The sequence below is a fragment of the Parasteatoda tepidariorum genome, chromosome 7 (assembly GCF_982258835.1).
Source record: "Parasteatoda tepidariorum strain Cologne lab strain chromosome 7, Ptep-v5.0, whole genome shotgun sequence".
NCBI classification, from domain to species: domain Eukaryota; kingdom Metazoa; phylum Arthropoda; class Arachnida; order Araneae; family Theridiidae; genus Parasteatoda; species Parasteatoda tepidariorum.
In genome coordinates, this window is record NC_141761.1 from 14,753,501 (window position 1) to 15,041,858 (window position 288,358).

General features: G+C 29.1%; 3 protein-coding genes and 2 long non-coding RNA genes across 32 annotated transcripts; 1 reads left to right on the forward strand and 4 right to left on the reverse strand.

Annotated features, from left to right (window-relative positions):
- Positions 1-73,066: 73,066 nt before the first annotated feature.
- Positions 73,067-193,014, reverse strand: LOC147806889 (cofilin/actin-depolymerizing factor homolog). 20 transcript variants are annotated; one of them, XR_015435337.1, is made up of 11 exons: positions 192,402-192,649; positions 190,374-190,476; positions 188,323-188,421; positions 169,057-169,173; positions 161,041-161,279; positions 157,058-157,209; positions 90,456-90,558; positions 88,397-88,495; positions 83,144-83,260; positions 77,245-77,483; positions 73,067-74,009 (listed from the first exon to the last, which is right to left on the reverse strand). XR_015435337.1 is itself a non-coding variant. In XM_087167378.1 (7 exons), the coding sequence occupies exons 5-7, from the start codon at positions 161,085-161,087 to the stop codon at positions 90,548-90,550; spliced, it is 210 nt and encodes a 69-aa protein (XP_087023504.1). In that variant the 5' UTR covers positions 161,088-161,279; positions 169,057-169,173; positions 188,323-188,421; positions 190,374-190,476; positions 192,402-192,651; the 3' UTR covers positions 90,472-90,547. The 20 variants fall into 20 exon arrangements, 4 of the variants coding, with proteins under 4 accessions (XP_087023505.1, XP_087023506.1, XP_087023504.1 ...); XR_015435347.1 differs by lacking the exons at positions 157,058-157,209; positions 161,041-161,279; positions 169,057-169,173 and having other exon boundaries at positions 192,402-192,636; XR_015435341.1 differs by lacking the exons at positions 157,058-157,209; positions 161,041-161,279; positions 169,057-169,173; ... (1 more) ...; positions 190,374-190,476; positions 192,402-192,649 and adding exons at positions 93,184-93,223; positions 93,598-93,812.
- Positions 114,314-153,876, reverse strand: LOC107436735 (cell cycle checkpoint protein RAD17). Of its 4 annotated transcripts, XM_087167377.1 has the most exons (15): positions 153,788-153,807; positions 151,271-151,400; positions 149,100-149,179; positions 146,326-146,500; positions 143,193-143,317; positions 135,833-135,953; positions 135,532-135,622; positions 135,149-135,212; positions 134,968-135,070; positions 131,982-132,096; positions 131,816-131,901; positions 123,678-123,824; positions 120,702-120,830; positions 120,558-120,597; positions 114,314-114,554 (listed from the first exon to the last, which is right to left on the reverse strand). In XM_087167377.1, the coding sequence occupies exons 10-15, from the start codon at positions 132,046-132,048 to the stop codon at positions 114,535-114,537; spliced, it is 489 nt and encodes a 162-aa protein (XP_087023503.1). In that variant the 5' UTR covers positions 132,049-132,096; positions 134,968-135,070; positions 135,149-135,212; positions 135,532-135,622; positions 135,833-135,953; positions 143,193-143,317; positions 146,326-146,500; positions 149,100-149,179; positions 151,271-151,400; positions 153,788-153,807; the 3' UTR covers positions 114,314-114,534. The 4 variants fall into 4 exon arrangements, with proteins under 4 accessions (XP_087023503.1, XP_087023501.1, XP_087023502.1 ...); XM_087167375.1 differs by lacking the exon at positions 135,532-135,622; XM_087167376.1 differs by lacking the exons at positions 135,532-135,622; positions 135,833-135,953; positions 143,193-143,317 and adding an exon at positions 146,099-146,226 and having other exon boundaries at positions 153,788-153,876.
- Positions 193,015-218,108: 25,094 nt separating the features above from the next.
- LOC147806890 (inositol 1,4,5-trisphosphate receptor-like) lies at positions 218,109-244,782 on the reverse strand. 6 transcript variants are annotated; one of them, XM_087167383.1, is made up of 6 exons: positions 244,452-244,777; positions 242,233-242,275; positions 234,266-234,377; positions 228,849-229,006; positions 224,601-224,696; positions 218,109-218,337 (listed from the first exon to the last, which is right to left on the reverse strand). In XM_087167383.1, exons 1-4 carry the CDS (start codon positions 244,489-244,491, stop codon positions 228,971-228,973), a joined length of 231 nt encoding a protein of 76 aa, XP_087023509.1. In that variant the 5' UTR covers positions 244,492-244,777; the 3' UTR covers positions 218,109-218,337; positions 224,601-224,696; positions 228,849-228,970. The 6 variants fall into 6 exon arrangements, 3 of the variants coding, with proteins under 3 accessions (XP_087023509.1, XP_087023510.1, XP_087023508.1); XM_087167384.1 differs by lacking the exons at positions 218,109-218,337; positions 224,601-224,696 and adding an exon at positions 227,467-227,588 and having other exon boundaries at positions 244,452-244,773; XR_015435357.1 differs by lacking the exons at positions 218,109-218,337; positions 224,601-224,696; positions 228,849-229,006; positions 244,452-244,777 and adding exons at positions 243,551-243,693; positions 243,829-243,860 and having other exon boundaries at positions 233,900-234,377.
- A 9,101-nt stretch (positions 244,783-253,883) lies between these two features.
- On the reverse strand, positions 253,884-262,875 carry LOC147806891 (uncharacterized). Its single transcript, XR_015435358.1, has 2 exons — positions 262,483-262,875; positions 253,884-260,665 (listed from the first exon to the last, which is right to left on the reverse strand). It is a non-coding gene; the product is annotated as an uncharacterized LOC147806891 (long non-coding RNA).
- A 7,507-nt stretch (positions 262,876-270,382) lies between these two features.
- On the forward strand, positions 270,383-283,607 carry LOC147806892 (uncharacterized). Its single transcript, XR_015435359.1, has 3 exons — positions 270,383-270,528; positions 273,963-274,082; positions 276,206-283,607. It is a non-coding gene; the product is annotated as an uncharacterized LOC147806892 (long non-coding RNA).
- Positions 283,608-288,358: the final 4,751 nt, after the last annotated feature.

Consider the following 288,358-nt stretch of genomic DNA (forward strand, 5'->3'; position numbering starts at 1 on the left):
ATTAAAAAAATTTGTGACAAAAGAGACAAAAAAAAGTTTTGAAAAAAGTGAACTTAGCTGATTAGAAATTAAACGTTTCGATGTTGAAATCATAAAAAGCATTCTCAACTTAATGCGTGTTCTTTTAGAGCATGAATTGAAAATTCGAAGTTAACAAATCCAACGCCCAAACTTTGGAGTAGCTCACATTCGTAATTCATATACATTCAGGATATCCATAGAAGAGAATTTATCGCATATATATTAAGTTAGCAATGCATTCACCTGGGTTTTTTCATAAACTAATAACATAGGGAGACTGCTTTACGGGGGTTGGTAATAGTAGCCATTAACACGTCATGTGACAGATAATTACCTCCATATTTGACATGGACGAATTTATTTTTCATGGATTTGGACAATATATTGGATTTAAAAATAGTAAAAATAAATTGAAAAGGCCAAACCGTAAATTTATTTCTTGTACATTAATTACGGTACTTATACAATTGTTTATGAACACTCTAAAATTTAGTAGTAAATTTCACAAAAAAAAATTCAATCACCACTTTAATATGATAGACGATTATTTTATTGAAAAATGTTTATGCAGGCATGTGAAAGCTGAAACATAACTGAAAATATTTAGAAACTACGTGGTTATTTTGCTTCTCAATTATTGAAAAAAAATTTCCTCAATGTGCCGTTTTTCAATACATATTTTTTTTAATGTTTACATTACTTTATTGAATTACTATTCAGTCTTAACGAAATTTGTTAAATTGTGTGTAAGGAATAATAAGAAGGTAAAAACAACTAAATATTTCTTTCACAATTGTAGGAAGCAAATGTTTTTAATAGATTACTTAAACCATTAATGCCCGTATTCTGCCATTTGCGTTCATACAAAAAATGCGTTCGTCGAAGAAAAAAAAAATTGCTAGTGCTTGCATGTTTCAACAAGGTTCATATTTCCACAGTAGTCGATTAAGGTTAAAATCTGTTATTTAAAGCAGGAAAAAGACGAAAATAAAATCACTACTCACGAAGGTGGGTTTGAAAATAAAAGTTTGGTTCAATATTGGAAGAAACAGAAGTTAAAAGACGATGAAATAAGTTTCATCAGGAAATCAAACCGACTTTTAAGTTTTATCAGGTCATCATGGATGAACACTACTGATTTTTTACACTTCGATAACATTTTTAATGATTACTCGCTTAAATATTAATTCACGTACCCTAATGTACTTACTTTTTATTTCATTTTTGACAAGGATTTCATAATTATGTATAAAGAGCGGTTATTACAGAATATCCAGTACGATAGGAAAAAAAACGAAACACCCTGAATAACTTTCATCCATCTCTCTGAAGTGGATGAAAGTCCTCTATTATATGGATCTAAGACATAGCACTGCAATAAAAATAACGTGAAAAAAATTGCAAGTATTTATTAACAACTACTGTTTACGAAGAATCTTGCGCATCAAGTGGTTTCATAAAATTTGCAATGCAGAAACTTTTAGAAAAGCAAACCAGAAACCGATTGATCTGCAAATTGAAAAACGTAAATGAAAATGGATTTGTCATGTTCTATGTAAACCTGAAAACTTTAAAATAAAACAAGTTTTTGTTTGGAACTCTCAAGGCAATAGAAAAAGAGGAAAACCTAGAAGTACTTGGCGCAGGACGATTGTAAACGAATGGAAAACAATAGGAAAGACATGAAGATAGGAAAAATATCTGGCCACAAATAGAGTGAGATGGAAAGCTGCGATAGAAGCCCTATGCTCCAATTCGGAGTGAAGAAGAATATGTATGAATAACTTTTAATCCTTAATGATCAGATTTTCACATACTAGGACTCAATCTTAATGATTCGAAGTGGTGACCTCAAATCTGTTGATTAGTTAGTACACTATTTTAAGTCACGAAATCTGTCATAAAACGTACTTTATCTGAATAAAGATACTTCTTATTTCGCCAGATTTGGATTCCTGATCCTCAAAATGAAAGGGTTTGCCAGCGATCTGGGACAAGATCCCTATAGTTTGGTCAGGAGAGCTGTAGTAAGCTTGAATTCCTTAATGATAATTTTACTTTTTGCTTATTTCGCCACATCTCAAGAGATCTTTAAGAGAATTGAAAAAACTTTGGATAAACGAATTTTATATTTGTGTGCAAAAGATAATTCCATGCAATCTTTATAATTATAGTAATTTTTTATAACAATTACTTACTTTTTAATATTTTATTTATCAATAGTCGAAGAAATTTTGAATTGTAAGGTATACAAATTGTACCGTATGTATACTAACATTACACACGATTCTTTCCTTAAGAGCAATGCAACTTTTTAAGAGATATTTGAAAAGTGGTGGGGGGGGGGATTGCTGCTGCCTTTTCCTATTTTATTAGTCCATGGCTGATTTAAAACCTTTCAGTTGAATGCTTTGCTAACTATGAAGTTTCCTGGACACTTTCTATTTATGAAAACACATAAGTATTATAATATATCTCCAGGTAAAATATTCAGTTTCACACTTATTAAATCTAAATTGTACATTGAAGCAGAATTTTAAATGTAGGAATGTAAACATGTAATAGATGTTCACAATATCAATGGAAATTTTCTGAACATTAAAAAAAATTCACTTTGCAATCCAAACTTCCAGAGAAATAATAGTTTTAAATCCAGGAATAAACAGAATCTTAGCTTATACATTGAAATCACAAACCAAGAACCACACCATGATTGCAATTTTTTATCTATAATAAATAACAGTTAAGGAGAAAATTGAACGTTTCCTTTCAATAAAGAAAATTAACTAACGTTGTAAAATAATATATATAAATACATAGAAAATAGAATGTTTCGAAATTTCTTATTAGCCCCATTATGCATTTTTACTGTTTCAATATTCTATTTTGAAAAAAAAATTTCCTATTTTACTTTTAGAAGATATCTTAAATAATTGTAAATTAAATGATAAAAATTGACTCAACGTTCTGACTTTCCAAGCAAACAGCATGATAAGATAAACATCCGAAAAATATCCCTTTTTACAAATTTTGGAAACATTTTCTCGCTTTATACATGATGTTAAATTTATTTTTGAGTTTATTTCATAAAATAGAGCTAAATTTATTGAAAGAAACAAGGCTATGCATTAAAAAATATTTATACTTTTAAACTACTCTTACAGCCTTGCTCCCTCAACTCTTCAGGAAATTAATGTATAATTGAAACATTCTATTTTTGAAAAGCAGATATTGCAAAGAAGAAATAGCACTAGCTTTAATTTCCCCAATTATAAACACATATTGAATATTATAAACCATAACTTTAAGAATACTAAATATAGAAAGTTTCATGTTATAATGAACGTTAGTTCCCTTAGTCTTGTTTTCATGGGAGTATTATTTGACTCTTAGAAAGCAGCAAGCATTATTTTATTCTTTCAAAATTTATTTGTCAATTTTTTATATTTTAAAACATTAGATAGAATATAATAGATACAATAATATGGAAAGAATAAAATAGTCTTAGAGAATAGAATAGTATTAATAGAAAATAAATTGAATAGAAAAGGGAAATTTAAGAAGCTTTAATGTCTTCCTATTTCAAAGATTATTTTGATATGTCCAAATTTTGTGTTTAATATTAAGTCGATCATCTTATAATTTGGTAAGATGGTTATGCTTTCTGAGGAAGTTACTAACGTCCTAAGCAACAAAAGCCCCAAGAACCAAGAAACCTACAATAAATATTATAAAATGGTGAGTAAATATCTCAGCCCACAAATAAAATGATAGTTTTCTATTCATTACTTAATTACAATTTTTTACATTCTCTTTATTATAAATCAGTATTCCTTGAAAAAAACCAAAGAATAAAAATTTATTCACAATGAAATTTGCAATATTTGGCTGACTGTTATGACAACCCTCTGCCTTAAGGATCATAAAAAATGGAACTAGATATTTTAGAGTGAAAATGTTCGAAAAAAACAGATAAGACATAACATTATGCCTTAAGAAAAAATACAACAAGTCATGACAATAAAAAATAAGCAAAGCTTGTGCTTAGCTTATGAATAAATATTGCTTCAAATTTCAATTAACCTGCTAACTTCGACATTGAAAATACATTAAAAATACACTAAATAAACGCATTAGAAAAGCATTAAAATGCACTGAAACATGCAAATTAGATAAAACTATTAACATAATTTATATCCTAAATTATGAGAGGATTGTCATTGTCAGAAAAACATATTAGAATCGATTTAAATAGTCTAACATCAATTCCATTGGTTAATAAAACACAAAAATGTCTAACTTTCTTTCTTTAAACAAGTTTTGAGTCTTTTGAATAGATTTAAGTCAACAGTTCTCTACAAGCCTAATAGTGAGCTAAACGAAGCATCAGAAATTATTTGTAATTCAATCAAATGGTTAGCAGTTATGACACTATTTAATAGTTAACAATTATGGCAAAATTTAAAAATTAACAGTTAAGGAACAATTTAATGGTCAACCGACTTAATTTCATAATTAACTATGAATTTGACTCATAAGAGTTAACATTTATGCCTCAATTCAATAGTAAGCATTATGATTTAACCAATAGGAAGCTATTTATAACTGAATCTAATATGTTTTGTGTATATGTAGAAGTAGTAATATGTAGAAATAGTAATATGTAGAAATAGCAATATGTAGAAGTGTATTTTGATTCCTTCCAATAAAATTAACAGCAACAACTTCATTAAAATGTCACTTCCAAATTTTTTAAATGAGTAAACTAAAAACACTAAAACTTTCCACTTCGGAAAAACCAATGTATTACTATGCAAATTTTGGCATTATTTTCCTTAATTTTTGTAAATTTCTACAATTTTTTGTAAAGTATAAAAAGATAATTAAAATCGTAAATACAAATATAACAATAGGAAAAACAAATTACTTTGATTCTAAACAGATTAGAAAGATGTATTTTTTAAACTGAAACAAAAAAACAGAGCTCAAACTGAATACTATGGTCATTACAATTAAAAACTCTTTATATTCATCAAAAGAATAATTTTACTATTAAAGAAACTCAATGTTAAATGTAAAAATAATGAATTACTAAACAAATTTTTGATTAAAGTTTTTCCGAACAGAGCATTTGTTTTTCCATACATTAATCATTTATATATAACAGTTATAAAATAGAAAGTTCCAGGATATAAAGCAACCAAAAGTGTGCTAAAATATTACACATACCTTTATTTTTATTATTTTAATATCTATTCGAAAAATGACAAAACAAAGTAATTGTTTTATTCTGTGTTAAAGTACCTAAAATTGGGTAATCGAAATATTCACCCTATCGGATATTCAGAATGCATATGTTTTTCTCGTAGAGAAATCAAGATGCTTTTTTCTCATTTTTTTAATCCAATAACATTTACATTATAATACAATAATGAAGACATAGCGAACTCCGAGTAGATGTTAAAAAAAACTAAAATCAATTCTTAAATATCGCGTTAGGAAACGGCATACCGCCCATCTTGATTCTTGTGTTATTGCTCAGATTTACTGGAAAATGGAAATTTCAGGTAAGAATTTCTGAAAATTGAGAATATGTTTTATATTGGTTGAGTTTTTACACCACCCCGAAATATTGAAAAGTTTATTTAATCCTTTATAGCGCAATTTTTTTATAATAATATTATGTTAAAATATTTTTGGGATTAAGATTTATTTATGAAAAGAAATTCCTTTAGCTAAAATCAATCGGTTTTTAAGATCTTTTTTTTTAAATTTTTTTTGGTGCATGGTACTGTACAGATTTGCCTATTAACTCGACTTTTGTGCTTATTAATAACCGAATTTATAAATTTTGCGCTTGTAACTAAATTAAATGAGAACCGATGAAATGAACGAGCGCATAACGCACAAGAGAAAAAAGCTCTCCAGTGTTGGCCTCTCTTCTTGACCCTACGCAAATCTTTACTGTTAACCACAATTATGTGGTACAAAACTCTGTATTGGTATTCTTTTTATTTTTAAAGTTATCAGAAAAATGGCCAAATATGGAGAAATAGCTTCCTATAGATATTGAAAGAGTATTAAAGTAGGTGGGAAATATACTTCCCCCTAACGTATTAAAAAAAATAAGAAGTTTTAATAACAAAATTCTGCCAAATTTTATTCCACTGCAAAATTTTGTTCAGTTGTTACAAATTAAAAACTTGAAGATACGAGAAATTTAGTAAGTCGGAATTTTAAAATTACTAACGCTATTTACGAACACAATCCAAGATGGGCGTCACTGGGGCACCCGGGTGCGTGAGGCCCGTATTTGCTAAACTATACAATGCATATTTGGTGGACATTATCAGTTTTATTTTATGTAAAAAGCTTCTAAGAAATTGGTAATTTTTTTAAAGTTTAATTTTAGAAATTTTTTTTTAATTTTATTTAATCTTTTTCTAATCTCTAAAAATGCAGCCTCTAATTTGGTAGGAAATTCCAAAAAAAGTATTCCAAAAATAGATTTTAGTAGAAATTAACTGCATTGTAGAGCTATAGCAAACCCCCTGGGGGATAATAATATTTGATTAGACTGATTCTATTTAGTAGCTATTACGGAGGCGAAATGGCGAAGTACTTTTGATTTGGACTAAAACAACTCGGGTTCATTTTATGACTTAAGTTTGGCTTAAAATAGTAACAGAAATAATAGAAACTCAATGAGCATGGATTTTATCACAAGCTCACATTTCGTTAATAATAAAAAATCGTGATATTACTTAAAAATATTCGAATTTTCGAATTCATGCTCAAAATATCAAAAATTCATTAAAATTAACAAACATTTACAATCAACATATTCAACAAAATGAGTTTTTAAATCAAATTTTAAGAAAAGGCACCACACTAATTATACATTCTCATGAAAGTTCAAGCATAGTAAAAAACAAAGTTAGTATACAATAACAAAAACAAAAATTGAAAGAAAAAAAACATACCAAGGAAGGAAGAAAAAAAACCAGGCAATGGTAATAAAGGTAAAGAAAAAAACACATACAAGAGGAAGTAATTACTTTAATATCAGAAATATAAACATTAAAAAATTAACCTACCCAATAAAAAAAATCATATTAATACGATTGCTAATCAAGAAGTATAACAATTTAATGTTTTCGCCAGTAAAAACAAAGACTGGGTGTGTGTTTCCTATGTATTGATTGGAGTGGCAATAAAATGGGGTTATATATCAAACCCCATTCAATAAAGTGACGAAAATCATACGCATGAATGCTACTTCAAAGATCCCATCAAGGAGATGTATTGTTGTCGAAGGGTGGGTAGGTAGGTACTTTATTTACGTCTCACCAACCTGGGAACGGTGTGGGGAAACATTCCCACATCCGAAGACATTTCATCGCACCTTTGATCCTCTGCAGAGGGAATAAGTCCTCTGCCTTGGTAGCTCGACGACCCGTGAGCGAAGTCGAGCACTTTACGATAGAACAGTTTAACCCTCGGTCCCTATACGTAGGCTGATCAAAGCGGTCACCCACCCGTTTACTGACCGCAGTCACTGATACTTGACTTGGTGTTCTACTGGGAACCGTGTCTTTACGATCAGTCCACTGCGGGATTGTTGTCAAAGGGATTCGCACTGATCCCACCACTCCATCAGTCTATGGTGTACGATTCCTTTGACAGCAAAAATTGCACTGTTCCTTAATGATGTCCTCTTAAAATAGTATGTTTGGACGGATTTTTTTTTCTTTTGACAATCTAGTTAATGAGGCAATAGTGGATATATCAACTTTCAAGTTACTTCAAACATACACCTGGTAGCTGATACACTCAATCTTCGTTTTTTATTTCTGCGAAAACATGAAATTGTCATTACTTCTTGATTTAATTTTATTTATTCCTTTTGCAAACGAAAAACATGAATTTTAAAAGCTAAATTGCCCGGAAAGGAAGAAAAAAGTCCATGTGTACTTTGAATTCAAATTATATTCTACCTTAGATAATTAGAAAGCATCGAGGTACTATACAACGTCATTCATTGTAGAAAAAGCGGGGTTTTTTCCCCCAAGGGCACTCTTTCACATCATGTTCGAAATCTTGAGTAAAATTTTCTCATTTTTTGCGTGGACATTCGAAATAAGCTAAAATTCTACATGAGACGTTCTGATTCTAACGCTTGGCAACAATACGAATTTCAAAATATTTCTTGCATCGCCGCAACTCAGTGGTCGGAACTAACGCACAACAGATGCCGAAAATATAGTTTAACTATGTAAAGAACTCCCCTAGCCTTCGTATGGAGTAGTGACGGTGATTATTGTTACAAGGTTTAACTATTTCAAGTTAGGTCATAATATAAGACAGGTTTTGGCTCAGGTCGGCGAGAAGGGGTATCAAGGGGGGAAAGAAGCCCCCCCCTAATTGAAATGCGCTATTTCTTGTTTCCATAGCAGAAGACGGCTTTAGACTTCGTGGCGAAGGGAGTTCTTTATATGGACAAATTATACTGTAGTCACTACTTGTTTTCGTAGTTTGTAGTGTACTGTGAAACTTTTTGAAAAAAAAAGTAGCGGCTAAATACAAAAAAAATACTTGTTTGTAATGATTTGTCCAAACTACTTTCAGTGTTTGTTTGGTAAAGAAAACAAAGTTTAAAAGCAATTATTTTTTTTTCAAATCAATTTTGAACACAAGTGTAAATAGAATAACTCCATCAAAATTCCTCTCATAAAAGTAGAAAAGGAGTGAATACATTTCGAAAGTAGTTAGGTATCACATTTTAACAATTACAGTTTAAGTTAACATTTCTAATAAATTAGTTGCAGTTAACTAAAATAAAGTAGTTCCGACCACTGACGAAACTTCTGTTAAATCTTGCTTTTCGCTTTTTAAGATTTTAATCTTATTCTTAAGAAAATCGCTGCTGAAGGTCAACTTCATCATTTCTTATGTGTACTTTGATATGTTAATGGTCTTCTGGGTACTCCGATCCACGGAAAAATATCGAAAAAATGTCGATATTTTACAAAATATTCTATTCATATCTTTAAAAACTTCAGAATTAAAAATGGTAGTTTCGATATCAATGACGAGCACGCCTAATAAGTCAAACTACAATAAATTAAAATAATTATAGCATAAACAATTTACTTTAGTTGTTTAGAAGAAATAGGCCAAATATTTTCAAAAATACAAATATTTAAATTAAAATCTAAACCAGGAATATAATTAGTTTTTTCATATATAGAGAGGAAAAAATATTTTTATATACTATCAGTTATTTTCGCATACATTTTGCACATTAGTTTTCGCAAATGAGTTATCTGGCACTTTTCAGTTAATTACAATTAAAAAAAGTAAAAAATTCTAAATATTTTGAATTGAGGTAATTCAAAATCTAACAGCTCGTTTAATTTCAAATAGACAAGTGAATCCCAGTTAGCAGATCGAATTAAGAACTGACGATTAGTTGTTAATGGCTCCCCATAAAAATAGACCAGGTAAATCATAAATAAGAAAATGTTATTAAATAGAAATTTTTTGAAGAAAAATTTAATTCGTTTTTTAACAGTTCGTTGAAAAAAATGCATGAATTTTCTTTTCAATTATGTTTTAAACGACTTGCTTCATCCAATTCTTTAATTAATTTTTTTTTTTTTTTAGTTTTTAGGCACGAAACTATTACAAAGCTAATAGCTAATGACTTACAACTATTTTATTATAAGATAGCTTCATTGTGTATGTTGAAATGATATCTCAATGTAATTTAAATTACGAGCCAAGTACGTTTGCTCTTTGATTAATCATCAATGATTAACTTAAACAGAAAAAAAGTTAGACATGCCTGATATTTAATAATCCCAGCAACTTCAAGATATATATTTCATTCATTTTTATAATACGTTTTCAAATTATCCAAGACATTTTCAATATCGCAGGCTGAGTATTTAGTATATAATAACTAACTAAAGTATATCAGAAAATATAATAATTTAAGCAGTGAACAGCAATTAGAGATAAAACTAAGATTTTTTAACTTATCTGATAAAATGCGTGTCTTTCAGGATTTAGATCTAAAAAACTAAAAAACTGCATATGATTTTAAATGATAAAACTAATTTTAAAATTAGTAATACGGCTTTATAACAACTCAAATGAGTTATTCCAAACACTTTTTGAAAGCAAGCAAATTTCATTTTGCTTTGTAACAACAATTTAAATTATCCAAAAATGTACACGCTGCATTCGTGCTTGGCCCAATAGTATACGCTTCTGGAACCGTTACAATCGAATCCTAAAAATATTGTTATTATTAATAAAGAAAAAAAAATTAAAAAAAGCGAACACTTTTAAAAAGAGGTCATATCAAAGCATGTTACTTGCATTTAAGTTCCATTTCTTATTTTATAAATCAGTCCAATTTTTATAATTTCACTAAAATACTGAAGATTTTTCTTTATACGGTTTACTCTCGAATGATATCTCAAAATCCTTGTTATGTCAACTAGAAAATTGTTTTCCTTAGCCAATCAATTCAATCAATTTCAATTCCTATGTCGAAGAGTTTCTTATCAAAATCTTGTTATGTCGAATATTTTTCGAAGTAAAAAATGAATTTTTTCGAACAACTCACAGCGTCCCAAGAAAAAATACTCAAATACTTCAATACATTAAAACGTTTCATGAAATTCTCCGAGAACATGAAAAGCGATGACTAGCAGCTATTTTTCGAAGAAAAAAATTGATGAACAATTTCGAAAACGATGTCGACAAGCCACGATGACAGAGTTCTTTTTAATAAATTCCATTAATGTAAGTTCATTATAAACGAATTCTTTCATATTTAATACATAATTATTTTTGTATTGCTTTTAAAAATAAAGTTATCATTGCTGCATTTAGACTTATTGTCAACTATTATACAATTATCTTTATTAGTACTTATTCTGATATACCGTAACACTTTGTTTTATAATGCTATTTAAGAATATTTTTTTTTTACTTTTTAGAACAAATTTGGCCCTCAACTTTGTCATTTCGAAAACTCGAAATTTCGAAATTTTTTAGCATGCCTTCAACTTTGATATATCGAGAGTATAGTGTACAATTAAATGAGTTTAGTTTGATAAAATCAGCGTCGCTAAAATGTCGATTACATGCTAATATAGGCTCGCGGGATTATTTTGTATAGATCGCGTTAACACTCCGGTTGGCTAACCTTTATTCCTTTACCTAGCTGCCGAATACAAATGTAAGATTAAAAAAAAAATAGTGTGTAGTTATCTTGTTTAATAGTTCATAGTATGGACAGTAAGCTCAGAAACTTCTGTTTGGCCACCACTGGATTAAACAAAGATCAGTGGGAAAGCCAAGTTTAATTTTTCTTGTTTGTTCACCGATTTGTCAAAAGTATTGAGGGATCTGATTTGATTGGATTGAATGTGAAGCATATGGTAATCAAAAACCTTCTAACTCCAAATAGAAACCAGCTTACCTACGCAAACATACGATATCTAGTGCCATAAACGTCTAGGTGTTACATTTCTAGGTGCTACTTTTAAATATTTCAATTTTTTTCTCTACTCAATTTTACATGAAAATGCGCTTATTCCATTAAAAGCCTTTAACTCACATAATTTTAAATATTAAACTTTTCTTAAACAATAAGAGTTATCAATAAAATGAACTCTTATAAAAAAGGAAAATAAATAATCATTGACACTAACATTAGACATAAATTTTATTCTTAAATTATGGGCACCACCATCTATCTCCAATAGACAGAAAAATATTGGCAATTGTCACGAATGAATTGGTCAAAGTTGAAAATCAAAATGCTTTCCACTTTGCTCGAAAACCTTTTATTATTTTAAATAATGAGCAACCCTTAATAATCTTTACAAAACATTTTTGACCGAGTGATATTGTTTGAATATTTCATTTAAAAACATTACTTTTCAAACAATTTTTTAAAAAAAAATTTCACCATCTCTAAAGCCAGATAAAATAGGCAAGTGTCAGGAATGAATTGGTCTATGTTGAAAAATGTTTTCTGCGCGAAAACCTTTCATTATTTTATACAATGAGCAACCCTTAATAATCTTTACAAAAATTGTTTGACCGAGTTATATTGTTTGAATATTTAATTTAAAAACATTACTTTTCAAACAATTTTTTAAAAAAATATCACCATCTCCAAAGCCAGATAAAATAGGCAAGTGTCAGGAATGAATTGGTCTATGTTGAAAAATGTTTTCTGCGCGAAAACCTTTCATTATTTTATACAATGAGCAACCCTTAATAATCTTTACAAAAATTGTTTGACCGAGTTATATTGTTTGAATATTTAATTTAAAAACATTACTTTTCAAACAATTTTTAAAAAAAAAATACCACCATCTCCAAAGCCAGATAAAATAGGCAAGTGTCGGGAATGAATTGGTCTATGTTGAAAAATGTTTTCTGCGCGAAAACCTTTCATTATTTTATACAATGAGCAACCCTTAATAATCTTTACAAAAATTGTTTGACCGAGTTATATTGTTTGAATATTTAATTTAAAAACATTACTTTTCAAACAATTTTTAAAAAAAAATATCACCATCTCCAAAGCCAGATAAAATAGGCAAGTGTCGGGAATGAATTGGTCTATGTTGAAAAATGCTTTCTGCGCGAAAACCTTTCATTATTTTATACAATGAGCAACCCTTAATAACCTTTACAAAAAGTGTTTGACCGAGTTATATTGTTTGAATATTTAATTTAAAAACATTACTTTTCAAACAATTTTTTAAAAAAAATACCACCATCTCCAAAGCCAGATAAAATTGTCAAGTGTCAGGAATGAATTAGTCTATATGGAAAAAAAATTTCCACTTAGCGCGAAAACGTTTCATTATTTTATACAATGAGCAACCCTTAACGACCTTTAAAAAACTTTTTGACCGAGTGATACTGTTTGAATATTTTATTTAAAAAAATTACTTATTAAGGAATTTTTAAAACAAATTACGAAAAGTACAAAAGTTGCAATCTTTTAAAAGAAACTGAGGTCAGTAGTTAGCAAAAATATTCTGAAAATGTCAAGACGTCTGCAAACTATTCTTTAAAAATAAATATAAAAATAAAAACAAATTAAATGTGGATTACTCTAGCATTTTTCTTAAATCAAGAAAACGTATGCTTATTTCTCTCTCAATGCATTTCATAATTAATAATCTCGATGCATTTCATAAATAATAATTATTTTCAAATCTCGTTTTAATGATGTTATATTTCATTGTACAGAAAAAGCGTCTCTTTAAGCTAGAGTTGATTTTTATTTAAAATATCTTTTAGCGAATTAAGAAAAGCAGATATTTAAATTTATTCAAGCAAAGCTTGAATTAAATGTAAAATAAGATGATTTTCTGTTGTTGATAATCTAAAGATTTCGAAAATTTCATGAGAATAAACAACTACCACAATAAGCTCAAATTAGTGTAAAAAAATGAACAAAACATGAATTTTAAACAAAAACTTTTATAAAATTCTGTTAAAGCAAGAATGCTTACAGCTTCGATTCCTGCTCCAAGGTTTCCACTATATGTCAAACAAACACTCATTTCTGATTACTTTCAGAGACGCTGTTTTCTGTTTTTTCTCCCTTGCACAATTTAAATTAAATTTATTTATTAATTAATTTAAACATAGATTAATTTAAATATAGATTAATCAGTATTATTAATACTCTTTTAAATATATAGTTATTTAAAGAATAAAATATCGAAATTATTATTACTCTTTTAAATAGATTTAAATTTCTCTGTAGCGTTTAAAAAAAAAGTAAAAGTTTTAAATCTTATTTATGAGATTTTTTCAAAAATAAATAAAATAAAACAAAATCTTAAAAAATTGGTGTTTGCAACCTACACGATCGCTGTCAGCCGAGTGCAGGTGGTTATACTATATCACTATATCATTGAAGAGTTTTAAAATATAGGAGATAAAATCAGATATATTTCCCAATTTCAGCAACAATTTTATCTATTAAATTTTATAATAAATTTATTTTCATAAACAATACGTTATTGTTCTGAGAAAAAATTTTCTGCAACAATTGTTGGATGATTATACCTTGAACTGATTCATTGACAAAAAACATGGGGAGGGGGAAGAATTTATCGTGTGGTCGACGATAGCATTGAAAAAGTATTCTTTAAAACAAATACATTTTAATTGGAATACGATTGTGCATACCTTCTTATTTGTGATTACTTTTTAAAACAATTCTTAATTTAAAACTGCATATTTTTTCCTTATATTAACTTTTTAAGTACTTTCTCAAAATGAAAAAATGTATTTATTAATTTACAATTTAATTAATAACATATACATTATAACTATTTTAAAAACAATAAATCCATGAAAAAAAGACAGTTAACATGTTTCTTTATAATTTGAAAGATTGTTAGATATTTTAAGAGCAGAAATACCTGAAAATTAAACTATCCTGTAGCTGTAGCGAAAAGATTCAAAATAAACGGGGGGACGCTATGATTAGAAATAAGATATTTTTGCAATGCATTCTGGGGAAAAACAATTTAAAACTCATTGGCTATTTAATGAATTTTGTATTTATTTTATTACAAAAGTTTATACCGTGGGTATTATTTTAAAATTCTTGCATTTACAAGTTGCCATCAAATTTTAATTATAAATTACACTAAAAAAACTTTTAAAATTCACGAAAACACAATTCACGAATTCAAAAAAAAGGAATTTTTTTTAAAACCGCAAATAAAATTACAATATTAGTTAGCTTGGTATATTCCGCCGACTTAATCACATTAAACTTATCAAATAATAATATTAATAAAATGTAAACGTAAAAATATGTAATAAAAAGAATAAAATCAAAGTAAAAACTTTTTTTCTTTTAATTATTACACATCGAATTATTCTTGAATTTAACCATATGATAAAATTTGCAGGTTTTTGGCGCAAAAGATACCTTTGGCGATAACATCGGGGGTTGGCGAAAATGGTCGACGGTGACGGGATAATCTCAAACAACCGTTAGTTTTAACGATTTTAAAAGTATTAAAAACAATACTGGCAACATACAAGACACTCAATTCAATATCTATTTGGAGGCTGGGATAGTCAGGTTGGTAGGGCACTAGGCCCATGTCCGAGAGTTCGTGGATTCGATCCCCGCCGGGCGAAAAACCCCCGTGTAGTAAAGGGTGACTGATGCACGTCAAATCAGTCGAGTCGCAAAGTCCTCCATGTTCCCATAACAAATCAATACCTCTAGGGGTACTGATCCAGGAGTTTCCTTGTCTTCTGGATTGGTTCAAAATTACAAGGCTACTGAGTTAGTAGTCGTAACCCAAAAATGGGTCGGCTGTTCAACGACGGTTATAAAATAAAATATCTATTAGGGACTAACCTTTTTTAATGAAAATGTAAACGAATATTTGACTTCAGTTGGGAAATATTTACATAAAAATTTTGTATAAAAATTAAAACTTCTAAGAAAAAAATTGAATCAAAAGATGTAATCTGCAGCTAAATGAATTTAATATAGACAGTTCATTAATTTCTCATTCACAACAAACAATTATATACCATTCCTTCATACACTTAGTTTTTGAAATTAAATTTACGGAAGCGGAAATACATACTAAAATGAAGGTTCTTATTTGAAGTCTAATTTCAATTTCAACAATTTATATCATGTAAACACATGAATTGAATAAACATTTATATTCACTGTATTGGTTTCCTTTTGCAGTAAGAAAAGTCTTTTTATTTTCAAAAAGAAAAAACAAGAAAAAGGCTGCAAAATATTATTTTGAAATGTCAGTTCAAAAGTTTTGAATTTTACCATTTTCATAATTGAGCAAACTGAGTGCTTGTTAAAGAATGGGCTACAGAGAATTAAAAATTACATATTAGCATTTTCTTGAGAATAAGTGACTTAAAATAGAACTTAATAGTTTTAATTAATATTTCAGTTTTTATTGATTTAAATATCAAAATTCACTTATTTAACTTAAGTAAACTTGTATTGGTAAAGGTAGTTAGGATTGGTTAAGTAAAATTGATATTGGCTTCCCTTTTGGCGATGTGATTAGTTTATAAATGGCTTAAAATGCTGAAAAGTTAATTGAAATACCGACAGACCATAGCTAGGGTTCTTAAATATTTCTTAATTATAAACCCAAATAAACTCAGCTAATTTATTTTTTTAAAAAAGCATCATCATAATAATTATTTCTTTTTTTTAGAAAAGTTATTTAAGAAATAAATACATAACATTGATAGTACCTTAAGTTAAAATTAGATTGATAGATAATACAGTTACAAAAGCGAATGACGTTTAAGTTCTCAATTTAAGGAAATCAATTTGTGTAAATAAATCAAATTACAATAAACATTAGCTGTATTTGGAATAATAGTTTCCAATAACTTAAATGAAACATAAGTTTTTTAATACTAAAATTTTTTTATTTTAGTCCAGTTTAAAAGGCCCTACAATATTGAACTATATAATAGAATGGCATCACATTTAATTGAAAATATATTTAGAATAATAGTCCATGTAATCTGACCAATATAAAAAATAATTAATATATTTTATTTAAAATTTCAAAACAAAACTTATAAAATAAAATTGCCAATTTAAGCTAACAGTAAACATTTTTATTTAAAAACCATTATAAAAAGACGAACATAATTCTTTTATTTGTTGATTTTTAATATATTTCAAGGAAAATTGCTCAGAAATGTTTTAAAAATACATTGAAAAATTGACCTAAATATTAAATTATAACTTTTATTACATGTTCCATCTAACAGTAGCGGGCCGGGCAGTCTTTCAAATATAAAAATTATTAAAAAGCGTTTGTATGTTGAAAAGTGTATTAAAAGTTAATGTTTCAGTTTGCAAAAGTGCTAAAAATATAGTATTGTGAAGTAGCTTTAACAAGGACAATTTATAACAATTGTTTTTTAATAGCGATTAATATTTAAAAAAAATTATAATTTGTTATAAAACGTAAGGTTTTCGTAAATTTGAATTAAACTAATTTATGTATTAAAAGTTGGTACAGAGATATTAAACAAAGCAAAAAGTGTGGAGAAAGAATTTTTAAAGTATTTATTTTAAAAAAATAATGCGGTAATAAATGGTGCAATGGATGAAAGAGCTTTACAATATTTTAAAAAAACACTAGTATGATTTTTGCGTAAGTTTTTCAGAAGAATTTTACTTTTAAGCATTGTTAAATGTTAATAGTATTTTTATTAAATCCATTTTCCGCTTCTAAGTTTCAAGGAGTCATGCCTCGACACCACCAGCGAAAATATTTAAATTAACAATGAGAAAACTAATTTTTTATTAACAATAAACTTTTTTTTCTTAATTTTTGTAAAATTTTTCGCGACTATACATTTAACTAAACTAAAACAATATGAACGCTCTTTAGAATTAAAATAAAATAAGTGGTAATAAGTAACGTTTTAAAATTTATATTTAATCAAGATATTCCTGTTCATCGTAATTTTATGGAGTTATTATTATCAAACAGTTATAAAATGCATATTTACATACTAATTACAACTTTTAAAATGCTTGAAGTTTAGCAAGAATCCTTATAAATTTAAGTAAATAGTTAATTTGTAATTAAAAATAAATATTCAAAAAGTAATCTTATTCGTTGGCACCACTTCTGTAATCTTATTTAGACAGCTAAGAGTCCTGATTAGACATTGAACATAAATTTGTGTCTAGTTATAAATTAATCATTGCTTAAAACTCTGTTAAAATCATTCTTTTTTGAAATTTCTCGTCTTGCAATGCTAAATGTAATGGATGATAATGGTTGGATTAATAAATATAACCATTTGTACCAAAACTTCTTAGTTGGTTCTATATAAAATGTCAAGCAATAGAACCTGTAAGTTCTAGGTCAATATCTATATTAACTGTTCTATGAAAAAACTGCGAAAAGTCTTCTCATTATAAAAATGTTAGAACGAAATATTTAATAAATTTAAAACTTCGTATGGTAACTACTGAGAATTATATTTTTGCTTTTAGATTTTACGAATGTATTTAATTAAAATTTTAAGTTTTTAGTTACGACTGTGATCCTCATAATAATAAGAAACATAATAATTACTAATGAATATTTCTTTACCTTTTAAACTGGGATAGTCTTTACTTTAGAGATTTTGAGCTTCCTTGTAACATTTAGCAAGATCACAGACGTAGGTTCTGCGCATGCTCTGTAGAGAACCGACATTATTATGTGTTAACAGCGCTGTCCGGAGAACATGTGTGAAAGTGCGGGATACTATATAAAAATGTTAAATCTCCATTTTAATGCTTAAAATCTAAAAAACATTTTCTGCCACAAAGCCCTATTTCTCGCAAAGAACATTGCAAAATCGGGAAGTAATTTCAGCGCGAGGTTAAACATTTTGGAAATTAAATGTCTAATACTAACAATTAACTCTTCTATAAATGATTAACAAATTTTTACAATATTTTTTTTCGAGATTTCAAACTGCTACGAAACAAAGAGTTACAACTATATCAAAAGTAATGCTATTTCAAAACTAACAATTATTTAGAAATATTAACTTTACAATCTATTATTAAAAAATCCCCTTATTATTACTTTTAATGAAATAAAATATTAATAATTATTGATCACCACCACCTGATTAGGCTACTTACTTCAACCTTTTGTTCCACAAATAGAGGATAAACATTAAAAAAGCGAAAATTATTATATTTTAAATAGAGCAATCTCTGAAAGAGATTAAAATAAACTGACTTATAGCGCTTAAAAATCAACTTCTAACATTTTCAGGAAATTTTTTTTAAGTTTTAACTCCTTATTGATTGTTTTACTTCTATCCACCTAGTAAAAATTAGTCTATAAATCTGATAAAAAAATATTAAAAAAATTAATAAATATTTTTTTAATATAAAACAAAATAAAATTTGAATTAAATTTAAAAATAAAAATTAAAAGTCACTTATAGTTATGTAAATTGAAACAGAACTTAATTAAAGTTAAGTAAAATGAACCCAGGTGTTTCGATAGTACAACTCGTTTCAACGTTATTCGTAACTGTAAAGTAATCAATAAATTGGTCTCCCGATACCTACCCTAAGGGTTTCTAGCAGACCGAAGGATCAATAAATTGGCCCCTGTTACCTAACCTAAGGGTTTCTCGCATACCGAAGGATCAATGACTTGGTCCCCCCATACCTAACCTAAGAGTTTCTCGCATACAGAAAGATCATTGAATTGTGAAATCTGTGACTGTACAATATAAATGAAATAAAAATTGGTTATAAGGCAGGCTCGCCGATAGAAAATGAGCGGTAGGAGGACTAAATTAGTTATAAAATATATATCACGTCAAGTAAGTGGCTAAAATTGCTGGTTGTACAGCCTTATCATAAAATTTTTCGCAATGTTTGTAGATAAAGATGTTTACATTTTCGATGTGCAGAAATTGTGAATGCTGATTTATTTGAATGCGCAAGTATTATGCCTTCATGCGAAAAATGTAGTTTAAGATCTATAGTATTCACCATTAGCAGCTTTGCTGGTGACGTTAGAAATATCCTTATTACAAAGGAGATAAGAGGTAATAATAATTCCAAGATGTTTCGCATTTTTAGAGGGTTTAATAATCTGATTGCAAAGATTGTATGTTGGATATATGACGTCATTATTTCACTATTGAAAATTGCTTTCATTTGGATAAAATTTCTTTTTCCAATTTCATTTCGTGCTTCAGTGGTACAAATTTTAATAAGCAATTAGTTTAGTGAATAAAACATAATATTAAAATTTTCTTATTTATTTATTTTCCTTTTTTTTTGTGTGTGCAATTATATTTACATCAAGTCATTAGTAAAAAAAATATATTTTTAGCAGTATTTAGCTTAGTGAATAAACCATAACGTTACATTTTTCTTATCTATTGATTTATTTTATTTATTGTTTTTTTTTCGTGTTATTATTTTTACATCAAGTAATTTGCAGAAAAAAAAATTTAAAAAAATTTACGGCATTTTTTAGCATTGGTGACTGTACACACATGATAAATATATATTAGCCATGCAGACACTGATACATTTTAGATATTTCGAATTTTTATTTATTAAAATTTCGAACCTATAACAATCACAAATTACAGTAGCGTGAGGAACATCAGTTTTCATGCTTTATCTTTAGATATATCTTTTAGTAGTGCAATTTAAATTCAACTGAATTATCCAATTAATATCATCTGTTGCTTTAGACAAATTTAGGAAACTGTTGCTTTAAGTTATAGAATGTAATCTATTGTATTGTACAGATTTGTAGTGCGTTTGAAATAGCTTATTATAAACTAGACTTTTGAACTTATTTCAAAAAATTTACCCGAAAGTCTTCATATGATTTTCTTGAATACAAAATAGTCACTTATGACCTTTTTCAAAATTATGCGATATTAAGGGGTTAACAGTTTTTTTTATTGAATTATTTTTTTTTAGAGAGAGAGAATGTACGCTTTTTGACTCCCTTGTTCACTAAATTAGTTATTAACGTTACATTCCGTCAAAACATTTTACAAAATTCTTAAGCAATAAATTCTATTAAATCACCCAAATTTTTAATATAAAACAAAAAAATTTACTCTTAGAAGGTATTTTTAAAATATTTTTAGTGGACAAAACATGCTTTCAAACTACTTTTTTCACCAAAATATGATTCTAATTAACTTTTCCTTATTTATTTATTTTTTCGATGAAACCAAACAATTAGTTGTCAAATTTTAAAATATTTTTTCCAATTAAAACAACGGTGCTAAAAATTTCAACTGTTTTTATCACGCATACAATAATGAATCGTGCATATTTTTGAGTTAGAAAAAGGATTCGAAATAATTTCAAACTATAAAAAGTTCTAAATAATGGTGCTAATTAAACTTTTTAATGTTAGATTACGGAAAATACTTTTAACTTAAAATAAAATTTTAAATATCGTTTTGTTAACGTACTGAAATTGAACAGAAATGCATTATCTACAAAATATCCACTACTCATGATCAATTTTAACATTCATCACTACTCGCAATTTATTTGGTCTTGAGTTAAAAATTAGGTAAAATGAGCCTTTATAAGAAATTTCAAATCAGATAAATACGCTTATTAAGTGAATTTAAATCAAGAACTGAATCAGGTTATTATTTTTGAATAAAATGATTCAAATCTACTCTTTAAACTGAACAGTTTAAGAATTACGGATAGAATGAAGTACTAAAAATTGATAAAAAGATTATTATACAATCAATCGATTCGTATCCCAAAATTCAATAAACAAACTAGAATAAACAAATTAGAATAATCGAATAGAATAGAATGAAAAGCTAAAGAGACATATTAGAATTAGTGATGCTATAACTGACTTTTCAGCAGATTCAAATTAAATTCAAGAAAAAAAATTCACAAAAAAAGTAGCTCTCACAAGATTATGAATTTTAATCAACGATAGTCAAATGAATCTTAATGCGTATATATTCGAAAAACAAATCAATAAGAAGTCTGAATTGGTGCTGACTTTGAAAGCCACGAATGCCTGCAAAAAATACTAATTAAAAATAATTAAAATACTAATATTTATGAAATTTAGTTAAATGAGTATGCATTATTATTTTTTTAAATGATTGGGTAGTGCAAATGACACATTTTAAATTAACTTTTTTTAAAAGTATCCTCTTAATATCTTGAAAAGTAGTTTAGATACTTTTTTTATTTAAAAGTTAAGAATTTTACTTTCATTTCTAAGAGATCTATCTATTTATCAAAGTTGAAAAATTTTATGCACAAACCTAATGCAAGAGCATAACTATGTTTTAAGCTACATAGTTTGATATCTTGAAAAATATGTTCGTTTTTTCCTATGCGAAATATATTTCAGTACAAAAAGTGATATTATTAAAAATAAAAAAATTTATATGCTAGCTCAATTAAAAGAAATTTAATAAGATTAACATACATTAATTTTATGAATATATAAGTGATTGAAAATGAAATTCTATTCTCTACGCGTTTTAACTTAATACAGTACCTTCAAAATGAAATCAAGCACCAAGTTATTTTGCAACATTTTTAAATATAAAATACAAGCAAAAGATATGTAGCAATAAAAACACTGACCAAACAGTTTGCTTTAACTTTTTCTTTAAATCTTTTTTTTTCAATATTTTTCTATTTTTTTTCTCTATTTTTTTTCAAATATTTTTCGTTTTATTTTGTTTCATGTTTTTTTTCTTTTTCTTTTTATTATTTTTTATTTCTTATACTGTTTTTTTTTTCTTCAATATTTTTTTCTTTTCTTTTTATTATTATATATTTTTTTTTTTTTTTTTTTTTTTTTTGCAAACTGCAGGTTTAAAACATGAGATAATTTTACACAAATACACAATCAATTATCATATCAAAGACAATACCAGAGTTACAACAAGAACGAATTATTAATAACTAAAAAAAAAATTTTAGCACTTAAAATTTAAAGCTCTTAAAATATTCTTTAGACACCCCTTTGTGAATCAGGAAAATCATTGAGATTAAGGCCCCACAACATCGTGACCAATGACACGATTGTGGTTAAGTGGTCAGCATTGCGTCCAAATGAAATCTTATGAAAAGTGCACAAAAATAACATTATAAAAAATATAATTAGTTTTTAGCACATTTAAATTAACTCAGAAAATTTACGTCAAAATGACAATTTCGAAAGAGCTATTCGTTATAACATACAGTTATTATTATCTAATAATAAAACTACTCAAGAAATTAAAAAAGTGCATAAACTAACATAATTTTTATGATTAAAAAGTAAATTAAGTAAAATGTAATAAGTATTTAAATGTAACTAGTATTTTCTGAACAGCTAATTTAAAACAATTAAAATATAATATAAAAAGAAATTTTTTCTTAAATATACATAAATTTTCGAAACTTTGCAATTTTAAATCTTTATTGCATGCATACAGTTGTAACATTTAAACCTTAGAACCAAAAAATTAACGTAAGAACTTTGAGAAAAAGAAATTAATAAAGATACATTTTTTTAATTCAATATTTGCGTAATTAGTGAAACAACGCAAGAACAAAGGAAGCAATAGGATTTCTTTTCATCTGTATATGCCTTTGTAAATATAGAGCCCCCACAAAACTTGTTTCCTTTTATATTTATCAGAAGTTATTATGACTTCTCAGTCAGAAGTTATTATGTTACTCAGAAATTATTATGATTTCCAGGCAATAGCATGGGCTCATGCTATTTTATTAATTTAGTGATTTTGACAATCCTAAATTTCTAGTTAGGTATGTCCTCAGTCAGTTTCACTACAAAATTTTCTTTAAGATACATTTTTATCAATGTCTCCACAACATCAGGTGGTGACCACTTTTCTTTATTCGCCAAATTGATTCGCCAAATTGACGTGTTTCCATAAAATTTTCTTGAACAGCAGCTTCCTTTATTACTGCCCAAAAGTCAACAAAGGGTAGCATTTATTTTTTCATTCACCATGTTCAAGATTAAGTAACATTCGCAGTCAGTTCCATAGGAAATGTTGCGGGTAATACCTCCTTCATCAATGCCTCCAAAATCAAGTTTGTGAGTTGTTGATTTTTTTTTTCATTTAACATGCAATTTATCAATGTCTCGACAAATTAATTAAGAGTGCTTTAATTTTATTCTATTTTTCCTAATTCGCCACATTTCGGAAGATGTTAAATTCACACTCAGACTTGTAGAATGTAATGCTCGCGCTAACTCTTATATTCATAGCTCGAAAATCTAACTTGGGTACTGATTCTTTTTTTTTATTATTTATTATTTTCTTTTATTCACCATATTCCGAGCGACGCTTCATCTACAAGCAGTCTTATAGGTAGTGTTGCGTGCACTAATTCATATCAATAGCTCAAAAATCCAGTTTGGGTTCTGATTTTTTTTATTCACCAGATTTAGAGCGATTCTTATTCCACAGTCAGCCTTTTTTTTTTTCCATTCACCACATTCAGGAGGATGCTTCATCCAAGTCTCGTAGGAAGTTTTGAGTGCACTTATTAACATCAATAGCTCAAAAATCTAGTTTGGGTCCTGATTTTTTTTTTTTTTTTAATTAACCAGATTTAGAGCGATTCTTCTTCCACAGTCAGTTTTTTTTTTTTTCATTCACCGCATTCAGGAGGATGCTTCATCCAAGTCTCGTAGGAAGTTTTGCTTGCACTTATTAACATCAATAGCTCAAAAATCTAGTTTGGGGCCTGTTTTTTTTTTTTTTTTTTTTTAATTAACCAGATTTAGAGCGATTCTTCTTTCACAGTCAGCCTTTTTCTTTTTTTTTTTCATTCACCACATTTAGGAGGATGCTTCATCCAGGTCTCGTAGGAAGGCGTGCACTTATTAACATCAATAGCTCAAAAATCTAGTTTGGGTCCTGTTTTTTTTTTCTTTTTAATTAACCAGATTTAGAGCGATTCTTCTTCCACAGTCAGTTTTTTTTTTCATTCACCACATTCAGGAGGATGCTTCATCCAGGTCTCGTAGGAAGGCGTGCACTTATTAACATCAATAGCTCAAAAATCTAGTTTGGGTCCTGTTTTTTTTTTAATGAACCAGATTTAGAGCAATTCTTCTTCCACAGTCAGTTTTTTTTTTCATTCACCACATTCAGGAGGATGCTTCATCCAGGTCTCGTAGGAAGGCGAGCACTTATTAACATCAATAGCTCAAAAATCTAGTTTGGGTCCTGTTTTTTTTTTAATTAACCAGATTTAGAGCAATTCTTCTTCTACAGTCAGTTTTTTTTTTTCATTCACCACATTCAGGAGGATGCTTCATCCAGGTCTCGTAGGAAGGCGTGCACTTATTAACATCAATAGCTCAAAAATCTAGTTTGGGTCCTGTTTTTTTTTTTTTAATTAACCAGATTTGGAGCAATTCTTCTTCCACAGTCAGTTTTTTTTTTTTTCATTCACCACATTCAGGAGGATGCTTCATCCAGGTCTCGTAGGAAGGCAAGCACTTATTAACATCAATAGCTCAAAAATCTAGTTTGGGTCCTGTTTTTTTTTTTTTTTTAATTAACCAGATTTAGAGCAATTCTTCTTTCACAGTCAGCCTTTTTTTTTTCATTCACCACATTCAGGAGGATGCTTCATCCAAGTCTCGTAGGAAGTTTTGCTTGCACTTATTAACATCAATAGCTCAAAAATCTAGTTTGCGGCCTGTTTTTTTTTTTTTAATTAACCAGATTTAGAGCGATTCTTCTTCCACAGTCAGTTTTTTTTTTCATTCACCACATTCAGGAGGATGCTTCATCCAAGTCTCGTAGGAAGTTTTGCTTGCACTTATTAACATCAATAGCTCAAAAATCTAGTTTGCGGCCTGTTTTTTTTTTTTTAATTAACCAGATTTAGAGCAATTCTTCTTTCACAGTCAGCCTTTTTTTTTTCATTCACCACATTCAGGAGGATGCTTCATCCAAGTCTCGTAGGAAGTTTTGCGTGCACTTATTAACATCAATAGCTCAAAAATCTAGTTTGGGTCCTGTTTTTTTTTTTTTTTAATTAACCAGATTTAGAGCGATTCTTCTTCCACAGTCAGTTTTTTTTTTCATTCACCACATTCAGGAGGATGCTTCATCCAAGTCTCGTAGGAAGTTTTGCTTGCACTTATTAACATCAATAGCTCAAAAATCTAGTTTGCGGCCTGTTTTTTTTTTTTTTTAATTAACCAGATTTAGAGCGATTCTTCTTTCACAGTCAGCCTTTTTTTTTTTTCATTCACCACATTCAGGAGGATGCTTCATCCAAGTCTCGTAGGAAGTTTTGCTTGCACATTAATAGCTCAAAAATCTAGTTTGGGTCCTGTTTTTTTTCTTTTAATTAACCAGATTTAGAGCAATTCTTCTTCCACAGTCAGTTTTTTTTTTCATTCACCACATTCAGGAGGATGCTTCATCCAGGTCTCGCAGGAAGGCGTGCACTTATTAACATCAATAGCTCAAAAATCTAGTTTATGTCCTGTTTTTTTTTTTTTTTAATTAACCAGATTTAGAGCGATTCTTCTTCCACAGTCAGTTTTTTTTTTTTTCATTCACCACATTCAGGAGGATGCTTCATCCAGGTCTCGTAGGAAGGCGTGCACTTATTAACATCAATAGCTCAAAAATCTAGTTTGGGTCCTGTTTTTTTTTTTTTTTAATTAACCAGATTTAGAGCAATTCGTCTTCCTCAGTCAGTTTTTTTTTTTTTCATTCACCACATTCAGGAGGATGCTTCATCCAGGTCTCGTGGGAAGGCGTGCACTTATTAACATTAATAGCTCAAAAATCTAGTTTGGGTCCTGTTTTTTTTTTTTTTAATTAACCAGATTTAGAGCAATTCTTCTTCCACAGTCAGTTTTTTTTTTCATTCACCACATTCAGGAGGATGCTTCATCCAGGTCTCGTAGGAAGGCGTGCACTTATTAACATCAATAGCTCAAAAATCTAGCTTATGTCCTGTTTTTTTTTTTTTTTTAATTAACCAGATTTAGAGCGATTCTTCTTCCACAGTCAGTTTTTTTTTTTTTCATTCACCACATTCAGGAGGATGCTTCATCAAGGTCTCGTAGGAAGGCGTGCACTTATTAACGTCAATAGCTCAAAAATCTAGTTTGGGTCCGGTTTTTTTTTTTTTTTTTAACTAACCAGATTTAGAGCAATTCTTCTTCCACAGTCAGTTTTTTTTTTTCATTCACCACATTCAGGAGGATGCTTCATCCAGGTCTCGTAGGAAGGCTTGCACTTATTAACATCAATAGCTCAAAAATCTAGTTTGAGTCCTGTTTTTTTTTTTTTTAATTAACCAGATTTAGAGAAATTCTTCTTCCACAGTCAGTTTTTTTTTTTCATTCACCACATTCAGGAGGATGCTTCATCCAGGTCTCGTAGGAAGGCGTGCACATATTAACATCAATAGCTCAAAAATCTAGTTTGGGTCCTGTTTTTTTTTTTTTTTTTTTTTTTAATTAACCAGATTTAGAGCAATTCTTCCACAGTCAGTTTTTTTTCTTTTTTCATTCACCACATTCAGGAGGATGCTTCATCAAGGTCTCGTAGGAAGGCGTGCACTTATTAACATCAATAGCTCAAAAATCTAGTTTGAGTCCTGTTTTTTTTTTTAATTAACCAGATTTAGAGCGATTCTTCTTCCACAGTCAGTTTTTTTTTTCATTCACCACATTCAGGAGGATGCTTCATCCAAGTCTCGGAGGAAGTTTTGCTTGCACTTATTAACATCAATAGCTCAAAAATCTAGTTTGGGTCCTGTTTTTTTTTTTTTTTTAATGAACCAGATTTAGAGCAATTCTTCCACAGTCAGTTTTTTTTTTCATTCACCACATTCAGGAGGATGTTTCATCCAGGTCTCGTAGGAAGGCGTGCACTTATTAACATCAATAGCTCAAAAATCTAGTTTGGGTCCTGTTTTTTTTTTTTTAATTAACCAGATTTAGAGCGATTCTTCTTCCACAGTCAGTTTTTTTTTTCATTCACCACATTCAGGAGGATGCTTCATCCAAGTCTCGTAGGAAGTTTTGCTTGCACTTATTAACATCAATAGCTCAAGAATCTAGTTTGGGTCCTGTTTTTGTTTTTTTTTAATGAACCAGATTTAGAGCAATTCTTCCACAGTCAGTTTTTTTTTTTCATTCACCACATTCAGGAGGATGCTTCATCCAGGTCTCGTAGGAAGGCGTGCACTTATTAACATCAATAGCTCAAAAATCTAGTTTGGGTCCTGTTTTTTTTTTTTTTTTTAATTAACCAGATTTAGAGCAATTCTTCTTCCACAGTCAGTTTTTTTTTTCATTCACCACATTCAGGAGGATGCTTCATCCTGGTCTCGTAGGAAGGCGTGCACTTATTAACATCAATAGCTCAAAAATCTAGTTTGGGTCCTGCTTTTTTTTTTTTTAATTAACCAGATTTAGAGCAATTCTTCTTCCACAGTCAGTTTTTTTTTTTCATTCACCACATTCAGGAGGATGCTTCATCCAGGTCTCGTAGGAAGGCGTGCACTTATTAACATCAATAGCTCAAAAATCTAGTTTGGGTCCTGTTTTTTTTTTTTTTTTTAATTAACCAGATTTAGAGCAATTCTTCTTCCACAGTCAGTTTTTTTTTCATTCACCACATTCAGGAGGTAGCTTAATCCAGGTCTCGTAGGAAGGCGTGCACTTATTAACATCAATAGCTCAAAAATCTAGTTTGGGTCCAGTTTTTTTTTTTTTTTTAATTAACCAGATTTAGAGCAATTCTTCTTCCACAGTCAGTTTTTTTTTTTTCATTCACCACATTCAGGAGGATGCTTCATCCAGGTCTCGTAGGAAGGCGTGCACTTATTAACATCAATAGCTCAAAAATCTAGTTTGGGTCCTGTTTTTTTTTTTTTTTTTTTTTTTTTAATTAACCAGATTTAGAGCAATTCTTCTTCCACAGTCAGTTTTTTTTTTTTTTTTTCACCACATTCAGGAGGATGCTTCATCCAGGTCTCGTAGGAAGGCGTGCACTTATTAACATCAATAGCTCAAAAATCTAGTTTGGGTCCTGTTTTTTTTTTTTTTTTTAATTAACCAGATTTAGAGCGATTCTTCTTCCACAGTCAGTTTTTTTTTTCATTCACCACATTCAGGAGGATACTTCATCCAAGTCTCGGAGGAAGTATTGCTTGCACTTATTAACATCAATAGCTCAAAAATCTAGTTTGGGTCCTGCTTTTTTTTTTTAATTAACCAGATTTAGAGCAATTCTTCTTCCACAGTCAGTTTTTTTTTTCATTCACCACATTCAGGAGGATGCTTCATCCAGGTCTCGTAGGAAGGCGTGCACTTATTAACATCAATAGCTCAAAAATCTAGTTTGGGTCCTGTTTTTTTTTTTTTTTTTTTTAATTAACCAGATTTAGAGCAATTCTTCTTCCACAGTCAGTTTTTTTTCATTCACCACATTCAGGAGGTAGCTTAATCCAGGTCTCGTAGGAAGGCGTGCACTTATTAACATCAATAGCTCAAAAATCTAGTTTGGGTCCAGTTTTTTTTTTTTTTTAATTAACCAGATTTAGAGCAATTCTTCTTCCACAGTCAGTTTTTTTTTTTTCATTCACCACATTCAGGAGGATGCTTCATCCAGGTCTCGTAGGAAGGCGTGCACTTATTAACATCAATAGCTCAAAAATCTAGTTTGGGTCCTGTTTTTTTTTTTTTTTTTTTTTTTAATTAACCAGATTTAGAGCAATTCTTCTTCCACAGTCAGTTTTTTTTTTTCACCACATTCAGGAGGATGCTTCATCCAGGTCTCGTAGGAAGGCGTGCACTTATTAACATCAATAGCTCAAAAATCTAGTTTGGGTCCTGTTTTTTTTTTTTTTTTTAATTAACCAGATTTAGAGCGATTCTTCTTCCACAGTCAGTTTTTTTTTTCATTCACCACATTCAGGAGGATACTTCATCCAAGTCTCGGAGGAAGTATTGCTTGCACTTATTAACATCAATAGCTCAAAAATCTAGTTTGGGTCCTGTTTTTTTTTTTTTTTTTAATGAACCAGATTTAGAGCAATTCTTCCACAGTCAGTTTTTTTTTTCATTCACCACATTCAGGAGGATGTTTCATCCAGGTCTCGTAGGAAGGCGTGCACTTATTAACATCAATAGCTCAAAAATCTAGTTTGGGTCCTGTTTTTTTTTTTTTTTTAATTAACCAGATTTAGAGCAATTCTTCTTCCACAGTCAGTTTTTTTTTCATTCACCACATTCAGGAGGTAGCTTCATCCAGGTCTCGTAGGAAGGCGTGCACTTATTAACATCAATAGCTCAAAAATCTAGTTTGGGTCCTGTTTTTTTTTTTTTTTTAATTAACCAGATTTAGAGCGATTCTTCTTCCACAGTCAGTTTTTTTTTTCATTCACCACATTCAGGAGGATGCTTCATCCAAGTCTCGTAGGAAGTTTTGCTTGCACTTATTAACATCAATAGCTCAAAAATCTAGTTTGGGTCCTGTTTTTTTTTTTTTTTAATGAACCAGATTTAGAGCAATTCTTCCACAGTCAGTTTTTTTTTTCATTCACCACATTCAGGAGGATGCTTCATCCAGGTCTCGTAGGAAGGCGTGCACTTATTAACATCAATAGCTCAAAAATCTAGTTTGGGTCCTGTTTTTTTTTTTTTTAATTAACCAGATTTAGAGCAATTCTTCTTCCACAGTCAGTTTTTTTTTTCATTCACCACATTCAGGAGGATGCTTCATCCAGGTCTCGTAGGAAGGCGTGCACATATTAACATCAATAGCTCAAAAATCTAGTTTGGGTCCTGCTTTTTTTTTTTTTTTTAATTAACCAGATTTAGAGCAATTCTTCTTCCACAGTCAGTTTTTTTTTTCATTCACCACATTCAGGAGGATGCTTCATCCAGGTCTCGTAGGAAGGCGTGCACTTATTAACATCAATAGCTCAAAAATCTAGTTTGGGTCCTGTTTTTTTTGTTTTTTTTAATTAACCAGATTTAGAGCAATTCTTCTTCCACAGTCAGTTTTTTTTTTCATTCACCACATTCAGGAGGTAGCTTCATCCAGGTCTGGTAGGAAGGCGTGCACTTATTAACATCAATAGCTCAAAAATCTAGTTTGGGTCGATTTTTTTTTTTTTTTTAATTAACCAGATTTAGAGCAATTGTTCTTCCAGAGTCAGTTTTTTTTTTCATTCACCACATTCAGGAGGATGCTTCATCCAGGTCTCGTAGGAAGGCGTGCACTTATTAACATCAATAGCTCAAAAATCTAGTTTGGGTCCTGTTTTTTTTTTTTTTTTTTTTTTTTTTTTTTTTTTTAATTAACCAGATTTAGAGCAATTCTTCTTCCACAGTCAGTTTTTTTTTCATTCACCACATTCAGGAGGATGCTTCATCCAGGTCTCGTAGGAAGGCGTGCACTTATTAACATTAATAGCTCAAAAATCTAGTTTGGGTCCTGTTTTTTTTTTTTTTTTTTTTTTAATTAACCAGATTTAGAGCAATTCTTTCACAGTCAGTTTTTTTTTTCATTCACCACATTCAGGAGGATGCTTCATCCAGGTCTCGTAGGAAGGCGTGCACTTATTAACATCAATAGCTCAAAAATCTAGTTTGGGTCCTGTTTTTTTTTTTTTTTTTTAATTAACCAGATTTAGAGCAATTCTTCTTCCACAGTCAGTTTTTTTTTTTTTTCATTCACCACATTCAGGAGGATGCTTCATCCAGGTCTCGTAGGAAGGCGTGCACTTATTAACATCAATAGCTCAAAAATCTAGTTTGGGTCCTGTTTTTTTTTTAATTAACCAGATTTAGAATAATTCTTCTTCCACAGTCAGTTTTTTTTTTTTCATTCACCACATTCAGGAGGATGCTTCATCCAAGTCTCGTAGGTTATGCGTGCACTTATTAACATCAATAGCTCAAAAATCTAGTTTGGGTCCTGTTTTTTTTTTGTTTTTTTTTTTTTTTAATTAACCAGATTTAGAGAGATTCTTCTTCCACAGTCAGCCTTAGAAGAAGTGTTGTGTGCACTAACTCCTATATCAATATCCAGATTCAGTTACAGTTTTTGTGAATTTTTTTTTATTCACTAATTCGAGACAATGCTACATCCACAGTCAGTCTTGTAACAAGTGTCGCGTGCACTATCTCTTATATCTCGCACTAACTTGTCATCAAATTATAAACTATTGGGGTTTTTTTTCATTTCAACACATTTATACTTCTATTTCTTTCTTTTATTAACGGCGAAGATTTTCTTTTGCCACGAAAACTTATAGTACTACTTTGAAGTCTTTGACGTTATGTTCATAAAAGGATGGGGGCTCTCAATCTTGCAAAGAAAATCACAAGTGTATTCCAATCATAATATGAGAGAACAGGATCAATATTTTTAATGATTTAAACCATAAAAACTCAAATATATATTTCAGACAAACTGCATTAGTACACAGTAATACATCAGATATTTGTGCTCAAGAATCTAAGTAAAATGCAAGTTCAATAATTTTTTGATAGAATTGATAGTTTAATGAGATAAAAAGTAAAATAATCTAATTAACTTTTTAAAAAAATTTCAAATGAAATATGAGAAAGCATAATCTAATTAAAATATATATATATACTTGAAGATGAATATAAAGTATAGGAAGATAAACTAATGTCCTTCACTAGTTCCAGATATTAAAATTATTGTTTTCATTTATTTATTCATTTGTTTAATCTTCCTTCATTTTTTTTCTTTTTATATCTTTATTTTTTATTTACTTGTTTTAAAATAATTTCTTTTTAGTATTTATACATTTTACGACTAGATAGAAGACAAAGACTTAATTTAGAATAATTGATTTAATTCACATAAAAAATTTTAATCTTTCATACCTTAGTATTTCATTACCTTTAAAATTTTGGAACTCTCAGCATTCTTCGTCAGCTTGGGTATTATAATTTAAGAAACTTCTTCGTATTTATTAACATTTTCGAAACAGTTTACTTTTAGAGAATATCCAAGCTCCAATAAGCTGTCGATTTTTGAGCACAAGAATACACATTCTTTATTTTAGTAATTCACCAAAATAAGTTTACATTAATTGATAAAGATGAATTATTTGAAAATTTATTCACCCATAAAGAGAGTTCATAAAAAATGTAGACAAATATTAAGCATCAAATGAAGGTACTGTATATACATCTATCGCATTTAAAAATTTCAATCTTTATATTATGAGTAAAGTTTTGCTACATCTACAAATCAGACATTTAAGTTTTTTTCTATGCAAATAAAAGTTCGATTCTTTTTTAACACGCTAAGCGCCACAGGTATATTTAAGGGAATCTCCGTCAGACCGCGCGCGCTTATTTACAAGTGCACTACTAACAGAATGAAATGAATAAAAAATTGACTTGTAATACATAAAAATTAAGTAAATTTGAAATAAATTTTTAATAATCGGTTAAAAGAATGCGAATTTTTTTGTTGTCTATTACATTTTACAACGCCAGTCTACGGTGACGTGACTAGAAAAAAAAAAGTTCAGTTGTAAGTCACCTTAGAAAGGCGTGGCGCTTAAGGCATTAAAACAAGATTAAAAAAAATATTATCTAGGAAAAAATTACATAAAGGAAACTAAAAAAATTTTTGAAATTAACGCATTCATCGCTAAGAACGATATATATCGTCTCCCAGAAATGTTCATAATTAGATTAATAAGAGAGATCTCATTTACAATGTGATTGCAAACAAGATTTATTTTAGAAAACACATACTATGATGTGAATTGTTTATAAAATCAGTAAGTTTTATGCGTGAATTAAAGTATTTTAATTTGTTTGATTGTTTTTTAAGTACTATTTGATGGGTTGTTTTTAAGCTCTCATTTAAACACACGCGATAAATACGGTAATTTTTTTAACTTTTAGTGAAAAAAAAAACATTTTTAAACATTTGTACTGAAATATGAATTTTGTAAAACATTTTTACACACATACCTAATACAGGCATGTGTAATATTACATTATAAATGATATTTAATTTAAACTTATTTGCTTTTGCATTAGTTTCGATAAAAAATTTTAAACATTTGTTTATAGATAAAAGTTTTTTAATGGAATAGGAAAAGAAATGCCGACTTATTTTGTAAAACAAAGTTAATGATTTCACAAGCAAAAAAAATTTCAATTACTCGGAAATTCATTAAATGTCTAAAATACAATTAAAGAATTTAAGAGGATTCCTAAAAAACTATTTAAAACTTAATGTTTTAATTCAAGAGGGGGACAATTCTTGTAATCAAGAGCCTGGATTTGAAATCTGCACGACTTTAATAAAAAAAATTTCTGAAGTTTACAAATTCTTAAGAATATATTTACAAAATTGTCTATTTTAATATTGACTGCAACATTTGTTTGATGTCGTAAGATTTATAATATAAAAATAATAATTACCGTTTGCTTTTGGCTGAATTGTTTCAAATTAAGTAAATTGCAATTTTCGACGTCAATATCTAGTAATTTACAGATATAATTTCGGAATGTGCAACGCAAAGCAATAACAGTAATTTACATAATTTAAATTTAAGGGCCTATCTAATTCGTATACACGGATATGTATTAAATATCGCATAATATATTCGAATGTTATAGTAAACATACTTTTACACATTGAAATTGTTACAGTAAAAAAATAATAATTGAGTTGCAACAGCCCAAATAAGCCAGATAATAAGAATGTCACCTTTGATCACGAGTAGTAGTTGCTTGCATTATATGAACTAAATAATATGCATAATATGAACAATGCAATATGGATTATGTTAATGATAAAAGTATTCAATTTAACGAGTTTTTAAAATTTATAATATAGAATATATAAAGCATATACTAGTGCTATCGGAAATTGTACTTGGTAATCTTCCTACTAACGATTAGTTCCAAACTCATTCACACTAAAAAAAAAGTCGAGTTTTGTAATTAATTTAAAAATGTGAATGCAGTAGAGGTATTAACTAAATCGCGGCTAAGGACGAGATTCGTCTTATTGTAAAATCAATGCGTATAAAGTAAATTTACCTTTGTTTTACCAAACATGAATCGCAAAAGTACACATTACGGCCAACAAGTAGATTCTCAATATTGTAAAACTAATGAGTATAAAGAGTAAATTCCTTTGTTTTATTAAATCAAATCTCAGAAATACACATTATGATCAGTTTAAATATGGAAGACATTGCAGTATACGATTTCTTTTTCATATTCTTGTTTTAAACTCATGGCTGCTAATTCATAGTCTTGAAAAATATTGAATAAGAAAATCGATTAAAGATAAAATCTTCTTAAAATAATACTGTATTTTGATTCTTTTGCATTATAACAATTTGTCAAGTCAATTAACAAAAGCAACTCAACCACTTAAAAAGTGTATTAACGACATTCGAAACCCGCTTTAAACAAGTGCAATTCAATTTGTTAAAATGTTTTTTTTTTTTTTTTTTTTTTTTGCGTTTCTTAACAATTAGAATATTGTTACACAAAAGGTCACGTGTTAAGCCGAAACAATTTGAACACACTCAAGTCACCAACACTAAAAAAATTTCTTAATTATTTGTAAAACTGTTACATTTTTTATCACTTGTCTACAAGAGTGAATAATTGAGGAAGAACTACATTTTAATTTAATTATAATTGTTTAATTTTTTTGTTGTACGTTGTTATTTTGAAATAATAAATAAAAGAATGTTATTATGTTATTATTACTATATTATTATGTTATTACTATATTATTGTATTTTTTGTAAAAAATCTTTCGAATTTTTTTTATTCAAAACTATTTGTTATATCAAAAGAAAACGATAATATTTGCATACTAAAAAATTGATAATTTATTTCGAATGCCTCTTTAAAATGCTATATCCCCGAAAGAAAGTTTTAAAAGCAATTTGAAGGGAGATAATAATTTTGAATTAATTAAAAATTTTGAAAATTTCTCAATATTATTTCAACATTGATTATAAGTATTTTAATTTAAAACAAATTACTAACCAAAATAAACAATTATTGTATTAAGATTGGTGAAATTAAGTTAATAACAATTAAGATTAATTAATAATAAAAGTACACATTTTCCCTTAGGTGTTTGCTCATGGAAACCCAATGACAAAATTATAGAAACAAAATGATATAGAACCTCTAAAATATAAAGTTTTCTAATTAAACAGCTTAAGAAAACTTTTCTGGCTGTTCAACTACATGATAACATTTGATAACTAAGTTTTTAGCTACTATAAAAAAATAATGCCAAATAAATTTTTCCAAACTTATAATTTACAATGAGAAGGAAAGAATTTCGGTCATTCATCACATTTATTCATTACTTTTAAAATAAAAGACAGCATGATTCAAAACATCAATGGGTTCTATCAGTTCTTTTTAATCATTCAACCTGGAATGAAATCCTATAATTTCAATCATAATAAAACCAATTAAATTGGTATTTTAAAATTTTTTACAACCTGGAACATATCATTCACGCTTTAATTTTCTAAAAGGAACTTTTGTACATTTTATCACATTCACCTATTATTTTCAAAATAAAAGCTTGCAAGATTCGAAACACCAATGCGTTCTATAAATTATCAGTTCTATTCAATCATTCTACCTAGAATTAAACCCTATAATTTAAATCTAAATAAAACCAAATAATTTGGTATTTAAAACCTTCTAACAGCCTGGAACATATAATTTAAACTTTTATTATCTAAGAGGAATTTTTGTACATTTTCTGAGTGATCCAAAAAAAAACATTTCTTCACGTTTATATTTTGGTATTTTTCTTACTAAATAATACCCCAATAAAAACCGCGCTACCTTATCTCCACCCATGAACAAATAACACTGTGACAGAAAATGATTTTTGAGAAAATCTTACTAAAATATTCATGCACTCTTGAGAACTAATATAGTTTTTTTTCTTTGTTTCAACCACTATAGAAAATTTGCTTTCTAGAAACATTTGCGTTTTCTGTTATTCAACTCACAAGGAAAAGCTCCCAAGCTAAAATCTTAGAATTTTGCAGGTATTCTGATAGAAAACCCTAGCCTGAAAATTGGCTGTGAAATTACAACAGTAAAGATAAAAAAAATTGACATTTTTATCGCCAAATGTAATCTTGCGTGGCGAGAATCCAAAGCAAAATGCCAATTTCCGAAATCTTGTAAATTTAAGTGTTCATTTTGTGATTTTAAAATTGTATGAGAGTGATTTTGCATTCGAAACTATTTGAATTATTACATTTTGCGTTTTATAGTGTATTTTCTCCTATTCTTTACAAGAATTTAAACAAATTTGCTAAACGCTGAATTTTTTGTTTTCTTTCATACTGAAAAGTAGTTTTATTTTAATTTTCAAATTTAATAGTGCATTCTTTCCATTTTTTTCTTCATAAGTAAAAGAAATTATCAAGGCGATATCCTTTTCTATATGTATACGTTATGGTGAAAAGTCTTGTTGACAGAATTTTTTACTTTTTAAAACTAGATTTTTTTTTAAAAAAAAATTTATTAGTGACTTAATCTTATTAATTATTATCTCATACCGAAAATATATTTTCAACATACTATGTATGTTGTACAGCGAGATTTCTTATTGAGCCTTTTTGGTTTTTAAAATTAAAGTATCACCCAAATTTTGGTGATAAAAAAAATATCACTAAACAAGAAATAATTACTAATATTAAAATTTATAATTCCTTATTAAAAATATTTCAGAAAAGTAGTTGTTGTCGATAAGTTTCCAAAATAAATTGTTAGCTTCTTCCCATAATTTTTAATACAATTTTATTTTTTGTACCCAAAAGTTAAAAAAAAAATCGGTGTGAGTAAAAATTTTTAAACAAATTGATGTGTTCTAAAGCATTTAATAAATAAGTAATAATTTTATAATAGTATATATAGTTCTTAAATGGAATAAACCAACGTTTTACATGGCACAAGCAAATTAACTCTCGAACTGCGCATTTATAAAGGAAAATTGCATACGTTTTTATTATTATTATTATTTTTTAAAAATTTTAATATTTATATTGTTTTATTCTGTTTAATAAATTCCACGTGAACTAATGAGCATATTTATAATTCAATTCTAACGCCTAATATTTTTGGTCATAACTTTGCTTTGAAATTAATAATTTTTAAATATAGAATCAAAAAAGAATTTTTTTAACCCTTTATTCTTTCACGACTTATCGAAATTAATTTCAATTCAGAAATTTCATGCGATTTATTGTTTTTGAGCAAGTGTGAAGCAACGTATTATTTGCAGCGTTTTATTGGATAATTCATTCATTTTAATAGTTTTAATCACGTATTCTTAAACAAGTTGAAAAATTTTTATACTGCATTTTTATGCCTTTTTGAGCAATATACCCTAAATCATCAACAATAAAAAAACTAAATGTAAAATTTAACGGCTCTTAAGAGTGGAAAATATATAAACAAGAAACTAAATTTTAATCACATGCAATGATTTCCCGACAGTTTATTTTTACTTACGAATTTAGAGTATGGGACACTTAGTAAAAACAAATAGGGAATAAAAGAGTTTTCTATAATTTAAGTAAATTAATTACACTTAAGGCTTAATCCTAGTAAAATTTGCATGGTAGATTTGGCGACATTAGAGATGTTAAAGTTCGCAATTTTATTATATGGTGATTGGTGAGTTTTTATAGGCCACTGCTTTTTTTTTTCGTTGTAAGTTTATGTATTATCTACGCCAATTTCTGACTTCATTGTAAATTAAGTCATTTCGGCGTTGGCAACAGTTTGGCGACAAGCATAAAGCGATGATGGATTTTACAGCACTTTAAAATAGCAACAAAAAAAAATCCTTAAAGAAAATTAAGTAAAATTCCGAAATTTTACAATTGATATTAATTTTAAGCATATACAAATATTTAAAATCAGTTTTATGCAAACATTGAAATTTTAATAGAGTAGGATGAACAGGAATAGCTTAAGAAAATTAATTGAAATACATTAATTTTTCCTTTAATAATTAATATAACAATTCAAATTTATGCACAAGATAAGAAAACCTTTATTACTGGATTCTATTTTAAACTTAACTCAAAACAAATTGTCGTGTAATTAATTTTAAAAAAAAGCAACAGTATGCTTTTATAATCGCATGGCTGAGTTACTACTCCAAATAGAATCAAATAATGAAAATCTGTTATCGGAATAAACAAGATCTGATATTTATGTTCTGCGCTATAAAAACACTTCTGGTTTTAAATTTTTTTCATTAATTCACGAAGTTTAATTTCATTAATTCCTGCTTAGTAAGAATTTTTTTTTATTAGATTTTATTTCATCTAAAGAAATTATTATACACTAAACGGCCCTGGTGTTTAGCATGCACCTTCGAAAGATCGTTTTTGTTTTTAGCAAAGTTTCAATTTTCTTCTCTAAATATGTTTTTTCAAAGGAATATCTGAGACAAATCGTGTACTAATTCATTGTACAACTTACTGTATAATTCATCACGAGAGCCGAAAGTGGCCGTACAACGCCAAATTAAACGGTATTTAAACAACGTATTGAAGTTAGGGAAGTCAAATGGTAGATAACAAATGAGAGTTTCACTCAAAAATAGGGGAAATCCATCAAAAAAAATAGGGGAAATATCTCCAGATTACTTTGGTGTCGTAATGACACATAAACATAAAAGAAAAGAAAAATTTCAAATGGGATTGTTCATCAGGGATTTTTCAGACTTTTTGAAAAGTCTTGTTTCTGTGAGAGAAAAAAATAAAAACCATGAATTTTAAGATTTAGTTTTAAAATTATGAGTTGAAGACATTAGTTCTGCTTTTTTAAAAAATAAATTTTGCGAAGAGTTTATTTTCGCAAAAAATTACTTTGTGAACAATTTTTAAGAATTTTGTGACGATTTTACGAACCTTAACTGCTCCTAAAATAACCCCTGTTTCTATTCAGAATTTTCAAATATAAGCTAGAAAGCTATTGTTGTATTGATTTGAAGAAAAAAAATCAGTGTTATGTGGGAAGGATGATTTTTTTGTTTTTTGTCATGAATCATTAATGATTTCAAATAATAAATGGACTATATTAACTCTTAAAAAAATGTTATATTCCAATTTTCATCTCTCACACATCTTTAAAATCACTCATTTAAAAATATTAAAACTTCGATATCTTTTAGATATGTTAGCCATTTTATGGAACAGTGTATCTAGATTTTCTATTATTTGGTAATCTTGAAATTTGTTTGGTCGATTTTAAAAGGAAATATTTAAGTATTCATTCATTGGACTATCGGAAGTTTTGCAAAGTCGAGATGTTAATGTTAAATGTTTTTCTTGCTTTCAAAATTTCGAAAAATTTTATTGTTTCAATCATATTTTAATATTTACGAGTTTTAAAATAACAATTGTTTTCAAAACACACAATTCAAACTAGGCAACATTACTTATTTCAAATTAATTTTAAACAATTGATAACTTTTAAAAAAATCATTCAATATTGTACAATAAAAAATAAAATCGTTGCTAGAAAAATTTATTTAATAAGAAAAATTTTCCAGACTTAAACATGAATGAGGAAAATCCATAAGGAGAACAATGATATGATTTACTTAAATTCGTTAAACATTGAAAAACGACTGCAAAGTTGAGAAAATATATTTTTATATTTTGTGATCTGTAGCACAGATCACAAAAAAAATTTAAGTAATAAAAAATCTTGTTTATATAATTAATTATTTCATCAATAGCCTTTATGGAAAAATTATGTTAAACAAAACCTTATTACTTTTTTATAATCTTACTTGTACTCCAAAAGGAAACCAATAACAAGAGTTAATAATTCTTTGAACAATGGAAAAACAAGAGACAATTTTTTCTCTCTTTAATTTTTTAAGTTTTTCTTAAAATTAATATATCTTGATAGAATGATTTTTGAAATCTAGGGTGCGTAACCAAGTTTTTCAACAAAAAATAAGAACTTTTTAAGCACTCGAAAATTTTTATCACTTCCTTTATAAAAAAAATTTAAAAAAAACAACAAAAAAAAAACTCAGAATTAGGATAAGCATACTCGTAATAGGGATTTTTCTTTCTATTGCATACTCTTTATGCATATTCTTTATTCGTAAGCATAAAATAAACAAAATGCAAAAGGGAAAATTGCGAAAATCATGTTTTGTTAATGACAACAAAGAAAAATCTCAAGAAAATTAAGCATTTTTTACAATTCCCCAATGAAAAAAAGAACCTTTAAACACTTTTCAAATATTTCAGGATTTGATTCACTAGGATAAAAGAACGATTAAGTTAATCACAATCTATACTCTTTCCTGCAAGAGTATTGTTGCCATAATATTGCATTTAACAAACAAAAAAAAAATCCGATTTTAAAAACGACGTATATTATGATGACATTAATTTACTACAATTTTAATTATAATTAGCTTATTTTATTACTATACAATTAGCAAGCACTGCATAAAGTTAATGCATTTTTTAGGAAAACACTTAAGGTGGTTATGCTAAGAACAAACGTAAACTGTCGTAAATAGCCAATGAGTCATGGAAATAAAAGCTATGGTTAAAAACTTTACCGAACTAGATCACTAAAACAATATAATTTTCTACAATAAAACTAATTTTCTATTGATTCTCTCGGGAGAAATGAACCTTTTAAATTTTTTGTTCTCTTAAGTAAACTTATTACTGTAATTCAAGAAATATTAAATAACTTAAAAATACAATAAATGAAATAAAGTTATTATAAGTACTACAAACAAGCAAAAACTTTATTAAGGAAATAGAGAGTTAATTTTAACCAAGGACGATCCATTAGCCAATAGTTTTGGATTGCTGTCGGCCTTTGCTAAGCCTAACATGTCGGTGAAAAACGACCCAGATAGCAAAATAATGGCACACCCATTTAGCGGATGTTTCTGAACCAGATTAACAAGTAAATCGCCTCTCTTAATAATCAAATTATGAAATGATGGAAATAATTTCAAATAATTTGAAAATAGGGACATGTATGTAAGTTTAAATCAACAAAAGATTTTAAGTTAAGTCATTCTGAATCACACTCTCTAATACGCTTCTGAATTCACAGTCCAGTTGGAGGATCAAAATTTTTTAAGTTAAACGGATTTTAACTAAACTGACCATTTCGTTTTCGGAAATTTTAATATTTTTTAATACCTTTGTGTTTTAATTCTAGACACATTTTTCTTTCGTTTAAAGATATTGTCGATATTTTCCTGTGGTAAATTTCGACTTTAACATGGGAAGTCAGTGTTGCCAGATTAGGGGTTTCCCCCCTAAATTTAGGGTTTTTTTTTTTTATCTTCAGTGGGTACTTTAGGGGAATATGTTTTTAGGGGTTTGTTTTAGGGTTATTTGCGAATTTTACTAGTTTCATTTTGGTTACGTTCTAATATCAAATTTTATAACTGAATGTGTGAGATGGTAATTTGAAAATCAATATGTTAAACCAAAACAAAAAGATTAAGATTTAATTTTAGAACTTAACTCCTTTGTTGAATGTAGTAAGTTATTACTTTGCTCGATCAACCTGTACGTTTGGTGAATTTGAATTCAAATTATTTAAAATATTTTAATGCGCATGGTTTAAAAATAATGCAAAAGGATAAAGAAAAAAAGAAGTACGCACAAAAGTACAAGAAAGATTGGGAACACGAAAAGCAGTTTAAAAGTAAATTAATAGTACAATTGTTCATCCTTTTTTTTAATTAGCAGCACATTATTAATTTGTTGATAATAAAATATTAAAAAGTATTAAAGCAACGTTTTCTGTACATTATTTAACTTTTGTACTATTTTTTAATACTTATACATTAAGTTAAAAATTTTGGGGTTTTCTTTAAATTTTTAGGGGATTTTACAACGCTATCTGTAGGTAAACGGTTATCGGCACCTGGTAACACTGTGGGAAGTTGTGCTGAGTTGTCCAGCTTTTTCTGATTTTTGAGGTTGGCGGGGAAACTATAGTCGCGTCTAATTCATGGAATTATCAAATGTCTTTGTCAGGACTTTTAAGAATGAGGTTTGGACTTTTAAGAATAAAATTTCGCGAGTCCGGCCAAAGCAATGAAGTAAACAATATAGCACGTATCTCTCATATCAAAAAACACCGCGTGTGAATTTCATTTTATTTTAATATTATTTTAGAACAGAACGAGACTGCCTTTTAGTAGCTCTAAAAATACATTCAAAATAGACTCTCATTCAAAATTACATCCATGATAAAAAAAAAAATTGCACCTTTATGAACTCGCCAGGGCAAAACGGAATATCTTTACATGGTTTCGTTTTTGATATTGATTATAGTTTATTTTATTATCTTATTTTGCAATGCGATTTTTTTACAAACCCGAGGAACTTTGATAGGGCTTCATTGTTTGACAAGATAGATGGAAAAAGAGCCTACTTCATATTCTTAAGGGAGCAAAATTTGCTCAAGCAAATTCTCCTCTCGGAGACGGCATGTCAGGAATTTTAAAAATATTTAGTGAGTCTGCCCAAAGCTAAATAATGAAAACATTATATTATTATCAAACAACACGCGTGAATTTTATCGTTTTATAATATTAAAACAGAAGGATTTTGATTTCAGGAAGATTAAATTTGTTTTGAAAAATTTGTTAAAAATAATTTGTTAAATTTGTTAAAAAATGTAGTCTTATAATTGAAATTTTTTTTAATTATTTTATCTGTTTTCAAATTGCAATAAATTGCATTTTTAATTAGATTCTTAACTATTCTGTCAGTTTGGACGCAGACCTCAGGGCTGTTTTCACTGACCTCGCTAGCTAGTGCGCTTTATTATCTCAAGGGGTGAGCACAACCACGGTCGCTTCATCCCAAAGGGATTTTTTTTTTCAAGTCATGCCCCTCCCTAATAAACCAAGAAAGATATTCTGATCCTATTTTAAGCATCTTTTCCTAGTAAAAATAAAACCAAACAAACAGGTTTATGTTTTGAAGAAGTTTTACAAAATTGGCTAATTGAGAATTCAAACCATTGTGTAAAATTAAAAATAATATGAATTAAATAAAAATGCACAACTAATTGCCATAAAGGAATTGAACTTATCGTCACTTTTACAGAATTAGTTGACGAGTCGAAGAAAAATTTAACTTTTACGCAAAAAAAAAAAAAGTTGCGTTGGAAAATATGTTTTGACGAAACGGCTTTCTTTTTAAATAAAAAATAATGTTAGTAACGTTAAAAGGGTTGCTCATCGTTTTATATCCATTTAACATCTTCATAAAATGCATTTTAGATAGGAAAATATATATACATAATTTTCCTGCGTCAAAATGGTATGTGCTACAGAATTATTAGTCTCCATTGATAGAAACAATGATACGATGATCCAGTGATATTTTAAAAATCCTTGAGTATTCCATGAACAAATTATTTCGGCACTTCAAATTTAACATTTATCCAGTAAACAGGATACAATCTATTCCTGTATATACAAATCAGAGTTGGGTGTTAAACTTCAAACACAAGTGTTTGACAAGATGCGTCAAAAACTGACGAAATCCGTCAAAAACCTAAGTAAAGTCTCTTTTTAGGAATTTTAGACAATTTGTTAGATATCAAATCATGCACAATACTTGCATTATATACAACAATAATTATGATTTATAGTATATATATCTCATGCAAAACATTTAGCCAAAATTATTATAAGTATTAGTTGGTGCTTCTAAATGTACTCTTAATACTTTAAGACCCATATTATAACTATTCAGTTTATATTACTGGTAATAGATATGAGTTTTTATTTATCATTAATCTTGATAGGTGATTTAAATTTTTTTATGTTACAATTTAAGCATATTTTTTAGAATAACAAATTAAAGTTTTCGCCAATTATCTGATACTATCTATTATTAAAATTTTTTATTGATTCTCAATATTTATTATTAATTATATTTGGGGGAGCAGAATTTGGCTGATCGATTAATGAGATTTTGGAGAAAAATTAGGCAGCCAGGAAGAAATTTTTGGTCTCAAAAATTCTTACTTAGATTTTAGTTTAAAAAATGCGTGGCTCCGCAATACTTTTTCTTGTTAAAAAAAAAGAAACGTATATTAATTTGTGTATTTATTAGTTTGAATTCATTAAGTTAATAAAAGTGGAACTTTTTTTAATTTGATAAATTACTACTATTTCAACATGCTTTAATTTCTATAATTTTATAATACATATCCTCGTTTATTCAAAAATTGTATAAAATCAAACTTTTTCTACATAAACTTTCTATACAAAACAACTATTTTGATATAGAAACTTTATTTTCTAAAACCATTTTGAAAAAGTTATTGTGCAAAAGAAAAGCTAAAATTTTTGGAGAAGTTTTTATCCAAAAAGGAATTTAGCTCACAAGGAATATTAGACTGAGTATTTTCTCCAAGAATTTTCAGAACCAAATTGAATTTTCTCCGATCACTTAATTATAATTAACAAAAATGTTTGTTTATGTTATGTTAATGTTTGTTTAAATGAGTTAATAATTTTTCCAATTAAACAACTCAAGGATTAAATAAAATTACTACTAATATTTAGTACAGTTATTAGAATAAATTTCCTAGTCACATACTGTTTTATTTTGTTATAATAGTTCTATATATTGCAGTCTAGGCAGCCAAAAAATTGTTTCGAATTTCGGTCTTATTCATACAAAACTGAAAAATGAACTTAGAATACAGAGGGCTTAAAAACTCCTTTTTTGTAATCGTATGCTTCAGGAAAAGGATTTAAAATGGTAGTAAATGAAAATTGATAATACATATAATGAATAAAATGATTGTTGAGTTTTTTTTTATAAGACTATTGTTTTTGTATTTATATTTTCAATGATTAAACAAATTAACAGATTAGATAAACTGTAATTTTAGATATTTTATTTAACTTTCTGACTGCAAATTGTCAAAACAAAGAGTTTAATGACAAAATAATTCAATAGCATAATTGATTGAACACTTGTAATTTTATATGTATGTCTATTTATAAATACTTCCTATAATTAGGTTTACACCAAAATTTCGGGGCTTTGACACTTGTCGAAAACTGAAGCAATAATTGATTTTGACATGACGGATGAAACCGCGATTAAAACTTACCAACCCTGATATAAATATTTACTAAATTTCTTTTCAAAAATGAGAACGCTTGTCTAAAATAAATATAAAAATAAATTTGTTAACTGGCACACTTGGAATATATAATAAATTAAAATATTAAAGTTTTGGTACTCTCACTGTATGTTGTGTATACTCATTTATCATAGCAAACTTAACAGCTATTATGCTTTTAATTACAAACATTATAGCAAGTAGGAAACTAAGATATGACCTCCGATTTAAGAAAGAAAAATATTTGTTGATAAATAGCATTCAGAATTATTTCTTCAAAAACAACTGATCGTTGCAGTTTGCCGAAGATGATTTTAGAATTTTACAACGAAATAAATAGCTCCATTTTATGTTGCATGTGTATGAGAGAACTTCATTTGTTCTAATACCGAAATACAAAAGCACAGATGGTTGCGCCATTCCCCAGTCTCACAGTTTTAATATTTTGTGCAAATGTTAAAACTAACAGAACTACAAAACGAACATCTTTATATTAAGTCTATTTCTTTTCTCTAGAAACCTTTTACATCAATCATCTAGTTAAGTTTACTTTGATTATTATAGATAAGGCATGTCTAACACACAGAACAAATTCAGCTAATTTACAAACCGAATATCTTTATATTAAGTCTTTTTTTTTCTCTTGGAACCTTTTACATCACTCATCTAGTTAAGTTTAATTTGATTACTATAGATAAGGCATGTCTAACACACAGAACAAATTCAACTAATTTACAAAACTAACATCTTTATATTAAGTCTTTTTTTTTTCTCTAGGAACCTTTTACATCACTCATCTAGTTAAATTTAATTTGATTACTATAGATAAGGCATGTCTAACACACAGAACAAATTCAACTAATTTACAAAACGAACATCTTTATATTAAGTCTTTTTTTTCTCTAGGAACCTTTTACATCACTCATCTAGTTAAGTTTAATTTGATTACTATAGATAAGGCATGTCTAACACACAGAACAAATTCAACTAATTTACAAAACGAACATCTTTATATTAAGTCTTTTTTTTCTCTAGGAACCTTTTACATCACTCATCTAGTTAAGTTTAATTTGATTACTATAGATAAAGCATGTCTAACACACAGAACAAATTCAACTAATTTACAAGGATTCACTTGAATTCTGATAAAAAGTTTTTTTTTTTTTTTGCTAATTAGCTAGCGAAGAAACTCAGTTAAAGAACATTACTTAGGATATTGCACTGTTTTCAGAGATTTTATTTAAAGACTCCTCCGTAACTACCACTTTCATTCTTACCTTAACCCCGTCCTTCTCGCTCCCGTGAAAATGACGGGGTGAGGTTTCGCCCTCTATTTCTCGCTCCCGTGATATTTCCGGGCTGGAGTGTTCAGTAGCAACGTGCCAATGAGAATAAAACTAATTCATTTCTTTTGCCCGGAAAACATTTTATTTCTCATTTTACACACCAGATGGCAGTACCAGGATATTTTTAAGGTAATTGTAGATAGTTTATTTTAAACTAGATGTCAGCCCTAATCAAATAGCACTAATAAAAAATGGCACTTTTATGACCGTTTTCTTGAAAATTAACCGATTGTTAAGGGGTTAAACAACATTACTTAGGATATTGCACCGTTTTCATAAATTGGATTTAAAGACTCGTCCGTAACTACCACTTTTATTCTTACCTCAAAATTGCCATTGAAAAAAAGATTAAGTTTTGAATTAAGCTTACAGAATTATGCACAATAATGGTGCCAAGAAGCATGCCAAGCAGAGAATGCGACTAGAGGAAATGGGAAGACGACAATAATTTCAGTTTGAAAATTGTAAGTATTATGATTGTTCGACACTGTTTCGCCAAGAAAACAAAGAGCCATAGTTTGTATGCTTTAAGTTTGACACAAAGCTATAATTTTAAACTATCCATGCTCAATAACCGTAAAAAAATTATCTGTACTTTAAAAAGAACAAAAACTTAGTCTTTATGTAGAAAGTTATTATTTAAAAAAAAATTGGCGAGACTTTTTCTCTTAATGCTGAATAGTTTCCAAATTCAGCATAGGTTTAAGAGTTCAAACAACACAGAATTTGTGTAACTTTTTAAATAGGAAAAAATTAAAACCAAAAAAGCTATTCATGTAGGCAAAATATGTTTTTAATACCGTCACATCACGTCTTTTTCATAATTAGCATAAATGACACTGGCTGAATTGCAAAATTTAATCTAACAATCATGAATGACTGTCACGACAGTTATAAAAACAGTATATTATTTGCTGAAAGGAGTAATTGCCCACTACAACAAGGACATCGAGAAAACAATCTTGAATATCTGAATAACAATAATAAAATGATTGCATTTCTTGGAATACATTTAAATTTAATTCCAAAGCCATAAGAATTACTTAAATGGCCTCAACCATTCAGCTTTAGTACAGATTCTCTGCAGCCTCACTTCAGTTACCCTATGCCCTCCCAACTAAAGCTCTAGAATTGTTGCGAACACAATTTGTTGATAATAAACTTGAGCCATCTGCCGTTTTAGAACACTTAATTAGTGATAATACACTTAAAGACCTGGTAGCAGAAATTGCGAAGCCAATCTGCATCACTATCTTTATAAATTCAAATTTCTGTTATCCTACAAGAGTTAGACGGAGACTAATATCGGAAAAACTATGCTTAGTCTGACAAGTGTATGGCAGCAAAATTTTCAACTGTGTATAAGTAATCTAACAAGTGTATAGCGGCAAAATTTGCATCTGTGTATAACGAAGATACAAATTTTATGTTAAAAATTAATTGTACATGGTCGGTAACCAAAAAAAGTTTTGAGAAATGGATTATTTTTTTAAATTATTCTTTCCATTAAAATAATCATTGTTTTCCAAAATTTTAAAGAAAATTTTTTAGGAATTTTAGAAAATCATTAAATTTTTTCAGTTTATATAAATCTAGATTATCAAAAAAAATAAGTAATTGAATAAGTTCTGGAATAGAAAATAATTTTTTTCTCCATCTCCTCTCAACAATTTTTTATGCTATCTAGCCTTTTAAAAAATCTTGAGGAAGAAAAAATTATCTGCAGTGATGCAAAGTTTCTGCTACCAGACTCAAGGGATACAAAGGATAAGTTACGTTATTTAATTCGTATTATATTTAACAGAAGTCAAAAGAAAACTTTAGCTTATTTCGGAAAAAAAAAGAAACAGGAAGTAGCACTCTCAGAAGGCAAACTTCAAACAACGTTATCCACTACATGGTAAAATTATGCCATGTCCTGTATTTGCAACGAAACTTATAAGGTTAAGTCTTTTAGAAAATTAACTTATGAGTTGCGTCAGCGTGATAGATAATATTTGTAGAGCTTATTTCGAAATTTTATTACAAGCCACAAATGTTTGCTCTTCAATTTTTAAACTTGCACAATCAATACAAAAAACATTTTTAAAAGGCAAAGCAATTTCATTGAATTTTTTTAAACTTATTTTTACTGAGTATAGTTATAAATACGAAAATATTAATTTAAAAATCTAGATGTAGAGGGGTCTTACGGATAACTTTTTTTAAATATTTTTGAAACTTGATTTCTATTTTTTTCATGGCTTGCCATTGTTTCATAGTAAACCCTTCCATTTTACTCAAAACTTCAAACACTTCATTGATTCTTAACCCCTTCTTACTTCTCAACTTTTTACTGACACTGGACAACAGTAAAATTTCTAAAAATATTGAGTATAAAAACTCAAACATTAATAAATTTAAAATTTTTTATTAGTTAAAGTGAACTTATTTTTTTCCAAACACACACAAAAACGCCTAACAAATTAACTTAAAATGCTGAACAATTAAAAAACAATGATTGATGCAGATCTATTAACGTTTTTCGTGTTAGAAATGTGCATATCATAACTATGTAATAATGCATAAATAATATTATGTATGTATTAGTATATAAAATACAAAAAGTAGCCAATATGGCTCATTTATATTAGTAATTTACTCTATTTCACTTGGAAGCGAAAATTTTTATTAAGTTAGATGCCCAGTGAATTTGAACAAATCTTATCTTTTCTCTATTATTACCATTTCATCATCATCAACCAGTTAAAATATTTAACGCTATCAAATTATGTAATGATTGGAAAAAAACTAGATAATGTTAATATGAAAGCTTATTTAAATATTAAGACATCTCCAATTACTGCTGATAATAATTATCAATTTCTTTCCCTTATTTGCGTAATATAATAAGTATATTAGAATCGGTGCGTATCAAAGAGTATTATGCTTTGATAAAATGTTTTAAAAATTGTGGTAAATTAGTTTTGAGGTTATTTTAAAAACGTTTCTTTAAAAAAAAAATTGATTAAAACCTTTAAAAAGGTTTAAGAACACTAATAAAATTTTAAATAAAAACCAATGACGGGGCGCAATTTTTTATATATATTCTACGTGTATATCAAATTATTATTTTTTCTTTTTTGGACTTGAGAGTTTAATACGCACCGCAAAAGGGATTAAGAACCTTAGTTAAACCGTGTTACAACCATAAAAAAACGCTCTTCCCCTTACATGACGATGTATAGTTATTTGATAGGAACAATATTTCTAAGAATATACTTTGAATACTAAGGTACACATGAACATTCCCGCGTGCTTTGAAATAGGCAATCTTTTAAATTTCATGATTTCAAACACTAAAAAACATAACAAGAATGTGAAAGGAGGAAAATTAAAAAAAACTACTTGAACTTGAAATGTATAAACACATACAAATTTCAATCATTTTCTTCAATATTCATTTATACAATTTAAAAATAATTTTAATCAAAATTATATAAAATATATTAGTCTACTTAAACATTTTAAAAGTTTTGCAATAAATATAAGAATACAAAGATATTGGGTTGTCTTTAAAATATTGAGCCCTTGAAAGTTATGTAAGAAAAAAACTTTAAAAGCAACAGTCAAGGTTATGTGACTTCACCATCCACCGCACTTTGTTACTTTCCGTTCCCATGGTATAGGCAAATCTTGCTTTGTCCCACTTGTTACTGAAATCATAGGGAGAATACAAAATTTTCCGTTATCCTGGTACCAGAAGGTGGAAAGGTATGGAGAGTGGAAAAATCACGTAACCTAGAGACGCTTATTATATTAAAAAGAATATAAAAGTTTTAAACACTTGTTTCTCAACTAGACTTAAAAAAGTTTATTTTTGACACACCTATAAAAGCAAAATGTAGGTTGCAACAGTCTTGTCAGGCATGAAGTTTTAATGGTGATAGAAGTGATACTCTCTACATTTTTAATTGCAGGTGGAACAAAAATAACACTCTCTTCTACCTTTAAATTCACTTGAGAAACATGATTGTTATTTTTTTATTTAAGTAGCGAGCTTACGAATTGAATCAAACACATTTTGAAAAATAGCAATTTATTGGAAATATAAATACATTTTGTTCTTAGTAGTTAATGTCTTCCCTTAGACTACAGAACCAAATTTTCACGCTTTGTCCTAGATTCTAGGGGACTTATACAGTTTACGAAACTCAAATATTATACTTGAATCGAAGAATGTTATTTTTTGTTCTGCAACCAGTCTTTTCGAGTGTTTCCTCATGGGATAGCCCCAGATTTTCCATCTATTAAGATCCGAGGAGGTTTAAGGTCGTTCTTAGTCAACCACATTTTTGACAAAGCATTTCATTTTTTGAAATTATGGTGAAATTATTCTTTTTTAAAAATTACATCTTTGAATGGAAAACTTTTTAACTCTGGCTTTCATGCTTTTTGTCATTACTTCCTTGTAATGGTCGTTATTAATCATTCTTTCATGGCGGAATAGCCTGGTTAGTAGGACGTCGGACACGTGTACACGATAATAAGAGTTCAAATCCGACCGACCAAAAAATCCCCGTGTATTAAGTAGTGACTGGTGCAGGCTAAATCTGTCGGGGTCACAATGTCCCCCAAGTGCTCATAACAAATCAATACCTCTGGGGGAATTAGAGATTGATCGTTTCCTGGTTCTGGTCAAAATTACGCTGTGTGGATGAATGAATGGAGTATGATTGGGTTCTACCTGTAAGACAGGCTGTGACGAGTGGGTGGCTAAAGTAATATTCTTGGCCATAGATGGCGCCACTGAAAAAAAAACAAGAAACGCACCCTTTGTCTTGAAAAAATCACTATTTCAAACAGGCTTGCTAACTGGCAAGTGGCATAAGTAACAACAACATTTCTTCAACGGTAACGAGAGGTTCTGTATGAAAAATTCTTAAATCTTCTCTCCTAAAGTTGGAAAATCCAGATATTTATCCTTGATTTAATTACTAAGCTCGCTAGTGTAAATAATTTTTTAGATGTGTCTGTCAGTTTATGTTTAAAAAAATGGTCAATATGTTAAATAGCAATTGATTTGACAAGCGATGAATCTTTTTTGTAGCCATCAGGAAAACTATGGACACTTGCCATACTATACAGCAGAGTTTCGGCTGAAAATTTCCGTCCTCTAGCTTGTCGGAAAGTTGTTGAAACTGCGAAAGATGAATTACCATTAGCAATTACAGTTCTGCTATTGTAGCCAAGCAATTGAAACTCCTATTGTTGTTAGACACATAGCTCATGAAGAATTTAAGCTCTCGAGATCGGCGAGCTGTCGAATCTCGAGTGACGCTACACTCCTTTTGGCCATTTCGTGAAAATGAATAACACTTGCAATAAAATGAAACAATTGCGTTTTTTTGTCCTTCAAAATCTCAAATTAAGATACATCAAATTAACAATTGTCAAACTTCTCCAGATTCTGAGTCTACGTTCGTGAAGTGAACTAGGATTCTACCCACTCTGACAGCACAATCTTCACTCAATCATAAAAGATATTTGGATTCAATTTCCACAGCTTCATGATTTCCATCCCAAATTCAAGAATTCTTTTTCTTTGTGAGGAAAACCCAAGATGCTAAAAACATGTTCATCACATCTAATAACATAGATTTCAGTCTTTTTGAGATGTACATCCTTTGCGCATGTTTTAATAATCTTTTTTAAAACTCTTGCTCACCATATTTGTCAACAGCAAACTCAGGGGAAACCATGGCAGTTTGAAAGACAAAACTTACTCTCTTAAAATTATCATGAATTTCGAGCTGTAAAAACTTCGCCCCCTAGGCTAGATGATCAGTAAAAGTGAATAGTCAAAACATATGATTGAAGACGAAGCCTTAGGAAGCTCAAAGTTTACCAGTTCAATCTCTATACAGAAAATTATTAATTACAATCACTCTTTAACACAGTAACGTGTAACAACTTCAATGTTTCTACTAAATTCTAATGGATACACAACATAGCAAAAACAGTCAAAAAATATTCTTTCACAGGAAATGACTTCCTAACTCATTCTGAAAAGTAGAAACCTTTTCTTGATCTAACAATACCGAATTATGTAAGTTGACAGATGTTCGGACCACTTTGGAGTGGCTGAAGAATCTTCTTTAGTCCGAAGTTTTGATTTGCCAACGCTCCTTCAATTCCAGTTTTTACATAACCTCGATTTTAAATATATCAGGATCGTGGTGGAGCTGGAGATAGAGCGCTTTCCTTCCTATGAGGTGACCCGGGTTTGAATCCCAGCAATGACTGTTCGATTTGAATTTCGCACCCAGCTGTGGTAGATGGATCACGGTTTAGAGTGTTCTAGCCATCCCAGCCATGGCAACGCTAATGAGGGTTAGTTTCATCAAATATTCCTCCACGAAAGTAAATTTCTCCCAATACTTGATCCAGGACTTCTTTTGTGTTCTGGGTTGGGTTCAAAATTAAAAGGCAACAGAATTGAACAGTGGTAGTCTTACAACCCAAAATTGGGTCGGCTGTTCAACGACGGTTATAAAATAAAATTGATTCATGCCATTCTATGACCCAAAATTGCTTTTTTAAGATGGTAGACTGACAGTAATACACCACTCCAAATAGTGCCGCAGCATTAGCAGCCATTTTAAGAATAAAATTGTAAAATTTGGCGTAATTATGAGTAATATTTTCTCCATGCTTGCGTCTGGTGATAAAAATATGAATATTTCGGACGCATTTATCAGACGCAACAGTCGGTTATTAATTACTGTTAAACATGTCTAGTCGCAGTCTGAGATTTGCGAAATTAAAACTGTGTTCGGAAAAGGCTCAATACTTTAAAAACAACCTTATAAAAACATGAACACCATTGTGCAATGTTTACAAATAACCGACTTTACATATTTCCCTAGTATGCACCTGCAAAAGCATTTTTTTTTTCTTTTTAAATATAAACTGAAGCTCACGGGAGGAAGATACGACAGTCTAAAGAGTAAACAACCTCAACTAACCTTTTTTCTGCATTTTCTTACGCTTGTCATGAAACGAATAACAGAAAACCTTTTATTAATAATACAAAAAGATTATACCACCATTTTGCTTTAAGAGGGAAACTATATAACAAATGACCTCGTTGCAGAGTCGGATTATACCTTTCGTAGGCCCTAGGAATAACCGTTTTTGGGCCCTCCCCTCCTTCCCCCACTCCTCCCCTCTTTTCAAAATATATGCTAAAATTTTCTTGCATATTTTCTTTTTTACATTTTTATTAATATGGATATTAATTTACGAATTTGTTTATTGAACTTTATCTGCAATACCGACATACTGCCGATATTGCAGTTGATATCGATAATACCATTATGATTAGTTCGATCGATAACTATGTAAACACTTCACGTCAACAATACAACAACAAACCAGCAAAGAAAACAGTGAAATTGATAGTGAGATTAATTACAAGAAATATTTATACAGTAGAGAACCAATTATCTGGGATGCTCGGGACCATCGCTATCCCAGATGTCTGAATTTCCCAGTTTTCTGGATCGATCAAAAAGTGTCATTAATCGATGTTTTATCGAACCCGAATTACAAGGAAATTACACAAAAATTTGTCAGAATCTGAGATTAAACTAAAAGCGCAAAATTTGGTGAAAATTTACTCATCCGATTTAGAGAAAAACTTCGTAGATGAATTTTTACTATTTTCAAATTTATATGAACATAAATCTGCACAAGAAATGTTGAAGGCTCAAATTAAAGATAAACTTGTTTCCTAACGTTCACATTGCATTAAGAATATATTTGTCGATTCTTGGATCAAATGCAGAAGGAGAAAGATCTTTCTCCAGATTAAAATTGATAAAAAATTATTTGCGTTCAACAATGAATCAAGATCGTTTGGCATCGCTCGCACTTATGTCTATTGAATACGACATTTTGCGTAGTTTGGAATTCGACAGCATAATACAAGATTTCGTTGAATCCAAAAATCACAAAAAAGTAATATATTAGATCATAAGATTCTGCAAAATAATTTATTACCGAAAAATATTATACTTACATTTGTATCTTCATAATTTTGTGCAAAATACACTTGTTTTTAAAGCTAAATTATTTTTGTCAACAAACTTTTTTCTCCCTAGTTTTTCGTAGGCCCCTGAATTTCGTAGGCCCTAGGCACGTGCCTAGTGTGCCTATGGGTTAATCCGGCCCTGCCTCGTTGTCCAAGTTAACAGTGAGCATGTTTCTTTTTAAATCATTCATGTCTACACAGTAGAGAGAATTTGATGCCCAAATTGGCATCAAAAAAGTGTTCCAAAATGTTAAACAAATTGATTAAAAATTTCGCAACTAAATTTCATTATACTGGCAACTAGGAAAATTTCTGGTCGATACAATTAAGCGGTAACTGGAATAAGTGAAGATTATTTAGATTATTGGTAAAAGCACAAATGCTGACAAAAATTTCTCATTGGGAATCAGTTGAAGAATTAAATTACTTTGGTGTTTGGCACACTGGAGAAGTAATAAGCCCTACATTTCCATCTAAGCAATTCAAATGCTCGTTAGTTTCACCAAATACTTCCTCAAAGAGGAGTTAGTCTCAGTACTTGGGTCTTTTGAGTTGGACGTTGGACTAGAGATTCAACATAGAGATAAACGTCATTATTTTCGAGAAATGTATAATTTAATACTTTGTTATTTGAAGGTAATTTGTAAGAAAGGTTGGTTTTTTGACATGACATAATTTAATACTTTGTTATTTGAAGGTAATTTCTAATTGTCAGGATGTCGTAAACCGATTGCAAAGCGTGACCGAGTGTAATTTTATATGTACTTTTATAATCACTTCATATTTATTATAGCTGATAATTTTTTTTCTATACCGCAAGTTTGGTTTTTTGTCAAAAACTGTATTTTTCATATTTCTGCTGCATCTTTCATTTCTATAAAACTCAGTTAATACATTTGGATCTTTTTTTTTCTTACAGCATACTATCTCAAAAGTAATAAGACTGGCTAGATATTTAAAAACAATTGGGCAATACATATCAGGCAGAAGAGTTACCATATCTTTCTTCACCAACAGCGAGAAATGATGCTTGATGCCAAGAATGATTCGATGAGTGTTATTCCTCAAAGCCTTACTTCATCAGCAATGAGCCCTGTTATGAGTTCAAAGTAATTTATACCCGCTTCACATTTTCGTCTGTTTTTTTTTTTTTTTTTGGTGTATACTGGAGTGTTTCTTATTTTCCGTGTGATCCAGATCACATTTGGTCGTAATATGCTACTTAAAACTAAAGAACGAGACAGGATACCATCTCTGTAAACAACCTGAATATGTCCACACAGAAGTTGCTGAAACTTGGTGCAGAACTTGTTGGCGTAACGTTGATTTTTTTTTTGTCTTGAATCGTGCGAGACAAACAAAAAGTCTTAAGTCTTCAGCAACTGTGAGATCCTGATCATTCCTAAGTTCGAACTAAATCACATTTTATCCACAAGAGGGTTAAAAATTCTGTTTCATTTGCGTCGGTAATTTAAAATTTATAGTATAGAAAAAGAATTCAGATAAACTATGAGTCAAAGTATCAACGCTGAAATTTAAAAAAAAAAATCAAAATGCAAACAAATTCTGTGAGAATAATTATTCAGGATTACGCAGTAGGCGAGTAAATTCTGCCATAATTCCTATTTTGATATTTCGAAAGAAAAAAAAACATTTCGGCACTTGAAACTTCAAGTTATACTCCTAATTTATCCTAACTATCCATGCATAAAATTAATAATGTAAGTAAAACAGAATTTACCATAAAATGTTTCTCCAGCATTATAGCGTCCTCTTATAAGTCTGCCCAGCATCAAATCCACCCAGTTCTTCCCTCAATCCCAATCCAACGTTCCATCATCTATCAATCCCAACCTAACGTTCCATCCATCAATTCCACACAACAAGCGCTTCGTACTTAGAAACCGTACAACTTATGTACACTTTCCGTGCGATGGGTGACCATAAAATATTATAGTCTCATTACTTTTGGGGCAGAACACTATATGCATTAATAACGAAACCGGTTTCCGACCATTGCACAATGGTATGTATTACATTAAAACAATTACAAAGAACAAAAGTTAACAGGGCTGCTAGTGAGATACCATTAATTAAAATAATGTCATTTTACTTCTTATTAATATGTAAAATAGCATTTTCAAATTGACAACTACAATAAAACAAAAGTAATAAAATTGAACAGTCTCAGTGCGAAATATGTGGATCGATTTTTGACACATGAATAAAAATAATAACGAGTTTATCTTGAAAAATATTTTCCTTATATTACAGTATTGCAAATAAAACAAATGTTAAGAATTTTAAAAAGTAAATATCTGAACGATTCCGTATGCATCTTGTAGAGGACCAATAACGAACAATGTGATCGTTGTCTAAAATACTAATTGGAAAGAAAGGAAAAACTAAACAATCACTAGCTTTTTTTTTTCTCTTTTGGCTATGTCTGTTAATTAACCCAACTATATCTTTTTATAGTAAAACAGCAATAAATTGATTGCAAATATTTTTTTTTTCGAAGAAAAGAACAAGTTTAATAGTACAAACAAAATAACGAAGGGAGAACTTGAAAAAGGAATTTCAAAAATATTAGCGAAGAAAGATGTATTTCTAGTATTCTATTTTAAATTACTTCATCTTTATACTTTTGAAAGGGCAACCCTGTAAACTACCTCAAAATTTATTTTTTGTATTAATATTATTCTAGGTATTTTAAATAGCACATTGTATGTATCCTCAAAAGTCAAATATTAAATATACTCTTTTTTTATATTGAGTATGCGAGAAAAACTTTTTATAACTATTCAGATTTAAATTTAAGGTATTCGGATGGTTTCGAATTTATTTATTTTTTAAAAAGGATTAGTTAAAATTTTAATTTTATGTTTGGTAAGCAAAGAGGTCTTAAAATTATAAATTTAAAGTTTAAAACTTTGTAAAATAATTTTTAAAATAGGGGCAAGTTTGACCTTAAAAACTACAAATTTTTCATGTCACGCTAACAGCTCTAAAACAAATTGTAATGCATAAATTTCAAAATATTTTTTTACAAATCAATAATAATGTGATTACCTATGTTTTGAACTAAAAACAAAGTTTCAAAAAAAATGAAACAGCTTTTAGTTTAAAAAAAAAAACGCTAAAATTATACAAAATTTACGTTTAAAATTTCAAAGAATTCTTTAATAAACTTCTTTTTTCTAATGTGTATTAGCGTAAAGAATTTTTTTCAAAATCAGCATTCTCCCGAAAATTTAAGACGTAAAAATATTCTGACAACACAACAATTAAAAATCCGAAATAAAGTCTTTCTTTCTGAAAATGAATTTTCTTTTAAATATATAATTTATTCAAATAAATAAAGAGTCTAATACTCAAAGAAAAACGAAACACATCTTAGTTTCGGTTTCACCAGACAACATACAAAAAAAAAAAAAAAATACTCCATTTCCAAAAGTCGGAGATTAAAATTTTAAAGGTTTGGGAAAGCTCTTGAACTAAATTAAAATATGAATAACAAAATAAAATCTTTTTTTTTTTTTTTTTTAAATCCTAATTGCCGATTTTCGCCCAGTCAGATACCTAAAAAGAAAAGTTGATGTCATATTCTTTTTTTTTTTTATTATTATTATTTCCAAAGAGCTGCACAATCGGTCTTGCCGATGAGCAGACCTAGTGCGTTCTCCAGAGGTGGTATCCACTATTTCAGGACCACTACAATGGGTGAGATACCGTTGGTCATGTTAATTTGGACTTCTAGTTTTTGCCACACTAGATGGCAGCACCGACACTCTATTTGATGTTATATTCTAAAATTACCAGTTTATCTAAACAAATTTTAGCTATAAACTACTTTGCGCTTTCAAAAAAGCGGAAAAAATGTGAAGTTGTTTTAAAACAAATTCTAATTAACGAAAAAGATATTTAAGTATTTTAATATCTAAACTATTTTTTTTTATGCTATCTTAAGTGAAAAAGGCAAGGTGAAATTTTTTCTGTATGCAAATGCAAATTTTAGTCTAATTCTTCAGTAAAAACTTCTTAAATACAAAAATTAATTATGTTGCTGTTGCAAATAATATAACGTGACCTAAAAGCCTATTTAATGTCTTCAAAACTTTTATTTAATTCTACTATGAAACCAAGTTGAAAATTGATGGAAGTACAGATTTATCATTTTCCCTCTAAGAATATTCTGTTCAAAAAAAATAATCCAATGTTATGCATTATATAAAAGTTACATCGAATCTGAAGATTCCTTAAAAAAATGAACATAAGTGAGAAAAAAACTTAAAAATTGTAATTCAAGCCCAATCAGTATCACTCATGTTTTAAGGAACTGTACACAAAAGAAAAATCAAACAGACATGAAAACCAAAAACCAAAGGGATACAGAAACTTTGTCTTTACATTCTTCAATTAAAATTCAAATAACATTCATAAATTCGATACTACAGAGTGAAAGCCAACAAAATAAAAAAAATTAGCAGCCAGCAAAAAAAAAAAAGAAAAAAAAAATACATAACGAATTGACACAGCTGCGGTATCTCCGGGAACAGAGCGTTAGCCTCTTGTTTGAGGCGATTCAGGTTCGAATCCCAGCGATGGTTAACGATACGAATTTTGCTCCGGCTGGCACAGTGACATCGTAAAATATCCTCAGCGGTATATTTATAGATTAGAATCCCCTGGTTGTTGACTTAACCATACGAAGTTTTCTTATCTATAACGCACAAATACGGATTAGTTGTTCTCCACGAAGGCTAGTTTGTCCCAATGCTTGTTCCAGGAGTTTCCTTGTCTTCTGGGTTGGGTACAGAATTAGAAGACGATGCGGTTGAACTTATCGCAATAATCGTTGATAATCGTAAGGTCAAAAATGGGTCGGCTGCTTAACGCCGGATATAAAGAAAAATATATGGACAAGCATTGTTCAGATAATTTAATCAGATTTTAGTGACCCATAGCAGCCCTGTGACATTTAAATACAATTAATAATAATTAATACAAAAAGTACTTATCCATAATATTCCGTTAAGATCTGAGTAGGGCATCCCTGAGAATCAGCTTATATAAGGCTTGCTTTCAAAATAAGTTGAGACTTCGGCAAAATTTCCGGCGCATCTTCGGCAAAATTCCCATCCATACGAATCTAAAATATGCCAAATAAAAATAACGAAAAACATTCAATTTTTTAATTTGTTTGTAATTAGAACTTTGTAACAAAACTCATTAAGGACAAGGCATATATAATTTTCAATTATAAATATCTTACAACACCAACAAAAATATTGTAGTAACCCACTTAAAATAACTTATGCCTTAAAGAAACAAAATTAACAGTCGCAATTGATAACTCGGCAACTAAATTGAATAAATCCAACAATTCAAATTTAACATCGTTAAATCTATAAAATAATTAAAGAAATATATGACTCACAAAATTTCCTAATTAAGGAGCGTTAAAATCTTAAATTTCAAAGCTTCAATTTTCTGACATGAAGAAACAATGCGAGGAGAGAAAAATACGTCAGAAAATGCATGTATGTGTAGAGATTTTTGCTGTCATTGGTTAAAATAGCATTGACGTCACAACGAATAGTTAACTGGCATTAAAAGGTCTTTTTTTTTTTTTTTTTTTTTTTTTTCCGAATGAGCATAACAATTCAAGTGATCAAGATTTTTCTTTATTATTATTTAAACCACGTGGTCTTAGAAACTTGCGTTTGTCAAATTTAAAGAAACTGGAAATTTGATACTCCGCAGAATTTTAACTATGTTAGACTGTAAAATGATGAATCCGCCACTGGTACTGAAATTAACTTTCCAATTTCAAACAATAAATCTCTGCAATTTATAACCCAATCTATTATACTACATTCAAGTATATAAATTTAAAATTAAAGATTTTAGAAAATATGCGACGTACCTAATCGTTAGCTCAACTTTTATTACATCTTTTTCTTTTTTAAAAGAAAGTCGAACCTGTTACATATATATTTTGATTAAACATTTTTTACAGCAAAGGGATTGGGTAAAAATGATTTCAACAAATTTGGCACTTAGTTATAAGAGTATTTTGAAGGTCTAAAATTAAAATTTCAAGAACAAAGATATAAAATCGGTCCAGTCCTCGTATCATTTTTAAAAAAATTATTACCTATATAGAGTATGTAGTTTGATTTTTGTTTGAATTAAAGTATTATTTCCCGGTTCTCGTAGCACTAAACACAATATTTATCGTAACTTTTAATTTATTTGTTTATTTTTCGATTTGTTTGTTGCCTTGATCACTTTTTCCTACGTATTTATTAACTTGCTTACCTGCATATAATGTTGGAATCTTGCAATCGAAATTTCCTTCACTTTTATACTAGATAGAGTTCTCAAAACTTTGTGCATGACTACAGTCAAAATGTATCACCATCTTATTCCAGAATATCGATCATTATTTGATATTCAGACCACTTTTCGATAGACTTGAGAGCTTAAACCTCATCTGGAACATACAATTTCATTACTACACTAATATTTGCTTTTTAGGTATTGCAGTTATTTTTTAATGCAAAACTCATTTTACACAAGTTCCAAAATTTATACAGTCAAACCCCGCTATAGTGAACACTGTTTATAGTGAATTCCCAGATATAGTGAACGAAATGTTCGGTCCCGTGCCTTGTTATACACGTATAATGTTATTCTTTGTGGATATAGTGAACCAAAAAAGTGAGGAAGATGGATATAATGAACTTTTTTCTGTCTTCGACTGATTGTTTTCTTCATTTTTTTTTGTAACAATTTTGAAATTTCTACTTCAAAATAAATACATATACCAATGTTTAAAATCATCTATAGAGGGGAATGTAGCGATAAGCATTTTTTTCTTGTTTGCTTCTTTTATCTCACTTTCCATTCCTTAAACAAACCAAGCAGATGATCCACCTGTAAGGTGTCAGTGGGATCAATATGCATTTTCTGTCAGAGGGAATGAGTAATTATTCATTATGATCAAAGGGTTGAACACACTAATATGTGTTGATAAGGCCCTCATTTCAACTCCTTTTTGCTCTCAATTCAGTTAAAAAAAAGTCTGCAAACAAGAGTCTCATATTTAACTATGGCGACCAGTAAATAATGAAAATGGGCATTATCAGAAATATTAAAAATGGATGTAATCAAGTTGATATTTGCAGACAATATAAATTATCCAAATCTGCAGTTTGTAACATATGGAAAAATAGGTAATTAATATTTATGTTCATGAAAAAAATTTAAATGTCAGAAAAAAGTTGAAAAAAGCAGATCACAAGGATGTTGAAGAAGCATTACTGAAGTGGTTCAATATTCGAAGAAGCCGCAATCTTCCAGTATCTGGACAAATGTCGATGAATTTCCTAAGTGACTTTATGAGACTACTTTTATGTGCTTGATCGAATGGCAAATTAGTCAGGTTTAAAAAGCGGAATAACAGAAATTCAGGAAAAATTATCTGAGAGTCAGGAAGTGTTTCCTTATCAGTTGTTGAGGATTGCTCACCAGCTAAAAATTATTAATTTTTTTTCACACACAAGACGAAAAGTAATGAAAAATAACACATTTTTTAATACTACATAATATTTTTCAGTCATTTATTTGAATAATGTGTAATAAAAGGAAGGAGTTTGGGAACCATTAGTTAAATTGCCTGCGTAACGAATATAGTAAATCCCCGGTTATAGTGAACCAAAATTTCGGTCCCTTGAAGGTTCACTATAGCGGGGTTTGACTGTACTTATTTTATTTACGGTCCTAAAATTGCATCGTAAAGTCACAGCTCTTATATTTTAAGCACAAATTGGGCATCATTTGGCTTGGAAATTAATGCCTCAAAACAGTTACATTAGTTGATTTTGGCGACGGTCATATTTAAGAATGATCTGAGGACAATTCAGCTTAACTACCACAATTTATATCCAAAGACAGATGGTAGTAGTAATCACCATACTCGAGTTGGGTACTGATTCACTGTATTGATTCGGTGATTCGAATCACCAACTTGAAATTGATTCGAGTCAATAAGTGATTCGAATCAGTAATTTGAATCACCAAGGTGAACTAATACCATTGATTCGAATCACTTAGATGTTTCGTTTTGCTAAACTCTACTCCATACTACTTACAAACCGCCCAAACTTGTGTTGACTTCTTTTAAATTTTTTAAACCCCCGGGGACAAAACATATGGGAAGTATATTCCAAAGAACTAAGACAAGATCAGAGATGGGGCAGCAAGACCAGACAACTGGCCTTTAACACGAGGAATTGAACCCAAGTCTAAGACGGGGTAAGCTAGTAACTCAACGATTATTTCTTTTTATTTTCCGTTTTCATTTTAATGGAAACCATATTCCAGCTTTTTCATTTTCAGTTTATGCATGCATTAAAATCAAATTAAGAACTTATACTAGATGCGACTCTAGAACGGTGAATTCAACTATCAGACGTTAAAAACTCCATTTTAAGACTAATTCTGATAAAACGATATAGAAAAAATATTTCATTCACTAAATATTTTTTAAATATTTAAAAGTCTTTCGTTAATTTATATGTTTTTAAAAATGCCAAATAAATTTATTCATTTAGTCTCGGGGTTCCACCAAATGAAGGTCGATTATTTAGGGTTCCACAGTCGAAAAAATTGGGAACTGCTGGATTAGAAAACGGCCTTCGATCAGCAAAAAAAAAAAAAAAAAAATTATGTAACAAATGCAATTACAATTTCAGAGAATCAAAACCTTTAATAACTTATTAAAAAAAAAACAGTATTGCTTTGCATTATTGAAACCTAAAAATGTGAATACATTAATATGGAGAGAGAAGTAACTAAATTGACTGATTAGTTCTTAACTTATTTCAGTCTCCGATTTCTAAAACTTCGTTTTGAGAAAACAGAATTCGAATATGACTTGCATATGCCAAATGGAGTCAGCTTATAATTGCTGGAACCTAAAATTGAAATTTTTAAAACAATTATCGCATTCTCTTAAAACCTAACAATTTCAAATTAAATTTCATTTCTTCAATGAGAAACTTCTATATTCATTAATTGCGTGCTTAAACAACTGCATTTAATAATCTTCAACGTTAAAACTTAAAACAGAGCACTAAAACAAAGGTATAATATTTGAGTTGCATTTTTGATTTTGATAAAAATGAGTTTAACATTTATTTAAAATCATTATATCTATAAATATTTTTTAGAGCGAAACAGTGCAAAAACTAATTCAATTGAATAAATCCTAAATTTAACTTCATCGTCATAAATAAAAAATCTTATTTCTTTTTAAACTTAGAAAATAAAATGTTCAAGTTTACAAATCTTCAATTTCAACGAAACACGCGTAAGATTTGTTACCTGATTTTTTTTAATTTTAAATTTAACATCGTTAAATCTATCAAATGATTAAAGAAACATAGAACTCACCAAATATCCTTATTAAAGAGTGTTAAACTTTAAAATCTTAAATTTCGAAACTTCGATTTTCTAATATGAAAAATCAACGCGATGAGAGGGTAAATACGTCAGAAAATGCATGTGTATGTATAAGATTTTTGCTGTCATTGGTTAAAATAGCAGTGACGTCACAACGAAAAAAGTTTTTTGTTTTCTTTTTCCGAATGAGCATAATTCAATTGAGCGAGATTTTTTTTTTTATTATTATTATTTAAACCACGTGGTCTTAGAAACTTGCATTTGACAATTTTAAAGAAACTGGAACTTTGGTACTCGGCAAAATTTTAATTAGGTTAGACCGTAAAATGATAAATCCGCCACGGGGTCTGAAATTAACTTTCCAATTTCAAACAATAAATCTCAGCAATTTATAACCCAATGTAAATCTATTATACTACATTCAAGTATATTAATTTAAAATTAAAGATTTATATGCGACTTACCTAATCGTTAGCTTAACTTTTATTAGATCTTTTTTTTTTAAGAAAGTCGAACCTGTTACCTACATATTTTGATTAACCATTTTTTACAGCAAAGGGATTGCATGAAGATGATTTAAACAAATTTGGCATAGTTTATAAGAGTATTTTGAAGGTCTAAAGTTAAAATTTCAAGAACATAGATATATTTTGATTTTTGTTTGAATGAAAGTAGTATTTTCCGGCTCTCGCAGCACTAAACTCTACATTTATCGTAACTTTATTATTTATTTGTTTCTTGCCTTGATCACTTTTTCCCTTCGTATTTATTAACTCGCTTTCCAGCATGTAATGTTGGAATCTTGCGATCGAAATTTCCATCACTTTTATACTAGCTAGAGTTCTCAAAATTTTGTGCATGATGACAATGCAAGTTCTAATCGTTTCATGATGACTACACACAAATTGTGTCGCCATTTTATTCCCAAATATCGTTAGTAGAAATTTTAACCACTTTTCGATAGACTAGAGAGCTCAAACTTCATCTGAAACATATAATTTCACTATTTAACTAATTAAATATTTTGCTTTTTAGGTATTACTTATTTGCTTTTTAGGTATTTTAATACAAAACTTATTTTGAACACGTTCCAAAATTTATACTTATTTTGTTTACAGTCCTAAAATTGCATCGTAAATTCGGAGCTCTTTTATTTTAAGCACAAATTGGACATCATTTGGCTTGAAAATAAATGCCTCAAAAGAGCTATACCAATGGGTTATTGGCGACGGACTAGGATTCATATTTAATGATTTGAGGACATTCAGCTTGACTAAAACAATTTATATCCAAAGGCAGATGGTAGTAGTAACCACCACACTGGAGTTTGGCACTGATTCAATGATTCGAATTATTCACTGATTCGAATCAGTTATTTAAATCACCAAGGTGAACTAATTCTACTGATTCGAATCACCTAGATGCTTCATTTTCCCAAACTCTACTCCATACTACTTTACCAACAGCCCAAACATTTAGAAAGAAAAAAAATATTATTTTTGGCTTTATTCCATTTTATTTATTTTGGAAATTCAGCCTATTGTAACATTTAAAACTTTCAATTTGACACACTGAGTTTTACATGTCTGTCATAAAGTCAGAAGTTTTTATCCAAGTACAGTAAAATAATTAAAGATTTTTTCTCCCAAATATGAAAAAAAAGAATTTTTTTAATCGATACTAAAATAAGAAATGTGAAAGAAACAAAAATACTGTAAAGGAAACATAAATTAATTATCTGACGGAAACTATTTTTAAAAACTACATTTAAAGTTTTTTGTTCATTTTGATTAAAATCAATGCAAAAATTGAATTAACACATTTTATTTGAAAATTTCGAATATTTACTTTTGTTTACAAAATGTGGTTTAATACGACAAAAAATATATTGTATTTGCAGAAAAATGACCAAAAAGAAATAGAATTTCAAGAATAGAAGAAAATGCGATTTTTACTTTTTTCTAAGCTACATATTTCAAAGTTAACTCAAAAATGCGAAAAAAATATTTTTGAAAAACTTCAATTTACCTAAAAAGTAAATTATACAAACACTACCAGAACTTTCAAACAATGGCATTTGTGAAATGACAAATAAAAATTACTTTCCGAACTATTAATTGCAGGTATATGCACATTTCTTACAGAAATTTTTGCACTTTTTCTTTATTTATAATTTAGGATCAGTTCAAACAATATTTGAAAATTCAAAATTTGTAAACAAATTCAATTTAATTTAAAGTTAAATAAATGCGGTAAATGTTAACGATATAAAAACCCAATCTGAATAAATTGATTTTTAGCTTTAAAAACAAATCAAACAATATTTAAAATCAGTTAATTTACCTCGTCTTACGAAGAATGCTAAACCTTTAACACTGCGTAGTTGTGCCTAGATTTATAAAGTGACGAATTCGAAAGAATTTAAAATCTAAGTCACTTAAACAAAACATTAAAACCTAAACAAAAGGGAATAATAAAAAGTTAACGAATCTTATCTTTAATAAAGACAACCGATTTAATTGTTTTCTTGACTTAAACCTGAAGAAAAGTTGAAATAATGAAATAGATTGTTGCGTCATTAAAACGCTTATGTCAAATTCAAATAATTATATGAACCGTATGAGCTCGCCAATTGGCGGCATAATTGGCTCCCGATTTGAAAAAAATTATTTTTTTATTTATTGAATTCGTCTACTTAAAAGGTTACAATTTTCTAATCCCCCCTCATCAGCAAGTTGAATTGTTAAGCGAGAGGATTAATTTAATTGACTTTTTGAATTTAAAAAAAAATGGTACTTCTTCTTCATTATAGATATAAACCTAGCTTGCACTCTATATAACTTACTAAACATTGCTAGGAATGCAATTAGATAATAGTAGTGATTTGATTAGTTTTATTTCACAAATATATGAGGCAATGATTTCAGAGCGAAAATACTTTCCTTTTTTAGAATGCTTTCCTCATTTCCAATATTTTTATCTCTCTAGATTGATAAATCATTAAGTGTCACCGCTGTTGTTTTAGGTGTTCAACTTAGCGTTATATTTTGTTTCAAAAACTTTAAGACTTAGAAACTTTAAATTAGGATGTACAAGAAATACGATGGAATAAAAGAAAAATAACATTTAACAATTAGTTCCAAAATTATTAGCATAGGCGTGGGGAGGGGCATGTGCCCCCTCAATATTTTGCGCAAATACAAATATTTGCTAAATACCCTTATGTCTGACTTTCACCGGTGAATGTCAACAATCACATAGTCGCTTTGGTGAATGTCCGAAATATTTATTACATTCGATTTTATATGAATTTATTCGTGGATATAATTGCATTTATTCGATATTTTAATACTTACTGACGATAGATCAGAAGAAACATCAGTGTTTGGAGTATCGGGCCATACATTTACATTTTCCCGGTATACCCTACACTGATGTTTTTTTAAGGTTAAGTGCCACTGCCCGGTATACACCAAGTATCGGGCAAATATATACCGGGCAATGGCACTTGACCTTAAAAAAACATCAGTGTAGGGTATACCGGGCAGTGGCACTTAATCTTAAAAAAACATCAGTGTAGGGTATACCGAGCCACTTAAGGTTAAGTGCCACTGTCCGATATACATTTGCCCGGTATACCGTACACTGATGTTTTTCTAAGGTTAAGTGCCACTGCTCGGTATACATTTGCCATTTACTGACGTGCCATTCAAAACAAGAGTCGTGGAATGCTTACTGCAGGTGTTGCGCTCCTCCATGACAATGCTTGTCCACATACGGCACGACGCACAGCAGCTGTTTTGACGGAATTTGGCTGGGAGTTGCTTGATCATCCACCCTACTGCCCTGATTTTGCTCCCAGCAATTTTAACGTTTTCTTGCACATCAAGAAATTCCTGTCCTCCAGTGAGCGTTTTGACAACGACCAAGAACTGAAGACGTCTGTCACACGCTGGCTCCATTCACAGGCGGCAGCGTCCTACGACAGAGGGATACAAAAGTTGATCCCTCGATACGATAAGTGTCTCAATTCTGGTGGTGGCTATGTTGAAAAACAGCTGAAACATTGCTGTATTTGTTGCCAATAAATATGTTCCTGACACTGTGAGTTCTTTTTTTTTTTTTTATAAATTAGGGAAACTTATTTTCTGGGTGCTCCTCGTATATTTTAATAACTCAACAAAACTTTAAGATTATTACATCCGCTATCCCATTACATAATTTCTATTCAAATCTTCTCTCAATTATTATTATTTATATATTCATTTTTTTTTTGTTTTTACTTAATTTGCCATCAGTACTTAGTTTGGATTCATCAAAGATAAAAGGTCACTTATAAAAAGCGAAAGATATTTTAAATTATTGACTTAATAATCGTCTGCTTCAAGAAGCTTTTTGGGTATCTTTGTTCCATGTAAACTCGTGGCTGTTGGTGAAAGCAGCTGTTCTAAAGAGCAGATGAAATGTTTTTTTAAAAAGATAAAAAGGGATGGGATTACTCATACTTAGGTAATGCACCCTTTTTCTGGAATGTAAAGTTAGGTTTTTCAAAACAAGATCATTTGTTTAATTTAAAATTTGAATTTTAACACTCCTTAGAAGAAAAAAAAGTCCCTTTAGAAATTTGCTCCTTTTGTTTTTTAAAGGAATTGCATGTCTCTGAAGGTGAAATATTTTTATTTTAAGATTACAGAAAAATAATTTATTTAAGTTGCATTAACTACATTAATGTCTAGTAATAAAACATAATCTTATTTTACAAATTTATAGTTACTCTTTTTAATCAGCCATTTTTAACAGTATACTTACTAATTTTATCTGGATAAAATATTAGTTAATAGATGTTTTGAATTCAGAAGTTAAAACTAAACAGAGAATAAATAATAATTACAGAACGAATAACTCTGCAGATGATAAGAAAGAAATAAAATCCTTCCCTTTTTAACAGGGGTGATTGTGAGCCCAAATCAAAATTCCGGAAAATTTCTTGAGTTAAAAAAAAAGAAGTTTAAATTGAAAAATTAGAAAGAAATTTAAACAAGGTTTTTTTCCTTTTTCTCAATATTTCTTAGTTTACTTAAAATATATTTAAAATTTGACACATACCTATACCATTTACACATACCTATGATGACCTGGAGAAGTAATTAAAATTTACAAATATGTCTTTCTTTCTTGAGTTTATGATTATAATAACTATTTACTGATAAAAAAAATTTTTATTAGTCATGAATATAAGCTTATAAAGTATCTGGCTTTCCCTTACAAACAAATAAAACAAACTGTTTTTAAAGTTCCACCTTTGAAAATTTGATTTCCGGAAACTTCTGTGATCAATGACTTTTTGAAACGTTTGAACCTTCGATTTCCGGAAGTTTCCGAATCACTGTTAGAGAAAAAACCGGATTTTTTCCGGAGCATAATCAGCTCTGAATATAATAAATATCGCCAAAAAAAATAATTTTTTCATATTAAACTCTTTTAAAGTTAATGCTTTTATGAGAGAAATTCATTGCCATACTATCATTTATACTTAAGGGAGAATTAAAAGGGTATGGACATTCATAATTCAATCTAAACTATTCCTTATCAATCCAAATGTTAGAATTAAATTAAAGAATGGAGTGAAAAATGTTTTAGTGTTCCTATAATTTCAATTTCAAACATTTTTTTTTTCTTTTTTATAGTGATAAGGGTTATGTTTATTCAACATTTTTTTCCCTAGGGTAGCTTATTTTTAGTCTTTTAAAATTTATATTTATTAATGTAGTACACACCTTACATATGAAACCGTAAAACTAAAATTGTGTTTGCAAAATACTGTTATGAGCACGGCTCGAAAATTAAATCGCCCAACGTAAGAATGACATGCATTTTTTACCCGTACATACCCGGCCAAAAATGTAAATATTCAGTGATATCGTAAAATACCGATTGTTCCTTCAGTCAAATTTAGAAGAAATCCTTGGAAACTTCAAATCAAGGGCTTCGAATGAAATTAAACAATAAAATCGATTCTATTCCATGGGACCTAAATATTATTGAATTTAATTATCTAAATAAGAATTTATTAAACATTATAATTTTTTATTCTCTAGTAATGCTTTTTATTTTTAAAAAAAAATTTACATTTTTAGTTACATAATCCAAAAGCAACATTTAGTGTCTTGTGTTAAAATTTTTATTTGTATTTGACAATTTTTTAAATAATTTGAATCTAATGCGCATAAATATCAGTTGTCCTAACTGTCTGAAAATCAGAATGTCTTTTTTATATTTATTTCTAAATAAATACTTTCGTTTTAAATTGCCTTTACCATAAATCACACTCCATAGATTCTAAAGCTTGTTTTTATCGAAGGCCGTCACAGCGACAGTAATGCGTTCCTCTTGTGTTGTAGGCATCAGGAGTACATAAACTTGATCCTTCATAAGTATGTGCACAACTAACCTCAAGGCAGCAGGAATTGCAACTTTCGTGTGACGCAATTTCTCACTGGACACGGCAACTTCAAGGCATATTTGAGAAGATTCGTCTTAAGTTCCAGTGATTTGTGTGATTGCAATATTGGAGGAACACAAAACATCAAGTATTTCATTGTAAAATGTTCACATTTTGAGAAAAATAGAAAAAAACTTAATAATTGCCTTAAAGTCGCTCAATATTAAATTTCCTCCCCCCTCTTCGCACTTTTGTGGGAACCATCTTTAAACTTTTCTGCAAATTCATTGATTCATGCAAATTTATAAATCACTTCGTTTTGTGTACTATTTCAATTTTTCTTTTCCTTTTTGTAAATGTTTTTATTTTTATTATTATTTTTCTTTTCTAAATTTTACATGCCCTTTTAGTATTCTTTTAGCCTTTATGTATTTCTGTTTAAATATCCTACATTGTTTGCTACCATACTTGCGTCTGTAAGCCTCGTGTTGTACTTTTTCAGTGGTGCACGAGGAATCATTTTGTTCGTGAATAAAAAAATAAAAATAAATAAATTTTAAAAAAAAGGCAGCATGAGCACATCCCAGATTGTGTGACGGAATTAAATACAAACAAGTTAATGATAATGGAGCCGGGTGACCAAGGGCGCAAACATTTGTAGTATGTACCAGAAACTTTATCAGAGTACTAATGCTGTAGTTTAAATAGGGCTTTTTTTTATTACCCAACATAGAATCAAAAAATAAATCTGAGGAACCAATTATGAATTAATACATAAATATTTTTATTCTTGATGAAAGAGTCTGCTTGAAGAAACAAATTATGAAGCAATCATGGGGTTCCGAAGCAACATGGGCCTGGGCGGAGCCTAATTTACTCAAATGCAAAAAGTTTGACACTAATTCTACAAAGCACTGTTTTGTAGTTTTCATTAGTCATTCAAGCAATGAAAATGTATTCATTCAGAGTGGTCACATTGGAATTAAGAAAAAAAAAAGAGGCAACAGGACAATGTCAGGAATTAAGTTGAACAGTTAACATAAATCCATTTACAAATAGATAGATAAAAATTCCCTGCTGTGCCATCAGTTTGCATTAAAAATAGCTTTACCAACAACTCTGCATGCAATTATTTTTCGTCTGTAAATAAGTATTAACAAATTTAGCATTACAAAGGTAAACATATGTAGTGGAGGAAGGAAGTATCTGGTTAAAGTGTACCCACTTTTATTTCAATGAAATATCATTTTCCAATTTTGTTAGTTTTGCGAGTATAAGAGAAAAAAACAATTTTTTCTTTTTAATTTTTATGTGCTACAAAAATCTTACCTTTTTCAGAAGTCTTAAAGATAACTTTTTGTTACAAAAAAAAGTTTGTATTGTATTTTGAAAATTGATTTACCTAAATTGAGGAACAGATTATAGAAGATTAATATGCTATAACTATTTTTAGTTTTTAAAAAAGGAAATAAATTTGACCACTTTGACAAATAAATGCAATAATTCAGATAATAATTACTTCAAGTTAAGTTAAGCAGTCTAGTTGATTTTCAAAATTAAAAATTTCTGATTTCATAAAAAAATCTAATCAGCAGTCCACTGTATTTCCAAAAATGTTAGAAGAAAAATTTAGTTGCTAAAACAAGTGTTAGTTTTTTGTTTAAAAACTTCTATCAAATAACTATAAAAATCAGGTTAATTTTTAAACAAGATTTTAATAGTCCTTTTCTAATTTAATTCAACTTTTAGTGAATTTCAAGTGTTTTAATTTTACTAAAGAACATGAATAACTTAAACTACAACTTACATCTAGCATTCTAGTCAATAAATGCAAATGAACTTTCCAACAAAATAAAAAACCAAGTTAAAGAGGCAGAAATGTTAATGAAAAAAATTTTTATTTTACTTTCAACAAAATTATGAAAGAATCTAGTCATTCTAGCAAGAAATTACAAAATTTTCAGATGGAATGAAAAAAAAGTCAAGATTAATTTGGTTAGGTTCGTTACAATTTATAAAGATATTGTAGTATAAGAGAAAAGTTATCAGATAGATGCTTACAGATATATAATTTCACAATTTATGATCACATAATTTCATTGAAAAAAAAAATCAAATTATTTTATTTTGTTTTTTGGTGCTTACATACAAATACAGTCATATGAAAAACACAAGTAAACGATATGACATAAATTATTTAAGAGACACTGGAAGTGCTTGCACATCAAAAGTACCAAGTGAAATAACAGATTGACTAATCCCTTTCAATCGTAGAATTTTTAAAAAAAAATCACATGTTGAGCGATACAAACATTTAAATAATTTTTCCTTTTCAAAACAGTTGTAGAATCATGCGATTTCCTTATGACTGCCAATTACAATTAAGAAAATGATATATAGGTATATAAAAAAAGGAACTTCTCTACATGTTTCACATGTAAATATTAATCAGCATAAAAAGCAAATATAAAGATGCTCTACAAGCACTTCCCAGATATTTCTGTAATTTTAAGATGTTTACACTGAGCATCCCAGTCTGGCATCTTTTTTTGAAAAAAATAAACAGAAGCAATGGAAGAGGGATCGTTTCAAAGTGCCGAGAAGACACTTCATAAGTTGCTCCTCCGGTACCATAAAGATCGCTGATACACAAGCAAGTGTCCTATTTACCTTTTCTGAAATGATCCTCAATTGCTTCTTGACTGGCCTCTTCAAAGTCACAAGCTTGGACATATTTGTATACACCAACTAGAGCTTCCTTCAAAGCATCGTAACTACTAGAGCATAACATCTTTTGTTTGACCTTGGCACTTTCAGGACACCTAAAACAAAATTGTCAGAATTTAGTAAAAAATATTAGGCAAAGTAATAAATTTTTTAATTTTATAACAAGACAATGACTAGAGCAGAAAAATTACAGAGATACTGATCTTTTCACCTTAACTAAAGCTGGATGAATTTCAAGTAGAATGCACATGTTACATACTAGGGGCTGAATGAGACCCCTTGTGATTTGAGGGCCCCTTACTTTCAATGAAGATAAACCTTTTCAAGAAGTTTTTTTAAATTGTAAATAGATACAAGATTATGCTCAACAATTGCTGCCACTAAATTAGATATGCAACATAATTATTTGGTATTTAGCCTATACTGCTCTACGCAGAATATTCATTTCGGACGAATAGTGGAAACAAAATCACTCACATTTTGAAAAATTTCAATTGACAAATTTTAAACACAACTTAGTCATGCATCACTTTTCATGTGTTACGCATTAGTAAACTTAAATAATTCTTAAATTTATAATATTTTATTTAAAAAATTGCCAGAAATTAATTTTTATTTGCATAATATTCTATTAATTAATTTTATGAATAAATATAAATTGATCAACTATTCATTTACAAAAAAAAAAAAATTATCATTTAATATCAATAAGAATGTGCACAGGATGTTTGCATAAGTAGAAATATTTTCTTAGAATACTACATTTGGAATTTCAACTTAGGGAAACTTAGTTCGTTTCGAACAGTCTTTCTTTCTCTTTTATTCCCCCAGGAAGGGTTTACAGATCCCTGGTTTTCATTAGCAAGATATTTTAAACTAGGAGGCTTCGCCCCCTGCTCGCTGGCGCTCGCCAACCCCCGGAACTGCTTTCGCAGTTCATTTCGAATTACTTCGCCATCCGATTCTCGCTTTGCTCGCGCATTGGATACGTTCTTAACGTCTAGCTTTTGTATACTTTTTTGAACACTGAAGTTCCGAAAACTTTTCACTGTAGAAAATTCTAAACCTGTGCATTTCAATATTAATTTGAAATTGCAAACAGTTCACATATTTTTCTTAATCACACTATTCTAAATTTCAGTTATTGAGAAAAGTAAATTTTGTAAGTTTTGTTTTAAAGTCTTTCCCACCAGAGGGCTAAAACCATGTGTTGTAAAACAATATGAAATAGTACTGAACGCCAGATGTAAAGCATCGGCTTCGATGAAGATAATTTTGTGAGAATTCACCCGATTAGACATATGATATGCTCACTACGTGCTCTTGCGCGCCGAAGCCTATCAATTAAAACGTATTAGCGTTTTATATGATATAGATCAGCCATATGATGCTCACTACGTGCTTTTGCGCGCCGAATCCAATCAATTAAAAATGAAAACTGTTGCCAGCGCGAGAAAATAAATATCATCGGTTTTATTGATACATACGTACGTATTAGCGTTTTATATAATATAGATTGTTGCCCAATTTGACCTTCTCTGAAAGGTTAAAGTTCCTTGCCCTACACAACATTTAGTTACAGGGATGCCAAATTTGTAATTTTTGGAGATCAAAGGTTATTTTTGACAGTCTCAAACTTAAATTCTCAAGTCTCGATTGAGTCTCAAATCAAATTTCTCAACTTTTTAAAATCAATATATTTAACTAAAAAAATAAACTTCATGCATTTATTAAATCAATATAATTTTCATGGGTAAGTTGTTCATAAACATGTGTAAATCACATTTAATTGAATATGTAAATAACTGTTTCAGATATATTGAAATATGATGCATGTATATTTTTAGTGTTACTTTAATTAGATTAGAAAAATGTTCCAAATTAGATAAAAATTTAAATAGGTTAGAAAATTCCTTAGAAACAGCAATTTAAATTAAAAAAAATTCAGTATCTAGACAGAGACAAGATGCAAATAGATGGCTTATAATTCAGTACAATTTATTAACATATTTTTTTAAGGTTTAAGACACTTATAAATTTTCTTCACAACAGGCAAAAATAAAATATTCGATAAAATATTTAAGTTTAGTCTCACTTCAAAATTAAAAAATCTCATCCAATCTGGTAACTGATTCTACAAACATTAAGACATTTAAAAATTTTTATAATTAAAAATTATAAAAATTTAACATTGGCATCAGATAACACTGGCATCAGACAAAATGAAAAATTGATTCGATTTCTTATAAATTTAAGAGACTAAATTTTAAAGAACAGGGTATTGTTCATCTTAACCAGAGGGTCACAGTTATAACCATGGACGGACAGTGGTAAAAACTCCAGAAGAAAAAAACAATTTGGAAGAAACTCAGGTTTTATAAGTTTGGCAATTGATGATTTCAAAGAGTTTTAAAAGTCATGTCAAAAATCCAAAATTTTGGTGTAAGGATAATTATTCGCTATTATGAATAGGAAATATTTATTAATAAACATACATATAAAATTACAAGTGATCGATCATGTTCTTGAATAATTTTGGCATTTCATGTTCTTGAATTGTTTTGACAATTACGATCAAAACTTAGATTTTGTGGAAGAATATAAAATTATAAATAAAAATCTCTAAAATTGAGATTTGTTAATTTATTTATTCATTGAAAGTATAAGTACAATTTTGTAAAAATAAAACTCTTCAATCTTATTAGATGTAAAATCAATTTTCATTAACATTTTAGGTTTTTTTAATGAAGCATAGAATAAAAAAAAAAATTTATGAGTTCCTTTGTACTCCAATTTTTTAGCGTTGTCAGAATAAGACCCAAATTCGAAACCACTTCTTCGATTGGTGCTGAGCTGCATAGACTAGAATGTAAGCGTACTGTAACTATCATAACATATAAAGTACTATAACAGGTTAAAAATATGAAATATTTTTCATTGCTGAAAAATTTTACTTTCTTAGTTTTTGGTTATAAATCTATTATTTTAATTAAATAAAATAATACGCTTATATGCTAATATATTTTAATTAAATAAAATTTATTATTTAAATAAAATAATATTTTAATTATTATTTTATTTAAAGTTGAAAAAAGTTTAAGTTGTAAGGCATAGAGATTTTTACATAATTTTAAACTGTTTTATATTAAATGCCGAAATACAAAATTTAAGAGCTATCAGCTAAATAGTTTTCTTAAGAACTATTCTACCAATTTTGAAATCATTTGTAACTTATATATAAATCATAGCTGCCAACATGGATAGAAATTTTTACGAAATAATATACATTTCATGAAATTATATAGAGTTTTTATCACTTAGACAACTTACTGTCTCCAAGCTTGCTGAATGATAACAGTTGATTTTTCAATAGACATTCCTTTGCTAGAATTATTTCTATTATGCTGGATGCAAACCCAGGATTTCTTACGTCTTGAATCTCACTATTATTCTCATGCAGTCCTTTCAAACATCTTATGTCCTTGTTTTCATTTTCACTCTTCAGAAAAGAATATTTTTCTGAAATTTCTTTGCTCTCAGAACCAATCAGTCTGTTGAAAAGGGGAAGACTGAAGAAAAAGCTAAGTAAATAAGCAGAATACAACAAAGACAGGCACTCATAGTTAATATCATACCAGCCAACATTGGAGAAATAAAATAATGGAGATTTTACTAGCGATATATTTTAGGCTACAAGTAAAGTTTTGAAACAACATGCAAGTCAAAAAGAGAAATTCAAAATTGGAAACAATATAAGCACTTACATTTAGGGAAGTAAAAACTATGTTTATAAATCTAAAGAAGATTTTTTAAAATTATTATTTATAATGGCTTAAACTATTTTTAAATCGTTGTTAAACAGATGACCCAATTTAAAGTTTAAGGCTACTAATGTTGCACTCCGTAGACTTGTAGTTTTGAACCCAATCCAGAGTACAAGGGAACTTCTGGATCAATCAAGTATTGGGAGAAATTTGCCTTCAAGGCGGACTTTTTTATGGAACTTACCCGCATTTGCGTAACATAGAGAGGAAAATCACGAAAACGTCCCAAGGTTAGCCCTGACCTTGAGGAGTATTAACACTAAACATATTGAGGAGTATAAAAATACTAAACATATAACTATTAACACTAAACATATTGCAGTAACTGGCAATAACACTATCAGTTGAGTATTTTTGCCATCAGCAGATATTTTACGGATTTTGTTTTAAAGATTTCAGCAACAAGTACAGAAAAATTTGAGAATACACAGGTAAACAGGAGATAGTCGTAAAATACAGGAGTCTTCGTTAAAAAACAAGAGATTTGGCGGGTGCGTAATATTATAAGAGTTAGCAAGCATGTTTGACTACTACACTACAACTTGATTCGAATTGCAATTTTAAATAATTTTAGTTGAAATTACTAAGAGTATTACACAGACATTCATTTATATATAGAGAGAATTTCTTTTTCTAATGATATTAATTATCAGAATCAGACCATAGCTAATGAAATTTAAAATAACTTTTATGTTTGGAAAAATGAGTACTTACATAATATTTACTCGTTTAATCACAAAACTAGGGATCTAGGAACATTCTTTCAAAATAGAAGAACATGGAAACATTTAGAGGAAACCAGTTCAATGTTACAAAAGTCGTATTTTAAAGCAAAATGCAGATATTTTAAGTTAGCTTTGCCACTATCTTAAATTTACAGAAGAAGTCAGAGTAGTGCAAAACTTAAATTTTGCTATCTAGACAAAGGAGGTATTGTTTCTGATAAATCCATTCATGTTAAATCGAAGAAAAGAAATCGAATCCCAATCAATAGAACTAAAAGTTTAGAAGTTGATGTGGTATAATGAAAAACAATGCAAATTTAGACTTATAAATATTTAAGCATCTGGCATTGCTGCCTGAGCAAGTGAGGTATTGTCTGGTATATTACATTTACTCTAAATTGAACATGATCAAAAGAAAATAAATAATTAAAATAGTTGTTCTAAATCCAAACCAAGTTGCTAGAGTTAGACCAAAATTTGAAGATATTCAAAAAGTCAATGATGAAATAAATAAAAAAAGAAAAAAAAATTCTCAAAAGAAACCCAAACAGTCCAAAATGTGTTCAGCAGAAGACAAGAATTTTAAAGGCTTAAAGTTTTGATTCACACTTTTTAACGCATAGCAGTCTAGAGAAGTGGTTTTGAAAATCAAAAAAGAAAATACCCAAAATATAGATTTTAAAATTTAGAATAAAAATTACAATTTTACCTATTTGTGAGTTCAAAATTGCTATTTAAAATTGTGAGATATTATATTCTGCACATTGCTTTATTCTGAATGTGATTTTAAAAAAAAGAGCCAAGAATACAAAACTGGAAGTTTTACCTGTAAAAACTTTTAAATTACTATTTAAATAAAAAAATTCATTAATATACATCAGGCATTGCTATCGAATACCCTGTTGAATTCTGAATGCTTCATAGTGTGGAAGTTATAAGGGTTTTTATGTGCAAATAGGTTTAACTAATATTTAAACCTTTTATGCATGATAACCCTTATAACTACTAAATTGTTTATCCTATTCATTTAGGTTTTAATTCAATTCGATTTGGCATAAGAAAAATTATTAAGCCATTCTTAATTTGCTAGATAATGTTTAAGTTCCCTCCACACCTTCCAGCTTACATATTATGCAACTTTTTATGACTTATTAAGATAATATTTCTTTATAATAATATCTTTTTTTGATGTTTGGTTTTTACTATATTTTTTTTAGCAATCTTTACAGTACTGTGATCATTTTAAGTACTCAAAGAGCTTTTCTTTTGTGTTCATTCAAATGCACAAATTTTTCAAAATTATTATCATCATCATTACTTTTTCTCATATCTCGTACCACTGTCAAAATAGGAACACAAATCTCCAGTTAGCATTTTAAGTAATATAATCATGTAGTACATAGCTATTTTACAATACATAGACACTATAACAGCTGCAGATACCTTTAAAAAGCTGCAGCTGTTTGAAAACAAAAGTTAAAAGAGTGCACAGGCACTTGAACTTTACTGAGCACCACGTATATATACTGTATTAAGTTATTGCTTTATATAGTAACTCCCCAGATTTTGATACACTTCAATTAAACATATGTAACATACATGAAAAAATAAAAATAACCAGTCATTTAAAAGGTTTTATAATATTTGACATAAATCATTACGGAATAAAAACTATCCAATTAAGTTAGTGCTTGAATACGGATATTTAAATTTAGGAGTGTAACAAAAAGTTTTTCGAATAAAAATGTAGGATTAGTCAATGTTCAAACAAACTTTAAGAGAAAAAAAAAAGAAAAGAAAACTTGGTGGTCCTGCTCACAAATCCCAATTATTGCACCACATTCGTTTCTTTTAAAGGTCATTCTTTTTGGCAAAATAAGCTTATTTTAAGAGTAAAATACACAGCTATTATAATTTTATATTGGAACATTTTCTTAATATTTTATGTATAATAATATGAACGGTTATCTTGACTTGAAAATAATAGACTGCACCCGAGAAAAAATAAATTTAAACATAGAAAAACAGAACATGTGATACAATAGAGGCTTTGTAGTGGGCCAAGGACAAATGAAAGAAAAAATACGGAGATTTTCTGGAACAGCAGACATATGCCAGACTAATTTTAAAAAAGACACACAGTAAACTAAAAAACATATAATTTGCTCTACTTAAATGAATTAAAGTTTTTCAAAAAAGAATAATAAAATACACTATTTCTATATTCCAAATTATTTAAAAACAGAAAGTACACAGCAGTAGCTTTTATATTTCAACACACTTTATTAATGGAACATAGGACAATTTTTAAACGTTTGAGATCAAATATGAACAACTGTATAATGAAAATATTAGAATAATCCAAGTTTTTATCAGATAAAAATAAAACATTTAATTTTTAAGCATTATATAATGCATATATGCAAACAATATTTTTGAGAGGAACTTATTTTAAATCATACAAATTCACTAACTTAAAATTTGCTCATTTTTTAATAAAATGATTTATTGTTAAATATCGAAACATTAGAATATTCTATTTTTTATAAAATGTATTCAAGTAAATAGAAGTAATTATTTTAGTGGTAGTTAATAGAAGTAGTTATTTTAATACAAAAGTAAAAAGAAGTAATTATTTTAATAGTGGCTGAAACCTGAGCAGAACATTAGGGAGGGGGCAACCTAAAGGGCATAGTTAAAAAAAATTGATTCAACATTTTCATAAATTTAAGTTCCAATCTCATGTTTTTCTAAAGCAAACTATATAAGACTATTAAACAAAAGCTTACAAGAATGTGATGATGCAAATTTTAATTGAATAAATGGTTTTCATGAATCAAAACTTTTTTATATACGTATGATATACATTTTGTAGGATGGATAATAAGAAAAGAAAGTTATTTTGATATTCAAGGCATTACTTAGTTACTATATTAAATTTAACAAATTTTATTTGTAATTAAAGCATTTTAATTCTTTTTCTTGTACTGCTAAGAAATTTAGGATATCAAAATTGTACTATGTTAAAAGAAATTAAGCAGAGTTTGAAATTAAGATTCTACTTTGTCTATTTTTCAAGCATTGAGAGAATATTACTTAAGATTTTAGGAGACAAATAATATTTTAATTCCTTAGCTTTAATTAAAATTTTTTAAATAAAGATTTAAGCACTAGTAAGCTTATCAATAATTACAATCACAGTGAATAAATAAATAGTCAAAATGATTGATGTGTTTAATATGTTTTAATTTAATAATGTAATTACATGTGTTGTTTCTATTTTGTCAGATTTCAAACAACATTAAAATAAGAATGATATAGTTTAACAATAAGAATATAGTCAGTAAATATAATACAAAATTTTAAAATAAAAAGAACAAGTTAAAATAATTTATCTAAACATGTTTAAATAACTTATGAATACACTTTGTTTTGTGTCCCACAGATAGTTTTGATTTAAAACAAAATTTGTTAAAAAAAATTATGAGCTGAAAAAAAAACATATTTTCTCAAAACTTAATTTATTTTTGTTTTCATAATTTTTATTTGAAGTTTGCTTAACATATTCTTTTTCTTTCCTTTTGCACCAAAAGAATTTAGAAAATTTTAATTATTAATATTTTATTATTATATACATAATAAAAAGATATTCGGCTCCTTTAAAAAAAGGAAAAAAACTTTATACACAAAGCAAAAGCTAGCAATTTCAATTTTAGTTACTTGTTGATGCTTGTTAACTGTAGAGTAAACTGTCGATTAACCACAGAATTGAGTGGCCAACACAGTGCGGATCAGCAAACTCGTGCATAATACACAAAACACTTAAAAATGACACACATCATCAATTTCCTTTTAACATAAATAATAAGTTATTAAAGGTTTACTGGTTGTATAGGCATAAAATATACAAAAATTAAATAACTACTTTTCAATGAAATATCAATTAAAATATTTTCTATGTTATTTTAAAATATTATTTATTTATAAGAAAAAAGGTAGTTACTTTCTTAATGTATTTATGATTTATGGTAATTACTTTCTTAATGTATTCTTTTAATGTATCTAAAGTATTTATGTGAGGAAACAGTAATTACATTTTCCAAAGAAATGGCAATTTAAAACTGTAACTAAATTCTTGTTTTAAAAGTTTCTACATTGCTAGACATTGATTTGTATAATTTAATCTATAATTTTAATATAAAAAATATTAACATTAAGTTAATTATGAGGTGAATTCCTAATTGACTGAGAATGACTTTTAGATTCAGATAATGTTCAATAAAATGTTAAGGAAGAACCCAAATTAATTTGTAAAATATTAAAACATTTGCATAAGTAAACTAGCACAAAATAGTGTGCTTTAATGATCAATTAATTCTATATAATCAATTGAAAAATTGTTTTGTACCAGATTATAGTGAATATTGAGCATGATAGTAAGGGGAACTGAATAAAGTTCAGCAACAAGTAAATGGTATATGAAGCTTTTGTATGTAATAATACAGTACAATTTTGCAAAAGTAATTGAATGAATTTTGAAAAGAAAATTATTGAAGTGTACTTAAAAAGGAAGTTACTCAAGTTAATCTGTACATCATCTAGGTTATCTGTGGAACAATTGTTTTCTAAAGTGCATATGTGATACAGAAATTTACAAATTTCATATTATTTAGAACTTACTGCAGAGGTATTCAAAGCATTTTTCATTCTCTCCCAGGTTGTTTCATGATTACTCAAGTTGATCAAGGTTTTCCAGCAGTTGAATTATTGCAAGAAGAAACACAGTGAAGATGAGTCCTACAAGTAATTAATATTATGATAAGTAACACAAATGTAACACAATTAAAAAATTTTATTATTTGCAATGTTCACATCCCTCTCTAAAATGTATTTAACACATATAAAAAAAAAAAAAAAAAAAAATTTCAAATGTTTTTTTTTTTTTTTTTTTTTTTTTATAAGAGTCTAAAAACCTACCAGTTATTTAGAATTTAACTAAAATTTACTGTAAACATAGAGATTAAGAAATTTAGATAAATGTAAAACTTTACAGCTGTATAGCTGAAATTTTTTTCTTCTTCAAATATTGAAGTGTTGTCAATATAAAAAGAACATTCTTAGTGAAGAGAAAAAAGGAATAGCAAATCTAAAAACATTATTTGAGTTCGATTCTGTAATGTTCTTATTTTAAAAATCTTGTGAAAATTACTTATATAAAAAATTACTGTTCTTTATTAATTAAAATATTATATTTTAAAAAAAAAAAAAAAATTAGGAAGAATACATAGAATATATTTCAAATTAAGAAATATCAAATTACTAACCACTTTAGAATCTAAAGGAAAAATAAAAGTATTCAAAACGCATGTTAGCAATTCCAGCTTGTAAGTTAATTCTTGTTAAATAATTTTAGAAACAAGTTAGAAAAAATATTCCACTTGGTTCAAAGATTGATTATAAACAAATTATTGCAAAACAATGGAAATGTACAAGAATCAAATAAATAAGTTTACTTACTTTACATTCTCGAACTTCTGGCAAGGTCTGAAACAATGCCTCACCTAGCAAGCTCATCATACCAGCATACTATAGTTTTATATATCATGTAAATCATTGTTTCGGAATTAGTTTGAGAGGTAACTATGGTGTGAAGGTTTTTTTTAGGTTATATTTAGTTTATAGTTATATTTAGGTTATATTTAGTTATATTAGGTAATATTAGGTTATATTAGTTATATTAGGTTATATTTAGTTTAGAGAAGGTTTTATTTAGTTTATATTTTAAGGATAAATTTCGTAACATTAATTAAAATAAAAACTTTTGATTTCAATATGTATATAAATTATTGTATTTCTTCAGGTTACTATTTTATAATATTTAACTCATATTGTAAATTTCAAAGCGTAAATAAAATAAACCGTACTGTCAGTAATGGCTGGTTGTAGTTGTTTAAACAAGTTTTTAAACTAGATGCAAAAAGATAAATGTAATGTAAAAATCATAATATTGAACTATCATCACCTAAGCAAAGAATTACACGATTTTTCTTTCAAATACAGTATTAAAGAATTTCTTTAAAAAAATTAACTAAAAACAACATTGTACAATCTATGTACAATATACTTAAACAACAGTAATTTTAATTAAAAATATATATATTTAAAAAAAATATATATTTAAATATTGCCAGCTTAGTGAATAGTATTGTTGACTAACAATTAAATATAGCAAAGAACTTGAATGAGTTGTAAAAAAATTATTTGCACAAATCTATAATCTAATTTGATTGAATTTACAAAAATAAAACATTTAAAGGAATTTTTGCCTAGAAAAATTAATACAATGTTGGAATATACATTTTGACAAATTTAATACCTTTTTAAAATATTGCTCAATGATATACACTAGAAAAAAAAATATATAAAAAACAGTAGTCTTAAATTTTCCTTTTGTATTTAAAATAATTTAAAAAGATTCAGTTACCAGAACAATCATTCAACTACTCAAATGACAAAGTTAAGAAAAAGTACAAATAACCAATATTTCTTATTTCTTTGAATTGATAAGGCATGGATATTCTTATTGATATGAGTCTTTAAGTTTCTGACAGCACTTTCATTTGTTACATAATGAATGTTTATTTTTACATATTCTTAGAAATGAATAATATATAATCTCGATTCAATAATATACAACAACTAATAATTACACCATTTCAATAGTGTGAAATGTTTTTTTTCTAAAACCAGCAAACAAATTTTAAAATAATTAAAAATTCACAAAATAAAAATAATCACAACACAAAATTAGCAAAATAAAACACTTAAAATATACTTTTGAGTTTTTCTTCTGTAGATAGAAAATCTATTTGTGAGTTTGTAACTTAGCAAAAGGATACAACGCACAGACTGCAATTGACTAAATAGTTTGAAGTAACCTGTTAATTCTTTCAAAGCCAAAAGAAAGAATGGCAATAGGAATTAATGTGCTTGCATGGCTCATATATGTTTCTTATTGTGGAAAAGTGTATTAGAAGTATTTTACATATTTTTCTAAATTAAGATTTCTTTTAATTAGAAGGAATAAAAAAACCGTATTATTATTTTTTTCATTTTAAAATCATTCAGTATCAGTAAAAAAATTACTGAAGAGACAAAAATTAGTTTATACTAAGAGGTAAGATAGCATTATGGAGAATGCATAGTAATTAGTCCATTATATGTAAAAAAATAGAGAGGAAAAAAATCACATAGTTGATCCACCAAGTATGTGAGGACTGAAATATCATTCAAAGAACAGTTGATTTGTACACATAAAAGAAGAGCATAATTAGCACTACACAAAAGGCTTGAAAAAAGTTAGCTAAAAAAAGTTTGTTGCAAAAAGTTGCTACAAATTTACTTTGTATTACTTTTTTGCACCCTTCTTATACATTTATACAACTGCAGTTATGAATGTATGATGTATCATAAAATTAATTGCATCACACAGTTGAAATAAACTATAATAACAGTTATGATCTAAAATCTGTGATATATTGAACCTTTGAAATAACAAGATTGTGATGAAATGAAAAAAGTCATCAAGATCATTACTACAAAAAGCAAATATGACTATATTAGTTTTATGAAAGTAAGAGCTATCAGGTATACACTCGATTTAATTTCAAAGCATAAATATATTCCAGACACATTAGCAGGGCTCATATACAAATAGTAAATTAATAGAGTTTAAAAATTGAATTTTGTAAGCACTTTGTAGATAAAACACGAAAATATGAACAATCAGTTCACTTAAAATTAAAATACATTACGGCTCAATAGTTTGGGAACAAGATTACAATTTTAAAAGATTAGTAATTTGTATGCAAGAAAATATTTTTAATGTAAGAATAATTTTTAAACAATTTATTGAGAAAGTTTTGCATTTATTATCAGAGATTGCCAAATGCATGGCTTAAAGAAGCCCAAGGCACCATAAACAAAGACGATTGACAAAATGTGCTTATCTACTACATAAAAAATTATATGTACATAAAAAATCTAAATGGATATTTTTCATATACTTTTAGATAGGATTTTTGGATTTCTTTTTATAAATAAAACTTCTTTCATAACTATACTTTCTTTACTTGTGGTTAATATAGAGGGAGATTCCAAGTAGTTGCAGCTGTTAAATAAAATTCTGCTTATTGTATTTAATTCTCATTTACTTGTTCTCATCAATGTCACCTTCAAGATAAATACAATAATTTCTGTTTATCCTTTTGAAACATGTAAAGCCAAGTTCCCTTAAGAAAACCCTTTAGTGGTTGACTTTTAATTATTCTCTAAAAATAAATAGTTATAATCAAATATAGTAATATCAATATACTACACACTTGGACATAAGAAAGGGTTTTTTGTTGTTACCAAATGTTTTCATACTCATCATCACTGAATTTATATTTATTATATCTAATTTCTAACAGTTTTTCTTGTCAAAGTCAATCAATCCCTTCAACCATTGAGATGGAAGGATTTTTTCATCAAACCTACAATTTCATAATATCTTCAAATAATTTTTTCATCGTCTGAATTAAGAGCAAGAATGCTGAAATGGCTACTGAATCTGACCCTCTAGATTAACATTACTTTTATCAATGATAATTCGAAAATTTTAAGAAATTCTACTTTCAATAGAATATAAAGGAAGTATGTCCTGATCTTGACTGATCATCAGTTAGTTAACAATAAATTGCAGCGTATTTGATGTAAGATAGAACAAAAAGCTGTCCCTATCAGTAGACACTCAACTTATTATCTATTAGTCATAAGGCAATTACAATTTCTGGCCTAACATAGCTTATTTTAATTATATTTGAAAGCATTTTAAAGTTTTCAACCCTTCATTTCATGCAGTTGTAAATTTATAACACTGATTTCAATACCTATGATATGCATTTGAATATAAATGAAACAATTGTTTTGTTCATTATGTATCCTGTTTGAATCAATTCTCTTGAATTTGAAAATGTTCATCTAGTGTCCAATATATGGTCTTCGGGTCTCAATTAGGAATTTTAAATGTGCGTTTTACCTCACAAGAATAAGACCTGCTTCCATAGTTTTCATGCAAATTGAATTCCACAGAATATGTTTAGCATACTCATGATGTTGTAAATGTGCAATATACTATACATTTGTTATTAAATAATAATAAAGAGTTTCTGCAATTATAGAACTTCTTTATTTTAAATCCATTAATCAAAATTTCAAATAAGAAATTTTCATGACAAAATTATAAATTCATAAAATGAATGGTTAAAAATTTTTGCTAAAACTTAAACACTTTTAAATCTCAACAATAGAGTTAAGGTCATTTTAAAAATGGTCCATGAAAAACATATTTCATAATTAAGCTATAAACATGGATAATGAATCTTTTTTTTTACCAATGAAACTATGGTTCTGGTTTGTTATTTTTAAGTGTCCAGTATACCACAAATTGTATTTCGTTTTAAAACTCATATTTAAACCCTTACTGTGATTTTAAACTATCAAATTATGTTTTATTACTGAATTTTCTGTTTAAGGATTAACTTGTATCAGATATAAGTTGAATAAATTTTTTTGAAAATATTTCAATTTAATATTAGGATTTTTAAAATGTACTGAAGAAGACAGTTATAAGCGAAAAAAATAGTTAATGTTAAAAGTTTTTAATTTTTAATAGCATGGAAAATTAAATGCATCAATACAACTGAAAATATTATTTTAATCGGCCTTTATTTTCTTTCAGTTTCTAAAAAAATTTTGTTCAATTCAATTTAAGATGCCTTCTTAATGCACTTATTACACTTCAAAATGTGTTTATATTGCATTATAAATAAATATATAATATCTCATTAAAAACAAGTATGAAAATATTCAATTTTCTAAGGATTAAATTACCCTATTTTTAGTGTTCAATTCTTCAAATATGTATTCTCAAGTTCTTCTAATGCTTTACCAAGACCATTCTGTCAGTTCCCTTTCCGAAATATCAAACCACTAAAAAAAGTGACATTTTATGATCATTCATTTTAGCAAAGGGAGATCTTAAAACAAAACTTTTATGCTTTCTAAAATTTACAAAATAGAGAAAATAGCTTTGATAATATTTAATCAGAATTTTGTAATATCCAAACAGCTCTTAAAAATATTTTTCTGCCTTTAGAAGATAAATCAGCAAAACTCGCTATTCCTTTCAGGAGTATATATATAGTTTGCACTTCAGGGATCTCAAACAACATATTTTCAGTTTAAACTTTTCTTCGCAATTCCTAAGTTAAATCTGTTGATAGTGCTGCAAATGTGAAAAAAAAACATGAAATCACACAGTTAAATTGAACCCATAAATTAAGTAAATTCTTTTTTTTTGGTATGAAAAATCAAATTTCATCTAAAAGTTCCTCAATTTGAGAAGAATTTGTATACAACGTAAAAAGTTTGTCCCATTGAGATTCTATTTCCTGTAACAACTCAGAGAACTTGTGATTTTTTAAAGCACATTCAGATATAAATTTTAAGAATTCTAGTTAAAATAGACAAAAGATCATAAAATAACTGCATATTAACTTATGCACACAATGGTGCTCGTTTCTGAATCTACCTTTGCTGTTGTCAGCCTTAGGGATTTTTTAAAAACGTTTTGCAGTAAATGTAAGCAAATTAAGTAATTTATAGTATACTTGTTGTGTGCCACCATTACATCTGAACACCTAGTGCCACGAGTGCCGTAGATTTGCCATCTTTGTTTTATAGTGACCAGATTATAGAATGACAACAAGTAGTCATCACAAAAGATCATACGTAAGTCATTTTGTGATGCTACACTTCAATGACCTAATTTGTAAATTTATCCACAAAACACAACCAAAATAGAGAATTATAATTTTATGGAAAAAATATACATGGCAGTGAGATATTATTAAATTATAAAATTTTATTAAAAAAAGGATAATTAAAAAGATAATACATAAATTTAGTTCAATATCATAGTCTTTCATTCTCAGATATAAGGAAAAATGGGGAAAGATAGTTTAGCTAAGATTTAAAGGGTGTTGGAGCTGATCTGCTCAACATAGAAACTGACAGACATCCATTGTTTAGTTTTGTACAAGACAACAGTTATGAAAAGTCACACATATATAACTTTTGTTATAAATGATTTTTTTCTAGAAAAAGTCGAATCACCCCATTAATAAGACCAGGAATAAAGGCTAACTCTATGGGAAATTTAGAAATACTAGAATTTCAATGAGAAAGTAGCAGACATTTCCATTTTATAAGGAAATTTACGGAAATTACGCAGGCAATTTACATGTGATGTCGTCAAGACTGTACTCAAGGGAGGGGGACAAAACATCTAGGGGCCTGACCAAAATACATTACGTAAACTATAGCATTTTTTTAAAAGAAAAATGCAGAGAATTTTTTATATCAAAGCATAAACTACAATTCTGCTGTCTTCAAAAACTACACAAAATATGAAAATAAGGGCGCTTGGAAGAAACAATAAACTTTGTTCCATGAAACTTTTGTTCAATCTTGATTGCAGCTATTTTCTTCCTTCAATGTTTTGTAGCTTTCGTGGGCTCAGCGTAGGGAAAGATTGGGTGTTACCCTGTCTAACCTCAAGAGTAGAGGCTATACTGAAGAGTGATACTAATGAACCTTATTGTTTGTTATGAATCATTAGTAATTACCTTTATTAAGCTGTACTAAAAATAATTGTAATAAGGCTAGATTTAAAAACAAAAGAACATTAAAGTTGATACAGAAAAACAAGTTTATCTACACAGATGCATTGAATTAATCACCAACAATATGATAGGTGCATCTTTTTGACAAGTGACGTGTAATTCAGAGTTTGCCCACAGAAAAACAGAATTAATTTTGACACAATCAAGGTACCCAGTTTCCCCCTACTCTCCCTTTATAATATTTAAAATAATAAGGGAATTAATACCTTTGTTAACTGGTTTAGAATGAACAATTATGTTGTTTTCTTTTCTTCTTTCATTTAGCTTAAACAAATTTTTCCAAAAATCACACAAAGCTTCAGAATAAGTCTGTAAAAAATTCATAATAACAATTTAATAACAATTCAGTAAAAGAATATATTAGCATAAAGACTATGGAGAATGCACAAAAAGAACACTGTGAATAATTGTTTATCTGGTGAACAGATTTTCACATACTAAGGTGCAATATTAATTGGTTTGAGAATATTGATATAGTATCAAATCAAGCATATTAGCATAAAAAATATCATTGCCACAAATACTATAAAACAAAATTGGAACATAAGATTACGTAAAGATATTCGTTAAAATTTTCTAGGAAGTTAGTTACAACTTCCTGTAGAAATTATTGATGAACACACTTTAAAATTAATTTTTTTTATTATTGAAAAATGGCTGGCAAGTTTTAACTTAGAACAAATTGGCATATTATTAAAACAGTTATTAATGAAACAATTTAATGATTAAAAATATTAATGAACTTTAAAGTAAAAAAACAATTTGACTTTGTGGGATGTCTTACAATAAATTTTTTAACTCTAGAAAATTTTAGGTGATTTTTATTTTACTTTGTAAAATACAAACTATAATTTTTAGCAAATAATTATGAATTCTTTTGCTTTTATTCATCATGACATTTTTATTCATCACTCTTACTACAAAATAGCTAATTTAGAAGAAACAGTGTTGGGAGTTGCATAAAATGTGTGCATGGATCCACACATTAATGCACTTAGATAAATAAAAAAAAAGACTTAATACCTAATTCCTGAAAGCTAGTAGTCTGAGAAAATATCATGCAGTTTTTAAGGTAACTGCAAATAAGAAAAACATTTACAAAAAATAAATAAAAAACTTAATAACTTCCGATCTAATGATTAATTTTTCACACACTAATAAGGAGATGGCACTGTGTGTAGCGTAAAATCTTAATATCAAACAAAGTTTTATTACATTATGTGGCACTGAATTTAAATGGGCTATTTAGTTTGAGGCCCCTGAAAGGTTTTCTTGGTTATTCTCAACAAGTTTTGTGCTGGATAACAAAAAGAAAGAGAGTGGGGCCACTATGATGTTCTGGTGGCTTTGTGTGTGCATAATATATGAAAAATAAAATCTTTTTAATAATAATGATATGCATTACAGATATCAAAAAAAGAAAAACTAAAAGTAAATAAATAAAATTAAAATGTTAAGTATACGTTTTACAATTAAGTGTATGTAATTTAATTACACTAATTTAAACACACAAAAAAAAAATTTGAAATAAGAAAAATATAGGTAAATAGATAAAGTAAAATAAACACTTATTTTAAAGTTATAAATACATTTATTAAAAATTTTGAAATAAATAGTTGTGTGCTACTGGCTGTGAACTATTTGTTGACATTTATTGAACAAATATTGTCTTCCCGTGCATCCTATATTAAAAAGAAAATATAAAAAGTATTAAGAGTTTTTTTCCTCTCCTTTGACCTTGAAAAAGATTCGTTAAAATCAAATATATTTACAAAACATCAAAACTATACATAAATGTTAGAAATGTGTTATATTTAAGAGTTGAGTTTAGTAATTTAATTGTTTTTGTTGTTTTACCCATAAAGATGATTTACTTCTATAATTAACTTTTTTTATTTCAAAATACAAAAACTCAAACCTGCATATGATGTTATCATGAAATAAATAGATAAATATCATAACTGAACAGCAATAGTTTTGGTGCAGTCTAAGGAGTTCTAATAAACATAGCTAGTTTTAAAAATTTGTTTTCTTTCTCACAACATTTTAATTTCATCAACATACTTCTTAAATAATGACTGTTTTGAAAATATATGTCAAAAATTTTAAATTATTATATCCGTAAGCCATTTTTTCTGAAACTTGGAATATTGTATAAAGGACTTCATTGTGTTACACCTTAAAATCCTTTGCTTTTATTTTTTATGATCATCAGTAATGGTACAATTTTCATAAAAGATTTTGAGCTTTTTCCTATCTTTTCTTTTTTTTTTTTTTTTTGAGAAAAGTATAAGCTAAAGCTATTTAAACTCTCAGAAATATCTTGTTTACACAATCTGATGTTTTTACTTATGAGAGTTGCTTAAAAGACGCGTTCGCAAACTTACATCTGGTTATATATGTCTTTTACATATTTTAGGTAAGTAAAATGATTGAAATTTATTTTGAATTTATATGGTGAATTTGCCAAAATTTTTTTAGAAATTAAATGCCTAAAAATTGCTAAGCTATTACAGTTAAACAAATAAAATGATTAGTGGTAGTTTAATTCTCCGTTGAGACCATTTAAGTCCCAGGGTCAAATCTGCCGACCCCATAAAAGTGTGAAACATATCTCCCTAAAACACATTTTTTTAACGAAATTTTTAAAAAAATAAACAAACTATGATTAATCTAAGTAGCATCATCTAAGAAGTAAGTATTATTGACATCTTATATACTTAAATATAAATTAGTCATATTTCACGACATCGAAAATTTGTCTCTTACAACCAAAATAAAGTTAGCTGAATAAACTTTTATTTGCAAGAATTCTAGACTGAAAACAAGTTAATCAATTACATAGCTGTTAGTTGTATACAAGGTGTGACAAAACTAATGGTTTCAACCATAAAGGGTAAAAGAATTTACCAAAGCAAAAAACTTTCAACTTACAATGTGGGCTCAAAAACCAAAGGGCAAGATGAATGAGGGTCTTTCTTGAGAAAAAGGGAAAATATAGTAAACAATTTTTTATTTTCGATTGTCAAAAAATCTTGGTTTTATATTAGTTAGGAATATTTACTGGAAAAAATTTATTTTTTCCAGGACATTAAAAAAAAATAATAAAACCGAAGCAAATTGAATGAAATGGGTGATACTAAAAATAGCCAAATGGAATTGTTTAGCAATTCGTTCCTACATAAACATATGAATTTAAATAAATTACAATTCAATATAATAACAGAAAGTTTAATCCCTATCAAAATACGATTTATAGTAGAAAATACAATAAGCATGGTATACCACTAAAAGATTAAATTAGTTCCATGACTAATTTAAACATTTAGTGGGTGGAAATAAAACTACCCAAGCATATAGCTTCATCAAAAGCATACTGCTTAATGTTCTTTAAAGGAATTCCCAAGAGACGAAGGATTTTTAAAATGAGGTCCATTCTTTATAGTCTTGCAAAAATATAACATTTTAATCTCATTTTTCGAAGCTTATTGAAAAAAACAAAAAATTAAATTTTCTGCCAAATTTGTATTCTATTTGTTTTGATTAAGACGTTTCTGGCCTTCTATTTCTGTTACATGAGTTTCTTAATTTTAAATTAAATGATCAGCCTGACCTAAAGCAACTGGCTTACCCGTTGTTTAACCTCAAGGGACATTCTCACTGTTTAAGAAAAATTCGCGAATGGGAGACAGAGATTTGAAGCATAACCTGATAAATGAAATCTTTTAGCGGGAAAGGCTAAAACAAAACACTTGGGTATAGAGAAGTACTAAAAAAGGCAGCGAAAATATGTATTAAAAGTTTTTCAGACTTGCCATCACAGTTTGGACCTTTTGGAGAGGGGGTTAGATAGTTTCCATGACACTAGTTGGGATCATAGGTTCGCGTGCTTTTTGACAGCCCTATCGAAATAAGGTGGCTTGGAGAATAGTAGGGGGTTTCCCTGACCTAAAGATTAAAGAAGCTAGAAGACTAAAGAAAATGACATAAATTATTACGTTTTATTTTTTAATAATAAAAATATATTACCTATGAATATCCCTTTTTGTAATTAAATTGTAATTTACCTTTTCTTTGAAGAGGGAAATGCCTTTGAAGAGTCACTCCATGACTTGTTTAGAACATTAACACAAAAAAATCCACAAATATAATTATTACAAAAAATACAGAAAACTATTGAAACTTAAAATCTAAAAATTGCGAACAAGATCCTGTTCATAATTTTCACTGCATTCGAAAGTAGTGAAAGACTTCTCAAAAAATAATACAAAAAGAGTGGTATTAAACAATTATTCCTTTTTTTAACTTTCTCTTTGTTGTTGTTGTTGATTTACGTCGCACTAGAGCTACACAATGGGCTATTGGCGACGGTCTGGGAAGCATGCCTGAGGATGATCCGAAGACATGCCATCACAATTTTGATCCTCTGCAGAGGGGATGGCACCCTTGCTTCGGTAGCCTGACGACCTGCACGCGAAGTCGAGCACTTTACTGTAGCACAGTTTAACGAGGACCAATACCGCACACCCCCAGTCCCTACGCAGACTGATCCAAGTGGTTCACCCACTTTAACTTTCTCTTATTTAACGTACTTTTACAAACGTATTTCAAACTTTTCTTTTAACTCTAAGTTTCCAAACACTTACACTTGGTCTAAGGAAAAGTCAAAAGGGGTGTTCTAACTAAAATTTACATTTCTGAAGAAAAAATAAATGTAAATTTTTTAAGCATTATTTGCTTGTTGAAATCTTTAACATTTTTTAATCATACTTTACGCTCCCTTAATTTTGAAAACATCGCTTCAATTTCTGAAAATATATTTTGATTCGAAAATTGTTTTTCATATTCAATACATCAAACTAATATTTTCATATTTTTTTTTTATATCTATCCTAAAGATTGGCATCACTACAGAAAAAAAAGTAACTAAAGCTGAATTCAAGATAAAAAAAAATGCTTCTAGAATAACATTTTGCGATTTATAAATGTTCAGGTTCTATTGATTTAATTGCTTCAACTCATTTTAGGTTAAAGCAAAGTGCGTAAAAACACCATTTCAATAAACATTTTTTTAATTAACACTGTGATGTATATTTTTCACTAATTTTATTCAATTCAACTTTATGAAAATGTATAATTATTCCCTTTAAGATTGATTCTATGTTTTCATGACGGAAAAGAGTTGAACGTTCAGTAAATAAGATTAAAATATAACAAATTTCTTTAAAAAATAGCTAGTGCTCAACTAATGGTTTGTCCATTGATTTGGCCAATGGTGCATGCATGCAACGTTTCATTTTTTAAGCATATTTCAAAGTAAAAAAATACCACATTTCATAAAATTTCTGTGCTTGGCTTTAAATGAATTAATACTCGGTTAGTATATTTGTTAAAAACCCTCTCTTAGTTTTATAGTTAAAAGAAATAATGTAATTAAGGGGACCACAATGGACCAAAAACCCTTTTGTTTGAGTGACCGGGGGAGGATTCTTTAAGCTAAATAGTCAGAGGAACACCGTGACTCAGTTGTTACGACTGTGCGCTTGTGTTATTCATTGAGCGGGCTTTCGCTGGTTTAAATCCCGTCGGGCCGTCCATTGTAATTTTTCTTTCTTCTTCTGTTTATATTACAATGTATTATTTTGTTGATGTGTTTTTCGATATTTTAAAGGTTTCTATGTAGAAAAAATAATTTTTTTCCTTCGAGAAATAGCGAATAATGCCTTAAAAAGTAAGAAAAATCCACTGCACACACTCTGTTCTTGCGCAGACTTAGTCAAGTGCTCACCCACCCGAAAACTGACAGCAGCCAGTGATGCTTGACTTTGGTGATCTGCTGGGAACCATGACTTAACGATCAGTCTACTGCGGGACAGGGATCGTAAGGAAACTGCCTATAGACTTCTAAGTAACAGGTCTGACTTTAGAGAAACAAGTCACAAAAAGTACCCTCATTATATTTAGAAAGACAAGTCGTAAAATAGATCTCATATGACTTCCAAGGCATTCAACCAAGGTGACTACCAAGAGACGAAAGTCACCATAAATAGTCATGGAGACTTTTCTGGGATTTCACAAGACAGAATAACATCAAAGTCACATTATGACCTCCTTGGGACAATTCAAAACGATCCCACCTGTAACTGTGACTATTTTTGACTTTTATACTATTTTTGAAGGTTTTTAGCAAAAAAGCTACTTTTTTATTTTCTGCCGAAAAGATGAAGAAAACACATAATGTGAAGAAAACACAAATGTTCCAAATACCCTATGATTTTTTGCTGATTTTTGTAGCTGTATATCCATGATATATACGTATGCAGCAATATTGGACACTTATTTATGCATCACAAAATTTTAATTTTTAAATTTATATACCTTTTGAACTACACCTTTTCAACAATTAGTTTTCTCCATTTTTGTATCGGTGTCATTCGGCTTAGCGCAAATAAAACATCGGCAATACTATCCCACCTGACGTATTAATTTTAGAAATGCGTATTAATTTTTCTAAAAAGGTATTTCAGATACATAAAAGGATGTAAAAAAAAAATTCATTTTTATACTCATCAAATTCAATACAACTTCTGTACTTTTAGTCTCGGCGATTTAATTTTAATGTCATTCGTTTCAACGTAAAAATAAACAGAAAACAATACATCGCCTGACTTGGTTTAATGCGTTTTTCGATATTCTGGAGGAAACATTTTTTTTATTAGGAAAATGGGAAAAAACTGGAAAAATCCTGGAAAATCAGTTTATTTGCTCTTTTTCGACTTCTTTTGTAACATTTTGGATATTCTAGCATGCATGGGGTGTCTTCTGTGTGTGAAGTCCAGCAAAGAAAGCGTAATGGAAGAATAAAAGAAAGGAATAAAAAAAATAAAATGGCTCGAGAAAGGCTCAAATTTCAAGACTCCCTAGCTGCCTTTAATATCAAGGTATAATTTTCAAACTCGGACCCTAAGTAGGGGTCTATGGTCCAAACAAGGCTGCTGAAGATAATTTTTATAGGCCAATTAGGGGGGTCACAGTGGGTCCCTAAAGGTATATTGCGAAGATGTAAGGAGAGAGTTTTTGAATCGAAACTGTGGTATGCTTCACGTATCACCGTGGACTGGAAGGTAGGCCACCAGACAAGCAAGTTCGCTGCAGGAGGAAGAGGTCCTGGGTTCGAATCCCAGGGACGGTTAAATTTTCAAACGATTGTTTTTTGTTTATTTTAAATTATATTATTTTTTTACTTGTTTTTCGATATTCTGGAGATTCCTGCATGTAGGAAAAAATTATTTTTATTGGAAAAATGGGAAAAAACTGGAAAAATCCATGAAAATCCGTTTATTTGCTCTTTTTCGACTTCTATTGTAACATTTTGGATATTCTACCATGCATGGGGTTTTTTCTGTGTGTGAAGTCCAGCAAGGATAGCGTAATGGAATAATTTAAAAAAAAAGAATAAAAAAATAAAATAACTCGAGAAAGGTTCAAATTTCAAGACCCCCTAGTTCCCTTTAATATCAAGGTATAATTTTCAAACTCGGACCCTATGGTCCAAACAAGACTGCTGAAGATATTTTTTATAGGCCAATTAGGGGGGTCACAGTGGGTCCCTAAAGGTATATTTCGAAGATGAGAGGAGAGAGCTTTTGAAGCGAAACTGTGGTAGGCCTCACGTGTCACCGTGGACTGGAAGGTAGGCCACCAGGCATGCAAATTCGCTGCAGGAGGGAGGGGTCGTGGGTTCGAATCCTAGAGACGGTAAAATTTTCAAAAAAATTTCTTTCTTTTCTTTTGCTTGTTCTAAGTTATATTATTTTTTTGCGTGTTTTTCGATATTCTGGAGGTTTCTTGCATGTAGGAAAAAATTTCTTTAATTGGGAAAATGGGAGAAAACTGGAAAAATCCAAGAAAATCAGTTTTTTTGCTCTTTTTCGACTTCTATTGTAACATTTTGGGTATTCTAGCATGCATGGGGAGTTTTGTGAGTGTAAAGTCCAGCAAAGAAAGCGTTTTGGAATAATAAAAAAAAAGAATAAAAAAATAAAATGGCTCGAGAAAGGATAAAATTTCAAGACCCCCTAGCTTCCTTTAATATCAAGGTATAATTTTCAAACTCGGACCCTAAGTAGGGGTCTAAGGGTCCAAACAAGGCAGCTGAAGATAATTTTTATAGGCCAATTAGGGGGGTCACAGTGGGCCCCCAAATGTATATTGCGAAGATGAGAGGAGAGAGCTTTTGAAGCGAAACTGTGGTAGGCTTCACGTAGCACCGTGGACTGGAAGGTAGGCCACCAGACAAGCAAGTTCGCTGTAGGAGGAAGGGGTCCCGGGTTCAAATCCCAGGGACGGTCAATTTTCAAAAAAAAATTTTTTTTTTTTTGATTATTTTAAATTATATTATTTTTTTATGTGTTTTTCGATATTCTGAGGTACCTGCACGTAGGAAAATTATCTTTTCAATTGGGAAAATGGGAAAAAACTGGAAAAATCCAGGAAAATCAGTTTATTTGCTTTTTTTCAACTTCTATTGTAGCATATTTAATATTCTAGCATGCATGGGGTGTTTTCTGAGTGAGAAGTCCAGCAAAGAAAGCGTAATGGAATAATAAAAAAAGGAATAAAAAAATAAAATGACTCGAGTAAGTTTCAAATTTCTAGACCCCCTAGCTCTTGGTAGGCTTCACGTATCACCGTGGACTGGAAGGTAGGCAACCAGACAAGCAAGTTCGCAGCAGGAAGGAGGGGTCCTGGGTTTAATTCCCAGGGACTGTCAAATTTTCAAAAAAAAAATTTTTTTTTTGTTTATTTTAAATTATATTATTTTTTTATGTGTTTTTCGATATTCGGGAGGTTCCTGTATGTAGGAAAAAAAATTTTCAATTGGGAAAATGGGAAAAACTGGAAAAATCCGGGAAAAACAGTTTATTTGCCCTTTTTCGACTTCTATTGTAACTTTTTGGGTATTCTAGCATGCATGGGGTGTTTTGTGAGTGTAAAGTCCAGCAAAGAAAGCGTTTTGGAATAATAAAATAAATGAATAAAAAAATAAAATGGCTCGAGAAAGGATAAAATTTCAAGACCCCCTAGCTTCCTTTAATATCAAGGTATAATTTTCAAACTCGGACCCTAAGTAGGGGTCTAAGGGTCCAAACAAGGCAGCTGAAGATTATTTTTATAGGCCAATTAGGGGGGTCGCAGTGGGCCCCCAAATGTATATTGCGAAGGTGAGAGGAGAGAGCTTTTGAAGCGAAACTGTGGTAGGCTTCACGTAGCACCGTGGACTGGAAGGTAGGCCACCAGACAAGCAAGTTCGCTGTAGGAGGAAGGGGTCCCGGGTTCAAATCCCAGGGACGGTCAATTTTCAAAAAAAAAATTTTTTTTTTTGATTATTTTAAATTATATTATTTTTTTATGTGTTTTTCGATATTCTGAGGTACCTGCACGTAGGAAAATTATCTTTTCAATTGGGAAAATGGGAAAAAACTGGAAAAATCCAGGAAAATCAGTTTATTTGCTTTTTTTCGACTTCTATTGTAGCATATTTGATATTCTAGCATGCATGGGGTGTTTTCTGAGTGAGAAGTCCAGCAAAGAAAGCGTAATGGAATAATAAAAAAAGGAATAAAAAATAAAATGACGCGAGTAAGTTTCAAATTTCTAGACCCCCTAGCTCTTGGTAGGCTTCACGTATCACCGTGGACTGGAAGGTAGTAAACCAGACAAGCAAGTTCGCAGCAGGAAGGAGGGGTCCTGGGTTCAATTCCCAGGGACTGTCAAATTTTCAAAAAAACTGGAAAAATCCGGGAAAAACAGTTTATTTGCCTTTTTTCGACTTCTATTGTAACTTTTTGGATATTCTCGCAAGCATGGGGTGATTTCTGTGCGTGAAGTCCTGCAAAGAAAGCGAAATGGAATAATAAAATAAAAAGAATAAAAAAATAAAATGGCTCGAGAAAGGTTCAAATTTCGAGACCCCCTAGCTCCCTTTAATATCAAGGTATAATTTTCAAACTCGTACCCTAAGTTGGGTTCTATGGTCCAAGCAAGGCTGCTGAAGATATTTTTTATAGGCCAACTAGGGGGGGCACATTGGATCCCTGAAGGTATGTTGCGAACATGAGAGGAGAGAGGTTTTGAAGCAAAACTGTGGTAGGCTTCACGTATCGCCGTGGACAGGAAGGAAGGCCACCAGACAAGCAAGTTCGTAGCAGGAGGGAGGGGTCCTGGGTTCAAATCCCAGGTACGTTCAAACTTTCAAAAAAATTTTTTTTTTGTTTTAAATTATATAATTTTTTTTAAGTGCTTTTCGATATTCTGGAGGTTTCTGCATGAAGGGAAAAAAATTTTTATCGGGAAAATGGGAAAAAACTCGAGAAATCCAGGAAAATCAGTTTATTTGCTCTTTTTCGACTTCTATTGAAACATTTTGGATATTCTAGCAAGCATGGGGTGTTTTCTGTGTGTGACATCCAGCAAAGAAAGCTTAATGGAATAATAAAAAAAAAGAATAAAGAATTTAAATGGCTCGAGAAAGGTTCAAATTTCAAGACACTCTAGCTACCTTTAATATCAAGGTAAAATTTTCCAACTCGGACCCTAAGTAGGGGTCTATGGTCCAAACAAGGCTGCTGAAGATAATTTTTATAGGCCAATTAGGGGGGTCACAGTGGGCCTCTAAAAGTATATTGCGAAGATGAGAGTAGAGAGCTTTTGAAGCGAAACTGTGGTAGGCTTCACGTATCACCGTGGACTGGAAGGTAGGCCACCAGACAAGCAAGTTCGCTGTAGATGAGAGGGGTCCTGGGTTCGAGTCCCAGGGACGGTGAAATTTTCAAAATATTATCTTTTTTTGTTGTTTATTTTAAATTATATTATTTTTTTAATGTGTTTTTCGATATTCTGGAGGTTCCTGCATGTAGAAAATAATTTTTTATTACGAAAATGCGAAAAAACTGGAAAAATTCAGGAAAATCAATTTATTTGCTCTTTTTCGTCTTCTATTGTAATATTTTGGATATTCTAGCATGCATTTGGTGTTTTCTGAGTGCGAAGTCCAGCAAAGAAAGCGTAATGGAATAATAAAAAAAAAGAATAAAAAAATAAAATGACTCGAGAAAGGTCCAAATTTCAAGACCCCCTTGCTCACTTTAATATCAAGGTATAATTTTCAATCTCGGACCCTAAGTAGGGGTCTATGGTCCAAACATATCTGCTGCAGGAAATTTTTATGGGTGAATTAGGGGGAGCAGGGGGGCACTCAAAGTTCTATTGAATAGCTGACAGAAGGAGGACTTTTAAAGAGAAATTGTGTCAGGCTTCTCGTGTTCTAGTGGTATGGTGGTCAGGACACGGGACTAGTAACTTACGGCAGGGGCGAGTAGGCGCAGGTTCGAATCTCAGCTTTATCAACTTTTCAAAAAAAAAATTATTTTTTTCTTCCGATTATTTTGCATTATATTATTTTTTCAAGGTGTTTTTCCATATTTTAGAGCGTCCTACATATAGGAAATAAATTTTTTAAATTGAGAAAATGGCGAATAATGGGTAAAAACTGAAAAAATCCAGGAAAATTGGCTTTTTTTTATTGTTTTAAATTATTTTACAATATATTCGACAGTTTCTTACGCGTAAGGTGTTCTATGAGTAAAATTGTGCATCTTTCTTTGTCAAAGAACGCATAATGGAATAATAATAAAAATATAATAAAATAAAAAAATGGCGTGGTGGGGATCGAATTTCGAAGGCGTCTAACTCCCTTTATAATTAAGTTATAATTTTCAAACTCGGACCCTGAGTTGGGGTCTATGGTCCAAACATATCTGCGCCAGGAAATTTTTATGAGTGAATTAGGGGGAGCAGGGGGGCACTCAAAGTTCTACTGAATAGCTGACAGACAGAGGACTTTTGAAGAGAAATTCTGTCAGGCTTCTCGTGTTCTAGTGGAATGGTGGTCAGGATACGGGACTAGTAACTGACGGCAGGGGCAAGGGGGCGCAGGTTCGAATCCCAGCTTTATCAACTTTTCAAAAAAATTTTATTTTTTTCTTCCGACTATTTTGCATTATATTATTTTTTCAAGGTGTTTTTCCTTATTTTAGAGGGTCCTACATATAGGAAATAATTTTTTTAAATTGAGAAAATGGCGAATAATGGGTAAAAACTGAAAAAATCCTGGAAAATTTACTTTTTTTAATTGTTTTAAATTATTTTTACTATATATTCGACAGTTTCTTACGCGTAAGGTGTTCTATGAGTAAAATTGTGCATCTTTCTTTGTCAAAGAACGCATAATGGAATAATAATAAAAATATAATAAAATAAAAAAAATGGCGTGGTGGGGTTCGAATTTCGAAGCCGTCTAACTCCCTTTATTAAGTTATAATTTTCAATCTCGGACCCAGAGTAGGGGTCTATGGTCCACACATATCTGCAGAAGGAAATTTTTATAGGTGTATTTTGGGGAGCAGGGGGTCCTCAAAGTTCTATTGAGTAGCTGACAGAATGAGGACTTTTGAAGAAAAATAGTGGCAGGCTCTTGTGTTCAAATGGTATGGTGGTCAGGACAAGGGACTAGTAACTGACGGTTGGGGCGAGGGGGGGCAGGCTCGAATCCCAGCTTCATCAACTTTTTAAAAAAATATCTTTTTTTTTCTTCCGATTATTTTGCATTATATTATTTTTTCAAGGTGTTTTTCCTTATTTTAGAGGGTCCTACATATAGGAAATAATTTTTTTAAATTGAGAAAATGGCGAATAATGGGTAAAAACTGAAAAAATCCTGGAAAATTTACTTTTTTTAATTGTTTTAAATTTATTTACAATATATTCGACAGTTTCTAACGCGTAAGGTGTACTATGAGTAAAATTGTGCATCTTTCTTTGTTAACGAACGTATAACGGAATAATAATGAAAATATAATAAATAAAAGGAAACGGCAGGGTGGGGTTCGAATTTCGAAGCCGTCTAACTCCCTTTTATATTAGGTTATAATTTTTAAACTCGAACCCTGAGTATGGGTCTATGGTCCACAAATATCTGCTGCAGGAAATTTTTATAGGTGAATTAGGGGGAGCAGGGGGGTCCTCAAAGTTCTATTGAATAGCTGACGGAAAGAGGACTTTTGAAGAGAAATTGTGGCAGTCTTCTCGTGTTTTAGTGGTATGGTGGTCAGGACACGGGACTAGTAACTGACGGCAGGGGCGAGGGGGCACAGGTTCGAACCCCAGCTTTATAAACATTTCAAAAACATTTTTCTTTTCTTCCGTTTATTTTACATTATATTATTATTTCAATGTGTTTTTCTATATTTTAGAGGGTCCTACATAAGGGAAATAATTTCTTTAAATTGGTAAATTGACTAATAATTGGTAAAAACTGGAAAACTCCAGGAAAATTGGCTTATTTTTATTGTTTTAAATTATTTTTACAATATACTCGACAGTTTATAACGCGTAAGGCGCTCTATGAGTAAAATTGTTCATCTTTCCTTGTTAAAGAACGCATAATGGAACAGAAATAAAAATATAATAAATAAAATAAAATGGCGGGGTGGGGTTCGAATTTCGAAGCCTTCTAACTCCCTTTAATATTAAGTTATAATTTTCAAACTCGCACCCAGAGTAGGGGTCTATGGTCCAAACATATCTGCTGCAGGAAATTTTTATAGGTGAATTAGGGGGAGCAGGGGGGGTCCTCAAATTTCTATTCAATAGCTGACAGAAAGAGGACTTTTGAAGAGAAATTGCGGCAGGCTTCTCGTGTTCAAATGGTATGGTGGTCAGGACACGGGACTAGTAACTGACGGCTGGGGCGAGGGGGTGCAGGATCGAATCCCAGCATTATCATCTTTTCAAAAAAAATCTTTTTTTTTCTTCCGATTATTTTGCATTATATTATTTTTTCAAGGTGCTTTTCCATATTTAAAAGGGTCCTACATATAGGAAATAATTTTTTTAAATTGTGAAAATGGCGAATAATGGGTAAAAACTGGAAAAATCCAGGAAAATTGGCTTATTTTTATTGTTTTAAATTATTTTTACAATATTATCGACAATTTCTAACGCGTAAGGCGCACTATGAGTAAAATTGTTCATCTTTCTTTGTTAAAGAACGCATAATGGAACAGTAATAAAAATATAATAAATAAAATAAAATGGCGGGGTGGGGTTCGAATTTCGAAGCCGTTTAACTCCCTTTAATATTAAGTTATAATTTTCAAACTCGCACCCAGAGTAGGGGTCTATGGTCCAAACATATCAGCTGCAGGAAATTTTTATAGGTGAATTAGGGGGAGCAGGGGGGTCCTCAAAGTTCTTTTGAATAGCTGACAGAAGGAGGACTTTAGAAGAGAAATTGCGGCAGGCTTCTCGTGTTCAAATGGTATGGTGGTCAGGACACGGGACTAGCAACTGATGGCTGGGGCGAGGGGGTGCAGGATCGAATCCCAGCATTATCATCTTTTCAAAAAAGATCTTTTTTTTTCTTCCGATTATTTTGCATTATATTATTTTTTCAAGGTGTTTTTCCTTATTTAAAAGGGTCCTACATATAGGAAATAATTTTTTTAAATTGCGAAAATGGCGAATAATGGGTAAAAACTGGAAAAATCCTGGAAAATTGGCTTATTTTCATTGTTTTAAATTATTTTTACAATATATTCGACAGTTTCTAACGCGTAAGGCGCACTATGAGTAAAATTGTTCATATTTCTTTCTTAAAGAACGCATAATGGAACAGTAATAAAAATATAATAAATAGAATAAAATGGCGGGGTGGGGTTCGAATTTCGAAGCCGTCTATCTCCCTTTAATATTAAGTTATAATTTTCAAACTCGCGCCCATAGTAGGGGTCTATGGTCCAAACATATCAGCTGCAGGAAATTTTTATAGGTGAATTAGGGGGAGCAGGGGGGTCCTCAAAGTTCTATTGAATAGCTGACAGAAGGAGGACTTTTGAAGAGAAATTGCGGCAGGCTTCTCGTGTTCAAATGGTATGGTGGTCAGGACACGGGACTAGTAACTGACGGCTGGGGCGAGGGGGTGCAGGATCGAATCCCAGCATTATCATCTTTTCAAAAAAAATCTTTTTTTTTCTTCCGATTATTTTGCATCATATTATTTTTTCAAGGTGTTTTTCCATATTTGAAAGGGTCCTACATATAGGAAATAATTTTTTTAAATTGTGAAAATTTCGAATAATGGGTAAAAACTGGAAAAATCCAGGAAAATTGGCTTATTTTTATTGTTTTAAATTATTTTTACAATATATTCGACAGTTTCTAACGCGTAAGGCACACTATGAGTAAAATTGTTCATCTTTCTTTGTTAAAGAATGCACAATGGAACAGTAATAAAAATATAATAAATAAAATTAAATGGCGGGGTGGGGTTAGAATTTCGAAGCCGTCTAACTCCCCTTTTAATATTAAGTTATAATTTTCAAACTCGCACCCAGAGTAGGGGTCTATGGTCCAAACATAGGTGCGGCAGGAAATTTTTATAGGTGAATTAGGGGGAGCAGGGGGGTCCTCAAAGTTCTATTGAATAGCTGACAGAAGGAGGACTTTAGAAGAGAAATTGCGGCAGGCTTCTCGTGTTCAAATGGTATGGTGGTCAGGACACGGGACTAGCAACTGACGGCTGGGGCGAGGGGGTGCAGGATCGAATCCCAGCATTATCATCTTTTCAAAAAAGATCTTTTTTTTTCTTCCGATTATTTTGCATTATATTATTTTTTCAAGGTGTTTTTCCTTATTTAAAAGGGTCCTACATATAGGAAATAATTTTTTTAAATTGCGAAAATGGCGAATAATGGGTAAAAACTGGAAAAATCCTGGAAAATTGGCTTATTTTCATTGTTTTAAATTATTTTTACAATATATTCGACAGTTTCTAACGCGTAAGGCGCACTATGAGTAAAATTGTTCATATTTCTTTCTTAAAGAACGCATAATGGAACAGTAATAAAAATATAATAAATAGAATAAAATGGCGGGGTGGGGTTCGAATTTCGAAGCCGTCTAACTCCCTTTAATATTAAGTTATAATTTTCAAACTCGCACCCAGAGTAGGGGTCTATGGTCCAAACATATCTGCTGCAGGAAATTTTTATAGGTGAATTAGGGGGAGCAGGGGGGTCCTCAAAGTTCTATTGAATAGCTGACAGAAGGAGGACTTTTGAAGAGAAATTGCGGCAGGCTTCTCGTGTTCAAATGGTATGGGGGTCAGGACACGGGACTAGTAACTGACGGCTGTGGCGAGGGGGTGCAGGATCGAATCCCAGCATTATCATCTTTTCAAAAAAAATCTTTTTTTTCTTCCGATTATTTTGCATTATATTATTTTTTCAAGGTGTTTTTCCATATTTAAAAGGGTCCTACATATAGGAAATAATTTTTTTAAATTGTGAAAATGGCGAATAATGGGTAAAAACTGGAAAAATCCAGGAAAATTGGCTTATTTTTATTGTTTTAAATTATTTTTACAATATATTCGACAGTTTCTAACGCGTAAGGCGCACTATGAGTAAAATTGTTCATCTTTCTTTGTTAAAGAACGCATAATGGAACAGTAATAAATAAAATAAAATGGTGGGGTGGGGTTCGAATTTCGAAGCCGTCTAGCTCCCTTTAATATTAAGTTATAATTTTCAAACTCGCACCCAGAGTAGGAGTCTATGGTCCAAATATATCTGCTGCAGGAAATTTTTATAGGTGAATTAGGGTGAGCAGGGGGTCCTCAAAGTTCTATTGAATAGCTGACCATCAGAACGAAATCGTGACTGAGCTTCTAGTGTTCGAGTTGTCTGGCGGTCAAGATACCGGACAAGTAACTGACGGCTGGGGAGAGGGGGCGCAGGTTTGAATCCCAGCTATATCAACCTTTCAAAAAATTTCTTTTTTTTTCTTTCGCCTATTTTGCATTATAATATTTTTTTAATGTGCTTTTCTATATTTTAGAGGGTCCTACTTAAAGGAAATAATTTCTTTTTATTGGTAAAATGGCGAATAATCGGTGAAAACTGGAAAAATCCAGGAAAATTGGCTTATTTCCAATGTTTTAAATTTTTTTTTACAATATATTCGACAGTTTCTAATGCGTAAGGTGTTCTATGAGTAAAATTGTCTATCTTTCTTTGTTAATGTGTTTTTCGATATTCTGGAGGGTCCTGCATGTAGGAATTAATTTTTTATTACGAAAATGCGAAAAAACTGGAAAAATCCAGGAAAATCAATTTATTTGCTCTTTTTCGACTTCTTTTGTAACATTTTGGATATTCCAGCATGCATGGGGTGTTTTCTGTGTGTGATATCCAGCAAAGAAAGCGTAATAGAATAATTAAAAAAAAGAATAACTAAATAAATTGGCGCGAGTAAGGTTCTAATTTCGAGAACCCTAGCTCCCTATAATATCAAGGTATAATTTTCAGACTCGAACCCTATGTAGCTATGTAGCCCAAACATGGCTGTCGCAGAAAATTTTGATAGGCTGATTAGGGGGGTCTCAGTGGGCCTCTAAAGGTATAATGCGAAAATGAGAGGAGAGAGCTTTTGAAGCGAAACAGTGGTCGGCTTCACGTATCACCGTGGACTGGGTGGTTGAACACCAGACAAGAAAGTTCGCTGCTGGAGGGAGGTGTCCTGGGATCGAATTCCAGGGACGTACACTTTTTCAAAAAATTTTCTTTTTTTTATTTTACATTACATTATTTTTTAATGTGTTTTTCGATATTCTGGAGGGTCCTGCATGTTGGAAATAAATTTTTTTTTATTGCGAAAATGGGAAAAATCCTGGAAAATCAGTTTATTTGCTCTTTTTCGACTCCTTTTGTAACATTTTGGATATTCCAGCATGCATGGGGTGTTTCCTGTGTGTGAAATCCAGCAAAGAAAGCGTAATGGAATAATAAAAAAAAAGAAGAAAATAAAATACTCGAGTAAGGTTCAAATTTCGGGACCCCCTAGCTCCCTTTAATATCAAGGTATAATTTTCAAACTCGGACCCTAAGTAGGGGTCCATGGTCCAAACATGGCTGCCGAAGAAAACTGTTCTGTTATCTAATACATTGTTTATTGTGCAACTTCAAATTATTAGACGCACTATAAGATTCTATGCAAAATTGTAATTATCGGGTGATAACTATACACCTTTAATTTTTTTACGCGGTTTACACTCGTTTACGTTCGTGTATCAATGGGTTAAATTAGACAATATATAATATAAATTTGACAATTGGATAAATTAGACGATATATTACATAAATATAGAATATTTATTATCTTAGTATATTATAATAATTAGACGCGCTCTAGTTTTTTAATAATTACATGATTTGCACGAGTTTATACGCAATAATACTTTTATATTTAAATATACATGCAATGGGTTTTTATTCAGGAGATTTTTTATATACTTCCTACTTATATTAATTTTAACGTATTGCATTACAATGTTAACCAATCGATACACAAACGTAAACTAGTGTGCAAACCGGTTTCAGACGCTAAAAAACAATAAAGCACAATAAAAAACAATAAAAATCACGTGATAATTATGATTTTACATAGAATCTTATAGTTCGTCTAATAATTTGGCCAGGGACTGTTTGTGATCGCATTTTCAATAAAATTAGATACTTAACAAATTTAAAACAACTCAAGAGCTATAAGCGATAAGCAGAGAGCTCGCCGCACTTAACTATACTCAATACTTAATGACATCCATGACGTTTTATTGTGTTTCTGAGATGCTGATTTAAATTCCCACAACTTTTTCCTAAATGTTATGTAACAAAAAGGAATAAGAATATTTTTAACGTCGTTATTTAATTTTCTTATTTAAAATAAATAATTTGTGATTCTGAAAAGTAAAATAAGTTCTTCTTACTCTTTCTTGCTTAACTGTCACTGTTCAATGCATTGCTTTTTTTTTTTTTGTTTTTTTTTTTGAAAAAAACATTTTTTACATTTTATAAGAAAACTAAATAATAAGATCATAAATAAATTTTCATCTCTATTAAATTTTTTTACGTAAACACAACTTAATTACAGCGTTGAATTGAATGGTTAAAAGTTTCATGTTATTAAAAATTTATAGTTACTTGTCATATATTGTAAAATTGTTTTATAATTTTTTTTTTTCAAATCCATCTCGAACAAACTCTGTATGCAAACATGCTAGATCAAACAATATCCACCGTAACATACCATTGGATCCGACTAAGAAACATCAATGCACACTGTCAATGTTGTAAGGATAAGAAGTTCCGTCAGATGTTAAAGCAAAAACATTCTATTGCATAGATAGCAGATAAATGAAAGAATTGCGCTATTAATGATGGAAGTTTACGTAAAATATTTTATTTTATTTTATAACCTTCATTGAACAGTCAACCTAATTTTTAGGTTTACGACTACTATTGTTCAACTCCGTAGCTTTGAACCCAATCCAGAAGACAAGGGAACTCTTGTATCAAGTATTGGGAGAAATTTGCAAATCCTTCACAGAGGCAAATTTCTCCCAATACTTGATCCAAGCGTTCCCTTGTCTTCTGGATTGAGTTCAAAATTACAAGGCTAAGTAGTTGAACATAGTAGTCGTAAACCCAAAAATTTGGTCGGCCGTTTAATAAAGGTTATATATCACTGAGGATAGCACTGTGGTCGGTGAAAGACGGATGCGGAATTTTTATTAACCAGTCATCGTTGGAATTCGAACCCGGTTCATCTCATAGAAAGGCGAACTCTCTATCCCCCGAGCCATCACGGCTCTAGGTAAATGTTTCATAAAGTCACTTAACTTCTTGAAGCTGCGTATATGCTTTAGCTGTGAGCTGTCAATCCAGCTAAACAGGGGTTCGAATCCCATCGTTGACACCACATAATTTACTCCATTCCTTTAGCACGTGAGAAGTTTCTACTGTCTTGCACTCCTCATATACATGATTAGGCAAAATAATTGTGTAATGAAATTCATACTTACAATAACTCCATTATCATTTTCACAGAACCGGAGCTCGTATATAGCCCCATTGCACTTTCTGTTTTATATATATATATAGATAATAACCTATTTTTAGATTTTTAAATTTTTCAGGCTTAACATTAATTTTTGAGTTTTTATTAAATGTTTTTTTATTTGTTGTAATACAGATAATTTGTGTCTGGTAAAAATATTTAATTTAATTTTATTTTAAATTGTGCAATTTAGCGTTTATAAAAAGGATCCTAACTGATATAATTATGTGTAAAAACAAATTTACTAATTTTCAATGACAATTTTACTAATTTTAAATAAATAAACAATTACCTTTTATGTTTAATGTGCATTCAATTTTATATCATAAAAATTAGTTAGCTTTAAAATGAAAGAAAAGGTTGGTTTACTTGAGATGCTTGTTTTTTTCTAAAATAACTTTTTTTTTTCTAATTTAACTTTCTACTCTAGAATCAGATCATTGGCAGCACCGTTTTTAGTGCACTCTGACATGAGTATCGTCAAAAAGACCTCTTTAAGTAAGAGCTTCGCACAAATATTTTGTATACATTTTAATGTACTTAATTTGCTTTGTTAAATTTTTTGTTTTTATATTTTCTCGCATTTGATGCAGATGTTTGTCAGGTCACTGGTTGAGGTTTTAATGGTCTCTCGTAAAAGGTTTTTTCTTCATCACAAAATCTATGAAAAAAAGTCAGTGCCTCCCAAAAAGTGGTCGTAAAAAAAAAGACAATCATTCTCTGAACATCATGTAAGTCTTTTTCTGCACCACTCAATTTGGCTTATTGAAAACCACCAGTCTTTAGGAAAACAATTTCTTTTTTTTTATAACATATATATTGCAACTATTCACATTAAGTGTTGGTCAAAATCTTTTGAAATCAAATGTTAAAACAGAAGTTTAAATATTTAAGAAAAGTGTCCGAAAAATCTGTGATTGTCATGAAATTGTGGAGCCCGAACCCTTATCACCCCCTTGGCATACAATGGGCTGTTGAAAGAATGCTTTGCTTTATTGCTTGAGCTACAATGCAGTGAAAAACAATGCTTGATACTACTTTTCCAATAAATCTCTTTGCATTATTTATTTAGTTTTATTCTTTATTTATTTTCTTTCTACCTTCAAGTTAAGAGTAATATTCGGAAAAGGAAAAAAAGATAGCAGTAACTTGTAATGTAAAACCAAACTAAAAATATTTTATTTAAACTATTAGCAAATGTTGATACATGCCTGTAAATCATATTTACTACAAAATATTTGAATTAAAAAGAGTTAATTTTAACATGTTTTTTTTTCTAAAAATTCTACACTACGTGGTGCAGCAGCCTATGAAGGGAAAAAGCCTACTGTGCACATCCAAGTTTTTGTGACTCTAGGCTCTGGAGTGCCAGAGCAAATGTTGGGTGGTCAACCAAGTGTGGAAATCCCTAATGTTTGACACTTATTCAGGGTCCCCACTCAATTTCAGAAGGAAAGAAAATTCCATGACAACTAGAAAAAGTTCAGTGAAAATCCAGATCATATTTTATCTATACCATGCAATTTTTCATCAGAAATGATTTTACTTTTTATTTGTAGTGTCAAATACTAGATTTTGTGAGCAAAACAATATCATTGAAAGAGGAATAAAAAATGCAAGTTTGGCTAAATTGTGAAACTTTTGCAACAAATAACTGTAATAGATATCAGAATTATTTGTCTCAAAAGATTACATAAAATGTGGTTTACCAGAAACAAATCTGTTACCTGATCTAGTCTTGAAAACTTTTTAAGAGAAAAAAAAAGATATGATTAAAAACTTATTATTTTGATAACATATTCGTATCTTTTGATTTTTTTTCCCTTCTATTTTCTGAACATAATTAATCCTATCTTGCAGCAGGCTTCCCACTCAATTTCTGAAAAAAAAATTTCCTAACTTTTCCATGTATATCAGGTAAATTTCAATAGAAATCCAAACCATATTTTATCATACCATGAAATTTTTCATCAGAAAACTTTGAATTCTTGTCAAATTTCTTGTAATGTGAGCAAAAAAACATATAATATAATGAGAATGGAAAAATAGAAAACTTTCACTAGAAAAAGAATTCCACTTCTAAGGTCGATATATATTCAACTTTTAATATAGACATACTTCATAAAATAATCCTACTAGATGCTAGAATTAACTCGAATCTCGGTAACTGTTACTGACAATTCGAAGACTGATCATTTACCAGGTTTGTTGAAGGATTTTTCTAGACAATTCAACTTTCCTTGACAATTACCTGATTTTTAGAGTCAAAATAAAATTCCCAGAAAATTTAAGGTTTTCTGTGTTCTCTCTGCCATTTTATTGATCCACTGAATGGATGAAAGGCTGTGTCAACTTTGCCTGGTCCGAAGCTAGAGCTCTGGATCTGTGCACGAGATTGCAGCTTCACCACCGGGACTCTCTCCAGTTAAAACAAAGGCAAATTGTATAACAGGCAGAAAAATTAAATAGAGATTAATTTTTTAAATACAGGGTACCTGCTACATTTGAGATTTTCAAATCCATGACTTTCCATGAATAATTCTAAGAATTTTTCATTACTTACAATTTTAGTTACTTACGGTTAAGAATTGTGAAATTATGTCACGAGGCGGTGCTCAAATCAATATTATTTAGTTGCCATTCAACTCTGGAACAGGGTGCATCTCCCTGCCAATTCACAATGACCTTATCAATTTTATATCTTCAAACTTGTAAATAAATTATTATGTGTGTTACAATCCACTGGTTAATAGATCAATACATCACAAACACTTACAATTGAAGTTACAATTTTCTCCGACAAAAACACAGCCATAAATAAAAAAAGCATTGCAATAACAATAATTTAAATGATAGATATAACCGAAAGTGTTATACTCAGCATCTTCCTATTAATTGATTTTAAACTTAAAAAACAAAGTAAAGAAAGAGTTGCAGCAATGAAATGGCTAAAAAAAATATATAAAAGCAAATAACTAAATACAGTCAGATATATGTTATTTAAATCTGTTTTATTTCTTCTTAAAAGTGTAATATAAAAAGCTTAAACTAGAACTTTAAATTGATAAAAAAATAAATAAATTTTGAAATCACGAAAGTTTAAAAGCTAATTTGCTCTAGAAATTATGTTCTTTCTTTCATTTTTAGAAAAAAACCATAATTTTTAAAGAACGGGTTAAAAACATTTCATATTTTAATAAAATATGACTGGGAGAGCGGATTTTGTTACAAATTCAGATATTTACACTGTGAAAATTCCATTTTAAAAATTAGATTTTTCGGCAGCCTAAATCATGTTTTTTTTAAAAAAGAAATAGTTAAAATCATGACAAAGTTTGTTTAATACCGAAATCTATGACTTTCTATGATTTTTCATGACATTCCAGGAGGCCGGTAGAGATTTTTTTCCAGTAAAAGTAACTGCTCAGTAAAAATTAACTGCTATTTTTTTATTATAGAATACTATTACAAGCTTCCAAGTTTTAGTAATATTCCCTTATAATAGTTTAGTTAGAGCATATAATAGATTGGTAAAACTATTATAAGCTCTCAAGTTTAGTATTAGTCAAGTTTAGATTATCAGTGTTTATAGTAATATTTATCTGTATCAATGTACATTTATAATTTATAAATGTATTCTTAAAAATTTAACGTTGTTTTACTTGATAAACAAATATTTAAAGTTAATATGAAACAATATTTATTTTTTTATTAACAGAAAGTATTTCATTTTAGAAGTATTTTGATTATTTATAGTATTATGAGCTTTAAGACAGTTTTGGAAGAAAATTTCAAGTATTACTGTCAAAAACCAGTTTAAAAAATCCAAAAAACTCAACCTCCAAGGTATAAAAACCTTTTTTTAAAACCCAGACACAAATTATCACTTTTGTATTTTTCTTTTTACAATAAAAGGGATGAAAATACTGTATTTTTTTACTCGAAAAATCAATTAAAATGAACACTGCATAACACTCATACAAGCAAACTTCAATTAGAGTCAATTAAAAAAAAACAATCTCTAGTTTGCAATTAAATTGAGACCAAGTCATTAATAGAAAGTGACTTTAATTCAAGTAAAAAAGAAATCAAAAATGTAATAAATATCTTCATTATATAAATATTTTACAACAAATAATATCTGTGTTCAAAAGTCGTATTCTTCTTTAACAATCTCTTCATCAGGCAATAACTTGACATTTTCATCTGACTTGTTAGCATCAATTGGGTCGCTCTCTTCCTCTCCAAAACAAAAGTGGTCTTTCTCATCTAACGTCTTTCCCACTTGGCTATTAATATATGAAATTTTACATCAATAAAAGTTAGTAATCATTAAATCAACAGTAATGAAAATGATTATCAATAATGGTGAAAATAAAGATTGAAAGATAGAGAAATGATTCTTTTTCCTTTTTTAAAGATATAGAATAATTTTCAATTTAAAAAAAAAAAATCCTTAAACTTATGTTAGTTTCTCATTAAATTTAGAAAACTGAATTGACAGAATACTACTAAGTATAAAGAAGTCATTAGTAAAATAAAATTTTCAGATAATTCTATATACTTTGCACTTTCGCATTGCTTCAATTTTATATTACAAAATTATTTGCAGTAAGAGTAGGGGTTATTTCCTGAGCTATTTGAAGATTTTCTTAAAGTTAACAGATTTTTTTTTTCTAATATTAAAATCAGCAAACACAAAACTATGATGAAAATTTAAAAATTCAAGAATTTTTTATTTATTTATTTATTTACGGAATTTCTGAAATTTACATAAAATATGACTTTTTATCTAATATACATTTTTTGCTTGATATATGTTAGACAATGCCTAATTTTGGGAAAATGAAGATATAGAAATTTTGAATATAAGAACATGAAGATTGTGCTGCAGATTGACTCAGTAAATTCTGCTGTAAGGTATATAAGTTGCACTGCAATGCCATAATCAAAAATACAAAAGTAATAACCAATCAGAGTTTTTAAATGAAGGAGTACATTGCATAAAACAAATTTCATAAAAGTTTGCAAGAAAGTATTTAAAATTGATTTAAAATGGTTCTTAAAAACAAAATGCAACTTTCTAAACTAGCTAACATGCGGTGAATGAAATTATCACTAAGTTACAAAAGTTAAATTAAAAATAATGTAACTCTAATGAAAAATATCGAAAAGTCTTTTTTTGAGTAGGGGTGTACGTGGAAATGATAATTATATTTGTTTTCTTGGATAGGTGTGTCGTTTATGAAAGAGCAAAATCATTGATCTGTCTGGGTTTCTTTAAGAGGTACCTATTTTGTGAAAATTTGTGCTGCAGATTGACTCAGTAAATAAAAAATTATATTTAAAAAATCAACACAAAAATATGGTAAAGGAAGAAAATATTTTCAAAAATTGTTACTACAAATAAAAATCATTTATGACTTATTTCTATATATTTTTCTCTATATACTCAAAAATAATTTTGGTATTGTAAAATTTTGGGCTAAAAATTTTATCTAAATTACGAAAAGCATAAACCTGTAAAAAATCATTGTCCATAGTAAAATTTCAACTTGAATTTAATAAAAACATGCATTTAACAGTACTAATACTAAAAGTTATTCTAATTATGGGAACATTTTCCTCTGGGTCACACAGAAAAAAGTTTCGCAGAGAAAAAAATATTAGAAATGTCAGTTAAAAGAAATTTACAATAGTGTTTATGATAATGTTCGAATTTCGACTTCCTGTAAAGCTTACAGAGGGAGAGCCTCGCATTTAATTTTAAAAAACTCAGAGGGAAAAAAATTCGCTTTGATAATGCGTAAACGACCGATTAGGTTTCCCACATTGACTGAACACGTGCTACCGTTTTGTAAAAGACATCTGGCAGGAAAGCTCTTCTTTTCCATAGATTGCAACAAGAACACAGGTTTGCATGAGAACTTGCTTTTGTATTTGTGAAACTGCCGTTTTTCCTAAAGTTGAATTTGTGAAGGTACCGCTAAGCGGTAGGAAATTTACTCTGGACAGACCCTTGAGCTCAGTATTTATTTAATATCCATAAAAACAATACAGTATAACCCTACAACGACACAGAATTCAATACAAGTCAACGTTCCAAAATCGTGCAATTCTAAGATGTATTTATTACATAATTCTATATATTTATAGAATAATTAATAGAATAAGGTATATATTTATAAAATAAAAATAAAAAATAACTTGGCAAATATACTAAATTAAAAAATATATGACACTAAAATTTTATACTTTTATTGTACAATATATAAAATTGTATCTATTATTTGAAATCAAAGTTCTAATTTTTGGTTAAATTAGAACTAATCCATATTGCCTTTATAGACAACTGCATTTAAATCCTTGAAAATATTTTCTCACAGCGCTTCTGTTTTTAGATTAAGCTCTTTTGTTCTCCTATACGGTTTATTTTTATGTTTGTACGGTTACCTACGGTTATGTACGGTTACTTTCTTATGTTTGTACTGTTTAAAAAATGGTTCCAAGGAGTAAAAAAATAAAGATTTGTTAAATAGCTGCAAAAAACAAAACAAAATTAAAAACTATAATTTTTATTTCTTATTTTCTTGAAGAAATCTTAAAATAGTTTTTAATTTTGGAGAAATTGTAATGGTTATCACCTCTGAAAGCAGCACAGGAATATGAGTGTGATGCTATTTTCAACATTTGCTTCGATGCCAGTTGATGGTAAATTCAGAAGGAGTAGGTGTGAACAAATTGTGTAAATATTTTCATAAATAAGCAGACATTCAATTTCAATATGAAAATGAAAGAAAAGCCATGATCTCCAAATAATCTGTTGTTGAAAAATTTAGTGTTAAGAGTTACGATTCGGAGAAGAAAAAGAATGGAACAATCTTCTTCTCTAACTAAAGATAGTATTATCTCAATATATTTATCTTTTGCGTAACTTTATATTTCATTTTACAGCCGCATTGAACAGTCAAGTCAATTTCAGGTTTACAACCATCAATGCTTAACTATGCTTCCTTGTAAATTTTGAACCCAACCCAGAAGACAAGAAAACTCCTAGATCAAACATTGAGACTAACCAACCCTTGTAATGTTGCACACAATTTCTGCACAAAACTTAATTTATAATCCTAAATTGAGGAACAGTGTTTCAGAAGATATAATTTTCAATATTTATAAAACATTTTCTTGAGAGTGTAAAGACAAAGGCATCTAGTCCATCTAATTGAAAAAAAAATAACACAAAATTCTTCAAAAAAGACAATTTTTTACAAGGTCTAACATCAAAGCATATGTACTACATTAGATAATAAAAAGAAATATAGTATACATACATGTACAAAGTAATAGCAATTGTAAGTGGTCACCTTTAGGACAAGTTGGAATATTTTCAGATTATATTTTGAAAAAATATGTGTTAAATATTTTTAAATATTTAACACATATTTTTTCAAAATATAATTTACAATTTTATTAAAAAATAAAATTGATAATTTTAAAACTAAAATCAATAACAATAAAAACCAAATTGAAGAGAATTTAATTGTTTGAAAGAATCAGGGGTGATTTTGAGCCAAAGTCAAAAAACCTGAAAATTTCCTGAGTAAAATCATTAATGACGCGTTTCAAAAGATAAATGTCTTTATAAATTTAAATCATTGATATTTTCACAACATGAAATTCTAAATAAATTATATACAACATAATTTAAATTAATAATTTTGTAAAGAGATGCCAAGCATAAATTCTAGTTCCTAATATTTCTAAATAAATTATACAAAAATTTTTATACATAAATGTGATCAATGATTTCTTGAAACTTCCGGATTTTATGAAATTTTCGGATTGCGGTAAGCAGAATCATCTCCGAAGAATATTGGACTTAATACAGCTTAATTAGTTGATTGCATCACTACAAGGTTTAAAAAATTAAAAAATTAACATAAAATGATAATTAATTACCTAAAAAACTTTTTTATTTTCATATATCCTAATTCCTTTGTTACTGTTACTTGAGATAAAATTGAAGCAAATATTTTTAATCTATTTATTATGTTTTTTTTTCCAAATAGAATATTAAAGTGTTAATACCAGGATTTAAATCCCTTATTTGCAATTTTGAATAAGGAACTAAGTCAACTTGTAGCTCTCTCATACTAAGAGAAGAGCCTGAAAAGAATAGGCAATGCACTTAATTCATAAGCTATAAAAAAATCCAAGTTGAACAATAAAATGCAAATTAAAAAGTTACCAACATTTCATAACCATAAATACCCATAGCTGCCAACATGGAAAGGAATAAATCCAGTAGATTTTACGAAAAAATAAAAATTTTATGATAACTGTTCCATAATTTTTTAAATATTTTGGGAAGTTTGGGATTTTTATAGTCATCACAATACAAAAACTTTATTACACTAATAAAGTTTATTACACTATAAAACTTTATTACACTAATAGTAAATAGTTTGCAATATTTTCCATTTATGATTAATATTAAATGAATTTGAAATGTTTCTTTTTATTATTTTTAACTTCTATTTTAAAAAGACAAGTAAATCTTTATTGATAATTAAAAGATTTTACTATTTAAGTACAGAATAAAACAAACTTAAATTTTCAGAAAAAAAGAAAAGCTTTAAACTAATTACAATAAGTGAGGCTCGTTCCATTATGCACTAGCAATACTTATTTAAATATTCAAGCAAGTGATAAATTGCGTAAAAATTCTATTCCGATAAGGATATTTTTCAAAAACTTAATCAATTATAGAGAATTTTCTAAAATGTACGAAAACCAGGAGAATTTTTATTATACCAGTAGACCAGGGAAAAAATGGCAAAATCCAGTAGTCGACTGGTAAATCCAGGAGAGTTGGCAGCTACGAATACCCATTTTAAAAACATCATCATCATCAATGGCTCAACAGCCCAGGGTGGGCCTTGGCCTTCTCAAGAAGTTTAAACAAAGTTCAAGTGAGTTTAAACTTCTGAAAAAGTTTAAAAACATACAAATGCAAATTTTGAATATTTTAGGTAGGTCTAAGAATCTAGTTAAAAATTTCCAAAGTCTAAAAAAGTTAAAGCTTTCTAGGAAGATCAATGCTTCCTAATAATGAAAAAAAACAAACCTAGAAATATTATCTCTGAGAATTGTGATCTATAGTAACTGTTAGGTTATTTTAAAAGATTTTGAGCATAATGAAACTTTTTAGAAAATTATGTTATTTATGCGCATGCAAATTTTATATCAACTATAATGCATGGAAGAATTAGTGGCTTTTGGATTTGGTTTTGGTTCCTTTTTGAATTGTGGCATTGTAACATAGTGTCTCTTTTAATATTAGAAAAAAGTAAAACCATAATTTTTTTCAAAGAAAAAAAAAACTATTTTGAGAGAATTTAATGAATATTTACAAAACTCACAACATAACAGTTTAGACAGCAATGAAGCATTGACTGTATTATTATTGCAGGAAGAGTTGCCAAATCTTCCAACAATAAATAAGCACCTTTTAAGTACTTTTTAAGAGTTCAAAATATATTTTTAATCACTACATACATTAACAAAATGCAAAATAATTTTCAAATTTTACATGATCAGGATAAAATAACCAGTTTCTGACAACGAACTCTTTTCTTGATTATATTAGCTATTATAAAAAGATCAAGAGTTTTTCCAGTCTGATATCAGGTGGTGGAAAATGAAGTCTAAAATTGAGAATATCTAGCAAAATGCAGCAGAGTTGCACATGAGAGAGCAAGAATGTCAGTGAGCCCAGCTCAGTAGACGCACATGCAGACCTGCAAGTATTTCATCAAACAAGTAAAATGATTGGCACTTTCATACGCTATATCAAGGGTACATCGAAATGGATTGTGGTTGAATGACTTGCAAAAACGTTGAATAGAATAATGTGAAAAACACGCTTCTGCATAATATGCGGCAAAAATCGACAAAGTAAAGAAAAAAAATCTAATTTTTGAAAAGGGAAAATTAAGCAGTTTTTAAAAACACTGAATTAAAAAAAAGCATCTTAAGGGCCTTTAAAAAAAAAGAAAATCGAAGATAAGCACCTTTAAGCACTTTTTAAAAACTCTAAGCACCATGTATTAAAACATAGATAACAAAATTCATTTTACAAAACTGCAATTAATCTTCAACTACTCACATAAGTACACGGCGTAGTGAAGTTAAGATATTTTTACTAAGTGGTAATGCTGGAAGCAAGTTTATAATTTTGCTTTAAAATAATAAAAAATAGGTACAAAGTAACTATTAAAATAAAGTCTTACCACTAAAAGCATACTTCAGAGATTTTTGCAACTGCCTTTGCTGTAAGATAAAAAAAGAAATAATAAATAAATAAAATTTAAAAAAAATGAAAGCAGATATAAAATTACAAAACAATAATTTTGGCAAAGAATCTTCATATATACCTCAGATAAATTTACATAAAATTGAGGTTTGTGCAGTGCTCTCCACCTCCTATTATTCACAGAGGACAAATTGAACATCAGACCTCTAGACGCCAAAGACACCATATAATCATTCATTGTGTCACGACTCTGAAACAAATATATATATATATATATACATAATTTACCCTAGAATAATGGTAGAGACAATTTCAGTTTTTGGCTTTTTCTAAAATTTCTCAAGGTTTTTAGTTCATGAGATTTTTTTTTATACTTAGCTATAAAGCTTAAAACCTTCAGAAGTTTGAGAAACCAACAATAAATTACAAAAAAAAAAGGATTTTTTAACACCCTATGCCAGAAAGCTAATCAAGAATCTTGTAACTTGTATTGATTGTTTTGGTTGTTATTTGCAATAACAGCATAAAATTTCATAAACCTAGCCTAAATATTTATGGAGTTATAGACATTTAAAAAAAATTAATTCCTCTGTCTTATGTTTTTTTTCTTTTTTGTAATAACTTCAATATCTAATATAATTAAACAAAATTGTTAGAGAAATTTAAAATTATTTACAAAAATATGGATTTAAAATTTGAAAAAAAAATCAATAAAAACTACTTAAGATATGAGTATTTAAAGTAGTTCGCTTATATTGCGCACACACAGAAAATTAAAAAATTTTTTATTTTTATTTTTGTAATGAATTGTATTTTGGCAACTAATAAATAATCTAATTTAAATATCTTAAAAATTTAAAAAGTGTCTAGCAATTTTCTAAGTTGTTTTTGTATTTTTAAAAGAAAGCTAAAAATGATAAGGGTCTTTCCACAAGTTTCATTTTATATTATAAAACAATATTTATTAAAAATGATGTCGGAAAAAATAGGCGAGACTACAAAATAAAATTTGTGAAAAACGCTAACCTTTTGTGATTTCTTTTAAAAAATACAAAAATTACTTAAAAAATTGCTTGAGATTTTTAAAATTTTTAAGATATTCAAATCAGTACTCTTTTCATTAGTTGCTAATTGTGGTTCACCGCAAAATCAAGGCTTCCATTAAACTTCAGAAATTTTTTTTTTTGACTTTTCCAGGTAAATTTCAATGAAAATCAAGATCATACTTTCCTCCGAAAACTTTGATTCTTTTTATCTGTAATGTGAAATATTTGATTTTGTGTGAAAAAAAAATGTCATTAAATGAGGATGGGATTATTTCAGCTTGACTAAAATGTGCAATTTTTATAACAAATAATAGATGTCAGATTTATTTAACTTTAATCTCAATAACTGATTACTTTTACGGACAAATTTAAGACTGGCTATTTTCCAGGCATGATATCGAAATTTTCCAAGTTTTTATAAAGAAAATGCAGCGTTCTCTGACTATTCCCTGATTTTTAGAGTAAAAAAGAAATTCCCTAACAATTTCAAGTTTACCCTGAGCTAGGGGAACCCTGAAAATTATGAAGAAAAAAACCCAGTTTAATCGAGATCCCCACAAAAAAAATGAATAAATAAATTAAATATTTAAATAAGTTGTTCTTTAAATATTTTGAAATAAAGGCAAAGATCATTTCATCTTCAGACTAAAGAGAAGAGCAAGAAATAATAATTTTTATGTGATTAGTGTTTCTTTAAGTCTTTCTTTAGGAAATAAAGATTAAATTTAATTTTAATAACCTTAGACTAATTCGAAAATTTTTAGAAAGGAAGAAAAATATAATGCATATCTTCAGACATATGAATATGAGACTTTAAAAACTCCAAATTATACAGCTAAGAGATTTTGCTTAACTAAATTACATGGCACAGAAAAAATAAAAATTCAACTGAAACAAGTGATTCCAAGATAAGGGACTGGAGTATATTAAATAAATCAAATGTCACATGACTTTCTGTTCCAGGAAAAAATTTAACGTCCCAATAAAACCTTTGACATGAAACAAATTGATTTAGAAACAAGAATTTGACAAGAGAGTTTCAGCCAAATGGTTTCTTTAATGAACATACAACATTTCATTTTATTTTATTTTATTTTATAACCGCTGTTAAACAGCCGACCCAATTTTTGGGCTTACGATTACTAATGTTCAACTCCATAGCCTTGTAATTTTGAACCCAATCCAGAAGACAAGGGAACTCCTGGATCAAGTATTGGAAGGAATTTACCTTCCGGGAGAACTTTTTGATGAAACTAACCCGCATTTGCATTACATGGAGAGGAAGACCACTAGAGCCCCCAGGGACAGGCTGACGGCAATGGGACTGTAACCCATGATCCGTCTACCACTAAGGATATATCACGTCATCACTGTGGTTGGCGCAAGCGAGATTCGGAGTTGTATCAACCAGCAATTGCTGGGATTTGCGCCCGGTTCACCTCTTTGGAAGGCGAATGCTCTATTCCCTGAGTCATTGCGGCTCAATATACAATATTTTATTTTATTTTATAACCGTCGTTGAACAGCCGTTTTAATTTTGGGTTTACAACTACTAATGTTGAACTCCATAGCATTGCAATTTTGAACCAATCCAGAAGACAAGGAAACTTCTGGATCAGTACCCCCATAGGAATGATTTGTTATGGGAACATAAAGAACTTTGTGACACGACAGATTTAACGTGCATCAGTCAACATTTACACGGAAAGTTTTTGGCCGGCAGGGACCGAACCCAGAACCTCTTGAGCATGGATCTAGTGCCCTACGGACGAAAGAAAGAGTTCCTCAATCATAGAGCCTTTGGGTATTGAAAACTTTGCCCTACTTTGCCCTTAATTGAGGAAAGTTTGGAAAAGCTGATGGACACTCCATTGAAATTTAAGCTAATGTAAATATAAAAATAGTGTTTGGTTTTAAAAAGAGAATTATTTTGGGGGTTATTGTTTCCACTCTTCAAATTTGTGAGCTAAAAGATACATAAAAAATAGAACACTATTTCTCAAAGTTTTTAAATAAATTATTAGTAGTTTAAAAAAAAAAGTGATACATACATTCCATAGAGCGCTGACGTAATCAGCTTCACTTAACCAATGTGCACATTCAAAGTTAGCTTCAATGTCATCAACAAAGGGAATGTAATTCTCTTGCAAAAACAAAGTAAAAGCTTCAGCAGAAATAGATGTTTTATCAAACACTTCCTAAAATAATACAATACAAGATTAGTAAACATCAGCAAACAGCCTGCATTGCATACCTGCCAACATTGGAGAAATAAAATAGTGGAGATTTTACTAGCGACATTTTTTAGGCTATGAGTAATGTTTTGAAACATTATGCATAATCATGTAAGTCAAAAAGAAATATTCAAAATTAGAAATAACAAAAGCACTTACATTTAGCGAAGTAAAAAATATGTATATAAATCTTAATCTAAAGAAGTTTTTTTTAAAACCATTATTTATAATTACTTAAACTATTCTATAACAGTTGTTAAACAGCCAACCCAATCCTGGGTATATGGCTACTAATATTCGACTCTGTAGCCTTGTAATTTTGAACCCAACCCAGAAGACAAGGGAATTCCTGGATCAAGTATTGGGAGAAACTTGTTTTCGTGGAGGACTTTTTGATGGAACTAACTCGCATTTGTGCTAGATGGAGAGGAAAACCACTAACTATCAACAGCTATTAACACTAAACACTATGCAGTACTGGCAATAGCACTATCCGTTGAGGAAAAAGAGAAGTATTTTTGCCTTAAGCGGTTATTTTATCAACAATTTTTTTAAAAAATTTCGTCAGCAAATACGGAAAAATTAGAGAATAACAGGAGATCAGGAGATAGTTGTAAAATACAGGAGTGTTCGTTAAAAAACTGGAGACTAGGCAGATATGGCATTGCAACCAATACATCTATTCCATAGACAAAATGCTATTTTATTGTCTGTTAGAAAGTCTGAATGTTCATTCCAATAAAACATGAAATTTTTGTTAAATTTTTTTATCAGAAAATCACATCCAAAATAAGTGTTAAAAATGTTTGCTCTTTCAAACACTTTGTTTTAAATTAACAAAAATATGAAAGCTCTCAGTAGTAGTAAAGATCATAATATTTCTGAAAACACCAAAACTATCTGATGTTTTCATATACATGCAAAATTTTAGTATATTTTCAATATAAAAATTAAACAAAATATTGACAAAGAGAAGAAAAAGTTCTCAAACATTAAATGTTTTTACTGTCACTGATATATAAGAATCTATCTGAAGTATCAGGTCATTTTCATTTTACTAACATTTTAAAACCACACTAATTCACTCATTTCTTTTCGTTAAAATATTTGAACATAAAAGTAACTTTTCTGCGTTGTTAGTGCCTAATCACCTGCACAGCTTGGATTGAAAAAAATCTAAAGCTAGAAAATATTTTTTCTAACCCAGCTGTTGAAGAAATTAGACACGAGGCTGGCCAGATGTTTATAAGAAAATCACATCAAAACAGAAAAGTCTTCTGCTTGCAATACATTAATAACATTAGTAAATTTTTTTAAAAAGGATTCAATAAATTCATGACTCATATTTTTCTTGTTTGAACTCTCTCTTTTTGTTAAGTGAAGGAATTAATAGTTTTTTTTTTTTGTTTGAAGATAAAACTTGAGGTATTTGTATTCTTCTTGATTTTAGTATTGCATAGATTTAAGAGCTATCTGGATGTATGTTATTTAGCAGAAATGTATTTTAGTAATCAGCATAACATTATATGATTAGAAGAGAAATTAAAAATTTAGAACAAAGTAGATAGAATAGCAGAAGAATATTTTTGTCAAAATAAGTTCTGCATTTATGAATAAATACTTGCTGTAATTTTAGGTACTTATGATGCATCAGCTTCGTGTTTAGAAGTGTAATTTCATTTAGACCACATGGTACGAGTCCCCATATAAAGTGTCGACTATATAGTTAAGTACCTATATATTCGACTCTAAGCAGAAGCCTAGAATCGAAGGTGCAAAAATTTGTAAGTCAAAAGCTCAGGATGAATACTTGTTGGGTGGGAAAAAGTATCTAATTTGACTAGAATACATTGTTTTAACAAAAACTTCACATAACAAATGCATTGTATGGCACAAAAGATGACATTGTATAAGAAACACTTGAAATCAAATGTAATAGGGGGAGAGGACAAAATCATTTTCAGAACATAATACTGACAGTTTGAGAAATTATAGGTTCATATAAGTTTGTAATGCTGGTAAAGCACTTCTTATTAGTCCTCATTTTAATTTTATTTTAAAAATTCCATGCTGTTGACCATTAAGGAACTGAAGGTGTGATTGTTCTTGTTTTCTAGTCTATGCCCAAGAATTTTGTCTTCTGCCACACCCATATGCAGTGTTGCCCAATTAGGGGTTTCCCCTCGAAATTTAGGGGGATGTTTTATCTTCAGTGGGTATTTTAGGGGAACTTGTTTTTAGGTTTTTTTTTTAGGGTTATTTGTGAATTTTACTAGTTTCAATTTGGTTACATTCTAATATCAAATTTTATAACTGAATGTGTGAGATAGTAATATGAAAATCAATGTTAAGGGTCATTCCATGTCAAATCATACAGGATTTTACAAAAATGGCACCCACCGTCTCAGATTTTGATGAAAATTTGTACACTTATAGAGTTTTTTGTGCTGATTTCAAAAATATCAATTATATTTAAATCGGTTAAGGGGTTTAAAAGTTATAAGCATTTGTATTTTTGCCAAAATGGCACATTTGCCGCCATTTTGATTCATACATCAAAGGCTATTAATGATTGTAACTCACCTTATATTTGTGATAGAGCAATGATTTTTTTTTTTATTTTGTTCAGAATAAAGTAATCTGTCATATAAACACTTTTTTTTGCAAATAAGTATCTTACTTATTTAGTAAATGGGTCTGTTTTGCAGTTTTTTGATCAACGGAGTTGAGTAACTTCAGGAGATTATTTCTGGCAACTCGCCCCCTTCAATTTCAAAAATATTTTATTCAAAGATAGTTGAAAGTGCAAACTAACATCTGATATAAAAATTTCGATGGGCCGTTCACTCACTTTTTAAAAAAAATATTTTTTTTCTTATGAATCATTATGCGCTAAAAGTACTCGTAGTTTGATGATTTATAGTCCTTAATTATAACTAGAGTATAATAAAATGATATAAAAAAATGTGAATGGTAGAAAAATATGTAAAATAAAGTAATCATTTATTAAATTTTTTTTTCTTCTTTCTTTGAGCCCTCAAAAAAGAAAAGAAAGACAAAATTTTAGAATGAACAAAATTTCACCTTTTTTGCAAATAAATTTATCCAGAATCATATAGTTTTGGTAAATGAGAGGGATCAGAATCTAAAAAAAATATAAATAAAAGTTTCTCTGAAAGAGTAGAGGGCAGTGCCAAATAATAAAAAGCAGCCATTAAATTTTTTTTTAATTGAACTAACTTTGATCTTTATGGAAGGAGAAAATCATTGTACACTTTAATTTAATTCAAACATTTTGTCTGATTCTAAAATGTAATTAAATGTAAGACCAAATTATGAATATTTGAAGTTAATTTTATCCTTTTATTTGTCACAATGATTGTTATGGTAATGAGATACCCCTACAAAATTTCATTTGAAACACTGATAAAGTTAAACTATTTATTATAATTACATTGAAATGAAATGATTTTATATCACTAACTATAAGATAATTTGCATGCTCTTATTTCATCACTAATACCTGCAGGCCCTTTTTATTCTCAAAAACTTTTATTATAATTATATACATCCAATTTTTTAAAAAAAAACTTCTGAATAGAAAAAAAAAATACTGAAAACTATTGACACATTCCATCTCTACCTTCCCAAAAAAGAAATTTGACTAATCAGAATGTATCATCTGCCAGAACATTTCTGTTTGCTCCAATCAGAATTGAGTGTCATGTAAAATTTATTTTCTTTCCAATCAGTAAAATTGTATTTCTTCCATTTATTTAGAACAGAACAGAAATAAATAAGTTTTCAAAAGTTTTAAATGTATCAATTTGATAATTAAAAAAGAGTTTTATTATGAAAACCCAAGTATTATATAGTACAGTACAGAACCCGTTATCCGGAAATCAGAAAACCGGAAAACCAAAAAATCGGAACGAAATTTGATAAATTTTCCTGCAATTTTTTTAAAAAAAAATTTTTTTTCCTCATAAGATTTTAGGATTTTTCGTTCTTTTTTGAAAGATGTTTACCATACCATCATTTCAGAAATAATCATTAGTGTATTACTTCATCTTTTTTTCTTATTTTTAAGATTATTTCCAAATATTATTCTTTTTTAGTTGGGTTTAACACTAAAAAAAAACGGCTTTTTGTAGCGATTCAGAAAACCGGAAAAATCAGTTATCCGGAATAGCGATAGTCCCGATCGTTCCGGATAATCGGTTCTCTACTGTATTGGATTAACTTTGAAAGATTTTAAGTGCAGTTTAAACTCATAGAAGATTTTAGAACTTTCTTCAGAGAATATATAACTTATTTCATTTAGGAGCAATTTAGATTTTTAGGAAAGTTCAACTATATGCCTCATACATAAGGAGTATCTCCTTTATCAGTATAAAATATATAGGGTGACCAGGGATAATTCACAATCACTCTGTTTATGGGGTAAATAATGATTACCTAAGTTTTATTTTAAATTTTTTTTTAAATTTGAGACATGGACAAGAATGTTTGTACATTTTACTAAAGTATAACTACATTTACTTAATTATAGTTTTTTGCTTAATCTAACAAAATAAGTATCTTTTAAACTGCTTTCTGTATTTTCCATTTTAAAGATGGGTTTCAAAATGTGCACATTTCTGCAAAGATCCCCTCCTTCTCTTAATAATAAATATTTTGAGTTACTTTCTTTTTCTTTGATATAAAAATAGTGTAAGTTTTTGTTTAATTGTTTCACATCTACTGTAAGCATTATAATTAATTATAGGAAACTATATAAAATGTTGCCCCCCATGGGGTAATTATTGATCACTGGGGTAATTCCTAATCATTGTCATTTCTTTTTATAAATAGTATTAAAAATAGCTAATTGTCTTTTCTTAAATGGCAGTTCATATTTATTAAGTGGAACAACCATTAAAATATATTTTTACTGTAATCACAAAATTTGTTTATTAACTGTATACAAGACAAATGTGTTCTGATTTGTCCCATTTCTGGTTTGCCTTACCTTGCTTCTATCTTAATTTTATGTGTGTACATTGTTAGAATAATTTTTAAGTTTATAAATTTGCCTAATATAAATGTGGTGAGAAATTATAACACTAAAAAATATACTAAGCTTCTAGAAAGCAAAATTAGTGAATTTCTTTTAATGATTGAAAATGAAATTTCAGTGTGAGAGCTACTGTCAGAGCTGTTGACATACCTTACTTAACTTTACACTCTCACTTAATGAAGTTAAAAAAATCCAGCAAAAGTAACTTATGTGGGAACTCTTTCTTATAATCCAACAGAACATGAGAATGAGTTGGCTGCTTGCCTAAAATGTATCACACGATGCAAAGATTTTTGGAAAATTTAAAGTGTTAATCTTTATTCTTTGCTTTTATAGAAATCGTTTTATTAGCTGCTTAAACATCTCTTTGGTTTATTTGTTTGATCTTGATGTCTTATTTGTTAATTACCATTGTATAATTATTTTTAAACAACCCCTTTACTATAAAAACTGGTGATCAGGAATTACCCCAGAAGTGATCAGGAATTACCCCAGAAATGATCAAGAGAAGGGGTAATTTCTGATCACTAAGAATTTAAAATCTTTTAAATTCTAATTAGATTTTCCAACAAAAGAAGGTAGCATAGGACTCATCTCATATAGTCTCAAACTTCCAGTAAATATTGAAATTCTATCTTGAATAGTTTTTTCACAAAGTAGATGTTTGCATTTTTTGATCAGGAATTATCCAAGGTCACCCTATATAAGAAAATGAAAAAAAAATTGTGACTTATTTAATTCTCCTTCCAATAAGACCAAGAAAGTCTCCCTTCATGTCATAAGTGTAGATCAGGCTAAAACATACAGAGCTAAATTGCAAATTTCAGCAATTCCTGGCCAGAAATTGTGTTTGTCTTGCTCAGTCTCAAATTTTTTCCTTTCTTCTTTTCTTTTTTGAGGGGGGGGGGAGGGCTCAAAGAAAGAAGAAAGAAATAATTTAATAAATGATTACTTTATTTTACATATTTTTCTACCATTCACATTTTTTTATATCATTTTATTATATTCTAGTTATAATTAAGGACTATAAATCATCAAACTACGAGTACTTTTAACGCATAATGATTCATAAGAAAAATATATTTTTTTAAAAAAGTGAGTGAACGGCCCATCAAAATTTTTGTATCAGATGTTAGTTTGCACTTTCAACTATCCTTGAATAAAATATTTTTGAAATTGAAGGGGGCGAGTTGCCAGAAATAATCTCCTGAAGTTACTCAACTCCGCTGATCAAAAAACTGCAAAACAGACCCATTTACTAAAAAAGTAAGATACTTATTTGCAAAAAAAAGTGTTTATATGACAGATTACTTTATTCTGAACAAAATAAAAAAAAAATTATTGCTCTATGACAAATATAAGGTGAGTAACAATCATTAATAGCCTTTGATGTATGAATCAAAATGGCGGCAAATGAGCCATTTTGGCAAAAGTATAAATTCTTATAACTTTTAAACCCATTAACCGATTTAAATATAATTGATATTTTTGAAATCAGCACAAAAAACTCTATAAGTGTACAAATTTTCATCAAAATCTGAGACGGTGGGTGCCATGGCTGGATGAACTGACATGGAATGACCCTTAAACCAAAACAAAAAGATTAAGATTTAATTTTAGAACTTAACCACTTTGTTGAATGTAGCAACTTATTACTTAGCTCGATCAACCTGTACGTTTGGTGAATTTGAAAACAAATTATTTAAAAATTTTAATGCGTATGGTTTAAAAATAATAACAAAGGATAAATAAAAAAAGTACATACAAAAGTACAAGAAAGTTTGGGAACACAAAAAACAGTTTAATGGTAAATTAATAGTACAATTGTTCATCCTTTTGTCAATTATCAGCACATCATTAATTTCTTGATAATAAAATATTAAAAAGTATTAAGGCAACGTTTTCTATACATTATTTAACTTTTATACTATTTTATAATACTTATACATGTTTAAAAGTTTTTTTTTTTAATTTTTAGGGCATTTTATAACGCCATCTGGGGTGATTGGTTACCGGTACCTGACAACACTGCCCGTATGTCACACCTATTTATAAGGCAGACCCATTCATACTATCTTTCTTTCACCCACAGATCGTAATTTTGACCTGAAGCAGAGAATGATCAATCTCCTATCAAGTACCCCCAGAGGTATAATTTGTTATGAGGACGTGGAGCACTTTGTGACCCGACAGATTTAATGTGCACCAGTCACCATTTACTACATAGAGAATCCATGGCCGGATTCGAATTCCTGTTCTCACAATCGTGAGTCTAGCACCCAACCAATCAGGCTATCCTGGCCTTTTAATGTCATAAATGTATGATATCAATAAAACTCTTTACACTATTTTTACTATTACTATATTACTCATGGGCCAGGATAGCCTGGTCGGTAGGGAGCTGGCCCCATGTCCGACAGTTCGAACCCTGCCGGTCGAAGACTCCCCGTGCATTAAATGGTGACTGATGCACGTTAAATCTGTCGAGTCACAAATTTCTCCATGTTCCCATAGCAAATCAATACCTCTGGGGGTGCAGGATTGGAGATCGATCGTTCTCTGATTTAGGTAAAAAATTACGATCTGTGGATGAATGAATGGGTCCGCCCTATAAAAAACGGGCTGTGACGTGTGTCTGGCTGAAGACGAATTCTTGGCCATAGGATGGCGCCACTGAAAGAACAAGAATCGCACACTTTGCCTTAAATTTGATTGGTTTCACCAAGCAGGCTTGCCCGTATGGCAAGTCACATTAGAAACAACAACAACAAAAAACCTATTTTTTATGTGAAACAAAAGAAGAATTTGGAGTGAGGCTGAAAATTTGGAGTGTGGCTTTCACTTGAAAGCAGTTTAGATTTGATGTAATGACAGTATTTATTTCTAAATTTTTTACTTCAGGATTAGAAATGAGAGGATCCCTTTCAAACATTTTCAGATGAGTAGGAAGTACATCTTGATTTGATTTGTTTGATGCATCACCTAAATAAAATAAATATCAACATTTAAGTTATTTAGCAAGTACCACAATCAATACTGAATCCTATAGGAAAAAAACTTACACTTGGAGTAAAGAATTTTTTCCCAATGCATGAAACAGAAACAGAGAGGAATCGCTTTTACTACCATCTTCAGAGGAAGAAACACTCCCTTGCACAGATAAGGGCTTCTTAAAGTCTTAAAAAAAATACTGATAATTTTAAAATTGAAAAAGAAAATTAATAAACATCAACAAAAGGAAATGCTAACCCATACAAGATGCCTACAGTGCAAAGAGTTGCAGTTAAAGTCATCAAATTTAATGTGAAAATAAATATGAAACTTCTGAAAAGTTTTTTTATTTTATTTCCAATACCCAACCATGCTAACATTTTGTCAATTTAGACATTTACAGTGCAGATTTGTTGGCCACTCTTTCAGGGGTACCATATTAGGTGGGCCAAAGTTTGCTCTCACAGTAAGGATAGATACTACAGAGGATTAAAGAACATCCATGCTTTGCATGGGATTCCCAACACTTTCCTGGTGCAAGGTCAGTTCCCTGACCCCTACATAGTCCGGTCGGCACCTCTTGAAAGTAAGAGAAAGAAACAATTTAAATTTTAATTAATCTTTCTTTACACAATATGTTATTATTGTTTTATGATTTTCTCTGTATTTTTATAAATTAAGACATTCAATATCACTCCTTCAGAGAAACAAAGTGAAGTGTTAAACTAAGCATCCTACAAGTTCTGTTTTTTTTCCTCATTTAATGTGAAAATAAATATGAAACTTCTGAAAAGTTTTTTTATTTTATTTCCAATACCCAACCATGCTAACATTTTGTCAATTTAGACATTTACAGTGCAGATTTGTTGGCCACTCTTTCAGGGGTACCATATTAGGTGGGCCAAAGTTTGCTCTCACAGTAAGGATAGATACTACAGAGGATTAAAGAACATCCATGCTTTGCATGGGATTCCCAACACTTTCCTGGTGCAAGGTCAGTTCCCTGACCCCTACATAGTCCGGTCGGCACCTCTTGAAAGTAAGAGAAAGAAACAATTTAAATTTTAATTAATCTTTCTTTACACAATATGTTATTATTGTTTTATGATTTTCTCTGTATTTTTATAAATTAAGACTTTCAATATCACTCCTTCAGAGAAACAAAGTGAAGTGTTAAACTAAGCATCCTACAAGTTCTGTTTTTTTTTCCTCATCATGTAGTTCACACAATTTTCAAAATGTTTTAAATTACGACAACCAAAAATCTATAGCAGCCATGATAGCAAATAATATTTGCCCTCTTATTTGAAATAGAAATGACAAAAAAAAAAAATTATTAAGTGGCTCTTAAAATGTCAGAAAAAAATATAACTTAGTTTCAAAAACTTAATGAATAAAGAAAAACAAATTCTTTTTCTACTTTTTCTGTTAACATTTATTTTCTTTAGTTAAAAGTAAACTTTAATGTCATTCAGTCATTTTCCTATTTCTGTGAACTTTGATTGCATTTTCTTTTCTTTTTTCTGGATATTTTTAAATAAAAATTATCTAATAAATTTTTGTAATTTTACTCTTTCACTTTTAAATGGGAATATTTTTTCTCCTTCAGGAATCTTTTACTTAGATACAATATTTTTAAATGTTTGTTCATAGAGTTCTGTTATTTTAAAAAATAAGTAATTTAGGTTTCTTTTCTTTTTTATCAAATATTTTTTATGCTTAAAATATATATGTTTAATTTCGACTGAAGATTTTTCACATATTTCTTCTTTTTCTCCTTTAACATTAAAAAAATTTAATGCTTAAGATAACATATCTCTAAAATGTTCTGAATCACTATGTAATAAGTGTATTGTAACATTTTGCATAGGTATGAAGTTTAAAAAGTTATCTTTTACTCCTTATAAACAAACAATATTCAATTGAAATAAAAGTTAGAAAGCAAAAATAAGCAAAAGGAAATTTTAAACATATGTATGTTAGCAAATGCTAACCGCAAAAATTTGCTAGCATACATATCTTTAAAATTTTGTTTTGCATACTTTTGCTTTCTAACTTTTTGTTTCAAATGCTTACATAAGCATGTATCTTAAAATTTCCTTAAACCAATTTCATACTCTGATTGCAAACAATATTCATAATACTCAATACTCCCCAATAAGTTTTTTTTTTGCACTCTAAAAGTTTTTGTGCTAACTGTTTTTACTACTAACTAAACTAAAGTTTTGCTTATTTTTGGTTTCTAACTTTTTATTTCAATTGTTTACATAAAACAATTTTGGTTTTAGCTGCTTCTAGCACTCTTCTATTTTGACTTATTATTTTGAAGTTTTAACCTAACATTTTTATCTTAAAATTTGTTTAAATCAATTTCATACTTTGATTGCAAACAATATTTATAACACTCAATACTCTGTAACAATTTATTCATGCCCTTAAAAAGTTTTTGTGCTAACTGAAAAAAAAATGGAAAAAAAATCTTATAAATATATAAACATTTAAGGGAATAAACTTTAAAGTTTCTTTATTTTTATATGATAGACTTTAACAATGTTTCTAAGTTATTTTTAAAAATGAAATAAAAATAAAAGTCAAATCTAAGAAAACACTATCATAACCATAGTGCTTTGGTCACACACAAAATAAAAAACTACATAAAAATTAGAATCATTATTATATGCATTAAAGAAAGTTTATAACGTCTAACATATAATGGAAGTTCATTATATGATAAACTTCAACAATGTTTCTAGGTTATTTCTAAAAATGCAATAAAAATCATCCTATCAAAACCTTAGTGCTATTGTCATACAAAAAATAAAGAATCACGTAAAAATTAGAATCATAATTATTACATGCATTAAGGAAAGTTTATAAAGTCTAACATATAATGGAAGTCTAACATATAATATGATAAACTTTAACAATGTTTCTAAAAATGCAATAAACATAAAGTCAATCCTAAGACAATTTTATCAGACGCATAGTGTTTTTGCAACACGAAAAATGAAGAATCATATGTTTATAAAAATTAGAATCATTATGTAGATAACATACAAGACATGCACATGAACTGCATAGAATTTATGGCATCTCCCAAAGAATCGGCAACAATATTTTCAATTTCAGACTTGCTTATTTTTTTGTAGCAGGAATGCACCTAAAATTTAAAAGAAATGAAACTTATTAATTTGTCTCCTTCAATGAGATCTGAAGTTTAATGCAGGAGACACCTTACCTTTGGTGAGTTATTAATTTTTGTGAGCACTTTCATCATCATGGTTGGGGCAATTGCATTAAAACTAAAAAAAAGTATTCAACAAAAAAATTATTAATAACATGTAAAACACAAAGCTTTAAAGTAAAATTCATTGAATTCATAGTATTCAATAACACAAAATAAATTAGATACTTATACAAAATAAGCATTAATAAAATAAACAACAAAACTGTTTACTGAAACTTTTTCTTTTGCATTTATAAATGTGCTAATTTTTTAAAAAAAAGCCAACTTTTATTTAATAGGGAAGCAATCATTTGATGTTAGTTGGCAATATCGTCTAATTTTTAAATGTATATTTTTGTAATTATGAGAGTGCTTAGGGTTTAAAAATGGTTTACTTTTGTCAAATCAGATAACGGAGGCTCGCAATTGTCATCGGTTAACTGTATTTTTAGTTGAGAAATGCTCCTTTTCAGGCACTCCATTCTTCTGAAAATCGCAAACTTTACCATATTTTATATAGTGGTCAACAAACATGTTCAAATACATTATGTTACAAAACCAACAAAACAAATCCAAAATACTAGGTGATGAAAAAAAAAATATTACATAAAACTGTACTGTATCAGTAAAAAATCTGTTCCCTGATCTATCTCTGTTTAATACACATAAAAGTAGCATTACAATAAAACTATTTACCTAATATTTTTGATTTTCAAAGAAAACTGCAGATCCTTAAGAAAAAGAGAACCTTCAAGACTTTAGCATTATCACTAATGATGAAAATGACTGGATGATAAGACTGAACAGCGTACCTCCTCTTAAGAACAAACACTTTGTTTTAAAATAATGAAAATATGTAAGGACTCAGTAGTAAAGATAATATTTTCGACAACAAACATATTTGATGTTTTCATATTTATGCAACATTTTGGTATGTTTTGAATGTAAAAACTAATGTAAATTAAATTTCCAATGTAAAAAGTTAACTTTACTTTTGATAAATATTTTCAGACACTATACACAAATGTGAACACAGAAAAACATTGATTTTATGTATGTTCATAATATATTTCAAATTCACTTTCAGCTTTTACATTTAACAAACATAAACATAGATTTGTGCATATATAGTGCTATAGTTTTATGAAACTAGTGGCTGAGAGGTAACAAAATGTTTGCAAAGGAGAAAAAAAATCTTATAAAGATCTACCAGGGGTGATTGTGAGCCCAACTCATAAATCTTGAAAATTTTTAGAGTAAAATCATTCAAAAAATTAATATCTTTATAAATTTAAATATTTACTTTATAAAATAAAATTAACTTTATTTATTGAAATTTTCAAGCCATTTCTAAATGAATTATATGCAACATAATTTAAATGAATAATTATGTGTAAGTTTACTTTTATCTCTAATCACATTTATCATTCTACCAGAAAAAATATTTAAAAATGAAAGAGATGCCAAGTATAAATTCTAGTTCTAAAAATTTTTAAATAAAATATACAAGAATTTTTATATATAAATGTGATTGATGATTTCTTGAAACATCTGTACTTTGGATTTCCGGAAACTTTCAAAACGCGGTTAGCGAAAAATCCGGATTTTTTCTGGAGCTTAATCACCCCTGATCTTCCATATTTTTTATTTAGGAAATGCATATTTTGCGATGTTAATAAATAACAATCCCAACATAGTTGCCAAATTTTTTTTAAAATCAAATTTTCTTTTATTTAAATAAAAAAAATACTATATACTAGCCAAATTATCTGATAAAATCATTAACAATAAGTTATGAATTAAAAGTGCAATTTTAAAACAATAATATAGCTAAAACTATTAATATTTCTATTTCAAATGCTATTTAAGAAATTTTTTTTTTTACTATTACAAACTAAACATCTAAACTTTTAAAGACAGGGAAGCAATTTGACAGTTAGATACCTAATGAAGAGTAAAATAGTTAATATCAGAACACATTAAAGAAAAATATTATTGAAAGTTTCTCTGGGCTATATTTTATCAATATAGTTATCAGTATTTAAACACTAATAGCAAGTAAATATGTTTTAAAAACACTTAAAGCATTCAAATAAAAATAAAATTAAATGGGTATAATTGATCTATGTTAAATTCCTAGCTGATTGTTTTACATACAGTTAGTGGGAAATTATAATTTAACAGTTTGACACTACTCTTATCCACTTTCAGTCTCTAATTTTATTTATTTATTAGTATATTTAGAAATATAATAATTTACCCTTTTGATAAAACCTTTTATATCTTTGGATAAAACCTTTATTATCAATGAGATCAGACTTTAAAAAGAATCGCACAGTAAAGAATGTAATTACAAACATATTTTTGACTTAATGATTAATCATAAATGGTCTCAATTATTAAAAAAAAAATCAATTTGTTTAAAACAGTGGTTTCTTAAAAAAATATATAGTTGATTTAAAACATGACTGAAATCAAAAGATTTAATTCATTTCAACTTTATATCCCAATAATAAAAGTGAATTTTGAGTTTAGTAGGGTTCCAATATTTGTTAGTTTTTATCATGTAACAAAAGCGGCAGTAGCAAAAATTTGCCAAAAATATTTGATAGTGAAAAAAAATGCATAGGGGAAAAAAAGTTGTTGTAAGAATTAATTCAAATTTTAAATAAAAATATATTTTCTCTTTATTTTTACATGAATTCTTCAATCTAAAGTAAAAACAAATGAATAAAAAACAAATATGCCTTAGAATGCAATGAAGCAGTATTGGATCTCTTATAAAAGCATTTGGAAACTCCGAATGGAGAAAAAAAAACTTAAAAAGTATTTGGTGCATTTTTGAAAGAGTATAATTAAATAAAATTAATAATACACAATATTTATTTGAAACATAATCTTAAACTATAAACATGATTTAATGAGGAACTCAATAGTTTTCAAGTAATTTTTATTAACACATTCATAAAACCAACTAGAAAATTATGAAAAAATTACTGTTCATAAACATTTTTATGTTTAAAAATGAGTAAATAAAGAAAAATGTATGAATAATCGGAAAATATTTGCATGTCAAAATCCAAAGTTATAATATTCCGAGAAAATAGTTGAACTCTCATAATTGAACTTAGATAAATATTTAAAAAAAAAAAATTAATTATGACAAAGTATTTTTATTAGAAGAAATAAACTTTATACTTTTTTGAGTAAGACCAATATAAAAGAGTTTACACAATAAACTGTTATTTATAAAAGCTTGTCACAAGCAGCCATCGATAACATTTGTAAGAAAAATGTACTTGAAAATTAATTTTTTTCCATAAATTATTTTTATGTACCACAGATGAAAAGCAATTTTTGAATCATGGGAAACAATTTGAACGTAGGAAACATTTTGAAACAATTATAACAAATTCATAGGATTGCAAAAAATGGTAAAAAAACTAACAGGAAATTAAAATTTTCATCTGCTTCAAACTGTTAATCAAAAAAGTAAAAATTTTTAATAATTAGTTTGAAATTAATGTGATGGTCTCACTTATAATTATTTTTATTCGTTTTTAAATTTTTAATTTTTTCCCCAGTTTATTTGTTCAAATTTAAAATTACATTTCATTGCAAATACTGAACCTATGATAATAAACAAGACTTTAAAAACAAAATTGTTGCAATCCAATAATGAGAGAAAGGTTACAAGTAGATCAGTAAATGAAGAATGCAGTTGGAAAAACATTAGCTTTGTTATGTTTATTTTCTTAGTAATTTTATTTAAGGCAGTTCAGGGATTAAATTGAAAACCCTATAAGCCACTTTTGGTTAGAAGTGAATTCTACAAATTTATCTTTCTTACTTCGCCTTTTAAACTTTTAGAAACTTCCATACCATTCCAGTGGGCAGTAATTATAATTTCTTTATGCTGTATTTCTGAGTCCCCATGGACAACAAAACAACTTTGGGAAGAAGGGAGGACTCCTTCAATTTTTAAATTATTACAACAATCTCATTGATAAGTAAAGTTTGAAACAGTTTTAAGTCAAACTTGAAGGTGAAAAAAAAAATTTTGTTCTCATATCCACGAACAATTATCCGAGTTCTTTGTTTCAATGTATTACATTTTATAGAACTGTGTTCTAAAAAGAAAAAATTATACAAAGTGTGAAAGAAAAAAAAGATTTATTTTAAAACATTTAACATTAAGTTACAATTTTTTATTATTAGAAGGAAGGGGAGGGGGAAATGCAATTTTTTTTTAAATAATAATAATAGTCTGTATTTTAGGATATATTTCAAATAAGCACTTAACTTATTAAAAAATTTAACTCATGTTTGTTTTTAACAATATTTTATCATTTTTCATACAACAGAAAATGAATTAAATTATCTTCATCATAATGTAAACTTAGTTTTTAAAATGTACAGTCCGCAAAAAAAAAAAGATATCACCCGGAATAACTTTCGTTCTAATGATCGGATTTTCACGAACTACGTGTCAATCTTAATGGTTCCGGGGGGGTGACCTCAAATATGCTAATTAATTAGTGCTAACTATTAATTAAGTTACAAAATCAGACACAAAAACGTACTTTCTCTGAATAAACATGTATTTTTTTTTACATATTTGGATTCTTAACCTTCAAAATATAGGGGGTAGCTGCAATCTGGGAAATGTGGTCCCCATAGTTTGGTCAGGAGAACGATTCAAAGTTTGGACCCCTTAATGTTAATTTCGTTTTTTACGTTTTCAATCATATTTTAAAAACTAATGAAGCAATTCAAAAAAAATTGCACCCACCCATAAAAATCATTTATCCAAAGATAATTTCACGAAAAAAAATAATTTTTAATAATTATTTATTATTTTTTATTATTTAATTAAAGTGAGGATGAAAAAATTTCGAGTTATAAGGTAGGGATTTTTTTATACCATTTTAATCTACATATTTTTCAATTGAAAAATCTAAAGTTTCTATTGTTTTTATTTTTTAGAAGATGAGGAAAATTAAAATTAATTATTTAAAAAAAATAATAATTTGGCGACAATGAAGAAATGATTTAATGGGGCGATTAATATTAAAATGTGATAAACTTACGAGGAACTTGACTTAGCGCGAGTGGCGTGAAATTTCATTCATATTTTTTTCGCTAATAATCGTTTGCTAAATTTTTTATTTTTATTTTTTTAAAACTATAAAATACGATATTTCTTTTTTAGTCGTCTAAAATTCTATTTGCAATTTAGTAAAGAAATATGAATAAAACATTTTAATCAACGAGTGTCGAGTTTTATAAAAGCATGCTTGTGATTGAATATGATAATACACCAGATTTTGCTTATTTAATGTGATTATTTTTTATTTTTTAGTTTTTTTTCTCAATAACTGATACAATTTCCATATTATACATACGTATGAATAGATTTGGAATAAAATATTTATCAATTTCCTGAATATATTTTTTATAAATATTAATTAAAATACTTAGTCAACATTTTTAAGCATCTCTCACATCATTGCAAATTTCTCAACATCTTATATATCGTCTTAATCTTAAAAGTAATTTTTTAGTATCACCTGTCTGTGAATGACCGAATGTTACCTGTCTGTGATCACCTGTCCGTGAATGACCAAAATCTGGAAAAGTTCGACTTTCACCGGTGAATGTCAACAACCACTTAGTTGCTTTGGTGATTGTCTGAAATATTTTTTACCACCGATTTGATATTAATTTATTCGCTGATATAATTACATTTATTCAATATTTTAATACTTACTGACGATAGATTAGAAGAAACATCATTGTAGGGTATACCGGGCAAATGCATACCAGGCAGTGGCACTTGACCTTAAAAAAACATCAGTGTAGGATATACCGGGCAAATGTATACCAGGGAGTGGCACTTGATCTTAAAAAACATCAGTGTAGGATATACCGGGCAAATGTATACCAGGCTGTGGCACTTAACTAGACCTAGTATATATTTCGGACATTTACCAAAGGTCTAGTCATACTAGTTCTAGTTAATTGCCACTGCCCGGTATACATTTGCCTGGTATACCAGACTCTGATGTTTTTTTAAGGTCAAGTGTCACTGCCTGGTATACATTTGCCTGGTATACCAGACACGGATGCTTTTTTAAGGTCAAGTGCCACTGCCCGGTATACATTTGCCCGGTATATCCTACACCGATAATTTTTTAAGGTTCAGTGCCATTGCCCGATATATATTAGCCTGATACTCCAAAGACTGATGTTTCTTCTAATCTACCGTCAGTAAGTATTAAAATATCGAATAAATGTAATTATATCCGCGAATAAAGTAATATCAAATCGGATGTAATAAATATTTCGGACATTCACCAAAGCGACTATGTGATTGTCAACATTCACCGGTGAGAGTCAACAACCACCGATTTCGATCATTCACAGTAACATGCACATCATTAATATAACATAATGACCTCATCAGCATGTTTTTTTTCTTCATATTTTGCCTAAATAACATTTGTCATTCTGTAGAATGCCTAGGGAAAGTATGTAATACCTCTCATATTTCATACTTTGCCTAAAAACATCCGGCATTGTATAGAATGTCGAGACATTCTATTCAAAACCGGCGTTTCATACTTTGCCGGTAACATATATAAGAAAACAAAAATAATCATAGTAGCAGTATTTGGTGGTAAATGTAGCTGTAATCGTACTTGAAGAATATGCTGTGCGACATTTTATGATGAATTTGCGTATGTAAGTTTCAGAATGTATCGAAAGATGAGGATGGTATTTGCTAATCATCTTTATCCAAAGAAAGCCTTGTAACCTAAATATCTAGCAAAATGAAGCGATTTTTTAAACAATGAATCTTACAATATGCAACATATTAGTATTTCAATATCTTATTCTTAAACATAACATATTTCAGCGTTTTTAAAATAACACTAAACATTCAGCAATTCCTTGAGTTATAGAAAAAAGAAATATTGTAAATTATAGAAAACCTTGTGAATGCACATGAGAATTACTATACAATATACATTTTATTTTTCAAGCTCTTTCTTTTCCTCAAACTTTCTTGCCTAGAACACTCGATTAAAGCTGTAAAAATGATTATCCCTAAAATTCTGTATATAGCCATAATAAGTTATATTAATTTGATTTTAGTATGAAATCCTCGAATTTTTATAACAAAAACAACATAATCTAAATAATATCAGCTAAAAATTTATGTATTTAAATTCTAAGAGCTTAGAAAATCATAAATAATTTATAAATCGATTCAAATTTTCTTTTCAAAGGAGATTAAAATAAAAAAAATTTTGCTTTTTGGACAGAAATTAGCTTAAAAATTGTCTATATCCTAGAAACTTTGAGATATTTTCTATTGACTTTGAGATATTTCTATTAAACCTCTCTGAGCAATCACAGAGCATAATTTAAATTTAATTTTTTTTACAGTCAGAAATTGGTTGCTTAGCAACCTAGTGAAATTAAGTTCTTCTTTTGAATTAGTTATTGGGTTACCTTAAAATATTAATTTGCGTTGGCGACTTTTTCTGGCGGTTTTCTGAACTATCGCCAAATATATAAACCTTTATTGTGACCCAATTTTTTTAAAATTTTGTCTAATTCAAGTGTCTGGATTCCAAATTTGTAAAAAAAAATACATGTTTATTCAGAGAAAGTACGTTTTTGTGTCTGATTTCGTAACTTAAATAATGATTAGCACTAATTAATTAGCATACTTGAGGTCACCCCCCGGAACCATTAAGATTGACACTTAGTTCGTGAAAATCCGATCATTAGAACGAAAGTTATTCAGGGTGATATCTTTTTTTTTTGCGGACTGTACACAAGATCACTATCAAGTATCTTTAAAGAAAAGTCAACAATCCATAGAAAAATGAATTTCCTTGTTAAAAAAAAAGGTCTCAATGCAGGAATGAGATTTTCAATTTTTTTTTTAAAATAACACAGAAATTTAATTTTTTTAAAAAAAATATGATCTTAGTTCCCACTCCTAAAAATGTCCTTGTTGGATAATTAAATGAAGAAGTCTCACCTCAATAAGTATAATTCTTTTACCGTTTGAATATAAGAAATATTTCGAAGATTGAAAGAGAAATCGACTGAAGGACTGTGCTTGAGTTTCCCTGGTGGTTATCTGATCTCCAAAGCAGAACAAGCCTAGCAGACATTTTAAAAATATTTAACATTTATACAAATAGAAAATATCATTTAATTTTTGGAAGGTATAGAAGATGTTATAGAAGTCATACAGACCAATATAACAATTTTTTATGTAAAAATCCTAGTTTGAATAAATAAATAATGGACAATTACAACATCTCTTTTCTTTATTTTCAATCCTAGCTTACTCTCCTGAACAAAAAAGTCTAATAGTTTTTTTCCTTAAATTTTTATTTATTTAATTATTAAACGTTTAAATTGCCCACAAAGGCCACCGTAGTGGATGCAATCAAAAACTATTTCTGATTGGTTATGACGTCGCATGTGCTGAATGGAAACATACCTCATCCATCCGCTAAGGCTATTTCAATGCTCTTATAGAATTGATATATTGAATATTGATGAATTCATTGATATCACTTGTATGAACAGTCAGCTTTGTATATTATTAGTTAAATTTTGTGAAATGAATTTACGGTGTCCAAAACAGAAGAAAGATTTTAAAACTTCTAACTGTACATTTATCACTAAAACAACTAAAGAAATGGTTATGCATATCTTCACAGAGAATCAACTTTTCTTCTTGGGTGAAATCAGTGGTGTTAAAATTCACAGAAAATATTCAGGGGTCTGTCTAAGCTTTTTAAAGAGCTATTTTGCGAAAATGTAGACATAATTTGTGAAAATCAAAAAGTATATTAAAAAGCCCACACAAAAATATGGTGAAATAAGAAATTATTTTCAAAAATTGATACTACAAATAAAAATCATTTATGGCTGGTAAATTTCTATATAAATTTTTCTCATCCGTTCAAAATAAATTTTGCTATTGTAAAATTTTGGACTTTAAATTGTATCCTAATTTAAAAATCCATAAAAATCATTATCCATACACAAGTTTCAACTTGAATTTTATAAACACATACATTTAACAGTACTAGCACTAAACGTTATCTTCATTTTATGAGAACATTTTCGACTGGGTCATGCAGAAAAAAGTTTCACAGAGAAAAAAAAAATCTTTCATAAAAAAATAAAGAATTAATTAGAATAAATTTAAAATAATGTTCAAAATAATAGTTCATAAGTTAGAAAAGTTCCATTTCAAATCGAAATGAGTAACTAACCCAGGGTTTATCGTTTTTACGGGAATATAACAACAAAATTTTAAGAAGACGAGGGTAGAGAATCTTGGAACTTGTTTTTTAAACAGTATTTTGTGAAATTACTGTTTTTCCTTAAGTTGAATTTGTGAAGGTACAGCAAAATGGTAGCAAATTTGTCCTGGACAGAGCACTAATATTATTTTATTTAAGTTTTTTTAAAAAATAAAGTAATGTTCCATTGCAGCCCTAAAGCTTAATTAAAATCAGTCACAATTTGGATAGAAGTAGTACACATTTAGATATAGGGTGGATGATTTTATTACTCGGCATAGCATAAAAACAAATCAGTGTTTTCTTAAATCTAGTACATTAAAATAATTCTATCATCGTTTACAATCTTTGTGCTAATGCTAATGTTCAAAAAATCAGGTAATGTAATCTAATTTTGCCTCTTTTTATTTCCTTAGCTAGAGTTGAAGGACTTTCTTTAAGTAAATATTTAATAATGCAGTTCTTTTTTCTTTCTTCTTCTTCGCTATATGTTAAATATTAAAACATACATTAAGACTCATACATATTCTCAATATTATTCTTTGAGTAAATAGGAATTTCTCCATGTAGAAATTTGTATTTTTAAATTTATAATTTTAAATTCCTTTTCCTGCTATATAGTATTTTCAAAATATGGTAACTGTTAATTTTTCTTCTAATTTCTGCAAATCTGCTTGTCAGAGCTTGCAAAGAAGAATTCTAAAATCGTAAAATTAATGCATTATACATTTCTAAGGAAAAATTGTTTATTGAAACAGGTGAAAAAAATCTCAGGCTAAGCATCCCCAAAAACGAATCAACACTTTCAAGAATCTATGTGCTTATACCTTAATTTAGCAACATAATTTCAGCAAATAGCTTTAAACTAGACATTTTTGTTTCACTAAAGCTAAAGAATTAAAAATAACTTATGCAAAATGAAAAGAAATTCTAATGCACATTTTTTAATTATTTATTAAATGATTATAGAGACAGTAATGTTGATATCTTTTTTGAACATTTTTAATACTGCGAAAAATTATAGCATTATAGCTTAGAGAAGCATAGGGTGAGGCTGCTTTAAGTGCGAGAAGTTATCGTAAGTGGTTTCAGAAGTTTAAAAACGGTGAGTTTGATGAAGACAAATAACACAGCAGAATACCGAAATTGAACGAACACAGGGCCTGGGAAGAATTATTGGAAGAAGATTTGTCCCAAACGCAAAAAGAACTTGCTCTTGCATTACAAGTGACTCAGCAAGCAATTTCACATCGTTTAAAATCGTTGGGAATGATCCAAAAACAAGGAAGTTAAGTTCTATTGAAACTGAAGCCAAGAGACGATGAACGTCGATATTGCATGAAAATTGACTTTGCTGTTTGGAAACACTTCAATGGGAAGACCCCCCCCACCCACCGTATTCGCCAGACATTGCCCTTTATATTATCACTTATTCCAGTCGATGGTAGGCGGTCTTTTTGAGCAGAAGTTTACATCATTTGAAGAAACCAAGGAGCGGATTTATTCGTGGATATCCTCAAAAGATGAAGAGTTCTTCCGACGTGGTATCCGAATGCTCTCAGAAAGATGGAAAAGAGTAGTGTCTAGTAATGAAGAATACTTTGAATAAAAGATAATGTACCTGTTTTTTTTTTTCAGAATAAACTGCTAATTCAACAGCTGATTTTTGATAGAAAACGGCACAAACTATTTGTACACCCAATAAACCAAAAGTCAAATATGAATTTTAAGAACAAATTTGAACAAAAACTACAAAAAAAAGAAAAGAAATAGAACATATTAGTAGTGAAAGAAAAATTACTTAGTGAGCATAATATATCCATCAAAAGGTAAATAAAAATATCCAACCTCTCCATTACGATGATTAGAGGCTCTCTGTATTTGCCTCAAAGTATCAGAATAGTCTTCTATTTGAGGTGACGACCCATTTGGTGAATGGATTTGTTGTCCATCATCAATTGCTGAATCCGGAGGTGTCTTGTTGTAAATCTTGTTACGTGACAAATGTTTGGAACATTGGTCTCTAAAAAGATTATGTTAGATTTTACTACACATTCAAGAGCATGCAAATTAAATTTCTTTCAAATAAATAATACATTGCATTTACAATGAATCCCACATAAGCAGGGTGGCCACTCAACTCAGATTTCAAATTTCCCTGATTTTTCCAGGTTTTCCAGATAAAAATCTTAAAATTTCCAGGTTTTTGTTTCTTTTTTCTTATAAAGTATAGGATGTGTACAAGAAAAGTGTCTATATTATAAAATATTTTATTCAAAATGCTATTTTTTTAACATATCATCTTGAAAAAAATAATTTATTTTGACAATTTGGCAAGATTTTTTATTTATTTTTTAATGTTTTGGTACAAAATTTTGAATCAAAAATCATATATTGACAAACATAAGAATAAAATTAAATATTAATATATAGTTGGCTCTTAAAAAAACCTTTTTTTTAAAGTTAGAATATGTTATAAAATGTTAAAACGAAATAGAAAAAATTAGCATTAATGCAACAATTGTAATGATTTGTCAACAAACATTGCTGTTAGCGATTGTAAAAAAATGTGTGATTGGTTGGTTTGCTGAGAAAAAATAATTCACAGATTTCCTTGAATGTGAGTAGAAAAGCCTTCTGAAAAAGAGTGCGACATAAAATCTTTTATTATTAAATTATAAGCAACTAATTTTTGGAGAATTTTATAAAGTTAAAAATACAAAAACATTTTGTCAAAATGGAAAAAAAAATTATCACGAAAGCATCGGAACAAACTTGAGCCACAAATGGATTCAGTCCATGAAAGAATTTAAAAACAGAAGCTAATGTCCTAATCCCTTTTTCCACCAGAATCTTTCCTAAATTGCACAGTCCCATAGCCGTCAAAGATTTCTACATTCGTTTAGCAACCGTGGGAGAATTTTATGACATTCTAGTTTAACAGAGCCGTAATGGAGCAAATTTTGATGCAAGGAAAGTATCGCTAAGTTGATGATATTTCAACTGTTTGGCGATACATTTCTATTTAAAAAAAATGGGTATAATGGATGAAATAATTTAAATTAAGAAAATTAGTAAATAATTTAAATTAGTGAAATTAAAAAAATTATCAAAGAAAACAATACCAGCCTTTCTTTAAAATTCCTCGATTTTGTCCAGGCTTTAATCCAAATTTCCCCGATATTTTCAGGCTTTTTCCAGCATAAAAAAAATTCCCTGATAATTCCAGGTTTTCAAGGTTTTCCAGGTGGGTGGCCACCCTGATAAATTTGTAAGTGCTTTTTTTTAAAAAATTTTTTTTATTTAGCTATTTTTAAAATACAGGTTATTTAAATAGCTTACATGCCAACATTGGAGAAATAAAAATAATGGAGATTTTACTAACCGACCCAATTTTGGGTTTGCGATTACTGATGTTCAACTCCAGCCATGTAATTTTGAACCCCATTCAGAAAACGAGGGAACTCCTGGATCAAGTATTGGAAGAAATTTGATATTTTGATGGAACTAATCCGCATTTGAGTTAGATAGAGCGGAAAACCTCCCTCACTTAGCCTGACGACAAGGGGACTCTAACCCGTGATACGTCTACCATTGGGGATATTTAACGTCAGCACTGTGGTCGGTGCAAGCCGGATGCGGAACCTGGGTTCACTTCATTAGAAGGCAAACATACTATCCCCCGAGCCATCATGGTTCGACTTAAGATATTAACACTCAACATCAGTACTGGCAATAGCACCTTCTGTTGAGGAATACGAATAATTCTGAATAATCTGAGAAACTGAATATTTTATCACCAATTTTTTGTTAATTTCTTGAACAAATGCGTAGAATTTTGAGAATATACAGGTAAACAGGATATGATCATAAAATACAGGAGTGTTCGTTAAAAACAGATGACTTGGCAGATATGAAATACCGCAAATGCTGAATGAATAAGTCAAATTTCAAGTTGTCGCTATTATATTAAGCAATGAAATAAAAATTTAGTAATTCTAAATTTTAAATATTTGTTAAACTGTCTAACATTTAAGGAAAATTTAATCCTTTTTTTTTACCCACTAACAATAAAGATGCATACTATACTAATGTTTTCATTAATTTTTAAAATTTGTCAGCACACATATAAAATAATAATGCAGAATTAACTCAAAGATATGAATTTTTTTTAATAAATTCTGAATTCCTTATGTATTTGCAGGGTGCTTTTTCAAAATCACAGGCACCTCCAGTTTTGACGGGCTCTAATCCTGCCAAATATATGAATTATATTTTGCTAGACATGTGCCCTTTAAAACAAAACTAAAAATAATAAAACAAATATGAAAAATAATATTTTATATTGCCTTAGCCTAAATATAATTCCCACTAGTAATGGTAATCTGAAGTTCCACATTTCTGCTAATTGCTTTTTTTTGTCTTAGAATAGGAAAGAGCAATTTTTTCTAAATGAAAGGTGGACAACATAAGGGGTAAGGAGAGTGCATGCACCTTTAAATAACAGCAGGTAGGGAAGGCTACTCATCTAAAAACTCTTAGGGGGAACACTATCATTTGCTATTATGATAATATAATAAAAATAAAATTTCTTAAATTTCTGAGGAATTCAAAACACTTACTTGAAGCTAAAGACTTTTCTTGAAGAACAGAAACATTTCAGCAAAGCATAAAATCAAATGAAGAACCAAAGATATTGACCCTGTTTCAAGTAAAGGCTTTTTGAAGCAAATGTATGGGATACAACTTTCAAAATGTTCGTAAAGTTATTAGTTTGATTAACATTTTAAAAATATTTGGTTCTTGATTCTCAATATTAAGGAATTTTTCATGTCACTATTCGAGTTTGTGATATCAAGATTTGACTTTATTTATCAATAAAATATATGCTAATTCAAAATGTATCAAACAAACAATTTAAACGAAACATACATTTTAAATTTAACAATTCAGCAAACAGCTGTGATAAATAAATTACCCTTCAACACTAAACCTAACTGCTAACAAGAATTAATTTATTAAAACATTGATGTAAATGGTATTCACCTAATATTTATAAATATTTAAATTCCCAAATAAATAATGGGCTGAGTAAATACGTCCATAATGACTGATACAACAATTTAAGATAGCTTTCTTCTAAAATAAACAAAAACCAGGAAAAAATTTGGTTAAGTTTTTTTGAAGCTATGGTATACAAATATTTATATTAATTAATTATTTAAAAAAATATTAATTTGGTCTCAGAAAGTGTAAAAAAATGCCAATAATAATAAACTATTCACACAATTTAAAAATATTAATAAGAGATTATATTTATGTTTTAGATAAAAGAATTATCTTAAACAGTAGTTAGAAGTAGCACGTTACAAGTAGTGAAACTACTGCAATCGCTACTTTTTTCGAAGTTTGTAGTGTGCTACTCTTCTTTTTAAAAAAAAGGGAGTGTATGGAGATACAAAAAAGCAGTACATAGTTTGTAGCAATTCCTGGCAACTATTTTTTATCGTCAGTTGAGAAAAGAATGACGGTTCTAACGGATTTTATTTTTTGAATTTGATAGATGCAGATCTTCGCGGGTCAGTCAGTGGATGCCATGAAAATGTCCCTGTCGCTGCAGCTGAGCTTTAATAGATATTACGTATTTAAAATCACGTATAACTAACATTTAAAATGGAAATTACGTAAAATAGATAATCACTTTTGTCATACTTTCACATATGAATACACACGTGTGAAACACTGATGTTATTTCAAAGAGACGGAACGTATTTTCGATGTACTTAATTTCTAAGAGGAAATAAAAGAGCATTAGACAATTGAAAAGATGCAATTATTTGATAATTTCGAATTTCTTAAATATTAATACCGAAATAGGTATAAAAAGGTATAGGTATAAAGGTTAAATGAATAAATTGTAAAAAAAAATATTTACGAAAAACAAACTCACTCTTGTAAACACAAATATCTCTTAATTATTCCCTTATATTTAATGTAAGCCAATTTGTTATTCAAAACCATTTTGAGCATAGGTGTAAATTGAGTTCTCCAGCAAGATTCGTCTCCTCAAGAGGACGCCATACGGAGGAAGAAAATTTTCCTTGCAAATTCTCCTTCTGCTTCATTACTAGTTCGAAATTTAAAGTGCAGAAAAAGTGAGTTCAGACAAACGTAGAGAAAGCCATGAAGTTTCAAATACTGAAATGAAAATTTTAAAATATACAAATGAAAATTAATGATGAGACGACAACTTAGGATTACGCAACGGTGAATTACGCTCTTCGAATAATTCGTTTGCATTTTAATACTTTGAAGTATTTTTTTCAGCAAGTGAAACTTCGTAACTTAATTAAGGTTTATCTGAACTCACTTTCTCTGCACTTTAAATTAGTAATGAAGGAGAAAGAGAATTTTTGATGAAGCTTATCTTCCGCGCGGTATGGCGTCCTCTTAAAGTGGAAGTAGTTACTATAATTTCAAAGTAGTTTGAAGTCATTACATTTAAAAAAAAGTAATTGTAGTTACAGTTGCAGTTAACTACATTTGTTACAAATTAGTTGTAATTGTAATAAACTACAAAAATAATGTAGTTTTCCCAACCACTAATCTTCAATATAATATTTCACTTAATTAGCTTTAATATCGAATCAATTTATCTAAAAGATAATTTTTCAATGTAACTCAATATAACTTTTTACACTAATAATTATGAGAACTTCAGAGTTTTAAAATGCTGAATATTACGATACTTTTATGATTTTCATCAAAATATCTGAGAGTTAAGAAAATGTACCAAAAGATTTTTGAAGTCACAGATGCCTGCTGTCCGGAATCAAGGAGTTTTTGGCACTGATAGACCACTGTCGAGGCTGTTGCCTCACAATCATACAAATAATAAGAACTCTTCGGACTTCTTCTAAAACCTAGAAATGAGCAAGCACTTTGTTGCAATATTAAACACATTACTTTAAAAAAACATTTACTTTATTCCAACTATTATTTTTCATTGCAAAATATTTCAATAATTAAGTATTTACAAATTTTTATTTAAATTTAATGCTAAAAATAAGCTGGGAACTATCATGGTTTTGCCTTTCAAATATGAATTCAATATGAAAGTTCAGATAGGAAAATTCAGAAATGTCATTTATGTTTTTTGAATTATATTGATGTCATTGATGTATATGATATTGATGTATTCATTAAATTGCAATTTTTCAAAAGTTATTTTTTTTTACAACTGAACAAGCATTGAAACAGGAGGGCCTTCACATTTTTTTTGTACATTATAAACATATCCTCCAGTTGCTAGGAAATTTCTGTATTTTTAGAAAATATTTTTCTTTCTTCATAGCAGCAAAAGTTTTGTATTAATACTTTATATACAAGGGTTGGACCAAATAATGGAAACACTTTGATGCTAGCTTATTTTTTGATATATTTAAAAAAAATATTAAGAATCAGATTATAAATTTAGTAGTGATTTGATCGTGAGATCTCTCGCACATATAAATGAAGCTTAAACTTTTTGAGGTTTGTGGGACTGACAATAAATTAAAAACTAAACTCAGTGCCTCGACAGCCAATAGAGGGCTAAAACCTAATGTGCCCATCTCAGTTTTCCTGACCTTGGGCTCTGGGATGCATGAGCAGATGGTCCGGTTAGGAGGTCAGCCGAATGCGGAACCCCCAGTGCTTAGTACTCATTTTATTGACCCACTGAAGGTATGGAAGGCTGAGTCGACCTTGCTCGGCCCGAGAATCGAACCCAGGACCTGTGGTACAAGAGCTGAAGCGTTACCATTCAGCCACCGGGAGTCTGACAATAAATTACGAACGGAAAATATATTTTAAACACTCTATGGTACACTAAAAATGTAGTAATAAATTTGTACACCTCTACATATGAACAACTTAAGCAGATATATGTACCATGTGCAAAAGTACAACCTGAATAACTTTCGCTCTAATGATCGGATTTTTACGAACTAAGTATCAATCTCATTGGTTTTCCATTAAGAGTTCCAATCTTATTGGGTGACTTCAACTTCGCTAATTAAGTAGCACTAACTATTGATTAAGTTACGAAACCAAACACAAAAACGTACTTTCCCGAAATAAACATGGATTTTTTTTTACACATATGGATTTTTTATTCTTAAAATCTGGGGGCTAGCCGCAATCTAGAAATTGTAGTCCGTATAGTATTCTACAATATACTAACTATATACTATTTTTCATTTCCTAGTTGTTTTATTTAGAATGTAAGTCTGTAAAGTTTTTAGCACAATTTAATTTATAGAACACTAAACAATTCCTAATAGATTAACATCAATATATACAAAATTCCTATAATGTTTCATTAAAAAATAAACAGCATCAGTTAGCTTCGGCAAAATATAATTGTATTTTGCTTGTTCCTACTAATTTAATTTTTTTTAATAAAATGAATAATATTTTACTCAGTGAGTTAACTGCGAAGTTAGTGGTGTATATAGAAGTCAATTTTGGATGTTATATAACTGTTTTAAGGAATATTTGATCTTGAATTTTATGAGATCCGACTTGGATATTTTAAATATTTAGTTGGATCTGTGAACCAGGCACTTTGGAAACCAGGCTGTAATTTTTTATACATATAAATCACTTAATAGAAGAATTATCAATAATAAATTATTTATCCTACCTATTGCAAGTAAAATACATTAATAAAAAATACAGCTATTTTTATTAATATTTCTTTAAAAAAAATCCTTATTTTACTTTATTTAATTTTATAAAAAAAAACAACTATTTTTTTGCATTGCATTGTATTGTAATTTAGTTGAAGTTACAGAATGATATGAAAAAGAATTAAAAGATCATAAAATCAATTTGTATTCTGCATAGTTATATTAAGAAAAATATCAAACATCAGTTACTAGACTATTCTTACATCCATAATATTAACCCTTAATATAAATTATAAAAAAAAATTGACATGCATTGTAAATTATGCTAAAATTGGCATATTTGCTAAGCTCTAAAATAGGCTAAAGTTTGCTTTCAAGGTTATAAAAAATAATAGTTAATACAAGTTAATAAAAATTTAATTTGTATAAACTAAAATAGTTATAAAATGAATGTTCTTTTTTCTTTGGATTAAAAATAAATAATAAATTTAGATCTTAATTGTTAGAAAAAAAAAGCAATGTTATTACAAACCGAATTTTAAATTAAAATTATTCTAAAAACTGATATTTCAAAAAAAAAAAATTCTTTTAAATAACAAATTTAATAATACTCAGCAGTTACGAAAAAAGAAAGTCACCTGTTTTTATCCACATCTTCAACAATCGAAAGCAGTCTAAATGGCACAAATGATGCACTAGTCGTGGAATAATAAGTCATTGCTTTGACCTGGAAGAAAATTAATAATCATTAACATTTTCAAACAATTATAAACCATTACATATTATCATCACCTAAAAGACAGGATATCTAAAAAATGCAATATAACTAGAAAATACCGTAATTTCTAACATTATAATTTAAGTCGATTAAAGAAGCTTCAAAGAAGTAAAATCACAATTAGCTATATGTTTATAACATAAAAAGTAGAATGAATAATCTTTTAAGGAAAGATAGTATTATATGTCATACTTTTTTTCTCACATCTAAATTGACAAAATTAGATTAAGATCAAAAGGGAATAAGAAACCAATAGAAAATTTTAAAGATAAAATAATGAAAAATGAAACCAATAGAAAATTACAAAGAAGAAAACAATGACAATTATCAAATTAATGAAAAGTATAAAAATGTCATTTTCATTGTTTTGTACTTTACAAATTTTCTATTGGTTTCACTTTTCTTATGGAGTTTCTGCTGCATTTCCCATTTTTCTTTTAGAATTGTTTTATTTATCTACTTTATACATGATTTTTGGTTTCTCTTTTCATTAAGTAACAAATAAATATTTTGATTGCACAGATGACTAAAATATTTAATGTTGGGAAAATTAAATTTCACTTATTTTTCTTTGATACCTAAATATCCATCTATTGACTCTAACAAAAAAATACCAAGAAATCTCCATATTTTTTGTGAAATTTTAAAACTAAAACTTTTATACAAAATCTTAAAAACACTTAAAAAATATTGAAGAAAGCTTAAAAAAAGCAGTAAATTGTGTATCTATCACATTAACATAAAAAATCTAAAATAGAACAGGCTGTTTAATCAAATCCTTTGGAAAAAATGAAATTGAAAGCTGTGAATAGTCAGCGATGTAACAAAAAAGATCAAAGGAAGCAAAATAAATATTAAAATAATATACACATAATTTACTAATTACACACAGTTAAGTTAATGTGACTCCATAAACTTTTTAATGCAAATTTTATGTTGTTAGCATATTTTATTTCATAATCGTCGTTGAATGGCTGATAAAATTTTTGGTTTAAGACTTCTAATAATTACGATTCTTAATTTTGAACCCAATCCAGAAGACAAGGGAACTCCTGGATCGGGAGAAATTTGCCTTCGTGGAGGACTTTTTCATGGAACTAACCCACATTTGCGTTACATGGTGAGGAAGACCACGAGAACCTCCCACGGTTAGCCTGACAGCAAAGGGACTCTAACCCATGATCCCTCTACCACTGAGAATATTTACCTTCAGCACTGTGGTCGGTGAAAGCCGGATGCGGAATTCTTATGGACCAACCATCGCGGCTCTGTTCGTATATTAAAATGAAGACTGTAGTGGTAGCGCCGTTGGCTGCTCACTTCGCTTACGGGTCATAAATTCAATTTTAGAAGCCGCCTAAACAACCAATGTAAATACACAGTAAAGTTCACGCTAAATCTATTGCGGCTAAAAGTGTGATGCGAAAGTTTAGAGAGAAGGATACCAGCTAAGGCGTTGTCCACGTTATCTGATCACGGCCATAAAATAGCATTCCTATCACGCTTAATAAACGATGAAGACCTGAAAAACAGGACTAGGTGCTTAGCCAAGGTTTAATGAAGTGAATTTTATACGATATTGCTCCAACAGATCAAAAATGGAGGTAAACGAGTTCGAAATTCATTATCTAATTAAGAAGACAAAAATAAATCATTTAAAACAAATTTATGCTATTAAGTTGCCTAAAAATTACGATAAATTAAGATTTAGAGTTAATTGAACAAAAAGTAAAATTTTTATTTAAGATATTATTGTACCTTAAATTTGAACTAAACTTATAATAGATGGATTTTTACGCTTAATATTGTTTAAAATTGACTAAATAAAAGACTTCATTAGTTTTAGAGTGAATCTTAATAAATCTAAACTCACATTTCCTTGAGACTCGTTTTATTTTTAAGTTATTTGTAAAGTGTCTTTATCATAAAAGTAACATATTTAATTTTGAAATAAATGGATATTTTTTTTAAAATATATATTTTTTTGGATTTTTTTTCTTTATTTTTTATTTTTTATTAATAATTATTTATTCATTATTGTAAAAAATATATTTATCTCTCTCAAGATCTTAAATTTATAGCTTGCACCGTGCTTGATATCATAAACAAAAAAAAATCGAATAAATAAAAAAACTAAGGTTAGATGTTGCCAAAAATAAATCTTAACATTTATATTAAATTTTTTAAAAATATTAGATATTTCAAGAGACATACAAATCTCTTTCAATTTGAACTAAAGTCTGTAAACTGAAGGTTATCATTACACATTGTTAATAAGTAAAATTGCTTATATTTTCCTTTGATTGTGTTGCACATTTAGTATTATTAAGATTAAATATTTTTTTTCTAGTACAGTTGAAATTTTCAAAAGCAGCTAATTGTTACGATTGTGATATCATTATATTAAAGCATATCATTGCAATAAGTACATATTTTATAAACAAAGATGATCTTTTTTCCTTTGATAATGAAAAGTCATAATATATACTGACTTTTAAGCAAAGAAAAAGAATGATGACAGTGAATCGGTGCGAGCGAGGGGCAGGGTCTCGAAATTCAGTAAAAAATAGTTAGAAGAAATATATTACGAAATATAGAAATTTTTATGAAAAAAATGTATAAAACAAAGAAAAAAAATATACATAGATAGAAATTTTTTAAAAAAAAATATTCCATAACTAAAATTGATTTATAAATCACTGATGTAGAAACCATCAATTGTATAATCAAAGAAACTAAAAATAAGTTGAAACTATGAATGGCAATCTCAAAAATATTTAATAACTTAAGTTTTCAAACAGTTGTAGAATCATGCGATTTCCTTATGACTGCCAATTACAATTAAGAAAATGATATATAGGTATATAAAAAAAGGAACTTCTCTACATGTTTCACATGTAAATATTAATCAGCATAAAAAGCAAATATAAAGATGCTCTACAAGCACTTCCCAGATATTTCTGTAATTTTAAGATGTTTACACTGAGCATCCCAATCTGGCATCTTTTTTTGAAAAAAATAAACAGAAGCAATGGAAGAGGGATCGTTTCAAAGTGCCGAGAAGACACTTCATAAGTTGCTCCTCCGGTACCATAAAGATCGCTGATACACAAGCAAGTGTCCTATTTACCTTTTCTGAAATGATCCTCAATTGCTTCTTGACTGGCCTCTTCAAAGTCACAAGCTTGGACATATTTGTATACACCAACTAGAGCTTCCTTCAAAGCATCGTAACTACTAGAGCATAACATCTTTTGTTTGACCTTGGCACTTTCAGGACACCTAAAACAAAATTGTCAGAATTTAGTAAAAAATATTAGGCAAAGTAATAAATTTTTTAATTTTATAACAAGACAATGACTAGAGCAGAAAAATTACAGAGATACTGATCTTTTCACCTTAACTAAAGCTGGATGAATTTCAAGTAGAATGCACATGTTACATACTAGGGGCTGAATGAGACCCCTTGTGATTTGAGGGCCCCTTACTTTCAATGAAGATAAACCTTTTCAAGAAGTTTTTTTAAATTGTAAATAGATACAAGATTATGCTCAACAATTGCTGCCACTAAATTAGATATGCAACATAATTATTTGGTATTTAGCCTATACTGCTCTACGCAGAATATTCATTTCGGACGAATAGTGGAAACAAAATCACTCACATTTTGAAAAATTTCAATTGACAAATTTTAAACACAACTTAGTCATGCATCACTTTTCATGTGTTACGCATTAGTAAACTTAAATAATTCTTAAATTTATAATATTTTATTTAAAAAATTGCCAGAAATTAGTTTTTATTTGCATAATATTCTATTAATTAATTTTATGAATAAATATAAATTGATCAACTATTCATTTACAAAAAAAAAAAAAATTATCATTTAATATCAATAAGAATGTGCACAGGATGTTTGCATAAGTAGAAATATTTTCTTAGAATACTACATTTGGAATTTCAACTTAGGGAAACTTAGTTCGTTTCGAACAGTCTTTTTTTCTCTTTTATTCCCCCAGGAAGGGTTTACAGATCCCTGGTTTTCATTAGCAAAATATTTTAAACTAGGAGGCTTCGCCCCCTGCTCGCTGGCGCTCGCCAACCCCCGGAACTGCTTTCGCAGTTCATTTCGGATTACTTCGCAATCCGATTCTCGCTTTGCTCGCGCATTGGATACGTTCTTAACGTCTAGCTTTTGTATACTTTTTTGAACACTGAAGTTCCGAAAACTTTTCACTGTAGAAAATTCTAAACCTGTGCATTTCAATATTAATTTGAAATTGCAAACAGTTCACATATTTTTCTTAATCACACTATTCTAAATTTCAGTTATTGAGAAAAGTAAATTTTGTAAGTTTTGTTTTAAAGTCTTTCCCACCAGAGGGCTAAAACCATGTGTTGTAAAACAATATGAAATAGTACTGAACGCCGGATGTAAAGCATCGGCTTCGATGAAAGATAATTTTGTGAGAATTCACCCGATTAGACATATGATATGCTCACTACGTGCTTTTGCGCGCCGAATCCAATCAATTAAAAATGAAAACTGTTGCCAGCGGGAGAAAAGAAATATCATCGGTTTTATTGATACATACGTACGTATTAGCGTTTTATATAATACAGATTGTTGCCCAATTTGACCTTCTCTGAAAGGTTAAAGTTCCTTGCCCTACACAACATTTAGTTACAGGGATGCCAAATTTGTAATTTTTGGAGATCAAAGGTTATTTTTGACAGTCTCAAACTTAAATTCTCAAGTCTCGATTGAGTCTCAAATCAAATTTCTCAACTTTTTAAAATCAATATATTTAACTAAAAAAATAAACTTCATGCATTTATTAAATCAATATAATTTTCATGGGTAAGTTGTTCATAAACATGTGTAAATCACATTTAATTGAATATGTAAATAACTGTTTCAGATATATTGAAATATGATGCATGTATATTTTTAGTGTTACTTTAACTAGATTAGAAAAATGTTCCAAATTAGATAAAAATTTAAATAGGTTGGAAAATTCCTTAGAAACAGCAATTTAAATAAAAAAATTCAGTATCTAGACAGAGACTAGATGCAAATAGATGGCTTATAATTCAGTACAATTTATTAACATAGTTTTTTAAGGTTTAAGACACTTATAAATTTTCTTCACAACAGGCAAAAATAATTTTCGATAAAATATTTAAGTTTAGTCTCACTTCAAAATTAAAAAATCTCATCCAATCTGGTAACTGATTCTACAAACATTAAGACATTTACAAATTTTTATAATTAAAAATTATAAAAATTTAACATTGGCATCAGATAACACTGGCATCAGACAAAATGAAAAATTGATTCGATTTCTTATAAATTTAAGAGACTAAATTTTAAAGAACAGGGTATTGTTCATCTTAACCAGAGGGTCACAGTTATAACCATGGACGGACAGTGGTAAAAACTCCAGAAGAAAAAAACAATTTGGAAGAAACTCAGGTTTTATAAGTTTGGCAATTGATGATTTCAAAGAGTTTTAAAAGTCATGTCAAAAATCCAAAATTTCGGTGTAAGGATAATTATTCGCTATTATAAATAGGAAATATTTATTAATAAACATACATATAAAATTACAAGTGATCGATCATGTTCTTGAATAATTTTGGCATTTCATGTTCTAGAATTGTTTTGACAATTATGATCAAAACTTAGATTTTGTGGAAGAATATAAAATTATAAATAAAAATCTCTAAAATTGAGATTTGTTAATTTATTTATTCATTGAAAGTATAAGTACAATTTTGTAAAAATAAAACTCTTCAATCTTATTATATGTAAAATCAATTTTCATTAACATTTTAGGTTTTTTTAATGAAGCATAGAATAAAAAAAAAATTTATGAGTTCCTTTGTACTCCAATTTTTTAGCGTTGTCAGAATAAGACCGAAATTCGAAACCACTTCTTCGATTGGTGCTGAGCTGCAAATACTAGAATGTAAACGTACTGTAACTATCATAACATATAAAGTACTATAACAGGTTAAAAATATGAAATATTTTTCATTGCTGAAAAATTTTACTTTCTTAGTTTTTGGTTATAAATCTAAAACTAATTACACAATTAAAAAAAAACACTTGTACTTGCAAATGAAACTTATTTCCTAAAGAATAGTTTGAATAAAATAATTATTTTTAATAATTATTATTTTAAGTTGTTACATAATTGTTATTTTAAGTTGTTAATACATTGTTAAGTTGTTACATAATTTTAAACTGTTTTATATTAAATGCCGAAATACAAAATTTAAGAGCTATCAGCTAAATAGTTTTCTTAAGAACTATTCTACCAATTTTGAAATCATTTGTAACTTATATATAAATCATAGCTGCCAACATGGATAGGAATTTTACGAAATATACATTTCATGATAATTGTTGCACAATGAACTAAATATTTTACACATAGGGAATTTTAGGGATTTTTATAGTTATCAAAATAGATAAACTGCAACATTTTCCAGTTATGATTGACATTAAACATACCTGAAATGTTATGTATTATGTTTACTCATAATTTCGAATATTAATAGGTATTTAATTCATCAAAGATGGTTAAAAGATTTTTTTAATTAGTTTAAGAAGAGAGATTTGAATGAAAATAAATTGAACATTTTAGAACAAAAAAAGTTTTGAACCGATTTCTATAAATGAGGTTCACTTCTTTATTTATTAGTAATATTTATTTAAATATTCAAGTAATTATCTGTACAAAAATTCTATTTCAATAGGGATTTTTTTTAAGGAAACTTACTATATTTTAGGGAATTTTCTAAAATATACAAAAACCTGGAGAATTTTTATTAAACCTGTAGACCAGGAGAAACTGGCAAAATCCAGTAGAGTTGGCAGCTATGTATAATTAATTGAACATTTCAAAAATGTAAAATGCTGAAAAAGATACCCCTATAAAAGGCAGTCAAGTGTCAAAGTAATTGAAAAAAAATCAGGTATATTTTGAAAAATAATAGGCATAATTGAAAAAATATAAGAATAAGGTACATTTTGTAATTTAATTTTTAAAAAAAATGTATCTCTGAAGGAAATTATATAGAGTTTCTTTCACTTAGACAACTTACTGTCTCCAAGCTTGCTGAATGATAACAGTTGATTTCTCAATAGACATTCCTTTGCTAGAATTATTTCTATTATGCTGGATGCAAACCCAGGATTTCTTACGTCTTGAATCTCACTATTATTCTCATGCAGTCCTTTCAAACATCTTATGTCCTTGTTTTCATTTTCATTCTTCAGAAAAGAATATTTTTCTGAAATTTCTTTGCTCTCAGAACCAATCAGTCTGTTGAAAAGGGGAAGTCTGAAGAAAAAGCTGAGTAAATAGGCAGAATACAACAAAGACAGGCACTCATAGTTAATATCATACCTGCCAACATTGGAGAAATAAAATAATGGAGATTTTACTAGCGATATATTTTAGGCTAGAAGTAAAGTTTTAAAACAACATCCAAGTCAAAAAGAGAAATTCAAAATTGGAAACAATATAAGCACTTACATTTAGGGAAGTAAAAACTATGTTTATAAATCTAAAGATGATTTCTTAAAATTATTACTTATAATGGCTTAAACTATTTTTAAATCGTTGTTAAACAGCTGTCCCAATTTTGGGTTTAAGGCTACTAATGTTGCACTCTGTAGACTTGTAGTTTTGAACCCAATCCAGAGTACAAGGGAATTTCTGGATCAATCAAGTATTGGGAGAAATTTGCCTTCAAGGCGGACTTTTTGATGGAACTTACCCGCATTTGCGTAACATAGAGAGGAAAATCCTGAAAACGTCCCACGGTTAGCCCTGACCTTGAGGAGTACTTAAACTATTAACACTAAACATATTGCAGTAACTGGCAATAAATAACACTATCAGTTGAGTATTTTTGCCATCAGCAGATATTTTACGGATTTTATTTTAAAGATTTCAGCAACAAGTACAGAAATATTTGAGAATACACAGGTAAACAGGAGATAGTCGTAAAATACAGGAGTCTTCGTTAAAAAACAAGAGATTTGGCGGGTGCGTAATATTATAAGAGTTAGCAAGCATGTTTGACTACTACACTACAACTTGATTCGAATTGCAATTTTAAATAATTTTAGTTGAAATTACTAAGAGTATTACACAGACATTCATTTATATATAGAGAGAATTTCTTTTTCTAATGATATTAATTATCAGAATCAGACCATAGCTAATGAAATTTAAAATAACTTTTATGTTTGGAAAAATGAGTACTTACATAATATTTACTAGTTTAATCACAAAACTAGGGATCTAGGAACATTCTTTCAAAATAGAAGAACATGGAAACATTTAGAGGAAACCAGTTCAATGTTACAAAAGTCGTATTTTAAAGCAAAATGCAGATATTTTAAGTTAGCTTTGCCACTATCTTAAATTTACAGAAGAAGTCAGAGTAGTGCAAAACTTAAATTTTGCTATCTAGACAAAGGAGGTATTGTTTCTGATAAATCCATTCATGTTAAATCGAAGAAAAGAAATCGAATCCCAATCAACAGAACAAAAAGTTTTGAAGTTGATGTGGTATAATGAAAAAACAATGCAAATTTAGACTTATAAATATTTAAGCATCTGACATTGCTGCCTGAGCAAGTGAGGTATTGTCTGGTATATTACATTTACTCTAAATTGAACATGATAAAAAGAAAATAAATAATTAAAATAGTTGTTCTAAATCCAAACCAAGTTGCTAGAGTTAGACCAAAATTTGAAGATATTCAAAAAGTCAATGATGAAATAAATAAAAAAAGAAAAAAAAAATTCTCAAAAGAAACCCAAACAGTCCAAAATGTGTTCAGCAGAAGACAAGAATTTTAAAGGCTTAAAGTTTTGATTCACACTTTTTAACGCATAGCAGTCTAGAGAAGTGGTTTTGAAAATCAAAAAAGAAAATACCCAAAATATAGATTTTAAAATTTAGAATAAAAATTACAATTTTACCTAATTGTGAGTTCAAAATTGCTATTTAAACATGTGAGATATTATATTCTGCATATTGCTTTATTCTAAATGTGATTTAAAAAAAAAAGAGCCAAGAATACAAAACTGGAAGTTTTACCTGTAAAAACTTTTAAATTACTATTTAAATAAAAAAAATTCATTAATATACATCAGGTATTGCTATCGAATACGCTGTTGAATTCTGAATGCTTCTTAGTGTGGAAGTTAAAAGGGTTTTTATGTGCAAATAAGTTTAACTAATATTTAAACCTTTTATGCATGATAACCCTTATAACTACTAAATTGTTTATCCTATTCATTTAGGTTTTGATTCAATTCAATTTGGCATAAAAAAAATTATTAAGCCATTCTTAATTTGCTAGATAATATTTAAGTTCCCTCCACAACTTCCAGCTTACATTATGCAACTTTTTGTTTATTATGCAACTTTTTATGACTTATTAAGATAATATTTCTTTATAATAAATTTTTTTTTTTTTGATGTTTGGTTTTTACTATATTTTTTTCAGCAATCTTTACAGTACTGTGATCATTTTAAGTATTCAAAGAGCTTTTCTTTTGTGTTCTTTCAAATGCACAAATTTTTCAAAATTATTATCATCATCATCATTACTTTTTCCCATATCTCGTACCACTGTCAAGATAGGAACACAAATCTCCAGTTAGCATTTTAAGTAATATAATCATGTAGTACATAGCTATTTTGCAATATATAGACACTATAACAGCTGCAGATACCTTTAAAAAGCTGCAGCTGTTTGAAAACAAAAGTTAAAAGAGTGCACAGGCACTTGAACTTTACTGAGCACCATGTATATATACTGTATTAAGTTATTGCTTTATATAGTAACTCCCCAGATTTTGATACACTTCAATTAAACATATGTAACATACATGAAAAAATAAAAATAACCAGTCATTTAAAAGGTTTTATAATATTTGACATAAATCATTACGGAATAAAAACTATCCAATTAAGTTAGTGCTTGAATACGGATATTTAAATTTAGAAGTGTAACAAAAAATTTTTCGAATAAAAATGTAGGATTAGTCAATGTTCAAACAAACTATAAGAGAAAAAAAAAAGAGAAGAAAACTTGGTGGTCCTGCTCACAAATCCCAATTATTGCACCACATTCGTTTCTTTTAAAGGTCATTCTTTTTGGCAAAATAAGCTTATTTTAAGAGTAAAATACACAGCTATTATAATTTTATATTGGAACATTTTCTTAATATTTTATTTATAATAAAATGAACGGTTATCTTCACTTGAAAATAATAGACTGCACCCGAGAAAAAATAAATTTAAACATAGGAAAACAGAATATGTGATACAATAGAGGCTTTGTAGTGGGCCAAGGACAAATTAAAGAAAAAAAACGGAGATTTTCTGGAACAGCAGACATATGCCAGACTAATTTTAAAAAAGACACACAGTAAACTAAAAAACATATAATTTGCTCTACTTAAATGAATTAAAGTTTTTCAAAAAAGAATAATAAAATACACTATTTCTATATTCCAAATTATTTAAAAACCGAAAGTACACAGCAGTAGCTTTTATATTTCAACACACTTTATTAATGAAACATAGGACAACTTTTAAACGTTTGAGATCAAATATGAACAACTGTATAATGAAAATATTAGAATAATCCAAGTTTTTATCAGATAAAAATAAAACATTTAATTTTTAAGCATTATATAATGCATATATGCAAACAATATTTTTGAGAGGAACTTATTTTAAATCATACAAATTCACTAACTTAAAATTTGCTCATTTTTTAATAAAATGATTTATTGTTAAATATCAAAACATTAGAATATTCTATTTTTTATAAAATGTATTCAAGTAAATAGAAGTAATTATTTTAGTGGTAGTTAATAAAAGTAGTTATTTTAATACAAAAGTAAAAAGAAGTAATTATTTTAATAGTGGCTGAAACCTGAGCAGAACATTAGGGAGGGGGCAACCTAAAGGGCATAGTTAAAAAAAATTGATTCAACATTTTCATAAATTTAAGTTTCAATCTCATGTTTTTCTAAAGCAAACTATATAAGACTATTAAACAAAAGCTTACAAGAATGTGATGATGCAAATTTCAATTGAATAAATGGTTTTCATGAATCAAAATATATTTTTATACGTATGATATACATTTTGTAGGATGGATAATAAGAAAAGAAAGTTATTTTGATATTCAATGCATTACTTAGTTACTATATTAAATTTAACAAATTTTATTTGTAATTAAAGCATTTCAATTCTTTTTCTTGTACTAAGAAATTTAGGATATCAAAATTGTACTATGTTAAAAGAAATTAAGCAGAGTTTGAAATTAAGATTCTACTTTGTCTATTTTTCAAGTATTGAGAGAATATTACTTAAGATTTTAGGAGACAAATAATATTTTAATTCCTTAGCTTTAATTAAAATTTTTTAAATAAAGATTTAAGCACTAGTAAGCTTATCAATAATTACAATCACAGTGAATAAATAAATAGTCAAAATGATTTCAAGGCAGTAGAATAAAAAATAATTCGATATTTATAATACTTAAACTAAGATTTAAAGTTTCCCCGTAATTTGGCCTTTATAAACACATTTATTTAAACGTAGTAGATAAAACGTGCATAGCCAGATTTTTCAACAAAAAATAAGCACCTTTTAAGTACTTTTCAAGCACTCAAAAAATATCTCTAATCACTTTCTAAGAAAAGATCATAATTATGATTTGTGCAGTAATAAAATAAAAAAATTCTATTTTTAAAGTTCTTAATTTATAAACAAAAAATCAATACAATTAATAAAAAAATTTAAAACTTTATATAATCATGAAAAAATAATTAGTTTCTGATAAATATTGCAGAGAAAATTGTGAAAATCATGCATTTTTTGTAATTTATAACAACAATCGATAGGGCAAAGAAAAAATCTTTCTTTAAAAGAAAGAACATTAAGCACCTTTTACAAACCGCGAATAAAAAAAGCACTTTTAAGGGCATTTAAAAACTGTAAATCAAAAATAAGCACCTTTAAGCACTTTTTAAAAATGCTATGTACCCTGTCTTAGGTTACAAATAACATTTCTCACTAAAGAATATTAAAGTTTAATTGCAGTATCATTTCTTTTATGGTATATAAGTTTCACTTGATCATAAAAACTCTATGTGTTACTTTATTGAGAGTAATTCCTGTTCCTCCAGCTTTCTTTCAGTAAATTGCAAGTGAGTAAAAAAAAAATTTATTTGTACAAACTATAATAACTTATTTTTATACACTATATCAAGAGTTTAATTTTAAAAAAAATTGCTTTACAGCTAATAGGAAAAACTATTGTTTTTTAATTACTGTGCCAACCTAAAATATACTTAAGAGGGAAATTATTACTGAATAAGGGATTGTAATTTTTTAATTATTTAAAAAACTTTTAATGTGTTTAATATGTTTTAATTTAATAATGTAATTACATGTGTTGTTTCTATTTTGTCAGATTTCAAACAACATTAAAATAAGAATGATATAGTTTAACAATAAGAATATAGTCAGTAAATATAATACAAAATTTTAAAATAAAAAGAACAAGTTAAAATAATTTATCTAAACATGTTTAAATAACTTATGAATACACTTTGTTTTGTGTCCCACAGATAGTTTTGATTTAAAACAAAATTTGTTAAAAAAAATTATGAGCTGAAAAAAAAACATATTTTCTCAAAACTTAATTTATTTTTGTTTTCATAATTTTTATTTGAAGTTTGCTTAACATATTCTTTTTCTTTCCTTTTGCACCAAAAGAATTTAGAAAATTTTAATTATTAATATTTTATTATTATATACATAATAAAAAGATATTCGGCTCCTTTAAAAAAAGGAAAAAAACTTTATACACAAAGCAAAAGCTAGCAATTTCAATTTTAGTTACTTGTTGATGCTTGTTAACTGTAAACTGTCGATTAACCACAGAATTGAGTGGCCAACACAGTGCGGATCAGCAAACTCGTGCATAATACACAAAACACTTAAAAATGACACACATCATCAATTTCCTTTTAACATAAATAATAAGTTATTAAAGGTTTACTGGTTGTATAGGCATAAAATATACAAAAATTAAATAACTACTTTTCAATGAAATATCAATTAAAATATTTTCTATGTTATTTTAAAATATTATTTATTTATAAGAAAAAAGGTAGTTACTTTCTTAATGTATTTATGATTTATGGTAATTAGGGTGACCTGGGGTAATTATTGATCAAAAAATGCAAACATCTATTTTGTAAAAAAACTATTCAAGATAGAATTTTAATATTTACTGGAAGTTTGAAGCTATATGAGATGAGTCCTATTCTACCTTCTTTTGTTTGAAAATCTAATTAGAATTTAAAAGATCTTAAATTTTTAGTGATCAGGAATTACCCCTTCTCTTGATCATTTCCGGGGTAATTTTTGATCATTTCTGGGGTAATTACTGATCACCAGTTTTTATAGTAAATGGGTTGTTTAAAAATAATTATACAATGGTACTTAACAAATAAGACATTTAGATCAAACAAATAAACCAAAGAGATATGTTTAAGCTGCTAATAAAATGTTTTATTTAAAAGCAGGAATAAAGATTAACTCTTTAGCTCTGGCAGCAGCTCTCACACTGAAATTTTCATTTTCAATCATTAAAAGAAATTCACTATTTTTGCTTTCTAGAAGCTTAGTATCCTTTTTAGGCTTATAATTTCTCACCATATTTATATTAGGTTAATTTATCAACTTAAAAATTATTCTAACAATATACACACATAAAATTAAGATAGAAGCAAGGTAAGACAAGCTAGAAATGGTGCATATCAGAGCACATTTGTCTTGTATACAGTTAAAAACAAATTTCGTGATTATAGTTAAAATATATTTTATAGTTGTTCCACTTAATAAATATGAACTGTTATTTAAGAAAGGAAAATTAACTATTTATTAGCTATTTTTTAAACTATTTATAAGAAGAAATGACAATGATCAGGAATTACCCCAGTGATCAATAATTACCCCATTTGTAGGGGGCAACATTTGATATAGTTTCCTATAATCAATTATAATGTTTACAGTAGATGTGAAACAATTAAACAAAAGCTTACATTATTTTTATATCATAGAAAAAGAAAGTAACTCAAAATATTTATTATTAAGAGAAGGAGGAGGATCTTTGCAGAAATGTGCACATTTTGAAGCCCATTTTTGAAATGGAAAATACAGAGAGCAGTTTAAAAGATACTTATTTTGTTAGATTAAACAAAAAACTATTATTAACTAAATGTAGTTATACTTTAGTAAAGTGTACAAGCATTCTTGTCCATGTCTCAAATTTAAAAAATAATAATTTTTTTAAAATAAAACTTAGGTGATCATTATTTACCCCAGAAACAGAGTGATCGTGAATTACCCCGGGTCACCCTACTTTCTTAATGTATTCTTTTAATGTATCTAAAGTATTTATGTGAGGAAACAGTAATTACATTTTCCAAAGAAATGGCAATTTAAAACTGTAACTAAATTCTTGTTTTAAAAGTTTCTACATTGCTAGACATTGATTTGTATAATTTAATCTATAATTTTAATATAAAAAATATTAACATTAAGTTAATTATGAGGTGAATTCCTAATTGACTGAGAATGACTTTTAGATTCAGATAATGTTCAATAAAATGTTAAGGAAGAACCCAAATTAATTTGTAAAATATTAAAACATTTGCATAAGTAAACTAGCACAAAATAGTGTGCTTTAATGATCAATTAATTCTATATAATCAATTGAAAAATTGTTTTGTACCAGATTATAGTGAATATTGAGCATGATAGTAAGGGGAACTGAATAAAGTTCAGCAACAAGTAAATGGTATATGAAGCTTTTGTATGTAATAATACAGTACAATTTTGCAAAAGTAATTGAATGAATTTTGAAAAGAAAATTATTGAAGTGTACTTAAAAAGGAAGTTACTCAAGTTAATCTGTACATCATCTAGGTTATCTGTGGAACAATTGTTTTCTAAAGTGCATATGTGATACAGAAATTTACAAATTTCATATTATTTAGAACTTACTGCAGAGGTATTCAAAGCATTTTTCATTCTCTCCCAGGTTGTTTCATGATTACTCAAGTTGATCAAGGTTTTCCAGCAGTTGAATTATTGCAAGAAGAAACACAGTGAAGATGAGTCCTACAAGTAATTAATATTATGATAAGTAACACAAATGTAACACAATTAAAAAATTTTATTATTTGCAATGTTCACATCCCTCTCTAAAATGTATTTAACACATATAAAAAAAAAAAAAAAATTTCAAATGTTTTTTTTTTTTTTTTTTTTTTATAAGAGTCTAAAAACCTACCAGTTATTTAGAATTTAACTAAAATTTACTGTAAACATAGAGATTAAGAAATTTAGATAAATGTAAAACTTTACAGCTGTATAGCTGAAATTTTTTTCTTCTTCAAATATTGAAGTGTTGTCAATATAAAAAGAACATTCTTAGTGAAGAGAAAAAAGGAATAGCAAATCTAAAAACATTATTTGAGTTCGATTCTGTAATGTTCTTATTTTAAAAATCTTGTGAAAATTACTTATATAAAAAATTACTGTTCTTTATTAATTAAAATATTATATTTAAAAAAAAAAAAAAATTAGGAAGAATACATAGAATATATTTCAAATTAAGAAATATCAAATTACTAACCACTTTAGAATCTAAAGGAAAAATAAAAGTATTCAAAACGCATGTCAGCAATTCCAGCTTGTAAGTTAATTCTTGTTAAATAATTTTAGAAACAAGTTAGAAAAAATATTCCACTTGGTTCAAAGATTGATTATAAACAAATTATTGCAAAACAATGGAAATGTACAAGAATCAAATAAATAAGTTTACTTACTTTACATTCTCGAACTTCTGGCAAGGTCTGAAACAATGCCTCACCTAGCAAGCTCATCATACCAGCATACTATAGTTTTATATATCATGTAAATCATTGTTTCGGAATTAGTTTGAGAGGTAACTATGGTGTGAAGGTTTTTTTTAGGTTATATTTAGTTTATAGTTATATTTAGGTTATATTTAGTTATATTAGGTAATATTAGGTTATATTAGTTATATTAGGTTATATTTAGTTTAGAGAAGGTTTTATTTAGTTCATATTTTAAGGATAAATTTCGTAACATTAATTAAAATAAAAACTTTTGATTTCAATATGTATATAAATTATTGTATTTCTTCAGGTTACTATTTTATAATATTTAACTCATATTGTAAATTTCAAAGCGTAAATAAAATAAACCGTACTGTCAGTAATGGCTGGTTGTAGTTGTTTAAACAAGTTTTTAAACTAGATGCAAAAAGATAAATGTAATGTAAAAATCATAATATTGAACTATCATCACCTAAGCAAAGAATTACACGATTTTTCTTTCAAATACAGTATTAAAGAATTTCTTTAAAAAAATTAACTAAAAACAACATTGTACAATCTATGTACAATATACTTAAACAACAGTAATTTTAATTAAAAAAATATATATTTAAAAAAAATATATATTTAAATATTGCCAGCTTAGTGAATAGTATTGTTGACTAACAATTAAATCTAGCAAAGAACTTGAATGAGTTGTAAAAAAATTATTTGCACAAATCTATAATCTAATTTGATTGAATTTACAAAAATAAAACATTTAAAGGAATTTTTGCCTAGAAAAATTAATACAATGTTGGAATATACATTTTGACAAATTTAATACCTTTTTAAAATATTGCTCAATGATATACACTAGAAAAAAAAATATATAAAAAACAGTAGTCTTAAATTTTCCTTTTGTATTTAAAATAATTTAAAAAGATTCAGTTACCAGAACAATCATTCAACTACTCAAATGACAAAGTTAAGAAAAAGTACAAATAACCAATATTTCTTATTTCTTTGAATTGATAAGGCATGGATATTCTTATTGATATGAGTCTTTAAGTTTCTGACAGCACTTTCATTTGTTACATAATGAATGTTTATTTTTACATATTCTTAGAAATGAATAATATATAATCTCGATTCAATAATATACAACAACTAATAATTACACCATTTCAATAGTGTGAAATGTTTTTTTTCTAAAACCAGCAAACAAATTTTAAAATAATTAAAAATTCACAAAATAAAAATAATCACAACACAAAATTAGCAAAATAAAACACTTAAAATATACTTTTGAGTTTTTCTTCTGTAGATAGAAAATCTATTTGTGAGTTTGTAACTTAGCAAAAGGATACAACGCACAGACTGCAATTGACTAAATAGTTTGAAGTAACCTGTTAATTCTTTCAAAGCCAAAAGAAAGAATGGCAATAGGAATTAATGTGCTTGCAAGGCTCATATATGTTTCTTATTGTGGAAAAGTGTATTAGAAGTATTTTACATATTTTTCTAAATTAAGATTTCTTTTAATTAGAAGGAATAAAAAAACCGTATTATTATTTTTTTCATTTTAAAATCATTCAGTATCAGTAAAAAAATTACTGAAGAGACAAAAATTAGTTTATACTAAGAGGTAAGATAGCATTATGGAGAATGCATAGTAATTAGTCCATTATATGTAAAAAAATAGAGAGGAAAAAAATCACATAGTTGATCCACCAAGTATGTGAGGATTGAAATATCATTCAAAGAACAGTTGATTTGTATACATAAAAGAAGAGCATAATTAGCACTACACAAAAGGCTTGAAAAAAGTTAGCTAAAAAAAGTTTGTTGCAAAAAGTTGCTACAAATTTACTTTGTATTACTTTTTTGCACCCTTCTTATACATTTATACAACTGCAGTTATGAATGTATGATGTATCATAAAATTAATTGCATCACACAGTTGAAATAAACTATAATAACAGTTATGATCTAAAATCTGTGATATATTGAACCTTTGAAATAACAAGATTGTGATGAAATGAAAAAAGTCATCAAGATCATTACTACAAAAAGCAAATATGACTATATTAGTTTTATGAAAGTAAGAGGTACCAGGTATACACTCGATTTAATTTCAAAGCATAAATATATTCCAGACACATTAGCAGGGCTCATATACAAATAGTAAATTAATAGAGCTTAAAAATTGAATTTTGTAAGCACTTTGTAGATAAAACACTAAAATATGAACAATCAGTTCACTTAAAATTAAGATACATTACAGCTCAACAGTTTGGGAACAAGATTACAATTTCAAAAGATTTGTATGCAAGAAAATATTTTTAACGTAAGAATAATTTTTAAACAATTTATTGAGAAAGTTGTGGATTTATTATCAGAGATTGCCAAAATGTGCTTATCTACTACATAAAAAATTATATGTATATTAAAAATCTAAATGGATATTTTTCATATACTTTTAGATAGGATTTTTGGATTTCTTTTTATAAAAAAAACTTCTTTCACAACTATACTTTCTTTACTTGTGGTTAATATAGAGGGAGATTCCAAGTAGTTGCAGTTGTTAAATAAAATTCTGCTTATTGTATTTATGTCTCATTTACTTGTTCTCGTCAACGTCACCTTCAAGAGAAATACAATAATTTCTGTTTATCCTTTTGAAACATGTAAAGTCAAGTACCCTTAAGAAAACCCTTTAGTGGTTGACTTTTAATTATTCTCTAAAAATAAATAGTTTCATGGAAATATCAATATACTACTCACTTGAACATAAGAAAGGGTTTTTTGTTTTTACCAAATGTTTTCATACTCATCATCACTGAATTTATATTTATTATATCTAATTTCAAACAGTTTTTCTTGTCAAAGTCAATCAATCACTTCAACAATTGAGATGGAAGGATTTTTTCATCAAACCTACAATTTCATAACATTTTCAAATAATTTTTTCATTGTCTGAATTAAGAGCAAGAATGCTGAAATGGCTACTGAATCAGACCCTCTAGATTAACATTACTTTTATCAATGATAATTCAAAAATTTTAAGAAATTCTACTTTCAATAGAATATAAAGGAAGTATGTCCTGATCTTGACTGATCATCAGTTAGTTAACAATAAATTGCAGCGTATTTGATGTAAGATAGAACAAAAAGCTGTCCCTATCAGCAGACACTCAACTTATTATCTATTAGTTATAAGGCAATTACAGTTTCTGGCCTAACATAGCTTATTTCAATTATATTTGAAAGCATTTTAAAGTTTTCAACCCTTCATTTTATGCAGTTGTAAATTTATAACACTGATTTCAATACCTATGATATGCATTTGAATGTAAATTAAACAATTGTTTTGTTCATTATGTATCCTGTTTGAATCAATCCTTTTGAATTTGAAAATGTTCATCTAGTGTCCAATATATGGTCTTCGGGTCTCAATTAGGAATTTTAAATGTGGGTTTTACCTCACAAAGAATAAGAGCTGCTTCCATAGTTTTCATGCAAATTGGATTCCACAGAATATGTTTAGCATACTCATGATGTTGCAAATGTGCAATATACTACACATTTGTTATTAAATAATAATAAAGAGTTTCTGCAATTATAGAACTTCTTTATTTTGAATCCTTTAATCAAAATTTCAATTAGGTGTAAATACGCCAATATATTCACCGATTGGTAAATTTAAATGAACCCATCTTATCTCTCTTACAATCTTACGATTGGGAAAAATAAATCCCTGAATGTTTAGGATCACTGTAATCTTATCCATTTATTAAGAAACATTTTTAGAATACCTTTTTTAGGCAAAAAAGCCTTACAGTTATTTTTACTACCTATAAATGGATAAAGTCGAAGAAGAGAGAAATAAAAAGTTGGTAGAGCAATTGAAAAATGATATAAAGTTGGTTAAATTACAAGCAGAAATTCGAAAAAATAATGAAATGAAATTAGAAGTAGATATAGGAATACAGAAATCATTGGCAGAATTTCACGAACCTGTACTTCATCAAATGGAAAAACTAAAAACATCTAGACAACAACATTTGATAGGTATAAAAAATGCTGTCGATGATTTATCTTTAACTATGAATGACTTCAATAAAACTTTACCACAGATAGAGAATCAGTCAGAGGAAGAATTTGAATTACCTTCAATAATGTGGAATAAAACTGATGAAGTTATTTATAGGGCAAAAGAATACAGAGATAAATTTAAAAGAGAGAAAGGAAATGAAAGTAAAAAAAAAAATTTTGCAACTAAAGAAAAGAAAGTTGAATATCAAAAAAAGATTGACATTGCTGATAATAAGATGAGTATGATGAAAATATATATAGATGCTTTATCAGCTATTAAAAAGGTAGATATTACACAGGAAAAGGTTTAGAAGATAAATTGAAAATTTTAGCTGATTTGACAGATAAAATTTGTAAAGGTTCTAAAAGTAAAAAATTTTATAATAAAACTGTTGATTTGTTGGATTCACTATTAAGAGAGGGAACTATGACAAACGATCAGGTAAAGGAATACTATAAGAAATTTCTTAGTAAATAAATGATTGTAAAAAAAGTATACTTGAGCGAAAGTCAGATTTCTAAATTGAAATCAGCTTATAAAAGTGGTGAAGAAGTTAGTTTACAAATAGATAAAAGTAAAACACCCAACTTTGATTTACATTTAACAGTTACGCTAATTAACCAAATTGATAAAAGTAAAAGAATTAAAATATCAAAGACTCAACTGAAAAAGATTGGAGTGTTTTAACCATTTTTCGTGCCTTTACTTTCTACTTTAGCATTAGAAGCAGCTGGTTGGGGTACTAAGAAAGTGTTGGACAAAATTTCTGGATCAGGTAAAAAAAAAAAAAAACCTTGTGGAAAGGGAGTCTATCAACTCTGGGAATATTCAACGAAATGATTGAAAATAACATGAAAGGTGAAAAAGGTTTCAGAGGTGTGTTTACTTCAGATTTATTACCAAAACAAATTAAAAAATTTGAAAACGGTATTTTAGATATTTCTACAGGTCCTGGCACTCATTGGGTTTGTTATTATAACGATCCTAAATACTCTTTTATAGAATACTTTGATCCTTTTGGAGAATATGAATATAACACTATAAAAATAAAAAATGATTTTCTTCCTAAAAATATACAAAATTATTTAAATACTTCAAAAAAAGAAATACGTTATAACAATAATGTCTTACAAAGCCCCAGTTCTGTAAAATGTGGTTTTTACTGCATGAAATATATAACTGAAAGAAATAAAAATAAATCTCCTATCGATGTCTTATATTCATTTACACAAGAGCCTAGTGATTATAATGAAAAAATTGTTCTTTATAAATGAAGTATATTATTTTAGATTCAAAAAACGTAAATAAATCTGAAGATTTCACCATTGAGTATTCGAGACCTTTTCATTTTACAGAGATAGCTCTTAAGTCTTTTTCAATGTATATTTCATGGAATAATATTACGGAGAAAAACAATAAATTTTCATACTTTGACGGAGCCAAATGGGAAGATTTTATTATTCCAAATGGTCATTACAATATAAGAGGTTTGAATCGATATATGGTCAAATTCTTTGGAAATGATCCACCTATATTATTTGGAATAATCGAAGAAAGACAAAGATTTAGTATTAAACTTAAAAAGAATTATAAAATTGATTTAACTAAAACTGAATTGTACAAAATTTTAGGATTCGAACCTAAAATATATGAAGAGGAAGAGCAAGAAGGTAAATTTATTGCTGATATAGCTAATGGTAATGATAATATTTATATTCACTGTGATATAGTGGATGGTGCTTATATAAATCAGTTTCAATCTCAAGTCATTTATTCTTTCACATCTTCAAATCCACCTGGAAGTTTATATTTTAAAGATTTTGATAAACTGATATTTTTTCCCGTTAAATCTGATTCTATAAATCGAATTAGAATGAGAATTACAAATCATAGAGGTGAACTAATTGATTTAAATAAACAAGAAGTACAGTACAAATTTATTGCTAAATAAATGAATAAACATAGATTGTACAGAAAGAGTAAAAAAATACAAGGAAGAGGCTTCTTTTCAGACTTTATAAGTCCAGTTGTAGAAGAAAAATCTAAAGAATTTGTGAGAGAAAAATTGAATGAAATATATTCCAAAAATAAGAAACTTGGTGCTGGATTGAAAATTTTTATTCCTAAATAAATGGATAAAATTTACGATTTGAAAGACACTAGTTATTATTATAATAACGACGTTGAAAGTTTTGAATATAGGGAAATAAAAAGTGAAAATAGAGATAGAAATAATCTTCATGAAAATGCTACATTTAATTTCCTTATCAATGATACAAATGTTAATATTTTATATTCTGCAGGATATCTGCAACAAGAATTAAAAATTGTAAAAGGAGATGGGGGTGCAATAAGTAATGAAAATGTTACCCTAGTGAATGGAGGAGGTCTCGTAAATTCAAACACGTTGACTATAGGAAATACTGAAGTTCAATCCACTATAAATTATAAAGCCATTATGAATCAAGTATTAGGGATGATACACTTCACCCCTGATTACTCAACATCAGAAGCTACCAACATGTTCTTTTATGTAGATACAGCTGATTCTGCAGATAGAAAGGATTTGAAATACAATGGAACTCTGGTAGACACTACCAAAATAACAGATTTTTTTCAAAACCTTAAACTAAATGGAAGTTTTAATGAAGGATTTTCAAAAAGATGCAAATTTACTAAAAATAGTCAAACCGTAAAAATATGGATTCCTTTAAAATATATATTTGATTTCCTTAACGAATATAAAAAAGTAATGACAGGTTTCCAAGTTAAAATAGAAATTCAAAGAAATGAAAGTAAAAACATGCTGTATACAGATATTCAAAATCCAGATTTTAAGGTCTTTGTTGAAGATTTATCACTTTGGTTACCTTATGTTAGATTTAAAAATTCAGCATCTGTAACATTCAATGAATTAAAATTATCAAATACTCCTATAGAAATAAATTGGGATCATTATAACATTATCAAATCAAATGTATTTTATAAAAATACCAGTGGGTCTCATTCTATTCCGGCTACATCTGATGAAGTTTTGAGTTTATATGTCATTCCTGAATATGATGAAAGAAATGAAAACATGAATCAAAATAACATGATGTTTGATCACTTGGATATGATAGAACGTTGGTTAATGATTAATAACATTAAAGTTCCCACAGTAAGTTATATGATGGACTTTAATAAAAATGATTATAATCGATTATATTATGCTCTTTTAGAATCAGGAATGAATAATATAAATTCTGAAACAGGTTGTATGATAAACTATTCGAATTTCAGTAAGTATCCTATAATTCGTTTTAACTTGACAAACCATGAAAATTATACCAACTTAAGTAATTTAATGATTGAATTCAATTGGAGATTGAGAAATAATACTACTAAAAATTATGTTTTTTTACTTTATTTTGAAAGAAAGAAACAAATGCTCCTTGAATATGTCAACTCAAGATATAAAAATTATTAAAACTCTGAAAACTGAATCACAATAAATGGCTGCTTATTATCCACTTTACGATGATGAAATAAAAGAAGGACCTTTAGGACCACCAGGTGTAGGATTTAAATTAACGAATGATGGTAATTATGATATGGAAAGTAAACTTATAAAAAATGTTTTACATCCTCAAGAAGATAATGATTCTTCAACTAAAAAATATGTAGATGATTTAAAAAATAAGTGTTTGATTCGTAATAACGGTTATTTTAATGCTAAACATAAATGTATTAGAAATATAGCAATTCCTCTAGAGGGCAATGATGCTTCAACTAAAAAATATGTTGATGAATTAAAAGACAAAAGTTTAATACACAATGAAAATAATTTTGATGCTAAAAATAAAATCATATCAAATGTAAAAGAACCTGAAAAAGAAGGCGATGCTGTTACCAAAAAACATCTTGATTATTATTGTATACTGTGGGATAAAATGAATAGAAGTTATTATGCTCACAACCAAAGAATATCGAGTGTAAAATGGCCCACAAATTATACCGACGTTGCTAATAAATATTACGTTGATAATAAAACTTTTTGCGCAACCACAGATAGACTTGTTCAGTTTACAGGTGTGGGTTACAAGACTTTTGAATTCACAGAACTACTTCAAAACTTTTAGATTCAAACTTAAAATTATCACAAAACATGTATATGAAAATTAAAATTTTTTTAGCCTGTGATAAAGTAGGGGAAAAGCCTAAAATACGTTTAGAAAAAGTGAAAGAAGTACTTCTTGATAAAGAGATAAATGTTAATGAAGATGCAATAACTATGTTTGCGTATGGAAAGTTAAATGAAGTTTTGACATTATCAGTGCTAACAGGAGGAGGCTGTAAATTAAAGCCTTATTTACACATTGAAAAGATAAAATTTTCTTCTTAATAAATGGCAAATGAAATAAATTGGGATGACTTTTATAGAAAGAAACTTTCAGAAGATGTAATTATAAGTTTAGCAGATTATTTAAAATGGGAATATGTGTTTCAATATTCTGAATTGTCTGAAAGGTTAATAGAACAGCATGCACAACCAGATGATTGGTATATTATTTCTCAATATCAAAAACTCAATGAACCTTTTATTGAAAAACATGCCTCTGATGTAGATTGGGAAAAAATATGTAGATATCAAACCTTATCTATCTGTTTTATTGAGAGACATTTAGATAAAGTGACTTGGTATGAAATATCAAGATTCCAATGATTGGATTTAAAATTTATAGAAAAGTATTATGAAAGTTTAAATATGAATGTTGCATCTAGATATCAAAAATTATCAATGAACCTTATAAGAAGATTTCAAGATTATGTAAATCGGGATTATATTATACAATATCAAGATATTGATAAAGATTTTGTAATAGAATTTGTTTCTAAAATAGATTTCTGTCTCTTAATAAAAAATAAAAACAATATACTACCAGAAGAATTTTATAATTCAAACAAAGAAAGGATAGTTTGTATACTTCTTGCTGAAATTTGTCATAATACACGAGTATCGCTATATGAACCATTAAAAGAATAAATTATTTAAAAAAATAATATATTAAAGAAATTTTTATTTTAATAATAGTTTTTACTCGCAGTAGATTATTTTCTACTCGCAGTAAAATTTTATAGGAAATAAATGTATCCTAAAATTATAATAAGAGATTATAATGAACCTAATGAATTTCAAGATCCAAATCAACATCCTTTACTACCTATTCATACTTTTAGATTAATTATAAATGGTCCCTCGAAGTGCGGAAAATCAAATTTATTAGTTAATTTAATATATGACTATTTACACTTTGACAGACTTTACGTGTGTGCAAAAGATATATGTGAATCTAAATACGTAAAATTACAAGAAAAATATACTCAATTTGACGATGTAGAATTAGAAAATATTCAAAAATGTAAAGGCTTAAAGAATAAAAAAGAAGTTTTGAAAGAATATAAGAAATTTAAAAAAGATCAAGTTTTGTTTTCTTTCAAACTAGAGGATTTTATTACTGTTGATGACTTGGATCCTTCCTATATGAATTTAGTTGTATTTGATGATTGTATCTGTGAAAAAGATCAACATTCTATTGAAGAATTTTTTATTTGAGGAAGAAAGAAAAATGCTTCTATTATTTATTTAAGTCAGTATTATTATAAAATACCTATAACAATAAGAAGTAATAGTGACTACTTTATACCTTTTGAGATGAAACAAAAAGAAATTCGACAAATAATAAGAGAAATAGATGGTCGATTAACTAAAGAAGAATTTAATAAAATGTATAGAAAGTACATCGTAAAACCATATGATTTTTAATGTTGGATTTAGTGAATCCTGAAATGAGATATCGAGATGAAACCTTTCATCCTATATAAATGGAAGAATATCTTGAAAAAAGAATTTATATATACAGGAAATCTTATCAATTGATGAATGAATTGAGTTTATCGTTATCAGTAGGAAAGTTCTTATTTAGTGCTTCTGGCTTAATAAGTTTCGTTTTTCTACCCTTATCAGCCTTGAGTTTAACAGCTGGTGTACTTGAAATAATAGATAGATCTTTGAAAATTTCAGCTAAAAAAAGTGAATATAAACAAGCCTTTAAGTTCTATAAACAACTATTAAATTTGTTGAAATCAAACAATGTGACTGAACAAGAAGTATATATGAGGGAAGTTGAATATATTCAAAATTTACAATATTTTCCTATAGAAAGATGTATAAAGAAGTCTCAATTAAATGGTTACAAGTATGTCAACAAATAATATTTACATCTAAATAAATGTGTAATAAAAAGAGTTGCAAGTGTAAAACAGGAAAGGGTGTAATTAATAAAGCTATTAACAATTTACCCTTTGAAATGCATTTACCAGGTCATAATTTTACAGGTCCTGGAACCCAATTACTACGAGGAAAAAAGAGATTGAATGATGATTTAACATATAAAGAATGGTCAAAACCTATAAATAAAGTAGATGAAGCTGCATACAGACACGATGTTTGTTATTTAAAAAACAAAGATACAAAAACCAGAAATGAAGTATGTGATACAAATATGATAAATGAGTTAGATGCAATTCCAAATCCTACCATTTGTGAAAGAATAGAAAGAGGAATTGTTAAATCTATTATCAAAGCTAAAAGAACATTCGGTATGGGAGCTATATATTGTCTAAAATGTAAAAATTTTACAAATACTAAAGATGCTCATGAAGTAACTTCTAAAAATGGAAGAGAGGTTATCGAGAGCTTATCACCCTACATTTACAGAAGAAATTTTTATAATATCTGTAGCTTTGAAAACAGATCCTATAACTTACAGAGGGAAAGATTTAAATGGAAAAGAAATAAAAGGAACTTATTATGAAAAAGAATTGGTTAAACATACTGAAGAAATATTTAAAATTGAAAAAATAATAAGAAAGAAAGGTAATAAAGAGTTAGTCAAATAGTTGGATAAATAAAAGTGATATAGTCTAAGTTGGAAGAACTAAGTTGATCGTCTAATCTAATTTCGGAATTAATTTGTTTATATCATTTTTAAATCTCTCCATATCATAATCTTTTAATTTTAAATGATTAAATTTAGTTTCTATATAAGAAATATTTTCTTTTACTCTGTTAAATAAATTAATAGCATTCGGATTATATTGAATTTCATGAGCTATTTTTAAATTAGGATATCTAAATTTTAAATCTCGTATAGTTTTATTATATAAACCTCTTTGACATCTAATAACATAATAATGATAATCAGAATCATTTTTATTATTTTCTATTATTGTAAACATGTTTAATTTTCTAGGTTGAGATGTTTTAGGTGCTACGTCTTCTTTATATTTTTCATTTTTATTTTTAAGTCATTCATTTTAATTTTTATTATATCTAATTTCTTTTGAAGTTTATCATTATCATTTTTATATTTTTCATTAAATTCATTAGCATAATAATTAATTACAACATCGTTTACTTTTTTAGAAAATTCAGGTGAAATCCAACAAGCTATATTTGTAATTAAATCCTTAGAAACATAAGTCCCATTATATTTTAATTCAGTTGCATTTCTACCTTTAATTTCATAAAATAATGAATTTTCTAGAGGGCCCGAATTAGGGCCTTCTAGGATTTTAGCTAAATATAAAATTAACTCTTTAGATTCTTTATTTTCTAACCACTTTTTAAATCTTTTACCTCCTGATTTACATAGCTTAGAAGCATTGAAATATCCAGTATTTTTATCTATTATTAATTTAAAATCTCCAAACAATCCATAATAATAACTATCTTTAATTTGCTCACAACAAATATCTTTTAAAGAAGTCATTTTATTACAAAACATTTTTATAAATTAATCTTATTATCTATATCCATTTATAATCTCTAATTTCATATGTTATTTTTTCAATTATTAATATAAAATTTTACCAGTTTTTGTTTATTTAAATACTCTATCCAGTATTTTTAAAATCACCAAATAATAAAATTTATCTTTCTCCTAACAAATATCTTTTAAAGAAGAACCAGTAGTTTCAGTAAGAATATCCTGCATAATTTTTATAAATTCTGACGATGAAGGAGCATGGACATTGGAGGCATAACTTTGACCTGCCATTTTTTTTTTCGTAACTAAAGATGTTTTCAGCAACGTGGCTTATAAAGAAGATTATTATCAGATAAAAAAATCACATCACTCTCCGGTCAGAATCCCACGAAGCGGTCAATTTTTACCGCAAAGTGGCATGAAAAAAGTTTCTTCGATTTTCATCACTCTGATAAGTTTCAAAATGTTTTAATTATTATTATGTAAATAAATGGAAAGTCATTATTGAGAAATATTTAATCAGATTAAAAGGAATAGCCTTTCAAATTTAAAAATTACATTTGATAAGGAAGAAGAAAAATATTATTATGATTCAAATGATTTTGATATTTTTTTAAAACAGAGATACACATCTAGAATTAGTTTTTTTTAAAAGTTAAAAAGAAAATTGAACTTGGTTTTTACAGTTGAAGCAGATGAAATGTTTTTAAAATTTTTAGATTATATGTATTTTAAAAAGAGTTTAAATTATAAATATTTTATGAAAAAGACATGTGAATATTATAATATTTCTAACAATATTAAGTTACGTAGTCCTAAAAATCAAAACATTTATGATGAAATTTGGAATTCGTTTCTTAAAGACTATGAGATTTAACTGCAGAAAATATTTAAAAAAACGTTTTCTAATAAATGGAAGAGAAATTTTGTTGTGATTGTAAGACTTTGAAATCAGCTGACGAATTTTACAAATTTAAAAAATATTTATTTAAAAGATGTATAAATTGTGATCTCAAAAGAAAATATACATATTATGAATGCAAATGTGGAGAAAATTATACTTATTCACATAAAGAACGGCATTTTAAAAGTAATTTTCATATAAAACGTATGAAAGAATTGGATAATAAGCATTTATAAATTTTCTTCCTTATAAATGAGTAACATGGCAAAGGAGTTCAAACACTTGAGTAATGTACTCTCAACTTTCAGTATTAAAAAACTAAGAGAATTGATAACTAAACTTAAAATTCCTGTCCTGACTGATAAGAGATTAAAATCAAATATCATTGAATCAACAGTTTCATATATCAAAAGTACAGGAAATTATAAATCTGTTTTATCAGATTATTTAGGATTAGATGCTTCTTATTATATGGAAAGCAAAACTTAAACTATTTAATAAATATCCTAAGCAAAGAAATGAATTAAAAAAAGTTTTTGATTCTTATAATTTAAAATATAAAGATGGTAAATTTATACCGAAAGCAGAAAAAAATATTTTAACTGAAACTAATTTAAATGCTTTGTATAGGCCTCAAAAAATAAAAGATAAGGTAAAAGTAGAGGTAAATCTTAACAATTTCTTTAAACCAGATTATAAAATTATTGAATTCAGAGGTCAATATATTAAAAAATATGAAGTTTATAGAAAACAATATAGAGTGGTAGGATCTAAAATTTTACCTGAACAATACTATAATATTTTAAGAAATATATTTAAAAGGGCTATTGGAAATATTATAGGAAAAGTAGATGTAATTATACATAATCCCAAATTAAATGTACCTTTTCATGATAAAATGATGTCAACTAAAACTGCTTTTAATGAATACATTGATAAATTATTCAACCAAATTGAATATAAAGAACTTGATATAACAGAGTGTATATTTGATTTTAATGTCATCGAATTACCTCACAGTGGTAGACACAAGGCTTTAAAAATGTGTTCTGAAACAGATCCAGCAAAAAAGAAAAGCATTTGTCAAATAAAAAATTATGATAATATATGTTTGGCTAGATCAATTGTAACAGTTTTAGCTATCCAAAATCCTGAACTGTTAAGTGATAAATTATGTACTGAAAAATTATCAAGCAATGATATAATTTATATTAAAAAAGGGTGTGTTTTACAAAAAACATTAGCTATAAAATTACATGATATATGTAAAATTCCTTTAGAAGTGTGCAGTTTAGAAGAAGTTAAAATATTTGAAAATTTTCTAGACATTCAGATCAATATAGTTTGCAGAGAAAATGGTAATGAAATTATATATAATGGTGATTATAAATCAACATGTATTTTTTTTATATATAAGAATAGAAATCATTTCAATGTCATTACATCAATGACAGGATTTTTAGGTAAGAATAAGTATTGTAATTATTGTAAAGTGGGCTATAAACGTTCAGATCAACATAAATGCCCTTTAAAATGTGATAGGTGTTTTGTTAAAGAATCTGATTGTGAAGGAGAGGAAATATTTTGTAAAAAATGTAACCGTAAATTTAAAGGAGAAGATTGTTTTGATAATCATAAAAAAGAATTTCCAAAGAAACCTAGTGTTTGTAAAGTTTTATGGAAATGTTTAAAATGTAAAAGAAATATTAAAAGATTTGAAAGAGACCCTGGTAAACATATATGTGGTGAATATCGTTATAATAATTGTTGGGAGTGGGTCACTAAAGGTCATGAGTGTTTCAAGAAAAAAGTAAAGGAGGTGTATGTAAAGATAATTGTGCAAAAAATAAATGTATTAAAAAACAATGGTGTACGCTATGTAAATCGGATTATACAGAAAAATACTTATTTTTTTATGTTGAAACCAAGCAAGATACAGGAATTCATGAAGTGAATCTAGTTATATGTCATGATTTTCATGGAAACGAAACAGAATTTAAAAATGAAAACGATTTTTGTGAATGGTTATTTAGAGAGGAACGAATTGGATATACAGTTATAGCTCATTATGGAAAAGGATTTGATTTTCAATTTTTAGCTAAGTATTGTTTTAAAAAACATATAAAAATATCCACAATTTATCAAGGAAATAAGTTAGCATATATGAAAGCTGATGAGTATAATATAAGGTTTATTGATTCTATTAATTTTACAATGTGTGCACTCAAGAAATTTCCAAAAACATTCAATTTAAATGAACTGGCCAAGGGTTATTTTCCTCATTTATTCAACAAACAAAAGAATCAAAATTATATTGGTAAATATCCAGATAAATATTACTATGGATATAATTATATGATTGATGAAGACAGGAAAAAATTTGATAAATGGTATGATTCCATTAAACATGAAACCTTTGATTTCCAAAAGGAATTTATAAAATACTGCAGATCTGATATAGATATTTTAAGAAAAGGTTGTTTAGAATTAAGAAGATTATTCTTAGAAGCTGTGAATGTAGATCCGTTTAAATATGTAACTTTAGCTGGTCTATGTATAGCCATTTACAGAGATAAATTCTTGAAAGAAAATACAATAGCTATTGATGAAAATGTCATTCAAAAAGATCAGTACAGTAAAAAATCAATAGCTTGGTTAGATTACATATCAAAAAAGGAAAATATTAATATACGTCATGCTTTGAATGGAGGAGAGAAAAAATTCCAATTAGGTGAAAAATATTATAAGGTAGATGGATTTTATAAAAATACAGTATTTCAATTTAATGGATGTTTCTGGCAAGGATGTAAAAAATGTTCCACTAGAACACAAGTAAACACTGTTAATCAAATGCTTATGGAAGATTTATATAAACAAACTAAGAAGATCAATAAAAAAATAATTAAAGCAGGTTATGAATTGGTAAATATCTGGGAGTGTGATTTTGATAATAATAAGGATATGAAACAATACATGAAAAAGGAATGGAAGAGAGATTTTATAGAACCTTTAAATCCTAGAGATGCTTTTTATGGTGGAAGATGTGAACCTACCAAATTAAAATATGAAATGAAAAGTAATGAAAAAGGCAGATATATTGACGTATGTTCTTTATATCCTACTGAAAATTATTTTGATAACTATCCAAAAGGTCATCCTATCAAAGTATTTAATCCTAAAAATACAATGAAAATTGGTATGGATTGATAAAATGTAAAGTACTTCCACCCAGAAAATTATATCATCCAGTATTACCTTATAAAGCAGAAAAATTAATATTTTCACTATGCAGAATTTGCTCTGAAACAATAAAATGCAATCATTTCAAAACAACTTTAGAAAAGAAGAAATGCGAAATGTGTCATGAAATAAGAAATTCGGAATGTAAACACGATGATTGTGATTGATGCATTATTGGAACTTGGGCTACCGATGAGATCAGATTAGCTGTTAAAAAAGGATATAAAATATTGAATATTTATGAAGTGTGGAATTTCAAAAATAAATCGAATAAACTATTTAGAAAATATGTCAAGATGTTTTTAAAAATAAAATTAGAAACTTGTGATAAGTGGAAAAATAATTTCAAAAATGAAGAAGAGTATAGAAAAGTAGTTAAGGAAAAATTAAATATTAAATTAGATAAAATTGAAGAAAATCCAGGTTTGAGATTCATAGCTAAAATATGTTTAAATTCTTTATGGGTTAAGTTTGGCCAAAGAAATAATATGAAGCAAACTGAATATGTGATGGAAATTGAAGATTTTTATAGAATTATTCTAAATGATACTATTAAGGATTTGAATATGAATTTTTTAAACAACGATTGTGTGGAAATGAGTTATAAAATGAAAGATAAATTTGAAAAAAATAACTTCAATACTAATGTATATATAGCTGCTTTTACAACTAGTTCTGCCAGAATTAGATTATATGAAATGTTAGATAAATTAGGAGATAAAGTACTTTATTATGATACAGATAGTGTAGTATATATAGACGACGGTACCAATAAAATTGAAACGGGATGCATGTTAGGAGAATGGACTGATGAATTGGGAAATGATAAATATATTACATCTTGGATAGCTGGAGCCTTTAAAGATTATGGGTATAAGTTAAATGATAAATCTGTACATGGAAAAGTAAAAGAATTTAAAATGTCTTATCAGAGTGAAACCATATTAGACTTTGATAATAGGACTAAAATAATAACAGGTGAAACAGATTGTTTAGATGTAGAAATCAATCAGTTTAAAATCGAAAAAAATAGAAATATTTCAAGTATTAAAACAAATAAACGTTATACCTTTGGATACGATAAACGTAGACTTTTAGATAATTATGATACTGTGCCTTTTGGCTTTTAAAAAATGTTTCTTAATAAATGGATAAGATTACAGTCATCCTAAACATTCAGGGATTTATTTTTCCCAATCGTAAGATTGTAAGAGAGATAGGATGGGTTCATTTAAATTTACCAATCGGTGAATATATTGGCGTATTTACACCCAATTGTGAATTGAATGATCAAGAATTGAAGATTGTACGTAAATGCACTTCAGAAGTACACGGATTAAGATTTAATAGAAATAAGAATAGTTTATGGATAAATCATCAAGACGTAAAAAATTATATAAATAACCTATATCAACTATATGGTGGTACATTTGCTTATAAAGGAGGTATTTTAGAAAAAGAGATATTAGATGAATTGAATATACCATCTATTGACATTGATGTACCTAAATGTACTAAAATTTTAGGACCTGGATGTTCGTCATACAAGTGTATGTATTACAGAAATTATATTGCAAAAAATGTTTCTAAATAAATGGAAGAATTCAATGACCTCAAACGATTTCCTGAAACATACAAATTAAATGAACTCGAGATAGGTAAATATAATTTAATATCGCTGAGAAAAATAAATACAAAATACGGTGACTCTATTGTAGCTAGATTAGAAGTAGACAATGATGAGAAAGATTTTTATCTCTCGAAATGTCAAGGGGAATTATCTGATAAAGCTATAAGAAAAATTAATAGTGGAAAATATATTTTTGATTTTAAAGGTAAAATTAATATTACGATTATGATTTGCATGTAAAATAAAAAACGATATTTTAAATTTTATTAATAAGGGATTATTACTAAAGTCATAAAAAAATGAGGGATTATTACTATAAAAATAAGAATTTTGATTACTAAAGTCATATAAAATACAGGATTATTAATAAAATAAAAATTATTAATATAAAAAATAAGAATTTTTAAATATGCTGATTTTGTTTAATATTTCATATAAAAATGCAAAATATAGGTATATTTTAAGTTTTCTTAATATAAAAATAGGAAATTAATAGTAGTATATGAGGAAGGGGCAAAGTGTCCTGTAGCCCCCCCCCCATATACTACTCATCAATACAACTGAAAATATTATTTTAATCTGCCTTTATTTTCTTCCAGTTTCTAAAAAAATTTTGTTCAATTCAATTTAAGAACTTAATGCACTTATTACATTTCAAAATGCATTTATATTACATTATAAATAAATATATATCACATTAAAAACAAGTATGAAAATGTTCAATTTTCTAAGGATTAAATTACCCTATTTTTTGTGTTCAATTCCTCAAATCTGCATTCTCAAGTTCTTCTGATGCTTTACCAAGACTATTCTGTCAGTTTCCTTTCCGAAATATCAAACCACTAAAAAAAGTGACATTTTATGATCATTCATTTTAGCAAAGGGAGATCTTAAAGCAAAACTTTTATGTTTTCTAAAATTTACAAAATAGAGAAAATAGAAAATAGCTTTGATAATATTTCATCAGAATTTTGTAATATCCAAACAGCTCTTAAAAATATTTTTCTGCCTTTAGAAGATAAATCAACGAAACTCGCTATTCTTTTCAGGAATATATATCAAGTTTGCACTTCAGGGATCTCAAACAACATATTTTCAGTTTAAACTTTTCTTCTCAATTTCTAATTTAAATCTGTTGATAGTGCTGCAAATGTAAAAAAAAACATGAAATCACACAGTTAAATTGAACCCATAAATTAAGTAAATTCTTTTTTTGGTATGAAAAATCAAATTTCATCTAAAAGTTCCTCAAATTTGAGAAGAAACTGTATACAACGTAAAAAGTTTGTCCTATTGAGATTCTATTTCCTGTAACAACTCAGAGAACTTGTGATTTTTTAAAGCACATTCAGATATAAATTTTAAGAATTCTAGTTAAAATAGACAAAAGATCATAAAATAAATGCATATTAACTTATGCACACAATAATGCTCGTTTCTGAATCTACCTTTGTTGTCAGTCTTAGAGATTTTTTAAAAACGTTTTGCAGTAAATGTAAGCAAATAAAGTAATTTATAGTATACTTGTTGTGTACCACCATTACATCTGAAAACCTAGTGCCACGAGTGTCGTAGGTTTGCCATCTTTGTTTTATAGTGACCAGATTATAGAATGACAACAAGTAGTCATCACAAAAGATCATACATAAGTAATTTTGTGATGTTACATTTCAATGACTTAATTTGTAAATTTATCCACAAAACACAACCAAAATAGAGAATTAAAATTTTATGGAAAAAATATACATGGCAGTGATATATTATTAAATTATAAAAGTTTATTAAAAAAAAGGATAATTAAAAAGATAATACATAAATTTAGTTCAACATCATAGTCTTTCATTCTCAGATGTAAGGAAAAGTGGGGAAAGATCGTTTAGCTAAGATTTAAAGGGTGTTGGAGTTGATCTGCTCAACATAGAAGCTGTCAGATATCCCTTGTTTAGTTTTGTACAAGACAACAGTCATGAAAAGTCACACATATATAACTTTTGTTATAAATTATTTTTTTCTAGAAAAAGTCAAATCACCCCATTAATAAGACCAGGAATAAATGCTAACTCTATGGGAAATTTAGAAAAGCTAGAATTTCAATGAAAAAGTAGCAGACATTTCCATTTTATAAGGAAATTTACTGAAATTATGCAGGCAATTTACATGTGATGTAGTCAAGACTGTACTCAAGGGAGGGGGACAAAACATCTAGGGGTCTGACCAAAATTCATTACGAAAACTATAGCATTTTTTTAAAAGAAAATTGCAGAGAATTTTTTATATCAAAGCATAAACTACAATTCTGCTGTCTTCAAAAACTACACAAAATATGAAAATAGAAGCAATAAACTTTGTTCCATGAAACTTTTGTTCAATCTTGAATGCAGTTATTTTCTTCCTTCAATGTTTTCTAGCTTTCATGGTCTCAGCCTAGGGAAAGATTGGGTGTTACCCTGTCTAACCCCCAAGAGTAAAGGTTCTACTGAAGAGTGATACTAATGAACCTTATTGTTTGTTATGAATCGTTAGTAATTACGTTTATTAAGCTGTACTAAAAATAATTGTAATAACGCTAGATTTAAAAACAAAAGAACATTAAAGTTGATACAGAAAAACAAGTTTATCTATACAGATGCATTGAATTAATCACCAACAATATGATAGGTGCATCTATTTGACAAGTGACGTGTAATTCAGAGTTTGCCCACTGAAAAACAAAATTAATTTTGACACAATCAAGGTACCCAGTTTCCCCCCTACTCTCCCGTTATAATATTTAAAATAATAAGGGAATTAATACCTTTGATAACTGGATTAGAATGAACAATTATGTTGTTTTCTTTTCTTCTTTCATTTAGCTTAAACAAAGTTTTCAAAAAATCACACAAAGCTTCAGAATAAGTCTGTAAAAAATTCATACTAACAATTTAATAACAATTCAGTAAAAGAATATATTAGCATAAAGACTATGGAGAATGCACAAAAAGAAGACTGTGAATAATTGTGTAATCTGGTGAACAGATTTTCACATACTAAGGTGCAATATTAATTGGTTTGAGAATATTGATATAGTATCAAATCAAGCATATTAGCATAAAAAAGTATCATTGCCACAAATACTATAAAACAAAATTGGAACATAAGATTTCGTAAAGATATTCGTAAAAATTTTCTAGGAAGTTAGTTACAAATTCCTGTAGAAATTATTGATGACACACTTTAAAATTAATTTTTTTTATTATTGAAAAATGGCTGGCAAGTTTTAACTTAGAACAAATTGGCATATTATTAAAACAGTTATTAATGAAACAATTTAATGATTAAAAATATTAATGAACTTTAAAGTAAAAAAAAAACAATTTGACTTTGTGGGATGTCTTACAATATATTTTTTAACTCTAGGAAATTTTAGGTGATTTTTATTTTACTTTTTAAAATACAAACTATAATTTTTAGCAAATAATTGTGATTTCTTTCGCTTTTATTCATCATGACATTTTTATTCATCACTCATACTACAAAATTGCTAATCTAGAAGAAACAGTGTTGGGAGTTGTATAAAATATGTGCATGGATCCACACATTAATGCACTTAGATAAGAAAAAAAAAAGACTTAATACCTAATTCCTGAAAGCTAGTAGTCTCAGAAAATATAATGCAGTTTTTTAGGCAATTGCAAATAAGAAAAACATTTACAAAAAACAAATAAAAAACTGAATAACTTCAGATCTAATGATTAATTTTTCACACACTAATAAGGACATGGCACTGTGTGTAGCGTAAAATCTTAATATCAATTACATTATGTGGCACTGAATTTAAATGTGCTATTTAGTTTGAGGCCCCTGAAAGGTTTTCTTGGTTATTCTCAACAAGTTTTGTGCTGGATAACAAAAAGAAAGAGAGTGGGGCCACTATGATGTTCTGGTGGCTTTGTGTGTGCATAATATATGAAAAATAAAATCTTTTTAATAATAATGATATGCATTATAAATATCAAGAAAAGAAAAACTAAAAGTAAATAAATAAAATTAAAATGTTAAGTATAAGTTTTACAATTAAGTGTATGTTTCATAAGGATCGAAATAGAAAAATAAATTTAAGAAAAATTCTATATCTAATTTATCAGAAAAGAACAGTTTTCCCTGTCATATGAGACAAATTAAAGTTGCGAAAAATTGCGTCAAATACATATAATAAAAAAAAGCTACAATACCTTTTTTTCATTTCATAATATTAAAAGGGAAAAAAACTGAAACAAACACAGTTATATATTAAAAATGAAATGACATTATAGATCACACTAAGAAATAACTAATAAATACTAAAAAGTTGAAAAAAAGTTTTATAAAAAATATTTAAAAACTTTTAAAAAAATTTTCAAAGTTCTGAGTATTTTTTATAAAAATATACTAATTTAAACACTCAAAAAAAAAATTTTGAAATAAGAAAAATATAGGTAAATAGATAAAGTAAAATAAACATTTATTTTAAAAATTATAAATAAATTTCTTAAAAATTTTGAAATAAATATTTGTGTACTACTGGCTGTGAACTATTTGTTGACATATATTGAACAAATATTGTCTTCCCTTGCATCCTATATTAAAAAGAAAATATAAAAAGTATTAAGGGTCTTTTTCCTTTCCTTTGACCTTGAGAAAGATTCGTTAAAATCAAATACATTTACAAAACATAAAAACTATACATAAATGTTATATATTTAAGAGTTGATTTTAGTAATTTAATTGTTTTTGTTGTTTTATTTATAAAGATGATTTACTTCTAAAATTAACTGTTTTTATTTCAAAATACAAAAACTCAAACCTGCATATGATGTTATCATGATATAAATAGATAAATCTCATAACTGATCAGCAATAGTTTTGGTGCAGTCTAAGGAGTTCTTAAATGAGGTCCATTCTTCTTAGTCTTTTAAAAATAGAACATTTTAATCTCAATTCTCGAAGCTTATTGAAAAAACAAAAAATTAAATTTTTTGCCAAATTTGTATACTATTTGTTTTGATTAAGACGTTTCTGACCTTCTATTTCTGTTACATGAGTTCTTTAATTTTAAATTACATGATCAGCCTGACCTAAAGCAACTGGCTCACCCGTTGTTTAACCTCAAGGGACATTCTCACTGTTTAGGAAAAATTCGCGAATGGGAGACAGAGATTTGAAGCGTAACCTGGTAAATGAAATCTTTTAGCGGGAAAGGCTAAAACAAAACACTTGGGTATAGAAAAGTACTAAAAGAGGCAGCGAAAATATGTATTTAAAAGTTTTTCAGACTTGCCATCACAGTTTGGACCTTTTGGAGAGGGGGTTAGATGTTTCCATGACACTGGTTGGGATCATAGGTTCGCGTGCTTTTTGACAGCCCTATCGAAATAAGGTGGTTTGGAATATAGTAGGGAGATTTCGCTGACCTAAAGATTAAAGAAAATGACGTAAATTATTACGTTTTAAATAATTTTTTAATCCATTGTGCGTTCTTCTGCAAAGAAAGACAATTGGTTTTATACATAGAACACCTTTGCTATGCTAAACTGTCGTGAAAATATCGTAAAACGAGTTTAGAAAAATAATATAATTTAAACAAACTACTTTTCCGGGTTTTTTGCAGTTTTTAAGCATTATTTGAATTTTACCGAACAGAAAAAAATATTTTTTATTTATAGAAACCCTTAAAACATCGATAAACACGTTAAATAAATAACATAATGCAAAATAAACAAAAGAAGAAAAAAATTTAAAAATTGACCACAGCCGAGGTTCGAACCCGCTCCCCACGCTCCAATCATAAGTCACTAACGCATGGTCTTAGCCGTTGGACCACGCTTATACGACGTTCGTGCTACTACATAGCTTTAATTACCCTCTCCCCGTTAGTTAAACAAAAGACATGAGGGGTGACTGCGATCTCCCTAATCTATCTATAAATATTTACTTAAGTAGGGTGGTTTGGTTCATAGAGGCCTACTTCCATTCCGAGTTTGAAAATTATAGCTTAATATTCAAGGGAGTTAGGCGGTCTTGAAATTTGAGCCTTTTTCCCGCCAATTTATTTTATTTAATTTTTTAATCCATTGTGCGTTCTTCTGCGAAGAAAGACAATTGGTTTTATACATAGAACACCTTTGCTATGCTAAACTGTCGTGAAAATATCGTAAAACAAGTTTAGAAAAATAATATAATTTAAACAAACTACTTTTCCGGATTTTTTTCAGTTTTTAAGCATTATTTGAATTTTCCCGAAGAGAAAAAAATATTTTTTATATATAGAATCCCTTAAAACATCGATAAACACGTTAAATAAATAATATAATATAAAATAAACAAAAGAAAAAAAAATTTAAAAATTAACCGCAGCCGAGGTTCGAACCCGGTCCCCCACGCTCCAATCGTAGGTCACTAGAGCATGGTCTTAGCTGTAGGACAACGCTTATACAACGTTCGCGCTACTACATAGCTTTAATTACTCTCTCCCCGTTAGTTAAACAAAAGACATGAGGGATGACTGCGACCTCCCTAATCTATCTATAAATATTTACTTAAGTAGGGTGGTTTGGTTCATAGAGGCCTACTTCCATTCCGAGTTTGAAAATTATAGCTTAATATTCAAGGGAGTTAGGTGGTCTTGAAATTTGAGCCTTTTTCCCGGCAATTTATTTTATTTAATTTTTTAATCCATTGTGCGTTCTTCTGCAAAGAAAGACAATTGGTTTTATACATAGAACACATTTGCTATGCTAAACTGTCGTGAAAATATCGTAAAACAAGTTTAGAAAAACAGTATAATTTCAACAAACTACTTTTCCGGATTTTTTCCAGTTTTGAAGCATTATTTGAATTTTCCCGAACAGAAAAAAAATATTTTTTAGATATAGAATCCCTTAAAACATCGATAAACACGTTAAATAAATAATATAATGCAAAATAAACAAATAAAAAAAAATTTAAAAATTGACCACAGCCGAGGTTCGAACCCGGTCCCCCACGCTCCAATCGTAAGTCTCTTGCGCATGGTCTTAGCCGATGGACCACGCTTATACGACGTTCGTGCTACAACTTTGCTTTAATTACCCTCTCCCCGTTAGTTAAACAAAAGACATGAGGGGTGACTGCGATCTCCCTAATCTATCTATAAATATTTACTTAAGTAGGGTGGTTTGGTTCATAGAGGCCTACTTCCATTCCGAGTTTGAAAATTATAGCTTAATATTCAAGGGAGTTAGGCGGTCTTGAAATTTGAGCCTTTTTCCCGCCAATTTATTTTATTTAATTTTTTAATCCATTGTGCGTTCTTCTGCGAAGAAAGACAATTGGTTTTATACATAGAACACCTTTGCTATGCTAAACTGTCGTGAAAATATCGTAAAACAAGTTTAGAAAAATAATATAATTTAAACAAACTACTTTTCCGGATTTTTTTCAGTTTTTAAGCATTATTTGAATTTTCCCGAACAGAAAAAAATATTTTTTATATATAGAATCCCTTAAAACATCGATAAACACGTTAAATAAATAATATAATGCAAAATAAACAAAAGAAAAAAAAATTTAAAAATTAACCGCAGCCGAGGCTCGAACCCGGTCCCCCACGCTCCAATCGTAGGTCACTAGAGCATGGTCTTAGCTGTAGGACAACGCTTATACAACGTTCGCGCTACTACATAGCTTTAATTACTCTCTCCCCGTTAGTTAAACAAAAGACATGAGGGATGACTGCGACCTCCCTAATCTATCTATAAATATTTACTTAAGTAGGGTGGTTTGGTTCATAGAGGCCTACTTCCATTCCGAGTTTGAAAATTATAGCTTAATATTCAAGGGAGTTAGGTGGTCTTGAAATTTGAGCCTTTTTCCCGGCAATTTATTTTATTTAATTTTTTAATCCATTGTGCGTTCTTCTGCAAAGAAAGACAATTGGTTTTATACATAGAACACATTTGCTATGCTAAACTGTCGTGAAAATATCGTAAAACAAGTTTAGAAAAACAGTATAATTTCAACAAACTACTTTTCCGGATTTTTTCCAGTTTTGAAGCATTATTTGAATTTTCCCGAACAGAAAAAAAATATTTTTTAGATATAGAATCCCTTAAAACATCGATAAACACGTTAAATAAATAATATAATGCAAAATAAACAAATAAAAAAAAATTTAAAAATTGACCACAGCCGAGGTTCGAACCCGGTCCCCCACGCTCCAATCGTAAGTCACTTGCGCATGGTCTTAGCCGATGGACCACGCTTATACGACGTTCGTGCTACAACTTTGCTTTAATTACCCTCTCCCCGTTAGTTAAACAAAAAACATGAGGGGTGACTGCGACCTCCCTAATCTATCTATAAATATTTACTTAAGTAGGGTGGTTTGGTTCATAGAGGCCTACTTTTTGTCTGAGTTTGAAAATTATAGCTTAATATTCAAGGGAGTTAGGCGGTCTTGAAATTTGAGCCTTTTTCCCGCCAATTTATTTTATTTAATTTTTTAATCCATTGTGCGCTCTTCTGCAAAGAAGGACAATTGGTTTTATACATAGAACACCTTTGCTATGCTAAACTGTCGTGAAAATATCGTAAAACAAGTTTAGAAAAATAATATAATTTAAACAATCTACTTTTCCGGATTTTTTCCAGTTTTTAAGCATTATTTGAATTTTCCCGAACAGAAAAAAATATTTTTTATATATAGAATCCCTTAAAACATCGATAAACACGTTAAATAAATAATATAATGCAAAATAAACAAATAAAAAAAAATTTAAAAATTGACCACAGCCGAGGTTCGAACCCGGTCCCCCACGCTCCAATCGTAAGTCACTAGCGCATGGTCTTAGCCGTTGGACCACGCTTATACGACGTTCGTGCTACAACATTGCTTTAATTACCCTCTCCCCGTTAGTTAAACAAAAGACATGAGGGGTGACTGCGACCTCCCTAATCTATCTATAAATATTTACTTAAGTAGGGTGGTTTGGTTCATAGAGGCCTACTTTTTGTCTGAGTTTGAAAATTATAGCTTAATATTCAAGGGAATTAGGCGGTCTTGAAATTTGAGCCTTTTTCCCGCCAATTTATTTTATTTAATTTTTTAATCCATTGTGCGCTCTTCTGCAAAGAAGGACAATTGGTTTTATACATAGAACACCTTTGCTATGCTAAACTGCCGTGAAAATATCGTAAAACAAGTTTAGAAAAATAATATAATTTAAACAAACTACTTTTCCGGATTTTTTCCAGTTTTTAAGCATTATTTGAATTTTCCCGAACAGAAAAAAATATTTTTTATATATAGAATCCCTTAAAACATCGATAAAGACGTTAAATAAATAATATAATGCAAAATAAACAAAAGAAAAAAAAATTTAAAAATTGACCACAGCCGAGGTTCGAAACCGGTCCCAAACGCTCCAATCGTAAGTCACTAGAGCATGGTCTTAGCTGTAGGACAACGCTTATACAACGTTCGCGCTACTACATAGCTTTAATTACCCTCTCCCCGTTAGTTAAACAAAAGACATGAGGGATGACTGCGACCTCCCTAATCTATCTATAAATATTTACTTAAGTAGGGTGGTTTGGTTCATAGAGGCCTACTTCCATTCCGAGTTTGAAAATTATAGCTTAATATTCAAGGGAGTTAGGTGGTCTTGAAATTTGAGCTTTTTTCCCGCCAATTTATTTTATTTAATTTTTTAATCCATTGTGCGTTCTTCTGCAAAGAAAGACAATTGGTTTTATACATAGAACACCTTTGCTATGCTAAACTGTCGTGAAAATATCGTAAAACAAGTTTAGAAAAACAGTATAATTTCAACAAACTACTTTTCCGGATTTTTTCCAGTTTTGAAGCATTATTTGAATTTTCCCGAACAGAAAAAAATATTTTTTAGATATAGAATCCCTTAAAACATCGATAAACACGTTAAATAAATAATATAATGCAAAATAAACAAATAAAAAAAAATTTAAAAATTGACCACAGCCGAGGTTCGAACCCGGTCCCCCACGCTCCTATCGTAAGTCACTAGCGCATGGTCTTAGCCGTTGGACCACGCTTATACGACGTTCGTGCTACAACTTTGCTTTAATTACCCTCTCCCCGTTAGTTAAACAAAAGACATGAGGGATGACTGCGACCTCCCTAATCTATCTATAAATATTTACTTAAGTAGGGTGGTTTGGTTCATAGAGGCCTACTTCCATTCCGAGTTTGAAAATTATAGCTTAATATTCAAGGGAGTTAGGTGGTCTTGAAATTTGAGCCTTTTTCCCGCCAATTTATTTTATTTAATTTTTTAATCCATTGTGCGTTCTTCTGCAAAGAAAGACAATTGGTTTTATACATAGAACACCTTTGCTATGCTAAACTGTCGTGAAAATATCGTAAAACAAGTTTAGAAAAACAGTATATTTTCAACAAACTACTTTTCCGGATTTTTTCCAGTTTTTAAGCATTATTTCAATTTTCCCGAAGAGAAAAAAATATTTTTTATATATAGAATCCCTTAGAACATCGATAAAAACGTTAAATAAATAATATAATGCAAAATAAACAAAAGAAAAAAAAATTAAAAATTGACCACAGCCGAGGTTCGAACCCGGTCCCCCACGCTCCAATCGTAAGTCACTTGCGCATGGTCTTAGCCGTTGGACCACGCTTATACGACGTTCGTGCTACTTTAAGCTTTAATTACCCTCTCCCCGTTAGTTAAACAAAAGACATGAGGGGTGACTGCGACCTCCCTAATCTATCTAAAATTATTTACTTAAGTGGGATGGTTTGGTTCATAGAGGCCTACTTCCATTCCGAGTTTGAAAATTATAGCTTAATATTCAAGGCAGTTAGGCGGTCTTGAAATTTGAGCCTTTTTCCCGCCAATTTATTTTATTTAATTTTTTAATCCATTGTGCGTTCTTCTGCAGAGAAGGACAATGGTTTTATACATAGAACACCTTTGCTATGCTAAAGTGTCGTGAAAATATCGTAAAACAAGTTTAGAAAAATAATATATTTTAAACAAACTACTTTTCCGGGTTTTTTTCCAGTTTTTAAGCATTATTTGAATTTTACCGAACAGAAAAAAATATTTTTTATATATAGAGTCCCTTAAAACATCGATAAACACGTTAAATAAATAATATAATGCAAAATAAACAAAAGAAAAAAAAATTAAAAATTGACCACAGCCGAGGTTCGAACCCGGTCCCCCGTGCTCCAATCGTAAGTCACTAGCGCATGGTCTTAGCCGTTGGACCACGCTTATACGACGTTCGTGCTACAACATTGCTTTAATTACCCTCTCCCCGTTAGTTAAACAAAAGACATGAGGGGTGACTGCGACCTCCCTAATCTATCTATAAATATTTACTTAAGTAGGGTGGTTTGGTTCATAGAGGCCTACTTCCATTCCGAGTTTGAAAATTATAGCTTAATATTCAAGGGAGTTAGGCGGTCTTGAAATTTGAGCCTTTTTCCCGCCAATTTATTTTATTTAATTTTTTAATCCATTGTGCGTTCTTCTGCAGAGAAGGACAATTGGTTTTATACATAGAACACCTTTGCTATGCTAAACTGTCGTGAAAATATCGTAAAACAAGTTTAGAAAAATAATATAATTTAAACAAACTACTTTTCCGGAATTTTTCCAGTTTTTAAGCATTATTTGAATTTTCCCGAAGAGAAAAAAATATTTTTTATATATAGAATCCCTTAGAACATCGATAAAAACGTTAAATAAATAATATAATGCAAAATAAACAAAAGAAAAAAAAATTAAAAATTGACCACAGCCGAGGTTCGAACCCGGTCCCCCGTGCTCCAATCGTAAGTCACTAGCGCATGGTCTTAGCCGTTGGACCACGCTTATACGACATTCGTGCTACTACATAGCTTTAATTACCCTCTCCCCGTTAGTTAAACAAAAGACATGAGGGGTGACTGCGACCTCCCTGATCTATCTATAAATATTTACTTGAGTAGGGTGGTTTGGATCATAGAGGCCTACTTCCATTCCGAGTTTGAAAATTATAGCTTAATATTCAAGGGAGTTAGGCGGTCTTGAAATTTGAACCTTTTTCCCGCCAATTTATTTTATTTAATTTTTTAATCCATTGTGCGTTCTTCTGCAAAGAAAGACAATTGGTTTTATACATAGAACACCTTTGCTATGCTAAACTGTCGTGAAAACATCGTAAAACAAGTTTAGAAGAATAATATAATTTAAACAAACTACTTTTCCGGGTTTTTTTCCAGTTTTTAAGCATTATTTGAATTTTACCGAACAGAAAAAAATATTTTTTATATATAGAGTCCCTTAAAACATCGATAAACACGTTAAATAAATAATATAATGCAAAATAAACAAAAGAAAAAAAAATTAAAAATTGACCACAGCCGAGGTTCGAACCCGGTTCCCCACGCTCCAATCGTAAGTCACTAGCGCATGGTCTTAGCCGTTGGAAAACGCTTATACGACGTTCGTGCTACTACATAGCTTTAATTACCCTCTCCCCGTTAGTTAAACAAAAGACATGAGGGGTGACTGCGACCTCCCTGATCTATCTATAAATATTTACTTAAGTAGGGTGGTTCGGTTCATAAAGGCCAACTTCCATTCCGAGTTTGAAAATTATAGCTTAATATTCAAGGGAGTTAGGCGGTCTTGAAATTTGAGCATTTTTCCCGCCAATTTATTTTATTTAATTTTTTAATCCATTGTGCTTTCTTCTGCAAAGAAGGACAATTGGTTTTATACATAGAACACCTTAGCTACGCTAAACTGTCGCGAAAATATCGTATAACAAGTTTATAAAAATAATATAATTTAAACAAACTACTTTTCCGGAATTTTTCCAGTTTTTAAGCATTATTTGAATTTTCCCGAAGAGAAAAAAATATTTTTTATATATAGAATCCCTTAGAACATCGATAAAAACGTTAAATAAATAATATAATGCAAAATAAACAAAAGAAAAAAAAATTAAAAATTGACCACAGCCGAGGTTCGAACCCGGTCCCCCGTGCTCCAATCGTAAGTCACTAGCGCATGGTCTTAGCCGTTGGACCACGCTTATACGACGCTCGTGCTACTACATAGCTTTAATTACCCTCTCCCCGTTAGTTAAACAAAAGACATGAGGGGTGACTGCGACCTCCCTGATCTATCTATAAATATTTACTTGAGTAGGGTGGTTTGGTTCATAGAGGCCTACTTCCATTCCGAGTTTGAAAATTATAGCTTAATATTCAAGGCAGTTAGGCGGTCATGAAATTTGAACCTTTTTCCCGCCAATTTATTTTATTTAATTTTTTAATCCATTGTGCGTTCTTCTGCAAAGAAACACAATTGGTTTTATACATAGAACACCTTTGCTATGCTAAACTGTCGTGAAAACATCGTAAAACAAGTTTAGAAGAATAATATAATTTAAACAAACTACTTTTCCGGGTTTTTTTCCAGTTTTTAAGCATTATTTGAATTTTACCGAACAGAAAAAAATATTTTTTGTATATAGAATCCCTTAAAACATCGATAAACACGTTAAATAAATAATATAATGCAAATTAAACAAAAGAAAAAGAAATTAAAAATTGACAACAGCCGAGGTTCGAACCCGGTCCCCCGTGCTCCAATCGTAAGTCACTAGCGCATGGTCTTAGCCGTTGGACCACGCTTATGACTGCGACCTCCCTGATCTATCTATAAATATTTACTTGAGTAGGGTGGTTTGGTTCATAGAGGCCTTCTTCCATTCCGAGTTTGAAAATTATAGCTTAATATTCAAGGGAGTTAGGCGGTCTTGAAATTTGAACCTTTTTCCCGCCAATTTATTTTATTTAATTTTTTAATCCATTGTGCGTTCTTCTGCAAAGAAAGACAATTGGTTTTATACATAGAACACCTTTGCTATGCTAAACTGTCGTGAAAACATCGTAAAACAAGTTTAGAAGAATAATATAATTTAAACAAACTACTTTTCCGGGTTTTTTTCCAGTTTTTAAGCATTATTTGAATTTTACCGAACAGAAAAAAATATTTTTTATATATAGAATCCCTTAAAACATCGATAAACACGTTAAATAAATAATATAATGCAAATAAAACAAAAGAAAAAAAATTAAAAATTGACCACAGCCGAGGTTCGAACCCGGTCCCCCGTGCTCCAATCGTAAGTCACTAGCGCATGGTCTTAGCCGTTGGACCACGCTTATACGACGTTTGTGCTACTACATAGCTTTAATTACCCTCTCCCCGTTAGTTAAACAAAAGACATGAGGGGTGACTGCGACCTCCCTGATCTATCTATAAATATTTACTTGAGTAGGGTGGTTTGGTTCATAGAGGCCTACTTCCATTCCGAGTTTGAAAATTATAGCTTAATATTCAAGGGAGTTAGGCGGTCTTGAAATTTGAACCTTTTTCCCGCCAATTTATTTTATTTAATTTTTTAATCCATTGTGCGTTCTTCTGCAAAGAAAGACAATTGGTTTTATACATAGAACACCTTTGCTATGCTAAACTGTCGTGAAAACATCGTAAAACAAGTTTAGAAGAATAATATAATTTAAACAAACTACTTTTCCGGGTTTTTTTTTCCAGTTTTTAAGCATTATTTGAATTTTACCGAACAGAAAAAAATATTTTTTATATATAGAATCCCTTAAAACATCGATAAACACGTTAAATAAATAATATAATGCAAAATAAACAAAAGAAAAAAAATTTAAAAATTGGCCACAGCCGAAGTTCGAACCCGGTCCCCCGCGCTCCAATCGTAAGTCACTAGCGCATGGACTTAGCCGTTGGACCACGCTTATACGAAATTCTTGCTACTACATAGCTTTAATTACCATCTCCCCGTTAGTTAAACAAAAGACATGAGGGGTGACTGCGACCTCCCTAATCTATCTATAAATATTTACTTAAGTAGGGTGGTTTGGTTCTTTGAGGCCTACTTCCATTCCGAGTTTGAAAATTATAGCTTAATATTCAAGGGAGTTAGGCGATCTTGAAATTTGAGCCTTTTTCACGCCAATTTATTTTATTTAATTTTTTAATCCATTGTGCGTTCTTCTGCAAAGAAGGACAATAGGTTTTATACATAGAACATCTTTGCTATGCTAAACTGTCGTGAAAATATCGTAAAACAAGTTTAGAAAAATAATATAATTTAAACAAACTACTTTTCCGGAATTTTTCCAGTTTTTAAGCATTATTTGAATTTTCCCGAACAGAACAAAATATTTTTTATATATAGAATCCCTTAAAACATCGATAAAAACGTTAAATAAATAATATAATGCAAAATAAACAAAAGAAAAAAAAAATTAAAAATTGAACACAGCCGAGGTTCGAACCCGGACCCCCACGCTCCAATCGTAAATCACTAGCGCATGGTCTTAGCCGTTGGACCACGCTTATACGTCGTGCGTGCTACTACGTAGCTTTAATTACCCTCTCCCCGTTAGTTAAACAAAAGACATGAGGGGTGACTGCGACCTCCCTAATCTATCTATAAATATTTACTTAAGTAGGGAGGTTTGGTTCATAGAGGCCTACTTCCATTCCGAGTTTGAAAATTATAGCTTAATATGCAAGGGAGTTAGGCGGTCTTGAAATTTGAACCTTTTTCCCGCCAATTTAATTTATTTAATTTTTTAATCCATTGTGCGTTCTTCTGCAAAGAAAGACAATTGGTTTTATACATAGAACACCTTTGCTATGCTAAACTGTCGTGAAAATATCGTAAAACAAGTTTAGAAAAATAATATAATTTAAACAAACTACTTTTCCGGGTTTTTTCCAGTTTTTAAGCATTATTTGAATTTTCCCGAAGAGAAAAAAATATTTTTTTATATATAGAATCCCTAAGAACATCGATAAAAACGTTAAATAAATAATATAATGCAAAAAAAACAAAAGAAAAAAAAATTAAAAATTGACCACAGCCGAGGTTCGAACCCGGTCCCCCACGCTCCAATCGTAAGTCACTAGCGCATGGTCTTAGCCGTTGGACCACGCTTATACGACGTTCGTGCTACTACATAGCTTTAATTACCCTCTCCCCGTTAGTTAAACAAAAGACATGAGGGGTAACTGCGACCTCCCTGATCTATCTATAAATATTTTCTTAAGTAGGGTGGTTTGGTTCATAGAGGCCAACTTCCATTCCGAGTTTGAAAATTATAGCTTAATATTCAAGGGAGTTAGGCGGTCTTGAAATTTGAGCATTTTTCCCGCCAATTTATTTTATTTAATTTTTTAATCCATTGTGCGTTCTTCTGCAAAGAAAGACAATTGGTTTTATACATAGAACACCTTAGCTATGCTAAACTGTCGTGAAAATATCGTAAAACAAGTTTATAAAAATAATATAATTTAAACAAACTACTTTTCCGGGTTTTGACCAGTTTTTAAGCATTATTTGAATTTTCCCGATCAGAAAAAAATATTTTTTATATATAGAATCCCTTAAAACATCGATAAACACGTTAAATAAATAATATTATGCAAAATAAACAAAAGAAAAAAAATATTAAAAATTGACCACAGCCGAGGTTCGAACCCGGTCCCCCACGCTCCAATCGTAAGTCACTAGCGCATGGTCTTAGACGTTGGACCCCGCTTATACGACGTTCGTGCTACAACATAGCTTTAATTACCCTCTCCCCGTTAGTTAAACAAAAGACATGAGGGGTGACTGCGACCTCCCTAATCTATCTATAAATATTTACTTAAGTAGGGTGGTTTGGTTCATAGAGGCCTACTTCCATTCCGAGATTGAAAATTATAGCTTAATATGCAAGGGAGTTAGGCGGTCTTGAAATTTGAGCCTTTTTCCCGCCAATTTATTTTATTTAATTTTTTAATCCATTGTGCGTTCTTCTGCAAAGAAGGACAATAGGTTTTATACATAGAACACCTTAGCTATGCTAAACTGTCGTGAAAATATCGTAAAACAAGTTTATAAAAATAATATAATTTAAACAAACTACTTTTCCGGGTTTTTTCCAGTTTTTAAGCATTATTTGAATTTTCCCGATCAGAAAAAAATATTTTTTATATATAGAATCCCTTAAAACATCGATAAACACGTTAAATAAATAATATTATGCAAAATAAACAAAAGAAAAAAAAATTAAAAATTGACCACAGCCGAGGTTCGAACCCGGTCCCCCACGCTCCAATCGTAAGTCACTAGCGCATGGTCTTAGACGTTGGACCCCGCTTATACGACGTTCGTGCTACAACATAGCTTTAATTATCCTCTCCCCGTTAGTTAAACAAAAGACATGAGGGGTGACTGCGACCTCCCTAATCTATCTATAAATATTTACTTAAGAAGGGTGGTTTGGTTCATAGAGGCCTACTTCCATTCCAAGTTTGAAATTATAGCTTAATATGCAAGGGAGTTAGGCGGTCTTAAAATTTGAGCCTTTTTCCCGCCAATTTATTTTATTTAATTTTTTAATCCATTGTGCGTTCTTCTGCAAAGAAGGACAATAGGTTTTATACATAGAACACCTTTGCTCTGCTAAACTGTCGTGAAAATATCGTAAAACAAGTTTATAAAAATAATATAATTTAAACAAACCACTTTTCCGGGTTTTTTCCAGTTTTTAAGCATTATTTGAATTTTCCCGAACAGAACAAAATATTTTTTATATATAGAATCCCTTAAAACATAGATAAAAACGTTAAATAAATAATATAATGCAAAATAAACAAAAGAAGAAAAAAAATTAAAAATTGACCACAGCCGAGGTTCGAACCCGGACCCCCACGCTGCAATCGTAAATCGCTAGCGCATGGTCTTAGCCGTTGGACCACGCTTATACGTCGTTCGTGCTACTACATAGCTTTAATTACCCTCTCCCCGTTAGTTAAACAAAAGACATGAGGGGTGACTGCGACCTCCCTAATCTATCTATAAATATTTACTTAAGTAGGGTGGTTTGGTTCATAGAGGCCTACTTCCATTCCGAGTTTGAAAATTATAGCTTAATATGCAAGGGAGTTAGGCGGTCTTGAAATTTGAGCCTTTTTCCCGCCAATTTATTTTATTTAATTTTTTAATCCATTGTGCGTTCTTCTGCAAAGAAAGACAATTGGTTTTATACATAGAACACCTTAGCTATGCTAAACTGTCGTGAAAATATCGTAAAACAAGTTTATAAAAATAATATAATTTAAACAAACTACTTTTCCGGGTTTTTTCCAGTTTTTAAGCATTATTTGAATTTTCCAGATCAGAAAAAAATATTTTTTATATATACTTGTAGAATCCCTTAAAACATCGATAAACACGTTAAATAAATAATATAATGCAAAATAAACAAAAGAAAAAAAAATTAAAAATTGACCACAGCCGAGGTTCGAACCCGGTCCCCCACGCTCCAATCGTAAGTCTCTAGCGCATGTTCTTAGACGTTGGACCCCGCTTATACCACGTTCGTGCTACAACATAGCTTTAATTACCCTCTCCCCGTTAGTTAAACAAAAGACATGAGGGGTGACTGCGACCTCCCTAATCTATCTATAAATATTTACTTAAGTAGGGTGGTTTGTTTCATAGAGGCCTACTTCCATTCCGAGTTTGAAAATTATAGCTTAATATGCAAGGGAGTTAGCCGGTCTTGAAATTTGAGCCTTTTTCCCGCCAATTTATTTTATTTAATTTTTTAATCCATTGTGCGTTCTTCTGCAAAGAAGGACAATTGGTTTTATACATACAACACCTTTGCTCTGCTAAACTGTCGTGAAAATATCGTAAAACAAGTTTAGAAAAATAATATAATTTAAACAAACCACTTTTCCGGAATTTTTCCAAATTTTAAGCATTATTTGAATTTTCAAGAACAGAACAAAATATTTTTTTATAGAATCCCTTAAAACATCGATAAAAACGTTAAATAAATAATATAATGCAAAATAAACAAAAGAAAAAAAAATTAAAAATTGACCACAGCCGAGGTTCGATCCCGGTACCCCACGCTCCAATCGTAAGTCACTAGCGCATGGTCTTAGCCATTGGACCACGCTTATACGACGTTCGTGCTACTACATAGCTTTAATTTCCCTCTCCCCGTTAGTTAAACAAAAGACATGAGGGGTGACTGCGACCTCCCTAATCTATCTATAAATATTTACTTGAGTAGGGTGGTTTGGTTCATAGAGGCCTACTTCCATTCCGAGTTTGAAAATTATAGCTTAATATTCAAGGGAGTTAGGCGGTCTTGAAATTTGAACCTTTTTCCCGCCAATTTATTTTATTTAATTTTTTAATCCATTGTGCGTTCTTCTGCAAAGAAAGACAATTGGTTTTATACATAGAACACCTTTGCTATGCTAAACTGTCGTGAAAACATCGTAAAACAAGTTTAGAAGAATAATATAATTTAAACAAACTACTTATCCGGGTTTTTTCCAGTTTTTAAGCATTATTTCAATTTTACCGAACAGAAAAATATATTTTTTATATATAGAATCCCTTAAAACATCGATAAACACGTTAAATAAATAATATAATGCAAAATAAACAAAAGAAAAAAAAATTAAAAATTGACCACAGCCGAGGTTCGAACCCGGTCCCCCACGCTCCAATCGTAAGTCACTAGCGCATGGTCTTAGCCGTTGGAGCACGCTTATACGACGTTCTTGCTACTACATAGCTTTAATTACCCTCTCCCCGTTAGTTAAACAAAAGACATGAGGGGTGACTGCGACCTCCCTAATCTATCTATAAATATTTACTTAAGTAGGGTGGTTTGGTTCATAGAGGCCTACATCCATTCCGAGTTTGAAAATTATAGCTTAATATTCAAGGGAGTTAGGCGGTTTTGAAATTTGAGCCTTTTTCCCGCCAATTTATTTTATTTAATTTTTTAATCCATTGTGCGTTCTTCTGCAAAGAAAGACAATTGGTTTTATACATAGAAAACCTTTGCTATGCTAAACTGTCGTGAAAATATCGTAAAACAAGTTTAGAAAAATAATATAACTTATACAAACTACTTTTCCGGGTTTTTTCCAGTTTTTAAGCATTATTTGAATTTTCCCAAACAGAAAAATATATTTTTTATACATAGAATCCCTTAAAACATCGATAAACACATTAAATAAATAATATAATGCAAAATAAACAAAAGAAGAAAAAAATTTTTAAAATTGACGACAGCCGAGGTTCGAACCCGGTCCCCCACGCTCCAATCATAAGTCACTAGCGCATGGTCGTAGCCGTTGGACCACGCTCATACGACGTTCGTGCTACTGAGGAGCATTAATTACCCTCTCCCCGTTAGTTAAACAAAAGACATGAGGGGTGACTGCGACCTCCCTAATCTATCTATAAATATTTACTTAAGTAGGGTGGTTTGGTTCATAGAGGCCTACTTCCATTCCGAGTTTGAAAATTATAGCTCAATATTCAAGGGAGTTAGGCGGTCTTGAAATTTGAGCCTTTTTCCCACCAATTTATTTTATTTAATTTTTTAATCCGTTGTGCGTTCTTCTGGAAAGAAAGACAATTGTTTTTATACATAGAACACCTTTGCTATGCTAAACTGTCGTGAAAATCTCGTAAAACAAGTTTAGAAAAATAATATAATTTAAACAAACTACTTTTCCGGATTTTTTCCAGTTTTTAAGCATTATTTGAATTTTCCCGAACAGAAAAAAATATTTTTTATATATAGAATCCCTTAAAACATCGATAAACACGTTAAATAAATAACATAATGCAAAATAAACAAATGAAAAAAAAATTTAAAAATTGACCACAGCCGAGGTTCGAACCCGGTCCCCCACGCTCCAATCGTAAATCACTAGCGCATGGTCTTAGCCGTTGGACCACGCTTATACGACTTTCGTGCTACAACATAGCTTTAATTACCCTCTCCCCGTTAGTTAAACAAAAGACATGAGGGGTGACTGCGATCTCCCTAATCTATCTATAAATATTTACTTAAGTAGGGTGGTTTGGTTCATAGAGGCCTACTTTTTGTCTGAGTTTGAAAATTATAGCTTAATATTCAAGGGAATTAGGCGGTCTTGAAATTTGAGCCTTTTTCCCGCCAATTTATTTTATTTAATTTTTTAATCCATTGTGCGCTCTTCTGCAAAGAAGGACAATTGGTTTTATACATAGAACACCTTTGCTATGCTAAACTGCCGTGAAAATATCGTAAAACAAGTTTAGAAAAATAATATAATTTAAACAAACCACTTTTCCGGAATTTTTCCAAATTTTAAGCATTATTTGAATTTTCAAGAACAGAACAAAATATTTTTTTATAGAATCCCTTAAAACATCGATAAAAACGTTAAATAAATAATATAATGCAAAATAAACAAAAGAAAAAAAAATTAAAAATTGACCACAGCCGAGGTTCGATCCCGGTACCCCACGCTCCAATCGTAAGTCACTAGCGCATGGTCTTAGCCATTGGACCACGCTTATACGACGTTCGTGCTACTACATAGCTTTAATTTCCCTCTCCCCGTTAGTTAAACAAAAGACATGAGGGGTGACTGCGACCTCCCTAATCTATCTATAAATATTTACTTGAGTAGGGTGGTTTGGTTCATAGAGGCCTACTTCCATTCCGAGTTTGAAAATTATAGCTTAATATTCAAGGGAGTTAGGCGGTCTTGAAATTTGAACCTTTTTCCCGCCAATTTATTTTATTTAATTTTTTAATCCATTGTGCGTTCTTCTGCAAAGAAAGACAATTGGTTTTATACATAGAACACCTTTGCTATGCTAAACTGTCGTGAAAACATCGTAAAACAAGTTTAGAAGAATAATATAATTTAAACAAACTACTTATCCGGGTTTTTTCCAGTTTTTAAGCATTATTTCAATTTTACCGAACAGAAAAAAATATTTTTTATATATAGAATCCCTTAAAACATCGATAAACACGTTAAATAAATAATATAATGCAAAATAAACAAAAGAAAAAAAAATTAAAAATTGACCACAGCCGAGGTTCGAACCCGGTCCCCCACGCTCCAATCGTAAGTCACTAGCGCATGGTCTTAGCCGTTGGACCACGCTTATACGACGTTCTTGCTACTACATAGCTTTAATTACCCTCTCCCCGTTAGTTAAACAAAAGACATGAGGGGTGACTGCGACCTCCCTAATCTATCTATAAATATTTACTTAAGTAGGGTGGTTTGGTTCATAGAGGCCTACATCCATTCCGAGTTTGAAAATTATAGCTTAATATTCAAGGGAGTTAGGCGGTTTTGAAATTTGAGCCTTTTTCCCGCCAATTTATTTTATTTAATTTTTTAATCCATTGTGCGTTCTTCTGCAAAGAAAGACAATTGGTTTTATACATAGAAAACCTTTGCTATGCTAAACTGTCGTGAAAATATCGTAAAACAAGTTTAGAAAAATAATATAACTTATACAAACTACTTTTCCGGGTTTTTTCCAGTTTTTAAGCATTATTTGAATTTTCCCAAACAGAAAAATATATTTTTTATACATAGAATCCCTTAAAACATCGATAAACACATTAAATAAATAATATAATGCAAAATAAACAAAAGAAGAAAAAAATTTTTAAAATTGACGACAGCCGAGGTTCGAACCCGGTCCCCCACGCTCCAATCATAAGTCACTAGCGCATGGTCGTAGCCGTTGGACCACGCTCATACGACGTTCGTGCTACTGAGGAGCATTAATTACCCTCTCCCCGTTAGTTAAACAAAAGACATGAGGGGTGACTGCGACCTCCCTAATCTATCTATAAATATTTACTTAAGTAGGGTGGTTTGGTTCATAGAGGCCTACTTCCATTCCGAGTTTGAAAATTATAGCTCAATATTCAAGGGAGTTAGGCGGTCTTGAAATTTGAGCCTTTTTCCCACCAATTTATTTTATTTAATTTTTTAATCCGTTGTGCGTTCTTCTGGAAAGAAAGACAATTGTTTTTATACATAGAACACCTTTGCTATGCTAAACTGTCGTGAAAATATCGTAAAACAAGTTTAGAAAAATAATATAATTTAAACAAACTACTTTTCCGGATTTTTTCCAGTTTTTAAGCATTATTTGAATTTTCCCGAACAGAAAAAAATATTTTTTATATATAGAATCCCTTAAAACATCGATAAACACGTTAAATAAATAACATAATGCAAAATAAACAAATGAAAAAAAAATTTAAAAATTGACCACAGCCGAGGTTCGAACCCGGTCCCCCACGCTCCAATCGTAAATCACTAGCGCATGGTCTTAGCCGTTGGACCACGCTTATACGACTTTCGTGCTACAACATAGCTTTAATTACCCTCTCCCCGTTAGTTAAACAAAAGACATGAGGGGTGACTGCGATCTCCCTAATTTATCTATAAATATTTACTTAAGTAGGGTGGTTTGGTTCATAGAGGCCTTCTTTTATTCCGACTTTGAAAATTATAGCTTAATATTCAAGGGAGTTAGGCGGTCTTGAAATTTGAGCCTTTTTCCCACCAATTTATTTTATTTAATTTTTTAATCCATTGTGCGTTCTTCTGCAAAGGAAGACAATTGGTTTTATACATAGAAAACCTTTGCTATGCTAAACTGTCGTGAAAATATCGCAAAACAAGTTTAGAAAAATAATATAATTTAAACAAACTACTTTTCCGGGTTTTTTCCAGTTTTTAAGCATTATTTGAATTTTCCCAAACAGAAGAAAATATTTTTTATACATAGAATCCCTTAAAACATCGATAAACACGTTAAATAAATAATGTAATGCAAAATAAACAAAAGAAGAAAAAAAATTTTAAAATTGACGACAGCCGAGGTTCGAACCCGGTCCCCCACGCTCCAATCGTAAGTCACTAGCGCATGGTCGTAGCCGTCGGCCCACGCTTATACGACGTTCGTGCTACTGAGGAGCTTTAATTACCCTCTCCCCGTTAGTTGAACAAAAGACATGAGGGGTAAATGCGACCTCCCTAATCTATCTATAAATATTTACTTAAGTAGGGTGGTTTGCTTCATAGAGGCCTACTTCCATTCCGAGTTTGAAAATTATAGCTTAATATTCAAGGGAGTTAGGCGGTCTTGAAATTTGAGCATTTTTCCCGCCAATTTATTTTATTTAATTTTTTAATCAATTGTGCGTTCTTCTGCAAAGAAAGACAATTGGTTTTATACATAGAACACCTTTGCTATGCTAAACTGTCGTGAAAATATCGTAAACAAGTTTAGAAAAACAGTATAATTTCAACAAACTACTTTTCCGGATTTTTTCCAGTTTTGAAGCATTATTTGAATTTTCCCGAACAGAAAAAAATATTTTTTATATATAGAATCCCTTAAAACATCGATAAACACGTTAAATAAATAACATAATGCAAAATAAACAAATGAAAAAAAAAATTAAAAATTGACCACAGCCGAGGTTCGAACCCGGTCCCCCACGCTCAAATCGTAAATCACTAGCGCATGGTCTTAGCCGATGGACCACGCTTATACGACTTTCGTGCTACAACATAGCTTTAATTACCCTCTCCCCGTTAGTTAAACAAAAGACATGAGGGGTGACTGCGACCTCCCTAATCTATCTATAAATATTTTCTTAAGTAGGGTGGTTTGGTTCATAGAGGCCTACTTTTATTCCAAGTGTGAAAATTATAGCTTAATATTCAAGGGAGTTAGGCGGTCTTGAAATTTGAGCCTTTTTCCCACCAATTTATTTTATTTAATTTTTTAATCCATTGTGCGTTCTTCTGCAAAGAAAGACAATTGGTTTTATACATAGAACACCTTTGCTATGCTAAACTCTCGTGAAAATATCGTAAAACTAGTTTTGAAGAATAATATAATTTAAACAAACTACTTTTCCGGGTTTTTTCCAGTTTTTAAGCATTATTTGAATTTTCCCGAACAGAAAAAAATATTTTTTATATATAGAATCCCTTAAAACATCGATAAACACGTTAAATAAATAATATAATGCAAAATAAACAAAAGAAAAAAAAATTAAAAATTGACCACAGCCGAGGTTCGAACCCGGTCCCCCACGCTCCAATCGTAAATCACTAGCGCATGGTCTTAGCCGATGGACCACGCTTATACGACTTTCGTGCTACAACATAGCTTTAATTACCCTCTCCCCGTTAGTTAAACAAAAGACATGAGGGGTGACTGCGACCTCCCTAATCTATCTATAAATATTTACTTAAGTAGGGTGGTTTGGTTCATAGAGGCCTACTTCCATTCCGAGTTTGAAAATTATAGCTTAATATTCAAGGGAGTTAGGCGGTCTTGAAATTTGAGCCTTTTTCTCGCCAATTTATTTTATTTAATTTTTTAATCCATTGTGCGTTCTTCTGCAAAGAAAGACAATTGGTTTTATACATAGAACACCTTTGCTATGCTAAACTCTCGTGAAAATATCGTAAAACTAGTTTTGAAGAATAATATAATTTAAACAAACTACTTTTCCGGGTTTTTTCCAGTTTTTAAGCATTATTTGAATTTTCCCGAACAGAAAAAAATATTTTTTATATATAGAATCCCTTAAAACATCGATAAACACGTTAAATAAATAATATAATGCAAAATAAACAAAAGAAAAAAAAATTTAAAAATTGACCACAGCCGAGATTCGAACCCGGTCCCCCACGCTCCAATCGTAAGTCACTAGAGCATGGTCTTAGCTGTTGGACAACGCTTATACGACGTTCGCGCTACTACATAGCTTTAATTTCCTTCTCCCCGTTAGTTAAACAAAAGACATGAGGGATGACTGCGACCTCCCTAATCTATCTATAAATATTTACTTAAGTAGGGTGGTTTGCTTCATAGAGGCCTACTTCCATTCCGAGTTTGAAAATTATAGCTTAATATTCAAGGGAGTTAGGTGGTCTTGAAATTTGAGCTTTTTTTCCCGCCAATTTATTTTATTTAATTTTTTAATCAATTGTGCGTTCTTCTGCAAAGAAAGACAATTGGTTTTATACATAGAACACCTTTGCTATGCTAAACTGTCGTGAAAATATCGTAAAACAAGTTTAGAAAACAGTATAATTTCAACAAACTACTTTTCCGGATTTTTTCCAGTTTTGAAGCATTATTTGAATTTTCCCGAACAGAAAAAAATATTTTTTTATATATAGAATCCCTTAAAACATCGATAAACACGTTAAATAAATAATATAATGCAAAATAAACAAAAGAAAAAAAAATTTAAAAATTGACCACAGCCGAGATTCGAACCCGGTCCCCCACGCTCCAATCGTAAGTCACTAGCACATGGTCTTAGCCGTTGGACCACGCTTATACGACGTTCGTGCTACTACATAGCTTTAATTACCCTTTCCCCGTTAGTTACACAAAAGACATGAGGGGTGACTACGACCTCCCTAATCTATCTATAAAAATATACTTAAGTAGGGTGGTTTGGTTCATAGAGGACTACTTTCATTCCGAGTTTGAAAATTATAGCTTAATATTCAAGGGAGTTAGGCGGTCTTGAAATTTGAGCCTTTTTCCCACCATTTTATTTTATTTTATTTTTTATTCCATTATGTGTTCTTCTGCGTAGCAGGTATGTGAAGCGTGGTGCAGTTGGTAGCGCTGTGGGCAAGGATGATATGTAGTCCTGGAAGTCATGGGTTCGATACCTTGCAAGGGTCGAATTAAATTTTTTTTTATTTATTTTATATACTTTTCGACAATTTAGCATGAATGAAGTGCTCTGTATATAGAAATATCCATTTTTCCTATATGAAATGGCGAATAATAGCTAATAAACAGAAAAATTTTGATTATCTTTTATTTATTTATTTATTTTAATAATTGTTATTTTTTTAACTTCCTTCTCAATATTTTTAAGGGAATAAATTGTTTAATATAAGAAAAGAATTATTTTTCTTTTTAAAGAGCGAATAATGGCTGAGAAAGGGACAAAAGTCGTATCAGGAGGAACGCACACCTCACACCCCGTGTTTCCATATTATATTGACCTATAAATTTCAAACTCGGTCCCAAATTAGAGTTTAATGTAACAAACAATTGTACCAAAATTTTTTATAAACTATTTAGTGGGCCCACAATGGGCCAAAATAAGTTTTGTTGACTAACCAGGAGCTAATTATTCGCGGTGGTGGTATGTGAAGCGTGGAGCAGTTGGTAGCGCTGTGTGCTAGGTTGATATGTAGTTCCCGGAAGTCCTGGGTTCGAAACCCTGCAAGAGTCGACTTTTAATTTTTTTTATTTATTTTATATTATGTTTTTTAATATACTTTTCAGCAATTTAACTTGAATCATGTGTTTTGTACATAGAGATAACTATTTTTCCTTTCTGAAATAGCGAATAATAGCTAATAAATAATTAAATTTTTCATTATCTTTATTTATTTATTTATTTATTTTATTATATGTTATTTTTTCAACTTCTTTTTCAATATTTTTAAGTGAATGAAGTGTTCTATATATGAAAAGAATTATTTTTCTTTGTTAAAGAGCAAATAATGGCTGAAAAAGGGACAAAAGTGGTATCAGGAGGCACAAACACCCTCTAATATTAACCTATAAATTTCAAACTCGGCCTGAAATGAGAGTCTAATGTAGCAAACAATTGTACCAAAGGAATTTTTTATAGACCATTTAGTGGGTCTAAAAACTTTTAAAACGAGGCGATTCGAAGTCCTTTTTCAATATTAACGCAAGGCCCGATATCAGACCTTAATATTGACAAATAATATTTTAATTGGACCACGTATTATATTACCGGGTAATAGTGTACCCTACGAGAGGAAGTAATTATACACCTCATAGGGGATACACAATGTGGCTCTTTAATTTCCTTTGTCTGTATAAATATAATAGTGTGTTGAATAGTGTTTAAAGGAAGAAATTCGAAGTCAATATTCTGTATAAAAATATGGTCCTATATCTGCCTCTAATATCAACCTATAATATTCAAACTGGACCACGTATTATATTATCGGGTAATAGTGTGCCCTACCAGAGGAAATTATTATAGACCTCATACGGGGTACACAATGTGGCCCTGTAGTTTACTATGTACGCATATGTATTGGAAGTAGGTTTTTTATCGTTTACTTATATGAAGCATATTTAATAACATATAAAGTTTTTAAATTTTGACTCATCTTTTGTATGATACCTGGGCTCTAGCGGCCCAAATTTTAAAAAAAAGATACTCAGTGAAAATTCTGGGAACCCCTTTAAAACTATTATTTTACTATTGGGGTAGCTGGAAAGTAATTTCGGTGTTGTTGAGTGAAAAAAATAAAAAACACACAAAACCTACACAAAAAATAAAATTAGTCAAATATCTTTCATTCTGTTTGACTGACTTTTCTACTATTTCCATGATCCAAAGCTCATAGAACTTCAGGTCCTTACAAGCAAAACTTTTATTTTTATTTTACTAGAAATGTCATTACTGCACAGAATGGTAATTTTATCACAATTTTATGTGATTTTTATTGACAAAATCATTAAAATTTAAAAATTTTGTAAAATTCGTAAAAATGGTAATCAAGATATGATAAATGATGTAAATAAATAAATATTAAATGATAGTGGGAGATCGGGTCTACATGGGGGATGCGACAATACCTCCCAATCAAGCTACTATAATTTTGTACCGAGTTAACTCGGGTGGGTCTATATATTGCAAATATTTATTTATTATCCCGACAATATCCGGGCATAGCAGAATTTGTCAGTTTTTTTTTTTTTAAATGTTTTTACTAGACTGGAATGAAAAAAAAAATCTGCTGTCATTGGAAGATTACCAAGGTTTGTTTATGAGTTTTGCTGTTGGATTGTGATACTGCACACGTGTTTTGTGCGATTGTATATACGACGGTTACTAAATTTACGTAGGAAAAAAAAAGAGTAAAAAAAAAAATAGCGTATCACTTCACTGTTGTTTGGAAAGTATCACTTTGTGTTGTCCCTTGTTTTAAAAACTATCATACGAAGACTAATATTTAACTTGTTTCATTTTCCGAGATAACTCGGGATAGTACAGTGATGGTAAATTAAATGTCATCATGAAATGTGCCTCATTTCAGCAAATATTCCTCTATATAAAATGTATTTTTTAAAAAAGAGATAATTTTTAAGCAATCTTACTAAGAGCAATTGGAATTTAAGAAAAGAAGATAATTTTATAACCATCATGCTGTTAGTATTATATGATAATAAAGAAAAGTTCCATCCCAGGAAAAACAAATACATAGGTCCAGCACCACAAAACTGTTGGTTGCCAGCAGCTAAAGCGACGGGTCTAAGTCACTTTCAACTGTATTAATGCTGGCCAGTAGTATTCAACACAGCATTCGTCGTCTAAGAAGCGCAGGATGAGGGATTTCCCGACATTTTCCTGAAGAGGGTAATCAATGAATCAATAATTGAGGGCCAGCAATTTATAATCACCCAGCAGCATCCTTTCAGTCTATTGAGATTTACTAGAAGTCACTGACCTAGTTACAGGGGTAATTAAAACCCTCAAATCCAATTATTTTTATTTAATACAATTCAATTAGCTAAATAATCTAGCCATCTAAATAACATATTTGAATAAATTATTAATAAATGAACTAAGAAAATATTTTTAGGTAACTTTTTCATTTAAATTGCTTTTTGTAAAGAAAAATATTTTTTACACAGCTCAACCCCTTAATCCAGAAGATGTGCCCTGCATAATCTATGTTTAACCCCTTAACGATCGGTTAATTTTCATGAAAACGATCATAAAAGTGACTATTTTCTTGGCTTTTGTATTTGTATTAGATTAGTGCTGCAACTAGTTTAAAATAAACTAATTATCTACAATTACCTTAAAATTATCCTGCTACTGCCATCAGGTGTGTAAAATGAGAAATAAAATGTTTTCCTTGCAAAAGAAATGAATTAGTTTTATTCTTATTGGCGCGTTACTACTGAACACTCCAGCCCGTTAATATCACAGGCGAGAAATAGCGGGCAAAATCTCACCCCGTCATTCTCACGGGAGCGAGAAGGAAGGGGTTTAACTTATTAATACATTTTTAAGCTAGGTAAACATACATAATAGTTTTTCCCTTACTGTGCTATTCTACTTAAAAGCAGAGTAATAAAACTGCTGTCCAGATTTATAGAAATTCTGTATCTCACAAGTAATTGTTCAAGTTTTAGCTTGTAGTCAATATATGTATATAAATTACTAAACATAAAATAAATATATAATAAAGTTAAAAATAGAGTTTCAAAATAAAAGCTGTGCGTTTTTAAGGAATCTAGTGATACTATTGTACCCTATACAGAAATAGATACAACCTACAGCCGATAATATTGAGAAGCTGTCTACAGATGATGATTCAGTGCGGTATTGATCAATAATTCATGTCTTACTGATTATATTTTGTCTTGCAGCAAATTTAGCAAAAAATAAGTGTATTGTACAAATATGTACTAATATAATCACCTGGTTATCTCATGTAATGAATTGAATGTACACTGAAAGTAGTTAAATACATAATCAACATTGTCTCTAGCATACATTTTATTATACAAAGATATATAAATACAAAAAAATATTCATAAACAATACAAATATTACACAAATTTCTATTTACATTTAATTTTAAAAATAATAAAGACAACAGAGAAATAAATATTCTTGTCAACATAGAATCACTTGGAATAGCATAGAAGAGTACTGAAAAACTTCAATATAACAACTGCAACAAACAATGCTTGACTTTTTCAAAATCCTGAAAGAGAAGATATTAAAATAAAAATTATGCAAATCATATATTTTAAGCAACTTGAGTATTTTTGTAGAAATGTGCTTGTAAAACTAAAATTTTTATCTTGAAAAGTTTTTGTTTTCATCATTTCATTGATAAATTTTGACTGATCAAAATACATATTGTAACACCATGCAAGTATACACCTGCCTTATAATTTAGAAAGATTTTGAACACAAAATTCCTTTTTGAATGAAATTATTGATTATTGACTCACGAACCCATTAAAATTGACACCTAGTACAGGAAAAGCTGACTGTTAAATGAAAAGTTATTCAGGGTGTTCACTTTTTTATTTTGTGCACAACTTTTCTCAGAAAATATTTAACTTTCAAAAACATACTGTTTTTTTTCCCATTATTTATTTAATGGTGCTCAATTTTATTGCTTTTAATATTTAAAATAATTATGATATTCTAATGTAAATTATTGTTTCAAGGAAAGGTATAGAAGAAAAAGTACTTCTAAATATATATTACTTACATACATGAATTTATCAATTGCATTTCTTTTTCGGTTTATTTTTATGATTAAATTTGTTATTGGATTCCTTCGACAAAAAAAAAAAGTCAAAATTTACAACATTTTTCATATTAAAACAATAATACGTAATGAAATTGAAACCAATTCAGTAATAAACGAAAAAAGATTGCTCAAAATTTGCTAGTTAAAAAGGCAAATAATTTTCCAATACTGTAACTAATTTATATTTCAAAAAGTTTTTAAATTACTTTAATGGTGATGCTTTGAGAAATTCATAAGTTTTCCTTACATAAAAAACACAAGAGTTAGATAAGAATAATCGCAGATTTGAGCAAGTCACGATTTCCGTAATGTCTCTATATAACTGGTACAGATGTAAGACAAAAAATGAAATGTTTACATAAATATTAATAACATTGTTTACATCTCTGAAGAAATTTCCTTACTTCACTTTTTTTTTTATTTATTTAGTTGCTTTTTTAACTAAAAATTTTTCTTAAATACTCCATTACTACGCCTACTACGGAGTTCTCCCTTGAAATAAAAAAGCGGAAAATGCTTCCTCACAGAAAAGGGTACATCGAATTTTTAAAGGGCTCTTAATTAACACAATAAATATTTAACAAAATGTGTACTATTATGTAGTGGCTGAATTTGATTCTCAACGACTGTAAAATTACCATCTTATACTATTTTACATGTGTATTTCAAAAAGTAGTTCTCACCCATTATCAAAATGATAAAAATTTGTGAAAAACTCATAATTAACACCATAAATATTTAACAAAAAGTGTACTATTATGTAGTAGATGAATTTAATTCTCAACGACTGTAAAACTACCATCTTATACTAATTTACATGTGTATTTCAAAAAGTAGTTCTCATCCATTATCAAAATGAGAAAAATTTGTAGTTTACGAAAAAAAAGATATGCTAAAAGAAAACCATTGTGCACACTTTAAAAAAAAATTTACTGTAAAACTTGAGATTTTTTTTTATAATTTAAACTAAAAATTATGAGAAAAATAAATATTTAAAGGTACATTTAAAAAAAATATATATTTATTTCAAAAAAGTTTTAATATCCCTTAATAAACTTATTGATACCAAAAAGAGAAACTTTGAAAAATTTAACCAGGTGAGAAAAATTCTAACAAAGTAAATATTTGTAATGGTATCAAAATCAAACCTATTAACACGAATAATTTTTTAACAGGAATATTAACAGACAGTGTCATCAAAGGGCAGTGAGGAGAGGTGGCCCTTATCGAGGAAGTACACTACATACTACATGCATTTTCATTTGATACAGAAAAATCAGTTGCCATTTTCTGTAGATTAGTATAGCAGGTGTTACACATTAACCACTTTCAATATATACTTTTCAAATTCTAGTAAAAAAAAAACTTTGCTATAAGACGCACACATCAATGGTCACAAACGAAAAGAAACAATCTAATCTAATGAATAATTCGGAGGAAAACCGGACTGAAAATATTTAAACCTGTTTGATTGCCAGAGGACAGGAAAGTTAAAAAATAATCTTTGAAAACTTCAACATTTCAATGTGCAATTAAATTGGTTCTGATGTTTTTCATCTTTTTTAACTCATAAGAAAATCGTGAAATTTCTATAACTTTTTTGCTTCCTTCGCACTTAAATGTTGGTTTAGTGATTCCTATTGCGTTGACATTTTAAACTTCTGTTTCAAGAAAACTTTTTTTTCGAAAAGGTGTATTTTTGCCAAATAAAAAGATTTTCTACTATTTAAGAATAGATAAATAAGTGAAATGTAGGTGTTATTAACATTATTTTTAGTAACCATAAATTAAAAAACTTTTACGAGGCATTTTACTTGCTTGGACTAAAAAAATTTTCGTATTGCAAAAAATTGTTCTACCAAATAATGTCTTAGAAGGCATTCAATATTGTACAGGTTAGTTTCAAGATGCTTCAAATCAGCATTTATTTTTCTCTCTTTAACCTATATATTTTTTAGCTATGTTAACAAGGTAGGTTTTTAAATATGATTGTGTTTGCACAATCAAAATCTTATTGTACATAATAAAATTTAAAAAAAGTATTTCATATACATTAATAAAATTTATAAATAAAACACTTTTTTTCATTGAATAGGGGAGAGAACTATTAAAATGAAAATAAATAAACTAATAAATCATGTAGGGAATGGTTTCGCCCTTTCAAGAATGGTGTGGTATAGTATGAGCTGCTACTACCTGGCGATTCCATTATGGGCGATCGGTATAGGCTACAATTGATTCGTTTGTGCCGTGCATTAAGAGAAAAACAGCCCGAATATGAGCAAAGGCATGACAAAGTTATTCTTCATGACAACGGTTGGCTTCATGTCGCAAAAATTTTTTATAAACGCTCAAGTGGGATATTTTACCACACCCGGCGTATTCGCCAAACATTGCTCCTTCTGATTACTGGTTCTTCCGACGGACGCAGCACGATTTGGCAGGTCACCGGTTCACTTCCTTTGTAGAAATCGAAAATTGCCTCTTAACTTGGATCGCCTCAAAAGAAGAGAAGAGATAGAATTCGAAAATTGCCTGAGAGGTGGGAAAAAGTAGTAACCAACGATGGACAATACTTTGATTAATCTTTTCATTAATTTTGTTCTGAAATAAATGGATTTTTAACCACAAAAAAAAGGACTGTTTTAATTTGTACTCCCAATACATAATTAATTATTTTATTGAGCAATAAATGCATACTAAAGGCAAAACAGGACATTTTAAACCCAAATTCTAAGTCCTGTTGTCCCTTGGGTCCTTTCTGTTTTTCTCTTTCATTTGAAAAGAGAAATGAAATTTAAATTTATTTTTTTTTAAATGTGCAAACATTTCTACGTAATTGTAATGATCTGCATCGTTATTTTCAGGGTGGCCACTCAAATCAGATTTCAAATTTCTCTGATTTTCCCAGGTTTTCCAGATAAAAATCTTAAAATTTCCAGGTTTTTGTTTCTTTTTTCTTGTAAAGTGTAGGATGTGTACAAGAAAAGTTTCGGTATTATAAAATATTTTATTCAAAATATTATTTTTTTAACATATTATCTTGAAAAAAATTATTTATTTTGACAATTTTCAAGATTTTTTATTTAATTTTTAATGTTTTGGTACAAAATTTTGAATCAAAAATCATTAATGCAACAATTGTAAAGATTTGTTGACAAACATTGCGGTTAGCGATTGTAAAAATATGTGATTGGTTGGTTTGCTGAGAAAAAAATAATTCATAGATTTCTTTGTATGGGAGTAGAAAAGCTTTGAGAAAAAGGGTGCAATATAAAGTCTATTATTATTAAATTATAACCAACTAATTTTTGGAGAATTAAAAATACAAAATCAGTAAAGTTAAAAATACAAAAACATTGTCAAAATAGAAAAAAAAATACCACCAAAGCATCGGAACAAACTTGAGCCATAAATGGATTCAGCCCAAGAACAGAATTTAAAAACAGAAATTTCCTAATCCCTTTTTCCACCTCCACCAGAATCTTTCCTAAATTGAACAGTCCCATAGCGGTCAAAGGTTTCTACATTCGTTCAGCAACCGTGGCAGAATTTTATGTGGCATTCTAGTTTAACAGAGCTGTAATGGAGCAAATTTTGATGCAAGCAAAGTATCGCTAAGTTGATAATATTTCAACTGTTTGGCGATACATTTCCGTTTAAAAAAAAGTGGGTATAATGGATGAAATGATTTAAATTAAAAAAATTTGTAAATAATTTAAATTGGTGAAATTAAAAAAATGATCAAAGAAAAAATTTCCAGCTTTTCTTTAAAATTCCCTGATTTTTCCAGGTTTTTATCCAAATTTCCCTGGTATTTCCAGGTTTTTTCCAGTATAAAAAAAATTCCCTGATAATTCCAGGTTTTCAAGGTTTTCCAGGTGGGTGGCCACCCTGTCTGTATCTCTGTTTTATTAATTTTTTAGCTCCTAATATTTATCCTTTTTTCAAAGTACTTTTTTTCAAGGGAGGAATCATTTGAAAAGAATGCCTGGAGGTAGTTATCTTAAAAATCTTTTACAATTTTTATACATTATTTAATAATAATTAACACAGATACATAAATAACAGAATACAAAAAAGGACAGTTTTCCTTGAAACTTAAATAAGTTCTTTTCTAATTCATTAGAATATTGTGGGCAATCCCTGGAAAATAGTACTTGAAATAATTTGGAGACATGATTTCACACTTAATAGTTTGTAAATACTTAATAATCATTAAAGAAATTCCTGGCTTTTGCTAATAGAAATATTAAATAAACAATTTAGAATGTTTATATCAAAATGGACACATCTAATTATCGAGAAGAGACTAAAACCACAATGAGAATGAAATGGAGGAAACAAAATGTCACAAGACTTCAAACTACTAAAAAAAAAATTAGTATTAAAAGATCAAATGCCTTATGATAATTAACCATTAAATGAAACTTTTATTGTTTTGAGGAAGTACTAATTAGTGTTAAGCATAGACTCGCTCTTAGAGGCTGACTCTAAATTTAAGCCTATTTTATATGTGTTAAAGATTTTATATGTAAGATTAAGCTAAAATTTGTAAAGATATAAGACTAAGTAAAATATGTTTGAGATTAGTATATTGAGATCACTTATTTAAAAATTAGCAAGTAAATAAAAACTACGTCATTAGCCTGAGTATGGAAAATGTTTCCAGACAATGAGTCTCAGCTAGTTGTCAAGCCCAGCTGGGACTCATCTCCAATAAGGATGCATTAGCTTCTTATTATGAAATACTAGAATGTAAGCAGATCAAAAAATTATTAATAATTATTACAAATGTAATTATTTATTTTCTATTTAACAAAGATAATGTACATTATGATGAGTTCCGAACTTAATAAATTAGATAAAAGAAATAACTGACAAAAATATAACATTTGTAATCTTTGAAATCTCTGTGACTTATTAATTATCGTTAGAATAAATTTAGAAAGCTTCTCCTAATATAATTTTAAATAATTTAATCTTAAAATATTTTTCAATTGCTACAAGAATTATACTGACAGAAAAAGAAATTTATGTAATTTTCACAAGCTTCCCACAATTTTCTAGAGCTAGATACAAATTTAAATTTCTGCACTTGATTATTTATTAAAATATCACATTCCATTAAATTACAATAGAAGTATTTTGAACAATTTCAAAGAAGTTCTAATTAAAAAAAAGTACACATAAAATCAAACTCTTCAAAATAACTAAATACTAAAAATAATAAATAAAAAAAATTAAACAGTTAAAACAAAAAATTTCAGCAGGTATGCTGGTAATAGTAGTAATACTCTTATTCACATAAATATCTCTTCTTCAATGTTTTTTTTTTCTTTTTTTTTTTTAATGTAGCAGAAGATAAGAAGCCATTAATAAAATGAAGAAATTGAAATTTTCAGCAGTTTCCAAAATATTTCATTTATTTTGTTGTCAAAGAAAAAAATCTGTAAAACTTAAATCTGTAAAAAATAAGTAAAAAATTAAATAAACAAATAAATGAATAACTAGAAAACAAAGTAATTGGTAATTTGAAATAAAAAATTAAGTCAAAAAATGCTAAATAATATTGCCTTATTATTTAATCCTTCATTTATTAACTTGAATAATGTAAATAAATATTTAAAAAAAATATTAAATATAATATTTAAAAATAATGTCCCCAGTAAATAGGAAATTTATTTAAAATATTACTTTACCAGATGTTTTGGACTCATATTATGGAGATTTCGTTCAGCATTTTCACTGTCACCTCTGCCTTCCATTCTTGCCAGCAATAACTTCGATGCATTGTTCTGTGTAAAATAATACACAATAGGTTACAAAAGTAGCTAACAATTTTTTTAAACCAAATTTAAATCCATTAACTTAAATCTAAAACATTGCATATTGGTTTACTTAAAAAAAAAAATTTTATTAAAAAATGGAAAGGTTAACAACAAATTACAAAAACAGCTACAGTTTAGAACCAATTACAGGTTTTATTATTCTAATATTACATAAGTTTATAAAGATAAAACATTTTTTGTTAGATTAGATGAAATATACAGAAACCTTCAGTTCAAGGACTAAATCCATTCGTTTTCCCATACTGTAGTAGTAACTACCTGGCTACCACACTGTTTCCTAATCAACCAAGGAACTTAATTTAGAAACTATTAAGGATATTACATTAGGTTGGGTTTCAATAAGAACTATCTTACACAGGGTTACCACTCAAATCTGGGAAAAAAATTCCCTGTACATATTATACACAATATATTTTAAGTGGAAACAACAATTACTGTGCTCTTGTGTGAGCTATATTGGGCTAACTATTTTTATTATATTTAATTGCTGGAAAAACAGTGAACATACTTAAATAATGCTTTAGCAAATGAAATAATTTAGTATAGCTGAAATATAAGGGTGGAATATCCCATAGATTACTCTTTGAGGAGTCACCATTTTTTAAAAGACAAAAATAAGAAACAAAATTCCCTGTATTTTCCCAGTTTGTAAAGAAAAAATCAAAATTCCCTGCATTTTCCTAGTTATTTTAAGTGATTTTTAAATTCCCTGTATTTTCCAGGCTTTTCCTGTGGAGTGGCAACCCTGTTACAATCAGAGAATGATAAAATCATTTCTCTCCTTTCTTTTGGGATCCTGAACAACAATTATACGAGTCCTTACAACATAGGATCTAAATAACAGTGAGAAGCATTTCAATTATTGATTTGAGAAACATTTGCTTTTAAACCACTTTAACCAATATTTTAAAAGCTGACATAGTTGTTCAACAGAAACTGGTCAGATTGTTCTAATACAACCAACTGAAATTTAAATCTTGGCCCTGAGAAGTTGTACAATATTTACATTGCACCAGAGCTGCATAATGGGGGACAGTCTGGGAAACATCACTGAAGATGGTTCAGAAACACGCCATCACAAGTTTGATCCATCTGCCCACAAAGTTTAGCACATTATGGTAGAACAGTTTAATAAGGTCACTTCTCAGGCTGATCAAAGTGGTTACCCACTTGCTCAGTGAAGCTTGACTTTGGTGATGTACAAGTCTTATGATCAGTTGACTGTGGGATGGCTCTGAGAAGTACATTAACCAATAATTTCAAAAGTAATATTATTCTCACTTAAATTGGTTCAAAATAATTTTTCTTAAACTTAAAGTATTTAATATCAATAAATGGTATATGAAATGATGGAATACTTAAAAGCACAGTCACTCCTTAATACAAATAGAAAATTGTTATCAAGGATATTTTCTTTACAAAATTAATTTAATTTATTCATTTTAAAACTAATTATATTGGATTGAAAACTTTAAAAGAAAAGAGTTGGTTCAGTATTAGAAAAATAAAATTTTCTAATACTGATTTTTGGAGAGGACCAATTTTTACCACATGAGTACACTAAAACAAAAGCAAATACAATGTGTAAAAATAAACAATAAATGTAAAGAAAATAAATCAAAACTATTTACTTGATTTTCATGGCATGGTCCTGGCAATATTCAGTGAGTGTTTCTAAAGTTTGGTTAACTAAAGCAACATTGTGTTCATTACCACGTTTATATAAACTTGCCTTCGTGTATGTCTGTCCGGGTGGAATTTTGTAATCGATTTTAAACTAACTTCCCGACTAGCTACAAACTTCAAATTTAGCACACAGTTCAGAATTGGATGACAATGCATGAAAATGAAGAGAAAAAAGACATGCAAAGTAAAATAAAATTAAAATTTTAAAAAAAATTTATTTTCGAGATTGTCTTTTGTTGTCGATTCCATTATTTCAAATTATTACGTGTCAGGTGAAAAGATTTTTGTTGTCGGAGTATTTTTATTGGCTGAAAATTCACGTGGTAGGATCCAGTTTTTCCTCATTCATTTCCAGATTGTTTTGGTTGTCATCAGCATAAAACTAATGAAAGTCGCAAAGGTATTGTTTTTCTATAAAGATTTTTGTATCCCTAATTTAAAATAAAAGTTCTATTACTTTAGTAGTGGTCTTGTAGTAGTCTTGACTACTCTTGACTAAGAAAAATAATCTAAATAAAAATATATATTTTTAAAAACCACTTTTTTTGTAGTGAAGAATAATAATTAAAAAATAATAATTTTTTAAAAATATAAAATAAAAATTAAAAAAATCATAGTTTAAAATAAAAAAATTCAAATTAAAAAAATTCAAAATAAAAAGTAATATTTTTAAAAACCACGTTTTAGTAGTGGAGAATAATAATTAAGAAAAAAATTGAAAAACGAAAAACGTGGGGCTCATGAAATACATAACAGTACATATACACATTTTCTTACTCATACACATGCACAGCCACATATACATCCACATACATATGCATATACAAAAGCATATTCCATATTCAGATACAATTACAATTACTGATATACATACACATATTCTTAAAAACACATACACACACTAATATAACATTACTGTTATGTATTCATGCGCCCCACGTTTTTCGTTTTTCAATTTTTTTCTTAATTATTATTCTCCACTACTAAAACGTGGTTTTTAAAAATATTACTTTTTATTTTGAATTTTTTTTTTATATATAAACCTAATAATACAAGGTCTCCTGTAGTACTTCCACATATACAATCAAGGAACATAAGAGTTTCAGATACAACATTGTAACTATTTTTATCGGTTTGGTTTCTCAAGAAATTCTAAAAATAAAAGAAATTAAAGATCTTTAACAAAAGCAGATGGATATTAAATATTGTATTCAATTTTTCAAGTTTTGATTTTAAAAAAAGGAACAGATAAAAACTAAATAGTCATAAGTTATGTAATTAAACATTTAATTAAAAAAATTTAAATAACATTTTAAAAAAAACAATTAAAATAGTGCATAGTTGTCTAAAATAATGTTTTAAATAATAAATTTTTTGGGGGTAGTTTTTATTTGCAAGATGCAAACAAAAATATTTAAAAAAATATTCATAACTATGCAATGCTTATCCACTCTTTAAAATTATGATAATAATTAAGGATGTCGATTATAATTTGGAAAAAAAGAGAGAAAACTAATCGGTTTGCACAACACATACATTTCCTTTCTTAGACTTAATTTAATTTAGTATAGGTTTCTAATTGTTAACAGTCTTAACGAAAATATCAAAATAAATAATAGTAAATAATATCAAAATTAAATTATTAAACCTAGTTATCATTGTGAATCCACACAACTTAACAGAATTAAAAAAAATATATGGTTAAATGTGATGAAAAAAAGTTTGCTTTACATTCAGAAAAATGAAAGATGCTTTAAAACTTACAAAATACAAGAGGTTTCATAATTAGAACACTAGCATGCCATAATAAAGACAATTTTCGATACAAGACTTTGGTTATAATCTCCACAAAATAAATTGTACTATATTTTCAGTTATGTCAATGGCCACAGTTATACCAATTGTGGGTATTGTATACAAATAACCAACACAAGGGTTCAACATAACTAAATGATGACTATGAAAGATGCAAGGAAATCTTTTTAAAAAGTCACAATGCATATAATTATTTGAAGTCTCTCACAATATAGTGAGTTGTTTCAGATAAAGAGTGAATAAAAATGTAGTTCTTTACAATATATATTTGAAGATAAATAAACACACTGCAACCTGTAAATTTAAAATAAGTGAAATATTTAAGATAATTGATTTACTACTTCAACAGCCTTTTTGGATAAAACAAACTTTCTCAACTTCACTTTGAAATTTAACTATAATTACTAAATAAACAAAACTAAACACCACTCAATCTATAGCTACAAAGCTACATCCAAATTTAATGAGCTAAACTTATGTCTCCCGTAAAACATATTAATACTAAATAAGGAGCTAAGGAATATTTTTAATTTGAATTTTTACTTAATTTATCCTTTTTTTTCATTAATAATCTGTGCTATGAAAATGTGCACTTACTTGCAAATCATAATTATGGTTTTCACACAAGAGTTGTAAGAATCTTAAAATAGGCTGCATCAGAACTACTTCTAGGGAAAGTTTGTTTTCTTCGGCATCGTTTGGTTTTTCAGCCTTTTCGGCTAAAATTTCTTCAAGAGCAATGTGGGTATGAGCCCCTAAAAAGAGTTTGATACAAAACTATTAGAAAAAATATCAAAATTTTGTGAAATAAATGTCTTATAACATATTGTTATAAATATAACAGAAATATTAAATGAAACTATTTTAATCTTATATTCTATACGCAGACATTTTAACTTAATTAGTATCGATTTGAAACAATAAATATTATTGACTGCATTCATTGATTACTGTGCTTTAATCTCCAGTATTGTTTTTTTTTAACTCTTAATACTGCCATTCAAAACTAAACTAAACTCAGTGACACAACAGCCCATAAAGGGCCAAGGCCTACTGTGCCCATCTCAGTTTTCTTAACATTGGGCTCAGGGGTGCAGAAGCAAGATGTTGCGGCTAGGTGGTCAGTCGAATGCGAACCCCCCAGTGTTTAGCCCCCAAGCATGCTTGGTACTCATTTATCTACCCACTGAAAGGATGAGTCAACCTTGCCCGGCCCGAGGATCGAACCCAGAACCTGTGGCATGGGAGCGCGAAGCTTAACAGAAATTAAGGGATTGTCGTGATGATGACTATTGTTGAAAAGACAAAATGCAACACAATATGATGAAGTAAAAATAACTAATTAGAAAAATATTTACCAGGGTATCTGTTACATTTAATAAATTTCAAATTCATGACTTAACGAAGTTACTATTTTCTCTGACAAAAACACAACAATAAATTTAAAACAGCATTATAAAAACATTTATTGAAATGTTTTATAATGCTGTTTTTCACTGTCATTCATTTCAATGTCACTATTTCAATGTCAAACCAAAGTTATTATGCTCTGCCTCTTCATATTTATAGATTTTAAATTTTAAAAACAGTGTAAAGAAAGAGTTGAAGCCATAAAATAGCTGAAAAAATACAAAAGTGAATAATTTTTTTCTTCGGCAGAATTACATTCGAAAGATACTTTTCTTGTTCATAGGAAAATAAAAGAATACTCCTGAATTTTCTGTTCACATTTCGGAATAAAAAAATTTACCAATTACTGGCTTGCCCTCAGGTAGAATTTTAAATTGATAAAATAAAAATAATAACAAAAATTCTGAAATCACAGAAGTTTCAAAGATAATTTGCTCTAGAAATGATGTTTTTCCTTTAATTTTTTGAAAGAACACCATAATTTTTATAGAACACGATAAAAATATTTTATATTTTAATCAAATATGGGAGTGGTGAGTGGGAATTTTGTTACAAATTCAGATATTCGGAACACTATAAAATTGGGTATGAGAGGGGTAAATTCCATTTTAAAAATTTAATCGGCGACCTAAATCCATGACTTTTCATGATTTTTTTAAAAAAAAATTAGTTAAAATCATGACAAATTTTGCTCAATACCAAAATTCATGACTTTCCAGGTGCACGGATACCCTGTATTTAAAAAAAACCTGGTAGATTCCTTATTTATATCAGATAATAATATTACAGGTGTTATTATGCTTTTATAGAAACTAATAAAAAATAGCATCAGCAGAAATGCAGAATGGATATATAAAAGCAAAAAATAAATATACATTTAAGAATATTACAATAATATAACAAATAAATATACCAAAACAAAAGTTTTATCTCAGAAATTTTCTAACAGATAAATAAATAGCAATAATTATATAATTGATATGTTTCATAGAATTATTATTAATTATTCTAAAATAAAGAATATAATAAGAAACACCTGTGTGGTGACCTGGTGAAAAAGAATAGCTTCAATGTAGCTCATACATGTCGTAAAAGGCGACTAAAGTGGGTACCCAGCGTCCGGGGATAGGAAAATTTACCCTGCCCCAATTTAGGGCATACGGGTAAATGTTTATGTAAATCCAAAGAGATATACAAATCATAAAATACACAAGATACATAAAAAAATGGCAACAGCCCATGAACATGGTGGGCGAGTAAGATAAATATTAAGCTATAGAACAAGAGAGAAATTTAAAACCAGGGAAAAGCCCCAAAACAAGTAAAATTCTAAAAGTAATTTAACATCAAATGCTAAAATGAGCAATTTCAAAATCTATAAGAAATTAAAATTTGGGTGAAATAGTAAAACTTTAAATTTACGAATCATATAAAACTCAACAAATAAAAAGCTAACATCGTAGTGTAGATAGATAAGATGATAAAAGCAGGTGTAAAGTTTTAAAAGTTGATAGTTGAAATCAATAAGTAAAAAGTTAAAATGTTGGCACGATGGAGGGACAGTCTAAGTTCAGAAGTAATAGTTCAAGTATTATAGTTTACGTAAAGTCTAAAATGTTCTTTAGGGTCACTTTGATGATGTATTTGATAGTATTTCTGCAGGCCTGATTAGAAAAGAGTTGATGTTCAGTATTATTATTTCGAAAGTCAGTGCCACGACGCGTCTGGAATTCCAGGCAATCAAGTAATAGATGTTTAATATCCTGGAATTCACCACAGAAGTTACAGTTTGGGGATTTCCCGAAAAGGCAGTATTGATGATTACCAAACACGCCATGGCCTGTAAGAAATTGATTTAGGTAAAAATCTGCCAGCAGTCTGGTGACCCTTGGATCTTTAAAAAATTTAAAAGTTTGATGTCCCTTAGTATTGTTTGTCCATTCGCTTTTTCACCGTGTCATGACACATTCATTTATTATCGACTTGACCTGTACTTGGGTTAGTTGGACAGTGAAATCCACTCGGTCGAGACTGATGGCTTCCTTGGCTGCCCGATCCGCCTCCCCACATGAGCTCTAGTCCAATTAAGAGTAATACCTTTATGCCATAGCTTTTTAATTGCAATTACCGTCGAGTTTTTGTGAGTTGGGTCAGCTAGGGCATCAGAGTCCGGGGGTATAGCTGGGCACACTGCCCCTGGGGATTATATCAGGGAACTGTGTTAGGGGTTGGGCGTGGGGCCAACTACCCCACCCTGTAAAGGACCTCCAGTTCAGAAACCTCAACAATGTGCATATACCGGGCTCTGTTTTACCCAGACGACTCTGCATGGGAAGGGATAACCTTGCAATAAGCTAGACCATGACTATAAGCTAAATATCCTTGCAGTTCAGGAAATCAGATGGTTGGGAAAAGGCGTTTTTGATAAAAAAGGGAATGCAGGGTATATTACAGCTGGCATGACAAATCACACCATTTTGGTGTTGGCTTCATTGTGAACAAAAGAGTCAGTAGGGCAGTCATTGACTTTCAGGTTATAAGCATGAGACTCTGTAAAATAAGACTGAAAGGAAGACACTACAACATAACCCAGATTTGTGCTCATGCACCGACTGAAGAGAAAGACTATGCGGAAAAGGACTTATTTTACGACCTGTTGATGAAGAGCTATAATTCCTGCCCTGCACACACAGGACATGAAGATGGTAATTGGAGACTTCAATGCTAAGATCGGCAGAGAAGGATTTGTTAGATCCCATGCTGGTGATGAAAGCCTTCACTTTGATACTAACGGAAACGGACAGAGAGGTTTTGAATTTGCTGTGTCGGAAAATCTGTTCCCAAGCACGGCATTCCCACATAAAGATATACACAAGCTTACTTGGCTGGCCCCTGATGGGTTAACTGATAACCAGATGGATCATATACTTGTGGACACGAGACACCATAGCAATGTGATGGACGTGAGAAGTTTTAAAGGAGCGAATGTCGACGAGACAATGTCCTTGTGATATCCAAAGTCAGACTCCTATTATTCAAGAATTTCTATCACAGGAGAGAAATCAGAGATTTCAAACCTGACATTTCTAAATTAAATGATCAAAACATTCTTAAAGAATATAAAATTAAATTCTCCAATTGAATTGGTGAACAAAAAGGGAAACCAGGCTTCACTTTTGACTGGTACACAATAAAAGATAACATTTCGACATCTGCACGTGAAGCTATCCCAGATCTGGAACGACGAACCCGAAATGAGTGGTTTGACAATGATTGCAGAAAGGCCACAGAAGACAAGAACAAAGCCTATATGCTACAAAAGCATCATACTCACCAGAATTTCATGCACCAGATAAAAGAAAAATTTGGTTCACAATCAACACACTTAAATAAAATAATTAAAAAATATATATAAAAAGAATAATTTAAAGGTAAATAATAAAATATAAAAAAAAAAAGTTGTGACAATCTGTTGGGAAAAAGAATATAAGAGTAATTCAAGTAAAGTAGGTTAAGCATGTATAACAGCTTGTTTTACAACAAAAGTTTCAGTAATCTGCAATAACATAATTTTTATAGTAATAAAAAAATCACTTGATTGACATCTTTTAAATAAAAAAAGTACAGTACACTCTCGATTATCCGGTTTGCGGATTATCTGGTTTGTGGATTATCCGGTTTGCGGATTATCCGTGCTCATTCTGGAATCACACGAAAAATATAAAGAGAATCATTTTAAAGATTAAAAAAAATTTTATTCATGAAGTTACAACACTACCAAATTTTTGGAAGCAATATTCGTTAGTGGATTGAAGTATATCGAAAATATCAGCAGCATGGTCAAAGGTAAAATCGTCTACTTTATCACGATCTTCGAGAAAGATAATATCGCTAGATGAGCAATCTTCTTCAGATGTTCAAGAAAAATATGATAACAGTATTCTCGAACAAGCAAAAGAAATCTGAGGTTTCTAAATTCTTGACGTAGAAAATTTTGAAGATTTCAAATGCTAAAATGGCAGTGATTCAAAACCTTATATACTTGGGTATTAAGGGTATCAAACATGTAAAATGATTGGTGCTTTCAGACGCTATAGATCGACGGGAAGCCGAATCAGATAGTGATTGAATGAATTGTGAAGACGTTGAATAGAATGCGAAAAGCATCCTTTTGCATAACGCGCAAAAGTCTACATGGTAAAGAAGAAGAAAAAGTTCATTTTCGGAAAGGGGATATTAAGCACTTTTTAAAAACACCCAATGAAAAAAGCACCCTCAAGGGATTTTAAAAAACGAAAATAAGCACCTTTAAGCCCTTTTTAAAAACGCTACGCACCATGTAATAATAATGAAAATCGAAGGGAAGGTTTGTTTAATATTTTTCTGAAACTTGACATGAAACAAAAAGAAACCAATAATTTGCAATGATGACAAACTTTGTAATCTATTAGTATAATAAAAGCAGAACAATGAATAAAAAAAACACACACTTGGTCGTTATCAGAACTTAAGCTTTCATAACTATTTATAATAGGAACAAATAAGAATCAATAGTTACTGCTTATTTACTGCCCTTGTAAGTAAATAGTTAAGACTAAACATACCTTTTCTCCATAGTCTGGGTCTAATGACATCATTTCTTTAAAAGTTTGCAGCACTGTAATGCAAAGTTTTTCCTCTTTTTTCTCCAACAATCTTTCAGTTTGACATATAAGTCTAAACAGCAAATAAATAAACTATGTGAGAACTAATAAAATGTCGAATAACTGATAATGTATTCATAAAAAATTTCAAATTAGGAGTAAGCATTTATTGAAGGAAAATGATAAAACAATAGCATTTGGTATAAAAATTCAATAAATCAATTAAAAGTGGTATCTTTACCATTTGCATGTACCAAATGTTTTTGAAAAACATATTTCTTTAAAAAAATTTGGGAAATTTAGTACATTATACAGAGTAATTGAAATATGGAGGCATATTAAATTGAAGAAAGATTTATTTAAGAGATGCAATAAGTTTCCTGCCCTTAACTTAAAGCAATTTATTTTTTAACTTAGACTTGCTATAAATATGTTATAAGTTTTATTACTCTATAACTTAAATTCTATGATTATTGCAAAAATATTTTTCCTAATATGTTACCCTTGTATTCAAGAAAAGTAGGGTAATCTTTCTGCTGGTAGTAAATAGAAATAATGAATATTATGTACAAAAAGAATTTTTAAAGGCAAGCGTCAGTCTTTTAAAAATATTTAGTCTAGTGTTTGCTTATTTTAGTACTATATCCAAGCATCTAAATTTATTATATTGATATTGAGATTTGTTAATAGCACAAAAACTGTTATTTTTTAAAACTCTTTCCGATTTTCGCGTTGCTAATGATTTATTTTATGTTATTCTCATGTTTGTGAATAAATAAATTTAATAAATTTTTCACAGGAGTAAAAATTCTGTAGTGAATCTATCATAAAAATAAGCTATCCTCTAACGTAACAGTTCATACAAATAATAATATTTAAAAGAGAACTGTTTAAATAGTTCTTCAGACCGGAAAAAAAATTCCGCATTGTTTACGCGAAGGAAGCAAAATAAGAAAGGGCAATTAGTTATATATTAAGAAATTCTCTATCCAACTACAAATGACTAAATCATCTTGTTAAACATATAAAAAACTTTAATAAGACTAATTAATGTAAGAAAGAAAACTAAGACGCAAAAGTGGCATAAGACTCATTAAGTGATGTGCGTGCATGAGCCATTTTATCATAAGATATTTTTAAAAAAATACTTTTTTTTTGTATTTAAATATATATACATTACCAAGTACTGAAATGTAATTTATATTATTTTGAAATGAAAAAAGTATATTACAATGAATTATACATAAACAATAATGCTATAAAGAAAATTAATATTACTGAAAACGAAAATGTATTGATGCAATTAAACAAGGTATGAAGAAAATTATACTTTTTTTAAAGAACTCAAAATTTATGGCACCACATATAAAGGTCTAAATCTACTACCTTGCAAGTAGGTTTTAGACTTTTAATTGCTTTTTCGTATTAATTTGCATTAATAACTAAAGCTTTAAAGTCTAACGAAAAAGAAAGCACAAAGAACGATATTTTTTAAAAATAAAAAAAACTAACTTTCTAAAAATTTACTGTACATTTCAATTTAATGTACATTTTTTGTTTTTAAACTTAGTGAATAATTCCAAAATTGAACCATTTTATTATAAAATGCTTAACAAAGTCATAATTTATCCTTTCGAGTAGCCATAATTATACAAATTATTACAATATACAGTCAATTCGCTATAACTCGAAGTACAATAACTCGAATATTACCATAACTCAATTTTTTATGAGGTCCCGACTCTTTTATCTTCAATTTCATGTTAATTATTCTCGAATTTTACTCTCTTTAACTCGATTTTTTTTGTGGATCTTTTAAAGCAAGAAAAAAAACCTAGGAGCGGACATTTTGCCCCTTCCTTTGCAACACACGAACAATGTCTTTCGCACTCTTCATGGAGAAGCTAAAGCTGTCCCTCTTGAAGTATGTGAACAGTGGTTAAATGAAACGTTACCAAATTTACTTCAAGGATGCAGTTAAAATGATGTTTTCAATATTGATGAAATGGGTTTATTTTTTAAATGTCTTCCAAATAAGACTCTGATGTTTAAGGAGGAAAACTGCTCAGGGGGTAAAATGAGCAAGGAACGTTTGACTGTCCTAGTTGGAGGAAATGCGTCTGGGACAGAGAAATTGCCCCTTCTTGTTATCGGAAAAAACCGAAATCCCCGATGTTTCAAGAATATAAAAACGTGTCCTTTGGATTACAAGTCTAACAAAAAGTTTTAGATGACATCAGTTTTATTTGAAGACTACGTAAGAAAATTAGATCGGAAATTCTTCGCTAAAAAAAGAAAAGTGATACTCTTTATGGATAAATGCACAGCACATAGTGATCTACCTAATTTGAAAGCAGTAAACTTGCAGTTTCTCCCACCAAACACAACAGCAAAGTTGCAGCCGATGGACCAGGGTATCATAAAGTGCTTCAAACAGTCTTATCGTAAATGGCTTGTCAGAAAAATATAAGCATTAATATTGTAAGCATTTAGAAGATTTGTAATTAATAAGCATTAATTAAATAATCCGACAATATTTTGACCAAAACCGAAACTAACGGTAAGTCGAACTTCCGATTTGTCGAAGTTTTTCGTCAGTCCTATCAGATTCGAGTTATCGCGAATTCACTGTACTAATGACCAAGCCTAGTTGTATAATTTTAAACCATGAATTTTAAAAGGATGCAAATATATTGTAATATATATTCTTTTAATAAGAAAATATATATTCTTTTAATTGGCATTACTTCTTGTTTCTTTCTTACAGTAAAAATTTTCAGAACATTTTTGTACTAATTGTTTTCAATTAAAAAATAAGGAAAAAATAACAAGTATTCTCGAATATTTATTATATCCAAGCAATATAAATAGAAAGCAAGACATTAAAAAGTGTAATACATATCAGTTATATTTAATTTTAAGTTAAAAACATATTTAAGTGAATTATTACATATTTTAACAATTGCAAATATATTTTGATAACAGATACAGTGATTAAGAAATACTTTTACTAAGAAACTTTTAATTAAAAAAAAACTATTAAATTTCATTAATGAATTGATAAGCATAATTGATAAGTGATTGAATTCCACCTCGGTGAAAACCAGAGTTTATAATCTTTTATATAGGTTTCCTTTTATAAATATGAGTATAACTGTTTATAAACATTAATATTCAGTATAAAGATATTTCAGATAATAATTTATAAAATATTTATTTATTTTTTATTTTATTTCCAATGACAATTGAACATCAAAAAGATGACAATAAATCTATAAATAAGAGCAAGCAATTCAGTAGCGTTCCCAGAGAGATTTCTGAGCGAGAGCAGGGCACCTAGACAGGTGAAACAAGTCTATTACCTCGTGGAGGTCACACAATGTACAAAAGGGATCATGAACCACGTTGATGCGACATAGATGTTTTTTCAGGTAATCGTGGCCAGTTCTCAGACGAAACACGGCAACAGATTCCATCCTAGGCCACCGAGGGACATTGAGAATCTGTTTAAGCCATGATTTATTGGAATTACGATTTTTGAGTTCCTCGTGAAAAGAGGCCCTGAAGATGTTCTTTATGAGACTTTTGATATTATAGAAAGGGAGTCTGCAATTAGTTCTGTGTAGGACAGAGGCTCCCTTTTTCGCCAGGAGATTGTAATTAATTGTGCAATTAATTAAAATATTAATTGCACAGGTTAAGTGTGAAGAAAAATACTGAAAATACCCTCACATTTCATACATAGATGTTTTTTAAAAGTTCTAAATCCACCACATGAATCCACCATTTTCACATTTTTTCCCAGCTTCAGTTCCATGAGGGAATAAAAGTTCAGGTTGATGCAGAACATCAACTAACACTAATAACTCTGATTGAACTAGAGGATGGAGTTGATCCTCCAAGAGGGACATGATATCCTGAAGACATCAAGCAAATACACAACATTAACATCTGTGTTTAACAAAGTGAGTCCTTAAAATTTCAAACCTTACAAGACAAATAATTAACATTCTTTTCTAAAAATGTTAATAATTTAAGCATAGATTTTTAATAAATTATCATCATAGTTGGCCAGACAGCCCAATGTGAGCCAATGCCTTCCTCTGAAAATTTCTCCATGACGACTTCCTGATTTTTAACAAATAAAAGAATATAAATCAATCTCAAAAAGAAAGGAAAATATTAAAGAACAGTTGATCATTTAAATAAAAATAAATTACCTAATTAAAAAATATCTTCACGTTCTGATTAAAATAAAATGCCATTTTAACAGCAAAAAAATTACAACATAGGAATGAGAAATTTTCGGAAGTAACAACGTGTTTGATTTATCATGGTTCAAAAAACTAGTAAAATTGGTAAAAAAAATTCAAAGGTCTAAGAATGGATTCAATTTAACACGTATCAAATACCAACAAATTGTTTAAAAAAAATTTAGATTGATAGAAAATTTTTCCAAATGAACATTTACAAAAGGAAAGTATTAACTACTCCATTTTCAATTACAGTAATACATGAATGAGTTTATATCCTTACAGATAATCCCCAGTTCAATTCTCGCCGTCATAGCTACATTTCTTATACATTTTAATGTTTTTTTTAATGATAATGAAGACTTATAAGTACAATAGACAATCTGGTATACTAGGGGGTGCACAACCTGCGGCTCGCCAACCCTCAATGTGCGGCCGTGGCCGTAATCTGAACAAAACAAAAAAAAAATTACTTTGTTTTTTAAATAAAAAAAAATTTGGAAATTTCAAATTTACGCATTAAGTTTTTGATGCACCCAATTACACTCAATGTAGTTTTTGATCGTTTTTTTTTCGATGGTTACCTCTACAGATTTAGGCATAGTTTTGAAAATCTCATTATTTTTAACACATCATTATTACGATATACGAATTTCTAATTTTAGTTATTACTTTTGACGCTCTTCGTGTGCTCCGATTTCATTGTAAATCCAATGACTTTCCGGTAGTTATTGCTGCCAATTTTCACGTACTTTCTGGAATCGCGATTTTTAAAAGTTATGAAACGCTTTATTTCTGCAAACTGAAAAATCTGATCCACTTTTGATCCTTTTTCGGTAGCTACGCATTTCCGCATGGTTTTTTAATTTTTATATTTTAGCACGATATTATTATGAATCGCAATTAAATAATCACTCATTTAGAAAACCATTTCTTGACGTGGTTTATTTGTGCCGATTTTATTGCAAATAAAATTATTTTTCAATCGTTATTTTGGCAATTATTGTTACACATTTCTACAAGGTTTTGAAAGTCCAATATTTTTTTATACGCTATTTCGATACTTTCCTTTCGCATTTAAATACATAAAATTATGACGCGTTTTATTTAAACCATTTTCACCGTATATATAAAGGGATTTTGACAATTTCCTTGGTAGTTACTACTACGTTTTTACCCGCGATTTAAAAAAATTCTGATATTTTTCATATAATTTGACAGCACGCGAGTTTTGGATAGCGCATTAAAATAATTACTTTTTACGTGTTGTATTTGTGTCGATTTTTACATAAATATAAGAGGTTTTCCGAGCGTTTTTTTTTCTTTCCAATTATTGCTACATTTTTACTTCTGATTTAGAATATCCTGATATTTTAGCACAATATTACAACTCTTAAAATCCGATACTGGTTAAATTTTTTTTTTTTGAAATTTAAGAAGTAATTACGTATTTTAACAAAATCGATCCCTTCCTGAAAAGAATTTAAAAAAAACATGTTGTGTACATTTATATTAAAGGCGTTCCCTTTTGCTAAAAAATAATTCAAAACACGTGTATATTTCTTTAGACCCATGAACAAATGCAAGTTTAACATCACACACCCAACCTATTTTTTTTTTTGTTACATGATTTAAAAATCACATGTCGAGTTTCGTATTTACACGTTTTAATTCTTCTCATAATTTAAAATTCACACATCGTAATTCGTATTTATGCGATCTTTAAATTGCGCATCGCATTTCGTATTAACAATAACGAGATTTGAAAATTATCCATCGCGATTCATTTTCATGCGATATAAAAACCATATATCGCGATTCACACATTTTAAAAATCATGCGCTGTGAATAATCTTTTCGCAATTTAAAATTGTACATCTCAATTCATATTCACGCAATTTTAAAATCACACATTGCGTTTTATATCTACGCAATTTAAAAAGCACACATAGTAATTAGTATTTAGGCAATTATGAAATAACACATTGTTATTTGTATTAACGTGATTTAAAAATATGGAAATGAAGAACACCATATAGGACAAATTCCAAAAGTGATTAAGTTATTTGCCCTAATTTAATACTACTTCTGTCGAAAGATTGTTTTCCAGAATAAATTTGGCCAGCTCAAAATTACAGAGCAGTCCGTAAACAAAATTATTAAATTTTTATTTAATGGCTCTAAAAAGCTATCACATGATAAAGTGAATAAAATTATCACAATATTTAAAAAAATTTCAAAATACAGGATAACCATTAAATAATTTTTTAAACCATTTTCTATATACTTACACCATTTCATATCATTCATGATTATACGCTGGGAAATGATTTGTATATTATTAAATTTTAACTGTAAAAAATATAATCAAAATAAGTTTCGTAAAATAGTGTAAATGTTACTAATTGTTTATGCATATGTGTATTAATTGTAAATAGCAAGTGTCATGTTAAAAAAATATTCGCCATAAAAAATTGTAAACAAGTATCTTAATAGTTTTTTATTATTAAGGAAAATAGTTTATTCAAAATTAATGTTTTCTTTCTTTCTTTTTTTCCCCTCAATTTGCCCCTGCTTCATATCATTAATTTAAAATAAATGTTTTAAAGTTTAAGTATATTCCACTACTAAATGCTAAATCTTATTTTCCGCAGAAGGGATTTTGTGTCAATTTTTATCATTTTTAACCCTATAAACTTTCTTTCAATCAAAGTATTTAACTTGCATTTATTTTAATAACTAGAATATTTTTTTTTAAATTTAATTCTATGAACAAATTTTTTAAAGTTAAAATTTATGTTTAAATGGACTTTTGTATTGTGTAATATGATTTAAAAAAAAACATTAATTTTCCCAAAGTTTTTAAATTATTTCAATTTATCTAAATTTTTTTCTGATTAACTGATTCTGATTTTCGGATTCTGTTTTTTTCTTAAGTAATCAGTCTAGAAGTTTTAACTTTAAACATTTAAAAGTATTTAATTTTATACTAAGATATTACAAGGTTAACTTAGAAATAGAATTTAGTGGTTAGAACAATGTTTTTATATCAATTGCTACCTAAAATTGCTGTGAATATGTCTGCCTAAATACTTTGGGTGTTCCATTTGGCATGTGGTCCTTCATTGGTCAATCTGCTATACATGTGGCCCTTCACTCAAAAAGGTTGGGCACCCTTATGGTAGACAAATGGAGACCCATCCCCATTAGGCTGATCATAAGAGGAATTTATTATAATTCACAAGTAGTAAGATATATAGACTATTCAAATATTTGCCTAAAGAATTTCATTGCTTTAATATCCATCTAAATTAAAAGACTTTATTGAAAATTGATAAGGACTAATATTTCAAAAATAACAAAAATAAAGGAACATAAATACATCGAGATAAATAAAAGACTATTTCAGCATGCAACTGTACAAATCTATATGGGGATTTCAAGAGTAGAGAGTCTCATACATAAAACTATAAAAACTTATTCGAAAACAATAGCAGGTGGACATAGCAAAATAGTTTTTAAGACATTAATCGAATTTCTATTCATTTGTACTCAAATAAAAATGAAAACATTTCAAAATTAACAGAACACTATCAGGTACAATGCTTTAACTTCAGTAATAAAACAGATGAAAATTAAACTACTAAAAAATGCAAGAAGCATTCTGAAACTCACTTTGCAGAACCATTATAAGGAGGGTTTAAAGTACCTTCTGCATCTGAAAAAAAGATTCAGCATCAATAAAATGAATGGCAATCAAATTGATTACTGACAAAGGCTCAAACTTTAAAGGTTATCAGATCAGGAAAGAATTTGATAAGTAGAAATACAAGGTTAGCAGAAAATAACTAGTTTGGACCCATTGTTTTTATCTGGATAACTTCATTGAAAATATTTTCTTAATTTACCATTAAATTGCTATTGTAAAGAAATTTTTAGTTTAAATATCTTATTACCAACAATTGCATATGTAAATACTATTTAAATGTTATGCGTGTATACTTCATGATTAAAAGTAGAAGGCAACATTAAGCTTTGGTCCAAACAATAGTAAGTACTGATAGAAAAATTATTTTTATACTACTAAATGCAAAATTATGTTTAAGAGGACCACCCAGGGCCGGATTTACCTATAGGCACACTAGGCACGCGCCGAGGGCCTACGAAATTCAGGGGGATACGAAAAACTTGGGAGAAAAATTTTTTTTAAAAAAATCAAACATAGTGGAATCAGAAAAACAGTTTTGTTTTTCTGATTCCACTGTGTTTGATTTTTTTTTCTTTTCACGATAAATTTCGCACTCAATAAATTCTTTTTATTCATAAATTTTATCATTAGTTTTTTTTTTTTTAAATTCCGTTGATCTTGCCTTGTTCCGGGTTTTAATATTTATGCTAGTGCCTTTTTTAACTATCGTTTCGGTTCGATAATTTTCAAGTGTTTTGATTTAGATTAATAAGTTTTCCTTTTATTTACTAACTTCTATTTTACTTCATTTCTCAAAACATGTAGTGGTTAATCGTAGAAATAATTAAATAGAATTAGTTAGGCAAAGAAATTTACACCAATCATTTATTTTTTCACTACAGTATGTTTTAATACTTATACCACGTTCCTGTTTTTTTTTTTTAAGCTTTGCATTGCTTTAAAAAGAATTATATTATCCATAAAAACTTTTTTTTAAAAAACAGATGGGACCAAAATTAATATCAATGTACCATAAAACATTATAAAAAGAAGAAAATAATAATTTATAGGAAGTAAAAATAATGAGATGCAATCGTAATGCTTAAAACGGAATCTTTTCCCTTCAATGAGAAAAAATACTTTTAAGAATACATTTTAAGTTAGAATTTAATTTGAGTCTATTTTAATAATCCTTTAAAGAAAACACTATCATATGATCATTTGTAATTTCAGAAAAATAATACCATGTGTGGACAGTTCTTTTATTTTTTACTCTGAGTTATGCACATATGTGTAGGTATTAACCTTGAACTGGTAGATGGCTTTATGATTTTAAAGAGTGCAGAGATCTTGGAATTTCGTTTGTCATTTTGATTGTCTATGTACCTGCATCTTCCTTATTAAATCTTTTTGTGAACCTCTGGTACTTGTTTTTCTTATATGTGGACCTGCAATGAAAAAATCAGGTAGATATTTACTCATTAAGATATATTTGGAGCTGGCCACATGCAGCAATTATTCCTTAAAGAAACCTCCCAATCATATAATCATTTGTTCCCAGAAAAATAAAACAGTAACTTTACCAGCTTCATGAAGTCAAAATTCGCAACAGCCAGAAAAAGAGAATTAATCGTTTAATTCAGTAATATGTTTCTACCTTTAGAGTTGTTTTCTAAAACTGATCTTTACGGAATCAAGGGCTTTTTCAATAGCTGGAACACTCAAATAACATTTGGAATTACGTGGTTAAGGTAAGATTTTAATAACCAGTTTTACTATAACATGATAAAAAGTAGGTTTTCAGTGGTAAAAAAAAAGAGGAAAAACAGCGAAAACCTGTCAAAAATTAGCAGCCCATAATTTATTTACATGTTTACTATTTATAGCTGATACAAGTAAATAATATATATATTTTATAGTTAATACTTGGCAGTAATGAATAATATATGAATAAAAAAAAACAATTAAGGACTAAGGATGTACTTAAGCATGTTCATTAAAAATATTATTTTAAACATGTTTGTGACTAAAATTATCGTTTTCTTACTACGTTATCATAGACTCACTTTAATAAAAACTTCAAATTATAAAAGCAATTTTTTAATATTAACCAAGACAGCTATTTTTCTTGTTTAGTACCTTATCCTGTAGCTTATTACAGAAAATTATTAATTTCCGACAATTTTTTTGATGTTGTTGTCCCTACCTGAAAATAGCCAATTTGTAGGGAATAACCCATGTACCATATACAAGCAAACTCTTCATCAATCATTAAAAGTAGGAGCACTCATCCTAATTCGGAACTACATTTATTAGAAAAGTTAATGTCGTAAATTTATTTCAGAAAGACTAAATAATAACTAGAATCATGTATCAGAAAGAGATCAGATTTTTGTTTTGCTGAGTATGCTTGCAGCTGCATATGTCTGTGCGATTTAAAACAAGCTTTGAACTTTCAAATCTTTGTGTAGACGTAGTAGCTACAGGTGGCGCAGGTAGGTTGGTACTTTACTTACGTTGTACTAGAGCTGCACGATGTGCTATTGACAACGAACTGGGAAACATCCCTGAGGATGATCCGAAGACAAGCCATCACAATTTTGATCCTCTGCAGAGGGGATGGCACCCCCGCTTCGGTAGCCAGGCAACCAGCACGCGAAGTCGAGCAATCTACGGTAGAACAGTTTAACGAGGACCAATACCGCGCACCCTCGGTCCCTATGCAGACTGACCCAAGTGGTCACCCACCCGTACACTGACCGCAGACAGTGATGCTTGACTTCGGTGATCTGCAGGGAACCGTGTCTTAACGATCAGTCCACTGCGGGACCTTATCATTTCAGATAAAAAAATTTAAATTAAATTAAATAATGACCGAATTGTGAACGAAAAACAAAATAAGACTCAATTTCTTAAAAATAAAAAAATTTTGATATTCGATAACATGTTTAGCTAATTAACAAATAATATGAAAAGAATATTTTTTAAAAAAATTATTATACTCTCTAATAAAACGAAGTGCTAAATGATTTAAAAAAATGAATAAAATACGCAAATCTTTCAAATTTTTTTAAATAAACAAAGCTGATTGACTTATGTTCAAATCCAAATGACAAAAATAAATTTTGTTTTAACTTAATTTCTAAAAATAAAAACAACAAGATTTATGAATTTAAAATCAGTAATAAAAACTCATTAATCATCAAACTCAATATGAATAGTTGATCGTGCAAAGCTAATCACAGATAACGCAAGTGAAAAAAATTCGTCGTAAATCTGCCGGTTTACTAATTTCGATTGATTTTTAAGCCTAAGATTTCAAAAAATGCACCATTCAATATTATTATACTTTTACACATTGTGTACCCCCTAGTAAGCCAATAACTATTTCCTCTGGTAGAGTACACTAGTACCCGGTAATATAATGCGTGGTCCGATATAAATATTATGGGTCAATATTAAGGTAAGATATCGGGCTATATGCTTTAATACAGAATATTGACTTCGAAATTCTTCATTTTAATGCCATTCAACACACTATTATATAGAACTTCTTACACTGAATTATAATATTTCAAACGTCCTTTTCTTTGAAAAATTCTTTGTAAGCAGTTAAATTTGAAAATTACTTTGAGCAAAATAAAAAATAAATCGTCTGAATAGCTGTATTGTAATTCTAAACTATACGCAATGCTTAATGGTTATAACCATTAAGCATTGCGTATAGTACAATATTCTGCCACAATAGAATAGTTCGCATAAATATTATTTGTAATTTTTTGATGGGAAAAAAAGGGAAAAGATACAGATTCGATTGAACAGAAAGATTATTAAAAGTGGAGAATCGAAAATTGAATTAGTTTTGTTTGGTGAATTTTAACCATTTGCATTTTGCGCAAATATGCATTGAATTTTTACTCATAAATTTAGGAGGTTTATCTTTTAGGTCACAAGAAATTTATTTGCTGAAAGATCAGAAAGAGCAAACAGGGTTGACAAAGATGTTATAACAATCAGTTTGATTGATTCAAATCTTACAAACAGCATATTTTATGTCACTCAAATGTTAAACTACTAAGAAGAAATTTAATACATGAATGTGATTGATTATTTCTTAACACTTCTGGGCCTTGGATTTCCGGATCAATAATTCCATGCTCAGGTGATTTTATATAAATATAGAAAACAGTTTCCTGCTGTACATTGTTTTGCAGTTCCATTAAAACTGATGCTCATACAATAAATATATGCTTTACTCCTTAGACTATTCATACATAAAATAGGTTAAAAAGTATCTTACAGGAATGGCAAAATTTAAGGTACTATTATTTTTTCAGAAAATAACCTTTAACTGTCAATAATATTAATTTTAAAGCATTAACACATTGAAACATTTTGAAGTTAAGAAAAATGTCCAAAAATCTGTATAAATTTTTTTTTCTGAGAGATTTAAATAATAACTTAACAGATGGGAGTAACGAACACAAGATGTAACTATTTCTTAAAATATTAATAAAATACATATTTTGTAAAATACTTTTAGTAATTACTTAACTGAAAAGTTCTAACATATAATTTTAACAATGCAAATAATTATAACAACCTTGTAAAATAAAAATTATAACAAGATTAACTTAATATTTTATCTGATCTTTCTTTTCTTGATGTAATAATCAAGAAAAAGAGTTCATCGTCTGAAACTAGTTATTTTATCATGATTATGTAAAGTCTTTGAAAATTATTTTGCATTTTGTTAATGTATATTGTACTTAAAAGGTGCTTATTTTTTTGTTGAATGATTTTTCTACGCAACCTGATCTGTTAGCAGGTTTTGCATTTTGATTACACAAGCGATAGAACAGGATCTAAAGAAACTAAGAGATCAAAGAACTGATTTGAATAAAAACTTTTACTTAAATTATATTGTTTAATCAACTTCTCGTGATTCAAGAAAAATGTATTAAAAGGCTCTCAATCCGTTTAAAAATGCTGGTCTTAATTGATATATTTAGTAGTCATTTACAGGTATGATGATTTAATAATCTCTACCGGCTTCTTTATTTCGTTCTGTTTCATTAAGTTTAGTTTTGATTACGGTAACTAAACGAAATTGATATTTTTCTCTCTACAATATTATTTTCTAGTAACCGTAAACATATAGTAATTGTGCTTAATTTAAAAAAAAATTACTTCGAAAGAATATATTTTGAACAGTAATTTCAGATAAATACTGAAAATTTTGAAGTTTCTACATTTTTTATATAAAGTCCTTTATTATTATTTTTTAAACAATCGTTTACTTGAAATCTGCTTCGAATTTTGTGTTGTTTTTTTTATTATCAGTTAAATTATCGAATTCAAAGGTAAATTCATAAAGGTTTTTGGGTCTTAATATTTTAAAATGTTTTAACTTGCTTCTCACTGAAAACCTTTTATTAAATATTGAGCAAAATGTTATTTGCATGCGTGTAAAAAGAAACGATTCTTTAAAGATAGTATAATGCAATCATAATAAAATAGCATAGAATATAGGACCAATTTATGAGCTTTTACTTTTTTCTACTTAAAAAGCTTAGTACTTCATCTTTTTTTACTCCCCCTAAAAAACCACAAGATATACATAATAACTACTGATTTATTGGAAACAAAAAATATTTACTTTGGAATTTTAATACTGGAATAATGAATGTTCCATAAAAACATCCAAATGTTAAAAAAAAGTAAACTTAATTATTTAGCAAAGCTACTACATAAAAAAATTGCTATACATTTTTAATTTCGCCAAGAAAAAAAAAAGTAAAACTTATAAAAATATTCATGAACTCAACAATTCAACTAATTTTGTATTTCAAATGTTTGTGATTTATATCAAGTAAAACAAAAAAATTTCAAGATATGCTTACCAACAAAAAAATAGGTACTTTATAAATTTGTTTTGTTTAAAACAATTTGTTAAGTGATTTTCCTTCTTAAATTAGGTTAAAATTATGCAAGGCTGTACTAAAAGTAATATTAATAAGAGGCCGTCAACAAAGATGCAAAGACTTGAGAAGATTAATTTCGAGGGAGAGGTAACAAGTACCACATCACGTATTTTAGTTCAAATATATTCTAGTAATTTAAAATGTTTTATTTTAACTTGCATCCTTAAAAAATATAAAGTTCTACTTCCCTCTTATGTAAGGGAGAGTCGGGTACCCCCGCCCACTGTCAATTTCATATGTATAGAATATTTTTTCAAGTCAATGGGCCATCGGACATTAATTGTTATATTAAAAAAAAGATTATTTTCAAAGTTTCAGGTATTTATGCAGCTGTTAACATGGTAAAAAATAGTTTTGAAAATATGTTGAATACAGTAGTCATGAAATTAAGAAAAATTGGTTGAATGTTCGATTCAACTTCATTTTAATACTAAAAAAAAAAATTTTCTATGCATGCGGCATTAAAGTATGTAGTCTTAAGTTTAATTTGCACAAAGAGAGAAGTTTATATGTGAAAAATTGTTCAAGTAATTACAAATTTACAAAAAAAAAAAAAACGGATTTCGGGTAACCCCGCTCACATGAATGCCGGGTATCACCGCCCAATTTTATTTCGTCGATAAATGTACGGTTGCAAAGATTATTTTATTACTTCAAATTTGAATGTAATATGCATTTTTAACAACAAATAGAGTTGTTATTAAATGATTGTTATTAAATGATAGAATTCACTAAAAGTACATAAATATGTAATAAATAAAATAATTTTGTGATAAAAATGATAAACGGGGTTTATTTATTGTCAATACATTAGTTATTTTCATTTACACCAGAAAAAACAGTCAAGAAACATAATTTTTGTAACTGGGCGGGGCTACCCGACACATTTTGAAAATAACTGAAAAACATGTTTCTTTAAATTTCTACTTTTTTAAGTTAAACTATTCTTTTTTGGTTTATTCTCTTTGCATTATTTAATTAGATGATAAAATAGAAACATACAAAAATATTGATTATTACTCGATATTATACAAAAATATAAGCAATACTCCTTAAGTGGGCGGGGCCAGGGACCGATCAAGACAAATTCAGGCCCAAGGTCCAAATTTTCTGGGCCCCTTACAGAATATTTTGAAATTAAATTACTGAAGAGTAGTCATAATAATGAAAAAGAATCCATTAAACTGCATGATTCAAGAGAAACATTCTAAGAAATTTTAAAAGCAGACAATTGAAGATTATTTTTCTAAGAAAGTTTACGTATCTATAAATTAAAGCAAAATATAAAAACAATACAATGTTTTGTCAGAATAAAAAACAGTTTGGTGATCACAAACAATTGAAATCAGTGATTTTTGCTAAAAGTCACTGATTAGCTGAATTATTTTTAATTTAGTACTTAAATCAAGACATAGCTAGCCCACCTTTAATTAGCGTTTTTACTAATTTGAGGCCCCTCAGAAATTGTGGGTCCTAGGCCCATGCCTATTGGGCCTAGGCTATAATCAGGCCCTGGGCGGGGCTACCAGACTCTCCCCCAAATATTTTATTTACTAGTTTTTAATTGCGCTTTTTCTTGTAAATATTAATCTCAATTTAAGCAATATTGCACAAATAATTATTTTATGCTTTAATTATATTATAACACTTTGTTATTTAAAAGTAAAATGTAATGTGATCTATAAATAAGTTTCTGTATTTCGGATATATGTTTATCCAATGTAGTTTTACTTTTGACAATGGTATAGCAAAAAAGAGGTAATCGAAGTTATTGAAAATTATGACTTCAATCATGGACTACCGTTTTATTGCTCATCAAAACAGTAAGACATGGCGAATGTCAAATGCGATTAATTCTTTCGGAATTACTAAAAACTGTCATTGCCAGATACAGTATAATACTAGTGTACATGGATTTTATCGTTTGAGAGCATAAAAGTGCAATTAGTTTTATTAGTTGTCTAAACCAGTTGTATGTTTAACAAAAAGGACATTTATTCATATAGATCAGAAGAATTAACATAGTTTGTTGCTTAGTTGTTGAACCGCTTTCTGTTTTCCATAAACATGTTTGATGTTACGTAAATACATAGTTTAAACCGCTTTCAAACTCATTCTATAAAGGTAGTAACAAAACATTTATAGAACTCTTAAGCGCCGCAAGTGTTCCTAAAACATACTTTCCACTGCTTTAAAAGTATTCATTGATGTTGAAATTGAGATGTTTGTAAACGTTTAGAATGTTGCTTAAATTTATAGTTCCCTTTCTTTGTTTAGGAGTTCAATCCAGTTTAATTTTCCAACTCTTTATACTCATTTCAAACTCAGCAATTTCAAAATACTATTTTAGTTATTATTTCTCAGTAAGTTATCGAATTTTAACTATACCATTTGAGCTGCATCTGATGAAATAATGAGCAATAACACTCGCATATTGCAATGAAAATTGATATTAACTTCCATGCATTTTATGCATATTAAAGATATTCAAAGCCGTACACTAAGCTTCACGTAGCTAGCTATAAGAAGGAATTTAAACTCGAAATGTTATGTTTAGGTTGTAAAATAAAATTTATCGATATTATGTTAAAGGAAAACACTTAAACATGCAAATTAAAGAATTAGAAAGGTAAAAAGTGTGAATCGAAAGTTCCTAATTCCTTCAAATTTCGCAGGTTTCTTAAAGTAAATTAGAAATGTGAATTTTCCCTCCAAGAAATTAGACTTTATTTTGATTACTAAATTGTAATTTTTGCATGGACACAAAATCACAGGAATTTAATTTTGAAGAAATTTTTATCAAAAGTAATTACAAAACGATAGCTCAATGACTTATTGCAATATGCATTTTGAAAGAAAAATTCTTTCAATTTGAGGATAAAACTCTACTCAAAACGTATGTTTTCTTGAACATTTTTAAGGTATCTACAATTTCAGAAATTAATCTCTAAAACAGATTCAAACCTGTCAACAAAATAAACACTGCAGATGCTTGATTCGTAGTGAATAATCATTTTAAGATTTTTTTGCATGATTTTTATGCTTAGTCACATTATGAACTGTTCAATACGCTCAAAATTTATGTATCAAATTTAAGCCTTTGATAGTTCAAATTAGTATGCAATATTGTGGTTAAGGAATCTATATTTTGGTTCGACATAGAACCAACTTTTCTGTAAAGTTATCAATTAAAAGAATGATAAATTAAAATTTCACGTGTATTAAATGAAGTTACATGTAACACTAGTTATTAACTTTAATTTTATAATCTTTGGTAAAATTTTGATCGTCTTAAAAGTTAGATGAAAGGTAAATGAGCAAAAGTGAATTTAGCATCAACTAAATTTATGAACTACCATATATACTTTCCAGATTTCCTTCCTAAAATTTGATGCTAAACAAGGGCTAAGAAGATCCATTGTGCAGTTGGTATTAGGATTAGCAATTTTATTTTTGCGTGGTGTACATAGCAACTAGTGTTTCAAATAGGTTTGTTCTTAAGTTTAAAATAAAGAGTAAAAGTAAAATAGCAAATACTATTTGAAACGGCCCCCACGGAAGTAAGATTTCTGAATGTTTTAAGAAAAACCATTAAATACACATTAATACAAACAAGACTAATTTATTAGTTCCTCATTTTAAATGTACATCAAAACTAAGAAAAATTTGTCAAATTTTAACATAGAAATAAACCGCTCACAAATTCCTGCATGCATTCAGTACAAGTTCTAATATACAAAACTACCAATGCTTAAAAAATTTCTATTGCCAAACAGAGTTCAAACAAAATTTCACATTTGTCAATACTAATTTAGTTATACATGCAACTGTGATGAAACTTATCACTACTACATATAAATGATCATTTAAGAGAAACTTTACTACAGTTCACAAGAACTAAAATTTAAAGTTCGTTCAAATACTAGAATTCGGGGAACAGAAAAAAATTCTATTTAATTAGAAAAAGTGCGAAAAGAAATTCATTTAAACATATTAGATTAGTAAGAATAAATTGCAAGCTTTCTATGCTCACTATAACAAAATTTTTATTAAGAGACTAAATTTATTAATTCAATGAAATTATGATTATATTTCGATTGTTTTCCATCTAAAATTTAAAATAAACTATCACTTAATTTATTAATTTCAGTTACTAATTTCATTTTATAAAATTTTCGAGGTTTTAATTATCAATGTTAAACTTTTTAGCCTCGTAATTTTGAATCATACCCAAAAGACAAACGTCTCTCAAACTCTGGAAAAGTCTTGGGTGATAACTTTGGAAAACTAGCCGAACTTTTGATAAGTCTTAACGTCACATTTAGCAAGGATTCATCATTTTTAAAAAAACTAGAGTATGAAATGGATAATTGAAACAAAATAAAGTACTGAAAGAAAAAGATACTTCGTACTGGAAACAATTATTAATTCCATTTTCTATTATAAGCAATCTCCTAAACATTTAATGAAATTATAAAATAAACTTATACAAATTTAAGTCTTCCTCCAAACAGTGGTTTACTTTCTATTGAATTTTTGGTTCAACACAACATTTATAGGTCGTACACTAAGAAGCATATAAATTCACAACAAAAACAAACAAGATGTTGAAAATACAAATTAAACATTGACTGAAAGTTATTTGAGTTGGAAACAGATTACTTTGTATTACTACAATTTAATTCCTTATCTCTCTTGAATATCCACATTTTTGTTCTTTTATTTTTCTCTATAGCAGGAAAGAACATTAATAGAAATTTATAAATTTCAGACTGTTTAAAAAATAAAAAAAAAGGTAAATTTGAAAAATTCCAATTACGCTGAATCCGTGAGATCAAATTCATGCCTTTTCTTATAAAAGCAGTATTTTAAAGAAAATCTATAGAAACACTACTAACACCCTATAATCTGTTACACATTCAATATGTAAAGCGTCTCAATTGAAGAATTGAAACAACATATGTAAAATCAATGATCTGAATCTGATAAATTTACTTCATTTTGTTTTTAAAAATTCCTTTCTTATTTAAAAGGGTAAATTACAGGATCCTCATTTAAAGTAAATAAAAGGATCGTTCAAGATTTTTTTTTTAAATGTTAGATTTAGAATATATTTTATTCCACAGTTGAGATAAAAACTTTCCCGCAATTCTAGCTCTTAAGGCTCAGTTTTAATAAAAGTTAATTGAAAGCTCGCATTTAAAGTGACAGTTTAATTTGACAGTTTTGTTTTGAGAAACACCATTAAATACACATCGATACTCACAAGACTAATTTATTGCTTCCTCATTTTAAAAATTCCACATCAAAACTGAGAAAAATTGGCACAAATTATAACATCGAAATAAACAGTTCACAAATTCTGTCATACGTATAGTACAAGTTCTAATATATACGTATAGTACAAGTTCTATAGTACAAGTTCTAATGAAAAAAATTTCTATTGCCAAAAAGAGTTCAAAACGAAAATTCACATGTAAATGTTAAATTTAGTTATACATGCAATTTTGATTAAATTTAGCACTACATATAAATGATGATTTAAGAGAAAACTTTACAAGAACTAAAATTTAAAGTTCGTTCAAAAACCAGAATTAGGGAAACAGAAAAAAAAGTTCTATTTAATTTGTTTTCCTACTTTTTCGAATTAAACATTAGTAAAATTAAATTGCAAGCTTTCCATGCATTAAAACAAAAAAATTTTTGACTAAATTTACTAATTTAATTCAGTGAAGTGATATTTCGCTTACTTTCCAACTAAAATTTAAAATAAACTCACTTCTTAATTTATTAATTTCATTTTATAAAATTTTCGGGGTTTTAATTATCAATGTTAAACTTTGTAGCTTCGTAATTTGAAATCATACCCGAAAGACAAACGTTTATCAAGCACTGAAATAGTCTTAAGTGATAACTAACCGAACTTTTGAAGAACTAACCGAACTTTTGTTAAGTTTTAACGTTACAGTAAAGTGATCCGAATATGCAAATCGACAAAAAAGCAGCGAAAATCTCCAATAGGTAGCCTGAGAAGGGGATTCAAGCCCATGATTCCTTTTATCACCGAGTTTATTTTACGTTAAAACTGGAGTCTGGGAGAGCCGCAAGCCTAATTCAAATCGACCAGGTCATCTCTAGGATTTGAATTAGAGTCACCTAAATAAGAGGCAAGCGCTCTATCCCTTGAACATTTGTTTTCATACTTCTACGAAATATGAAAACACGGCACGAAGCCGAATTGTCCAGAAACAGACATTTGAATAAGTGAATTGTGAAGTTCGGAAACGGCTGAAAGAGTGTGAAACACAAAGCAAAAGCGGTAGCGGCCGTCTATCACTTCCACTTCATGCATCACATTCTCCCAGTCAATTCAAAACTTCTGGTCATTACTTGCAAGATCCTGTTTTATATTGTCCTAACACAGCACGAAGCCGAATTGTCCAAAAACAGAAATTTGAATAAGTGAACCGTGAAGTTCCGAAACGGCTGAAAGAGTGTGAAACACAAAGCAAAAGCGGTAGCGGCCGTCTACCACTTCCACTTCATGCATCACATTCTCCCAGTCACTTCAAAACTTCTGATCGTTACTTGCAAGTTCCAGTTTAATATTGTCCTATGTTGCATTAATTCAGCAATTCTCATTTCGGTATGACATTCACTAGATTTAGGCTTTCTTTCAAGGGAAGAAAAGTTGCTTTCAGTATTAAAAATTTAGGATCTGATAACAGTTTGGCTAACCATTGGAGTTTTTCGCCGTTTCCTTTCCATCTAATGCAAATGCTGCGCACTAAAAAAACTATTAAGGGACCGTTATTAGATTTTCTGTAACAGAAACGAGATTGACATGGAAGATTTACTCATCGAACAGGGATTAAATAAGTCAAATTCGCCAAAGAAAGGAATAGCTTGACCCAGAGATTATCGTATTTTATAGAAATTACGGAGAATCGCGTGTCCATTTTTAGGACGGGAAAACCGAAATGCATGGTAATTTAAGAGTTACGAAACGACTATTCATTTCCACTAACAGTTAAAACAATCCATCTTTCCTTAACTAATCGCAGTAATAGTTAATGACTTTTTCTGAAACTTCTTGTTAAGTAACGCAAAAAAATTTTAATTACTATTTTAGAGACAATCTCTGGGATATAAAGCAGATTTATAGGATTAAATTTTATTGACGTTTATCGGGACTATTTAGAAATAAAAGCTAATTTAAATGTAGAAAATTCGTTATTTTCGAGAAAAAAAAAGATTTATAAAGTCCCTTTAAATTTTAGTTCTTTAGTTTAACATTTAGAAAGGATTCAGCATTTGAAAAACTAATAGATGAAATGGATAATTTAAACAAAATTAAGTTCTCGCTACTGAAAGAAAAGATTCTTCGTACTGGAAAACAAGCATTTCAAACCATTGAAAATATTAAGAAATTACCACAACATTCAAAGAAAGTACAAAATAAACTTTAATACAAATTATGGTCTTCCTCCAGACAGTAATCTACACATTTTAAACAGAATTTTTGACTACACAACATTTATAGGTCGCACATTAACAAGCATAAATTCTTAACTAAATGGGAAAAAAACAAAGATGTTGAAAATAGAAATTGAACATTGACTGAAAGTTCTAATTTGAGTTGGAAACAGATTACTTTGTATTATACAATATAATTCCTTATCTCTTGACAATACCCAATTTTCGTTCTATTATCTTTCTTTATAGCAATGAAAGAACATTAATATAAATTTATAAATTACAGAATGTTTAAAAAGTTAAATTTTGAAAAATTACAATTACGCTGAATCCTTCTGATAAAATTCATACCTTTTCTTTTAAAAAAGTATTTTAAAGCAAATCAGTAGAAACTACTAATACACTATAATCTGTTACACATTCAATATGTAAAGTGCCTCAGAAGGAGATTTGAAACGATATGCAAAACCAATGACTGAAAATCTGATAATTGAACTTCATAATTTTGCTCGTTTAAAAAAAAAAAATTCCTTTCTTATTTAATGCAAACTAAATTACATTAATACGTCAAAAACCCATTGAAATTAAAATTGGAGATTAGATTTTAAATGGGAAATTTAGATAACTTCTACTCTTATTTAATGCCGCAAACTGAACGAAAACTTTATCGTAATTCCTGCTTTTTCAAGGCTCTGTTTAAGTAAAAGTGAATTGAAAGCTCGTATTTAAAATAACAGTTTATACTTTGACAGTGAAGCTTCTGTTCTGCGGAAAATAGTCAGCACACTTCCCACACTAGTTTCTGAAAAAACACTGCTTTTCATGCAAAATCAGTGCATGCTCGTGTTTGATTTAAAATAAAATTTTATTCATTCTACTTAAAATTTTTATAGCAGTACCCAAATACTTATACTTAGCAACCTTTTCTTAAGATCCCGTCACTTTAGCAGAAACTTCAAATGTGAATTAAAAAGAAATTAAAAAACTTATTTAAACTTCGCTCTCAGAAATATGTAAAAGAGAATCCTACATAAATATTGTTCTGCGAAACTGGCGTTCGTTCTTTAACAAAGGCTTATTCCGGATTTTTAGAAATCCTGAAAATTCTACCGATACATTTCTGGAGATAAAATTTTCGTATTTTTACTAATCTTTGTGAAGACAATGATTGCTGGTTTTTAGGAGAAAAAAGTCATAATTAATTTTAGAATTAAACTGAAGTTATGGATTCTTAAGATTGAAATCATGAAAAGCAGGCGTCTAAAATTAAGTTCCTTGATGGAAGTAAATTTCTGATCAAAGACAGGGTCTTAACTACTTTAGTTACTTTTTTTCAGCTAATTTTGCATTTTCTTGCTTTAAATTTTGTGCTTAAGATCGTGCTTACAAGTTTAAAACATAAAATTCCTAGATTAATATTTTAGTACTACAGAGTTAATTCAAAAATTCTAGACCCTTTGATATTATTTAACTTTATATTATGGTTGTACGTGTTTCATTATTCCTAAATTTTTCTGAATTTCGTATGACCAACGACGTAGAAATGTTTGATATTGGAAATCATATCTACAACAAGTCTTTGTTGAGAAAAAATAAAAGATCAAGAAATTTGCACTTTAAAGGAACAATTTATGAATAACATATCTACTACGACCACAGTGACTAGAATTCCACTTTTTATTTTTCTGAACAAAAAAGCAATCTGAACATATTGAGGCAAATAAATTCATACCTTGAAACAGCATTTACTTGAAGTTAATCTACCAGTAAAATAAATTAGATAATTCAGTACCTTTAAATAAAAATCTAAAATTACAGAATAATTTAACATTCTTACAAATTAAAACTGGTTCAAAATTTGAGATTATCCAGCACCATTTAGAAAGGCTAGTGACCTAATTTTTACCTAAGCATCTTTAAATAATCAATATTTTAGTCATTTCTAAAAATATTTACTTTAAACCAGATATTGTAACTATATAGTTTGGAAATAAACAGATAATCTGTAATTCATAATCTTCAGAATTTACAAATTTCAGCAATTTTTATGATTAATTTTCTTTATAATAAGAAATCCGGATTCCAATCCTATGTTAAATATTCCACGCAAATCAAATCTTATTTTGCTTCTGAAATAAGTTAGTGTTAGCTTTCTGTTAGGATAAGTTATAGAGTTACTTGTTAGTAATTTACTCAGAGCGAAACAAGATTTGAATCTCTTCTGAAGAATTCAGAAGCCACTTTATAAGAATTTCAATTTTTATAAAGATTTCCCCCTATTAAATACTTTTATCTGAAACGTAAGGGACGTAAAAATTAAACTTTACGTAGATAAACTGAATATATTTAGAAACTTAAAAAAATCCAACTAAACATTACTGAATCTTGTTAAGATATTTTAATAAAACGCAATTTTATTTCATCTTTTTCAGTCTTCACTTCATACTTTCCCTTATTTGCCAATATTTTCTTTCGCCACCAAAAGATTTAAAGTTAAACGAAAATATTAAAAATTTATTTACTAACTTAAAACAATTATCCACTTGCAAAGCTTTTCAGGTTCTATTAAATCTTTGAAAACTCTAAAATGAGAGCAAATAAATTTTTAATATGCGTGGAGATGGAAAAAAAGCAAAAACTCCAAGTCACTGTGGTGCTTAGAATAAAGGTAAATCCTGATAATTCTTTAAACTTTTTTAGACAGAAAAAATAGAATTTTGATTTAAAAATGATCTAGAATATTCTTAAACACACTTTATTAGCCCTTTCCGAAGCTACGAATTTAGATTGAAAACTTTAGTGGTGCAGAACACTAGAAAGTTCGTCCTTAGACATTACATTGAAAGTAAAGATACTGTAGCTCTTAGTTATTTAATCAGTGGTTGCAAAAAATCCGTGCGTTTAGTTTTACATTTCTAGTGTTTTGTTAAGTATGTCGAATTAGTAATCGTTTTTATTAAGCTTCTTCCGATATTTACTTGCGCCCTATATCTATTTTTTGAAGCTGATTACAAGCAAAACATTTTGCTATATCTTAATAAAAAAAGTAAACTAGTTACTAAATAAATATGTTAGATTATTGAAATTACATAAACACTTTATAAAATACAAAAAAGTTTCATTGAAAAATTTATCAAGTGTATTTAAGATCTTTTAAGGATGAATAACCTTTTTAGATTTAGAAGTGAGTCGTATTGAGCAGTGAGTCGCCAAAAAGTCACCGGTGTTTTACGCTGTATTTTATAACTATAAATTATTAAAGAGTTAAATACGTTTTTCACTTGTTTTGGCCTAAATGCAAAATATAAAAGTGCAAATTGGTTTAATGAAAATTCTGTGTCGAAGAGTTGAAAAAGGAGGGGTCTGTTAAACTAAAATTACTTCGGCGAATCTAAGAAATTTACCACTTCCAACTATTTGGGAAGTCGCAGAAACAAGGAAAACATATGAAGATAATGTTTGAGATTTCCAGATTACAGTAGATTTCTAATCTAAATGATAGAATGTTTCTGCTCTGTTTAAATTATAAACATCTAAATGTTTTAGATCATTTTTAATTTTGGAAATATTAAATAGCCATTATGTAATTTTATAAATGTTAATACTTTATATTAGATTGCCGATTACACAATATAGATTACAAAAAGTGGTTTCTAGTCCTTGGAAAATTTGAATTTTGTTATCCCTTACGGTGAACGTATTTATATATTGTATTTCTCTATCATTTTACTGTTTAATAGTAAGTTTATCTAGTTTTTAAATTTAATATTATTCTATTTTTACAATTTAAGTTTTATCCCTTTAGTTTTTTTCCATTACTTATAACCATTATATTTTACTATTGAATCACAATTTTTAAACTTACTTTTCTAATATAGTAAATTTCCGTTTAATGCAGCAATTTATTTATCTGTATCCACATTTAAAATAAAGAGAAACAATGCCATATTGAGTTGGAATTTTGGATTTAAGTTAGAGAACCAGTAAATCTAAATTCACTTTTCTTAAAAATTTAATTTTTAGAAATTATTTTTACCCAACCTGCATGTTTAAATGCAAAAACATTAAGATTTTTATCTTTCCCGTTTCAAGCTTTTAAAAAAATTTAGATTTGTATTTTTAAAGAAATTAAAATGTAAGATTTGGAATTTTTTTAAACTTTTATTTAAATTTATAAATTTCTTTGCTTATTCAACTGTCTATGAAGACTGAAATGTTTTAACGTTGAAATTAACATAGATTACAGTTTCAATGCGCCAATTCATCTTACTATACCTTCCAGCATTTATCGTAGAATTAACTAAATAAAGACTTGAACCACTAATATAAGAAACAAATAGAAATCCAACTTATGATTTTCAGTCAAACTATTTGCAAATTAAAGATTTCATTTCTGAAAATTATTTAAAATTTTTTTGAAAAGGTAGATTTAAAATTTCAAAAAGTTACAATTATTTTAAGAGATTTTAACATTAGAATAGATACGACTTAATTTACAGGAATGCATAGGTTTAACAAATTTTTTAACTGTCAGTTATTTGACTTCCTTTTCATTTCTTAACTAGTTCTGAACTGATAAAAGGGCAGAAGCATACTGATATGTAGATCAAAACAGGAAACAATTAGTTCGAGTAACATATTTGCCTCCGTACTTTATACTGTACAAAAAACATCAACTGAAATAGTATATTTTGAATAAATATTTTGAAACAGTTGTCAATTCTCTAAAACAATGTTTTGTAAAAATGCATCAATACAGCTGCGAAATTTTTAAGTTCGAAGAAAAATGTAAACTAACTTATTGCAGGGTGTGGCAAAACTTTATTGCAAGTAGACTTCCATGAACTATTGCTCTGTTGTCGTTGCTCTGTCTATCGACGGGAATTTATAGATAGACAGACTTCTGGTGATTCTGATAGAAGAACTGAAGACTGCACTCTGGACGAAAATGGTAGTGAAGCTGTAAGAAAAGGACATTCATTAGTAACGAAGAAAAACTTAATTCATGTATAGTTTAAAAACCTTAATTTGAAAAACTTAAAATTTATCACTATTCCATCGATTTAGCTTAAATTTTGTATTTTAAAGTTTCAGTTTAAAATAAAATAAAAAATTTGTTTTTTACCGAATTTTTCAACCACTAACATATTCAAAGCTATTCGTTATATAAGATTATCTTTTGATACACTAGTTTTCAAAACTATTATGCACCAAAAGTTTTCAATTAACTTTACCTAAGGTAATGCACAGAAAAGAAAACAAATCATTAAAAGGATTTGAGATTGAGTACCACCCAAATTCCGATTACAAAACTATAAAAAGGTATATTCTAAGAGCATAAGTTTGTGTTTAATGTCGCTACCTAATTGTTTAATTATCATAATTGATTCTTACGAATATCACTGTACAAAGTATAATAAGCACGTGTGCAATTATAAGTATATAGCTTTTATAAGCACATTATAATTTAATAAGCATAGTTTTTATTGAAATAGTTAAAAAAAAAAAGACACCATTTTATAATTAATACTTGTTTGCTCTAAGTTTAATTTTTCGAGTGAAAATCTTATTTCTAAAGAAAACCTGTTCGTTCTATAAAAACCGAAAAAGTCAGTGCTAGATCGAAGAAACAACTTAGTTTAAAAAACTCGAATAGCCACATTCTTGCAGTCTTATTAACCCACTCCTTTAAGCGTACAAGCGTTGTGCATGAAGGCTATACTTTTATTTAAATCTGTCTATTTTATTTTCTTTCTACTCAATTTTTAACGATATTTTGAATAAAAAATATCACAATTCGCTTTTTTGGCAGAGTTTCTGATGTGTTTATAAATTCAGGATTCAATGCAAGACGACAACATTAAAGCAATATAAGTTGAACTCAAAAATACAATTGTGAAACAAAATGGCGGCTGAAATATGGCGAGCAAAAGTAAAAAAATAATACAGCACGTTTAAATAATATAACAATGAAAATATAATAGTTTTCGTAATTTTATATTATAAATGAAAAGCAAAGTTTTATTTCCGAAGTAATTACAAAATAAATCACATTAGAAAATAACGCAAAAACCTGAAGAAAAAAAAAACACAACTTTTGTTTTTCGGTATATTTAGTCCACCTTTGCAATACGGGCAAAATGGGGCATATTTTTTCGAAAGAAACATCAAAGACGACAACCAAAAAAAATTTAGCTAATTATCTCGTGGATCTTTTTGGAACTAAGTTTCGAAAATCATTCAAACATTGTAAAATGTCAAATGATAAGATATAAACTATAAGTTTGTCAAGAGTATTAACCTATCCAACAAATTGAAAAATTGTATTATAATTTAACACTAACTAATTACTCTGATAAAAGTGTAACAGTAAGGTAAAATTCCTATATATATATTTATGAAATAAAAATTAAAAAGTTACATTTAAAAAATTTTTGTTAACATATTTTTCAATAAATTGTACTCTCGTCGGTCCAAAAAGTAAATCATAATCTTTGGAATGATTATGAATACTTAATTTGGGATATATTAAAACTGCCTACGCATATTCTGGTTGAAAAATAATTTTTTTCTTTTGGCCAAAGATCATAATCTTCTGGCCCACAGTGCAACGTAGAGCTTTATCGTCTATTCAGCTATTTCAAAGTTGCCTGTTAGTAAAACGGCCTCAGTGAGAAAAATAAATGAGGACAACAAGTCAGTAAATTATTTAAATTATCATTTAAACAAAAATGCGAAAAGTTTTTTTGAAAATAATTAATTGAATATATCACTTACCGGAAGAGGATGCTGTTGAAATACACTTTCGCACTGGCAAATTTAATAATTCATCTGCGATCTGGAAGATTCTACGGAATATTCGATTCAAGATAAATTTTTTTTTCGATTTAAGATAAACTGTCAGATATCTTTTCATTTTTGAAAGTACATAAAGTTCGATCAAAACCACTCATCTAAAATATACGCACACCATATACATTGAATATATATGTAAGAAAAAAGCGTCAAAATTATCGTATATAACTACAACCATTTGCTAGAAAAAATAACAATTTCGATGGAAAAACACCAGACAGTCACAACCTGGTCGCAAAATCTTAGGACAGAGGAACAAACTCTCGACTTCGGACATATATATACTCCATAAAAATGCCGATAACGATTATTTTAGACAAAAATTTTAATTTGAAAAGGGGCCTTCCTAGCCGAGTGGTATCACCCGCAATAGGCTGTGCGAATCGTGAAGATTTCAAGTTCGTAACCCTGAATGTCTTCTTCGTGATGTGCTTCAAGCATCACAGGTTGCGATCAGTGTGCGGGTGCGTGACCACTTGGATCAGTCTGTGTAGGGACAGAGGGTGTGCGGTCCTCGTTAAACTGTTCTACCGTAAAGTACTCGACTTTGCGTGCATGTCATCGGGCTACCGAAGAGGGAATGCCATCCCCTCTGCAAAGGATCAAAATTGTGATTGCATGTCTTAGGATCATTCTCAAGGATGTTTCCCAGACCGTCACCAATAGCCTATTGTGCAACTCTAGTGTGACGTAAATGAACTACAACATCGTGATGTCTTTCACTAAACTTTTCTATCTGTCCTTCTACTTGATAAAGGTTCAATAGCCTAAATTGAGCACTCAAGTCTTCAAATGTATGTAATTTCAGCAACACCGAAATGGCCGAGATTTCTAGAAGGTTAGTTTTCCGAAATTGCAGCAAGGAGAATTGTTGTATTCATTGTTCTGCAGCAGAAGTATTAATAGTTACAAATAATCTGCGAGTTTCGTTAAAAGTAATCAAACAACTCTCATTTATTTTATTGCAATTTTTTTGATGAACATTTCGTTTTATTTTGCAAACAAAAATTACAAAAAACAGAAATCCTAATTAGTTAATACTCAATTACTGAATTAATTTGATTTTTTTTTATAATTACACATTTAAGTAACATAAAGTAAGTACGTAACATAAAGTATGTATATAACTTTTTTATATTGGTAAGTAGGTAGGTACTTTATTTGCGTCGCACTAGAGCTGCACAATGCGCATTTGACGACGGTCTGGCAAACGTTCCTGAGGATGATCCGAAGAAATGCCATCGCACTTTTGTCCCTGCTTTGGTAGCCCGACGACTTGAGCGCGAAGTTGAGCTCTTTACAGTAGAACAGTTTAACAAGGTACTTTCCGTTAGAACTATGTTTCATGTAGTTTTCAGTTTCATGTAGCTTTAAAAATTAAAAGATTTTAATCTACATGAAAATCAAGACAGAAACTAACTTCCTTCCTTCTTGTATGACTCTCCTCACGCTAATATTGAAAGCATGCGAAGTGTTGCCATAGGTAGAGAGTTCTATTTTACGCCACTCGCTAATTTCAACTGCCTTATTTCTTCCTCAGGGATGTTTCCCAGACCGTCGCCAATAGCCCATTGTGCAGCTCTAGTACGACGTAAATGAACAAACAAGCGGCCTTATTTCTCGGTGGCTGTGCTGCACAGCAACCTCCTGCTATCTATTAAGCCTCAACCCTAAACTACATTGATGGGAAAATAGAGCTATAAGCTAATGCAAAGATTTCGAGGCGATCTATATCAATTCAGCTAGTAGTGTCTATTTATTAGATTGAAGCAGGGACTAATATAGGGGATAAGGACATTTAACTTCTCCCGGGGGGTTTCAGAAAAGCAACATGCTTTTGACAGACCGGTTTTACGCACAAAAAGTGGCGTTCACGTCGTCCTAGTGATTATTTTCTGACATTCCCGCCGTACCTTAGCATTGCGCGTAATCAGTGTTGATCATTAAAAAGCAATTTAATTTAAATTCTAAAATTTTTTCATTTCCGTAAACCAGTATATTATTTTGTATATTGCTTAAAGATGTCTATTCATTGCTCATAATTTATTTGTTTGTTTATTGAAATTTTAAAACCAGAGATCATTCAGATTACGAGCAATTATATACTATAGTTTCGGTTTTGTTTAATTTCGGTTTTCAGAACTTGGGTTAATTAAAACCGAAGGAAGGATATTTGCTTATTCAACCATAGTTATTAGTTTGAAACGTCTGGTTCTATTATAACTGAAGTATAGATGCTTATATTAGCATTTTTTTATATTTAAAAATTTGATATAGCAGAAAGAGTTCAAAACTAAAACTCTTTGAATTTTATAAGTTTACTATTATAGTTTTAAAATCGTTATAATTAAAAATGCACATTAATGACAAATTTTTTTAAGCAAAATATAAGCCATGCAACCTTAAATTTTTTAAATTTTCCTATGAGAATCAAAAATAAAAATCTTTTTCATGAAAATAATTATTCGTAGCATTTATTATGAATTCGATTGTATGTTTCAATTTCCGATCTTTATTAATGTCTTTGCACGAATAATTATTCAAATTATTATAATATATATATATATATATATACAGGGTGTCTCAGTTAAGCGTTTCAGAACTTCTAAGAGGGGTAGGGGGCATCCTGATGACTCGAAATCATATAGCAATGTGGGGTCGGAAATTCTTTCCTGAAGCGGTGACGTACACAGACGCACCATAAAGAAAAGAGACCGTAAGTGAAAAATCGCTATAATAATACATTGAAAAAATTATATGGTACATGGGCCAAAGTAAGTGTTCGAAGTTTCTGCCCCCGGTTACAATGCACACCTCACATCTCCGGCGCATGGACATTCGAACATTCTGCAATACTCCAGGCATATCTCGCAGGCAGCTACTGCGATTCTTGCAACCAGCATTATCAACAGGGGTGTCGTAAACCCGTGTTTTCATATGACTCCAGAAGTCAAAACATGATAGGTCGGGTGACCGAGGAGGCCATATAATTTTTTCAATGCATTATTATAGCGATTTTTCACTTACGGTCTCTTTTCTTTATGGTGCGTCTGTGTACGTCACCGCTTCAGGAAAGCATTTCCGACCCCACATTGCTATATGATTTCGAGTCGTCAGGATGCCCCCTACCCCTCTTAGAAGTTCTGAAACGCTTAACTGAGACACCCTGTATATACACTGGTTATCATAAATTAAGGAAAAATCACAAAAATAGCGATAACTCTTTCAAAAGTAAGCCAAACCGTGCAAAATTTGCATATGTTGTCCACTAAGAGTAGCTGAGTAAAATTGCAATATGCAAATTAGTGGCGCTGCACTCGGCTTACGTCATCTGCCTGGAGCATAAAAGTCCAAGTTTGAGAGAAAGCACACAAATTTTACTGTGATTGCGACATTGAAAATCTGAGATAGCCAATTCGTAATAATGACCTCTAGGCATCATTTGCCTGAAGAACTACGATGGAGAGCCATCGGGAGACTAGAGGCAGGGCAGAGTCAATCAGAAGTGGCCAGATGGCTAAATGTGAGTCCATCTGTGGTTCATAGACTTTGGAGGCAATTTCAAACCACAGATTCGGCATCTAGGAGGTTCAGTCAAGGACGGCCAACTGTTACGACCAGTGCCGATGACCGATATTTGACATTAAGTGCACGCAGGAATAGAACCGCTACTCCGACACATCTTAGATCCTCTCTTGCTGCAGCCACCGGAAGGTTGGTGTCAACGTCAACTGTGCGCAGAAGGCTCCACGAAGGTGGTCTGTATGCGAGACGACCAGCCATTTGCGTGCCGCTCACATCACGCCATAGGAGAGACCGTTTGCAGTGGGCCCGACAACATGTCCACTGGACGTCAGATCAATGGAGGCCTGTTCTCTTTACGGATGAGTCCAGGTTTAGTCTAGAAAGTGACAGTAGACGTTATTTGATATGGAGAGAACCTGGGACCCGTTATCATCCATCAAACATCCGTGAAAGAGATGCATACGGAAGAGGCAGTGTCTGTGTTTGGGGAGGCATATCCTTAGGAGGGCGCACATACCTCCATGTCTTTCCAAGGGGAACCGTGAATGCTCAGGTTTATCGAGACAACATCCTTGATGCTTATGTGCGCCCATATGCCGGGGCAATTGGTGATTGCTTCCTGTTACAGGACGATAATGCAAGACCACACAGAGCTCGCATTGTTGATGATTATCTTCAACAGGAAACAATTACTCGCATGGAGTGGCCAGCTCGATCCCCGGACTTGAATCCTATCGAGCACGTTTGGGATGCTCTAGGGAGGCGTGTATCTGCCATCAATCCGCCCCCTCAGACCCTTGCCACGCTTGCAACTGCTTTACAAGAGCAATGGCTCTCACTTCCTATTGAACTGATAGACCGCATAATTGAAACCATCACACATCGCTGTTTGTGCTGTATTGCTTCTAGAGGCAATCATATTCCATATTAAAGGTACTTTTTCTATTGCAAACCGATACTTCCAATTTGTTTATTTTATACATGTGCTAATTTCTATACTACTATTAATGTCTGATAATTTCTTTTTATGTTGTTTAATACCTTACTATGTGTTGTATATTGTGAGTAAGTTTCATAAAATTCCATGTGTAATTTCTTGAGTTATCGCGATTTTTGTGAATTTTCCTTAATTTATGATAACCAGTGTATATATACCTATCAAAATCTCCCAATTCATTTCTTAATGTCCGCGTAAGACTATCTACCTTGCTAATTAATTGCCCTCAATCATTTTGTTTTGATTTAACAAGGAGTAAAGATAAAATAAATCATAATTTATGTAAATATTTAAACATTGCTGCCTTTATGAATGTTTTTTTTAAAGAAAACAATCATATTTTGCGTTACACGTAAAGGGAAACCACGAAAATATCATTCAGATTGTTGACGCTTGAAGAGTTCCAGCGAAATGCTCAGTAATCGTAATGAATTTTTTTTATATAATAAATCATTTTTTTTTTGCGTCTTTGACAGACAGTCAATTATTTCGGTGATTAGCGAGATGCTCTTCATATTTTTTGTAACTTTAAACTCATTCCACAAATCAAAGTAGCGTGCAATTTAAATATCGGCGTAAAACAATGTTTATAAAAGTTATTAAAATAATTTATTTTAACCAAGATTAAGTTGAAATTAAAGTAATCAAATATTGCGTTAAATGCAAAGGAAAACCACGAAAAATTCTTTCAGATAACTGAACAATAATAAGATTACAGCTAAATGTTCATTATCGCAATGAATTATTTTTTAACCATTAATTTATATCATCCTTGACAGACAATTTATCATCTTAGTGGATGTTGTGAAATACTTTTCCGATATTTTTAACTTTTAACACGGCTCAGAAATCAAAGTAACTTGCAATTTAAATATCAGAGTAAAATCATGTTTATAAAAGCTTTTGTAGCAACCTATATATTATTTAAAATAAAATTAAAATTTAGACAAATCAAATGTTGCGTTAAATGCAAAGGAAAACCACGAAAATGTCTTTTAGATTGCTGAACAATAATCGCATTACAGCTAAATGTTCATTATCGCAATGAATTGTTTTTTTAACCATCAATTTTTTTTATCATCCTTGACAGACAATTTGTCATCTTAGTGGATGTTGTGAAACACTTTCTTATATTTTTAACTTTTAACACGACCCATAATATCAAAGTAACTTGTAATTGAAATAGAGGAGTAAAATCATATTTTGAAAGACTTTTTGAATGAAAATAATTAGAATTTCCATTACACACAAATAGAAAACCAAGAAAACGTTTTACTAGCAAACTAGTTGTACGCTAACAGGCAATAATGAGACTATATCTCAGCAATTATCATCATTTTCCTATTTCTTGTGTTTTATATGAAATTTAATGTTTTGACTAGCTTGGAATGTTTACTAAAATGTTGTTAATTTTATTTAATTATTAATTTTTTGTAAATACATGAATTGTATTTTATTTTATTTGAAATATTTGAATTTCAGAATGATATAAAGAATTAAATTTTAATAACATATTAGTTTTTTTTCTTTTTTTTTTTTAAGTTTAAAATTTACGAATTATAAATCTTTAAAAAAATCTGGAAAAAAATGTGTCATAAAATTTGCGAATTTCAGATTTTTCTGGCAAAGAGACTGAATGTTATGAATTATTATTAATCATTACAACTTATAATAAAAATCAAATTTAAAAAAAGAGCAAATTATGTACAGCTGCAATAAATAAGCACCGCAGTTCACTAGAGGGCGTGGATATAGAGTACAAACTAGTTACTAAACCAGTGATGTCAACGTTCACCGTGACGTCCGTTTGGTCGAGTGATTTGAAGGTAAAAGTACCCAGCGGTAAGCCAAGAAGCGGTAAGTTCCTGCAGATAAATGTGCGGAACAATGAGCAATCGCGAAGCTCGAAATTCGTGTAGGTGATCCAGTTGTTCGCCGCCGCAACACTGTGTGCGAATCAGATTTTTTTTCGCATGATATTGGTGAAAATTATGAGTTGTTGTCAATTTACGTCGCACTAGAGCTGCACAATGGGCTATTGGTGACGGTCTGGGAAACATCCCAGAGGATGATCCGAAGACATGCCATCGCAATTTTGATCCTCTGCGGAGGGGATGGTACTCCTGCTTCATTAGCCCGATGACCTGCGCACGAAGTGGACCACTTTACGGTAGCACAGTTTAACGAGGACCAATACCGCACACCATCGGTCCCTCTGCAGACTGATCCACGTGGGCACCCACCCGCCCACTGACCGTAGCCAGTGATGCTTGACTTCGGTGATCTGCTGAGAACCGTGACTTAACGATCAGTCCACTGCGGGACGTGAAAATTATGAGCGAATATTCACTAGTGAAAAATTCGCCTTTGAGATTCACTTTTGCGTGCAGTGACAATGGCTTTTTACAAATTTAGTATTTCCATTTGAACTGGTTAGTAACATTTGCAGAAATGGGCAACCGGATCCTTTACATAATTAGGAAATGTGTCCGTAAACAAACAACTGACTTTGTTGATCATTTCGCGTTAGCATACCCTTAATTATTTAATGGAATAGTTTGAAATATTCCTGTATGTGCATCAGCATTAGTCAATTTTAATTAAAGAATGGTGTGAGTTCTTTTTTATTTTTATTTCTCATAATAATAAGCGCAATAACGTTTTTTTTAATTTTTCAACATAATCATGTTTAGAATTATTTATTTAAAAGCTCTGCAATTTTGCATTGCACTTTTAAATGCAAATAATATTTTTCGAAGAAATTAATCTTGTGTAACATTTTTTTTACATTTGGCCGTGGAAGTTTATCAAACCCTGTGCTGGTATAAATGCAGTTGCCATCACAATTGCCATCACAATTTTGATCCTCTTTAGAAGGGATGCGAAGTACGGTGGAACAGCACTTTACGGTGGAACAGCTTAACGAGCACTTTACGGTGGAACAGCTTAACGAGGACCCATGCAGCACACCCTCGGTCCCTACTCAGACTAATCCAAATGGTCACCCACCCGCTCACTGACCTGCTAGGTAATCTGCTAGGAACTATGCCTCTGCGGAACCTTTATCAAGTAGAAAGACAGATAGTACAATTTAAATAAAGACAGAACGAAGACACATCCATGGTAGGATAGGATTCGAACCCGCTACCTCCACACTACAGAACTTTTGGCAGGGGATAACGCTCGGCCTCAAAAAACGCGGGTGGCACGGATCCTCTTCATCATCAACTCAATTCGACTTTGATAGACAATAATTGCCAATCGTTATCGATATTAAGGGATATAAAATACGGGGCAAGACTGGTACCAAACGAGCTCTTCGTATTTCTGCTTTGTTGCTGTGAGTTTTTTTTGTGTGAGTTGGTTGTGTATTTAGTCTAATTTTAGATACAACGAAGGAAATCATGTGTCTTTCTAGGTGTGGTGTAATTTTACTGAACTTTACAGTAAGTTTTTTTCTAATTGTCGCTATTTTTACATACACTTAAAGTTTTTCGAGATAATTGATGGTATGCTTGTAATTGCCTAAATTTCGGAATAATTAATATATCTCTTTTATTAACTTGGTTCAATTGTAAAATCTAAAAATAGTTCTTTTTCGAATATTTTGATAAATATTGGCTTATTTAGAGTATTACTTTTAAAATTATCAGTTTCGCTTAGTTAAAATTCTCTTTAGATTATTGAGTAAAAACGACTTGAGTTTTACGAAACAATAGTTTTACTCTTTTATTTATATATATATATATATATATTTTCACGGGATTTAACGTGATTATTAGTTTTTGAATACTAGACATTGCACATACTTTAAATACTGTATCTAACAGTCTGCTTTCAAAACTTAGTAATTTTTTCCCTCTCCGATATTGAATTGACTTATAAAGTTTTGTAACTGTTTCAGACTTAATAGACTTCCCACTAAATTCCAAAATATTGTATATTCAAGCTTAATAATGGAGTTTAGTGTTATAAATTTTTTTTAAAATTTAGGTTGCATAAACTTTTAATTTTGTTAAACAAAGTCTTTGTGAAGTCCGAGCTTAGTTCGTTTCTACCTTAGAATCATATATGGCAGTACTTTCGTTACTTGTACCGCCGGTACAAGTAAAAAGTGCGTACTTTTACTTGTAATTCGTTACTCTTAAAATTTAGTACTTTCGTTACTTTTTCAGGGGAAAAGTACAAGTATTTGTAACGGAAATACCAAATTAAATCGTTGCTTTTTTCTAAAACTCTGTAAGCTTTCTAGAAAGAAAGAAAAATTTTTAAAAAAATGCTTGCGTTTTTGCGGAAAATGATTTTCTCGCATGACTGTTACAAATAAAACTGTAGACTGTTCTATTTAAACTTATACTGAACAATCAATTATTTTTTACTAGCTCAAAGATCACAAAGCTATCTGAAACCCCGTGTTTGCTTTGTTTATGTTTGTGCTTTTAAAATTAGTTTCTATAGAGTAAAACAATTTTACATCAATGGTAATTTAAATAAATAAAAATAATAAACTAAAAATTAAAATCGATAGATAAAATTTCTTTTTCGGGCAAATCCATAAAGTTTGATATTAAAATTTGATTTTAAAATTATATTATACGATTATATTATGAAATTATATTATAATATTCTTCCGAATTTAAAAGTAAATTAATGTCCATAACTTTCAAAATTAAAAATAATTAAATAAATAACAACAATTTTGCAAAAACATTAAAGAACATAAGAATATTATTCAATAAAATTTTAGGTTACTTTGAATTTTCGATTTCCTGGAAATGTACTTTTAAATCGTTACTTTCTTTAAAAATACTTGTACTTTTACTCATTACTTTTTAAAAGTAACGTTGCCATATATGCTTAAAACACTGAATTCATTATTTTCCTGATGAGTTCTAGTTTTTCACCGATAATGACTTGAGTCGAGTGAGGGAAATGTGGCTGGGGGTTTTGGGATATACCATACTGTAAAGTATATGTAAAATTTATGTATTGAAAATCATATTTTTATATTATGCTAGTTATATTATATTTAGCTTCAAAATTTTGTTTAATTGAATAAGATGTGTGTGTAATCCATTTTTATGTATTTGCAAAAATTATAAATACAGTAGTTGTTGCATTTAAAATGTTATTTTTGTAACAAAACCATTTTAGCTTTTATAATAATATAAAGAACAAAATTGAAGAGTCAAATTTTCCATTTTTCGTCAATTTTTCTGAAATATTACATTCCGTATGTCTGCTCTTCTAGAATGACAAACCCTCGTTGGCTCCAATCTACGGCTATTCTATGAACTTCTGCTTTCAATATTTTTACCAATTGAAACTATGTTTTGGCTATTACCATCAATTTATGTTTTGTGGAACAAAAATAGATTAAGTAAAAACGTCATCAGTACTTTGTTATAAAAGGATTCGCTATGGATCGGCGAGTTAAAATTCTATCCGCTGACCGTATAAAACCTTCCTGCGGGCAGCAGTTTGCTCATCCCTGCCCTAGAGTGAAGAGAAGCTACCCTCCTTGAAATGCGCTATTGTTTCCATAGCAGCAGTCGGCCTCAGACTTTGTGGCGGGGGTAGTTTTTACCGTAGACAAACTATAGGTTTATAAGTCCAATTCGTTTTTATTCGGTTTCGCTACCCCATATGTGTCTAGGATCTCTCCTCTTCTGTTTCCTTAAATCAGGAAAGTTTAATATCGTTATACAGTTAATTAGTTCATATGTAGTTACTCAAATGTGATAACCTTCAGCCGGTGCGATTAATTATAATGAATTTTACCTACAGTACCTGGCCATATTAGAAGCACTCCAAGATACTATGTAAAATCTTGATTATCACGTGATGCGATGCAGCATTATTATTTTTACGCGACTGCAACCTGTTTGTGCTCGTTTACGTTCGTATATCAATTGGTTGAATTAGACTATAAATAATATAAATTCGACGATAGGATAAATTAGGCTACATATTATATAAATATAGAATATTTATTCTATAAAGTCTTAGTATGTTATAATAATTAGACCAAATTATGAGACGCACTGTAGTTTTTTAACATGTTTAGCAAGACTTTATATGCAATATTTTTATATTTAAACACACATATAATAGACTTTTATTTAAGAGATTTTTATATCTTCCTATTTGCATTAATAATTTTTTTACCGTATTGCGTAACGATGGTAATCAATTTATAAACGAAGGTAAAAAAAAAAGTACAAACAGATTTTAGCTGCGTAAAAACAATAGCTGTATAGTATCACTTGATAATTAAGATTTTGCATAGAATCTTACAGTGCGTCGAATAGTTTGGCCAGTGACTGTAAACTAAAGATTTAGGCTTATGTTATGTTTTTAGCTTATTATCATTTTATGTAGAATCGATTTCATGGTTTTATTCGATGTAAAGAAATGCGCGGTAACTTTCTACCAGGTGGTTGCGTACTTTAAATTTCATTCGTAGGTCAACCACAGCTAGCTACGAATATCAATCTAAAATTTCGTTAGGTTCTTCTGTAATTGTCAAACTAATAATTTTTTCAGGACTTCTGATGAAAACAGATTAAAAAATTCGAAACAGTTAAAATCTCATTCAGACAAGAAATTTGTCGGAGAACTGTAAAATGAACTAAAATATTAAGTCTTTTATTTTTTCAATTCTTCTCGGAATTGGAAATTTTAAGTTAACCGCCTGAATATATAGCATCGAACTCTAGTATTGTAGTAGTATTAGTTTAATTTCATTTATCTATTAGTAATAAGTATACAACGTTCATCAACGAACTTGAAGTATATTTCTTAAAAGCATAAAAACATACTTCACTGTATATGCAAAAAATTTTATATTTTTAATGACAGGTTTCCCATTTTCTTGCAGGATGCAAGAAACTACCTGAAAATAGATGTTTGATACTTTACTTCACAAAGTTTTTTACGCTAGATTAAAAATCTATTCCATACAGAAGAATGTTGGTCATCATTATCCGATTTAGATTGGGTAAGGAAGTTAAGATTTATTTTGATCTGATCAAAGAATTGTTTAATAGAAATTTTATTATATGAGTCTACTGTTTAACATTTCATCATTAGAACGTTCGCTTTTGAAAACCTTTTAAATTTTTGATCCATCTTTTGAAATGATATTAATTTTTTCGCACTCAAAAATCAAAATGAAAGTAGACTCGTAAAGACACTTGAATATTTTTAAGCTTTGATAATTTAACCTTTTTAGTTTGAATAAATTAAAAAATTAAATTTTCAAGTTATTATATATTATATAAACTTTATATAAAGACATATCCTTTTCTGAAAATTTCGAGTTTTTGCCCTCAGAATTTTGTTACAATTTAAATGCATTTCCAGAACGTAGATTTTTTACTCCAGGACACATAATAGTTTACTTTAGACTTCCTTGAAACTTTGCATGTAGATTTTGTATAATGTTGGAGATGAACTAAGAGCTACGGTGCAAGTTTGAATTTGTTATTTCTATCAAGCCTTAAGAATATTAAATTTTTCATTAAAGATTCAATATTAATGTATAGTTAATTCTTTTTGAAATTACAAAATAGTTAAAAACTCGGGTAATAACGTTAATTTAGGTATTTTGAAATTTATGAATTAGAATTTACTGTAGAGCCTTTAGCGTGGCATGAAACATGTGTAGTTTTGAACTTATTTTGACTAATATTTTATACATTTTTAAACTTTACATTAAATTTAATTTTAAGTCTTAAAAATTGCGTAAATCCTTCCACGATCAGTCTGATGGTATCGAGCTTCTAAACCATGAACAGACTGAGGATATTTTACGTCAGAACTGTGGTCTGTTACAGCGAAGAGCAGAATTGGTATCTCTCAGCCTATGCTTAGGTAGCATCATTGGAAGGCTTACTCTCAGGGGGGGGTGACACCACGGCTCTTAATTGGTTTTTAAGGCTACAGTGGATTACTCCTAGAATCGTGAAACTCTCTTAAATCGATTTTCTAACTTTGAACATTTTATAATTAAATGATATAAAAAGCATAATAAAATCTCAAGAATTTATAAAACATTTGACAATATTAGTGTTATTTTGCTTTTTATTAGAAAAACATTTTTCTCGATAAAAATTTTGCATTGAACTGAAAATTAAATAAGTTCCATGCTCTACAATTTTGACTATCCCATGAGACTTTTTTGACACTCTAGATCAATAAAAAAAAAAACTTGTGCCAACTTATTTTGAAATTTTCTAGCTGCAACATATTTTATAGTAATTTCAATGTTCCAAAACGTTCATAAAGGTACTATTTTCATGTTTTTTTTTCACAACTTTCTTTCTGCACAGTATGGAAATTAGTTGAAAAATGCGTAGATTTTTCCCTACAATCTAAAAAGAAATGTAAATAGAGTTGAAATTAACAAATCTTTATATTTAAAGAGAAATTTAGTGCAAAGAGCTTATTTAAACTTAAAAATGGAAATTTTTTTTAAAAAAATTGAATTTTCTTGTTGTAGCATGAAATACGTACCAAATTGTTTTTTAATATTCTCTATAATTATAAACAATCTCTTTCAAGTTACAGCAATGTAACAGTATTTTTAAGTACTATTTAGCAATGTAAAGCATTTGTGAGTCATTTAGTTACTTGGTTGTATACTTCTGTTGATGAAAGCCAATTATCAACCAATAAAAGCCAATTATTGATGATCAGGAGGCTAATAAAATTTGGTAATTTCTCCAAAGCTCCAAAATAACTTTTACGAATATCTGACTGTAAATCTCTTAATTTCGTGGTTATTTAGAGTTTTTGGTAATTGAAATTTCGTTCTCATTCAAATTTCGTCTGTCTTTGTTAATAGATTTCTGTGATAAATATTTGAAAAGCAAGCATATAGTTCAGAGGTCCTGCGAGTAGAAATTAAATGTTCGGACTGATATGGACATAGTTACAAGTTTTTAAGAATTTTGTAAAATGAAGATTTTGTAAATGACTCAGGAGGTTTACTGAGATTTGCGTAGCTAATAGTTATAAAACTTCACCCAATAATATCAAACACTGCCTCTAACTAAAGTAAAATCCCTACGTTAATTTGACCATAAGAGTAAAGACATTTTGTTTTATGTTTAAAACTAGGCTTTGCATTGAGTACTTCATCGTCATATAGTCTCCTTGGGAACCATATTTTCAAAGATGTCCGTTGCAGACCTAGCTGCCATGAGGACCGTAGTTTGCCAAGATGTCCGTTGCTGACCTATCTGCCATGAGGACCGTAGTCTGCCAAGATGTCCATTGCTGACCTATCTGCCATGAGGACCGTAGTCTGCCAAGATGTCCATTGCTGACCTATCTGCCATGAGGACCGTAGTCTGCCAAGATGTCCATTGCTGACCTATCTGCCATGAGAACCGTAGTCTGCCAAGATGTCCATTGCTGACCTATCTGCCATGAGGACCGTAGTTTGCCAAGATGTCCATTGCTGACCTATCTGCCATGAGCACCGTAGTTTGCCAAGATGTCCATTGCTGACCTATCTGCCATGAGGACCGTAGTTTGCCAAGATGTCCATTGCTGACCTATCTGCCATGAGGACCGTAGTTTGCCAAGATGTCCATTGCTGACCTATCTGCCATGAGGACCGTAGTTTGCCAAGATGTCCATTGCTGACCTATCTGCCATGAGGACCGTAGTCTGCCAAGATGTCCATTGCTGACTTGGCTGCCATGAGAATCGTAGTTTGCCAAGATGTCCATTGCTGACTTGGCTGCAGTGAGGATCGTAGTTTGCCAAGATGTCCATTGCTGACTTGGCTGCAGTGAGGATCGTAGTTTGCCAAGATGTCCATTGCTGACTTGGCTGCAGTGAGGATCGTAGTTTGCCAAGATGTCCATTGCTGATCTAGTTGCCATGAGGATCGTAGTTTGCCAAGATGTCTATTGCTGATCTAGTTGCCATGAGGATCGTAGTTTGCCAAGGTGATCTACTTCAGTTGCCTAGTCGTCATGACATAATAGAAACGCTGATCATATTTCTTCAAATTAACACGAGGTTTATTTTTATTCTCCTTGAATTATATGAAAATTCCATTTTTAATATTTTGATTATTTAAATTTTTTTCTTATAAAAATTAAGTTCTATAATTATTTTTAATTAAATCTAAACACATATTCAGAGTTTATTTCAGAGATTTTTCTTAAGCGTAAAGAATAATTAAATCTTATTTACCTAAATATTCCTTTTTATCATATCTAGAAGTTTTTAGGCTTAAATTATTTTGAGTCATATTTACCCATTAAATATTTTAAATTAAATTTAGTCTCTAAAATTTAGATGCACCTTTTGTAATGTCTATATACGTACTGTTAATAGTCTTAAAATTATTAAGACAAGCTTATTGTTATCTATCGCTCGTTATCAGCTATGACATAATATTTAAGAAAAATTAAATATTAGCGCAAAAGAACTAATTTCGATTTATCTGTGGTTTTCCTCAGAACTATTGTCCAGTACACTAACTAAAATCTAAAAATTGTACTATTCAAAAGAATTGTTTTGGTGTGCCAGTTTAAATTCAAATCATTAAATTCAAAGAATTGTTAAAAATTTCGTTCGGTTCTCAGACGAAACTTATTTAGATGAATAAAATTTTATATCTGATTTAATTTTGGTATTACAAGCTTTTAAATTCTTTTTCAGTGTATTTCCACCAAATACATCATGCGTTACTTTCATATTTTAGAATCTTAAATGTGTGTGTGGGGGAGGGGGGAGTTAATTTCAAAGTCAACTGTTAAAATACACTTAATCTGAAGTTTAAGCAAAACTTAAGTAAAAAAGATTTGAGGAATTAATATGATAGACAAAATTCGTACCTAAAATTTGCAGGATATTATTAAAATAAACTAACTCTTAAACTTGTTTTAATCTTTAAAAAAAATTTCAGGGCCCGGGTAAAAACCGGTATTTATTAAATCAACATTTTAAAACTCTTTGAGGTAAGAGGATGCATAGAAACCGGAAAACTAGTACATAAAATATCAAATTTAGTGTTAATAAAACACTCGTTATGAAATCGATAGTTATTAATCCCACCTCACCAGTAAAATACTATTAAATACAAGTTTTCGTATTTAAGGTAACCCGTACTGTTCGAAATACCAATTTTATCTTACTATTCCGGATCTGTCTGTTTGTGTACCTATCACTTAAATTATTTAAAACCCTTCATGCTATAAAGACTAGCTGTCTCGTCATAGTATCGCATTTTTGAAATTTTATTTTTCTCTTATCTTAGCAAACAATTAATGTTGTATAGTTAACTATCAAAGCTAAGTTGGCACTTCACACATTAGGTCTTATTTTCATTTACGTAACTGTATTAAGATAAATTTCACAAAACCAATTTAAATTTATAATTTGTCGATCATTTCTATAGTATCTATAGGCAATAACCATTTTAGGTATTTATTCCAAATTTAAAAGAATGTGCTTCATATAAAGTTTGAGAACGAAACTATTAATAAAAAAATTATGAAAAATCAAAACTGTCTAGTAATTTAGCGTAGCGGAACTCGTTTGGTTTGCTCAAGAAATGTTATAATTTTTACACTCAAAAGAAAACTGGTCGCTAACACGCTTTGGCGTAACAGTAATTTTTATCTGTAGATCGAACTAATTATACACATTATCGCATGCACTGAAAATGTTAGATAAGTTAGAATTTTGGTAAATAAAATATTTCAACTTGCCAGTTGATTTCTTAAGATAAACTGAAATTATATTTCTAATAAGATATTTTTAATACAATGATAAATGGGTCTCTACAAAACTAGTCTTGTTTTTAATCTTATTTCTCCGCCGAGTCTTTTTGCATAACTATAATCTTTAAATGGATTTGCCTCAATTTGCTTCATTGCCTCTTAAATATTTTTAGCTGTTTTGATACATATTCAGTATCAGAAGTATCTGTTCAAATAAAAATTTCAACACTGAACAATATTTATTACGGATGATTCCGTTAGTTTAGTTATCCGAAACTGGCTATGAGCATAGCACGTGATAAAAGGATATTTTAAAAATTTAAAAGAATCTGTGACACTATCTAGCCATAGTTTCAAAAAGTAAATAAATTTAGAAAATTTTGCCTTTTAATGTAAATATGCCTGGATGAGCAAATTTGAAGCAATTCATGTTTAAGGAATTTAGTTATGCATTCATATTTCATGTACGTTATTTCTGGTTAAATACTAACATTAAGACTAACATAATACTAACTATAACATATTTTATCCATAAGCTAACATTAATTCATTGACTCGGCGGCAAAATAAGTTTAAACAATGGGGCATAATTACGCGGTAAAAGTTTTTATATTAAGAGTATACATAAAATTTATATTTTGAAATTAAATTTTTATCAATTATGATATAGAAAGTTTTTTTTTTTAATTAGGGTTATGCAGTTTCGATCATTTTCAGTTATTTTATTAAGTTTAGTGAAAATCGCGTGGAAAAAAACTTTTTTAGAAATACTGAAATTCAGCTTTGTTCGAATTTTGAAATTTCTAATTCGGATAAAATTGTCACAGGTGCATTAAAGATACCAATTAAGCTTTAAAAACTTGCATCTATTTTAATAACCATTTACGAAGTCAGAAATTGAAAATTTTATTTTTAAACTAAAACAAATTCTTAACTCGGAAGACATTTTAGAACTAGTGATTTGTACTAAGACTGGACGACTTATTACTTATACCAAAAAGCTAAAATTAATAAAATACAAAACACAAATTAAACTTTTTAAATTTGAAGATAACAAACTTTTTTAAATGCATAGTCTTGTGATTGTCCATGCTCTTACTGTAAGAAAATAATTCAGAAATGTGTAAGAGTTTTGAAGAATAAAATATAAATTTAATGTTTAAAATCTTATAATAATTATTTTCATTAAATGTTGAATTAGTTAATATTTTATTAAAAGTGAAGTGTTAAATATTGGTCACCTATGCGCAATTCAGGAAAAAATGTTACTTGGCCGTAAAATTTGATCAAAAATAAAAACATGTTAAAATGACGTATGGTTGAAATTTTTCCCGGATAAACTCTTGCAGAGTTACTCTTATCACAAACCATAACATTCTCATAGTGGATGCACGGTTCCAAATGTTAAATTCCCGAGCCTGACTAACCAGGCCCTAGTTAAATAATATTTTAGCTCTACAAAGTTACGCAAGAAAATCTGAATTCATCTCTGAATTTAACACGTTGGCAGAGCGTAGCAGTGCAGAATTGATTAGCGGGTATATGAAATCGTTATACGTTTACTGTATAAATTAATAAAACAAATCTTAGTTTAATGCGAAGAATGTTAACTTAATAACAATACCAATACTTCAAATACCAGATTTATTCGACCTATCCAAATTCAAGATAATTTATTAAAATTTTAAAATATATTTTTAAGGAAGGGGTTTAAATCTTTCAACATTCATGTTTCTAATAAAACAAAATGTGTATTTATGTGTTTTAAAAAAATAATAGGTTCAACGTATTCACGTATAAATTAAATGTTGCCAATTTAAGATTTGAAAAATCGTAAGTATGGTGCTAAGTAAATAAATAGATTTCGACTCAAATGAGTGTTTCAAAAGTTCTCTAACTCTTATTTTTAAACTGAACTATCTCTTTTAATTATACCGATCTTGTGCAAAAGTGCTAGAAATATAGGTTCTTGGTCAGAGAGGGCAAAAATTTCGGATAGAAGTTTGAATCTACTATTTGAACAGATACCAGAATAATCTATAAGGTAAAGTATAAGCAAATTTTCTTAATGTGTTCATTTTTATATATAACAGCAAAATTTTGAATAATTTTCAGATTCTCATAATAAGTTGCAATTGCGTTTAATACATAGATAACAAAAAGCTTGTTCAATCCCTAAATGTTGTCTGAAATGCAGATTTGCAAATTCCAAAAAATGATTCATTAATCTTCAAATTTGCATTGATTTGTGTTCTATCCTAAGCGGATCATTGTTAAAACTGATGAGAAATGTTCTCTGCAAATATAAATTCAATAGAACTAGTGAGCTGCGCCCCCTGCTCGCTAACGCTCTCCAACCCCGAAAATTTCTGCACAATCTTGTATGGTTTGCTTCACTCGCTACTAACTTAGGTACATTGCAAATGCACAGAATTCTAAGAATTCAAAACAATCATTCAAATCCATATAACAACTTTTTAAAAAAAAATAGTTACATCTTTTTAGTAAATACTAAGTCATTAAAATAAATTAGGATTCAAATAAATGACATGTAATTCGTTAAACCTATTAGAAATGTGCTATAGTATAATTCGTGATATGAATCAAAAATTGTCAAATAAATTCGTAATATAGAAATTCGTGGAAAAAAGCGCTTTCGACAAAATACTAAAATAGAGATCTATCGACAAAGACTACTCACTTCTGCCTAGCTTAATAGTATGAGATTGCCGCAGCTGATGCTCTCTGGTTATTTCAGTTTCCGTTTTTAAAAGCGCTATATGTTGAGCCACCTCAGCTAGGTTTGGCATGTGACATTGTTAGCGGCAATCATTGGTCGATTCGCCGTGTAAGAGAAATAGTAACGTAAACAAAACAAAGCAAACGTTCCACCGGTGGAAGAGAAATAAAGCCAAAATTTGGGAGCCACGTAAGATAATTATATATATTAGAAGTCATAAATGATACGAAATCAGGGTCATATAATACAAAACGTTAAACCAGCTTTTGGAATCTCTAATAGTGTTTACCTATATTAAGTTAAATTGTCTGAAGTATAATTTCTATGAAATTCTCATTATCTACTTTTAGATGTAGGTTCAACTTTTGACCGTTTGAGTGCTGAAGAGTTTTCTTATATATATGCTAATAGTGCGGAATGAAATGCGTACAACACTACTAACCAACTACTACTAACTATTACCAACCAACTACTAACCAACAGCAACGTCTCAGCATTTTCGGTACAATAGCGCTTCTCCGAATTTTTGGCGCATAACAAGCGATAGCTCTTCCCCTCACTCAAACGGTTAATATAGCACCACTTAACTCAAAGCAAACAAAGAGCAGCATAGTAACCACATTCACATGGTAATGCCATTAGAGATTCCATCGTAAACATCTGATCCTTTAGGCTAAATTTTGAGATACTAAATCGAAATTGCAACTGTATCTATCATTTTATAAATGTCTAGAACCAAATTTAAGCCTAATAATACGCAAATATTAAGACTTCGATTGAAACACAGCTGAATGAAGTGCAGCCAGTATTAGCTCGGTTATAGTCGGTGATATAGTAGATCTGCGCAATTTGGGAATATCGATCTGCAGCATAAGTGTGCAAGTGTGAATCGGAAGTTTCGGAATGTTTTAGACGAGTGTGGAATATGACGTGGAGGTGGTAGACGGCCGTTCTGCTTTCTCGTCATGTTTCACACTCGTCCAGCCGTTTCGGAGTTTCTCGATTCACACATGTGCGCTTCTGTGGTGGATCAGTATCCTTGAGCTGTGTAGAAACCTTGAATCTTCGTAACGGTAGTGTCTTGTTTTAAGAACTTGAAACTAGTTGTTCTTTTTTGATGTGTGCTCGTTGAGCTTTGACTCTTACATAATAAAAAGGATACCACAGTGACTTATCGAACGCAAGAGTTCCCCGATTTCTTCAGACACTATACTGATCGTCTTTTCAAAAATCAAACTTTATCTATTTTTTGCTCGAAACACTAAGTAGCAGTAAATCTTCAGGATTTTACTATACACCAGACTAAAGGTGAAAAATCCGTGCTTAGAAAATGTAGCTAAATTTCTATAAAAATTTATTCTTTTAACTGCCCTCTTCGGAAAGTTAATTTATAACAGTTTAAATTTTATACAGTCTGATAACTTGAACTGAAAGTAAAATGTAGTTCCAATTTTATGTAAAATTGCTGTCTAAAATCTAATCTAGTGAAAGCCTAAATGCGCAAATCTGCATTTTATATAAATTAGTTTTAAATTATATTTTGAAAAATTAAATTTTTAAAATTTTTCAGAAGTTAAATTTCAGGTGCAATAGAGACTTCTTAATTTTAAAATTAAAATATTTTTTCAAAAACCTTTTTTTTTTTTTTTGAAGATTTTTTTTTTAGATACTATTTAAAATTACAAAATTGAGAATTAAATTTTAATGCATTCAGGTTCATTCTTTTTGTTCTGATACATGTTTTTACAAGGAGAATTTGCAATAGATTATAAATATTTGACTCTTGCATTGTGTAATTAAATATCAAAGATATATGATAGCATTTTGTATATTTTAAGAAATCCATGTTAATATTTCGTATTATGTGTAAATAAAGCGCAAGTTTAATGTGAAATGTTGCTAACCAAAACTCCATTGTAAATGTTGTTAGAGCTCCATGTAAAATACGGAAGATATTGTTTTAAAACTAATTTGTAAATGACAGTAAGATGTAATGCCTAGATGCAGTTTGAAATATATGTAATTTATAAAATGTTTTAATAAATTATTTGAACAAATTGGTTAGTTTTATTTTTCGTATTAATAAGATTTTCTTTTTCCGTACTAATAAGTTCAGTTTTAAATTACCACTTTACAGATAAGACAAATTTGTGAATATTATTATTGAGATTTTATTTGAAATTTGCATTAGGGAAATATTATGATGTTACTTGAACTAGTCTTTAAATACTTTACAGATAGCTATCAAAGATTTCATCAGAACCGAATTTAGTTAATTGTTGAGACACTAGACAAGTATTTAGAAGAATTTCCATGCCTGACAGCTTTAAAAAGTATTCATGAACTTTTCTTAGTGAAAAATCGAATTCAAACAAGTAACATCGACAGTAAAATTCTCCCTACTAACAAGAATATGTGCTTTTATCTGATATATATTTGTTTTCCTTCATACTCTTGAGAATTGAGATCCAGATTATGTTCTTCGACGCACAATTTTCATAAAACAGAAAGGGGCTGATCCCCCTTTCGCTGCCTCTCACCAACTTCTATGATTGCTTCGCAATAATTGTTATTTATTGAGATGAAACAGTATTTATTCTAAAGTTAAAATGATTCATTTACATATACGTACTAAAAGTAATTCCGTTTGCTTACTCTTGTGCCTCTATTACCATGTCCAAATATTATCTATTAGTATTATAAATATTTAGATCTATTGGTGAACAGATGTAATTTCTCCAAGTAATCAGTTTTTAAACTAACATTTATATTGTTCAAACATTTTGTTGCTCGAACAAATTTGAGTCCGCGACAATTATTTAATATTACCAAACGGGCGGATAAGTTAAATATCATTTTTGCTTGCATCACATTGTGCATGAAGCTGATCTTTAAGTTCTAAATCATTTAAAGAATCTCGAACTGTATTTATAACAATCAATATATTAATGATTGCAGAAAAGTAATTATAAAACTCTTAATAAGAATACACTATTTGATAAACTTTATTTTAAAATGTAGTCCAAAATTCCGTTAGAATAATAAAAGAAAATAATTCTCATAGTCTTAAACTCTTGAATTTGAATTAAAAGCGTAATAGTAGCAGTAGAGAAAAATGTTTTAAATTTATAGAAAAACAATACCTTTGACTTTTTATGCTGATAACAATATGGAAAAACTGTATCCTACCACGTGATTTTTCCAGCCAATAAGTGCTCCGACAACAGTGGAAAACTGTGTCAAAAATTTGTTATATAGATATATTTCATACCTTTTTAAGTTCAAAACGGACGAAAATATATTAAGCATTTTAATTTTTATCATAAAATACAAAATGAGACAGTACTTTTTGCTCCTGTAAAGGTAAAATTTTTAAACCGCGGCTCACTTTCATTTACAAATTTGCTTTCATTTGCAGTTATTTAGATCTAAGAAGCAGTTATTCATCATTTAAACTTATGTAATGTACAAAATCAAATTTTTGAAATATTACAAATTTTTTATTTCGATTTTTTTATTTTAGTATCAAGTACCGATAATCTAACCGACTTTTTAGTAACTACTAAACTGTTTTTAGAATTAAAAATAACAAAATATATTTTTACTTGTAATTATAGAGATTGAAAAATACATGAAAGGAATACCGATGTCCCATCTGCGTCAAAAGTTAAAGAATTATTTTCATTGTGTATTAGTAAGAGTAACGGAATTTAATTTGTTAATCATCTAATTCTTTTTGTTCACTGACATCTCTTTTGAACAAAGTTATTAAATTAAAAAAGTTTTTGTACTTAAAGATTAGATTAATAAAGTTTCTTAAATTTTTAAGCTTGTTTAAAACTTTCAAAAACTTTAAAAAAAATTAAAATTTTATGAATAGGTTAAATGGAACAATATTTACTAAATGAAATCAACTGTTCACTCAGTTTCTACAGAATTCTAATTTTCCAAATGCTGAAGGGCTGGGAAGAGACCTTGTCAAAACCTTTACTAAATTTCAATTTTAATTTTCCATTATTATTAGAACGTAATATTTTAGTTCTATAAATTCTCCACTATGATAAGCAATCTACTGACTAAAGTGCACACATTTTCAATAAAGTTAATGAAGTGTTAACTCTTTTATTTTTCATTAAAAAGTATAAAAGTCAAAACAAATGAAAATAATATATTTGACATTTTGATCATTTCTGGTTATGAAATAGAGAATGTCATTTTTTTTTGCTGCTGTAAAGGTAAAATTCTTGTAACGCGGCTCACTTCAAAATTTGCAAATTTACACTTATTAGAAATTAATTACATCTAAGAAATAGTAATTCATCATTGAAGTTTCCTTAATTAACAAAATCACTTATTAAATTTTTGACTATAAATGAAAAAATTAAAACTACTATTTGAATATATATTTTAGAATAGATTTCAGATTATTTAAGATTTTTAGTAAACATTAGACTGATTTTATGATTTATTATACCGAAATATATTTTTACTTGCAATTAAAGTGTCAAAAATATAAAGGGAAACTATCTCATCTGCGTCAAAGGTTAAGGAATTGCGTATTGGTAGGTTAATAAACTAAGTTCCGTTATTTTATGTAATTCTTTTTATTCATTGAAAGCTCTTTTACGCCTAGTTTCCAAATTTAAAAAGTTTTTGTATTTAAAGATTAGACTAATAAAGCTACTTAAAGTTTAAATTAAAAACTTTCAAAAAAATTTTGAGTAAAATTTTGTGACTAGGTTCAATAGAACAAAATTTAAAGAATTAACTGCTCAAAGGGTTTCCTTAGTTACTTTAGAATTTTCTAAATGCTGAGGTGGGGGGCGGAGATCTTTTTACAACCATTATTAAATATCAATCCTAATTTTCCAATATTTCAGGTAATTTATAAAATCAAATTTTTGAAATATGACTGAATATTTTATACTTGGATTTTATATTTTAGTATGAAGTACCGATTTTTCAGTAACTATTGCATTGTTTTTCGAATTCAAAATATATATTTTACTTTTAATTAGAGAGCTTGAAAATAAGGAATACCGGTGTCCGATCTGCGTCGGTTAAAGAATTTTTCTCATTGTGTACTAGCATGTTATCAAGCTAAATTCCGTTATTTCATGTAATTATTTTTATTCATTGAAAGCTCTTTATGTACCTGGTTATCAAATTTAAGCAGTTTTTGCATTTAAAAATTAGACTACTAAAGTTTTTCAGAACATTTTTAAAACTTTCAAAATCAAAAAAAATATATATATATATATGTTTAGTAACATTTTGAGACTAGGTTCAACAGGACAAAATTTACTGAATAAAATCAACTATTTTTGAAGTTCAGGATTTTATTTTCTTTCTATTTGTACATTTTTCCCCCTTCTATTTTAAAGTGTGGAGACTGTATCGATTTCAATGGCGAAATTTTTAAGCTTCTTAAAATAAAAAAGAAAAAAAAAAGAAAGAAAACATGAAACATAATTCATTGCAATCTAGTACATTTTACAGTTTATTTGATATCACCTTTATGTTTTCTGAAATAAAACATGGAAAATTGAGTTTCCTCATTTTGTGTTTTAAAATAATTCTTATTGCCAGTCACTATCGCGCAAGCTGATATTTAACTTCCACTGTTAAATGTTTGCAATCAGATAAGAAACCTCAAAATGAATATAGAAAACAATGAATGCATCGAAATGAGTTTTAAAAAAAGAATGGTAGTTACATCGCCGCCTTGACGTCACTGACTGAAATCGGAGCGGCACGAGTCTCTTCAAAGGAGTGAGCAGAGAGAGAGAGAGGAAATGAGAGTGGAAAAATCCCAGTGGTGGTCAAATGTATAAACAAGATACTGGTGACCGAGGAGGTTATTAAGGAACATTAAGAGGATGAATGAGATAAGGTTTGTGAGGGAAGGGGACAAAAAGTACCTTGCAGGCGAGAATTCCGACAAGAGAGGAGTGCGCATCACTCTGGGGGGTCCGGAGTAGTGATAGTATTTTATGAATCCTGGAAACTGTAACTGTAACTATTAAATTTTTTCAGAGTACCTAGCCTGATAAGGCTGTCTGCTCTTTCATCTCGGTTGAAAAGGAGGAGGAAGGGAAGGGGGAGAGTGTTTGAAAGGGGATTTTCAGCAATGAACTTACAGAAGAAAACCCACATTACTTACTGGTCTTAAACAAGAAGCGTTAAACGTAATTATGAACATCTACCTAAATGGAAAACCCCCTTCCGATTTCTGTGCAGAAACCTCTGTAAATCATTGGCATTGTAGAACTGGCAAACGTCATATTTGATTCATTTAAAAAACGCAGTACCCTCGGATAAATTGACATTCCAGATAACTTGACCTTAGTCATTTAAATTATTTCATAGAAGAAATACTAGGTTACTATTATTAACCTAGTATTTCGTTTATTACTGCATAATGTAATCCAAGTAACTACTAATTCATTGTGTAAATTTACATAAATGTTTGTAATAAATAAGAGAAAATCTATTATATATAATTCTCTTACGTGGCTCCCAAATTTTGGCTGTATTTCTTTTCCGCCGGTGGCAACGTTTGCTTTGTTTTGAAAACACCAAAGCATTCTGCCTTTTAATGATGTGTTTCTGATCTAATATATATAATTTTCTTACGTGGCTCCCAAATTTTGACTGAAGTACTCTGTACAACTAAATAAGATTCTTTTCACAACAGTTAAATATTTACTTTATTTTCTTCATTCATAGAGAAAACAGTCGGCAAAGAATTCTGTTAGGTTAAAAACATTTCGCTAAAAAAATAACGAA

Excerpts from the sequence above, each read along its gene's own strand:
- LOC107436735 (XM_087167374.1), bottom strand. Across the intron at positions 132,097-135,148 it reads AAATTAATAACTCACCAAAG|ACTTTAAGAAGCCCTTATCT; the intron begins GTAAGGTGTCTC and ends ATTTTTTTTAAG. Across the intron at positions 120,598-120,701 it reads TTTATGTAAATTTATCTGAG|CAAAGGCAGTTGCAAAAATC; the intron begins GTATATATGAAG and ends TTTATCTTACAG.
- LOC147806889 (XM_087167378.1), bottom strand. The coding sequence starts at position 161,087 with ATGTCTATTGAGAAATCAACTGTTATCATTCAGCAAGCTTGGAGACA. Across the intron at positions 157,210-161,040 it reads ATTCAGCAAGCTTGGAGACA|GTGTCCTGAAAGTGCCAAGG; the intron begins GTAAGTTGTCTA and ends ATTTTGTTTTAG.
- LOC147806890 (XM_087167382.1), bottom strand. The coding sequence starts at position 244,491 with ATGGTACATGGGTTATTCCCTACAAATTGGCTATTTTCAG. Across the intron at positions 242,276-244,451 it reads TACAAATTGGCTATTTTCAG|ATGCAGAAGGTACTTTAAAC; the intron begins GTAGGGACAACA and ends TCTTTTTTTCAG. Across the intron at positions 234,378-242,232 it reads CCTTATAATGGTTCTGCAAA|ACTTATATGTCAAACTGAAA; the intron begins GTGAGTTTCAGA and ends TTTGCTGTTTAG.